Genomic DNA, 243,793 nt, shown 5'->3' on the forward strand with positions numbered 1-243,793 from the left:
ACATGAAATATGACTATTAACACATGCTGAAATAGTAATATTTTTGAGATAATGGGTCAATCAAAGTATTTATCATTAAGGGTCAATCGTGGTGGTGCAGAAGCATAAGCTGCCACTTGGAGTGCCCACATTCTCAGTCAGTGCCAGTTCAGACCCTGGAACCCGTGCTTCTGAACCAGCTTCCTTGCTAATGTGTCCTGGAAGGCAGCAAATGGTGGCGGCCCAAGAACTTGGGCCCCTGCCACCATGTGGGAGACTGGAATGTAGTTTCAGGCTCCTAGTTTGAACCCACCCTACTTGGGAATGAACCAGTAGACAAAAGCGTTCTCTCTCTCTCTCTCCCCGCCCTCCTTCCCTATCCATAGAATCTGTCATCATGCAGGCTCAGTTAAAACTGTTAGTCTTGGGCAGGCACTGTAGCACAGGATGCAGAGCTGCCACTTGGGACACCGGCATTTCACATCAGAGTTCCACGTCTGTTTCCAATTCAGCTTCTTGCTATTGCCCTGGGAGGCCACTCATAGTGGCCCAAGTATTTAGGTCCCTGACACACATGGAAAACCTGCATGGAGTCCAAGGCTACTGGCTTTATCCTGACCCAGGCCTGGCTGCTGTTGGCATTTGAGGAGTGAACCAGTAGATGGAAGGTATCTCCCTCCCATCCCCCAGAGTGAGCAACCTCACAATAATATTATCTAACAGCTATGGCTCAAGGGACACTGAATTCTGGGTTTTAACTTGGAAGGCCCATTTGAAATCTTCTGCCCCTCTCCAGTCTAAGAACAGTGAGGGAGAAAACTAGAACTAAAGGAAATGAGTGGAAAGGAAAGAGAGCAGGGTAGTATACTAGCTAACTCCACCCACCTCCAGGAAAGTCTTCAGGGCGATCTGCCCTTTGATGTTCTGAATTAGGACCAAAGGCAATGCTTATTTCGTGAATACCACAGATGAGGTGACCAAAGGCCTAGAGACATGCAAAAAGGCTACTGTTGACCCCAGGCTCCATCTGTGATGAGCAAACAGCAAGCAAGCAGCCCTATGCTAACAGGAAGACAGGAGCAAGGGCTCAGGATTCTGGAGCAGAGCAGGAACCAGCCAGGTCGGCTTCACAAAGGTACAGGAAGAACAGACAACTCAACTCAGCTTGATGGTCCTAAGGTATTTAGTCCCCTGAGACGCTCCACTTCCCCACCCACCCTCCAGGGAAACAGCCTTCACAGGCAAGAGACTTTCAGGAACAGCCAGTGTGCAAACTAAAGGGAAAAATCTTCCCAACATGGTCATTCAGATAGAACCTTCTGTGTTCATGGGAGGGAATCAAACCAAACATGAATTGAAAAAGCAGTTTTCATTAATGGTAGAGAATGAGTTATTTCCCTGCAGAAAGAGAAAACCCAATGTGGTAGTTCAGAATTAGACATTTTGTGTGAGTGTGCGTGACCTGTGAAATCCTCCCTTAAATCCCAGACTAGCCTCCATCGCTAAGTTTGTCTCACTGATGGTATGATTCTGAGAAGCTGGATTTGACGAAATCACAGATACATTTACTATCCACAAGGAGAACTGGTTCATCAAAGAAACCACACAGTGGATATATTTCCATCGCTTCAGTCTTTTAATCAATGAATACTTAATCATGATTTCTTTTATATTTGTACAAAAACATACATATTTTGTTTTCAATATTACACTGAATCTTCATAATAGCAGTTTGTATTGAAGAAACGTCACAGAAGTCTAGGAGTGTTGCCAACATTGGAAAGATGGGGAGCAGCACGCCATTTCAACAACTAGGGGATTCTCAAGGTTCCTGGATATACTTTTCTGAGAAATTATTCATCTTGTTTCCATTTTGATTATACTCATTTTTTTTATCAGATATACAAACAAAACTTCCTACTTGTGATCATTTGCAGTTAAAACTTGGTAGCCTTGCTTGATGTTTAATAATGGGGCCGATAGGAATATCCCAGGAGGCTATGGGAGTGTTTTTGAAATGATGGTGTGCATGGATTGAACTCAGATCTGAGAAATCTTGGAGAGCAAGATGGGGGCTTGAAAACACGGATGAGACATCCAGTCTCATGGATTGTGAGGGCAGGAAGTTTGCTTGGGGACCTGGAGTGAAGGAGTGAACATGGCTCTAAAAGAGACTTGAGCCAGGAGTGACAGAGAACACTTAGGGAAAAAAACGAAAAAAAGGGAGATGACTCCAAGGTTTACTGTGCTGCCATGTATCACATCTAAGTAGTCACATTCATGTCTCAGGACTTGTCCAGGACTTGTCCACTTCCCCAAGACATGCAATCAGTCAGCAGGCCTCTTCTGTACCCAAAGGCCACAAGCCCAGGGGACAGTAACTGCTCAGCAGAGCAAAAAACCTATGTGCAGGCCACCCTGCACTGCCCCTACTCCCAACCATCAGCAGCCTGTCCCCCAGCTGGCTCCCTCCTGGGTACCTCCCCCATCCTGTTTCCCACATGGACCTTGAAGACCTCAGTGTGGGACCCACACCTCACCTCTCTGACACAGGTTTTGGTCCTTAAATACACAGAAACACAATCTAGCCTTGGATTCTGCTGGGTTCTGATATTTCTATTTTTGAGACATTCTTCAGTTTTCCTTTACAAAGTCTACCCACTGGATCTAGTCCAATGGTGTGTTCATTCGGAGCCTCCTCATTTCCCGGAATGTCGCCTCAGCAGCCAGTGGACGCTGCTTTCTTCTGTGGTGCACAGGTGTGCACCATCCCTGGCTGGCTACTGGACCTCAGCGTGCGTCTCTGGAAGGTTCTCCTCGAGCTTCAGCCCCAGGTTGTCGATTCCAATGACGGTGACCGGGGGTACACTGCTCTCGGCTGGCTCTGCCGTTCGTGTCGGTGTGGAACAGTACAGGATAAAGCCCACCATGATGACGCTGAAGGACAGGATGTAGAGTCCTGAAAACTAGAAGAGAAGAGCCGGCGCTGGGTGTGTTTCCTCACGCGGCCATCTGCGCTGCTGCCTTTTGCCAGCTGTGCCTTGAGTACCACCTCACCACCCTTGGTGTCAAGCAGCCTGAGACACTAACGCCCTTTGAAATGCCTCCTGTGTACATGGGCTCTGTCAACCAGATCCTGGGAGAAATGAATCCTCTCCTTTGCTACGGATACTCCAGTTCTACCCCATCCTGCATTTAGTGGAGAAGATACAAGGTCTGCACAGACTCCATGAGGCAGCCCATTGCAGGCAGGAGGCACTGCTCACACTACTAATATGAAACAGAAGAAATTATTGGGCAGGTGTCCTTGTACAACATGTCAAGCTGCTACCAGCAGTGCCAGCATCCCATGTGAGCAATAGTTCAAGTCCAGGTTGCTCCACTTCCAATCCAGCTCCCTGCTAAGGCACCAAGTAAGAGCTGCAGAATATGGCCAAAGGTTTGGGCTCCAGTCACCTATGTGGAAGACGTATATAGAGTTCTGGCCTCCTGGCTTCTATGTGGCTCAGCTCCAGCCTGTGGGACCACTGGGGAGTGAACCATGGGATGAGAGATCTCTGTCACCTTTCAAATAGATACATACATCTGTTTTATTCTTTTTGTTGTAAGCCTCTCTTTTAACTAATTACTTCAAAAATCGCAGACCCAAAGTTACTTTAGATATTGTAAATTTTTAAATCGATGGTTTATTGGGTTTACTGTTCTGTATTTCAAAACTACATTTAAAAGGCTTGGCATTTTCTATTATGACCTGAATTTTATTTCACCACTGGAATTCAAGCCAAAGATCACAGACCTGACCGGCATTTTAATCTATACGGCTTGATATGACCTTTGACCAAAACCAGTAAAAACAGATCTGAGTAAACTGCTAGACAAGCAGGGACAAAGGAACATAAAACACAAGGACTGCAGAGGAAGTTATAGAGCACATGCTGTGATTCTGATACCAGCAGAGGTGTCCAAACATTGAGTCATAAAAGGGCTCTTTTATATCACAAGTAAAAGCAGCTGAAGAGCAAATATTTAGATAAAGGAAGTCCATAACAGGTAGTAACAAGTGTTACTATTATTTTACACGTTTTTATTTCTTTAATCTTAGCTCCCTTTGTGGACATTGTCCTATTGACGATGGAAAAGCAAACTACTAAAGCTAAATCAATATGTTTGGTTAAGGGAAAACAGCATGTGTGAGGGTGTTGTGTGTTAATGCGGCTGAATTCTCAGACCTTCTTTGAGCTGCTGGAACAGCAGTAGACAAATGGCATCATGCCCTAGGCGCAGTCATATGAAATGCAGCCACAGCACTGAGGTGTTCCTGGACAACTGTGCTCTCAAGAAAAAAAAAATGATCAGGTCCCCCAAGACCACGTCAGTGATTCCCTCTGCCAGTTCCTACTCTTTTGTGATGCTACCAATAAGTCTTCACATATTCTTACATTCTCAGCTCAGAAATAATCTTAACCAGCGAGTCTGCAAAATAACAGCTAGTTCTTATCACATGTAGCTTTGCAAGATGATAAGATCAATGCTGCATTTGCAGAAATTTCTGAGACCTGCACTGAACCCACTGAGTGTGAGTTCCTAGCAAATTCCCATGAACAGTGTGAAATCAAGGACAAAGTTGTCTGTCTGGATACAAAATTGTATCGGAGCAGAGAAATGTGATTGATATCCCCCACTGAAATGAAAAAGTATCAAGTAACAGCAAACATTGAAACTATTCACTCAAACAATAGCAAGCAAGTCAACAAGACTTCGCAGTAGAGAACAGATGGATTTCTACTGCATTGGCCCTCAAAGAGTTCTAAAATCTTTGAGAGGAAGCTGTAAGGTCAAAACTATTATCATAATAATACTAGTAGGTATTCACCCTGAAACTGTTCCGATCATGCATCTCTCATTTTCCATCAGCCACTCCAAACATTTTATCTATGTCCAGGGCAAAGACAATCCAAGCTAGACAGTCTCTTGAGGGCCAAAACACCTATGGTGGTGCTTGCACATCACCTGGTAACACACGCTGACATTCTCCTAGGCTGGTATCTTAGGTCATTCCATCAAAGATAAACCCAACTTCATTTCACTTTTCAGAAAAACCCCAGAATGACCATTCTTTTTCTGAACATACTTTCTAATGCAAAAGCAATTAAGAAAGGAGTGAGGCCCACCATTGAGATTCTTGCCAAGAGGATGAGAAGATTTTCTTTTTGGACAAAGAATCTTACAGATCCCCTTTACTTCTTTGGAACAAAGCAAGTATTCTTATTTTCTTACCTTATAGCCAAAGAGAAAGAGGCCAAAGAAAAGGCTGTAGAGATCAGCTGTCAAGATGCCCAGGTTGACGGAGGTAGCACTAGTGACTTTGATCACCACTGGCATGAAGCTGTACAGGCAAAACATACAGAGGGCAAATGCCACAAACAGCAGAGCTGTGAAAAAAGGAAGATATCTAACATAAGAGAAGAAATGGAGAGACAAATGGTAGAAAAGCTTGGTTGCCATCCAAAACTCCCTGGTTCATTAACATACTATGTGCATCAAAAAACTCCTACTAACAGTCAGCATTGTAAAGAAAATTACCAATGCTCAGGCCTGGTGTGATGGCGCAATTGCATAATCCTCCCCCTTGCATGCACAGGGATTGTGCCCTGCCTGCTCCACTTCCTATCCAGCTCCCTGCTCGTGGCCTGGGAAAGCAGTCAAGGATAATCTTAGTACTCGGGACCCTGCACCCACATGGAGACCCGGAGGAGTTCCTGGCTTCAGATTGATTCGGGCTTCAGATCAATTCAGTTCTGACCTTCGCGGCCATTTAGCAGTGAACCAGAGGTTGGAAGATCTTTCTCTCTGTCTCTCTATAATAATCTTTCTGATAAAAATGAACAAATCTTAAAAACAAGAACAAAAACCCCATGAAACTACTAACTCTCTGGTGAACAATAACAACAAGTTGTGATATAAGTGAAGGACCTCAAAGATCCAACCAAGTGCCAAATGACTGAGACAATAAAATCTTGCTTATCATGTGACTGCATCTCAAGGCGGAGTGATGCCTGAGACAAAAGTGCAGTCAAAGTAGAAGCAGCACCATGTGTCAAGGAAAATCATTCACAGTCTTTTGTTTGCTTTTATTTGCATTGTTTGTGTAACTGGATTCAGAAAAAGCATTTTTAGGGCACCCATGATGGTCATTAGATCAACTGTATTTTTTTTTATCTCATTAGATTCAATTGCTCCCAGATATTACAAGGTGACTCTCATCTCTAGGTCACTGAGAGTCACGTGATGCTCTTTCATCAGAGTGCCTGTATTGTAAAGGATTCCTTAATCTCATTTCATATGCAACACACTCATACACACATTTCTAGCAGTCTAAGCTATTTAACCGAATTAAATTACCCATACCCGGAACACAAGTTTCTATGACATTACATACTATTTAACTTCCTTCAAACGCATCATTAAACAAGGCTAACATCTTTCCTAACTGGCCTGCCAGTTTATTCTGCCTTATTTGTGCAGATACCTGGGAATATCAGATCACAGGAGAAATGGAAGTGGTTTGTGATCAGACACCATTAGATGATTCTGATTAGTGTTCACAATTATATTAAGCAGATAACAATCTTCCCAAGAGGTCTAAGGGCCTAAGATACAGATCTAACTGGAAGCTCACGTGAGAGTCAAACTTACTCTAGTTGAGAACTCCTAGTCAAGTAAAGCTATTCCTACAGGTAAAAATTAAACATTAATTTCATGGAGGTTCATCTACCAATTTTCAGAGGAAACGCAACATAAAGCACTACACCTAGTATGATTTCACAAGAACATGTAATACTGAGAGGAAGTAATTATTTCTTCACATGCATTTTGTCAATTAGGATAAAATATGAACCAGAACAAAATAAGACTAAAATCAACTAAGATAAATCAAAACTAAAAGAAAAGAACGTATCACTTATTTACATACCGATTTTCCAGTCCCAGCGAATGCTGGCAATATCCCTATATTCCACAATCAACCTAAGATGAGAACAAGAAGTTGTTGAGATACATGCTGATTTTTATCATTTTAGGAAAATGTCAGTTACCATACTTTGGCTAAAGTCATGAATTGTGTTTATTTTGGACACACAAAGGTTACACTGGAGTGCTTGGGTTAAAGTCCCACATGCTGCACTCTTGATTCCTGGCAATGTGCATCCTAAGAGATAACAGGGACAGCTCAAGCAGCAGGGTCCCTGCTGTCCATGTAGGAGACTCACAATGAATTCCAGATTCCTGGTTTCTGTTTGGCCCAGTCCTTCCTATAATAGGCATTTGGAGAATAAGGCCATGGATAAAAGACAGATGAATAGGTACACAGATCTTAAGAAGTTATATTAACTTTTAATTTTTTCTTCAAATACAAAAAAAGACTATCTTTAAGAAAAAGACAAAGAATAAAAACAAAAGTCCTTAAAGATATTTTCTTTCCAAGTGTTGTTCAACAATAGTCAGCTATCACAAGAGGCCACGATATCATGTTTTGCTTTTGAATACATTTAAAAGGAAGTTAATGTACTAATGTTTACTGGAAATGAGTTAAAACCATTAAGTCCACACTGTTCATGACATCGGTAATGCTGAGTATCACACGCCAGGCACTATTTTACCAAGACGCTGGTAGAAATTTACCAAGCTATTGATTTCAAAACATGAATTTTGGCTAAATCAGCAATGACTATTAGCAGTTCCAAAGTCATCATCTATGGTACATTTTCTTCTTTTAGTTTTAAGGAAAAAAAGTTGGAATCTTACAGCTGTATGCCGCTAATAATTGTTCCGAACAAGCCCACCATTCCTAAAAACTCCTGTCTGCTTAGCTTCTTCACGATGTACTCTTCACACACATTAGAAACGGCGTACAGGGAAGCCCCGACAAGGACAAGGATGTCACCAATTAGCACATCACTCCCTGCAGGAAGACAAGCCACAACAGGAAGACAACATCAATGGGTGAACCTCCAGGAGATGACCTGGCTCTCATTTAAATAAGATCAAACTTAATCCTGGTTTCTAGAAACTCAGAATGTCTTCCTCTGATTTTTCTTAATCTGGCTCCTCAGGACACTGACAGCTGGAAGGTATGGTACACAGTATTTACCTGCAGCCTCAGAAAGTGGCTCAATGACAATGATAAACTTCCGGGGTTTACTGAAGGGAGTTCATTGAGAACCATAGGGAAGGAAGCTTGGTGAGCAAGCTACTTCTGTCAAACTAAGGAGACATTGCACCACCTGTGGATGGGATAAATTCACTGATCTTAATGAACCATTATGCCATCAGTGCTCTGTGCATTTGACACAAAGTGCAGGGGCACCCACAGAGTAAATTCATCAGAAACACTCCAGTGAATATCAAGTCTCCTTTCCCTGCCCCAACACTTCTGTTTAAAGAAAATCACAAATATTTTGCAGTGTCAGCCACCAAACAATTTTTTTTTCTGATAAAAACAAGAAACAAAGTGTCTGCAATAGACTTTTCACTAACTCCAAGGTTATGAGCTCAAGAGATTGTTCCAACTATGTAACAAAACTTTTCTCATGAGACAAAACAGAACTGTTTAGCAGGATGGAAAAGATGAGGCCAGCACTGTGGGCTGGGGGGAAAATAACAATTGCTTCATGGATGTGGTTACTGAAAACCAGAAATAATGAAAACAACGTTTTAATCAACTGGAATCTGTTTTCTACTTTTTATTCTTTTCTTTGCAAAATAAAAATGAAACATGAACAAAACATTTCTGTGACTAAACCCCAATACAGTCTTACCTGAATTGTCTTCCCTCCCTGCTAGTATGTCTGCACCAACCATGGTTCCTACGCCCAAAAGACAGACAGCCACGGCAATGAAGTGAATCACTCTGTATCTTGCATACAGAACAAACCACGAGAGAGCCATCAACACGGGAATCCCAAAGCAATCCAAAAGCTGCACAGAAAGGGAAAGTTAGTTTAAAATCTCTTTCAGGGGCCTGTGTTCTGGCACAGAGAGCTAAGCCGCTCTGTGATGCCAGCATCCCGTATCAGAGTGTCTCTTGGAGTCCCAGCTAAAAAAGCAGAAGATGGTCCAAATACTTGGGCTCCTACCACCCATGGGTGTGACCTGGATGAAGTTCCAGGCTCCTGACATTAACCTAGGCCAGTGCTGGCTGCTATAGCTCTTTAGAGTGAACTAGTGAAGATCACTGTTACCTTGACTTTCAAATTTAAAAAGTCGTAAAAAAAACTTCTTCCACTAGCTAAAAAAAAAAAAAAAAGATAATTAAATAATATTAAGAACTAATAGTTGTTGAGCATTTATTACTGCCAGCTATATCCTGAGAGCTTCACCCAAATCAACTTTTTTCATCTGCACAACAATTCCAAGTTGACTCAAATTGCACAATTAAAAGAATTCCACCCAAGGTCCCATGCAATTTATCTCTACACTCCCAACTATTGATCTGTAAATCCAGGAAGTAAAGTTTCCTTCCTTCGTTTATCCAACAAATATGAATTAAGCCCCTTGCCATGTAGGAGACACAGAGAGGAGCTGGAAACAGAAGTGAACAAGACAGACTCAGGAGCAACTTAGCTAGACAGGCAAGGTATTTATAATCTGTATGCTCCAGATGTCTCATAATTGGGCCAAGGATGACAAAGTACAGGTAACGGTGACAGAACAGGCACCACCTCCCTGACCTGGTGTCCCAGCCCTGCCTTATGAAACAAAGGCACACACTCTTACTCCTCTTCCTTGCATGTCTTCAGCACCTGTTGACTGTGGGACAACCTGAAAGGTGGGGTGACTGACGTTGCCAAAATTATAGCCAACCCCAAATCACTGGCAAGATACCACGAGATTCCACTCATTCAATACTTAACTGCACAAATTCAAATTTCATATGGATTTAAACTACATTTGCATGAAGTTCCTGAAAATGCTGTTTATGCCCTGCTTGGCCTGTGTGTAACTTTGTCCCTGATTCTTTCATAAACTCTCCCCTAACCTCAGCACCCTGCCCGACCCTGTCCACAGTGCTTACTGATTATCTTTCAGTATCATCACTGGAGCCCAACATGCCATGAGTAAAATGGGCACCTTCTCTTGTTAGGTATTCCAGCTGCAGAACTCTCTAAGTGCTTTATTGTGCCTGCCCGAATAACAAACCACTAAGCGATGTAAATGATAATGGCCTGTCCCGGAAGACACAGGAAAATCCAGCCATAATGCTTTAACAAAGTCAAAACTACATCTTTTAAACAAACACACACGCACAAACTATTAAAAGCACTCCAAAAACTTTCACAGAATCCTTCCTATCCTCAAACTGTACTGCCATATCAAACATAAATGTCATCATTTATAATAATTTTTGGTCGACAGTGAGTGAATCTATAAGGAAACTGCCTATGTCACCATGAGAGCCCAAGGGCCTCAGTTCACTGTCACTCTCTGGGAGTCCACTTCATATGGAATGAAGAGATTAGATCTGATGGTTTGATAGGCCCATTCCTGCTAGAAAATTCTAAGATTTCTCAGGTGATCACTCTTACCTCCCATCATTTATCTACATGGGGGTTGGGATGCTAGGCACCTGCAATGTCAGTATTCCATATCGTTGTCTGAGTCCCTGCTGCTCCACTTCCAATCCAGCTCCCTACCAATACACCTAGGGAAGCAGTGGAAGATGGTCCAAAAGCTTAGGATCCCTGCATCCACATGGGAGACCCAAATAGAGTTCCAGTCTCCTGACTTTGGCCTGGTTCCACCCTGGCTGTTGTGGACATCTGGACATCTGGAGAGTGACCTGAGGGGAAGTATCTTTCTCTGTGTATCTCTGCGTTTCAAACTAATAAATAAATCAATTAAAAATAAAATTTTTTAAATGTATTGTCTTGGTAATAGATGCCTTTTTTGATGCTTTCAGTTCTAAAAGTTTCATTTCACTAAATCTCTTTAATATAAGGACCAGAGTTGTGGTATAAAACAATTAAGCTGCCACCTTGCAACACCAGCATCCTATCTGAGAGCCAGTTCGAGCGCCAGCCATTTCACTTTTGATCAGCTCCCCACTAATGCACATGGGAAAGCAGCAGATGATAGTTCAAGCAGTTGGGCCCCTGCCATCTACACGGGAAACCCAGATGGAATTCTGGGCTCCTAATCTCAGCCTGGCCTCGCTCCAGTCATTGTGACCATTCAGAGTGAATCATCAGATGGAAGCTTACTCTTCCATGTCTCTCCCAGTCACTCTGCCTTTCAAGTAAATCTTTAAAAGAACCACGTTCTAGAAAGAATAGAGGAGCTTAAAAGAGAAGAGGCAGGTAGGGCTGTGGCAGTTAAGAGCAAATGGACAAAGTAGACACCTCATTAAATGTGCCATAAATTGTCAAGATCCTTTTTTAGTACCTTGAAAGGAATCCTTAAGGAGAAGGTTCAAACACTGTTTAGTCCAAACTCCCACTCTGCTAGATCACGCATGCCAGAGATCTACTCAACTAGAAAATCAGCTTGAACAGCTCCAGAGACAGGCCTCTCTGCTGCTGGAGTGTTTTAGAGGTAGATGCCTTTTTTATAGCATGTTGCTTGCTAGGACCATATACGCCTGACTTCTGACAACTAAATACTGAGATATTTCTAAGACGTTAGAATGTAATAAGTTGTTTCCAACAGCTGAAGGGCTGAACTTCAGCTGCAAAACAATCCAACTGTATTTGGTATAGCTGCGTACAACTTAAACCAATTTACAATTTTTCATCAGATATCAAAATTAGTAAAAAACCAAACCATAATAAGGTAAGTAAATGTGTGTGGAATTATGATGTGGGGGCGGATATTGTGGAACACCTGCATCCCATACAAACTGCGGGTTTGGATCTTGGTTGCTCTGCACTTCCAGCTCCCCGCTCATGTGCCTGAGAGGCAGCGGATGGCAGACCAAGTCCTTGGTTCTCCGCCATCCATGTGGGAGACCCAGGAGAAGTTCCTGGCTCTTGATTTTGATCTGGTCCACCCTTGGCTGCAGCAGGCAGGCATTTGACATTTGTGAAGAGAACCAATGAACTGAGTCTCTCTCTCCTTGCCCCCATCTCCATCTCTCCTTCTCTCTGTCACACTGCCTTTAAAACAAAATAAATAAATTTTCTACAGGCTTGTAGGTCATTACTTAATGATAAAAAGTACACATATCCTATTGGCAATAAACTCTATGCTCTAGGAACCTCCTAGTTTTAATTTTTATAAAATTTTGGATTCTTCATGTACCTCTTATGTCTGTCTTAACAAATTCTTATCTCAGTGTTTAACTAATACAATATTAAGAGATTTGCTGAGGACATGTTTAGCATAATGTTACAAACAAGAAACAACTTAAATGCCTATTGTATATTTACCTTGGGAAAACTACTGAGATTTTAAAAACCTTTCTCTTTTCCAAGTGAAGTAAGCCTACCATCACTTTAGCTTTCCACAGTTCCTAAAATTTAGAGATCAACTGACAGTATCTCTGTTTTGTGTAGTGAGGAAGCCAGAAAGTTATAAATTTGCTGTACTGAGAAGTCTAAATCTGACCTTGGAGTCTACCGCGCTTTCACTCCTTCCACTAGAGTATTTTAGTGTTAGTGACATGAGTCAGCATCAGCTTGCTAACAGTCTGGCTCAGTTGCATGAGGCTGGAGAACACCACCACACCAGCATCTTCCACCTGCGACACCACGAAGCTTCTTCAATGAGTTTCCTGCCACCCTCCCCACATCACAGGGTTATCCTCCACACCAAAACGATTGTGATCTCTTTAAAGTGTTCACAGAACCACCGGTCAGCTGCACAAGGGCAGGGATTTTCATCTGCCTGGCACACATTTGGTGATGTACAAATATTAATGGAATCCTATCATTCCTCGCCATCCCAGCTCTCAGCCTGAAAGCCTCACAGCTATGGCCACCCCAACTCTGCTCCACATTATCTCCGACCTCAACTCCTACGACCTTCCATTCTCTCCCTCCATTCCAATTCCTCTGACTCCTTTTCATGCCTAAAAAGCTGTATACACTCATGACCGTTGTTCATGTTGTTCCCTCTACCTAGAAATCTTCCTTTACATAACTTCATGCCTCATCCCTCCTCTCTGTTCCAACACTCCTCATCTCCTTCTCTTATTCATCTCCACTATACAAGCCACCACATAATTTAATCATCACATCCTTTCTTTTCCCTGATCCACAACAATAATATTGCAAGCTCCTAATGGTATAGACTTTAAAATTTTAAAAAAGAAAGAAAGATTTGCTTATTTATTTGACAGAATTACAAGGAGAAGGGAAGGCACAGGGGCAGAGCCGTCCCCTCCACTGGTTCACTCCCTAGATAGCCACAACAGCTGGGCTGGAGCCAGACTGAAGCTTTCTCAAACCATCCCACATGGGTGGCAGGGGCCCAAACATTTGTGCAATCTTCCACTGCTTTTCCCAGGCTGTTGGCAGGGGTCTGCATTTGGAGTAAAGCAGCTAGGACACAAAGCCAGGCCCATAGGGATGCTAAGTGCCAGGCAGTAACTGTATCAGCTATGCCAAAACACCAGCCCCAGTTAGAGACGTGTAACTACTTTGTTCACAACTTTGTCTCCAGTAGATAGTTTAGTGCCTACCACTTAGTAGGTGGTCAATAAATATTTTTTTAAGTTAAAAAAAAGCACTATCTAGGCGCATTTTCCTTTTAATCCAGTAAAAATAAACTTAACAAAGAACAGTGGTGAGAGGTTTTAAAACAAGGTTTATTATTTTTATTTGAAAGTCAGATGTATATATAGAGAAGGAGACACACAGAGAGAGCTTTCCATCTGCTGGTTATCTCCCCACAGGGCTGCAATGGTCAGAGCTGCATGGTCCAAAGACAGGAGCCAAGCACTTTTTTCCTTTTCTCCCATATGAGTACAGGGTCCCAAGGCTTTGGGCCATCCTCAACTGCTTTCCCAGGCCATAAGCAGGGAGCTGGATCAGAAGTGAAGCACCTGGGAAACGATTCAGTACCCCCAAGGGATGCAGGCACTACAAGCCTGTATACCATCTCACCAGCCCATGATATCCTTGGGTACCACCTGTCTTCAAAATGTTTACTAAGTCTTTTCTAATTGGTTCTTTGTTGTGAAGAGCTACTTTGCTAGTAAATCTCCGATTTTTCAGTAGTTTCAAGGTACAAATAATTGTATATGCCACATTTGAGCATAAAGCAACTCTCATCAACATCACAATATCAACTGCCAACCAAACATTTCTATTTATTTTAGTAGGAACTATTATGATCTGCTATGGCATTAGCAGGGTGGAAAGTGATTAACTTGTACACACTTCACTAATTTCAATAAACATTACTCACTGAACATATGCTCTATTGGAAAACAAATATCATCCACCTGTACTTGGGTTTGCTACAAGTGAAACAGAATTTCAATACAGCCAGGCTAACAAACAGGAATTCATGTTCTTGAAGCTGTAAAATTCTAGCAGTCAGAGGACCACACCTTACCTGAACACTAGTTAGAGTGGTGTATTGGTACGCTCTGACCATCAGGTAATTTGCTTCCACATCCGCCAGTCCCAGGAGGATATACTTCCACCATTTTCTTTTCAAGATGTCTAAAAGATTATCAGCACCTAAGTGGAGAAAAAACTGAATTGGTCCTTGTTGCTTTTGACAACTTTTGATAATTTTCAAATTAGTGAGCCCAAGAAAGGATATATGGTGCATTTTGAAAGAGGTCACACCTAATTTCTGTTACTCATAACCCAAACTCTAGCAGTTCAGCAAATTCAATTGTTTTTTGAGACTCATTGCTGAAGTTTCAACATAGATCACGTGTTCCACAGAGCAGAAAAAAGTGATAGGTTTTCTATCCCTTTCCAATAGTAATGCAGTATTTATATAGGAGCTTGGTTGTCACCACTTCTGACAAGCCACAGACTATAACATAAACATAAACTGAAATGTTTTCCTATGTTTGTGTGTATTAACCAGTCAGTGGACCTCCAATCATAGGATTCTTCAAGGAACCTTTGCAAGTGGGCATTCTTTTGGAAGATGTACTCATCAGTGACAAGCTAGGGAAAAGGCTTAGTGGTACTGTTATAGAAATACCATTCCAACTGTTGTTTATTCAGATTAACCATAATCCCACTAAAGAATCTAGCATCACAGGAGATGTGAAGTTGGTACACATATGTGATAACATACTAAGAAATAAAAGCAGTGAGAATCACAATCAGTTTGTTTCCATTAAGACCAAAATTGCAGTAATAACCCAAAAATAGAAAATTAGCCTTCTCTATAAGACAGCAAAAAGCACTCTGACCGTCCCTCGGGAGGACCACAATATTACACCGGGAGCCACAGGGACATCAGAATGAGCAGTGTGCAAGACTGTTAATCAGGTACCATTTCCACTCACAACTCCTAAAGATCTGGCCAAATCTCCTGTTTCCCCCTAAAAACCGTCTCCCCACTCACATAGCCTCCACTTTGTATTTTTTAAAAAATGAGTTACTGGTCTCAAATCATAAAACTCATAACAAAACAACTGGTACATTCGGTTCCATTTTAAGTGGGGACTCTAAGAGTCAAAGATAATGAAAATGGGATTGCACCATCTCAGATGTCCACTCTCTTCACACCTCTGAATTCAATCTCATTTGCTTTATTTGGTAATGTCATGCCTCTCTCTTGTGGGAGGAACTTTTGGGGCTGCAACATGGGCAGTTTCTACTACAGAGGGGTTGAGTATTAGAGCAGGTTGCCTGTAAGATCCACAGCAAACTATTGAAGTGTTCTATATCTCAGGTTCCTCGTGTGTAAAGTGAGGATGATAATAATATTCTCCCGAGTTGTGAGGCCTTAATGAGTTAATACACAATGTGAGATGATTTAAGCAACCAAAATGATGGCGTGACACACACCAAAAAAAAGTCAATGATATCTCACTCTTTCCCATTTCCAGCTAGAAATAATTATCTAATAATGGTTCCAAAGTGGTTTAGGCAGCCAATGGTAAGGATGTTAATTCCTTACTGATACCTGTCAATTCCTTGTCTTGGTTTTTCCTAGAAATTCAGGCTTGTTCAACAGGCAAGCAATGTCCCATTTAGTATTCTCTACTTAAGTGAAAAATACATTCCGAAAAATTAGGTTTTTGATATTTCAAGCACTTTTCATACTGTGTCTTTTTTTTTTTAAGATTTATTTTTTATTTTCTTTATTGGAAAGGCAGATATACAGAGAGGAGAGACAGAGAGGAAGATCTTCCGTCCGATGATTCACTCCCCAAGTGAGCGCAACGGCCGATGCTATGCCGATCCGAAGCCAGGAGCCTCTTCCGGGTCTCCCACGCGGGTGCAGGGTCCCAAAGCTTTGGGCCGTCCTCGACTGCTTTCCCGGGCCACAGGCAGGGAGCTGGATGGGAAGCGGGGCTGCTGGGATTAGAACCGACGCCCATATGGGATCCCGGGAGTGCAAGGCGAGGACCTTAACCACTGCGCCACCGAGTCGGGCCCCATACTGTCTTAATTTTATCAACCACGGGGAGGAGGGGGTACATGAAACTCAACAGATTCACACCTTTTCAAAATTTTATAGCTTCTAACCTGTTACAGTCTGGTGTTACTTATTTTAATCAACAAGTTCAGATGGTTATGCATAAATCTACCGACATCACTTCCATGGTCTTCAAGGATGTTGTATTTTTCTAATAACTTGTAAATACAGCTGCAGTTTCTTATTCTTGGTTATACTTTGTGGGTGTTTCTGTGGGCAGGGGTGGAAGGGTTCTGGAAGTCAACATTCATGAAGGTAATTTTGTTGGAAAGGTAACTCCCACATTTGACATACCTGATCGAAATGCCAGGACCATGGTATAAACCACGAACAGCAAGCAATAGTTGATAAAGCTCTGAAGCATGGGGGTGTTCACTTTGTATTTTTCTGCCAAATACTGGCTGCTGATGGCTGTCCCACATATACACAAGGACAACATCTGGCCCAGAGCAATTGTTTTCAGAATATTCCTAGAAAACAAAGTTAGGCGTCAGAATCATGTACAGCTAGCTCACATCACACCATTGACATACTCACTGGCACACCCTGTAGAACTAGACACAAAGGGAGCCTCCGAGTCCAAGGAGTTCTGTATTTCATTTTATCACCTCCATGAGGACAAAAGTACCATGCTGGATTGTGAGGAGCTACATTCATTCTTGCTTATATTGATGGCCCGCCCCTGATTCCCACACAAACCCCACCATCACAATGACATTCCACTTAGGAAATCACTCTGTTCACTTAGCTGTTTCGAAATGTGTGCAATGTGTGTGTGCCATTTCATTAACTCTATGTTCACTCTAGTTTTATATCCTCTTCTAAAGCAGTCCATGTTTAGTGTCTTCTCTTTCTTGCAGTCTCCCAGGGACTTGATTTCTCCAGCTGCCCCTGCAGAGGCAGGGATGTTCAACATAGCCAACATATTACACCATGGAGGTTGGGAGAGGGTCCTGCACCAGGTATGTCTTCAGATGAGACTTAAGCTCCTGGCCACACCAGGACTACAGCACATGGCAGACCCTGGTTTTCAGGGCAGAGCCTCACCTGGCTCAGATGCCTGCTCCATAACAACTGTGAAATAAGTAGTACATGCTGTTTTAAGCCACTCTATTTATGGTCATCTGTCATATAGCAATGGAAAACTGATTCTCACTCAATACTTACTGAATGAACAAATCTAAAAGGATAACTAAATCACCATGCATGCTCAAACATGTAAAATTTCCTCAATATCTCAACAAAGCAGAACAGTCAGAGAGATAAAACAGACACAAGCTAAGAATAGAGACACATTTTAAGAGGGAAGAGGTCACCAATTCCATGGTGTCAGAAACTGCACGGAGAAAAGCAGTACTGTGATACAGACAAGTGTGGTTGGCCCCTTGGAGGTTGCTACATCTGTGGAGGCAAACTTCTTCCTATCAGAGACAACGACCAAAAACAGATCTTAAGGGCTGAGCAAGTAAGCAGTCGAATTCACCAAACAAGAGAACTCCTTTAAATTAACACAAGAAGGGTTGGCGTACTGGCCACCTGTAAGCACCAGCATCCCTATGGGCACCAGTTCATGTCCCGGCTGCTTCAGTTCCAACCCAGGTCTCTGCTAGTGGCTTGGGAAAGAAGAGGAGGATGGCCCAGTCCTTTGAAACCCTGTACCCACATAGGAGACCTGGAAGAAGTTCCTGACTTTAGATCAGCTCAGCTCCAACCATTGTGGAAATTTGGGGTAGTGTTTGGAAGATCTTTCCTCTCTGTCTCTCCTTCTCTCTATAAATTTGTCTTTTCAACAAAAATAAATAAATCTTTAAAAATAAATTAACACAAGAGAAGGGAAGGGAAGGGAGTCGGGATGGGGTGAGAGCTTGAAGAGCAGGCAGGGTGTTCATTGTTCTGTTAAAGCCTCAAGGACACTGAGACAGCAAGAGTGAAAGCTTGATGAATTACATGGAAGAAATTTAAGAGATGCTGAAGACAGTTCTTGCAAAGGTCAAGGACCAAAACTGAGAGCATGCAATTTTAAAATGTTCACTTTACACAACTACTTCCTGGAAGCCTGAAAACAAACAGAGATAGAAAATGTGAGTTTGTTATGAGACAAACCTCTGAGTTCATCTAATGCACTAGTCCTCCACAGCGGGCATACATTGGAATTAACAAGAATGGGGATTTTATCTCCTTGGTTCTTTTTCTTTTCTTGCTTTTCTTTTCCTCCCTTTTTCTTTTGCTCTTTAAGGTAATAAGAGAGAGGCAGACAGAGATCTTCCATCTGCTTGTTCACTCCCCAAATGCTGCAACAGTCAGTGCCAGCTCAGACAGAAGCCAAGGGCCAGAACTCAATGCCTGTCTAACACATAGATGGCAAGGGGCCTAAACACTTGAGCCGTCACCTGCTGCCTCCAAGTAGGATATGCATTAGTAGGAAACTGGTTCTGAAGTGGAGTAGCCAGGATTCAAACCACACACTCCATTATGGGATGTAGATGTTTTAAACAGTGACTTAACCCCTGTACCAAACGTCCATCCAAGGAGAGTCTTAAAAACACTAATTCCCAGGAACTAAGGCACAATTACTCAACAGTCTGCGGGGTCAGACACTGGTACCTTTCTGCTGCTGGGTCATTCTTCCAGGATGTCAGGTCCAGCCCACTGCTGCAGTCCAACCGCTTAGGTTAGAGACATCCAGGGGAGGTCCAGAGGGGGATGAGGTGCCAGTTACTCAAACCAGATTTGCAAGCTTCTAAAGAACTGCCAAAGTGAGTAATTCTTTTTCCCTCAAAGACCACCCAGGGTTTCTTCTAGCTTCAAAATGCTCTTTATCATTCTTTCCCCAGTTTTTTTTTGAAAATGTCTTTTTTTAGACTTGGTTTCATTAAATAAATATATACCTTGTATCCATAAATTGTAGAAAACACAGAATCTCTGAAAGTATACAATGTACTTTTTTGCTGGAATATTTAGCAACAATGTGATAACTAACCTCACATAAACACAGCACAAGGACAAGAAAACAAGGATGAAGTTTGCTGGGCAAGTCCATTCGCAGGACACTTAACCATGAGCTAGGCCATCAAGTCAGAATAATGAAAAGACCAACCCAGGGTTTTCACAAATGAATGGACACATACACTAGTCAGGGGAGTGCAGCAAGACAAATGCTAAATGGGCTAGTTTCAAAAACTCCTGTGGTGCTGTGGAACAACAGGTTAAGCCATGGCCTGTAGTGTTGGCAACCAAAGTACCAGTTTAAATCCCAATCTGGCTCCTTGCCAATGCACTGGGGGAAAGCAGCCTAAAATGGGCAAAATCTTTGTGCTTCTGGACCCATGTGGGAAATCCAGAAGAAGCTCTTAGCTCCTGGCTTCAGCCTGGCTTAGCCCTGGCCAATGTTGCTATTTAGGAAATGAACCAGCAGATGGAAGATTCTCTTTCTCTTTGTGTCTCTCCTCTCTAACATTACCTTTCAAATAAAGAAATAGTTTTTTTTAAGATTTCTTTTTTTTTTTTTATTGGAAAGACAGATATACAGAGAGAAACAGAGTTAGAGAGAAACATCTTCTTTACTCTCTGCTGCTTTACTCTCCAAGTAGCTGCGATGGTCGGAGCTAAGCCGATCCGAAGTCAAGAACCAGGAGCTTCCTTCAGTTCTCCTACGTGGGTGCAGGGTCCCCAGGGTCCGGGCCATCCTCCGCTGCTTTCTGAGGCTACAAGCAGGGAGCAGCCAGGACACGGACCAACATCCATATGGGATCCCACTGCATGCAAGGTGAGGATTTAGCCACTGAGCCTGATTGTGCCAGGCCCAAGAAATAAATCTTTTAAAAAGAAAAGAAAAAGAATGGCATGTCTTGCCAAATAAATAAATAACAATTCCAAGAGTTCACCAGAAAGGCAAGATAAGGAAAAGTATTCCAAGCAGAAGAAACACCATATATCAAGGTAGTAAGCCCTAACACAATGACACATTCAGGAATTTCAAAAAGGTCGATTCAATTGCAGTAACAAGAATTCAACTGCAGTAACAAGAAGGTCGATTCAATTGCAGTTAAGAGAGAAATAGCAGTAGATAAGGATGGAAAATCCACCAATACCAGATCAAAATGGCATCACGTGACATCCTCTATGTTGCTTGGTACCTTATCTTGCCAGTTGTGAGATCACTAGAATGTTCTAAGCAAAGACAAAATGATCAGCAAAGGAAGAACTGAGCATCCCTGGGTGCTATGGTTTAAGTATTAGTTTCCTTCCCACCTCCTGACCCCAGGCCAAATTCAGTTTAGTTCTCCAAGTCTTACGTTAATGATACTACGCAATCATGACATAAACAGTGGCAGCTAATGGAGACCCTTAGGTCACCGGGAGCATGACTTAGAGAGGGAATGCTCACGGTCTGGGCCTGAACTCTGCTTCCTGTCCTGCCGTATAACCCTCTGTCCAGGTGTTTCACCATCCAGGACGGACTGCTCACCAGAGGCGAAGCCAACACGGTGCCTTTTGGGCTTTGAACCTTGCCAGCTGTGCACTAGACACACCCCTCTCTTCCTTCACCAGTGCTGTGTCTTAGGTGCAATTCACTAGGTTCCCAAGTACATCAGAGCACACAGCACCAAAACCTTACCCTTTATTCCTAACACGGAAGCCCATTAAAGAAGCACAGTGACAGAGACACGGAAGTCCAGGATAACGCCAACTTTTCTGGATCACAACATGATTAGTCAGATTCCAAGAACAATGGTGGGTGTTTGGTGCAGCGGTCAGAATACCACTTGGGATGCCTGCATCCCCTATTAGAGGGCCCAGTTCATCTTAGCTCTCCCACTTTTTTTTAATATATTTTTATTTTGAATTTTGAATTATGTGGTACAATTTCATATAGGCTGGGACTACCCCCAAACTCCCACTCCCTGACAGATTTTCCCCATTTGACTACAGTGGTGTAGTCCTTCATAAGGAAAGCTCTTCCACATCTGATCCATGCTCCAGGAGGCATCAGCTGATGGCTCAAGTTCTTGAGTCCCTGTCACCCACCTGGGAGACCAAGAACAGCTTCCAGGCACAAGGCTTTGACTTGGCCCAAGCTGGACTGGGGCATCTGGGAGGATCAATGAGTAGACAATCTTTCTCACACTTCCTGTTGCTCTGCCTTTCAAATAAACATTTAAAAAGAAAAAGATAAGTTAATATATGTCCTGACAAACAGCCACATCAAAGGGCTGCAAGAAGAGAAACAGATGTGAAGGGGCCTGGCCAGAGAGGAGGGTGAGAGCTTAGAAGGGAGAACCTTCCGGAGGCAGATGAGATGGGGTTGCCAGGAGGAAACTGAGCTGCAGTTGCTTGCTTTCTCGTAACTGCTCTTCCTGCTCCACTAGCTCCCCAAATCCAATCTGCACAGCGTGCCTGGAGTCGATGCTCTGAATGTTAATCGGATGGGATGGCTCCCGCAGCTAAAAACCCTTTCAGTAGTTCTCTCTGTCCTTGGGTGAAAGCCAAACTTTAAAAACAGCCACTAAGGCAACCAACCATCGGATCCTGCTTCGTTCGTCAGCCCCATCATGGACCACTCTCTCACAGCTTATTTCATTTTTCATGTTTTCTTATAAAATATTTAAAATATAACAAAATAATATAGATTCCACAAGTATCCACATAGCTACCAGGCAGCTTAAGAAAGAAAATATTAGGTAGGAGCAGGTGCTGCGGCACCTTTTCATATATGCCGGAGTCCAGCTCCAGCTGAGTTCAGAACTCGAGAAGAGTGCGTGGATGAGGCGCAAAGAGAGAGAGAGACGGACAACTAGAATTTCATGATCATAATGGACAATGCAGGAAAGCTGTCCGCTTTATTTATACAAAATCAGTCAAACTCTGGCTCACACTTTTTATGTCATGGTCAAGTTGGGAATTTCTAAGAATAATTCTGCCATTAGTTTTACCTAGAAACAACAGAAGTTCCTGCTACAATTCTTATCCTACAACTCAATCTTCTAAGCTTCAATGCCAATTGCCATGTACAAGAGCCAAGGGGGATGTGGGGCAGACTGGACTGGTCTGCTACACATACTGGCAATCCAGGGTAGGGGGCGGGCCTACCCCCAACTAGGCTGCAGCTCCCACTGGTTTATGCGAGAGCCGAGTATGTGCTGGGCAGAATCAGGCTGGACTGCAACACCCATTGGTTCCAGTGGAAGTCGGGAGTGAAAACAGAACTGGCCCAGCAATTGCAACCACCAGGTGATCAGGGCCATGGACTGAGCCAGGCCCTGTACTTGCTAGCACATACAAGAATCTGGTCTGAGAACACCTCAGACAAAGTTTCTTTGGAGATCTTCCCAATCGAAATGCTGAACTCAGAACCCTAACCAAGAAAAGGTAGAAGACAGAAAAGGTCAAACAACAGAGACTCTATGATGGACTATGTCAATCAGTGGATTCTTCAAAGACCTCATAGTGCTTGGAGTGGCAAGATTGGCAGCAATTCACAACTGGTGAACTATCAAAACCACTTGAGCAAGAACCTCAGAGCATACCCTACATCCGGGACCTGGGGAGGGTGGGAAATTGGGTGCGCCTTTTCCCTTAATACCCCCCTTTAAACATGAAGGAAACAATATGGGAAAAATAATAGTCTTACCCACGTTCCTGTAGCCCTTGAACCTTTTTACCCTAATTAACTATGTAAAGATTGTCAAGATACAATAATAATAAAAAAAAAGAAATGGGGAAAAAGGGGGGGGGGGAATCTAAAAAATGAGGAAAGAATGAAAGCCTAAATAAGGGTCCCCTGATTAGCATAAGGTCAATGGGAACAGCCAAGACAGTAGGAATGCTAGAAGGCCCTTTTGCAAGATGCTATCACCGACCAAGCTCACACTGAGCAAAAGGCCAGCCCCACAGTAGCAAACAATGCCTGGATGGATTAGAATTCCCCAGCAGGGTGGTACGGTGTCCATGCAAAAGAAGGTGGAGCTGCATTCAGGTGGCTCCATGGGCTGGGGGTGGGGGGGTGGGGGTGGCTGCCAAACAGCAGGAAGTTCCCTGCAGCCCTGCCCGCAATGGAACAATACTCTTCACACCTTCCTGTCCCCTACATCCACCGCACGGACCCCAATACATATACCCACATCCAATAGCAGAGTGTGGATTTGAGTCCTACCTACTCCTACTCTGCGTCCTACTCAGCTCTCTGCTAATGTATCCTGCAAGGCAGCAGAAAACAGGACAATGGCTCAATTGCTAAATCCTCACCTTGCAAGCACACGCCGGGATCGACGCTTTGGATCGGCATAGCATTGGCCGTTGTGCTCACTTGGGGAGTGAATCATCGAACGGAAGATCTTCCTCTCTGTCTCTCCTCCTCTCTGTATATCTGATTTTGTAATATTTGTAATAAATAAATCTTAAAAAAAAAACAAACCCATGGAGTTTCTGGGTCTCCCATGTGAGTCCAGGGTCCCAAGGCTATGGGCCATCCTCAACTGCTTTTTCAGGCCAGAAGCAGGGAGCTGGATGGGAAGTGAAGCTGCTGGGATTAGAACCTTAGAACCGGCACCCATATGAGATCCTGGTGCGTTAAAGGCAAGGACTTTAGCTACTAGGCCACGCCGCCAGGCCTCCTGGGGATTTTGGATTGATTGGCTCAGCTCTAGCTGTTGTTGCCACTTGCAGAGTAAACCAGCAGATGCAAGATCTTTTTCTTTGTCTCTTTTGCTCTCTGTAAATCTGTCTTTCCAATAAAACTAAATAAATATTTTTTAAAATAACAGTTTGCTTGAAGATAATACATTAAATATTGAACATGATGGATCTACTCATTTTCCTTCTCATATATTTTTCTGTGTTTTCCAGATTCTGTATAAGAATTAAAATCAGAGATCTCTGTCTGTGAATCCATGGACAACAGAGGCTCCCTCCTCCCTTGTTTAATTGAAAGCTTCCCGTGGCTACCTCACAGGGAAATAGCTCTTGCTAGTTTTCACCAGCTGGTTGCATAACCTGCAATCCCATAACTGCTTTTGCCAAAGAAATCTGCTGAGAAAACTGGACAGAAACAGCTGCAGCCAATTTGGTAACTAGAGCCTATGTTGGATGGCATTTAGACTGACCTTCTGATGTTCAGGTTGGTTATGTTGCATGGCACACGTCCAATGACATTTCAACATTCATCTCTGGAAAAAGATGACCCACCTTTCCAATGAAAAAAAAAAAAAAAACTGGACCAAAGATGAGACACAAATGGTGTTCCAGGCTCCAGGTTTCAGCCTGGCCCAGCTCTGCCTGTTTCCCTGGGCACTGGGCAAGTGAACCAACAGCAAAAACCAAAAGACCTCTCTCTCCCTCTCTCTTTCAAGTAGATGGAAATCGTTATTTTTTAAAAACAAGATATTAGTAATATCAACATATTCCCCCCATGTTATTCCTGACCTAAGGCCTTCAGTGAGATAAGAGGATCAGGTATTTCCAGAACTTGGTATTTGCTGCTTTCATGTATTTTATAAGTCAATATTTATGTTTCCTTACGCAATAAGTACAATTGCTTTGTTTCGAAATTTTACAGAATTCTGCATACAAAATATGTACTTCTGCAACTTGCTATTGTGATCAACATTGACAAACTCACCCACATCCATACATTAGGACTAGTTCCTCCCTTTTCACTGCTGTATAGTATTCTACTTAATCCATTTTGCTGATGAGTATTTGTTTTTTTAATGTTTCCACAAGTATTCTTGCATATGTATCCAGACATGCATGGGAGAATACTTCAAAAAGTTCATGGGGCTAGATTAAAACAGAAGTTTATTTTGGTGCCCAAAATTCTAAAACCCATGCAGTTTTTTTCATAGTATGCATTCTCCATGAATTTTGTGAAGACTCCTCAAATCTAAGAGTTTCTCTATCCTTCAGAAAAGTGGTGCAATAGGGTCACTAGAGGCAGACTAAGACAAGTTTCTTTATAACCCAGGATGGCATGACGAAGGCCACAGAAGGCATCTGGAGAGAGACCGCCTGATTGCCTTTAATCCTGGCAAGAACAAACTCGGAGCTCCATGAAGACAGAACGACTTCTTATTGACGTCAAGGAGTTTAAAGACACTCGTTCGCTCTGGAGACTTACCTGAGTGCAAGTGTTGATCGTAGAACACAAACACCCTTAATTTAATTTGCTTTTGCTATGTTGTTCTCTAAAGGATTTTTATTAGTAGTATGTTAATGCCCAAAAAGAAAGGAGAAGAACCTCCACCCTTCACGAGAGAGGAATGACAGCAAGAACGAGCCAAATCAAGCCGTGTTACAAAGCCACGGAAGGGCATTTCGCCATGATGAGCAAAGCGGTAAGCACTTGCACAGCAGAGCATTCTTTTCTCTAGGCGTGCTCTACCCGCCAAAGGCTGACAAAACCAGACAGATCCAGGGCTTGCTTTTTCTTGTATTCACTTCCTACTGAAGGCAAGAAATGCTTTGCACGGATTCATAGTTTGGGGGTGACCTACCCTAGACAAAATAAATGTCTACTATTACTATTTGGTCCTGTGTAACACACTAGAAGTCTACAGGAAAATGGAGCCAAAGCCATCACATGTCATTGTTCTCAGTCACATACTTCCTCAGCAATCAGGCAGGGAGGGGCACCTGGCCAGGGAAATGGTTCCAATTCTCAGGTCTTTCATTTTTCTAATACTATCACAACACACATTCTTAACAGGACACCCCATCAACCCTGGTAAAAGAATGATTACACTCAAGTCACTGATGGACAAAATCAGACTCAGTAGTTTCCTGATTCACCCACACGCATACTGTTACCAAAGGCAGAAAAAGTCAACGATCTTAGCCATTAAAAGATTGGCTCAAAGGACTGAAATTCACTTAGGAAAAGAATTTAGAGAAATTCTTCTCTTCTCCCCAGAAGAAAGTCTCAGAATCAGAACTTGGGGTGCTCGTGTCATTTTTTAAGTTGAGGACAGACTGGGGGTACAGAAGAGGGAAGCATTTCACCTAAGACCACACAGGAATAGAGGCAATGCCCCAATTGTGTGGCCATGGAACACCTACTGTCCTCAGACAGCACCTGCTTTTGCAATAACAGGTAAGGTCATCCCAATGGTTGCTCTCTGTGTATCTTCTTCCATACTCTCCTTCCCTCACTTCACTCCTTCTACCTCTCCATGATGATTCTACAGCAGAACTTACGCCAGAAAACCCTTCAACACATTCTTGCATCTTACCTTGCTACCAGGAAATAAGGGAGCTGGCTAGCCTGATCTCTCTCCTGCCCAAAGTAACACTGCTTCCCAGTGTATCATGATGGAATTAGATGTGTCAAGCATAAGGCACATAAAATCTAATCAAGTGGCTGATGACCTAATCATATTCAGACCATTTTTCACATCCAGTAATGGATTTGAAAGCAATTAGAAATTTGAAAAAAGTGAGAATAAGAAGTGTGCAAGCTCTAAGCCTTGTTTACAAATTGACAGAAATTTCTCCTGTAAGCTCACATTTGCATTCTAAAATAGCAACATAAGCAAGCTGTCCTCCAACTATAAAGGATAGCGATCTTCTAAAGAAACAATAAGAGATTCACAAATTGAGTATGAAGATGTAAAGTTATAGGAATGTACTTCTCTTGGCTTCAAATCTTAATGACTTCATCTATAATGGAGCAGTGAGAGTGAGCGAGAGCAAGAGAGACAGATTAGAAGCTGCAGGGGACAGACACTGAACATAGGGGGAAAAAAGAAAAACAGACTTGCAGAGAAAGACAAGGTAGGAGTCAAAGCAATTTTGGTTATTTTCACTTCCCTTACAGGTATGTTTGCATGTTATCACATGATTCTGCTTCTGGTGAATGCTGAACTTGGAGGCTCTCTACACAGAAACCAAACCAGTTCCTGCCTAAGACAACCTTCCAGGGGCCATACACATCTGACCTTGGGACATATCCTGTCAGGATTTTTCCAGTGGAATTGACACTGAAGTGAACTTCAATGGCAGGATGTGGTGAAGCTCCAAGATGTCTTTCCCATGGCACCTTCATGCTGTGAAAACCAGGACACCACAAAGCACAGCAAACGAGAGTTCGGAGTCACTAGGGTTGGAGTGGGAAAACAGGGAGAGAACTGGAACAGGAAGGTCAGCCCCAACCACTTTATCATCTGAATAGACAAATATTCCACAATTCTAAAATGTAATTGGTCAAAGACAAGACTTTGAGTCACTTTACTTCTTCCTTCTTTTTTTTTAAAGATTTATTTTTTTATTTTTATTGGAAAGGAGGATATACAGAGAGGAGAGACAGAGAGGAAGATCTTCCGTCCGATGATTCACTCCCCAGGCGGCTGCAACGGCTGGAGCTGAGCCAATCCGAAGCCAGGAGCCTCTTGCGGGTCTCCCTCTGGAGTGCAGGGTCCCAAAGCTTTGGGCCGTCCTCAACTGCTTTCCCGGGCCACAGGCAGGGAGCTGGAAGGGAAGCGGGGCTGCCGGGATTAGAACCAGCGCCCATATGGGATCCCGGGCATGCAAGGCGAGGACCTTAACCACTACACGCCATCGCGCTGGGCCCTTCTTCCTTCTTTCTCTCAGAAAACCCAAAGCCAACATCCCTTCCACATCAAAACACACACATGGCTGGCACACATTACAAACAACTAAGCACACTGGCTCTCTTGGGGGAGGGAGGTTCAGCAGGTTTCTGGGACCACCCAATCCTGGAGGCCAGTTTTTTTTCGATCCGTAGAGGTACCTGTAGCCAGGCGGCCCAGGCACCAAAGGTGCAGGACGAAGTCCCTTGGGCAGCCCAGGGACACACCCTCATGGTTAGGGTGTCATGATTTAATGAGGGATGATGGGATCATACAGGTGACAGTGGGAGATGATGTTTGGTTTTTATGCCCATGTTAGTAATTACAGCTGAGGGACTTCCTTTGATAAGTCCAGGCATGTTCATGTATGTAGGGGATCCATACTAAGGTGGTTTGAAAAGAAGAGTAGAGAAGTTGGGCTGTTGGCAGAATCTGTGGGGACAATGTGACCTTACCCCTGTGAAACTGCAATCTCTGCTGGCTCCTCCAAGAACTGAGGATGGGGTCAGACCTTGCTGGGGAGCTACGGGCACCCCAGATGGGTTGGGGTTCCCACTGGTGAGAACAAGAGTAGGACTGAGTGCAGCAGGCATTACTGTACATGAATACAGACTGCACTGACATGGGTGTACACTGGGGTGGTAGAACGATGGATTGAGCTTAACTGCTGCCCCTACTGGTACTTATGAGAGCCATTTTGGGTGTAAAACTGGCCAGACTAGTTCTTGACTCCCACTGAACTACATAAAAGCTGTGTCTGGGTGCATACCAGGTAACACAGGACTACAGCAACCAACAACAGGAATCAGAATGGGTTTGGCCAGCTAAGCAAAGCCACTGTTCTCCACAGGAGGTGGACAAAATCAACCTGGGTCAACAACCCACTGGAATGTGCGAGACCTGCCACTGGGAGGACTTGATGGAGCAGCTTGGGAAACTCATTCATTGGGACACAGACGCTGCAGGAGAGTGCAAGAAGCAAGGCAAGGAGCAGCCTAGACCATGCCAGGTTACAGTACCCACTGGCATACATGTAGGTCAAGTCTGGGGACAGGTCTGTCTGGGCCAGCACATAACACCCACTGGCAGATATGAGAACCAGCATAGGGGGCAGGAGGAGCCAGATTGGGCCACAACACCAGCCAGTTCACATTAGGACTAGGACAGAAATCAGGCTAGGCTGGGATAGGCTGCAGCATCAACCAACAGGAGGAGGAACAAGGGGCAGACTAGACTGGGCCAGGCGGCACAATAAGACTGCAGAAGCTTAGGTAAGGTGAGTCATGCCAGCCTGGGCAAAGCGGGGGCTAGGTACATGACTCTCAAGGACAGGTAATCTGACAGGGGTAGCTTGGCTCAGGTTATGGGGTCCACCTAGGTGGTGGGGAATGGGTTCCTGAACCCAGGGACAGGGGAAAGGGTAGGGTGTGAGTAACTTGGCCCAGAATCTGGGGTCCACCTTTTAGGTGGATGTTGGTTCCATGAACCCTGGGGTGGGGAATCTAAAGGGGCTTGGGTTTCTTGGTCTGGCTCCCAGGGCCTGCATAATAGGTGAGCCCCAAGGGTGGAGGATCCGGCATTGCTTGGGACACCTGACCCAGCTTCTTGGACTCACCAGCAACAACATGCCCTACTAAATGTAAAAGGTGGAGCAGTGGACACAGGCCCTGTTGTAAAAGGAGAATAAGGCAGCACATTTGGTACAGTAACAGAAGATCAGAACTAACTGGACAACAACCCCAAACAAACAATGACAACAAAAAATTTCGGTGAATGGAGCCAATGGACAATTGGGAGGGCGACATCATCCTTGGATTGGTGAAATTGGCAGCATTTCACAACTATCCAAACCACTTGGACAGAATATGTACACATTGAGACTCTGGGTTGATATGAGGTGGCAGTTCCTCATCCTTGGGTACTGGGATGTATGGAAAGTCATGAGTGGTATTCCCCTTTGTTGCTCCCCTTACCCCAGTAACAAGAAGAAATTGCAAATTTGGAAGCAACGAATTCACCCAATTTTCCCTAAACCTTCTTCCCCCCCATGATCAACCATGCAATCATTATTTTAAAAAATAATAATTATTTTTAAAAAATACACACATGTCCATTTTCCTATGAAACTACCGTCTTCTATTCAACCAGTAAGCTCCTCAGTCACATAGTCAACAAAGGCTACTGGGTATTAATGTGTATCAGGCACAAGGAATTTAAACTCTCAAGGACACATTTTCCACCTCCCAAATTCTCATTCTCCCTGACCAGATCACTAGGCTTATGCTACGTGCCCTTGCAAAACACCACACCCCTTTATGACGGCATCCACAAGGCAGCTCATGACTCCTCTCACAAGACTCCAAGGGGACCGGGACATGAGATTTGCTGTGACTGGCACAGCACATGGCCCCAGGCGGTGCTGAAAGGATATTTGCCATTGGTAACATCCTAAGGCTGTCCTGTCCAGTTGGCAAGGCAGACCTGACAATACAGACCTACCACAAAATGGGAAAGTGTGAGAACAGAGCTGAACCTGCAGTCACTGTGAGGGTGGGAATACCCAGCACTTCTAGAGAGGGCTTGCAGAGCATGACATCATCAAGCAGACTTTTGAACAATTTCAGGTACAGAGGGAAAGCAATCATCTAAGTTTCTGTCTTCTTCAAACATTGGTTTTACATAACACACACAAGACCGAATAATGCGATCCATTCATTCCATTCCCTTCCTTAGTTCCTCCTCCTTTGCAACTTCATGTTAGAAAGGCAGTCCTCTACTAAACACAAACAACACATGGATGCCAGGGTAGGCATTCAGCACCTCAGACAGGACAACCATTTGGGATAACCGCATTCCACTTCAGAGTCCCCGGCCCTACTTCAGCTCCCAGCTTCCGGTTACATTGCACATACTGGGAAGCAGCAGGTCCCTGCTACCCACGGCCCTGCAACTTAAAAGACCTGGATTGAATTCTAAGCTCCTGGCTTCGGCATGGCCCAGCCCTGCAGTGACTGAAAACAGAAGGTCTCTGTGTCTTTTTATCACTCTGTATTTCAAGCAAAATAACAAATCACACACCCACACAAAATTTTTTCTTTAACTGACACCAAGACCCCACTGAACGAGCTTCTCAGTAGGTGGAGTCCAAACACCAGGTTCCCTAAATGAGTCTAAGACACAATCAGGATGACAAATCAATACACTAGCTTCTCCATTTTATATGAAGTGAGAAAAATGCTCCAGATGACTGGTAAAATGTATTGTTTGAATGCAAGCCACACATTTACCTCACTTTATGTCCAGTAAGTCTGTGTTGCTACATTTCATGTTGCCAACTAAAGACATCTGTGATACTAAAAAGATTTCTACAGAACACTGTAAATTTGGGAAGATTTAAAAATGCACATATCATGGATTTCTACCTGAAAATATCTGGTAGAGAATAATAACATCACACCCCCAAAATTGTATTACAAATCTACAAAGAAATATTAATTTAAGTCAAGTCTTCACACTGACACATAAATTACTCAGCTTCAGTTTCTGGGATATTTTAAAACATATTGTAAATGAGCTCAAAAACAAATTACTAGTAGATTTTTTTATACAGCATGTGGCAACCTAGATTATTCATTTTATTTCCACCTTTGCATTTATACAGTTCAAATATTTCCGCAATACCACTATTGAGTATATATCTGAAAGATCTGACATCAGAATTTGAAGAAGACATCATTACACCCCTGTTGAATGTGGCATAATTTCCAGTGGCTGACCTAAGTGTCCATCAGTGGGTGAATGGATAACGAAAACGTGGTATGGAAACAATGGAATGTTAGCCGGGCCTAGAGATTATAGTGTTAACTGAAAGAAGCCAGATGCAGAAACACAAATACTTCCACTGAAATGTGGAATTTAAACCAGCTAAATTCAAGGAATTCTGCAGACAGAAACTATGTGTTTTGAGAAGGAACTCTGCTAAGCTATTCTGCATGCCAGGCAGTAGCCAGCCAAAAGCCAAAGCCCTCAGAGGTAATGTGGTTCTTACCACATGTCAGAGGCCATTAGGGCAAGTCAGCAGCAGCCAGACAACACAGACAAACTACTGCCAGGCCTCCAAGATGGGAGCTCGAAGAGCGTAATACCATGTCCATAAGGTCCATGGTTGGCAAGGCCAGAGCCTCAGGGAACACACGTTTCTAAGACATTTTGTTATCATCACAAAGAAATAATCAATGTTTGAGAAGATGGAGAAATTAAATGTCCTGAGTTGACTGTTAGATAACAAATATATCAACTTATGCAGTACCTCATAAGCATATACAATTGCCACCTGTCAATTAAAAATAATACATTTCATGTATGATTTATGTATGTATTTATTGAGAGGCAGAGCTACCAAGAGAAAGAGAGATCTTGAGTCGCCTGGTTCACTTCCCAAATGTCCAGAACTCCCAAGGCTGGACAGGCCAAAGTTAAGAACTAGGAACTTTACCTGCATATCTGCCAAAACTCGGGGTCCCAAGCACTTGGGCCGTCTTTTGCTGCCTTTCCAGGCACATTAGTGGGAAGTTATAGCAGGAGCAAATAACTGGGACATCAATCACAAAGGATGCTGCCCCAGCTGTAGGAAGCTGCCTAGGTTGCATTGTACCTAGGCAAGTGTTAACACAGCTGGGACAAAAGCAGCGACTAGCTAGTGGGCATCCTGGTCCTAGTTAATGCCAAACTTGAATTAACAATACCAGTGTGCCAGCATAGTTGTCATCACTTTTCTCTTTGTTTTTTTAAAGTATGTAGAGGGCAAATGCTGGTATGCCAGCATACAAGGGTCTGGGGACCTGTGTGTGAACATGCGTGGGCCTTGGGTAGGCAGGCAGGGCTCCAGGCTGGTACAGCACACCGCCAGAGGACCAGGCATGGGGATCTGTGGGCATGGGGATCTGTGGGCATGGTGGGTTGTGAATTGCTCAGAAAAGCCAGTCTGGAGATGCATGGGAGGGAGGATTGCTGAGGGAGAATGTGATAGGTGAGGAGTGACTTCTGGGGGACTTCACCAACCAAGCTACAGTACTTGCAGGTAAACAAGGGGGCTGAGATCGGGTGGTCTAGAAGAGAGAAACCAGAGGACCTTTTGTAGCCAAAGCAATACACCCACCCATGTGGGAGATCTAAGCTGGGACTTTTGGTATCAACCACCGCTTACCAACACACACAAAAGCCATGGCTGAGGGACTGCCTGGCAGGGCTCTACCACAGAGCCCAGTAGTGAGTGTTGGGGCAGGGTGTGGACTATGGTAGGCTGGGCCATGACACTAACCAGCTCACAAGAGAACTAGGTTTGGGAGCAGATTCTGTGGGGGATTGTGAGCTCACCCTTGTGGGACTGACATACCAGCTGATTTACTTGAAGACTATGGGCAGTGATGGGCTGAGCTAGACAGACCATGGAACTCACCAACATTCATGGGTACTAGGTTGGGCTTATTCAGGCTGTGGCACCCGCAGGTACACCCAAGAATTGAGAGTGGAGCAGGTCAGCTGAGCTGCAACATCCACCAATACACACAATGCCTGACACTGGGGGCCAACTGTGCCAGGTAAGGGCTTATCATCCACTGGCATATGTGAGATCTGGGTCTGGAGGTGGACCTGGTGGGGGAACTTGGATAACTTCCCCGGTGGGCCATCATTCCCAATGGTGAGCAGCTGAGTCAGGGGTGGGTGTTGGTCAGGTTGGCCAGGGCTGCTTTGCTTGTCAGCAGGTATGTGATTTGGCTCAGTGAGTAATGGGGGCGGGTGGATAGGGTCAAGCCAAACTATTACACACCAGCATGTATGGGAGTCAGGATGGGTCAAAGGTCATGCCGGGCTAGGCTAGGCTATCATACCTACTGATTTGCATGAAAGCCAGGGATGGGAACAGGCTAGGTAGGGATAGTCTTCACCACCCCACCAGTGAGAATCGGGACTTGGGGAAAGCTGCAGCTTCTAATGGTAAAGGCCAAGAAGGGTGATGGGTTAAGCTGGGTGGGTCAAAGAAATCACTGCCATGTGAAAGTCTTTTGCTGGGAGCAGGCCTGATAGGACTAAGGGGACACCCTGGCTGAGCTACAGCTGCAAGGTGAGCATAAGAGCAGGCAAGCGGATAGCCAATGGGGCTGCACGTGGCTGCAGTATCACTCAGCATGCATGTGGAATGGGTCAGGTGTACTAGTACCTGCTGATGCTCACAAGAGCCAGGGTGAGTGTAGTATTGGCTGGGCTAGGTCTCAACACCCAGGGAACCATGTGAGAGCTGGGTCTGGGGATGGGTCAGGCAGGGTTGGGCTGCAGGACCCAACATTAAGAGCCAGAACTGGTGTGGACCAGTTGGGCAAGGCCGCTGTTGCTGCCAGGAGAGAATCTATTTGTATTCCCAGTGCGGTAACCTAGCAACTAAAGTCCTTACCTTGAATGTGCTGGGATCCCATATGGGTACCAGTTCTAATACCAGCAGCCCCACTTCCCATCCAGCTCCCTGTTCTGGCATGGGAAAGCAGTTGAGGATGGCCCAAAGCCTTGGGATCCTGCACCCAAGTAGGAAATCTGGAGGAAGTTCCTGGTTCCTGGCTTCAAATCAGCGCAGCTCCAGCTGCTGCAGCTGCTTGGGGAGTGATTCATTGAATGGAAGATCTTCCTCTCTGTCTCTCCTCCTCTCTGCATATCTGATTTTCCAATAAAAATAAATAAATCTTTAAAAAAAAAAAAACCTGCTTGTGTGTGCAAGATTTGCAACTGGGAGGTGACTTGGTAGAAAAGTTTGGGGAACCCCTAAGTCAAGACATAATCCCTGCAGGTGAGCACAAGAACCAAGGTTGGGATCAGCACAAACCAAGTCAGGTTATAGTACCCTCTGGCATACATGTGGATAAGATCTAGGGCTAGGCTAGACTGTGCCAGTTCGCTGCACACACTGGCAGATGTGAGAACCAGCATGGGTGTAGAACTGGCCGGGCTGGGCCACAACACCAGCCAGTTCATATTAGGGCCAAGACTGGGAGTATTCCAGGCTAGGATAGGCTGTAGGACCTGCCAGCATGAGATGGAACTGGGCCACAGCTCCTACCAGCACATATAAGACTCAAGTGGCAGGGCAAGTCCTTTAGGAGGGCAACGAAGACTTTCCTGCTGGCCCACTGCTCCTGCTGGTGAGCATGAGGACTGGGACTGAGGTGAGGCTAGGCAGGGCTACAGAGCCTATTGTGCTGCATGTGAACTGGTTTAGGGAGAAAGTCAGGCTGGGCTAAGTGACCATATTCATTAGTGCATGCATGATCCAAACAGCAGGCTGGTTGGGCTTTGCCACAAGCAACAGTTAGCAGGTACTACAGCTCGGGGCAAATCCTGTCAGGCTAGATGGTAAGATCTGGAGCTGGGAATGGGCCTAGTAGGAAAATGTGGGCACCTCTCTGATGGTCTGCAGCTCCCATGATAAGCATGAAAACCAGGGTTAGTAGCAGCCTGGCTGGACCCGCTGGCATGAGTGAAGGCTGGATAGTGGGGTCAGTTGGGCTGAACTAGGATTCAACACTCATTGATGTATATGAGAGCTGAATGTGATACAGGACAGACTTGATCACTCTGCTACACATATCATCATGCTAAGAAACTGGGGCTGGAGGTGGGACTGGTGGGGATAACTGGGGGTCACTCCGACAAGGCTGTAGTTTCCACTGGTGTCTGTGAGTGCTGAGTCTGTGCTGAGCAGGGTTAGGCCAAGTCACAGCATCCATTGGTTTAAGTATGAGATGGGGCTAGAGATACAACTGACCAGGTGACTGCAACCATCAATGTGTATAGGCTGATGTGGGTGACAGACTGAGCTGGACCCCACACTGGCTGGCACACACAAGTCAGGTCTGGAGTCTCCTCTGGTGAGGTTTCTTTGGGAAACTCCTCAACTGCATCTCTGGACTCAGAACTCCAACCACAGTGAAAATCACAGGATCTGTGGTCTGACTGTGGAGTACATGTGTCAGAACTGGGTCTCCTCAGTTGTTGAAGCCTTTGCAGTGGATGGCATGCCCAGATATTCATGGGGGACATGACAACCAGTTCCTTGAAGCCTGCAGAGGACATCTAATTCCCGGAGGACAGAACAAATTGGACAGATCTCCAGGCCAATCTTTGACAGCAATTATCTGGGCGAATGGAGACTCTAAGGGGGACTATGTCAGCCAGTGGACCTTGGAAGAAATTCCTCAACCTTGGAGCAACGAAATCACCAGCATCTCAGAACTATCAAAAAAAGACTTAAGCAGTACCCTTGGAGCATACTCCACATTGGGGACCCTAGGATGATATCAAGTGGCCATCCCCAACCCCACGTACTGATGCAGTTGGACTTCTAGGAGCAGTCCTCTCCCTTTCTCTCCCCACTTTCCTCAGATACAGGAAGAAAAAAAGGAGACTGGGGGCAGTTGCCTCACCTACTTTCTTCCATTCCTCCACCCTCCAGCCCTAACTGGTGGGCCACATGGGCATGCATCTATCAACTATGTAAACAGCCTCAAAAATAAAATGAATTATTATTTTAAAAAATATCATAGGGATGCTGACATGAGGATACAGTGTCGCCAGAGGCGGCTTAACTTGTGGTCCCACATTGCTACAGGCCTCCCCAAAATAAAAAATTCTCTAATCTAGCCATTAATGTATCCTCCACTTTCAATGAACATAAGTAATTAGCAGTTTTAAAGATCATGCATACTTTTATTTGAAAAGCAAAGCAACAAAGAGACAGAGTTCTTCCATCCACTGGTCCACTCTCCCATGCCCTCAATAGTTATGGCTAAACCACACTGAAGTCAAGAGGCTAGAAGGGAATCTGTTTTCTTTTTGCTGGATCACTTCTAACAATAGGTGTTCAGTAAGTGCTTATGAAATTAGTAAGTTCTACAGTTGTTAAGAAGCCATTAGGTTAGGATAAGCACTTATTGTAGATAAAAGACCCTTAGACATGAACTCGAGGAATGGCACGGAGGAAAAAAGGCAGAATGAGGCAGAATTGGGTATCTGGATTGAAACGAGAAACAAGGGAGAGAAGACACAGGGCAGGCAGCTGACAGCAGAGTCCCACTATGTGGCCTTTGTCAGGAGCATTCTTCTGAACATAATGGAAAGTATCCTAGAACCAGGCCTCACTCTACCCCTTATTACTGGCATCTAGTTGAATCAGTTAGCCTCAAAAACTCACAAAATAAAACAAAGGCTTTTTGTTTGTTGTTGTTTGTTTTTTAAATCAGGGCAATGTGGCCTTGGAGGTTGCAAAAATGAATCGAGTTAAACTGTGCAAAAATACCCAGCACACTCCCCACGAGAGGAACTCTCGTCACTCCCTAGCTAGAACTTTCAATACAGCCTTCGTCAACAATAAAACAATAAAAATATTTTTTAAAGAAACAGTATTGAGATCCTGGCACAGTAGCCTAGCGGCTAAAGTCCTCACCTTGCAAGCAGTGGGATCCCATATGGGCACTGGTTCTAATCCCAGCAGATCCGCTTCCTATCCAGCTCTCTGCTTGTGGCTGGGAAAGCAGTCAAGGCAGGCCCAAAGCCTTGGGACCCTGCACCCGGAAGAGGCTCTGGTGGTCCTGGCTTCACGTTAGCTGAGCTCCAGCCACTGCAGCTGCTTGGGGAGTGAATCATTGGACGGAAGATCTTCCTCTCTGTCTCTCCTCCTCTCTGTATATCTGACTTTCCAATGGAAGAAAAAAAATACAGTATCAGTGTGGGATGTGGTACTCTAATGTGGAGGCTGGACGCCTGCAGTCCACACTGGATGTTTGAGTCCCAGCCCCTCTTTCATTTCTTTCAGTCCTTCAGATAAGTCAAAACAAATTTTTTCAAAAAGAAAGTTTTTTAATGTATACTACAGTGAGTGGGCTTTTTTTTTAAAGTGTAAATTCACAAGCACTAGATATTGGAAGAGAAAATAGCATCAACACAACACCCATATGAAACTACTGAGCACTTTAAACAGGGTTAATGTGAGTGAAGAATTGATTTTTAAATGTCATTTAATTTAAATTAAAATAGCAATTTGTGGGTATTGCAGTGGCCACCAAATTGGACAGTGTAACTACAGACCAACATTGTGCAGACATTACCGCAATGGTGAGAATGTCTGAGAGCAAGTTACTGAGTGCTTAAAAGATGGCTAGTGTGAAAAGAACAAATACCATATATTCTCTCTCATATAAGGAAGCCAACATGGAAAGGGTAACTCCAACAGTCCAATCTATGCTGGTTTTTTGATGTTTTTACTTCAGTTTGGTTGCTTCCAAATAATCTCTATTCTCTAGTAGAATTCATCATGTGCTTATGAAGTATATGATGGCACCATTTTTCCCGAGAGACTTCTGTGTTTCCTTTTTGTCATGCATGTGTTGGCTATTCAGTGGTGTTACTTTTTTTCAGGGTGATATACTTTGTTGTCGATGTTGTTGGTGTTGTTGTTGATGTGGTTGTTATGAATTGATGTCAATCTGAAACAGTAATATTATTTCAACCCCAAACAACCTGTATCTCATGCAATAAGATATTGTGAAGTAATCAAGGAATCAATAATCGATCTGAGTAGACTGCTTCTGATCTACATCAAAGAATTGTAAAATTGTAAGGCTCTAAACAAGATGGAAGAATCCACCATGGGGGGGGAGCGGGTTTTGGGGAGGGGAGGGGGGAATCCCAGTGCCTGTAAAACTGTGTCTCATGATGCAATGTAATAAAATAATAATAATAATAATAATAATAATAAAAAGATGGCTAGTGTGAATGAGAATCTGAATTTTCATTTTATCTCATTTTCTTTGAAATAATCACATGTGGCTAGTGGCTATGGTATTGTAGAACACCACTGAAGCCCAATACTTCTCAATTTTTAATGTGCTATGAATCACCTAAAGGCTCTTATTAAATTGCAGCTTCTAATTCATAGGTTCAGAGAGAGCCCTGAGGTTCTGCAGGCAGAGCAAGCTTTCAAGTCATGCCTATGCTGCCGATCCACGGAGCACACTTTGAATAGCAACAGGCTAAAGCAATGTGTCTGATTCTAGGGTTTCCAAGTCCCTAGGAACACACAGAAGCAGCAGCAGCAATCCATAGGCTGTTCAGAATCTGTCTTTGATGCTTCATAGACCTTAACATTACTTCTGACTATCACTGGTAACCAAAAAAAAAATCAAACCTTAACAAGAGAGGATTAACTGAACACAGACACAGGAGTACTCTAGAGCTATTGAAAGCAAGGGTAAACATTTCTTTACAATTTAAAAATGAATATGGAGTGCTAACATTTATCCATAATCTGTTAAAATATTCAAATGAAAAGAAAAATAAAACCTCAAGTTACCAGTAGGGCAGGAGAGGGACCAAAGTAAAAAGTGTAAGTGAATTAATCTTGTTTTATAGATTTGTCTTTGGAGACAAGCAAGTATTCTACATCACTTGCAACAATGTTTATAAAGAGAGAAAGAAAACTATGATGTCTGTATTGTGGTGCGGTAGGTTAAGTGGCAACAGCATCCCCCAGCACAAGTCACAACTGCTCTGCTTCTGATACGGCTCCCTTCTAATGACCTGGGAAAGTAGTGACCGATGGCTCCAGAGCCTGGGTCCCGGCCACCCATGTAAGGAGACCCGGATGAAATTCTTGGCTCCTGGTTTTGGCCTGGCCTGGGACTCTCGGAGCCATTTGGAAATTGAACCAGTGGATGAAAGATCTGTCTCCATCTCTGGATAGTTAGCTGGCTGTCTCTCTCTATCTCTCCTTCCTCTGTCTCCCTCTCTTAAATAAATATATATTTAGGGAGAGAGCCAGGCTGGGATATTCAATTGCATCCACTACTACAGGCATGAGTCAAAATAAGGGCAGGCTGGTTGGGCCTTGTTGTAGCATCAGCTAGCAAGTGCTGGGACTGGAGGCAAGTTCTAGACTGCAGAAGCACCTGGAGAGTGCAATATCTGTGGAAGGGAGCACTATCTCCATGAGGGAGATAGTGGGCTCCACTCTGATGGGCTGCAACTCCCACTGGTGAGCATGAGAACCAGGACTGAGTGCGGGCCTGGCTGGACAGGTTGTGGCACCCTCTGGCATAAGTGTGGCCTGAGGGTGAAGTTGGTTGGGTTGAGTTAGGCTTCAATGCCCAATGATGTATCTGAGATTCCAATGGGATGTGGAGCAGACAGAACAGTCCACTGCACATGCTGGCAGGCACAAGAACCAGAGCTGGGGAACCAGTCCAGTGGTGGTTATTGGAGGTCAAATCTGAGCTGCAGTTCACTCTGTGGTATGTGGGGGCCGAGTTTGTGTTGGGCAGGGTTGGGCTAGGCCAAAGCACCCAATGGATTGTTGAGGATGGAGGGCAGAACAAACTGATTAACTACCCCAGTGAAGCCTGACAGCAAATAGCTGGGCTAATCAAGACTCGGAGGTGGGCTATGACAGCCAATCAACCTGGGAAGGATTTCCTCATCCATGGAGTGGCAATATCAGCAGCATCAGAATTATCAAAACCACATAAACAGAACCCTCAGAAAATGCTCCACAATGGGGACCCTTGGCTGACATCAGGTGGTATTTTCCCATTCCCCAGGTAATGTGGCAGTTGGAAGGCTGGGCGTGATTTCTCCTCTTACATAATATACCTCTCACCCCATATACAAGAAGAAGAAAAACAAAATATGTTTTACCCACTATCCCCTGGATCCTTGACTTTTCCCACCTTGATCAACTATAAAACACCTCAAAAATAAAATTCAAAAAAATTCTATTATAAAGTACTTTTGTAAAGAAAATAACTTAAAAGGGATCTTCTACAAATTTATGGAACAATGCATGGATTCCAGAACTTTTACACTAAAGTAAACTTATGTCTTAATTCTACCAAAAACTTTTTAAAGCTAATTATTTATGTATTTGTTTAAGAAACAGAGACAAACAGTTTCTCTCCACTGATTCACTCCTCAGACACTTGTAATGTCTGGGCTGGGACATGCCAAAGTCTGCAGCTAGAAATCCAATCCAAATCTTCCACATGGGTAACAGAAATCCAGGACCTGATTCCTTGCCTGCTGCCTCCCAGAGTATTAAGAATCAGAAGCCAAGAGCTTCTTCCAGGTCTCTCAGGTGGGTGCAGGTGCCTATGCACTTAGGTCATTTCCCACTGCTTTCACAGGTGCATTTGCGGGAAGCTGGATAGAACGTGGAGCAGCCAAGACTCAGCCAGCACCCATATAGAGTACCAACATTGCAAGCACTGATTTTACCAATGTGCCACAATGCCAGCCCCTATTTTCTCCCTTAAAACAACCAGGAAAGTGAAGGGCTCTGAGAGAAGGCTACTACACACCAGAACACTTAGCCTTGACATTTGGAATCCTTGTGCTTATTTGGATTTGCAGTTCACCTGGCCTCTAATCCTCTGGCAACTCTTCAAGGTTTCCAAACTGCTGACTTAAAGCTCCATGGATTCCCCATGGGTATCCACCATCATCACCATGTATTATTTATTTATTACACTAATGCTAATGGACTCCTTCAGAATACCTTGTGTTTTTATAGTGCCTCACAGTTTACAAAACTTTTCTTCAATTTTTGATGCATTTGCCAATGCTGTAGGATCATAGCTAAGGAAATTAAGTCTCAGAAGTGAAAAGGATTGCCTAACTCATGTTGTTCTAAGTAGAGGGTTGCCAGTAGCCACATGCCCTTGGATGTGACTCTAAAGCAACTTCACCACCCTGGCACAACTGGTTCAGTGTCTAAATCCTCACTTGCACGTGCCAGGATCCCATATAAGCACACCCCTTGCAGGAACTGGGGACTCAACTTTTTTTTTCTTCTACTTATCTCAACAAAAGTGAGGTGGCTTAATCGAAGTAACTGGGTGTCAGGTGCCACACTCAGTGCTTACACAGGGCTGCTCAAGGAATTCATGGGAAACATTACTGTGAAAACACTGCATGGATTTCAAAAACTTTCTGCAGCAAAGTAAGGTATTTTAATCCTATTTGCCACAAACTTCTGGAGTACCCGCATACATGCAGTCTCCTTTGAATCTCACCAAAGCTCTTGTGAGATAGGGTTTATTAGCACAATTAAACTGCTAAGAAATAGTATCAGCTGTTCAAAGACATAACTTGCCCAAGGCCACAGAATGAGGAAATCATGTATTCCACTCCATAAACTGCTCTCCCCCGTAATAACAATAATTAAATACATAATATTGAAAGTTATGAGATCACAATGGGAAATTAATTGATGCAAATTATTCTGCATCTCTAATAATGGGCACTGATTAACATTATCCATTTCATTCTGTATTCCACAACAATTGTAACAGAGGCTGTTCTGTAGAAATAGGGAGAGGTTTGTCTTCCTATTTCTTTTTTTTTTTTTTAAGATTTATTTATTTATCGGAAAGTCAGATATACAGAGAGGAGGAGAGACAGAGAAGATCTTCCGTCCAATGATTCACTCCCCAAGTGACCGCAACAGCCGGAGCTGATCCAAAGCCAGGAGCTCTTCCAGTTCTCCCATGCAGGTGCAGGGTCCCAAGGCTTTGGGCCCTCTTCGACTGCTTTCCCAGGCCACAAGCATGGAGCTGGATGGGAAACAGGGCTTCCGGGATTAGAACCAGCACCCATATGGGACCCCTGCACGTTCATGGCAAGGACTTTAGCCACTAGGCCATGGTGCCAGGCCCTGTGTTTCTATTTCTTTTAAAATACATTTATTTGTTAGTTGGAAAGGCAGAGTGATGCACAGAGATTTTCCATCCACTAGTTCACTCCCCAAAAACCTCCAACATCCAGGGCTGGGCCAGGTTGGAGCCAGGAACTCCACTCAGGTGTCTCATGTGAGTAGAGGGATCCCAAATACACGAGCATCCTCCGCTTCTTAGGTGCATGAGCAGGAAGCAGCTGCTGGGACTGGAATACACTATTCCATGTAGAACGCAGGTGTTGCCATAAGAGGCTTAACCTCCTGTACCACCACAATGACCCCTCTCTTCCTATTTCTGATTTGCTGAAATGAGCAGGCGCGAAGCACATTTTCCAATCACCTATTCTCTTTGGGTGTGTGTCAAGACACTTGTGTTACAGAGCCTCTGAGAGAAAGGAAGGAGTAAAATACAAAGCGTGGCACTAAACTGGGGGTGATGCGCCATGGATGCGGTCCTGCCTCCAGCACCCACCTCCCACCCCAGGCTCCAAAGGGGACTGAGAAGGCTGGTGAGGTTCAGGGGAAGGGCAGAATCAGGAAGCCCAGGACTCAGCATTGCTTAACGAGTACACTGCTGCTACAAGAGCCCAGGCTACATGAGTTTCTGTCCTGAAGCCAGATGCAGATCAAGGCCTTTCCCTAACCCAACCTGGCCCAAGAACTGAGGAGAGCAGACTCCACTCTCAGCAGGCAGTCAAGGTGCCACATCCCATTAATGTTTAATTCTTAACACTGACTGCTCATAGAGGCGGAACAAAAAGTTTTTAACTTTTTTTTTCTTAAACCATGGCCAACCCTAAATGTAGCTCCTTACAGATTGCCAAAACAAAAGTTGTTTTGAAGACTTGAGGTTTCTGTTTTGGCTGCTTTATCCTATTCAACAGAGTCCCCAGATGAAGATCATCAAGCATCCCGCAGTTAGAAGAATGAAGCCCACAGCAAGCCTGCAAACGCAACAGACAGGCAGAGAACCCTGGGGTTTGGCAGCAGACCCTTCCCTAACCGCATAAAGCAATAAATTCGCTCTCCACCTATGCCAATGGTGAGCCACATTTTTCTAACAGACATAAAACACTCGCCAAACACCAGCCTCCTGTTTTCAGAAAGAGCCTGGTCTAGAAGGCTCCCAGAGACCCAGCCACAGAGGGCAACACAGGCATAGAAGAGATTTCCTGTGAGTCATGCACCCTTCCCAGCCTTTCTACAACCACAGGCCTCAAACCAGAAAAACCGTGCTCCTCCTTCCCTGCCCTAGCCTTGGCTGCACCTCCTTAAACCCAGCCAACTCACAAACTTTGCAGCCGAACCCATTCATAGTGAAATATGCAGAAGGGAAAATAAACGTCCTCCCAAAATGGAGAAGCTGACTCAAGCCCTTCAGTTTTTCGACTCTCAGATGATAATCTTTAGAACCCATGAAAATGGGTTAAAATCTAGTTACCAAAAAAAAAAAAGTACAAACAATGGGTATGTCACCAAATATTAGTACTTCACAGAGGTGGGAATATATAGGCCAACACATACAGAGACCCAATTTCATTAGCGACCAGAAATGAGAAATTAAGAAAATTAAGAAATACTCGTACATTCATTTAGCTGTCAAAACGAGAATAGCAAGTGCTAGAAAGAAACACTATTTCAGAGGATTTCTTACTGACAGCCGGTAGCTTTATAAATTGGTACATCCATTTGGAAAACCAGCTTGGTATTATTTGATGAAGTAAACAGTCATGTACCCTGTGCTACAAACCAGCAATTCCTCTCCTTGATGTATATACACGTGGACATCTGTGTAGCACGCTCTTAACGTACGAGTAAGGAAACATACGGAAGAACATTCCCCAGGTACTATTCACAAGGGCAAAATCTCCAAAGTGTCAAATCCCCATCAACAGAATGAAAGAATAAAGCGTCGTACATACAAAGGAAAAAACATTATATAATAGAGTCAAAAGAGGTACTGTATCACATCATACAACATGGATCTATCTCAATCATGTGCCATAACGAGAAACCAAATCACAACAGATTATATATGCATGATATCATCTTTACAAAGTAAAAAAATTATCCAAAAAATGCTCTTTTAGAAACACACAGAGACGCAAAACTATATTTAAAAATGAGAGCAAGGGATTGCTGAAAGAAAAATCCAGATGATGACTATCTCTGGTTAGGGAGGAAGGAAGACAGCCACTAGGGACATGTAAATTCTAGGATAAGGGCTGCTGGTGGATTTATGGGAATTTACAACATTTAGAAACAAACTGAGCCACTCATTAACAATGAGAGTGTGTCATCAGTAAGGAATTATTATTCTGTGTAACTAGAGTTTAAAAAATGATGCCATGGTGGGCAACTGGTCTAGCAGTTGAGATATTAGTTAATTTGCCTGCTTCCTGCTAACACAAACCTCTGGGAGGCTGTGAAGAAAGTTCAAATGACTGACTTCCTGCCATCCACATAAAAAACCTACACCGTGCTCCTGGCTCCCAGCTGATTACCGCTATTTGAAAAGTAAACCAATGGGTGGGAGTACTCACTCACTCGCTCTCAGCTTCTCAAACTAATACATGTGTGTGTATTTATCTTTATATAGATGTGTAAGTCTTCTGAGAAAATGCAATATATTTATCCTATAATTTTATATACTTTCTTGTACTCGTGCATATACAACCAGGCCACCAGAAAGCCCGAGGGTAGGTGGTCCAAGTCCTGCCTTTTTGCATGCTGCCTGTCTCACAAGAAGCAGGTTAGAATGGTGGCCAGAGCATTGAACCTGGAGCCAGACTGTCTGGGGGGAAGCCCCGTTGCATTCCTTGTCACTGTGTGACTAATCTTGTTAGGGAAAATGACTTAACTTCTCTATGCTCTGCTTCTACATATGTCCCAGGGGCTGGCAAGAACAGTATTATAAACCTGCAGTTTTATTATCAGAAGAACCCGTGCGAATTACTGAACCCACACTACAACAGTATGGTTTGTTGCTCAAGGCACACAAAGCCTTACTTAAAAAACAAAGTGTTTTATCTTTCATTCGATAACACTGAAGAAAGCTTAGGGTATGTTCTTTTCTCCAAGTAAATCCCTAACTCTTCTGGAACAGGAATGTCTCTTTAAAGCTGTGAAAAGATCTACTGCATCTGGCACAGTACCAGGCTAAAGCTCTCATTATGACTTGGAATTGAGAAATCAAATCAATCTACTCCTTTAATAGTCTGGTTTTCTTAAAGTTTCTATTATCATTGCTATAACTGAATGTATCTATGAGATATGGTGTGATAATTTAATGCGTGCAGTCAATGGATGCTGATTAAATCAGATTGGTATGTCCACCTTCTTTTTAAGGATTTTTTTTTCACTTATTTGAAAGGCAGAGTGTGAAAGAGGGAGAGCAACAGACAGAAAGATCTTCCATCCATTGGTTCACTCCTTAAGTGGTCACAAGAGTCAGAGCTAGATCATGTCAAAGTCAAGAGCCAGGAATCCATCCAGATTTCCCCTGTGGATGACAGGGGCCAAGTACTTGGACCATCCTCTGCTGCTCTCCCAAACCCATTAGCAGGAAGCTGGATTGGAAGCAGAGCAACCAGGATTCTAACAGGTGCTCTAATATGGGTTGCCAGCCTCACAAGAGGTAGCTTAGCCCGATGTGCCACAATATCAGTTCCCTAAACACTTTAAAATTAATTAACGTAGTACATATTCATGGAATGCAGTGTGATATTTCAATAAATGTGAACATTCAGTACTGATGAAATCAGAGTATTAATGCTTCCCTCTTCTTATCGTTACTTCATATGCGGCACTTCAACTCCTTGCTTCTCTTTGTTCAAGAAACACACAATATATTACTATGAACTAAAGTCTACCACTGTACCACACAACTCCAGAATCTGGCACCTGTTATCCATCCCATTCCATCACTACTGCCCTCCACACTTCCCATCCTCTAATAATTCTTATTCTATATTCTGAATGATTCTTCCCCCTCAACACAACACACACACACACAAACACACACACACACAGTGACTAGAAAGAAATTTTGGGCTTAACTATAATTTTTCGCAGATTTTATCTCTAGCAATTAATCTAAACTGCCAAGTTTTTCTGACCTATTGCTGGTCTCACAACTTTAATTAACATACTTTATTGAAACCAACCAAAATAAGCATCCTAAATTCTAAGGAGTAAAATATTTTATAACTTATTAAAATGAAAGCCATTTAAATCTTTACTCAGGGTCTTTCTATGCTTTAATTGTAAGCAAATCTAAGAAACTGGGTTCTGTAGTTTCTACAATCTTGATAAATTAGAAAGCTTAATTTAGAAAGAACACAGGCTTCTAGTAATAAACTTGAAAACACAGGGGGGGAAAAAATCACATGTAACAACCTGGAAGAAAAACTGTCAGAAAAAAGAATAAGATAATTCAAGGCTCTGAGCATAATATTGCCAGGTAATGGAATAATTAAGCTCATGGTTATGACACTGAACCAAAAAGCAAAGTTGATATCTACTGTGTTGAAGGTACTTTGTATATTAAAAAGAAAGCAGTCATATTTATTTGTTTCAAAGAAATTTACATGACAGGGGTTTTTTGGCAAAATTTCTAAGATTAGTGACAAACAGACCCACTGAGTAATTGAATGGATTGGCCTACCCAAGAATTGTTAATTACAAACCAATTAAGCACTGAAGAATCACTTCCAAAAGTTATTAATAAATACATTTGCAGAACTGAATAATCTATGACATAAACAGTGCTTTTACATTGAATTTAAAAGTAAATTTTAATGCTCAAAAGGTGAATTTTAAGTTATCTGGAAAACTGATCTGTGTGAAATGTTAGTCCTCTCGGATGATCCTCAGTAAATAACAACATAGGAAGTATTTACAAGACTTAAACTTGTCAAAATGTACATACACAGTTCCCTAGGGAGGCAGTTTGCTTCATCCATGGAGTGGCCACCTCCAAAACAACTCAGAAATCTCTTCAGTAACAGCTCACTTTTACTTCAGTTCTGACCGTTGCATCTTATTTACCAAATCTGGTTGCAAATGTGTTTGTCCTCCTGCTAGAAATCACTTCAGCCCCTCACAACCCAGAACTGCTACCAGTCCAGTCCTGTGCCAAGCACAAAGCCATGGCAGCACTTCAGAGAGGAACAAGAGCTTCTGCCTATTCTGCAGCATCCTCACACACAATAGAGTCACTGACACGTCACGAGTTGGAAACAGGTGTCTCGGAGGTAGAGAAGAGGAGGCACCCTGCCAAGAGGAACTGGAAGAAATCAAGGAAAACCTCCTGACTTGCAGCTGTCTGCAGAAAAGTTCTTAAGCTGCCTGGAGAAATTAATGAAGCGGGTTCAGCTACCCAGCCAGCATCTTTCCTCCAAACACTGCTTCAAGCTCCTTGTGAATGCTGACCTGCTCCCTCCAGAGCAGCTGTTAGAAACAGCTAACTGAGGGGGCACTGAGCAAAGCGATCCACTGTGGTGCCGCTGCCCTTGGAGGGATTCAGGCTCTGGCCTGGCCATCAGCTTTTCTTCTGTACGGGAAGGGAAATATCTAACAATGTTCAGCACAATGTGGTGCAGAGACAAAGGCCTATATAGTTAAGCCCACCTAAGTGGCCTCTTTTAGACAAGGGGAAATCAAAATGAAAAGAGAAATCAGAGGCCCAGGTCAGGCCCTTTATTAGACAACAGCAAGGAAAACACTCACTGATCAACTACTACTATTGTATTATTTCTCTTGTAGCCCTTGGCCCATTCACTATGGCAAAACATTCTCCAGCCGTTTCTTACCTAGTCCTCCTAGAAAACCTTTATTTTGCTTCAAGATACCAACCACGCTCTTTCAATCTCCCTAGGCCTACTTCACCCCAGTAGACTTGGTCTCTGCCCTCACTGAACTTCACACTGGCCTCTACAGCACTCATCATATCTTCTTACCATAAATCAGCAATGAACTTCCTTTCACAACAGCAACAGCCAAAGATGTTAATCTAGAGCCTAGAGCACAGATGTTCAGTTTTTGATGAAAGAATGAACTACATTCAGCATGGTCTTACAAAAGGAATCTGATCAAATCTATGCTCTCCAAAAGCTTTTTATTTAATGGAAACAACATACAAATGTAAAGTAATAGTTAAAGGGCATTCCAGGAATGTGCATTTTTTAAGAATAGAAACAGAGTCTGTGTGTAAGAATGTAAACTGCCTGACAGTGTACAATTAAATAATAAGCATCCTCAGGAACTCTTGGAAATCCAAGGCTTTTGGCTACAGTATTCATCATTTGAGTCACTGGCAATAAAAAGCAAGAGGCAAAATTTCAAGCACAGCCCACGTGGGACTATGTTGGTTCTTTTTTATCACAAATGCCTGGTATACAGTAAGTGCCCCAAAAACTTTTTTGGGCACAAGTAATCTGATGTTCATAATCACACAGAAAACTGTACCCTTAGGGAGGCAGCTGTATCAGGAATTAGTCTCCAAGAATACTTACTTCTCATGATAAAAACAAAAGCAACTCTGGGCCCCAACTATATGTAGCAGCCAGTTGCCAAAGGGGTAGTCTTATCCTCTTTGACTAAAAGGATAGAAAAGGGCTGTGCAATTATAGACTATGCTGCACACGGCGATAGCATCAGATCCATGCACCAAACTGTCTTCTCCCACAAGGTGCCTGATCCATGGCTGGAGATTCAAGAGTGAAACCCAACCTTGGTAAATATGATTTAATAACAGTTTCCAATACTGAGTACAAGCGTAGTACATATCTGCCAGGCTGCACTTTCTGATTGTTGGATTGGACAAGCAAAAACTGCCATCAGAATCCATCGACTGCCTAAAGAATTGCCAAGGTTGGATAGAAAACCTTAAAGAATTGGAGACTTAGGCCAATCGGCAAGGAACACTCCAGCCCGAGCCCCACGGAACAAAGATGGACAAAAGGAAGAATCAGGAAGTAAGGTTGGGAATCAGGGGAAAAGCCCTGGAACCGCTGTCAACCGCAACTCACTAATGTGTGTGCTAAGAATTATGGGAGTGTAAAAAACTAAAAAAGACACTATTCCTTTTTTCTTTTTTTTGCGGGGGGGAGGGGAAAGGCAGATATACAAAGAGAAGGAGAAATAGAGAGGAAGATATTACGTCCGATGGTTCACTCCCCAAGTAACTTCAACGACTGGAGCTAAGCCATACCAAAGCCAGGAGCCAGGAGCCAGGAGCTTCTTTCGGGTCTCCGTCTCAGGTGCAGGGACCCAAAGCTTTGGGCCGTCCTTGACTGCTTTCCCAGGCCACAAGCAGGGAGCTGGATGGGAAGCAGGGCTGCTGGGATTAGAACCAGCTACCATATGGGATCCTGGCACATTCAAGAATTTTAGCCGCTACGTGTTATCATGATGAGCCAACACTATTCCTATTGTTATGGAACTCTGTTCAGCATTATAAGATGCCCACAAGTGCTTACACAAGTGCTACACAAGGAAGAAAGGTAAGCCCTCAGGTGGGTACAACCAGTATACTTAGGCCCAGAAGAAATCTTATAATTAGGAGGCTTCTATATACTCCTGATGGTGAAACATACAAGATTCAAAGGTGGGAGGTGTGGTCTAGGTGGTTAAACCAGATTAGGATGCCAGCATCCCATACATTCAGGTCCCAGCTCCTCCACATCCGATCCAGCTTCCTGCCCATACACCCTGAGATGGCTGATGCTGGCCCAAGCACTCGGGTTTCCACCAGCCATGTGGAGGACCCAAGTTAAGCTCAGGCTCCGGGCTTCTGCCTGAACCAGCCCTAGCAACCTAGTAGATGGAACAACTTTCTTTAAAATCTTAAAAACAACATACCAGGATTCTGAAAATGTGAAGACATTGGGAAAAAAATTATTGCTAATTTTTTTTTCATCTTGCTAAACTGACATACTGTCTTCTCCAGGCTCTGGTCACTGGCATCAGCCTAAGCAATTACTACCATGGTGTTATTATCACCCAGGATTGGTAAGCTGATGTTGGCAACGAACCAGTGCACAGCACCCACTTCTGTGTAGTCACCCACCAACCCTCACCACAACCTCACATCTCCACTTTACAAACAGGAAAACTGGAACTGAGTGACTTGCCCCAATCTCAGCCAGCTAGGGCATGAATCCCAAACCTGGGTCCTCAACCGGGACACTACCCTGCCTCCTACCCTAGCCTTCCAGCGAGCATGTAGAGCTAAATTTATCAAGACACACCCAACCAGCCAGAAGAAAGCAATTTTTGCGGGGGGGGGGGGGTGGAGGGTGGGGGAGGAGGGCATTTGTTTTAGTTTTCTTTTGTTTTACCCAAGTCAAAACAACACCACACTTATTTATATGACAAAAATGCCTACAGCCTTACGGACCCAACCTTTGAAAACAATACGGCTTTTCAGGACCTAGCTATCAATCTTCAAAGGGCAATTTATTTCGCTAACATGGAAACATCAAGTGTTTGTTTTATGAGACGCCTAGCAGCCAAGAGTGGTGGAAGGGCAGCTTAGGCTTGCCGGCACCTCACCTAAGATAACAAATTCTGGAATCGGGCAAATGGTGTTGCCCTCTTTGTTCCTCCATCTGCAAAGTGGGTATCACTACATGCCATCTGCGAGGGCAGCAAGGACCGGGCGATTTCGTATGCACAGTCCCCAGTCGAGAGGGAGCGCTCAATACATAAATGGTTTCCATGAGGTAGGTCCTAGGTCGTCTGCTTTTCCAGAAGGCACGAATTCCAGTAACCACTGAAACGCCTTCCCAGGTGAGGGGGCCAAGTCCTCAAGAGCATTTCTCCCACTTTCCTCCCAGCCCGGCGACTCCAGCCCGGGGAGGCACTGGAGACTCGGGGCTGCTGCCAGGCGGCAGCACACAGCCTCGTTCCGCACTTGGGCGAACTCGTGTGAGCAGAGGCTCACCCTGCCGCGTGTGAAACGCCGGGCAGCCGAAGGAAAACCGACGCAGTGTCAGGAAGAGACGTTCCACGGGGGACACCCCTCCGTCACCGCGTCCGTCTCGCCACCTCCCACTGCCTCCAGGAAGCCACAGGGACCGGCCTCACAGCTCCAACAGCGTGCATTTCCCACCCACTCCAAGTCCCACGGAACGCACGGCCGAGGGAAGGGCTCGGAGCGCTTCCCGAAGCCAGGTGAAGCGCAACATCCTCGGCGCGCTCGGGGAGCGCCCAAAGTCCACCGAGCCGCTCCCTCGGCCTCCCGGCACCGGCAGACACGTGCGAGCCGGGCCTGTCCGTCCCTGCCGGCCTCCTGCCGGCCCCTGCCGCGCCGCGGGGCGGCCCCGCACTCACCAGGTGAAGACTTTGCCTTTGATGTGGCTCAGCAGAATGCCGGCCGCTCCCCGCGCGTGGGCCTGCAGCGCGCCCGGGCCCGCCGGCCGCGCTACCTCCATGGGGACCCTGGCGCGGGCCCCGCGCTCCGAATCCCCCAAAGTGCCGGGGTCCGGAAGCCGGCAGGCGGCGCCTGTGCTGCCGGCGGGGACTCGGCTGGAGTCCCGCGCGCGCTCGCTCGCTCCTTCCCTCCGCGCCTCCTTTGAGCTCGCTCACGTCCCTCCGGTTCCTCAGCGGAGCTCCTTCTGCGACAAATGATTAACTGTCAGACGACACACTTGCAGGTTAGAACCTGGCACCTCCGGGACACGAGGAGGAGCCAAAGGGGTTTCGCCTTGGCATTCGAGCCTCCGTGTTGAGTGGCACCCCAATGTGCACTTCAGGTTTTTATGGCTCGTCGTTTGAATTCAGTAAATGAGGTTCTCGTGACTGTTCCCAGCGTGGTCTGACCCGGGAGGCAGCCAGTTAACAAGTGAACTTTGCCAACTGGAAAGCCCGCCCGTCCTACCACCAGCTCTCCCAGTCTCCCTCCCTCCCTCCGACGCGTTTCTACCAGACAGCTCACCCCAGCCAAGGAAGGACCTGTCACTTCCTCGCAAAACGGAGGTCACATCCTTAAATAATCCTGAAAAGTATCTCCGAGCCGTGGAGCGAGGGAAGTCTCCCTCCTTATCTGGGTTGCTGGGGTGGCCTTTTCGTACCCAGGGCGGTCTTAGCAGGGCCAGGGAGGAAGAAGCTGCAAAAGCCCGGGCGCTGAGCCAGCAGGCCCGGACCTGGACCACGCCTTCCAACGTTTCCGCGGACAGAGTAGGAGCCACGGGGGACCGAAAGCTGGTGGCAAAGTTCCTGCTTGTAGCTGACGTAAGGAAGTAGGTGAGTCTGTCAGATTCTCTGCTTCCGGGAAGGGGCAGGTCAAGACAAAAGAAAAGGGTGTGTGGACCGTGCACTTTTTGTTTGTCCTCTCCTCCCTCCCCTTGCTTGGAAGAAGGGACAAAATCATGGTTAGTTAAAGAAGACCACAGTTGCCTAAGAGGGAGCTGTCAAGCTTCTAAAAGTTTTGAAACACGAACATTCAGCAAGTTTAGCAGCTCCAAGAACCACAGTTTGGAGGAAAGGGTTTTTATAAAAATTAAGGAGAGATGGGGATGAAAAGATGTAAGCTAAGAACATGACCACCCACAGAGGACTGATTGAATGACACAGTACAACCACACCGCGGCAGGGAGAGGGGAACATTTAGGATACTGAAAGCACCTTTAATATGGTTTCATTTGTGTAATGCAAAAGCCCATTGCACACTGCATATTGACAAGGCTGAGTTGTACCTAAATCCTGTGCCTTAAAAATAACAGTGGTTGGGGCCCGGCGCGGTGGCGCAAGTGGTTAAAGGTCCTCGCCTTGCACGCCCGGGATCCCATATGGGCGCCGGTTCTAATCCCGGCAGCCCCGCTTCCCTTCCAGCTCCCTGCCTGTGGCCTGGGAAAGCAGTCGAGGACGGCCCAAGGGATGCTACCCTGGCATCCCTTCCCGGCTCCCTTTCAAGATATGGCTGTTTCACTTTCAGTTCAGCTCCCTGCTAATGGTGGGTGAAGCAGCTGAAGATGACCCAAGTGCTTGGACCTCTGCACCCATGTAAGAGACCAGGAGGAAGCTCCCAGCTCCTGGATTCTGCCTTTGTGAAATGAACCAGCAGGTGGAAGATCTCTCCCTCTCTCTCTCTAACTCTTTCAAATGAGTAAAATAAATCTTAAGAAGTCGTCTCCCACCATCTTCTGTTCTCAAACAGAACATTTTATAGGTAAGACCCAGGCGTCTGCCCTTGTACCAGGGGCTGACTTTGTGGCACAGAAGACTAAGGAACCACTTGCAGTGCTGGTGTACCATATCAGAGTCCCTGCTGAAATCCTCCACTTGCAGTCCAGCCCCCTGTAGATGATCTAGGGAGGTAGCAGGTGACCCAAGCATTTAGGAAACCTGGATGGAGCTCCTGGTCCCTGGCTTTGGCCTGACCCACACAGTCCTGGCTGTTGCTACCATTTGGGGAGTGACCATCAAATGAAAGATTTGTCTCTCTGACTTTCAAATAAATAAATCTTTAAAATAAATAAATTCTAAAATAGTGAATTATAGTCCCTTTATGCAAATATGTGCTTTTGCCTAAATACATAATATTAAAGATGGATTTGGTGTTGTGACAGAGTGGACACATTCTCCCTACTCCCCCCAAAAAACAACTCCTAATCCCTAGAGCCTAAGAAATTTGCTTTATGTAGCAAAAGATGTGACTAAATTATCATAAATTAGCCAATGGGCTATGATGTCATCACAAGTGTCCTTAAAGGAAACAGGCAGAGGAAGACTTAAAACAGAAAAGAAGATGGTGTGCTGATGGAAACAGAGGTTGGAGTAATACACTCAAGTGTATTTATGCTTTCCTATGTTTACATGTGTTAGAATGGTAGGGTGTGGAAGGATGCATACCAGGTGATTGATAGTGTCTAAATCGGAGTGGTTAGCAATGGGAGGGGTAGATAATAAAAGAGAGATTATCTTGTTTATTTGCATTTTGTTTCTTACTACAGCCATTTACTTCTTTCAATTAAGACATTTTTCAGGGGCTGGAATTGTGTCCTAATGGATTAGACTGCCACTTGCCTATGGGCACAGGTCAAGTCCCACTGCTGCAATTGGGAATCCAGCTCATTGCTAATGCATCAGAGAAGGTGTCAGAGGATGGTCCAAGTGACTGGGTCCTTGCTACCCACAGGGAATTCCAAGTTCTTGGCTTCTGCCTGGCCCAGCCCCAGTCATTGCAACCATTTGAGCAGTGAACCAGCAGATGGAAAATCTGTTTCTTTCTCTGTTTCTCCCTCTCTCTGTGTCACTCTGCCTTTTAATTAATTAATAATTAAGTACATAAAGCTTTTTAGATTACATTCCTTTTTAGATACATTACTTTTAATTTAAAACATAATTGCTTCAACATTTGGGGGCCATAACTTCCTACTTAATTTAATTCCCACATGTAAGTAGGAAAATTATGCATAACTGCATGTTTATATTATGTATAACTACAAACTTACAAGTTCCTTTCCAAAATGTTACACTAGTAGTAAAGTTTTAGCTTTGCTTCAAAATTAGATCATCTATCTTACCGAGGCATATTAACCTGTCTGAGTTATTTTGGTATCGAGATTAAAATACATTGAGTGGAAGTAAGGGCACCAATCCACAAATCTTTTTAAAAGATTTATTTTTATTTTTATTGGAAAGTCAGTATACAGAGAGGAGAGACAAAGAAAAAGATCTTCCATCCACTGATTCACTCCTCAAGAGAGCACAACGGCCAGAGCTGAGCCAATCCAAAGCAGGAGCCAGGAGCTTCATCCAGGTCTCCCACACAGGTGCAGGGTCCCAAGGCTTTGGGCCATCCTCAACTGCTTTTCCAGGCCACAAGCAGGGAATTCTAGTCAAAGGTCTCTCCTACAGTTTGTTACGTTTGTGAAAGTAAACAGGATCTGTAAACAGGCTAACATGAAGTTTATTCGAGACAGAATATGAGTGTCCTTAGTCCAAGAGACGCAAGCACAAGGACGTTCATTGTTTTGGAAGTGTTTCAAAATACTCAAATTGTAGTCAAAATGTATGCATTACACAAGGAGTATATATTTTTCAGATTAGTCCTAAAAACTTTTTAAAAAATGTTTTATTGTATTTTTTCTTTGAAAGGCAGAGTTAGGGATCTTGCTATCCCTTGGATAACCCCCCATATGGCCACAATGGCCAGAGCAGAGCCTATCCAAAGCCAGTAGCTGGGAGCTTCCTCCAGGTCTCACACATGGTTTCCCAGGCCATAAGCAGGGAGCTGGATGGGAAGTGGAACAGCTAGGACTCGAATCAGCATCCAAATGAAATGTCAGCACCACAGGCTGAAGCTTACCCAATTCCAACATGATGCCAGTCCCCTAAAAAAAAAAATCTTTAGGGAAGTTGGGGGGGGGGGTGAGGTAGTAGACTAAAAGCATCTCAAAGACAGAAAACTTGTCGCTAGAAGGGGGTTTCTGGTTGATTAAGGACGGCATCCCTCTGAATGGAAAGAGAATGTGTGGATAAAGAACACAGGATTGCTTGAGGTTACCCCAGGTGACTAAAACAAAGCAGATCCTGTGTCAGTGTGACACAGAGGAGATTGACAGCTGTCCTGTGTCTCCTGGGACAGGTCTCAGCATGTTTCTCTTAAACGCCTTGCAGGCATTTACCTGACATAAGGTTACTGAAGCTGGAGGTTAGGACTGGAACAGCTAGAGCCTGGCCAGGATCTCTGTCAGTCTCCATGGTTTGGGGAGCTCTTTGTGTGAACTTTTTATGAGTGGTGAGCCACTCTACTCATGTATGCAGCAACTGTTAACCCCTTCCCCAGGTGAGTGCCTGAAGAGAAACAGTAGCCAAAGCACATCCAACAAATATTGAAAATCTTTACTGAGTATATATAGAGGCTTTTATTTCTGGTGGATATTCCCGGCACGATACGGAGTAAGAACCATTTACAGAATACATATACATTGTATGAAGAATTATAAATAATCTAAAGATGAATTAAAGTCCATAGCAGGCTGTGTGTAAGTTATATGCAAAAATGATGTCATTTTACATAAGAGAACTTAAACACCTATGGGTTTCATTATCCACAGGTATGGAACCAATCCTCCACAGATATGAAGAGAAGGGACAACAACTCTAAAATATTTGCATTTTTGGTGAGTAATTTCAGGAATGATCTAAAGAAGTAAATTTTTTTTTAAAAGATTTTTTTTTTTTTTTGTTACAAAGTCAGATATACAGAGAGGAGGAGAGACAGAGAGGAAAATCTTCCATCCAATGATTCAATCCCCAAGTGACTGCAACAACTGGTGCTGTGCCAATCCGAAGCCAAGAGCCAGGAACTTCCTCCAGGTCTCCCACACGGGTGCAGGTTCCCAAGGCTTTGGGTCGTCCTCAACTGCTTTTCCAGGCCACAAGCAGGGAGCTGGATGGGAAGTGGAGCAGCCAGGATTAGAACTGGCACCTATATGGGATCCTGGCACATTCAAGGTGAGGACTTTAGCAACTAGGCCACCGCGCCAAGCCCTGAAGAAGTAAATTTGATATGGCCAGGCAGGTAGCTAGGGAAAGGTAAGAAGCTCAGATCTCATCACCTTCTGTGTTAATTCAACAGGACTAAGTACTCCAGGCACCCACATCCCATCATGCACAAAATGTCATGACACCTCCCTGGAGATAACCATGTACACTGCTGCTTCACACCAAACCCTTCTTCCCTTCAATGTTCAGTTGAGCCATGCCCTGAGCACTACCCCTTATCCCATACAAAGGGCAACATCAGCCTGGGTGGGGGCAATTCTCCCTCAGGAGGTTGATCACATTCATGTCTGAGTGTGTGCTCTCCCTTTGCCTTTCAATAAATCTTGTTTTTCTCTTCACCTCTATGTATACCTCCTAGTTCCTACATACAGGAAGACCAGGACCTGGATTAAGTCTAGGGCTAAGTCTCCCTGAGCCAAAGCGGGACTCCAGATCCAAATAATATAATTCTCCACAACAAATTCATATTAGATTGTGTACTGTCAGAATGGATACAATTTTGATTGATATCTCAACCAGTCTTATTTATATGAAGGTCAGTCTAGGGTGAAGATGTCGCTCTAATTGGAACAAAGCAGCAGTCATCCATTTTGGCCAAGTGATGAGAGTTGGCATTTTGTGAGTGGTACAATGACCTGCTTTTATGATAACAGAAGTTTGTGAGCTGACCTTGCTTTGTTTCATTTTATCGCGGTCTCAGTATTCTTGCTTGAGAATGACATTGTTTATATCTAATAACAGAATATAGTCGGTAATACCAGGCCAACTTCCAAATGTTAAAGATTGCTTTCTTTTTCTTTCTTAGTACAGATAGTCCCCACTTAATGAATTTTTTTTTTCACTTAAATGATGGTGGGAAAGCAATATACATCCAGGAAAAATATCAGTTTATTATTATTTGAAATGCAGAATGACAAAATAGTGAGTCGTTTTCCATCTGCTGATTTATTCTTCAAATGCCTGCCTTACCAGTGCTGGGGCAGGCTGAAGACAAGATCCAGAGCTCAACCTAGGTTTCCCACATGCACTAGCAGCTACTTGGGCCATCATGCACTGCCTTCTTTGGTACTTGATCAGGAAGCTGTATTACAAGTAGAGATGGAGCTCCATCCCATCAATGTGACATACAGTATCCCAAGGTGCTGCTTGACCTGATCTACCACAATGCCTGCCTCTTGCCTCCAAACTTTGAATTTTGATCTTCCCCAAGGTGGGATACTCTAGAGATACTGAGCTGTGACAGCAAGTTGCAGCACCTGTCAGCCACAATCGCAAGGGCAGACAATCAACACTACAGAGTACTTTGTTATCAAAGTGTGTTGGTATCAACTGAATGAGATATTCAACACTCTACCACAGAATGGACGGCTTTATGTTACCATTTTGTCCAGCAGTAGGCTAATATAAGCATTCTGAGCACGATTTAAGGTAAGGTGGGCTAAGCCATTACATCAGTAGAGAAGATATATTAACTAAGTTTCTGATTGATGATGTTTTCAACAAGCAGTGGGTGTATTGGGACATAATCCCACTGTCAGTTGAGGAGCATCGGTATCTGTGTTTATGAACAAGCCTCAAAAATCACATTAGCATCATTGCCACCGTGGTCTACAAATCCACCCAACTGAAGATGTATCCCAGTGACATACAGAAGAACATGTGATTGGAGCTGTTGTAGTCATCTGTGATATGCCCCAAATACTTTTCCAAATTGCTACTAAGCAATTTGCTATTTTTCAGTTGAGCAAATTAAAACTTGGGAAGATTAGCCAAGATCTTCAGAACAGTTAAGTATGTGAAGTTGACACAAATTACCAGGCTGACACTACAGTTTTACTGATAAACATGGAGCAAGCCTCTGTCCCAATGCCTTCCTCACTGCTCATAAGACTAGTTATAAATAAATGTACTTTTTACCTCTCATCAAATGCAACATAGTGAATGATAAGACCTATTATAGTCACATTCACATTATTATCCAGCCCCCCCAAAATGATAAAACTGATGAAACAGGCATGTGGCGTGATAGTTAAAAAGCTCATGTCTCCTGTTGGAATTCCTGGGTTCAGTTTCCTGCTTGGACCCCCAGTTCCAGCTTCATGCTAATGTAACATACCCTGATAGGCCGTAGATAACAGGTTCTGCACTTAAAGTTCATCTTAAAGACCTATTTAAAAAGCCTTCTTTAAAAAATTCTTTTCTGAAACATTCTATTCAATATATTTATTACCACTGCACTTGAGGCTCTCAATAGCAAACAGCTGTCTTATTCTAGCTGCCCTGGTTTTCTTTTTCAGAAGTGTTCTAGGAATCCTGGCCTGCCTGTCTTTTACTTGAAAGTCCAAAAGTGCACAAGGTACCAAACCAAGGCAAATGTCAGAATTATTTCTCATTAAGCAAAGTGAATCAATAATACCCTGTGCTTAGATGGCAACTTTGAAGAATTTACATTATTGCCATTATTGTACTCTAGGACTTTGCAAATCAATCAACCAAGTATTTTGAAAGAAAATTATGTATAGACCACAATGATCTATGATGCTCTGGATACAGAAGATACTTTCACTCTTGTAGTTTTCTTCTTTGCCTCCATAAACATATTTAGAATACCTACTATTTTTCAGGATAATGATAGGTGGCAGAAAAAAAAATGTAAGAATGAAACTTGGTTCTTGCTCTCAAAGTGTTTACAATGTAATACAGAAAAATATTTGAAGATGACCCTACATGATCATAATGTGTATTTGAGCTAGATTTGATAAAGGGGAACATAATTTAAGCAAATAAGAAAATAACCAAAAAAAAAAAAAAAAAAAATAGGGGGGCCCAGCAGCGTGGCCTAGCGGAAAAAATCCTCGCCTTGAGCGTGCCCGGGATCCCTTATGAGTGACGCTGGTTCTAATCCCGGCAGCTCCACTTCCCAGCCAGCTCCCTGCTTGTGGCCTGGGAAAGCAGTTGAGGACGGCCCAAAGCTTTGGGACCCTGCACCCATGTGGGATACCCGGAAGAAGTTCCTGGCTCCTGGCTTTGGATCGGCATAGCATCGACCGTTGCACTCACTTGGGGAGTGAATCATTGGACGTAAGATCTTCCTCTCTGTCTTTCCTCCTCTCTGTATACCTGCCTTTCCCATTAACAATAAATAAATCTTTAAAATTAAAAAAAAAAAATAGGGGACAAAAAAACCATCCAAGGAAGTATTTAATTTTATCTTGCCTTGCAGTGGTGCAGGTACCTGCCTTGTGCCAGCGTGGACACCTGCCTTGTGTCAGCACCTGGAGTGAGGGGTGATGCTCATGGGGGCCTGGGAGTACAGGCTTGCAGGGGGCGTGGGGAATGGCGCTGGCAGAAGTTTTCAGAGACCTCAGCAGGCTCCTGCTTAGGCAGACAGGCAGAGCGAGTCTCGGGATTTTGTTACGTGCTTGGTCACAGTTCGGGCAGGGACGGGGATATGGAGGGGGAGAGCCCTAGTTTAGCATGCTGGTGTGGTATGATGGTGAACCGGGCTTGGGGAACTGTTCTTGGATCTTGAGTGGGCAAAGGGTAGAGTCCCTAGCCAGCACAGTACCAGGAGCTTGGGTTCCTAGGACAATTTGAGCTGGATATGACTGCATTGTCCCTCAGCATGAGTGTGAACTGGTTCTGAGGTGTGCCAGCCTGGGCTAGACCCCAGCACCAACTGTTGCTCACAAAAGCCAGGGTAGGTGTAGGATAGACTGGGCTAGGTCTCGACACCTCTGAGCCGCACAAAAGCTGGGTCTGAGAATGGACCAGGCAAAGTTGGCTGTAGCATCCAATAGTAAGAACCGGAATGAGTGTAGGCTGATGGAGCAAAGCCACTGTTTCTGCCAGAAGAGGAGGTAGGGCGAGTCAGACTGGGCCAAGGACCTGCTGGTGGAGCAAGAGCTGCCACTGGGAGAAGATCTGATAGAGAAGCCTGGGGAACTCCTCCGTCAGGATGCAGCCACTGTAAGTGAGCGTAAGAACCAAAGCCTGGGATCAGCCCAGACCAATAACAAAATGATAGTTATCTCAGAAACCAATATATGATGCTATAAGCCATTGTGATGTAATAATTATCAATCCATGGCAATCATTATGATTTAATAAGCCTACCATTGTGATATCCCAGTTGTTTCTGGTTTTCACAATTATGATGACCCCATAATCGGTAATAACTCACAAAATTAGGTTGACTAAATCAAAGTTGACTTCACAATGATGACATCACAATGATGGTTTATGATATCACAATTCATTATGATAAAGCAGTGAATAATTTCTGACATCATCACAGCAGGTTTATGTTATAACAACAGTATAATCGATTCTAACGTGAAAGAACAGTAGGTCTATGGTATGATAATTGAATTTGACTTTGTAATTATTGGTTTATTATGTCACAAAAAGCCTTTGACAACATAGTTTAGTGTCTGATAATATAATAATTGTTTACAAAATCATGATGTTGTGGCTTCTCCCCTTATCCATCCCCTTTCCCCAGGTACAAGAAGGGAAAAAAAGAGATTGTGGAAATATGTTCTCACCCCCCTTCCTGTAGCACTTGACCCTTTGCTCTAATCAACAATGTAAAAATCATCCCCCCAAATTGTATTTTGTTAACTATAACTTAGAAAATAAAAAGAAGTTATTAAAAATTTTTTAATTTACCCATTCAAAAAATCACACTGTGATTTATGACAATTTAATACGTTATGGCACCAAATTCTAGTTTTGTGGTATCACAATGGTAATTTATGACATGACAGTTGATTTTTACATCACAATGGCTTTTGTGAAATTTCATTTGGAGGGTTATGGCCACATGTTGTTTATGACAGCACAGTGATTTTTATGACTTCATGATTGATTACACTATCAAAATGGCTGGCTTATGATATCATAATTGATTATAACATGTGAACAGTAGTTTGTGGCATTACAATTGTTTACAGCAACACAATGGTTTATAACATAATGGCATAGCATGGATTTGGGGTCATCATAATTTATTATGACATCACAATGGTTTAAAACTCATCATTGATTATGACAAAATAATGTTTGGTATATGACATCAAAATGATTTTTCTTTAACTTTCAGCTGTCAGTCCTGCACCAGGGATACGGAATCTCAGTGCTGGAAAAGGCTGCCATGCAGTCAACATATGCCTTCCTTGACACTGTGTCCACCAGCTTCCAAAGTGAGTAACACAAACGCCACATCATTTCACTTGTATTTTCTAACTTCTCCTGTGACTTCTTCTTTCAATGTTCAAGCATTAAAAGAATAGTTAATTTAATCTATGGAAGGGTATGTGATCATTTAATCTATGGAAGGGTATGTGGCTTCTGTTTACTACCCTCTTGGCACATGGCTGAGCTCTGTTAGTCACCACTTGGTCCACTGGGGGGAAGCTCCCTGAACTCTTCCCTTTGGAGTTTTATGAAATCTTCGTTGCATAAGCACGGTCAAAACACAGGCAACCGTTGTAGAAGTGTGATTGGAACAAAAGGATATTACCTAATGCTGAGAGACTAAACGGGCAAATCTAGCAAGGCTTGTTTAGTTTCCTTCTGGACTCTCAGGGTAGCATTCCTTCCTCTCCCATTAGGGGCATGTAGCCTTCTAAAAGGAAAGTTGTGGGGTCTACCATCAGGTAAGGTACTTTGGGACATTATGTTATGGCTAACTTCAAGACAGAAAGATAGGGGAAGGTAACATTTACTTTTAGTCTCTGTGCATTTCCTTCAAAAAAGAGAAAATCTAGGGCTAGGGATATGACTCAAGTGGCTAATCCGCTTCTTGGCATCCCATAAGGACATTGGTTCATGTCCTTGCTACTCCACTTCCCATCCAGCTCCCTGCTTATGGCCTGAGAAAGCAGCTAAGGATGACCCAATGCATTGAGACTCTTCTCCCATGTTTGAGACCAGGAAGAAGCTCCTAGTTTCAGATCGGCCCAGCTCTGATCCAAAGCCAAGAGCCAGGAGCCTCTTCCAGGTCTTTCAGCAGGTGCAGGGTCCCAAGCTTTTGAGCTGTCCTTGACTGCTTTCCCAGGCCACAAGCAGGGAGCCAGATGGGAAGTGGGGCTGCCAGGACACAAACCAGCGCCCACCTAGGATCATGGCGTGTACCAAGCAAGGATTTAAGTCACTAGGTTACTGCACTGGGCTGCTGAGGGCCTAGCCCAGCCTAGTCTGTCCAGAGTCCTGGCTTTTGCACTTACCAGTCAGAGATGCAGCCAACAGGAGAATCCCCAGAGACGCCTTGCCAGTCTTGTTCCCAGCCCCAGGTCTTTGGTACACTGGCACACACTTCGATCTAGCCTTGCATAGCCCACCCATAGTCTCAGCTCTCACTGGCAGGATTTGTAGCCCAGAACATCTTGACATGGCCCACAACCTTTCCTGGCTCTCATGCATGCCGGCAGGTCCTAAGGGCTGGCCTGGCCGGTGCTATATCCAGACCTGGCCCACACAAATGCTGATGAGTGCTATAACCTAGCCTGGTTTATCCTGCCCTGAGCCCCAGCTTTCTTGTCCCCAGAGGGAGCTGCCCTCTAGTAGGGGAGTTCCCCAGATTTTCCTGCTGGGCCTGCTCCCAGCCCTGGATTTCTTGTGTGACAGTGGGGACAGTGGCCCTGTTTGGTACAGCCTGTTCGCAGTCCCAGCACTAGCATTCACCGGCAGGTGCTGCAGTATGGCCACATCTGGCCTCCAACCAGCCCCAATTCCAGTGAGTATCAGATGAATTCTTGTCAGGTGAGTTCTAAGGTGCAGCCTGGCTCAGCCCATCACCACTCCTAGCTCTCTGCAGGTGCTACAGCCCCACAGAGGTGAGCCCACAATTCTGCTATAGAATCTGCCCCCAGATCCGGTTCTCTCATGTTCTGGTTGGTGCTGAGGCCCAGTTTAACGTGGCCCACTTCCTTCTCTGACACTCACTGGCAGGTACTGCAACCTAGCCCAATCAGGCGTGGCCCTCAGCTTTTACGAACACCAGCACTGTGAGATGCTATTTAGTCCAGCCCTGGACTGCCACATGGGTAGATGGCTTGGCCTGACTCAGACAGGCTTTCTGGGTTCCCCTCTCTAGACCACTCCATCTCAGTTCCTTTAGCTACCTCTGAGGGCAGTGGCCTGGAAAGATCCCAGAAATCATTCTTTTCCTGTAAAACATGCCCTCAGCCACTGTCACTCCAGTATGTCCCCATATGCCTTCCCTGGACAATCTGCAGCCCCCACCCCGACCTGGGGCTGGAGTGATGTGTTCTGGCTCAGATTTCCCTGCTTTCTTCACTTATCTTGAAAAGAAATAGAAAAGGCAACTATTCTGGTTCCTTGGTATAGTTAGCACAAATCTGACATTAACCAGGCCTAGAGCTGCCAACTATTGGCTGCCTTTCTCCGAGAAGTGTAACACTTGTCTAGGTTCAAGGCAGCCTAGGCAGTTGCCTACAGCTGGGGAAAATAAATAAATAAATCTTTACCCAAAAAAATATATATATTTTTTGTATTTTTCATTGCCTTTCTTAAGAGAAAAAGGAACAAGTAAAAGAAGGGCAGAAGGGCAGAGACAGTGATGTTGCTTTCTGAGGTCTACTGTTGAGATTTCAAACATCCACACTGTAGCCAAAGACTATCTTTGACCTTTATTGCTGCTTCAAGCACCAAGGACAAAAGGCTAGATGTTTTAACCTTGTTGCGTTAGTCATTGTGGAGGCAGCAGGGACTGTGAAAATTGTGAGCAAAGAACCATGAATGAAAACTAAAACACCAACATTCCATATCAATATAGCTTTTCCAGCTTCATTTTAGTTAGTATAGGACCTGGGATAGTTTTCTGCTATTGTTTCCTTTTCAGTATGTGTAAAAATGATGTTAATATTTAGATTTTCAAATAATGTAAAGCTGCATTTTGTATATTTTACTCTGAAAATCTGTCTTTTCATTTGGCAATTTAATCTATTTAAATAGAGTGGTCCCTGACATATGTTATTTTTATTGGATTTCTCTGTTTTCAACTTGCCTCACTAAAATAGTTGCTTATTTGTTTTGTTGTTGTTGTTTATTTTAAACGCTGAGCAATAGAGAGAGAAACAGATGGAGAGAGATCTTCCATCTGCTGGTTCACTTCCCAAATATTCACAACAGGGGCTTGTTGGGGCCAAAGCCAGGAGCTAGGAATTTTTTTAAAACATTTATTTATTTTTATTGGAAAGGCAGATATACAGAGAGAAAGATCTTCCATCCGCTTATCCACTTTCCAGGCAGCTCAATGGCCAGAGCTGAGTTGATACAAAGCTGGGAGTCAGTAGTTTCTTCTAGGTCTCCCACACGGATGCAGGGTCCCAAGGCTTTGGGCCGTCCTTAACTGCTTTCCCAGGGAACTGGGTGGGAAGTGGAACAGCCAGGATATGGAATCCTGGCGTGTGCAAGGCGAGGACTTTAGCCACTAAGCTACCATGCCCGGCCCAGAAGCCAGGAATTCCGTCAAGGTCTTCTTCATTGGTGGCAGGGACTCAGCATTCATCTATTGCTTCCCAGAATGCATCGGCAAGAAAGTAGATCAGAAACAGCAGTGCCAGGAAACAGGCACTCCAGTTTGGGAGATGGGAATGCCTGTCCCAAAATCTAAAATTAATTGAAATTTCAAGTAATGCAAGAACATTATACTATTTTAGTGCTAACAACTTCCCCAGTTGAAATGCCATTGTTGACCTGTAATTTGGTTCTAGCTTGTCTTTTGTCACCCCCAAAGTAGCTATTATGTTAGTTTCATAAAATCACTATTTATGTAGATGTACCTAAAGCCAAAGTCATGGATGTCTGACTTATGCAATCACATAAGGACCCATCCTCAGGAGATGCCATGCTTGGTGTCTTACTCTTACTGTGCTACACAATTTCAAAATTGTGTCAGGGACTAAATAAACATATAGAATGTATCACTGTGGCTTAACATGTTAAGCCACTGCTACAGTGCTGGTATCCCATATGGGCACAGGTCCGAGATCCAGCTGCTCCATTTCCATCCCAATTCCCTGCTAATAGCCTTGAAAAACAGCAGAGGATGGCCCAAACACTTGTGGGAAACCCAGAAAAAGTGCCTGGCTCCTGACTTTGACCTGTCCCATCCCTGGTTATTGTGGCCATTTGGGTAATGAAGAACAGATGGAAGACCTCTCTCTTGGTAACTCTGCCTTTCAAGTAAATGAAATAAATCTTTAAAAACAGTAAAACAAATACATCTTTAACAAATAATAAAACCCAAAATAAAAATTGTCTGGGATGAGATATTTTGTAAAGACAAGAGCTAAAGAGTCAACGTTCTCCCGGTCTAGTAGCTGGAGAGTTCATGATCAAAGTCCTGGCAGCTTCAGTTATGTGGTGAGAAAGCACTTGGAAGAATTCAGCTCTAGAATTCAGCAGATTTCAGATTATTCATTCATCATTTCTTTGTGGTGAGCCCTTCTGCCATAATGGGTTGTATTTTGTCACTCTCCCTTATGCTTCAAGAATTGCTCTTGTGGGGCCCAGCGCGGTGGCGCAAGTGGTTAAAGGTCCTCGCCTTGCACGCCCGGGATCCCATGTGGGCGCCGGTTCTAATCCCGGCAGCCCCGCTTCCCTTCCAGCTCCCTGCCTGTGGCCTGGGAAAGCAGTCGAGGACGGCCCAAGGCTTTGGGACCCTGCACCTGCGTGGGAGACCCGGAGGAGGCTCCTGGCTTCGGATCGGCATAGTATCGGCCCGTTGCGCTCACTTGGGGAGTGAATCATCGGACGGAAGATCTTCCTCTCTGTCTCTTCTCTCTGTGTATCCGCCTTTCCAATGAAAAAATAATAAAAATAAATCTTTAAAAAAAAAAAAAAAAAAAAAAAAGAATTGCTCTTGTGGGCCTCCCGCATTATTCAGAAGGCATATTATGCTGAACCTTCAGCATGCCCTGGATTTTAACCTCTGCAATTAAAGAAGTGGCTCCAAGAAGACATCGAAACAGAGGTTTACATTAGTGAAGATTTAATAGAAATCTGCAGGACACACACTGGCTTCAGCACTTTCTAAATTCACTTGCTTTGAATGGCTTTGCAGAATCATTACTCTCTTCCCAGCTCTGCAATGCACTGAAAATTATTTTGTAGGCCTTATATTTTAATTGTTTAGTTTGGAGAGTCACTAGAATGTCTAAATTATAGCAATGCCCGAAATGGAATTTTATGTTTACTTAAATTATATCCAAAAATTGTAGAGCCATTATGATTTTTAAAAAATAAATTCAGCAACAGACTAAGAGAAGATATTCATAATACAAGTGCCTGCCAAAGGACTTGTATCCATAACACAAAAAGAACACTTTCAAATCAAGAAGAGAAAACTAGACAACCCAAGGAGGGAAAAAAGCTGAGTAGGAGTGGGAGCAGAGTAATTTTTAAAACTTCTGGACAAAGGCACACTTCTGGTATCACAAGTGTTCTGTGAGTTGAAAAAGAAGTGTTGTAAATGAAGCACCATGGTTTCTGGGTGTAGATTTAGGTCCTTGATCCATTTAGAACTAATTTTCATATAATGTGACAGGTGCGGGTCTTGCTTCTTAATTCTGCAAGCTGCTATCCAGTTGTCCCAACAGTATTTGTTGAATAGACCAGGATTTTTCCCTGGATTGTTTTCAATTTTCCTGTCAAAGATTAGTTGACTATACATTGTGTGGGCTCCCTTCTGGTGTTTCTATTCTGTTCCATTGATCTCTGTTTCTGTACCAGTACCAGTACCATACTCCTCTGTAGTATGTCTTGAGGTCTGGGATTTGATTCCTCCAGCTTGATTTCTGTTTTTCAGCATAACTTTTAGCTATTTATGGTCCTTTGTGATACCAGATTAACTTTTGTATCATCTTTTCCATTTCTGAGAAGAATGTTGTTGGGATTTTGATTGAGATTGTGTTGAATCTGTATATTGCTTTTGGTAATATGGTCATTTTGATAATGTTGATCCTGCCAATCCAAGAACATGGTAAGAGTCTCCATTTTTCAAGGTCTTTTTCTATTTCCTTTTAAAATGTTTATAGTTTTCATCACAGAGGTCTTTCACATATTTAGTTAGCTTAATTCCTAGGTATTTAAGATTCCTCTCCTCTATTTTAAAGGGGACTGTATTTATAATTTCTTCCTTATCCATGGGATTATTTGTGTACACTAGTGCCATCAATTTGTGTTCATTAATTTTGTATCCTGCTACTTTGCCAAAGTCTCTTATGAGTTCCAATAGTCTCTTAAAAAAAAAAAAGATTTATTTATTGCTAATGGGAAAGGTGGGCATACAGAGAGGAAGATCTTCCGTCCAGTGGTTCATTCCCCAAGTGATCACAATGGCTGGAGCTGAGCCAGTCCAAAGCCAGAAGCCAGGAGCTCTTCCAGTTTTCCCACGCCGGTGAAAGGTCCCAAGGTTTTGGGCCATCCTTGACTACTTTCCCAGGCCAGAATCAGGGAGCTGGCTGGGAAGCAGGACCACTGGGATTAGAACTGGTGACCATATGGGATCCCGGTGCGTGAAAGGCAAGAACTTTAACCACTATGCTATTGCACCAGGTGCCCGATAGTCGCTTGACTGAGTCTTTTGGTTCTCTTATGTAGAGAATCCTGCCATCTGCGAATAGAGAAAATTTCAATTCCTCATTTCCAATTTGGATTACTTTAATTGTTTTTTCTTGCCTAATAGCTCTGGCAAGGACTTCCAATACTATATTGAAGAGTGGTGGTGACAGTGGACATCCCTGTCCAGTTCCAGATTTTAGTGGGAAGGCTTCCAATCATTTCAATTAAATATATAAAATATAAAAATAAATAAATCATATATATCAATAAATATATTTAGTTAAATTTATTCATAAAGTTAAGTAATTAAAACTAAAATTTAATTCGAATTTATTATTTATAAATAAATCTTATATATTGCAATAATAACAAATACATTTTTTAAAAAGAAATTGTGGTACATCTACTCTATGGTTTATTACTCAACTATTAAAAAGAATGAAAAAATAAGAAACTGTGGCACATCTACTGTATGGAATATTACTCAACTATTAAAAAGAATAAAATTTTATCATCTGCATCCAAATGGGCCCAACTGGAGACCATTATGCTAAGTGAAATGAGGCAATCCCAAAAGGACAGATATCCAATATAAGACAGCTCCCATCAAAAATACAAAACAAAACAAAAAATAAAGGTGAATAAATACACATGTGTAACCTCACAAAGGAAGGATGTAATGGATGCCAGAGTACCAGGAATCATACTAAATCAACAGAATGTATCTGTACTAAGGTTGACTCCCATTGAAACTTCTAAATATGCCTACATAAAAAAATTAGAATCTTTACTATTGCCATGCCAACAGTAGCATGACCCATGTAAAGAGCAAAAAGTTGGAATCATTTTTCTTCCATCCATAAAATGATTTCTCTCTCATGATGCTCTGTTAATATGGTTGAGGGGTTTGCTTATCTTATTAGGGAATGGCTCTTTCTTATTTTAATTTGTAGTTTGTTGGTTTCAAATCCAATTATTTCTGCTGTGAATTTTACCTTTTCGCATTTCCTATTCATTTGTGTCTTTTTCACTAAGTCCTCGTGATCCATTAACAGATCATTCATATGAGACATTTTGTCTCAGGGGTTTTTGCTGCCAGCAGCCCTGAGACCACTGAGGAGGTGACGCAAAGGTGGTTTTGGCCACATGACCCACCCAGGACAGTCTGATGGAGCATGTCCAACTTACGAACTAGGAAAAGAGAAGGCAGAAGGATGTCTCCCAACAGTCCCCCACACAACAATGGCACTGTAGTTGGCGAAAAGGCACGTCTATCCCTTTAGATTCTCCAATCATGTCAGAGGTCATATAGACTGACAGGTAAGCTGTGAGTCATGCCCACCAGGTAGCAGGCAGATATCCAGGGGCAATCTCCCACAATTTTGATTGTCTGTACGCACCTGATGTTGTAAATGTCTCTTTCAACACTCTTTTTGCTGCATCTCATGGGCATTGATAGATTTTTGTTTTTGTTGTCATTTCTTTAGCATCACATGGGTCATGCAGTACCATCATTTTCTACAAGGAGGTTTTTAATGTTCATTTTCATCACTTTAGCAACACATTGGTCACTCTGTAACATGTTTAACTTTGTGTTGATGTAAATTTTCTGTTTTTCTCCCTGTTGTGGATTATGTTTTGTGGCTGTGTATTTAAGGGGATGTATAATAATAGAAATGTGGTGGAGACTGACATGTTTAGATGTGGAGACACTGTGCAGTATGCCTCTCTGCATTCAGTCCACAGCTGGACCCCAGGAAAAATGTTGAATGTATCGCGACAGTAGGATGCTGAACTCTCTGACATTGTCCAATGCCCACAATCTCAGGAAACACTTCAATAGCAAAATGATGGAGCTATGACTGTTCATCAAGGACCACCATTATAATACTAGGGGGAAATCAACAGGGGATAGGGGATTTGGGGAAGCAAATGGGAAATTCCAGATCCTATGGAGCTATATCATAAAATAATAGTTTAAAATTTAAAAAGAAAGCTGAGTTTATGCCTCTCTTGTGATCCTACAGTCATGCCTAGGTGTACATCTAGGATAAAATTAGCACATATTTGCCTCAGCGCTATAAAACTACAAAAAGATACAAAGCATTTTTATTAATAATAATTCCAAATTATGAAACATTTAAGTGTCCATCAGCAGTAGAAAGAATAGTGGTATATTCTGACATTAGGATACAATAGTGCATGAAAAGAAAATATTGTTAGTGAAACAACACAGAACAGATGTCACAAAGATAATACTGAGTTTTGTTTGATTGATTGGTTGGCTTAAATATATGTTATTTTTATTAGAAAGGTAGATTTACAGAGAGCAGGAGAGACACAGAAAGAAAGATCTTCCATCTGCTGATTCATTCCGTAAATGGTCACAATGGCCAGAGCTGAGCTGATCCAAAAAGCCAGGGGCCAGGAGCTTCCTCACAAAAGTACAGAGTCCAAAGGCACAGAGCAGTCTTCTACTATGCTCCAAGGCCACAAGCAGGGAGCTGTATGGAAAGTGGAGCAACCTTGGACACAAATAGTCTCAGCACCCATGTGGAATCCCGGTGCTTGAAGAAGATTAGCCAGTTGCATCATTGCACCACACCCAATACTGGATTTTTAAAGGTAGAACATACTATATGCTTCCTTCCTTTCCTGTGATTTTCAATAATAGAAATCAGAATAGAGGCTACCTTTAGCATTATGAGTTGAATTTCGTTTTCCTAAAAGCTATAAACACAAATGTGACTGTTTGAAAAGAGGGTCTTTGTAAATGTAATCAAGTAGGGTGAGCCTTAATTCAGTGACTGTTGTCCTTGTAAGGAGAGGAGAGTCTCGACACAAAGACTTAGAGACAGAGAGGGAGAATGGCAGGTACTGATAGCGGCAAACACTGGAGTGATAGAGTTATCGCTCAGGAACTCGAAAGATTTCTGGCAACTTTCAGAAATGAGACATAGAACAGGTTCTCCTCATAAGCATCCAGCAAAAACCAAGACCTTGATTTTTACACTTTTGGCCTGCAAATATGTGAAACAATAAATGTGGTTTTTTTTTAAAGATTTAATTTATTTTTATTGGAAAGTCAGATATGCAAAGAGGAGGAGGGACAGAGAGAAACATTTTCCATCCGATAATTCACTCCCTAAGCGGACACAACGGCTGGAGCTGAGGCAATACGAAGTCAGGAGCTCAAAGCCTTTTCCAGGTCTCCCACGCAGATGCAGAGTCCCAAGGCTTTGGGCCGTCCTCAACTGCTTTACCAGGCCATAAGTAGGGAGCTGGAGGAAGCAGGGCTGCCAGGGTTAGAACTGGCACCCATGGGATTCCAGGTGCTCGCAAGGTGAGGACTTCAGTTGCAGGCTACTGCATTTGGCCCAAAACAATAAATGTTTTAAGCCACCTGGTATGTTATGATAATCTATTGAGTTAGCTTTAGAAATCACATATACTCTTAGGAGACATCAACTGGGAGAGAACGTGAAAGACCCTGCTGGGTGCTGAAAATGATGTGTGTCTTGATCTGGGTAGTGGGCACATTGTGTACGCATATGTAAAAATTTATTGATTCACCTTTTCAATATGTATTGTATTTGGAGTTATAACTCATCTTTTTTTTTTTTTTTTATTGTTGCTTACACTGTATTGTGTAGTACAGTTTTATAGGCGCTGGGGATTCCCCCTATAACTCATCTTTAAATAACAAAAAGGAAAATAAACAGAAAAACATAGCACATAAACTGATAAAGTTTAGGTCCCAGGGACACAAAAGATAACCTCTTTCAGTATTTCATTGTACTTTACTTTAGCACTTTTGCTATATATGGAGTACATTATACTATGTTTATACTCTTTTAAAGGTTTGTTTGAAAAATTCCAGACACACTAAGAAGTATGAGTGATCTAATTTTTCACTTTCCAGTGTTTACAAATTAGGAAAGCACAATGCAAGAAAACTGGGTGGAGATCAATGATAAGCTATCATCATGTTGCCAAATAATAAAACAAAAAAGAGGTGATATAGAAATTAGTAAGCCCCTCTTTCACAGTGGATTCCATCTGTCCGGGAACTGGAGTGTTTATATTTGTAAAACACAGTGTCTTTCTCCCTTAAATAATACCAAAGGCTGTAACTTTTGGGGGTTACTTATTAGCCTTAAGATTACATCTTAGTCCCAGTGATTGTTACAACAAATTTCTTAGAGTGAATCTCTCTGTAGCTAATATCCACCACAAGGGTTACTTACTGAATGCATGATTCTTTTTGGTTTTGCTCTCAAACGAAAAGACTTGGAATGCCATGCCGTAGGGCAGCTCCCTTCACATTAATTTACTCTGTGTTGAGCAACAACTAAAGTAACTTCTATTGGAAATATCAAGTGGAAAGAGTTAATCTGGGGAAATGCATAAGGAAACTAGTTTCGTGGAGTTATTCTGTGTAAGAATCTACATTGTAGATTATGACAATATGGTTCAAATGCTGAAGTGATTTTGAAAAAGTTCCAAGAGGTTAAAAAAAAAGAGAGAGAGAGAGAAAGAAGAGGTTTGGACATTTAGGTTGTAATGGAGCATCGTTTAAAAATGCTGCAGCTAAGAAGCAAGTAGGTAAGCATTTGAGAAATTTGGGCACACAGCACTGAGTGCATATAAGGATATTTTAAGCTCAGGATTGAACTAAAAGTCGTATTGAACCGTTGGCAGATTTGAAATCTATTGAAAGATTGCAGTGGCACCAAAAAAAAAAAAAAAGCCTAAGAAGACTAATACAGTGGCAGCCTGTGTCAATTGCATATGCACCATCACCCAATGTCATGTCATAATTATCCTCATAGGATATTCCCACCTGTCAGCAAAAATTAAAAGGCAGAGTTATATTGATGTAGTTGCTGAGATGCTGCCAACTTCTACAAAAACTCTTTAAGACATTTACTAATGTACTACAGTATTGTTATAAATAATTAAAGCCAAATAAATCCAGAATAGCTAAATAATTTAAAAACTTGTCAAAAAGAAATCAGCTAAAGAATATTCTGAGGTTTAATGAATTCGATTTTCATGTTTTGATTTACTTGTTTTCTCATTAAATCAGAAAAATTTTTAAAAATTAAGGTTTTTATTACTGTATGCCAAATTGCATCACTTTACCCTTTGCCCTGCAAAAACCCTTTGTTAGAAAACAAGCTTAAATATATCAACAAAAGCACTTATAAACTAGTCAGGAAAACTCAGATACATTCTCCACCAGTCCGAAGCTTGCCACATTCAAACAGCAGCCCTCTGTTCTCCCAGTACACATTTTCACAGAACATATGTCCCAATTTTTGTTTAAAGCATATAATTGTTGGGTATAAGGCATAGTAATATATGTTAATAAGTATATGCTTTTGTGTTCTTGACATCAAGAAGTTAGCAATTCGTTACAGAATTAAGGCAAATGCACTAAAAATGAGGCACTAAATGTTAAGCCTTATACTTTATACAGGGCCTCAGAACTAGACAAAAAAGCTCAGGGCCTAATCAGAGATCTCTTCTGGGGCTAGGGGAATATCCCTTTCTTGGAGCCTTAGAGTATGGATGTGGTCTGTATTGGTGATAAGAGAGAATTTTGAAGCCTGCTTAAAAAAATTGAGTATAACAGAAAATAAGCTAAATAGGCTGAAAGAAAAAAGGAGTTATGCGATAGGAAATAATGAAAAAAGATAGACTGGGACCAAATTGTGGAAGAACTTAAAACTATGTCAAGAAGCATTGATTTCATTCCATAAACAATCATTAAGAAGCTCTTTGTTGTTTTGAGTAGTGCAGTACTAAGAAGCTTGCTCATATAGAATGTATCAGAAAGCATGGACTCTGAAAGTAAGGGGAGCCACTAAAAGGTAATTATCACTGTTCCACAGTGGTAACGAACAACAGGGCCACTTGGGTAGTCAGGAGTACAGAGAAGGAACTTCCCCAGCTGGGGGCAACTGCTCCTGTTGCCTTGTACCTAAGGAGAAAAGCAGCCAATAGTTGGCGGGCATCCTGAGCCCGGTTAATGCCAACTTTGTGTTAACTATGGTAGTGTGCCAGCATAGTTGCCTGTTTTTTGTTTTTTGTTTTTTTTAAGATTTATTTGTTTTTATTGGAAAGGCAGGTTTACAGAGAGAAGAGGATACAGAAAAAAAGATTCTCCACGTGCTGGCTCACTCCCCAAGTGGCTGTAACGGCCAGAGCTGAGCTGATCCAAAACCAGGAGCCAGGAGCTTTTTCTGGGTTTTCCTGGCAGGATCCTAAGGCTTTGGGCCATTTTCCACTGCTTTCCCAGTCCAGAAACAGGGCACTGGGTGGAAAGTGGAGCAGTCAGGACACTAATTGGCACCCATGTGGGAAGCTGGAGCATGCAAGGCAAGGATTTAGCCACTAGACCATCATGCCAGGCCTACCCATTCTATTTTTTAATAAAATGTGAGGAAGGCCGGGAATACCAGGCCTGGATATGAATATTTTCTTGATTTTCAAATAAATGAATAAATATATTTTTAAAAAGTCACAGCCTCTCTTTATCCAGTCATCAAGAAATACCAATCCAGACTGGAGAGTTCTGCCCACTCAGGACTTGAAATTGTCAGGATTTACCTGTAGTCTGCCCACTCCCCAAAATCCCTTCACCTCTTTTCTTTTTCTTTTTCTTTTTTGTTTTTATTGCAAAGTCAGATATACAGAGGGGGGGGAAGAGACAGATAAAAAGATCTTCCGTCTGATGATTCGCTCTCCAAGCAGCCGCAACGGCTGCAGCTAAGCCAATCTAAGCCAGGAGCCCAGAGCCTCTTCCAAGGCAGGATCCCAAGGCTTTAGGCCATCCTCGAATGCTTTCCCGGGCCACAAGCAGGGAGCTGGATAGGAAGTGGAGCTGCTGGGATTAGACCTGGTGCCCATATGGGATCTTAGAAGTGCAAGGTGAGGACTTTAGCTGCTATACTATTGCGCCAGGCCCCACATCTTTTCTTCATTACTTTTCATTTGCCTAGAAAGGTAGAGAAACAGAGAGAGAACTTTCCATCTACAGATTGATTCATCAAATGCTGGCAACAGCCATGGTTAGGCCAAAATGAAGCCAAGAACCCAGAATTCAGTCAAATCAATCTGATCTCACATATGGATGGAATGAACCTCACAAAATGAGCCGTCACCTGGTGCCTCTCTTGGTGAATATTAGAACCCAAATGCCTTGTCACTGCCACCAAATGGGACACCTGGACCTGGCTCTGGCCTCCAGCTTTGAGCTGGCCCAGACTCAGCTATTGAGTGCATATAGGGAGTGAGCTAATAGGTGGAAGTAACTTGTCTCCACCTCCATTGCAAATCTGTTTGTCAGCTCTCTGCCCTTCAAGGAGATGAAAACAAGGAAACTTTTTTAAATATGAAAAAGTGTATGTTTATAAATACACCCTGAAGGAGGAGCCAACACTGACATACTCAAGTGCTGATTTACTCAAGTGAGTAAATCTTACCCTAACATAGTTTAAGTGTACATTACTATATAGTGCTATGCAGCCACTTGCACACCTTATTCAACTGGTTTATCTGTAACTTTATTCTACATTTCCACTCTGGCTGGATGAATTGAACTGTTTTAGTCACTTCATATAAGTCCAGTTACACAATACTTGTCTTCTTGACCAGCTAATCTTGGTGTTTTATACATATTATTGCATATTACACTATTTGAGCTAAGGACTTATTCCAAGGAACACATACAAATGTTCAACATAAAAGTGATTTTTAAGATCACTAATTATCCAGAAAATCAAATCAGAATTATAATAAGAAGTCATTTCACACATTTAAAAAAGACTACTATCAAAAAAAAAAGCAAATATTGGCAAGGATGTGGAGAAATTAAACAACTTGGCCACTATTAACAGCAATGCAAAATGATGCAGCCACTAAGGAAAACAGGATGGAGGTTCCTCCAAAAATTAAAAAATAGAGCTATCACATGATCCAACAATCCCATCTTTTATTATATATCCAGAAAAATTTAAATCAAGGTCTCAAAAATATATGGTAGCACTTCCATATTCACTGTAGCATTAGTCACAATAGTCACAAATATGGAACAGCATGAATGCCCCTCAATAGATGAATAAGGAAAATGTGGCACACAGCCTGAAAATTTTGAGAGTGATTGAGAGAATAATGGTGTTGGTGACGGAACAAGAAAAAGCAGTAAGAATCAGTTTGCATAGAATACAATTACAAGAATTTTGCATTTCAAGGAGCAGCTAAACTTTCAGGAGTTAGGTGTGAGCCTGTTAACATGGACAAAATATGCAATACAATAAAGATTCGGATTTTTTTTAACCTTGAATGAGTGCCTAAGACAATGAAGTGAAATGAAATTCCTTACGGATGAGAATGAATGTAGGAAAAAAAATCAGATCTGGAAATCACCCTTCTTTTCTTTTTTTTTTTTTTTAAGATTTATTTGTTTTTATTGGAAAGTCAAATTTTACAGACAGGAGAGATAAAAAGATCTTCCATCCAGTGGTTCACACCCCAAGTGGCCGCAGTGGCCAGGGCTGAGCTGATCTGAAGCCAGGAGCCAGGAGCTTCTTCCAGGTCTCCCAGTCCCAAGACTTTGGGCCATCCATCAGCAACTGTGTGAATTTCCTTTGGATGGGGGGCAGACCAGGCAAGGCCAAGCTAATGATAGTCCACTGGCAAGTGGATAGAGTGCAGGTCATGCCAGGCTAGGCTGTCATACCTGCTGGTTTGCACGAGCCAGGGATGAGAGCAGACTGAGCAGGGCCAGGATGCATCACCGCCAGCTGGGACTGGAGGCCAACTGGGCCAGACCAGGCTGCAGCACCCAAAGACAAAGGCCAAGTCAGGGGAGGGGCTATGCCAAACTGGATCAGAGCAATCACCAGCATGTGCGAGATCTGTGGCTAGGAGCAGGCCAGGTTGGAGAGCAAAGGGGACACCCTGGCTGGGTTGTGGGTCCCACTGGTGAGTGTGGGAGCTAGAGTGGGGGCTGTGGTCTAGTCTGGACATGGCGGTAGTCTCCTTCTGCATGGGTGTGGACTGAGTCTGGGGCGTGTGAGACTGGGTTAGACTCCAGCACCCATTGGAGCTAATGAGAACCTGTATGAGTGTAGGATGGACTGGGATAAGTCTCTGCCCCCGTTGAGCTATGTGTGAGCTGTGTCTGGGTATGGACCAGACTTGGCTGGGCTGTAGCACCCAATAGTAAGAAGCAGAATGGATGAGAGCTGGTCAGGAAAGGCCACTGTTCTGGCTAGGACAGGAGGTGGACTAATTAGGGCTGGCCCAGGGAGCCACCAATGGGTGCAAGATCTGGCATTGGAGATGAAGGAGCTTGGCAACTCCTCTGTCAGGAAACAGTCCCTGCAGGTGAGCAAAAGAACCAAGAATGGGAGTAGCCCAGACCAGGCCAGGATATGGTACCCAAGGGCTTACCTTTGGCTCAAATCTGAGGCAAGCCAGGCTGGAATAGTTCATATCACCCGCTGGAAAATCCAAGAGCCAGAATGTTGTGGGGGTCATGCCAGGTCGGGCCGCAATACCAGCCAATCCAGGGACTGGGGGCTGACTGGGCTAGCCTTTATTCCCCCACCAGCATGAGCTAGAACTGGGGACCAGCCTGGCTGAGCAAAGCTGTAGCACCCACTGGCAAATGCCAAAGTTAGGTGGGCCATACGAGACTGGGCCACAGCACCCAACCAGTGCATGAGACCAGGGAGAGAGGGGGCGAACCCAGTAGAGGGGCTGTAGGAAGCACCCCTGCTGGGCCACTATTCCTACTGGTGAGTATGAGAGTTGGGATTGGGGGCAGTCTAAACTGGGCAGGGCTACAACATCCATTGGCCTACATTCAAGCTGGATCGGGAACAAGCCAGGCTGAGCGGTCTGTACCTACTAGTGCATGCATAAGCCAGAGCAGGTGAGGGCTTTGCCACAGCATCATTTAGCAGATGCTGGCACAGAAGGAAAACTCTGTCGAGCTAAATTGCAGTACCACCTGGAGAGTGCAAGATCTGGGAGTGGGGGGAGTGGGCCCAGTAGGGGAACAGTGCGCACCTCCCTCTTGGGTTGCCACTCTGACTGGTAAACATGAGAACCCGGACTGGAACAGGCATGGCTAGACAGAGAATGGCACCCGCCAGCAGGTGTTTGGGCTGGATAGTGGGGCACTTGGGCTGAACTAGGCTTCAGTGCCCATTGACATGTATAAGAGCTGAATGGGATGTGGGACAGACTGAACCAGACTGCTGTACATACTGGCAAGTAGGGACACCGGGGCAGGAGGCCGGATTAGTGGGGATTATTGAGGATCATTCCGACTAGGCTTCAGTTCCCACTGGTTTGTGTGGGGGCTGAGTGTGCGGTGGGCAGGATCAGGCTGGGCTGCAAAACCCATTAGTTTGCATAGAAAACAGGGCTGGAGACAACTGATCCAACAATTGCAACTAACAGTGTGCCAGTAGGCCGATATGGGTAGTGAACTGTGCCAGACCCTGTATTGGCAAGCACACACAAGAATCAGGTCTGGGATCTCATCAGATGAAGTTTCTTTGGGAATCCCTCCAGCTGAACCACTGGACTCAGAACTCCAACCATGGAGGAAATTGCAGGTTCCATGATCTGACTGTGGAATGCATGTGTCAAAGCTGGGCCTCCTCAGTGGCTTAGACTGAGCAGTGGACAGCATATCCAGATGCACATGGAAGATATGGCAGTACGCTGGAGCCTGCACTCAGCACACCTGGTACCATGACAGAGGACAGAACAAATTGATCAGCTACTCCAGCAAAAAGTTGGCAGTGAATACCTGGGCAAACAGAGACACTAAGATGGACTATGTCAACCAGTGGAGTCTGGACAGATTTCATCGCAGTTAGAATGGCAAGATCGACAGCAATACAGAACTGTTGAACTATCAAAACCTCCTGAGCAGGACCCTTGGAGCATGCCCCACATGTGATGGTTGGAAGGCTGGGTGGGGCCTGCCCCATTAAATTTCTCCTCCCCTCACATATAGGAAGAAAAAAAGAGAATATCAGAACAATGGCCACACCCACTTTCCTCTAGTCCTTGAACCTTCGCACCCTAATCAAATATGTAAAAATTATCAAAAATTAAATTTATACAGTTAAGAAAATTAGCCAAGGTAAAGCAAGCATTGTGGAGCAGTGGTTAAACCATTACCTGTGATACCTGCATCCCATGTCAAAGTGCTTAGGTTGGGCCCGGCATGATAGCATAGTGGTTAAAGTACTCATCTTGCACGCACCGGGATCCCACATGGTCATCGGTTCTAATCCCGGCAACCCCACTTCCCATCCAGCTCCCTGCTTGTGGCCTTGGAAAGCAGTTGAGGATGGCCCAGATGCACCCACATGAGAGACTCGGAAGAGCTCCTGGTTCCTGGCTTCAGATTGGCTCAGCTCCAGCCATTGCGGTCACTTGGGGAGTGAACCATCGGACCGAAGATCTTCCTCTCTGTCTCTCCTCGTATATCTGCCTTTCCAGTAATAAATAAATCTATTTTTTAAAGTGCTTAGGTTGAAGTCCCAGCTTTGTTTCCAGTTCAGCTTCCTGTTGATGTGAACTGTAGAAGGCAGCAGGTAGTGGCTTAAGTTCTTAGGTTTGTGCCATCCATGTGGATGACTGGGACTGAATTCTTGACTCCTGGCTTCAGCCTGACCTAGCCCTTGCTTTCACAGGCTTTGGGAAGTTGGCCAGCAGATGAAAGATTCTCTTTCTCTCTCTCCTCACTCCTGCCCAGCCCTGTCTGTGACTTTACCTTCCAAATAAATAATGTAACTTTTCCAAATTTGCTTATTGAGGTGATACGAATGCTGATAAGGTATATGTACGCACATATTTGAGGTACTGAATACAAAATTTATGACATGCATGCATACGTGTAAGAACGAATCTTCTGTGATAGTCACGTGAGTTTATTAACTAATTGTAGTCTCTCAAAAACTGACCAAACAGCTCTGTAGTGCAGTTTCAGATTAAGAGGTAGTGTTGTGATCTAGCAAGTTAAGCTGCTCCTATAGCACTGGCATCCCATACGGTGTCGCTTTAAGTCCTGGCTGCTCCACTTCCCATGCAGTTCCTTGCCAGTCGCCTGGCAAAGCAACAGAGGATGGCCCAAGTGGTTGGACCCCTGTATCCATGTGAAGGCCCAGAAGAAGTTCCTGACTCCTGTCTTCAGACAGGCCCAGCCTCTGGATATTGTAGACAAATGGGGAGTGAACCAACAAATGAAAGATTATTCTTTTTTCTCTAGTTCTTTCAAATAAAAAATAAATATTAAAAGCAAATTAAAAATAATTTCTCACTTCAAATAACAAGTTTTTTTTTAATTTTAAAGATTTATTTAATTTTAAAACATTGTATATAGAAAGAGGGACAGAAAGAGGTGTTTCATCCACTGCTTTACTCCCCAAATGTCTGCAATGACCAGAACTAGGCCAAACCAAAACCAGGCACCAGGAACTTCTTCCCAGTCGCGCTTGGGTGCAAGAGCTTGAGGACTTGAGTCATCCTCTATTGGTTTCTTAGGCTGTAAGCAAGGAGCTGGATCAGAAGTGGAGCAGCACCAACTGGCACCCATATGGGGCGCTGATGCCCTAGGCAGAAGATTAGCCTGATACACTACGACATTGACTGCATACAAAGATTTACTTTTTTTTTTTAATAAAATAAATAGTAAGAGGTGTACACCACATAGAAACCTAAAGAAAGCCTATTGTGAATCACAGGGCTTGTCATCGAAGCAGATTCGATTCCCATTTGATGGGCAGCCAGTCAGTAAATCAAATGTACCCATATGGTGAGAAGTGGAGGCTGAGAGCACACTGAGTGCATTCCAGCAGCAGACAGGAAATAGCTACCAAAGAGAGAACCTGCTGCTCTGCTCCAGAATGCTGTGCTTATAGACCAAGAACAGACTCAGTTAGAAAGCTGCAACTTGCTTCCATCATCTCCTGACTACTACGGTAGAATTTTCTCTATTCTTCCATTTCCTCTGCCCCATTCCTTTCCTCCTTTCTCTATTAATGACATGTTCATTCAGTTCTTTATATTTCAGTAAGTTTTTTTGCTCTCCCTGTTTTAACAACAACAACAACAACATAATATTAAGATTTTTGCCTGCCTTGTTTGATTGGAGAATTTTAATGGTTTTCATTTCTCAGCACAAAACCAAGGGCAGTTTTATAACATTTTGTATTTAGCTGCTACATGTCAGACAATCTTTCCAAATTACTCAAAAAATATTATCCCGGTTTTCCCTTCAAGTCAAACATCTTGTTGTTTAAGTAAACTTAAAGAAAGACCAAGTTAATCGAATTAACATATTTGATTGTTTTAGAATGAGATCATCACACAAACATTGCCAACATGCTCAAAGATAGCCTATAATTTAGTTTCTAACTACTCACTCACATATTGCAGGTAATCCTCAAGTTCTGATGTTCATTATCTGAAAAAAAAAAAAAAGATTGATTGATTTATCTGACAGAGTTACAGAGAGGGTGTGACGCAATCCGGAAGTGAGTGACTGGCTAAGCGGTAGTGGCAGCTCTTCCCACAGGAACCCAGTAGACAGTTAGGGAGATTAAAAAAAAACGTGCTTTATCAAAAAGAGAGGAGGAATTTTGCTTACAGTGAGATGGTAAGAGAAGAGATCAGAAGAGAGGGACGAGATCTGATTTTGGATAACTTAATGCCACCCCAGGAACTGCAGCTCCAAGAAGCCTGAGAATGTGGCATTCTGTCAGTAACATGTGTGACATCTGGGGAGGGCAGAAGCAGTACTTGAGGGTGGGGTGCAATATTACTAGTAGAGGCGTAAAGGAAGAATAAACTAAAGAGAGTGAAAAAGGGACAGAGTTTAAGCACACTTAGGAAGTAGAATCATCTTTGTATGTCACAAGTAGATGAAATAAAGAAATGTGCTTGAGTTTCTGATTCCAATTCAGGCAACTGCGTAAAAGACAGTTTGTTCTTTTTAAGGCCTGTAGAGAGAGTGGTAGTTATAAAACAGAAAAATAATGTCTTTTTGTGTTTGGAATGCCTCTAAGACATCCAGATGGAAGTGTATAGCAAGGTGGTTAAAAGCATGCTGCATGAAAGTCATCTTTTAACATCCACTAATAAGAGATTAGTCCTTCCAAATATATGATTTTTAAATTAATTCACAAAGCATTCTGTTACATGTAAAGGAAGGCATAGATTCAATAGTTTACACTCATTATCATAATCATACATCTAGTCCACAACAAATCTTGGCAGGGAACATCAGTCTGGCATCCTCCTTTGACTGTCCACTAGACAGTACTGCCTCCATGTGTAAGCAAGTTGCAATAGCAGAAGAAAAAGTAATCACCTCCTTCATTGTTTTAGACATATCTACAAACACTCAGAGGCCTAAAGTAATCCAAGGGATCAGATTCTTAGTTTATGGAAACTTTGGGGGAGTTGTACCATAGTCTGGTACAACAAAAATATGTAAATGATGTGAAAATAATCACATCAGGGATGACTCGGGTAAGTGGGTTCCTGCTACCCATATGGGAGTCATGGATTGACTTCCAACTTCCCATCTTCAACCTGAGCTGTTGCAGGTGTGTGGGGCGTGAACCAACAGATAGGAGCTCCCTCTAGTTTTCTCAGTGACTGTCGTCATGGAATCCCTATGTTAATTTTCTGTTTAAAATAGTCGAAGTGGTTTCCATTGTCTGTAGCTGAAGGTGTTATGGAAAGCAGGCATTTAAGGATAAGAATCTGAGATTGCGTGACCTGGATTGGTTTGAAGGACTGGGGGATTTGCTATAATCAGAAGAAGGAAAACGTAGTTCACCACCCAGCAGCAAAGTTTACACTATCACACGTGTGCACTGGAATGAAATGTGTTTGTAGATATGGCTTTGTTAGGCTACGTAGCTGAAGCATACTGTTGCATGGCATTCATAAGGAATACAAAAACTGTGGGGTGATTTACTGTTTAACAAAACTGGAGATTAAAAAAAAAAGGGAATAGGAGAAGTTCAGATTACTTTGGCCCCCTACATTCCCTTTAAATTTCCTCCCTGTCTGAAATTAAAACTTAGACTAGTACTTGAAACTTTTGGGCCATTCTGAGGTACTAAAAAGTCTTTCTAATAATATCAGGTCATACAATATATACTCTAGTCAATAATAAAAATCTCTACTCTGTGATTCAAAGTTATGGCTTCCCCGTGACCCACCGCCAGCTCTGGCCTACTGAGCAAGATGTCCTGACTTAGGGCAGGGGAGAATGGCAGTTCTGCTCCCGCCTCACCTAGTGCTTCTGCCCTCCCTCCTCCCACTTGCTAATGCTGGGTTGTTGTTTTTGTTTTGTTTTGTTTTGTTTTACCACTCTGAGATCTGAATGCATTTGAAAGGGAAAGATGAGAGAAGCAGAAAACTTTGTGTCTCATTGGCTGACCTGTCAAGGTGATGTTGCATCAGTGTGTTTTGAACTCCAGGAAGGTTCATAACCAGCTCTATATTTCATGTATACTCCAATAGATTTTATGGCAGGCTTTGATAAATCTCGTATTGGCAGGGGCTTTCTCTCCCAAGTCTTTGCTGTCACAGGTGGTTTGTCACTTGTGCAGTCACAGGCATCCTGTGGCACAAGCCACTAGAAGTCCTCGGATGGAATATGAGACTATTCCATGCTGACTGTCTCACATATATGACTTCTTTCTAGTCCATGCAAAACAGTCTTTTTTCTTTCGCCCCAGTGAATAAGAACTCAAGTTAGTGCCTTGATTTTTTTGTAACTTCTCCTTTGCTCATCGGCAACTTCTCCTTTGGAACAGATGTTCAGCCAAGTTTCCACCGTTTAGATTTTTCAGAATTTGAAATTCAGATTTTTCAGATTTGTCAGAAGTTATGACATGTGGCTGTATGCCTGCAAACCACAGTAATATCATCTCGAGTCTTGCCCCTTCATTTTTACCTCTGTCTCCCAGAAGATACTGACCACTTATCTGCCTATTGATGTCACTGCTCAGCCATAAAGTTCAAGTGTTATCACAAACCTGGCTGATAGGTCAGACAAACCAGCAGGATGCCCAAGAGGCTAAGTCCCAAAATGAAAGAGGAAAGTTGTAACAAAATTCCCATTGATTTGTTAACTTTGCCTCTTCTGCCCTGTGCAGGAATATCCTTACTGTAGTGTGTGCTCAAGTCATCCATATGCCCTGTTCTGGAATGCAGCATACACACTGTACTAGTAAACTCCTTTCTCATAGGGAGACTCCTTCATTCCTCAGTCTCAGGATTGCTTCTTAGTTCAGGGACAGTATGGGCTCTTGTAACATTCAGGCAGTGATATGATGTGGTCGGAAACAGTGGAGCAGCCAGATGCACTACAGTCCTTGCACACTCTCCCTGAGGGCTTTGGAGGATGAGGAAGAGTCAGCTGAAAGGATAAACATGCAACACTTGTAAGAACTACCAGCCCATGGGCCCGGCACAGTGGCCTGTTGGCTAGAGTCCTCGCCTTGAACGCACCGGGATCCCATGTGGGCACTGTTTCTGGTCCCAGCAGCTCCACTTCCCATCCAGCTCCCTGCTTGTGGCCTGGGAAAGCAGTCGAGGACGGTGCAAGGCCTTGATTCCCTGCACCCACGTGGGAGACCTGGAGGAGGTTTCTGGCTCCTGGCTTCGGATTGACGCAGCACCAGCTGTTGTGGTCTTTTGGGAAGTGAACCACCGGACAGATGATCTTCCTCTCTGTCTCTCTCCTCCTCTCTGTATATCTGACTTTGCAATAAAAATAAATAAATCTCACTTAAAGAGTTCTAAAGAATATGGTTTGAAATAAAGAATTTTTTCTTGTCCATTTTTGGATCGTTAGGATGTTATAGAAATGTAGTTTTATAACTTAAATAGAAAAATGATGGACATGTGACTGTTTATGAATGACTAGACTACTGCAATAATACTGGGGAAATCAGTGAGAGGAGGGTATGTGGGAAGGAGACAGAGGAAACCCCAGAGCCGATGGAACCACAATGTTAAAAAAGTAATAATAATAAACAGGAAAAAAAAGAAGTAGTTTGATAGATTTAAATATAGAGAGGACAACAGTACTAATTCTTTTCTAGTAAATTAACTCTCCAACTTTTTTTTTTAAAGATTTATTTTTATTATTTTTTTATTGGAAAGGCGGATATACAGAGAGGAGAGACAGAGAGGAAGATCTTCCGTCCGATGATTCACTCCCCAAGTGAGTGCAACGGGTCGGTACTATGCCGATCCGAAGCCAGGAGCCTCTTCCGGGTCTCCCATGCGGGTGCAGGGTCCCAAAGCTTTGGGCCATCCTCGACTGCTTTCCCGGGCCACAGGCAGGGAGCTGGAAAGGAAGCGGGGCTGCCGGGATTAGAACCGGCGCCCATATGGGATCCCGGGCGTGCAAGGCGAGGACCTTTAACCACTTGCGCCACCGTGCTGGGCCCTAAACTTTTTAAAAGATTTCTTATTTATTTGTCTATTTGTTTGTTTATTTATTTATTTGGAAAGGCAGATTTACAGAGGGAAGGAGAGACAGAGAAATTTTCCATTTGCTGGTTCAGTCCCCTTCCTGGCCACAATAGCCAGAGCTGAACTGATCAGAAGCCAGGAGTCAGGAGCTTCTTTCAGGTCTCCCACACAGGTACAAGGTTCCAAGGTTTTGGGTCATCCTCTACTGCTTTTCCCAGGCCACAAATAGGGAGCTGGATGGGAAGCAGAGCAGCCAGCCAGGACACGAACATGAACCAGCGCCCATGATGCTAGCACTTGGAGGTAGCACTCTTTGGTAGACTTCTAGTCAGAAAGAAATGGAGTCTAAAAAGGCTTGGAATTGGAAAAGAGCCATTTTATTTTTCTGTCCTCTCTATAAGTAGTATAGATTTTGTTTTGTTTTGTTTTTGTTTTTTGTTTTTTTTTTTAAGATTTATTTTTATTATTTTTTCATTGGAAAGGCGGATATACAGAGAGGAGAGACAGAGAGGAAGATCTTCCGTCCAATGATTCACTCCCCAAGTGAGCGCAACGGGCCGATACTAAGCCGATCCGAAGCCAGGAGCCTCTTCCGGGTCTCCCACGCGGGTGCAGGGTCCCAAAGCTTTGGGCCATCCTCGACTGCTTTCCCAGGCCACAGGCAGGGAGCTGGAAGGGAAGCGGGGCTGCCGGGATTAGAACCGGCGCCCATATGGGATCCCGGGTGTGCAAGGCGAGGACCTTTAACCACTTGCGTCACCGCGCCGGGCCCAGTAGTATAGATTTTTGTGCATCTTTGTAATGCACATTTTTCTAAGTATTTCAGTTTTTGGACCAGAGAAAATTTATTTCTTTTTTCACAGTCCAAAAATTCCAACATGCTACTTTCTTTAGTGATCTTGAAATTCCTTGTGATGAATTATGCTCAAACCATTGAATCGTTTAATTTCCAGTGGTAGAAAAAGTGAGGTAAGAAAAAGCTAGAATGATCAATCATCAAGCTATTCACCCTCAGCAAAACTGTCAATTTGAGTGTTGAAAATTCCATGCCATTGATTTAATTTGCATCTCTTTGATAGTGAGATTGGGCATTTTTTCAATACTTGCTGGCCATTTAAATTTCTTCTTTTGTAAATACCTGTTCATAGGCAGAAATGGTCTTTTGATAAATGAAATGACAATTTCCAATGAAGCAAAGATAAATTCCATATTGTGGTCTCTCTTTCTTTTGAAATTTTCAGGCTAATGACATGATACTGCCCTTGATTACAGATCATAGCCATTAAACAGAATGAAACAAATGCCAGCCTTAATCTAAATATAAATGATTAATGTCTATGCTGTCACTGATATACCCCTATTTTCCTAGAAGAAATGCACCTATAAGGTCAACTGTTATAAAATTAAATTCCTCCCTTTAAAAGATGGATATCAAATTGGAATTTATGAATTATAAACTTATATAAAATTGCTTAGTGGGTTACCTACATTTATTTCACTTTGTATGCTTAAGATGGGCATTTAATTTTTCTTAAGATTTATTTTATTTTTACTGGAAAATCAGCTATACAAAGAGGAGGAGAGACAGAAAGGAAGATCTTCCATCTGATGATTAACCCCCCAAATGGCCACAACTGCCAGAGCTGAGTTTCTGGCCCAGTTGTATTTCTTTGTTTCATCTCTCTAAATTTGCCTTGCTAATAAAAATGAACAGATAGATACATAAATAAAAAATAAATAGAACTGATCAGAATGTGGTCAGCTGGAGTGACTTCTGACGCAATACAGGCAGACAGGCACGTTTAGCAGATTTCCACCAGCTGATATCAGAAGTGACATTTCAGAGAAATGACACAAAAAAATGCTGCTACCCATGCCATAGGTGGTTCTTTACCACTTGCATATGTGATTCTTACAAAAGTTTTTATATTCACATGCATGTCATGTTTGAATGAATGTGCAAGGTTGATTGGAGTGAACACATATTTAAATCACTCTTACATTTTAGTTATCATTTGGATCAATTCTTCCTCTTGTAGCAGACAAGATATCAATCTTGCCTCAGGCATGCAAATAAACTGTAACTTTATCTTCCTGAACTCAACCTATGTTTTGTTTTGAGCCTCCATTTTACCTGATGACACGATTTAGTTGCTTAAGATATCCCCCACAGTAAACTCTGTGAATCTAGAATTTTTTGCCCCTATCCATGTTGGCTTCGAGCTAGCTTGTGTCTGGCTGTTACAGGCATTTGGAAAGTGAATCAGTGGATAGAAAGTGTGTGTGTGTGTGTGTGTGTGTGTGTGTGTGTGTGTGCGCGCACGCGCATGTGAATGTACACTTCTTTCTGTTATTCTGCTTTTCAAATAAATAAGTCTAAATATGTATGTATATACATATCAAAGAAAGCAAAAATCTCCATGTTTGTAGAGATCACTATCTTGGAGATGGTAGACAACAAAGAAAATGAATAAGTGGAATATTTATTATGTTACATAATGGTAAGTAAGAAAAGGAGCAGAAAAAAGCAGGAGTGGAAGCTTTCAAGTTGTTTGAAGAAGATTCAGTGAGTAAGGGAACAAGCTAAGAAAGATGAAGTATAAGAGCTTTTGGAAAGTACAAGGCTCCGGGGCCGCACCTTGTTCAGTACATGTGAGGTCACCCTACTGTGGCTGTTGGAGAAGCATGAAGGTGTGGACAGAACAGAAAACCCGGTGCGTAATGAGACGTCCAAGACTATGACTCCTGCAGGGAGATGCGAAGCCATTAGATGTTCCTGAGCAAAGATTATCCGACTTATTGTTTCTAGGTTAATTCCAGATGTCAAGTTGAAAATAGCAGTGATAATAGCAGGGCAAAGCTTAATTAAAGACTGGAACAATAAAACAGACAGGAAATGATCACAGCTGGGATTTTATTAGGCAAAGGTAGAGATAGTGACAGATTATTAGAATATGAGTAGACTTTGAAGATTTATTTTATTTTTATTTAAAAGGCAGAGTTATAGAAAGGAGGAGAAACAGAGACAGAGAGAATCTTCCATCTGCTGGTTCATTCCACAACAGCTGAAGGTGAACTGATCCAAAGCCAGGAGCCAGGAGCCAAGAACGTCTTCCAGTTCTCCCTAATGGGTGCAGGAGCCCAAGGAATTGAGCCATGCTCTGCTGCTTTCCCAGGCCGTAAACAAGGAGCTGGATCAGAAGTGCAGCAGTCAGGACTCAAATCAGTGCCTAGAGAGAATGTCAGTGCCCTAAGTGGAAGCTTAAGATACTGTGCAATAGTGCTGGGCCAAATATGAATATATTTTGAATACTACATCTCCAAAACATGGAATATTTATGGAGGAATGAGAAAGAATAGAATTATTACCGAGTATTGGCCTGAGCAACTGAAAGAGTAATGTTTCCATGTACTAAGGCAATGACAGCTAAGAAGGAACAAGTTCTTTCTGATGTTTTCTGTCTTGTGAATTGAGGCACCCCACACTGAGCATATGAAGTACTTCTTAGTGTTTAATGTGGCAATCAGAATGAGCACTTGCAGAATTTCTGAGCTCTTTTGAGAATCTCAGAACCAGAAGACACATTAGAGATCAGCTGGCTTATTGGCTTTGGAAATTGTTCACTTTGATCCAAAATAAATGAATATTGCATCTTTACTCGGAAAACATTTGTACTTCTTTCTCTCCTTCTCTTTTAAAACACTTATTTCTTTTACTTCAGAAATAGAGGTGCAGAGGGTGGGGGAAGATCTTTCCTCTGCTGGATCATTCCCCATATGGTAGTGATGGCTGGAGTTGGGTTGGCCTGAAGCTGATCTGAAGTCAGGAGCTTCTTTCAAGTTTCCCATGCAGGTACAGGGCCCCAAGGCTTTGGTCCATCCTCACTGCTTTCCTAGGCCACAAACAGGGAGCTTGATGGTGAGTGAAGCAGCCAGGACACCCAATGTGGTCCCTGTGGTTGCAGAGAATTTAGCCACTAAACTATCACATCAGACCCACAAACATTGCATTTTTAATTAAAACATTAAATTATTTGTACTCAGCATGTAGTTTAAAATAAAATTATTGTATTTAACATTAAATTGCTTAATATTGGTTACTCAATACCATGTCAGTTAACTCCATAATGTTGTAAATTGTTTTTGATGTTACGTTGTGGCTTTTAATTGGTTGGGATGATATTCTCCCAGCTCTGCCTTCAGACCAGTGATGGTCTCCCCAAGAAACCGTTGAATTTATCTGGACAATAAGATGCTGGACTCTATTCTTGGTATATATATATGCAATGAAAGAATCTCGACTGGATTTGAGCTGTAATACTGCAGCAAGGTGGAGGAATCCACCATGGGGGGAGGGTTCCCGGAGGGGTTGGGGGAATCCCAGAGCCTATGAAACTGTGTCACAAAATGAAATGTAATTTTTAAAAATTAAATTGTCTAATGTGGAAATAAGTATGGAGAGTGCATAGAGAATTGCAAATAAACCTGCCATATGACCCAACAATCACCTACCTAAAATATACCCAAAAGAAGTGAAAACTGCATATGAGAAGGGAATCTGTAGTCTTATATTTACAGAAGCACAATCTACAAGAGCAAAGACATGAAAACAACCCAGGTGCCCATCTAAATAGGAGTGATTAAAGAAACTGCTACATCTACCCCCCATGGAATACTACTCAGCCATTAAAAAGAATGAAATTATACTATTTGCAACTAGAAGGTCCCAGCTAGAGACCATTATGCTCAGTGAAGTAAGCCAATCCCAAAAGGATGAATATTATATGTTCTCGCTGATATAAGGCAGCCTTCATTCAAATTGTAAGATCAATAACCTTTTCCATACTGTTTTTGCTGCATCTCATGTGTTTTGATGTTTTTTTTTTTTTTCAATTCCTCCAAATAGTTTTTCTCTCTTGTTGAATTCATTGCTGGCGTACGGATCACCCGGTGGCATCATTTTATCCAAGAGGCTTTTGTGTTTTCTTTTCCATTTCTTCACCCCTCTGTTGGTTATTCAGTGGCACTTTTTTCGACTCCATGGTGCTGTAAATTTTTTGTTTTAACTTTATACCTGTTGTTGACTTTGTTTTGTGGCTTCTCATTTAAGGGAATATATATTGATGGCATAATAGAGACTATCATATTCAGATGTGAAGATATAATGCAGTATGCATCTCTCCATCAAATCAAAGATGGAATCCCAATGAAACTTTTGGACATACCTAGACAATGGGATGCTGGACTGTCTGACATTGTCTGTTCCGGCAATGTCTGGACACACTTAAATAACAGAATGATGGAATCATGAGTGCTTATGAAGGACTGTGCTATTGTAATATGGGAAAATCAGTCTGGAGGTGGGAATTTGGGGAGGAGGTAGGGAAATCCCAGACCCTATGAAAGTGTACCATAAAATTCAAAAAATTAACAAAATTAACAACAACAACAACAAAAAGAGTGGACATGTGAATTAGGTAGGGAGTACCTGAAATCACTGGAGTAAATGAAGTTGCCAGAAAAAGGCCAAAGAGACCAAGCTTAAAAAAAAGAATGGAAGAGAAAGAAGACACAAAGGATGGATTTTTTTTAGGATATTCACATCACAGAAAGAGGAACCAGGTAATACGTTTGAAAACCAGAAGAGAATGCTTGTGTGGAAGCCAAGCAATCATAGTATTCAGGTTAAAGAAAAATTCAGCTGCCAGTTGCTTAAACAGGCAGTGATTACTTATCTCAAACAATAAGTCATTTAGCACTGGTACAACAGATCAACAAATTCATGTGGGAGTCAGAATCTTCCTCACTCTCCCGCCACCATCTTGAGAATCTAGGTCTTGATTTTTAGGTTGTTACAGCTTCCAGGGTAGAATAAAAAGGGAAGTAGAAAGACTTGGAGGGCAGTAGAGGTACCAGCTCCTTAGTGAGAGCAAAGGCTTTACAAGAAGCCCTTCTGTGTCTCACTGGTCACGTCTGTCATTACTTCACCATGCCTGAAACTGGGGGATGCAGAAAGTCAAGAAAGATAATGAGGATACAGTGGGGGTCATGTCAGGCAACTGATAACTCGGAAGCCCCAGTAACTATCAAAAACATTTATTTCAGGGTTCTATTGGCCATGGAATGTCTGTTATGGTTGTTGAAGGCTGGGGAAGACAGAATAATAGATGGATCTTTTCTAATATATTTGAAAAGGAGGACAGAGAAAGGAGAATACTAGACGGGTGTTTTGCTTGGTTTTTAAAATTGTGAATACTTAGCATGCATATTGGCTGAAGAGTAGAAACCCTTGGAGGGTGGAGATTTAAAGTACAGAAATATAAAATAAAGGTCAACTGTTGACAAAAAGCTCACCTACTTGAAAGTGACACCACTTCCTGCAAAATAAGAAAGGCAGGTTGCATGATGACAGCAAAAGTTTGGACATGACCAAGTGGAATTTTCGAAATGTGTACTTTTTGGTTTAAAAAACGTTAAAGGGCTTTAACTTTTTAAACTTTTTAAACTTCACTATTATTCAGTTTGAGGAAAAACATGAGAAAGCAGTGAAATCTCAACAGAACTCAAGTTCCACTTTGTTTAGACAGGTTACTACCAGACACAAGCGACGTAAAGACTTTTGTGGAATTTTTTTTTGGGGGGGGGGTCCCAGGTGAACTGGGCGAAGTAGGAGCTTTTTTGTTTTAAGATGATTCTATTTCTATTGCAGTCAGATATATACAGAGAGGAAGATCCTCCGTCTGATGATTCACTCCCCAAGTGACTGCAGCGGCCGGAACCTCCTCCTGGTCTGAGTGGGAGCGTTTATGAGCATCTCAATCTTGACTGGTCCTCACTCCTCCCCTTGGCTGGAGGGCAGAGGGAGTGAGGAGGCTGCGGCTCAGGTTCTCAGCGTCTACGTCAACGCGGGAGGCAGTGATGCAAGAAGCATGGCAAGTAGCAGTGGGCAGAATCCTTGCCAGAAGCATCCAGAATCAGTTCTGTCGATTTATTTCTACCGTACTCTCCACGCCTTCTCCTCAGAACACCTAGGAGATGGCGCTCAGCGAGGCTAGAGAGCACGAAGCTGCCAGCAGGGTTTTTTCTTTTCAGAAACCTGGGATGTAAGAAGCACATCAACGATGAGACAACAGCAGACACCCCAAGTTGCGGCTCCTCAGACTTCCAAATTCTTTGTTTCATTCTAACGTGTCCTTCCCAGACGCCAGGAAGAAAATGGCTCTCACTTTTCATTGGCTGCCCCTCCCCGAGTTGAGCCCTGGTGTCATCTTCATTGGTTGTTGCTGCTGTCACGTCCGTTCGCCACACCCACCTCCCCCATCGGCGCCCAGTGACCTTCCAGGGAAAAGTAATTTATAGCGCTCGGGGGGCGGGAGCTGGGGCGCCGCAGGTCCGCTGCCCCCGCCCCTGCGCCAGCCCCGCCCCCAGCCCGGAGCCCCGCCCCCGGCCGGCCGGCCCCGCCCCTGCCTCCCGAGAGGGCGGGGACCAGGCGGCGGCTGCAGCGTCCGGAATATGCTGGAAACGGGCGGGCGGCCGGCGGCGAGGTGCTGAAGGGACAGTTCCCGCCGCCCAACTTGGCGGGCGGAGGGCTGGGGCGGCCCGGGGGCCGGCGGGGCACGTGAGCCATGGAGACCATCTGGATCTACCAGTTCCGCCTCATCGTGATCGGGGACTCCACGGTGGGCAAGTCGTGCCTCCTGCACCGCTTCACCCAGGGCCGCTTCCCGGGACTACGCTCGCCCGCCTGCGACCCCACAGTCGGCGTGGACTTCTTCTCACGCCTGCTGGAGATCGAGCCGGGCAAGAGGATCAAGCTGCAGCTCTGGGACACAGCGGGACAGGAGAGGTTCAGGTAGGGCCGCGCGCGCTCGCGTGCAGGGACCCCCCGAGGGACCGCCAGGACGCCCCTTCCCCCAAGGTCCCGCCCCACCGGCCCCGGTTGGGAGAGTCTCAGGCCCTCCCCTCTCGAAAGTGCAAATACTCCATTCTCGCTTCCCCTTTGCCCCTCCTCTTCCAGGGACGACTTCCTCCTCCGCAATTTCTCACTTCTTTCTTGGGTGCCCATTTCCTGCGCCCTCTTTGCGCCTTTCCTTTCCCTCCTGCACCAGGGTCGCCTCTGCAGCTCTCTCCCCACCTCCTTGTTCCCCAACTCTTTCTGTCTCTACTGGTGTTTTGATCGCCTTCCGCTCCGCAGCTGCTTCCTCCCCAAACTCGTCTTCCCTCGCTGCGCCCACTCTGACCCCACCACCCCACTCCAAGCACCTCTCTTTCTGTGGTCACCAAGCAGTGCCCCTCTGTGCGACCCGGGAGAACAGCGAAATGGGGTTCCGAGATTCGTGTTTGATGCTTTAACGCCACATCAAACGGTGCCCCAGCCTGGGGTTCTGCATGAGCTCACTGGGCTTGGTTCACTTGGTTCACTCACTGGAGGTGGATGCGGTAATGGTTTGACACCACACAGCACTGAATGTGGTCATCAGAAATACTGGTCCGTGACCCGTGGGAATGGATCTTGTCGAGCAACTGGATGCAACACTAAGGCTACTGGCCCCGCTGCCAGGGTGTGTGTGTGTGTGTGTGTGTGTGTGTGTGTGAGGGCTGAGTTGTCTTTAGAAGTTTGCCATCATTGGTGCATTGATGGGAAGTAGAGATATTGAGATTTGCCAGGAACTTTTGTCTTACTCATGATTGGCACTTAACATTCTAGGTGATAACAGAATAGAAAATGCGTTTCTAGATAGAGAAGGAAGAATCATAATGATCCTAATTCTAAATTAAAAAGTAAACAAGATTACCTTGTATGCATTTCGTGGATATATGAGATGGAACCAGATTTAAAGCGTATATTTTCAGTTTCCTGGCTCCAACGACACTTTATTTTAGAAGAAGGCTGGGAAGCTGATATACTGCAGTGGTTTCTTTCTTAAAGATTGCGTTATCCGCTGGAACTCTTTAAGCAAACATTTTGCATTGGTCAGCAAGTACTCTTGTGAAATACACAAGACTTCCCACACATGGCTTTTCCTCGCCCCCAGCCAGCATGCACTCCATCTGGATGAGGTCAGCCTGCCTCTGTGAGAATGCTCCAACATTCAAAGTTTTGGATCCCATTCTGTTATGACACTGATTCAGAAAGATGATAATGGGACTGCTGAGCTTGCTTCTAGCTTAGTTTTCCTCTGTGAAGTGGAAAGATGGTAGGGTCAGCCTTCAGAGAAATATTGAAGATTATACTGATTTGATTTGCACTGAGAATATCTTTAAGAAATTCCTTTCCAAGAACCTGCCTGTAACTAAAATAGTTTTTCAGACTTCTGATTCCTGTAGAAAGAAGGAGTCCTTATGGTCTAAATCTAAGATTCCTTCCACTTTGACTACTCTAAGGTAGTCACTTACTATCTCAATCAGATATGAACTGGGAAGTGTTTTAGGATCAGAGAAACAGCATTTACCTATAGCTCTTGGTCACCTTCTAAAGTGAATAATACAATAAAAGTAAGTTCTTCATGTCTTAAGGTTCTTGCAGCTGTAAGAAACATAATAGAATCTTACTATGTCAAAATGTTTCTTTAAACATAACTCTGCAATATACTGACAGGAAAGTAAAGAATAAGTCGTTTGCTGGACTTTAAAGACCTTTCTGCTAAATAGACTATTGTTTTTTAATGCCTTTAATAAAAATGTGGAAGCAGGTGTTACAGCACAGCGAGGTAAGCTCCCACTTGGAGTCCCCTCCTCCCATGGCACAGGGCCAGTTCAAGTCCCACTGCTCCACCTCAGATGCAGCTCCCTGCTCAGGCACTCAGGAAGCACGGGTGATGGCTCAAGTACTTCAGTCTGTTTGCCATGTGGTGGCAAACCCAGATGGAGTTCTTGCCTCATGGCTTCAGCCTGGCACACTCCTATCTGCTTTAGCTATTTGGAGAGTGAATCAGCAGATGAATGATGTCTCTATTCATCACTTTGCCTTTCAAGTAAGTAAGTGTTTAAAGTATTTAAAAAGAAGAATGTAAATAGTGATTTATCTTACTGTATTAAAACCATACAGAACACTCCCATAACAATGCAAGGACATGGAGGGAATGTGTGTTGACTGATAGTGAGTCATATTTTATATTGTTTAGCTGTTTACCAAAGACATATTCATGAATATATGCATGTTTCAGTAGCTACCTCCAAATGCCTGCCTTTCCACCATTTAACAGAATGTTTTTCCATAAATATTTACTGTTAAATAATTTTATGTCTTGCTCCAAGAAAATATTTTTATCTTGAACAATAAGTATTCTTGCACTTTTTATTTCATAGAAAAGTCCTGTAGTTCCTGAATATATATTTCTGGGCTTATTGGTGATTAGTCATAAATGGACAAAATGGAACATAAGTTTGGACAATTCACAGGATAGCTTTAAAGCATGAGCAGATATGTTACAGAACAGTAAAATATACGAATTTGATTAGCCTTGATTTCCAATTTCAGATTAACATTCCAGTAGATGGTGACTAATCTCATAAAATAAAAGTGAGCAAAGTAAAAGTAGTTTTTTTTGTCTTGTCTTTGTCACTCCAGCTGAGTGACCCAAGTTGATGAAGTGGCTATACTCCAGGCCATCATTCAGGTGTCTCTAAGATGGTGTCATGTTCATGGTCAAGATTGTACTGCAGGCACATTGTATCAGTTCTAAAGGAGGGGAAGTAGAGGGCCTAAGCCAAGCAGTGTTGTTCTTAAACAGTGAGGCCAATATGGTCCAGATACCTTAGCTCTCAACTTGCTGGGGAGAACTGAGCTACAAGGTCACAGTTACAACTGGGCCTTCCTGTGCATGGAAGGTAGGGAGAGAAATTTGGCACTGTAGGTGTAATGGGGAAGCTTAACTGTCATCACATTTTATGATTTTTAATCATGGTGGAAGAAGTTCAGCAATAAAAGAAACAAGAATAAATAATGTTTGGTACAACATTAATAAGGATAAGTTATGTTGGAAGGACTAGAAGCTTAAACAAGATCAAATAGAAGATAAAGTTTAATATTTTCCTCTCAAAAGTATTTTAAGTGATATGAATGTAAAGTGAGATAAAGAAACAGCAATGTTAGCTGTAGGAATAGGAAACCTCTAGATTTCAAGCCAGATTTAGCCTTTTATTTCACAGACTGGTGTTTTAGTTGTTACCGTGGCAGCCACTGGTTATAAAGCCCAGAGAATAATGTCTTCCTCTTACAGTGCTTTCAGAGTGTGTTCTGCTAAAAACTGATGCCTTGTGATTCTTTTCAAAGATGGCTTTGTGATCCTAGAAGTTTGGAAATCCCTGGATTCCATGTGACACTCTCTTAAAAACATATGTCAAAGGTTCAAAGAAGTATTGTGGTAAAGAAACTGGTTTAACTTTGATTACGCTAGCATTTCCCAAGTATCTTTGAATTTTTTTTTTTTTTTTTTTACTTACTGGAGAGACAGGATGATCCAGCCTGCCAGAGAGAGCTCCCATCCACTAGCTTACTCCTACAGAAGCCGGGGCACTAAAACCACATCTCCCATCTAAGAACAGGAGCCTAACCACTTAGCACCTTCAGCACCTCCTCCCTGGATCTGCATCAGCAGAAAAGCTGAACTCAGGAGCACAACCAGGCACCAAACGCAGCTATTCCAACACAGACACGGCCAGGTCTTAACTACTTGGTCAAATGGCTGAGAAGCTATTTTTAAAATACGAAAATCCATTATACCTAGTATTATAAGAAGTATAATTTAGGAAAACCTCCCTTGGTAAATTGCTTTAGCAAAGCTAATAAACAATTGAGGTTTGCAGTGGAAAACTTGCAGTTAGTTGTCCACTCCGATGACTTAACAAAGGGTTGTAGGCAGTAAGTGCAATGTTAACAGCCCCTATTCCCCATCCCATCGTTATCTAGGGAGTGGCCCTTAATTCTGGTGTTAAATCTGAGTCTTCCCCAATTCTCTTCCCAATCTACCCCTTCACCTCTCTTCTGCTTGTGTATCTTTATCTCTGTGATGTCTCATTCTTCCTCAATGGATTTTTACTTTTCCTTTGTTCCTCTCCTCTGCCTGTCCCTACTCGTGTTTATAACTTACTCTCACTCTCTGCCTTTTCCTTTCCCTTCTTTTTATTTTAATCTGTCTCTTACTCCCTCATTTCCTTTTAGTTTAGTACCCCCAGCCTCTGGCTCCCTTCTGTTTTCTGCTCTGCCTCTTTGAAACATTCATATGAAGCTAATGTTTCAGAGTGGTTTTTGATTTATGTTCTCTGTTCTTAATTTTAAAAGCAAGCAACATTAACATTTGAAGGTTCACCTTAAGAGATTTCCTTAAGTTCCTAAACTAAATAGTTGTAGGGCTATTTTTTTTTCCCTTAAAAAAAGTCAGGGACATTCTTTATTGAATTACCCACCCTCTACACTATGGCATGAGGTCTCCAGTAGAAATAGGTTTTCTCTCCCAGGATTAGGGAGTCCGTATTGCATGGGTAACAGAGCAGAGGCTGTCCACAAGTGAGTGCCATAACCATTGCAGTCTGTTGTTTGGGCAATAGGGCCCCTCATTGGACTTATTCCAGACTCTTCCTGCCACAGAGGAAAGAATTCAAGATGGAGGCATAAAGGTGTGCAAGGGCGTAGGATTTACTTAAAGCAAAGGAAAACTGTAGACAAGCTAAAGATAGAGAAGGAATGGACAGAAAGCTGAAACAGTAGAAAGACCTCCTCCAGCAAGGTTCGGGTCATCTTTTTATACTGTGGGGAGAAGGTGATGTCTAGGGTGTGCTTAATTGGGTATTTGAAAGGGGCAGAGTTGGTTGCAGGGGTTGTATACCATGCATTTCTTTCTTTTTTTTTTTTTTGTTTTTGTTTGATGATGTTTACATAGTTGATCAGGGTGGGAAGGATCAAGGATTAGGGAAAAGTGGGTGTGATTATTGTTTCCAGATTTTCTACTTTCTTCTTCCTGTATCTGGGGGGAGGGGAGAGGCCATGTCCAGCCTCCCAACTGCCCCAGCACTCAGTGATGGGGAACGATCATAGGACCATTTCTGTACCCTTTTTTGAAAATATCAGCAATGTCATGGCATCAGGTACATGATGGGATTGGTAGTGTCCACAAGATAATTTTGTTATAATGGCATTGTAATAATCTAAAGATGTAAAGATCATCTCCAGGGACATACCCTGCAGCCATACTGGGTATTTCCAGCTAGCTCTGATTCTAAGTTTGTAATATTGTGGGAACTTGCCATTTCCACTACATGAAACAAAGGGAAGAGAGGCTTGCTGATACACATAAAGGGAAGTTTGGGTTTGCGTGTCATTAGATCAGCTGCCTGACTGGGGCTGTCACACCTCAGACCTTTTGTCTAACTCTTGCTACCTGCCCATGTAATCATGTTAGTTATCTGTCACTAGAAGTAGTAGAAAAAAGGTAGGCCATATTTGTAAGGGGTAATCAGATATTGTATATTGGTTAAAATAATTTATAGTGTCACATAAATCTAGAGGTGTTAGATAGTAAGAATAGACACATTCAAGTGTCTGAAAAGTAATCAGAGCTTGTGGATTTTCCCTCTATTCTGTTTCCATTCTACACTGTGGTCTTCCCAGACTCTCATTTCAATTCTCAAAAGAAGACATCTCAAAATTCTCTCTGGAAACTTGCCTTTCCAATAAAAATAAATATATATTAAAAAGAAAAAAAGAAATTCCATTGGCTACCTGTTTGGCCAGTGTGTCAGCTCCTGTATGGTCAGATTTTAAGATATATATGCATATAAAAACAATGTGTTGTAATACAAGTCTAGCGTATTGGAGTTACAGATCATGTGATACACATGTGTCTGTAGGAGTCCACTTCTTGGAAAAAGAAATTCATGACTGAAGGAAGTGAGCAGTCACCCCCAAACATGTCTATTTTACATTGTTTCAAGAGTAAAGTGGTGTGGATGTTTGAGCTGGCATCCTATCCAACAAGTGAAAAGAGAATGTGAAAATACGATCCATGGAGCCAAATGTATTTTTGTGCTCGAATGATTGTTCCCAGCATATACTCAAGACCCTCATGTCTTGAATAATTGCCTAATCGGTGTAATCAAGAGACTAGTAGTATGAAATATATGTGATTATTTTTCTTTTTTCTTCAGTAAACCGATTGACTTAGCATATGAAGCCACAATTTCAGTCAGTGTTTCCTTGCTATCTAAGAAGATTATACCCCTCCTCCAGCAAAGTAAGCTAAGTCTTGTATGCCACATGCATGAGGGTGAAATCGTGAAGTAAATAAAGTTCATTTTCATGCCTTCTCACCTTTCTTGTGTTTTTGGGTAGCAAGACCTTGACAATCCTTCCCTTTGTGCTAAATGTCATTGCTTAATGCTCTATTGTAGCTTCAGAGATCGAGAGTGATTAAAGATTTTACAGGGAGAAAAGCACAGATAGAAAAGGCTTTTCTGTCTGATAGTTCACTCCCCAAATGGCCACAATGGCTGGAGTTAGGCAGATCTGAAGCCACAAACCAGGAGCTTCATCTGGGTGTCCCACGTGGGTGCAGTGGCCCAAGGACTTGGACCATCCTATGCTGCTTCTCAGGCTGCAGGCAGGGAGCTGATGGGGAAGAGCAGTAGTTGACATGTAACCAGGCACCCACATGGAATGCTGGTGCTTGGGGGTGGAATATTAGCCAGTTGAGCCATGTGCCAGGCCCAAATTATTGCAGCATAGGCAGTACATTGTTAAGACCATATTCTGATATCAATAGCAAAGATACAAACAAACCATCAGAAATAAATAGCTCAGTGTCAAAAACATATTGAGGTAAGGGAACAGAAACTTCTCGCTTCCTTTGTTTTCACTTCTCTAATATGGTATTTGTGTCTGAAGTCACACGAGAAAGTCTGTCAAGGCAGTACCAGAGGTCGTCCTGCAGTGAACTCTGGTTAGCAGAATGTGAGCCTTCTGTGTTGCTCTGTTTCTTTTGTATCACAATCTTTTTCAGTTGTCTTCCTCAACCAGGAATGTTAAAGGTTTTTTTTTTTCTCCTGTTTTTTTTTTAGCCTATCAAAATGCATTTTCATTCCTTTTCATTAAGCTTAATGTGATGTGACCTCAAATAATAAGGCTGAGGTATGGTTTTAACGACAGCTTCCTATTTCATTAATACCAAAAAAAAAAAAAAAAAAGTCATGTATGAACCGTCACTGAAAAGAGTTTCAGAGAAAATGCTGCAAAGGGAGTTAGATAGTTAAGAATATTCTGGCTAAAGAGACAGCATGATGAAGCATGTATATCCCAAATTATAAGCATTGCCTGGAATTTTTTTGGAGTAGTATTTTTCAAAGTGATATTAATAGGTATAATTTGAGAAAGGGACTTCTCAACCAGATAATTTTGGAAGTGTCATATTGTAACAGGACTTCTCAGAGCTTAGAATATATTAATATGTACCATGAGCCATTTGGTAAATAAGGTGTTTCTCAACCCAGAGTCCTTTTAGATGGAACCAAGATCATGCAAAGCATACTTAAGAACTTTAAAGAAAAATATCAGAAATTTCTTAAGTTTTAGGAATGTATTTCAGGGCTTTTGATGCTTCAGGGTGATTTTATCAAGTTTTCTCTTTCCAGTACTTGATTAATTATAGTTAAATCAGAAAGGTTTTTTATGTTCCATTGATCAGTAAGATGACTATAGGGAACAATATTATACTGTATTACTTAATGACCAGAAAGATTTTGAATGTTTTCATTCTAATAGAGTGATAAATGTTTGAGGAGAAAGATTTACCCTGATTTAAGCATTACACATGTATACATGCATCAAAATATTATATGCTGCACCATAAATATGTACAATTTTTATGTATTGGTTAAAAACAAATACTTGACTAATGTGTTTTAGAGAAATATCTAGAAACTCCTTGAAAGTCCCTTGACCTTTCTCCCCTCAATTCAAAGAGTTATCTCCTTGCCTGGTTCCTTATTACTTGTCCCACATTTACACACTTTTTCACAGGTCATACAGAGCATGTGTTTTAAGCATAAACCTTCCTGTAGGAATCAGTGAGGAGGAAGGCATTTGGTGTGGCTGTTAGACACTATATGGGATGCCTGCATTTAGTATCAGGATGCTGGTTCCATTTCCAGCTTCCTGCTTCCAAGCTAGCGTACCATTAATGTACACCCTGGGAGACTGTGAATGATGGCTCAAGTACTTGACTCGCTACCACCACGTGATGATCCAGATTAAATCGCAGGCTCTTGGTTTCAGTGTGACCAGACCTGACTCTTGTGGCCATCTGGGGAGTTAATCAGTAGATGGAAAATCTCTGTCTCTCTGCTTTTTAAATAGAAGGAAAGTAGATAAAATAAATAAATATGACAAATACATAAATAAATAAAAGTCTCTTTTTTTTCAATAAGCAGTAACCAGGAAACCTGTAAGAAAATAAATAAAGGAATAAACAGATGAACACTCATAATTAGATTTCTTAGATAGAAGAGGGTTACAGAAGGCTATGAAATGAGAAAAGCAAAAGTTAGTGAAGCTGGGCCCAGCATGGTAGCCTAATGACTAAAGTCTTCACTTTGCACATATATTGGTGCCACTTCTAATCCCAGCGGCCCCACTTCCCATCTGGCTCTCTGCTTGTGGCCTGGGGAAGCAGTCGAGGACGGCCCAAAGCCTTGGGACCCTGCACCTGCATGGGAAACCCAGAAGAAGCTCCTGACTCTTGGCTTCGGATAGGCTCAGCTCCGACCATTGCAGCCACTTGGGGAATGAACCAGCAGACGGAAGATCTTCCTCTCTGTATATCTGACTTTCCAATTAAAATAAATAAATCCTTTTTTAAAAAGTTAGTGAAGCTAAGACAGATTCAATTAGATAGATGGATAGATGCTAAAAAAGAATCAAAGATGGAAAACAAGATGCAATCAGTTCTACAGCAGGGGATTTAGGGAAGAGAGGAAAAGTGAGGAGAAAAAAAAAAAGCAGCAGCAGTTAACACTGTGGCAACACTCTGACCATTTTGGTAGCCCCATAACCAGTGCCATAGACCTGAGCAGCAGGAGCCAAGACAGGATCTGAAACAAGTCTCCTTTTTCGGTGATGTAGTTGATGACCTGACAGGCCTTGTTCGGTTTGTCCTGCACCCCCTTTGTGACTTGCACAAGAGTCCAGTTTCCATAACATTGTGTTCAGTACACCAGACCCCTCTCCCTGTATGTTTCATGGCATGTTTGGCAATCTCCTTCTTGGCAGGTATTTCTGTCTGTCACTCCCTGTATTACAAGTTACTGTGTTCACATAGACCATTATTTTCCTGCCCTGTAGAAAGGACAAAGGGGAAAGTAAATTATTTCACCCAATAGAAGCAGTCCTGAAACCAGACGGCAAGCATTACAGGACATGAGTGATGCTCGGTCCTCCCGTCTATACAGCACTGAGTGATTGCATGGCTACAATGGGTGACAGCAGTGATCCCTGACATGGAAGTACACAAACTTGGGTATTAGACAAGGAGAGAACTGAATGCTGCAGTAAGCTATAAGCAAATGCCAGATATGATCCAGAAGTGCCATGGAATAGCTTTCAAGCCCTTAAAAACTGAACCACCTGATTTTTTTTTTTCTGGAAAAGCTGATATTAACCAGGACAATGATGTTTTTTTTTTTTTTTTTTGGTAGAAACAAATGCTTTTATTTAGCTTAACTGTGTATTGGGCACTAGAGATAGAAAAGAAAACAGACATTCAAGATCCATGTTGCCTCAGTGCTGGGCAGAATACAGGCAACACTGCTAAAATAGAGACTGCTGAAATATGGTAAGTTAGACAACAGAGCTTTACTTCTGTCTCCTATAACCACAGCACACATGAGCAGAATTGGGCCATCAGAGCCGAGCGACTCTGCTTCAACATCAGTTTCCAGGGTTCTCCAGGCATTGCCATTCTCAGCAGCAAGAAGGGACAAAAGGAAGCACAGAGTGAGCAACGCCTTCGAGCAGCTGAAGCCACAGGCTGTACACATTCCTTTTTAGATCCTATTGATCAAGCAATGCTAGGGCTGTATGTGTCTAACTGCAAGAGAAGCTGGAAAACGGTTTCTTCACAGGTTGCTACATTCCAGCTAAAACTCTCAGAATTCTACTACTGTGGAAGACAGAAAATCGAGACTGGGGACAGTTGGAGGTCTTTCTCACAGGCTCATAGCAATGAAAGAAAGCCATTATATAATGCAGTAAAGGCTGATAAATACTAAAGTAATACTAAAATTCCAGTGATAGAAAAGAGGGAAAAAGAGTCTCTGTCTAATGTGAAGGACAGAGTCAGATTTTCCAGAGATGGGGCTTGATGCCGGACATGATGTGTCAGTAGTAAGAGAAAGACAACAGGAAACAGTATCAGCAGAAAAAATATATATATCTTGTGAAGATTGCAGATTGAACACCAGTATCTGTTTTAGCTTTTTCCCCTGAAACCTTACTAAATGACAGATTTTTTTTTTTATCATAAACCCCTGAACAAGAAAAATAGATGGGGAGAAAACAGCAACACAATCAGTGTAGTAGCTCAACTGGCTAATCAACAGCATCCCATATGCCAGTTCATGTTCCGCTACTCCACTTCCCATTCAGCTCCCTGCTATGGCCTGGGAAAGCAGCAGAGGACAGCCCAAGACATTGGACCCCTGCATCCACGTGGGAGACCCAGAGGAGGCTCCCGGCTCCTGGCTTCAGATCAGCTCAACTTCGGCTGTTGCATCCATTGGGGAGTGAGGCAGTACATGGAAGATTTTTCTCTTTGTTTCTCCTTCTCTCTGTAAATCTGCCTTTTTAATAAAAAAACAAATCAATCTTAAAAAAAAAAATTTTGTAAGAGTAGCAAAACAGATGGGACTGCTAAAAGAATTAGATTCGAGACCAGCGCAATAGCCTGGTGGCTAAATCCTCACCTTGCATGTACCAGAACCCATATGTGCACCAGTTCATGTCCCAGCTGCTCCACTTCCCATACAGCACCTGCTTGTGGCCCGAGAAAGCAGTCAAGGAAGACCTAAAGCCTTGACTTTGTACCCACATGGGAGACCCAGAGGAAATTCCTGATTGCTGGTTTTAGATCGGCTCATCTCCAGCCATTGTAGCTATTTGGGGGAGTGAACCAGCAGGTGGAGGATCTTTCTGTCGGTATATCTGCCTTCCCAAATAAACAAATACATTTTTAAAGAATTAGCAGATTCAAGAAAACTTACTTTCAACTTAAAAACAAATTGCTTAATATATGCCCTTGAATCCCATAGAAATTCTTGGGAAGTCGTGGTACCAGCTATTTCTGGAAGTGAGATGCTGAAATAAAGATCATTGAGGTGAGCGTCTAGCTCCAAGCCACACTGAAACTACCGAGGAGTTCTTGCTAACTTCCAGAGAGAAAAAACAACTCAGATAAAAAGGGTACAGGAATCAGTTTGGTTTCAGAGTCCAGCCCTTCTCCCCCTATATCCTAACCCCTCAAAAGTGGAGCTATAATACAATGAGGAATGACTTTAAACTTCTGAGATGTTTATGTATCTGACCATGTTTTTCTTAAAGTTAATCTTCTGAAAAGCAAGAGAAGACATACATACAATATCCCATCCACTTGTTTACTCCCCAAATGCCACAAGAACCACGGCCAGGCCAGGCCAAAGCCAGGAGCTCCATGTGGGTCCCCTACATGGATGGCAGGGACCCGAGTACTTGAGCCATCAGCTGCAGCAGGAAGCTGGAATGTCACGTCAAGCCAGGATTTGAATCCAAGCACACCAGTGTGTGATATGGGCAGAGCAGGTGGAATCTTAGCCACGACACCAAGTGTAGTAACTGGCACATCATCACTGTAACTGGCACATCATCACTCAAATGTAAGAACAAAATAAATCAGGTTTGCAAGATTTCAAAATATCACTTCATGCATTTTTAGGAAATTTTTAAAGATGTGCTACATACTTCACACATACGCAGGAGTGAAGTAGGAGTGAAGGAGGTGAGGTCGGCGAGGAACAGGCATGCTTCTGGAAAACAGCAAAGGAAGGTCCTAGGAAGATAATGAAGGCCGATCCGAGGGTCACATCTTCGCTCAAGACATCGAAGAGAGTCACACTGGATTGTTAACAAAAGAGGAAAAGCCTGTCATCTATTCAGTTAACCTGAAAATAAAAGCTGAATAATGTCACAGATACAATGGAATGAGACTGGATACTTGAAAGGGCCATGCGAAAGCAGACATGAGTCGGAGACATGGAGCAGTGGTAACCCAGGATTATGAGGAATCACAGAATCCACCGTGTTACATGGCAAATGAAATAATCTTGAACCTCTGACTGTCATCTCAGTATTCTGCAAAACTGTAGCAGAAAGCATCAGCATAAGTACTAAAATCTTTTACGCATTTTCTTGTACCATACCAAGGAGAAAATAAGTGTCCTTTCATTATCACCTTGAAAACTCTTAGAGAAGCTCGAAACATTTCTCATTAACTTCAAAAACAAATCTATTTCAGTTTTCACACATAGCTTATTCTCCCTTTCAAAATCCACTACAAAGTACAACTTTAATTACCACCAATTTAAATACAGCAGTTCTTTAGAAAATGTAGATGATTTTACCAATTTAACATATGTACGGTATCCCATAGCTTTTGACTTTATAAACCCTTAATATAAATATCAAAAGCAAGTAAACTTTTTGTGTGTTTCTCATATTTTCCATGTGCCTCTACATCTGATCGTTACGAGTCACAGCCTGACAGGGTGAATTCAGTACTTATTCATTTGCAAATATTGGTAGGACTTACTCACGACCAGTTTTAAAAATAACATCCAAAATCCCTAGACAAAAATCCTTGTTCTCATGGATTTTTTTTTTTTTTTTAGATTTGTGTTTTTTATTTGAAAGGCAGAGTTACAGAAGGAGAGGGACAGGAAGAGAGAGAATGTCTTCCACCCACTAGTTCACTCCTCAAATGGCCACAATGGCAGGAGCCTGGAACTTAGTCTCCTGTGTGGGTGACAGGGCCCCAGGACTTCAGCCATCTTCTGCTGCTTTCTCAGGTGCATTTGCAGGAAGCAGAATCAGAAGTCAAGTGCATGTGGTATGTCGGTGTCACAGCAGTGGCTTAACCTGCACACTACACAAGTTTGTTTATCTCCAAATGTGGGAAGACCACATATAACCAAGTGGAAAAGATATATAGGAAAAGATATATACATATGTAGGATATATAAGATAAAGGATATATATTCATTGCTACAGAGGACCAAGTATAAGAACTGAATAGAGAAGGCTGGGGTGGGGGGGCAGCAGGTAAGAAAGCCTCAGTATGCTAAAGTGAAGTGTATGAAAGCGAAATAAAAGGTGCCCCCGTGGGAACTGATACACACACATTTAAAGGGAAAATACAGCCGTTGGGCTTTCTAGTATTTATGAATTTATAAGTAACCTCAACTGCCACAGCCTTGAGTTTTCATTGAAAGACCTTGGAGTTACACAGAGGGAAAGCGTTCTAGTTTTGATTTGTATAATGAAAGAATATTCCATGTTAAAAGCACCAAGTTTTCAGATTCTTTGGCAAGGACCGGAACTAATCTCATTGGTAATAGTGAAAGGAGTGAGTTGGCTTGGATCACAGACTCTTGAAAGCAATCCTGAGGGCTAACATTACAAGGCAAGTTTAGCAAATAAATAAATAAAATCTCAACACAACAACCATTGCCAGCAGGGCGGTAGGAGTGTAATGCTGGAGGGAAAAGAGGCACTCACGGGCGAGAGCATGTACAGGCTGCTGGCTCCCAGCAGGCTTTGGCATCAGAGAACGTCTGTTCTCCAACGCCTGGTTGACAAGTGGCAAAATCATGGGCGTTTCTAGAGCTGAGCATCCACTTCATTTTACCTAAATCAGTGAGGATTCAGCATTTCATGACTTTCTTAAAAAAAGATGTATTTATTGTACTGCAAAGTCAGATGTACAGAGAAGAAGACAGACAGAGAATATCCTCTGTCACCTGATTCACTCCCCCAAGTGACCACACTGGCCGGAGCTCAGCCGATCTGAAGTCAGGAGTCAGGAGCCTCCTCTGGGTGTCTCATGCGGGTGACCCAAGACTTTGGGCCGTCCTTGGCTTCTTTCCCAGACCACAAGCAGGGAGCTGGATGGGAAGCGGGACTGCCTAGAAAAGAACCAGTGTCCACATGGGATCCTGGCACGTGCGAGGCAAAGACTTTAGTGTCTAGGCTATCACACTCGGTCCTGCATTTTTTTAAAACTATATTTATTTTTATTGGAAAGTCATATACAGAAAGGAGAAGAGACAGAGAGGAAGATCTTCCGTCCGATGATTCACTCCCCAAGTGGCCACAATGGCCGGAGCTATGCTGATCAGAAACCATGAACCTGGAGCTTCTTCGAGGTCTCCCACGTGAGTGCAGGATTCCAAGGCTATGGGCCGTCCTCCACTGCTTTCCCAGGCCACAAGCAGGGAGCTGGGTGAGAAGTGGGGCTGCGAGGATTAGAACCAGCACCCATATGGCATGTGCAAAGCAAGGACTTTAGCCACTAGGCTACTTTGCTGGGCCTCACATTGTTTTTTTTTTAAGGGCCTGTGCACATTGCACAAAATTCATAATAATTACCTGGGACATCTATCATCTACCCACTTTTACATAAAAGCTTATATACAAGTAACTACTGTAAATAACTGAGCATTCTAAAGCCTGTGAAATTTTGTCCTTCAAATGATAACAACATCTTGTTTTCAATGCCTTCCAGGAAGATAGATAATCATATCATTTGATATATTCACATTTTACTAGTAATACTGTCATACATTTTTTAAAAGTCCAAAATTCCCATGGCACACCATTTGTAATAGAATGCTCTTAAACATGGGCCCGGCGGTGTGGCCTAATGGCTAAAGTCCTCGCCTTGAACACGCCGGGATCCCATATGGGCGCTGGTTCTAATCCCAGCAGCTCCACTTCCCATCCAGCTCCCTGCTTGTGGCCTGGGAAAGCAGTCGAGGACGGCCCAAAGCTTTGGGACCCTGCACCCGCGTGGGAGAACTAGAAGAAGTTCCTGGATCCTGGCTTCGGATCAGCATAGCATCGACTGTTGCGCTCACTTGGGGAGTGAATCACCGGACGGAAGATCTTCCTCTCTCTCTCTCCTCCCTCTGTATATCTGACTTTTCAATAAATAAATAAATCTTTAAAAAAAATAAAAGAATACTCTTAAACATATGCTAAGTAATTCTTTATAAAGGTAAGCAGAGCCCAATAGCCCAGTGGCTAAATCCTCACATTGCATTGTGCCAGTATCCCAAATGGTCTCCAGTTCATGTACTGGCTGCTTTACTTCCCACTCAATTCCCTGCCTGTGGCCTGGGAAAGCAGTAGAGGATGGCCTAAAGTGTTGGGACTCTGCACCCATGTGGGAGACCTGGAAGAAGTTCCTGGCTTCTAGCTTCAGATTGGCTCAGCCCTGGCCATTGTGGCCACTTGGGGAGTAAACCAGCGGATGGAAGATCTTTTTCTGTATCTCTCCTCTCTGCATGTCTGCCTTTCCAATAAAAATAGTAAGTAAATCTTAAAATAAATGTAAGCAAACTCCATTCCTGTCAAATAATCACTTGTTTTGTAAAAAGAGAAAAGAGAAAATTAACAGTTAACATTTTAAACAGACAATTCAACCACTTTTCCTATTATTCTAAAGCAAACTTGTTTAAGAATGAACCATGTGCATGAAGCATGTGGGGGGAGCTGGGTAGAAGAGTGGGTGGTGGAATAGTATTCAGTCATTAATAAGGAAAGAAATCATGTCAGATGAATCTTAAGAACTGTATAGAAGTGAGATAAGCTCATCAGAGAAGGACAAAAACCACATAATTCTACTTGTTTGAAGCAGCAGCATTTGAAATAGTCAGTGTGGTACTAGCAAAAGACGAAAGGTGGTTTTCAGGGCCAGGGCAGAGGAGAACAAGGAGTTACTGCTCATGGTTATGGGTTTTTAGAGTTCCTCATGTAAAACGAGGAGTTTCTGGAGATCTGCTGCACAACATTGTTCTTACAGTAAACATTACCATACTATGTACCTAAAGATCAAAGACTATATATCCTGCCATGTATTTTTGTACCCATTTTTTTTTTTTCTGAGAGGCAGAGACTAAGAACAACAGAGTAAACTTTGCATCCGCTGGTTCACAACTCAAATGCCACAGCAGCCCAGTGCAGGCTAGCCGAAGCCCGGAGCCAAGAAGGCCTTCCACATTTTCCCATGTAGAATGATGCAAATCCCTGTCAACAGCTCATTTTGGCTCACACTTTCCTCCTCATCACTGAACCCTAATAAGCGTATTCCCAGTGACTGAGACATGGATTATTCTTACATTGCTAAAGCAAATGTATACACAACTACCCATCCAGCTCTCACTTGTTTATTTGAGGATCGTTATTGCACAAGTATTTGTCATTTTGGGGAAATAAAATGTGTTGAAAATTGTAAAATACCTGTGCCATTTTTCATAAAATCTATACTGACTCAGTCAAGTCCTTGGCTGCCAGCAACAAAAATGAGGACCTTCATCAAAAAACGAAAGTTCTGGGGCTGCCATGGTGACATAGCAGGTAAAGGCACCATAGAGAGCCCTGGCATAGGCTTACTTCTCTCCACCCCATTCACCTTGTGTGATTTCTAACTAGGATAAACTGACTGGTAACTGTAGGCTTGGACCTTCTGCTCAATTTATTATTAAAATCTCCACCAAGGGGATTTTTGGTAAGCATCCATATCCAAGTATCTGTACACTCAAAACTCATCAACATTCCTGCTCCTCAAACTCCCTTACATCAGTCCTCCAAGCACGCCAAACTCAAAACTCAAAGGTATCCACCAACTATTGTTTCTTTCTTCTTAGGAGGAGGGACATTCGATATCCAGAGACGTTTCATCAACCTGTCTGGTTAAGGGGCTCCTTTTCCCAAGAAGTTTCACAAAGATTTCTAGCTATGGTATTTTCATGGGCTACACCTTTAGGATACGTGTGTTTCTGAAACTGTATCTGAAGTAATCCAGCATTGCTACTTTTTTAATTCTTTATTTTACTTTTAATATTATTTATATAGTTGAGAGGAATGCATGCCCATGTGGGCCTCTGATTAGGGTGGGAGGGTCAGGATATGAAGGAAGGTGGGTGTGACAAATGTTTCAGTTCCTTTTTTTTTGCTCCTGTCTGCTAGGGTGGAATGGGAAGGCACTGATACTTTAATAGAAACTCAGTGACCTTGATGTGAGAACAAAAGACTGCATTACTACTACTAGATCTAATTTGAGGCAGCTTTTTTTTTTTTTAAGATTTCATGTATTTTTAGTTGAAATCAAGATTTAGAGAAGAGAGAAGGCAAGACAGAGAAAAAGATCGTCCATCCTCCAATTTCTCTTCAAATGGCCCCCACAGCCGGAATTAAGCCTGTGTGAAGCCAGGAACCTGAAGCCTCTTCCAGGTTTCCCACGTGAGTGCAGGGAACCAAGGACTAGGACCCTCCTCCTTCAGCTTTCCCAGACACACTACCAGGGAGTTGGATGGGAAATGGAGCAGCTAAGACTCCAACCAGCACTTTGTAAGAGATGCCTACACTGCAGAGGCTTAACCTCCCATGCCATGCCATTGGCCCTACTTTTTTTCCCCCACTGCTAATACCTCTTTCCCTCAGAATTCTATATTCTCTGCCATTTTTGCCCTTTTCCTCCAATGGCTGTGTACCTGGCTCTGACCAAATGAGCCACTCATTCATTCTCTAAGATGCATTGGATGCCCATTATATGTCATCACTTACAATGAATATTAAGCAGTGGGCCATTTGTGCATAGCTCAGGCATACTTGTCACAACTAGCAAGCCTGAAGCCTAGATAGGAAAGGGATGCTATACAAGAGTACTGACCTTGAACTTTGAACTAAACCTTGATCCTGCTCACCTGAGAAACAGACTTGCCAAAACAGAGCCACTGTTTTTGCCCTTCCATGGGGTGAAATGTTCTTCCAGTTTGCTTTTGTGAGGAGAGAAAAGCTGAGTGGAAATTTTCTTTATTACCACATTAGAACCCTACATTTGAAGAAAGGTAGAGATGCATTTCTTTTGATACTAGCAGTTTTCCTTGGCAGTGTTCTCTGCCACTTGGGATTGGTTATAATTAATTCATAGTGACACCATTCTACTTGGCTGAGCGATTTTCCCCCAAAAACCTTCAGCTATGTTCTGGACTGATCCAGAAATAGAGGTTTTCCCAGATGAATATGACAGAGGGCTTGGAAATTGGATTATTTCCAAGAGAGTAATTACCATGCTGTCTTTTAGAAATTAAGATATGGAGGAAGATAGTGATACATAGGTATCAATAAATAGAATGTGATCAGATTGGTCAATGGCTTATAAACTTGAAAAACTAAAGGATTGTAACATTAAAAATATGCTGAAAAGCTGTGGAATTTTGATGAAAATGCAGACTGCCAATTTGTAGTTTTGTCAACAGTGAATGTTTCTGATGGTGAAAAGAAAGTTAACAGGACAGGAAGAATGAGTGGAGAGGGAAGTTCATCGGACATCAGGAATTTGAGAAACCCAGAGGTATCATTGGACAGTTCATCCAAGTGAAATTTGAGCAGAGTAAGAGTTCAGATTGAAAGAAAAACAAAGGAAAAATGCTCAAATCTATTGTATGGATGGTGACCAGGCAGTTGGCTGGTAATAGCAGATGATAGAGCCAGCTGGCCTAATCTGAGGGGAACCGGGGACTTTTTTTTTTTTTTTTTATGGTAGAGGTTGGGAAAAAATAATTATCTGGATGGATCACTGGGGAGGTGGAAGGCACTTGTGCCGCCCCTCCAGAAGGAGCGACAGGAGCGTGCTGCAGGGGAGGCCGTGTTCTCGGGGAGCAGCTGGTCACAATGAAAACAGTGACGAAACCCTATGAGTCGGGGAGGCTGCACCTTTGGAAATGGAGTAAGATTTGCTGGTAGTTTAGCCTCCAGAGTGTCAGAGCTGGCAGATTTCGTTCCAAATCAAAACCACATCTTCCACTGGGGAGGGATAAGAGGCTGCACAAGAGCTATGGTCCACCTCTGTGTTCTCCATAATTCACCTGCCTTACCACATCTGGTTTACTCTGCAAATGGCTGCGACAGACAAGTCTGGGCCAAGCTGAATCAGAGGTGTTTCTGAGGGGTGCTGTTTCCCTATTATCATTCTTGTTAGAGGATAATCTTAGAGCTCTTGATTCCTCTGTAACACACATGAGACTGGATTGGAGCTCTTTTATTTATTCTGTCTCCCTTCTATTCTTTCTTTTCTTTTCATCCCAGCCTCTTACTTTCTCCCCCTATCTTTAAGCAATCCATTCATTGAGACTTCCAAAGCTCAAAAGGAAATAGAATGAAAATAGCATACAACAGAATATAGTTATAAAAAATTGTTACTCCACAGACGAAAGCAAACTTATGAAACTTATCTTCAGTTAAATTTTTTAAAAGGAGTTGTTTTTCACTATCAACTCAAATTTCTTTCTTTAAAAGATTTATTTATTTAATATTTTTTAAGAAGAGACAGAGAGAAAGATCTTCCAACCATTGGTTCCATCTGAATTGGCCAGAGCTGAGCCAATCCAAAGCCAGGATCCAGGAGCTTCTTCTGGGTCTCTCATGTGATACAGGGTTCCAGGTATCATGCGCAAATCTGGGCCACGCTGAGTTCGAGAGGTAGAAACTCCATACTGGTCGCCTGCTTGGGTACCAGATTCGGCAGTCATCTGCTGCCTTTTAAGTGCCTTAGCAAGAAGCTAGATTACAAGTAGACTAGCTGGGACTCAAACCAGCCCTCCAATATGGAATACTGGCATCTTAAGCATCAGTTTATCTAGGTGTACCCCAACACCAGCCCCAACTATCAAGCCCTCTCTAGGGTCTTTTAGAACCTATCTTCAGATCCTTTTAATACCTTCAAGAGCTTCTAGAAAGGTGAATGCCCCAATGTAAGGGAAGCAAGTCCAGAGAAAGATAGATGCTCCCTCACGACCTCTGTTAAGAACTGCATTTCAAGTTTTAGTTTGCCATCTGAAGGCCTGCCTCTATGTTCAAATGATGGATATCAGGGATGGCAATTGTTTTAGGGAAAACCCTATCCCAGGCAACTACTCCTAGATCTGAAGCCCAGTATTTCAGAATTCTAAACCTACCATTCAAAGGTGCTTAGCCATGATGGACTTGGGAAAATTCACAATGGACATGCATTATTATTCTAGAGAGGAGAACAGAGGGGAGGGGAGGAAGTTTAGGGAGGGGAATGGAAGAGCCCACCACCAACTAAATTGCATCAAAAACAATAAAAATTATTTTTTAAAAAAAAGTGCTTAGCCACTACTGCTGGCATCTCAGAGCTCTGGTTTGAGCCTCAGCTACAATCCAGCTTCTTGCTAATGCGTCTTGCAAAGCAGCAAAGGGTAGTCCAAACATTTGGAACCCTACCGCCCATGTGGGAGACCTGGATGGAGTCCTGAGCTCCTGCCTTCAACCTGACCCAGCCCCAGGTGTTGCACCCATTTTGAGAGTGAACCAACAGATGGAAGATCTCTTTCTTTCTCTCTCTGCCTCATACTCTCTCTCTTTCTGTGTGTGTCTGTGTCATTCTGTCTTTCATATAAACAAGTAAATCTTTTTTGAATTGTTCAAAATAAACCTACCATTCAGACCCACAGATACAAACTGGAGATCCAGTTATTTATGTAGAAAATGATAGATATCTTATTGGACTTTCATATTTCTTTATAATAATAAGCATTGTTTTACAGAGTATATTGCAAGTGCTTTGTTGTAATTTTATTCTATTAAGGATTTGCCAACTATATTCCAAAGGTGTTGTGACAATTAAACATAAGGTGCTGGTTAAAAGGGCAGACATTTAGGCCTGGCGCAATAGTATAGCGGTTAAAGTCCTCGCCTTGAACGCTCTGGGATCCCATTTCGGTGCCAGTTCTAATCCCAGCAGTCCTGCTTCCCATCCAGCTCCCTGCCTGTGGCCTGGGAATGCAGTCGAGGATGGCCCAAAGCCTTGGGACCCTGCATCCATGTGGGAGATCTGGAAGAAGCTCCTGGCTTCTGGCTTCGGATTGACTCAGCTCTAGCCGTTGTGGCCACTTGAGGAATCAGTGAACAAAAGATCTTCCTCTCCTCCTCTCTGTATATCTGACTTTCCAATAAAAATAAACCTTAAAAAAAAAAAAAAAAGAGGGCAGACAGTTAAAATGTGAAGTAGCCCACATTCTCATACTGGAGTCCTCAACTCCAGCTCCTGTCTACTAAGGCAGAGCTGGGGAGGTAGCTATGTTGGTTCATGTAATTGGATTCCTGCCATGCATGTGGGAAACCCAAATTGAGTTCCTAACTCCAGGTTTCAACCTCAACCCAGCCCCAGCTGCTGTGGGCATATGCGGAATGAACCAGCAGATGATGCTTTCTTTCTCTCTCTCTGTCTCTCTCTCTCTGTTTTTCTCAAATAAATACATTTAATAAATGAAGATTAAAATTTTGTGTATAGTAATGCAATCCTTAGGGGAAAAACATTTTAGAATCTTTTCAGTATGCTAGGAATTTTAAGGAAAAGCAGGAAAGCAGGAAAACAGAATGAAGGGGAAGTTAAAATAATGTCTTCATACTCTGACAATGAGGTTATTTATAGTATTAGATGCCCGGACTCAGCCCTGAGGACAACGAAGGTAGGTGGAAGTTGAAGAAAATGGCTTGCAGGCAACCCACCGGCCCTTCACAGAGACCTTCGTGCCCAACACAAGTAGTCAAATGAGTTTACTGAAGAGTCATTGGTGACTTAGAAGTTGAGATGCGTGAAGTTTTTGGCTCACACAACATTTAGCACTTTCCCTCTGTTAAGACAATTGACCTAGTATAATAAATATCTAATGGCATCTATTATCTGCCAGGCACGATGATTGCTAGATATTTAGATGAAGCATATTTGACCCTAAAGCAGCTTTGAATGGAATGGGAGACATACCAGCAAATCCAGTCAACACATTACAAAGATTGATGTGATCTCAGTGGCAATTCCATGAAATTACTAAAAGAAAAAGAGTGTTACTAGAGATATCAACAGCAGGAAAACATTCTCAGAAAGTATGCTTTTGACCTGACTATTGAAGGAGAAAAGGGAGTTTGATGGAGAGAAAATGGGTAGAAGACATTGTTTGCCAAATGACATATGCAACAGTGAGAAACAAGACAGTATGTCCCTTGGTACTTGGCTTTATGACTCAGCCAAGAAACAGGTGACAGAGTGAAGTAGCTGGAAGCTAACGACACATAAAGGAATGATAGTAACAGTGGAAAACCTTTAACCACCAGGCTGGAAAAGGTAAGGAAAAGAAAATGGTATTATCAGACTGTGTGACAATGGAACCTATTGAGAGGGACTATCCAACAGGAACCTTGAGTACAAGCAAGGAGAGACAACCACTTGCTGCCAAGCAGAAACAGATAATGGGAGACATTCTCTGACTTCTCTTTCTTCTGGTCTCTAGCTAGCACCTCCCATGGACAGAATCCATTACAAACCAGAGGACAAGGGAATTTGGGAATGCTTTTTGAAAAGGCTGCCTACCTGAGACCTATAGAAGAGCAGAGATTAGATCTGGAGGGGTGAATAGAGAATTGTTAGCTCACCTTAGATTCCTATCCCATGTCAAAACCATCTTCTGTTTCCTGAGTTATTTCAATTCAGAGTGGCACCTCTAACAAACACCCTAACAAGTTTGTTCAGGCAGCTGTAACACACTCTGGACATATGTGTTCTGTGTGCCAACATACATAGGTTGTGGTGAGGGCCTTTTCTGTATCGCAGAGAGTCTTCCCCTTAGGGTAAAGTGAGGAGAGAACTGGAGGATCTTCTGGGTCCCTTTGATAAGGGAACTGGTGAGGGCTCCACTCTCATGACCTGAACTGTATCCCCTGACCCCACCTCCTAATATCTTCACAGTAGGAATTAGGATTTCAGCAAACAGTCTGAAACACATTTAGACGCTAGTACTGCCCTTGCTGCTGAATTAAATGACGGAAAAGAATTCTTCGGATGTGTTTTGCTGTGCAGCCTCTGCCCTTCACCCAGTCTTTCTGTATGCCTATTTTTAACCACCATGACGTAATAATTATTTGATCAGATATTTCAAAAAACAGCAAGTCATCATAAGACAGTGCAAGATGACATGCCATGCAAGTGCTTATTTGATTATCTAAAAATAACAACTGCTTTAATATTCTATCCATGTATGAAACTGGCTTGCGCATTTGTCTCAGAATATTTTTGTTCACTTAATACACTTCATAGCTGATATATAACTTCTAGAAAAATCACATTAAGGTATGTTCAAGTGTCATTAGGGTGCTATAGTATCTAAAGTAAGGGAAAATAAATAGCTGTCCTACAAGCATTTCTCTCTTTATTTTTCAGATCAATAACTCGATCTTACTACCGCAACTCAGTTGGTGGATTTTTAGTGTTTGACATTACTAACCGTCGATCTTTTGAACACGTGAAAGATTGGCTGGAAGAAGCAAAAATGTATGTGCAGCCATTTCGGATTGTGTTCCTGCTAGTGGGACATAAATGTGATCTAGCTTCACAACGTCAGGTTACAAGGGAAGAAGCTGAAAAACTGTCAGCAGACTGTGGTATGAAGTACATAGAAACCTCAGCCAAAGATGCTACGAACGTTGAAGAATCCTTCACCATCCTGACAAGAGACATCTATGAGCTTATCAAAAAGGGAGACATTTGTATTCAGGATGGCTGGGAAGGGGTTAAAAGTGGTTTTGTTCCGAATACTGTGCATTCTTCTGAGGAAGCAGTGAAACCCAAGAAGGAGTGTTTCTGCTGACTTCTAAATGCCAAAGACCAACAGGAGCAGGGGGGATTTCATTCCAGAATAAATACCGACACGCAGTGGAGCTAGGCAATGAACGTGTGACAAAAAAGTTATCAGCCTACACTAACACAGTTTTCCAAGGTGTTGATTCACAGCCCTATGCTTACTTGTCACACTATCAGGATACTGGATTTTTTGGCAAATGATCAGGTCTAGCGGACATTTTTTTTTTTAAAGATTTATTTTTATTATTTTTTCATTGGAAAGGCGGATATACAGAGAGGAGAGACAGAGAGGAAGATCTTCCGTCCGATGATTCACTCCCCAAGTGAGCGCAACGGGCCGATACTATGCCGATCCGAAGCCAGGAGCCTCTTCCGGGTCTCCCACGCGGGTGCAGGTTCCCAAAGCTTTGGGCCATCCTCGACTGCTTTCCCAGGCCACAGGCAGGGAGCTGGAAGGGAAGCGGGGCTGCCGGGATTAGAACCGGCGCCCATATGGGATCCCGGGCGTGCAAGGCGAGGACCTTTAACCACTTGCGCCACCACTCCGGGCCCCGGACATTTTTTTTTTTTCCCTCAACTTGGAGTACCTACAGAATTACCTCCATTGTCACTTTGTTAGTGTGTAACTGACCTTGGTGTTCAGATATGTCAACATTTCACATTTTCCTCGACAATTCAAAATGGATCATTTTGTATATGTATAATCCGATCGAGAAGACTTAATCAAGAATTATATTCTTGATAAATGTAATTTACATTTATCAAGAATTATAAATAAATTACATTTATCAAGAATTACATTTTCCTAGTATTGAATAATAAAAAGCATTTAAAAGCATACTGTCCAGTTGCAAAGTAAACCATTCAGAAGAATCAGCTAGGACCCAAATAGCTAATTCTATGTTTTAAGTACCAGATTTTTTACCATTTTCCATCCAAAATATTTATCCTCTCTTAATTTTGCTTGACCATGAGAAAAACAAGTTTTATACTCATTTTTGTTTCCTAATTCATTGTACCTGCAGCTTTATGCTTTATAAGATATCTAAGGATCCAAGCAAACTATTTTAAGCAAATATTTGTAAAAATAAAAACAAAGGACCACGCATCAGCAGATGTTTTGATGTCATAATATTCTGCCTGTAACTAGAAGAGAAAACCAAAAGTTATTTATATTAGAAAATGTGCAATTTACTTTACACTAGCTCCAAAATCATTAATATAGGCTCGTGTAGATGTTTGTAGTAATAGTATTTTTGTCCAAGTGAGTTTCCAAATTTCCCGTTTCTGATACAAGAAAAGTATGGAGACTCTTATGGACAAAGGAAAATTGGTTAGATGTTTGATACATTTGACATTGAAATTGACTTTTACTTCTCATCATTAGAATGATCAGTTAAGGGAATAAAAAACCTCTTGAGCTTACCAATTTGTAATTTATTGATTAAACTTGTATGAAAGAGGGAAGTTTATTGATTAAAATTCTCTGGAAGGGACATTTTGATCACAATATCAAGTATTTCATTGTACATTTTTTCAACTGTGCTTCCTAAACCTGTTCATAATCACAGTGGGGGTCCCAGACCACTGCATGTTGGAATCATGAAATTTTTACTATTAAACAAATTATAGTTGCATCATTTGTTTGAAAATAACACTGGTATGGTAGAATGTTTAACAAGAGATCAGAATGCCTGATGCCAAACTTCACCATGACTAAGCCAGTAAACTACAGATTTTTCTCATCTGCAAAATGAAGCTAATAATTCCATTTATTGTATTTCATGGACTTACTTTGAGAATCAACTGAATCATATTAAAAGCCTTTGTAACTGAAGAAAGCGTTATTCAAATGTGAGGTTGATATTAACTGGTCACATACCATTATCTTTACAATGAATGAGAATTCTTTCTCCTGTTCTTTCCTTTCAGTCCTGTGCAGAGAGAACAAAAAAAGGCAGGAGTTTTTTGCGGACCTGGGGGACATTCTTGATTGATGCTTATTCTCTGCCCACCTCTAGAGTAAAAATGATGACAGGGAAGTCCCCGGAGAACCCATCACATCAAAAGTTAGGTTTGAATGTGTTTTTTTAAAGTGCATTTTTGAAGTAAATATTCAATTGTATTTTCTAATACTTGTACATTTTCTAGGTTCATGTAAGTATTTTTAATAGTGTTTCTAGAAATAAGATTATAAATTATAATTGCTATAAAAGTTTTGAATATTTATAATGACATTTTATTGATAACATTACATTGATTTCACGTGAAGTACTTCAAGCTGTAACTGACCAGATGAGGAAATACATGTCCCCCAAAATGTGAACCAGTTTAGACTACAGCTTAAAGTCTGACATGATTTTTTTCCATCAATCCGAAATGGCATAAAGTCTAATACTTAATATTCACCAGTTCAAAGTGCAGTCATGTGTGCCTATGTGTGAAGTTAAATAACTAAAACATGATTTTACTTTCATTGGGCACCCTTTGTAATACTTATGCTGTGAGTCTAATATTGAGGCTAGAGGATGTAATGTGTAGCAAGATTTATAATAAAGTATAGGAACTAGAAGAAAACGGTGGGAAGCCACAGCCCCCAGAAGGCTGACACTTGCTTGAACAGAAGCTGGCCTTGAACTCTGGTCTCCTGACACCTTAATCACCATGTGCTGTTGGGTGTGCACACATGTGAGGGAGTCGGGGACAGAATGTGACGTGAAGGAAAGCGTGATCAGTTGAATCCACCACGTGCTAAAGTTGGGCTAACTCATTTTCCTATTATAGAGAAGCTATCTGTGATAAAACAATTGTAACAAACGGTGACTGCAGAGTCCTGGATTCTTAAAGATTGCCAAATGTCTGTATAATCTTCACCAGAGACCTTTATTCATTTCTATATGCAAAATAGCTGACCTATTTTCTTATGCATCATTATAGAGGATATGGCTGATACTGCCAAAATAGTATAAAGACAGTTGCTCCAAGAAAACATATCAACTAAATTTCTTAAAAATCAGCTACAGATGATTTTATATTAAAATTATTTCATTAAAATGTACTTAAAATTTAAACCTTATTTAAATTTGAAAAACTAAAACTGATGAAGGATGTATCTAATTACTAAATATTTTGGGTAAATGTGATTTTTCTAGAAAGAAATTAAAAATTGTCCCAGTCGTATGGTAAATTTTTCCCCTACAGAAATTGTTCATCTTAAATTGCGTTAACCATTTTAGTGCATAAAGTGATGTGATGGTTCATTTAAGCTTAAGCCAAAATGTTAAGTAATAAGAATGTTTCTAAATGAGGCCTTTATGTGCGGAACAGTTGCAAGCAAGATTACTTGAGCGAGGAACTTGAGGATTTGCTTGTAGGTTTCCAAAAGCTTTAAGTGTGCCATAATTTTTGTGTGTGTGGAAATCCTATTTTTTGTTTTATTATTAAGAGAACTTGGACAGAACAAAGTCTTTTCTTCCAACTTGACATTAAAAATCGGAATCTACAAGTTATAAAATCATTTTCAGAGTAGTTTGTTAGATTTTATACTGTCCTTGAATTAATTAAGAACAAAGCCTCCATTAACTTTGAAGAGTGCACTGTATTGGATGATCTTGGGCTGGTACTTGTATAGCAAGAAGAACCAGCAAAATGCAAGACTCATGTATAACTAACTCACTTGTTTCCCATTAACAATCTGGAAAGATTTAGCTTGAAAATGTCAAGGAAACATTTAGTCTTTCGGGGAACAAAAAATGAAAACTACAAAGACTTTAAAGTTAGAAACTTTGTCTTCAAAAGTGATAAAATACATTCCTAGCCAGAAAAGCTAACTCTTGGAAACTCCCTAAGGGATGGCCGTCTCTGCTTCAGAATCTTTCTAAATTTCAGTGTTTTCAGCAGTCTCGACTTCCCTGCTTATCACCCGACCTGGAAGTAACTCGCAGACCCTACTCCTGAGCCTGAACCAACTGCTGCATGACTTGGCATTTCTCTAATGTTATTAACTGATGCAAATAGACACGTAAGTGACGAGCTGTGACAATCTGCGTCAATTGTTACACAATGTAGTTCATATAGCGCACATACTCATGGTAAGAAATACATGAAAATGACATTTTTTAAAGGTACAAAGACTATTGGTGTTGTTATCTCTCTGGGTAAATGTTTTGTCATTTTTTGAATAGTGCCTAAACCATTTGTATGTGTGACATTCAGTAACAAAACATTGATGGTTGTTGTGTTGATCATATTAAACATGGGTTCCACATCCTTGCTTTTAATTTATTCAATCCATGAAATAATAAACATGCTTTGTTTTCATCAGGTCTTGGCATATTTTGTCAAATTGATCGTCGGTGGAAGTAAGAGACCATATAAACATGTATGTTATTAACATTATTCAGTTTTACATAAAACAGAAAGAATAAGAATAAGCAGTGCGATTGTCACTGCATTGGAATGCTATCCAACCTTAGCAACCATCTTAAGTGATGTTTTTAAAACAGAAGCAACTATTTAACCTTAATATTTGTGTGTGTCGTTGTGCGCGTGTGCTCACAAATGAAGTGCAAGCAAGAGTCAATTGGAGATTATTGCGGTAGCATGTGGAGCAGAACTCCATAATTAAACATTGCACTGTGAGAATATTAATGGTAAAAGAGAGAAAAATCTGTAAATAGCCTGACATCAGCTCAGAGTTTTTACTTCCAAGCAAGGTTATAGGAAAGTCTGTAAATAAACTGTCAGTTCAGGTCAGATATTGCCTTCCAAATGAATTATAACAGATAAGGTCTATAAATAACTTATTATCAGTTCAGGTCAGATTTTTCCTTCCAAATGAGTTACACAAGCAAATCTTGGATTTTGAGAACTTTTTTGCATTTCAAAAATGCCATAAAAAGACCATGTCCTTGCTCTATGCACTGTAGACATTTCAAAATTTGTGCCTGGTCTCCACCCAGTTCTCTTCTCATGTTTTCAGCTTTACTCATATATAACATTTTTGGTTAATACAGAAAATGTTCATACTTCTGTATGCATAGCCAGTTACATATGTAAAACAATTGCAATGGTGTTTGGCACATGGCATTTGACAAATGTCGCTTTTTCTTTCATTTTTTATTTTTACTATTGTAACTGCAAAATTGTCAAGAGGCCAGGTTTAACTCCCATTGTAAGCCAGAAGCTACTTTTTTTTTTTAAAGAGTTATTCATTTTTATGGCAAAAGCAGATTTACAGAGAGCAGAAACAAACATCTTCGATATACTGGCGCACTCCCCCAAATGGCCACAGTGGCCCAACTGAGCTGCTCCAAAGCCAGGAGCCAAGAGACTCTTCCAGGTCTTGCATGTGGGTGCAGGGTCCCCTGAGGACCTGGGCTATCCTTTGTTGTTTTCCCAGGACACAGGCAGGGAGCCGTGCGGAATGTGGAACAGCCAGGACAGGAACCAGCACCCATGCAGGATGCTGATGCTTGGAAGCTAATTCTCTGCCTTGCACAGCTGGCATCCCACATGGGCACTGGTTCCTGTCCTAGCTGCCTCACTACCCATCCAGCTCCCTGCTTATCACCTGGGAAAGCAGTGGAAAACGATCCAAGTGCTTGGGTCCCTGCATCCATAAGGAAACCTGGAAGAAGTTCCTGGCTTCTGGGTTTGAATCAGCTTAGCTGTGTCCATTGCTGCCATTTTAGGCGTGAACCAGCAAATAAAAGCTCTTTCTGTCTCTCCTCTATGTAAATCTGCCTTTCAAATAAAACAAAATTTTTAAAGATATATTTATCTATTTTTATTGAAAAGATGGATATACACAGAGGAGGAGAGATAGAGAGAAAGACTTTCCATCCGATGGTTCACTCCCCAAGTGGCCTCAGTGGCTGAAGTTGAACCAATGCGAAGCAGGAGCCAGGAGCTTGTCCAGGTCTTCCACATAGGTGCAGGAACCCAAGGCTTTGGGCCAACCTCGACTGCTTTCCCAGGCCACAAGCAGGGTGCTGAATGGGAAGCAGGGCTGCTGGGATAGAACTGGTGCCCATATGGGATCCCAGCACATGCTAGGCGAGGACTTTAACCACTATGCTATCGCATCAGGCCCCAATAAATAAATCTTTTTAAAACTATTTGAGGGCCCGGAGTGGTGGCGCAGTGGTTAAAGGTCCTCGCCTTGCACGCCCAGGATCCCATATGGGCGCTGGTTCTATCCCGGCAGCCCCGCTTCCCTTCCAGCTCCCTGCCTGTGGCCCGGGAAAGCAGTTGAGGACAGCCCAAAGCTTTGGGACCCTGCACAAGCGTGGGAGACCCGGAAGAGGCTCCTGGCTTCGGATCGGCATAGCATCGGCCCGTTGCGCTCACTTGGGGAGTGAATCATCGGATGGAAGATCTTCCTCTCTGTCTCTCTTCTCTGTATATCCGCCTTTCCAATAAAAAAATAATAAAAATAAATCTTTAAAAAAAAAACTATTTGAAAGGCAGAGAGACCAGACAGTGTATTAATAGTCTTTTTAAAAAGTTAGATTTACCTTCTAAGAAAGAGGTCATTTCTTATTCCTAATTATAGGTATACAGGAGAAAGGGGCAGACAATGTTGAAGCCCAAATCAATTATCCTGGACAGAAGAGAATTTGGAAATTCATGTAGTAGGGCTAATTGACACAGAACAAAGTGACAGACACGATAGGTGAAGAAGGAAGGAGTGGGAACATCCTTAGGTCATGTCATCAGATACATAGCATGGCCAAAGTTGGCTGTTGAAACGTCACAGGAGGTGTGCCAAGTAACCTAAGCAACCAGAAGGTCAACCTGAGTGCCATCCAACACAGGCTCCCATTACCAAATTGGCTGCAGCCGGTTCTGTCCGTTTTCACCAGGGACCCTGGAAAGACAACTCAGCAGATTTCTTTGGCAAAAGCAGTTATGGGATTGCAGGTTATGCAACCAGCTGGTGAAAACTAGCAAGGACTATTTCCCTGTGAGGTAGCCACGGGAAGCTTTCTATTGAACAAGGGAGGAGGGAGCCTCTGTTGTCCATGGATTCACAGTCAGAGATCTCTGATTTTAATTCATGCTTGTATGGAATCTGGAAAACAGAAAAACATACGAGAAGGAAATGAGTAGATCCATCATTTTTAATATTTAATACATCACCGTTTTTTTTTTTGAAGATTTTTTATTGGAAAAGCAGATAGATTTACAGAGAGCAGGAGAGAGAAAAATCTTGCATCTGCTGGTTTACTCACTACCTAAATGGCTGCAATATCGGAGCTGAGCTGATCCAAATCCAGGAGCCAGGAGCTTCTTCCCCATTTCCCATGCAGGTGCAGGGTCCCAAGGCTTTGTCCATCCTCTACTGCTTTCCCAGGACATAAGCAGGGAGCTGAATGAGAAGTAGAGCAGTCGAGACATGAAGCACTGCCCATATGGGATCCTGGCACTTGCAAGGTGAAGATGTAGATATTGAGCCATCACACCTGGTGCCAGATGAAGATCTTCATACCTGATGACCTCAACGCACCATCCCTAAGCTTGTGATTATGTTACCTTTCATGGAAAAGACGGACCTTGCTGAGTCCTCCCCTGTGATTGAGTCAAAGAGTGAGAGATGCAAATTATCTTGGATTATCTTGCCTGGTCCAATGTAATCACAAGGCAAAGAGAAGACAGGTGAGGCAGAGAAGCCATGACAATGGCAGGAGGGGAGAGAAGCCGTTGTTGGAGTAAGAGCATGGAGCCAGAGATGCAGGTGGCCACCAGAAGCTGGTGAAGATTTGATTCTCCCGTAGAGTAGAAGGAAGAGAACCTACTGACATCCTAATTTTAGACCCTAAGATCCATTTATCAATCTCTCCTTCAGCAAAAAGTTTTAAGATCTTTAATGGTATCCTGATCTTGTGGGTAATTCCCAACCTGGTTTTAACTGCTCCTCTGTTAGTATCCTTCTGGTAACAAGGTGGATTTTCCAGGAAGCTGACCCATCTCGTTGCTAAGTGGCCAGATATGGCTTTCCAGAAGGGGATGGTCTTGGAGGAACTGGCTTATTGGCCCTAAGTGAAGTGTCAGGAGCCAGGAGCGTTTTCTGAGTCTCCCACGTGGGTTCAGAGTCCCAAGGCCTTGGACCGTCCTCGACTGCTTTCCCAGGCCATAGTCAGGGAGCTGGATGGGAAGAGGGACTATAGGGATTAGAAATGGCACCCATATGGGATTCCAACACATGCAAGGTGAGGACGCCAACCACTAGGCTATTGTGCCAGGTTTGAGGGAAGTAACAACTGAATATCCCTGTCAACAGCACTCCCAGGAGCAGGGGGAGCAAGCCTTTCATGGGAGGAGATTACAGAGCGGGGTATATCAGAGTCCACCTGAGAGAAAGAGATGTAAGGGAGGGCTCAACTGGCTAATCTCTACCTGTACGTGCTGGCATCCCACATGGGCACTGGTTCATGTCCTGGTTTCTCCACTTCCCATCCAGTATCCTGCTCATGGCCTGAGGGAGCAGTGGAGGATGGTCTAAATGCTTGGGACACAGCCCCCTTGTAGGAGACTTAGAAGAAGCTCCCAGCTTCTGGCTTCGGATCCACTCAGCTCTGGCAGTTTTGGCCATTTGGGGAGTGAACTAGTGGAGGGAGTATCTTTCTCTCGATCTTTCCTTCTTTCTATAAATGTGCCTTTCCAATTAAAAACAAAGAGGGAGAGAGTTGTAAGGGATATACTGATCACCTACATTGTGCTGATCATAGGTTAACATACTTGGCATATTTTCTAACACAGTTCTTATCTTTTAGATAAGTTCTTATCTTTTAAATGTATCCATTAAAATGTTTGTGGATAAAATGATATGCTAGATTAGGAACTTGTATCATGATGCAGCAGATGAAGACTCCATGTGTGACATCATCATCCCATAGAGAAATGATGGTTCAAGTCCTGGCTGCTCCAAATCCCACACAATGTACCTAGGAAAGCAACAGAAGTTGATCTAAATATTTGGGTACCTGCCACATACACAGGTAAGACCAAAATGGAATGGCTGGCTCCTGGCATTTGCCTGGCTCAGACTTATCTGGTCAGACCTCCAGGTCATTTAGGGAGTGAACCCATGGATAGAAAACCTCTCTGTCTCATCCTGATTCTCTCCCTGTCCCTTTGCCCTTCAAGCATATAGATTATTTCAAAAGCAAAAGTACACCTTTCAAGTGGGCTGGAGTTTATGTAAGAATAATCAAGAGTTGTTGGTAGGTGCATAAGATAAAAAGCTCTTTAAAGATGCCCACTCACACATTGCCTTCCATAACAAGAAAGGATTTCAAATATGATTAAAGATCTTGAGATGGGGGAGGGTACCCTGGCTTGTCCAGGTGAACCCATTATAATCACAATCATTCTTAAATGGGTGAGCCTAGTGGCTAAAGTCCTCGCCTTGCACGTGCCAGAATCCCATATGGGCACCAGTTCTAATCCCGGCAGCCCCGCTTCCCATCCAGCTCCCTGTCTTTGCCCTGGGAAAGCAGTGGAGGACGGCCCAAGGCCATGGGACTCTGCACCTGCATCAGAGACTCCAAAGAGGCTCCTGGATCCTTTCTTCGGGTCAATTCTGCTCTGGCCATTTCAGCCACTTGGGGAGTAAACCAGCAGACGTAAGATCATTCTCTCTGTATCTGCTTCTCTCTGTACATTTGCCTTTCCAATAAAAATAAATACATCTTAAAAAAAAAGATATTAAAAAAGAAAGAAGGAGACAAGTGAGGTAAAGTATTAAATAAAAAAAAAAAAGTAGAAGACCATAACATGATGGGAGCAGGAGAGAGCGCTGCTGGCTTTGAGGACAGAGGAAGGAGCCAACAGGCAAGGAATGCACGAAGCCTGTATAGACTGGAAAAGACCAGGCAGACTCTCTCCTGAACCGTACCTGGATTTGAGATTTCTGGCCTCTTGAAGAAAATTTGAAATAAATTTTGATTGCTTTAAGCCACTGCACTTAGGATGATTTGTTATAACAGTAACAAGAAACTAACATAGTTTACTTTAATACAGAATACAGGTATGTGAGGTTCCACTGAATTTTTTTTTTCTACTTTCGTGAATTTTTCTACCATTAAAAGTGTAAAGGACCTGGCACAATAGCCTACCAGCTAAATGTTTGCCTTGCATGTGCCAGGATCCCATAGGGGCACCAATTTGTGCCCTGGATGCTCCACTTCCCATCCAGCTTCCTGCTTGTGGCCTGGGAAAGCAACAGAAGATAGCTCAAAGCCTTGGGACCCTGCATCAAAGTGAAAGAGCCAGATGAAGCTCCTGGTTGCTGGCTTCAGATCAGCTCAGCTCCAGCCATTTCAGCCATTTAGGGAGTGAATCAGCAGATACAAGATCTTTTTCTCTGTATTTCCTTCTATCTGTAAATCTGACATTCCAATAAAAATAAAATAAATCCCTTTTAAACAAAGTGTGAAAACAGAAAAGAAAACGAATATTGAAGAAAGTGAATACAATTCGGCTTGACTGATGTTGGGACAATTTCCCCCGCCCCCTTATCAACCATCTCCTGGTTCCCTCCACACTTGCTACAACTGCTAGGTTGAAGCCTTAATCCAGCAACTTAACCCAGGTCTCCCATGTGGATGACAGAACCCCGCCTCCTGAGCCATTACCACTGCCTCAGCAAGAAGCTCAAGTCAGGAGCCAGACATCTAACCTGGGCAACTCAATCTGAAATCCAGGCATCCTAACCAGCATCTTAACCACTAGGGTTAAACACCTGCACATGTGTGTGTGCGCACATGCGTGCATTTATATACATGCATGCATTTGGCTTAAGAGAGCCAATAGCCTTTATTGTTACAGCAACACTGATATGTATGTCCTCTCTCAACCACTTGGTACTGGACACTGTCGAACATGTTTGGGACAGGAAGGACAGGAAGAGGGACTGGTTAGTCACCTGGGACCACGGACTTAAGAGGGCCAGGGTGCCTGACTCCACCCAGACAAGAGCTGAGAACACTCTGGGGCTTAAGCTCACAATGTCACAATGCTTTTTCCTTTCTTATTATTTTTTTAAGTTTGCTTTTTGCTGTTCTTCCACATTTTATATCTCCAATTCAATTTTTCAATTGGTAATTGGATTGTCAAGATTTAAAAAAATAATAATAAGGTATGTGTGGAACAAAAATAATGGCCTTCCAAAATGCCCACTCCTTGAAGTAAAACACTCATAAAATACGAGAATTCTATCAAAGGCTCAGGATCATTTGGGAGAAATCATATCAAGGCAAATGTCCCAAGACATTCCTGTGGGTCTGAGCTGGCCCTGTAGACATCCGGGGCCCAGAGTGCTTCAAGGGCACGAGTTAACGGGAGGGCTCTGGTCCGCCAACTGCCATGCCGTGTTAGGAGCAGGCAGGTTTTGTTCAAAGAGAGAGGAGAAAAATAGCCACTTGACCTTTCTATCAAACACAGTCTCCAATTTAGCTTTACTATCACCACATACATATTTTAAGTCTTGTGTGTCCCCTTAGCTGTTCTCAACTGGCTCATAATTAGCATTTCTAATTATAGCCCCTGGAATCCAATACCTTGTGGAGAGCTGAGAGCTCAGGGGAGCTGAGGGGCACAAGCTGGCTAGATCCTGAGTGCTCTGAGGCGTCCCATGGAAACTAACAGCATAAAGTACGCGAAAGATGAGGCAGTGTTAAAAATGTAGGTATTCCTGTTGGTTTGATCTCGTTATTTAGACTTCTTAAGCCTTGAGAGGTTTTAATGATATAAGTAATAAGTAGGCTACTGAACAAAAATAAAGCAAGACAAAGCCTTCTCAATGTAACTACTATACATGGGACCAACACTGTAGCTTAGCACAGAAAGCCACTGCCTATGGCACTGGCGCCCCATATGGACACCGGTTTGAGTCCTGGCTGCTCCACTTCCAATCCAGCTCCCTGCTAATGGACCTGAGAAAGCAGCGGAAGATGGCCCAAGTGCTTGAGTTCCTGCACCCATGTGGGAGATCTGAAAGGAGCTCCTGGCATCGAACCAGCCCAGCTGTAGCCGTTGCAACTGCTGGGGGAATAAACCAGCAGATGGAAGATTCTCTCTCTTTCTGGAAACTTTGCCTTTCAAGTAAATAAATAAATCTTAAAAAAAAATTGCTTTGAGACAGAAAACAAAAACCACTCTGATGGTTTGCTTCATGTTTAAATCAATTAAGAAACTGAGTTTCTGGGGAAGTGTGCAGTACAGCAGTGACGTGATCACTCGAGAGAGTTGCATCCCGTGGCAGAGTGCCTGGTTCCAGTCCTGGCTATTCCACTTCAGCTTCCTGCTGGTGTGAGAAGCAGCAGATGCCAGCCAAGCCCAGCCCAGGCTTTTGCTGGTATTTGAAGAGCAAGTGAGAGAGAAAGATCTCTCTCTTTCTCTCCCAAACCAAATGAAAATAAGCAAACTTAAAAAAAAAAGTTGTTTCATGAAAGAAATAACTCTTTAAATTATATTAGTAAACATTATTTTTGTACAGTCCATCCTTGTAAATTATCTGAACTGTAAAATTTTAAAAATTAATTGGAAGGGTGGGTCATGTGATGGCTCAGTGATTGACTCTTTGCCTTGCATGATCTGGGATTTAATATGACTGCCAGTTCGTGTCCTAGCTTCTCCACTTCCCATCCAACTGCAAGCTTGTGGCCTGGGAAAGCAGTAGAGGATGGCCCAAAGCCTTGGGACCCTATACCCACGTAGGAAACCCAAGGAGGTTCCAGACTGCTGGTTCTGGCTCCTAGCTCCAAATTGGTTCAGCTCCAGCCATTGCGGCGACTTCAGGAGTAAATCAGCAGATGGAGGATCTTTCTCTCCATCTTCCCTTCTCTCTGTAAATCTGCCTTTCCAATAATAAAAAATAACTCTTCAAAATAAATAAATACATAAATTAGAGGGGACTGGTACAATGGTTCAATTGGCTAATCTTCCACCTCCAAGCACCGGATCCCATATAGGTACCAGTTCGTGTGTCAGATGCTTCACTTCCCATCCAGCTCCCTGATTATGGTCTGAGAAAGAAGTGGAGGTTGGTCCAAAGCCTTGGACTCTGCACCTGCGTGGGAGACCTGGAGGAGGCTCCTGCCTCCTGGCTTTGAGTCAACTCAGCTCAAGCCACTGCGGCCATTTGGGGAGTGAAACAGTGGATGGAGGATCTTTCTCTCTGTCTCTCCTTTTCTCTGTAGATCTGACTTTCCAATATAAATAAATAAATATTTAAAAGAAAGAAAGAAAGAAAATACAGGGATGCAGAAATTACAAACTTGGTTCTGATTTCATGCATAGAGGCCATCAGGTATGAAGAGCCTCATCTGGGACCAGGTATGATGGCTCAATAGCTAAGTTCTCATCTTGCAAGTGCCGGGATCCCATATGGGCACTGCTTCAGGTCTCGGCTGCTCTACCTCCCTTTCAGCTCCCTGCTTATGTTCTTGGAAAGCAGTAGAGGGTGACCCAAAGCTTTGGGACCCTGCACCTGCATGGGATATCCGGAGGATCCTGCTGGTTTTGGATTTGGATCAGCTGAACTCTGGCCATTGTGGTCACTTGGAAAATGAACCAGCAGGTGGAAGATCTTTCTGTAAATCTGATCTGCCTTTCCAATAAAAACAAATACATCTTATTAAAAATAAATCAGAAAAGGCTTTTAAATGCTACTTGCTTGAATAAGAAGTATTATCACAGACTTTAAAAGGAATGCTCTATGTTGACATAGTCTCCAAATGATAGCAGGAATACAAACTGCTATTGCTGGCTGAGAGCAGAGTTTTATTGCTTCTATTTAATACAAATCAGACCAAATAAAGTGAATATTTGCACATGAAGTATTTGTGTATGGAATAGATCATGAAACAGGTATTAAAAGTGTCCGGGTGTGTCTGTGCGTTTCTTTGAGGCGCTGAAACCTGTATTAAACCTCAGAATGAACGAAATCTCCACAGCAGCGGTTGCTGTTGGAGTTATGCCCAGTACTACTACTGGGAGGCATTGATGAGATTTGATTATTCCCGATCCCAGCGGCTGCAAACTCAGCAACCGCCACTAGAGGGTGTCAGAACCGGAGCTTATAGCACCTTCTCTGGCCGCGAAGTTTTTGGCTGCTGGAGAGTCAGTGTAATATGGGCACTAGAACAAAAAGGATCCCGAGGGTAAGCAGCCAGTTTCCAGAAAATATGAGAAGCCAGGAAGCGTCTCCGTGTAATCACACCTCCCTTCGTGAAGAGAGCTGGGTTCGTGGGAAGAGTGGGAGGCTTCTGTCGCAGACCAGGGAACAGAGGAGCTAGAGCCCAGAGCTGTGCTGAGGCAGCCTTAGGGAAGGGAAAAGTTTAGTCCAGAGATGATCCCACAAGTCAAAACTACACATTCCAGCGCTGGACATCTTTGTCTCTGTTTCCTTGAATGTTGTTCTCAGAAACTTTGCACAGTTCACATTCATTCACAAATCGGAAGGGTCTGGATCCAGTTCTCGTCTGTCAGTCCACAGTCATTGATATGGCAGAAGATAGCGCCCAGACAATTCCGCAGGTGCTACGTTGGTCAAGCCAATAAAACAGCTGTTCCAAAGCCCATGTTCCTGGAGGGAGCGTGGTGCAGCGGGTTATTCCAGTACCTGGACCTCAGCATCCTGTATCCGAACACTGGTTTAAGTCCTAGCTGGTCCACCTCGGATCCAGCTCCCTGCTAGTGCAGCTAGGAAAGCAACAGAGGGTGGCCCAGATCCTTGGCTGCTACCACCCACAGATCCAGATAGAATTCCTGGCTCCTGGCTCAGCCTAGCCCAGTTCTGGCTGTTGCAGCCAGTTGGGGAACGAATCAGAAGATGGAAGATATTTCTCTGCTCCTCCCTCTCTGCCAGTCTTCCTTCCAAACAACTAAAATAGAGCTTCCAAAAATGTGTTCCTAAGGTACAATTTTTCAAAAGTTGGCGAGAAGGTTGATGCAATATATTTCTGAAGATCTACCTATTTTTATTGGAAAGTCAAATTTACAGAGAGGAGGAGATACGGAGAGAAAGATCTTGCATCTGTTGCTTCACTCCCTATATGGCTGGAATGGCTTGGAATGGCTGGAGCTGAGCTGATCTGAAGCCAGAAGCCAGGAGCTTCTTCCGGATCTCCCAAGTTGGTGCAGGGACCCAAGGCCTTGGCCCATCTTCTGTTGCTTTCCCAGGCCATAAACAGGAAGTTGGATGAGAAGTGGAACAGCTGGGTCTCAAACCAGTGCCTATATGACAGATTCCCGTATTGCAGGTAGTGGCTTTACCCACTACACAACAGTACTGGCCTCCAGAACAGGTGATTATTATCCACCAGCTCCAAATCAGGCATCCAACTTTGCTTCCCCAAAAATTTCAATACTGTAGGTAAGCCCATGCTTTCCCCGGGTTCCCTCCCTCTTGTGCAGAGTCTAGAGAATTCCCAAAACTCTCATTGATTGATTGGAGTTAACTGTGCCTTTTTCCATCTTCTTTACTTTCAGCAAAGGTTTTACAGTTATTTTTATTGGAAAGGCAGCTTTACAGAGAAAAGGAGAGAGACAGAAACATCTTCCATGACCAGAGAGCCAATTCAAAGCCAAGAGCCAGGAGCCTCCTCTGGGATCTCCTACACAGGTGCAGGGTTCCAAAGTTTTGGACCATCCTCAGCTGCTTTCCCAGGCCATAAGCTGGGAGCTGGAAGGGAAGTGGAGTGCCCAAGACAGGAACCAGCATCCACATGAGGTCCTGGCACTTGCAGGGAGAAGGCTTAGCTAGTTGAGCCATTGCACTGGGCCTCTGGGGTATCAATTCATGAAAGTCCTTGTCAGCCATGTGCTGACCTCTGCTCCCCAGCCACCATTATATGCCCACATTCCTCAATGAATGTGGGTCCTGACTCCCATTTTTATTGTCTCTGTCATAACTCTTTGTAATCTCAATATCCATGTAGAAGATGATTAACTCCTTGAGGAGTTAGTACAATTGCTACTGAAAGCAGAGTCTGAAACAGGCCTGAGGATATATGTAAGTGGGTTACAGGGGATGTGACCCAGGAGGCAGAAAGGAGAGGGCAGGGAGAATATGTTAGAGAATCAGGGAAAGACTCCATGAAGGTGTGCCGTCCTGCTCATTCCTAGGAACAGAGACACATCAAGTTCACTGAAGCAGCATCCCGAGGGTCTCCCAAAATTGCCCAGCAAAGGCCCTCACCTCTCGGCACTTATCCACCAGCTTCAGCGCCTCCAGGCTGGAGGTCGTTTTCTAAAGCATCATCCGTGTCATAATTTGCTGCACTTGCACTTGTAACTGCCCTATAGAAATCCTGCCATTACAGAGATGACCCTGAGGTCAAAACAAGAAGGAGGGTCCTCTTGCCTGGTGACAGCTGTCGGAGGGAGTCTGAGCTGGCATGGGATGTGCCTCAGAGCTCCAGCTGAAATCAGATGTGCCTCTTAGGGGGTGTCCCCAGGACACCGAAAGCAGGTGGTATGTCTGGCTTCTCAGCTCCTGGACTGACTCTTTTCTTGTAAGCCTGTGCTCTGCCCGACTTCACATACTCTTCCGATGATAGCTTAGCCCTTGCCATTACCAATAACTGCTGCCAGTAACATCCTAGGATCAAGTTCACCTTCCAGCTGCTACCTCCCATCACTCCAGCCTGATCTTGCTGACGTCCGCATCTTCACCAAGAGGTGTGGTACTCACCCATCTTTTCCCTAGTCTTCCCTCATTCACCTTAAAGCCAGTGGTTCATCATCAGGCTCGTTCTCTGGCATACAAAGCTCAACTCCCCACATCATTCTTCTCCCTCAGCAAAACTGCAGCTCTGGGCGCAGGCTAGTCCACACCAGTTCAGTGCTGCAGAGGGAATGACTGTGGCTTCAGAATCCAACAGGTCCTGCCACTTAGAAACTGAGAGGACTGGAACACGGGACTTAAGGTCGCCAAGTCGTTTCTGTAGCTGTGCTTCGGGGTCTCAACTAACATTTGGGACTAGTCCTCAGCTGGCACTCATGAGCTGCCTGTGAATCATAATACATTTCCTTAGTCCCCTCACGTTCCTGCCACTGTGGGTAAAAGTTTCCTAGCCTCTTCTTTTCTTCTTTTTAAATCCCACAACATCCTTGTTACAAGCTAATGACCTGGTTTTCAACCTCAGCTACAGCAGCAATCAGAGGAACATTCATTTCCAGCAGCCCATTTATCCCTACATGGCCATCCAACGACGATGTGGGGCTGTCCATGGTCCTAGCAAAGGTGACCCCATCCTCCTGTGCACTAGGTGTTCTTCTCTTTCCTTATCAAGAATATGGTTGGGTCTGCTGTGGTAGCCTAGTGGCTAAAGTTTTCTTCACCTTGCATGCGCTGGGATCCCATATGGGCATTGGTTCTAATCCCAGTGGCCCCGCTTCCCATCCAGTTCCCTGCTTGTAGCCTGGGAAAGCAGTCAAGGATAGCCCAAGGCCTTAGGACCCTGCACCTGCGTGGGAGACGGGGAGGAAGCTCCTGGTTCCTGGCTTTGGATCGGCTCAGCTCTGACCATTGCAGCCGCTTGGGAGTGAATCAACAGATGGAAGATCTTCCTCTCTTTCTCCTCTCTATATATTTGACTTTCCATTAAAAGTAAAATACATCTTTAAAAAAAGGACGTGGTTGCAGAGTAGGCATTGGGGTGCAGTGAGCAAGCTGCTACTTGGCACATTTAATCCCATAGCTGGACCTGGCTCTGCTTCTGACCCAGCTGTCTTGCTAAGGCACCTGGGAGGCAGCAGATGATAGTTCAAGTGCTTGAGTCCCTTCCGCCTGCATGGGACACCCAGATGGAGTTCCTGACTCCCCACTTGACTGTCATTGACATTTGAGAAGTGAAGCAGTAGCTGGAAAATATTCTCTTTCCGCCAATTTGCCTTTGAAGCCATTTTTATCCAAATGGCTGAGTGACAGCTAGAGAGAGGGAGATGGGAGACACAGAGATCTTCCGCTTGCTGGCTCATTCCTCAAATGGCCACGGCAGTCATGTGTAGGTTATGCTAAAGCCAGGAAGCAGAAACTGCGTCCAAGACTCCCACGTGGATGGCAGGGACCCTTGCAGTCCTTGTACACGGTAGGATGCAGGATGAGAAACAGAGCAGCCAGGACTCAGGAAGCAGTACCTTAAGTCTCTGTGCCAGGGGGCCACTTTTTTGCTTTTAAGATGTGTTCATTTATTTGAAAGAATTACAGAGAGAAAGGAACAGAAGGAGATTTTCCATCTGCTGGTTTACTCCCCAAATGGGGAGTTGAAGCCAGAGTCCAGGAGCTTCTTCTGGGTCTTCCACATGGTGTGGGGGGCCTAAGCACCAAAGCCATCCTTTGCTGATTTCCTGGGCACATTAGCAGGGAGCTGGATCAGAAGAGGAGCAGTCAGGACTCAAACCAGCACCCATATGCACATGTATGAGATGCTTGTATTACAGGCAGCGACCTTACCCACTATGTCATAACACCATTCCACTTAAAAAAAAAAAAAGCTTATTCTAAAAGTTTATTTAGTTTGTTTGGAAAGGCAGATTTATAGAGACAAGGAGAGACAGAGAGAAATATTTTTGATCTTTTGGTTCACTCCCCAAATGATTGCATCAGGCCTTACCTTAGCCAGACTGAAACTAGCAGTCGGGAGCTTCCTGTGGGTCTCCCACATGCATGCAGGATCCAGGGCTTTGGTTGTCTTCTGCTGCTTTCCCAAGCCATAAACAGAGAGCTGGATGGGAAGTGGAGCAGTCAGGACACAAAGCAGAGTCCATACGGGATGGCAGCACCGCAAGACGGAGGATTAGCAATAAGCTATTGTGCTAACCCTCCTCCCACCCTTTTTTTCTTTTTAAAGATTTAGCTATTTTTTACTGGAAAGGCAGGTTTACAGAGAGAAGGGGATACAGAGGTAAAGATCTTTCATCTGCTGGTTACTTTCCAAGTGGCTGCAACAGCTGGAGCTAAGAAGATCCAAAGCAGGCACCAAGAACTTCTGGGTCTCCCATGTGGGTGCAGAATCCCAAGATGTTGGGCCATCCTCCTCTGCTTTCCCAGGCTGTTAGCATAGAGCTCAATTGGAAGTGGAGCAGCTCAGACTTGAACCAGTTCCCTTAGGGGATGCTAGAACTGCAAAAAGAGGATTAGTATGCTACACCACCACACTTGTCTGCCCTCCACTTTTTAAAATTTTTATTTTTAATTTTGAATTTTATGATACAATTGCATTGAGTCTGGGATCCCTCCCCAAATTCCCACTCTCCTACTGATTTTCCCTTTTGCTGGGGTCTGTGCAGTGGGTGTGGATGACACGAAGGTGTGACGGGCACAGCTCCCCTGTGGGCAAGGCCCGGGGGAGCTTCCAGCTGTTAGGCAAGGCCCGGCGGAAGTCTCTCCGACCACCTTGACGCTGTTTCACCCCCTGGCTGCATGGACACTCTAGCACCTCATTAAGAATTCTGTAATCTATTGAGGCATTGTCGTTTGCCCCTGCGAGACAGTTTTTGCCACTGATGTGAGCTTGAAAGTTAAAGTTATTGATAATGTCTTGGTGAGTGGGCCTTTAACTGCGCACAGGAGTACAATTAAACCCATGCCATTTCTGGACACCTTATTGTGTGCCTACCCATTGCCCTGAAATCGGGCCCAGACATATAGCATGCCTTCTGGGAAATGGCTTAATAAGAATTTTACAAACTAATGGAAGTGATGGGAGTGAGAGCTGAAACTGCTATAGTAATAAATATAGTCATTGTTATCTCAAAGGCTAGCCTGTCTTTGCAATTTTTTGGAGCATAGAAAATGTAATTGTTTTAGCTGCTTTTATAATTTTTAGCTAGAGGAATTAAGGATGCTTTTCTTAAAGAAAAATGCTTTTGATTATTGTTTCATTGTTTATGGGTTTGTAGAATCTATAGTTGTAGGGGAATTTAACATTTGAAATTTCTGTTTTAGATTTTACATTTTTCCTTTGTAACCATTTTTCCCATTAAATGATGGGTAAATTGTATAAGTAGAAATGTGGTGGGAAAGTACTACTGATTAGCAGGTAATCACACGTGCCTTGGCCTTGGAGTCCTGGCTGCTGCTCCATGGCTACCATTGAAAAATAAATAATGGCTTGCTTTGAAGAATATGAATACAGTATTTTGCAGAATTATCTTTAGGAGCACCTGCTTAGCCTTGAAGTGCAGACGGAGTGACCAAATGTCTGTACATGCCCCCTAGTGTTGAAGTAAAAATAGAATAGTTGCTTGTACAGAAGCTTGAGAGGGGTTTTGAGTAGATAAAAAGGACAGCTTTTTCTTGAACTGTTGTGAGAACTCACCAAGTGTCTGTGTCTGTGTCTTTCTTTATCGCCGACTCCATGCACCCTTCCCGAGCTCCGAACTCAGCTGGAGCTGGACTCCGGTACCCCACATTGTCACAACAGTACGTTTCTTCATAAGGAGTTACAATTCCATCAGTCTGCTATACAAATATGCCCTGGCATTGCTGGTACAAATAATGTCAGACATTCCATCAACCCATTGTCTAGATATGTCCAAGAATTTCATCGGGAGTCCATCTTTTGTTTGGAAGTAGGGATGCATGCTGCATTGTGTCTTCACATCTGGGTATGGTAGTCTCCATTACTCCATTGTATACATTCCAATTTGCATGATGGTTTCCTTATATTAGAACATACGGTATTTGTCTTTTCGGGATTGACTTATTTCACTGAGCATAATGGTCTCTAGTTGGGATCATCTAGTTGCAAATGGTATGATTTCATTCTTTTTAATGGCTGAGTAATATTCCATGGGGGGTAGATGTACCACAGTTTCTTTAACCACCACTCTTTGGATGGCATCTAGATTGTTTCCATTCTTTGAAACTGTAGATTGTGTTGCTGCAAATATATGATTACAGACCCCTGTCACATATGCAGTTTTCATTTTCTTTGAACATATTTCTAAGAGCAAGATAGCTGGATTATATGGCAGGTTTATTTGCAATTCTCTAAGCCCACTCCATACTGATTTCCACAGTGCTTGTACTAGCTTACACTCCCACCAGCAGTGAAGGAGGGTGCCTTTCTCCCCACATCCACGCCAGCAAGTGCTGTTAGTAGAGTTCTGGATGTAGGCCAGTCTCACTGGAGTTAGGTGGAACCTCAACGTGTTTGTCATTTGTATCTCCCTGACAGCTGGGAAACCTGAGCATCTTTTTGTATGTCCATTAGCCATTTGAATCTGTTCTTTCGGAAAATATCTGTTCATTTCCTACCTATAAAAAAAATTGCCTGAGCTATTTGGGGAAAAGCCATATGTGGAGCCTGACCTCTGATTTCTGGAATCAGAATCCTCAGAGGAAGGGACCTGGAAATCTGCTTCTTAAATAAGCACCCTGGGTCATTCTGATTGATTCCTAAGCCACACTTGAGGAACCTTTTCACACATTCACAGAAGACCACTGAGAAGAAAGCAGGGCCTGGCTGGCACCATGTGGCTTGTGAAGCTGTCATCTCATATTAGAGCACTGGTTCGAGTCCTGGCTGCTCCACATGTGACTAGCTTCCCCTAATGCACCTTGGAAAGCAGCAGAAGATGGCCGATGGACCTGGGTCCCTGATGTTCATGGGGACACCTGCATGGATTTTTCAGACTTCTGGCTTTGACCTAGTCCAGACCTGGATGTTGCAGCCAGTTAGGGAGTGAGAGAACAGTTGGAAAATCCCTGCCTCGGGTCCAGTGCGGTAGCCTAGTGGCTAAAGTCCTCCCCTTGCACGTGCTGGGTTCCCATATAGGCACTGGTTCTAATCCCAGTGACCCCACTCCCCATCTAGTTCCCTGCCTGTGGTCTGGGAAAGCAATCAAGGATGGCTCAAAGCCTTGGGACCTTGCACCCACGTGGAAGACCTGGTTAGAAGCTCCTGGCTTTAGATCAGCTCAGCTCCAGCCATTTCAGCCATTTGGGGTGTGAATCATTGGAAGGAAGATCTTCCTCTCTGTCTTTCCTCAACGCAGTATATCTGACTTTCCAATTAAAATTTTAAAATAAATCTTAAAAAAGAAAATCCCTCTCTGGCATTTCCTCTCTTTCCATGTCACTGTCACTCTAGCTTTTAAATAAAGAAGTTTTTGTTTGTTTGTTTGTTTTTTACAGAAGAAAGCAAATCATTAATAGTTGTATCTTAGGAAGTGGTACAGAAGATATTTCAATAAACTTTCATTTTTAAAGGATTTATTTCTTTATTTAAAAGGCAGTGTTGCATACAGAAAGAGGGAGAGACAGGCAGAGAGATCTTCTATCTGCTCGTTCACTCCTCAAATGGCCCATATTCCATTCACATTCCATTCCACAGTACTGATTACACAACTTTCATTTTATGAGGTATTACAATTTATCATGATTATCAGACTTTCCTTAATAAGCAGGTGATTTGGGGGTGAGGGGGTGTAGGAGATAAATCCTTCGTCTACAGTGCCAGCATCCATATAGGCTCAGGTTTGAGTTCCGGCTGTTCTAGCTACTTGCTGATGCACCTGGCAGACAGCAGGGAAGGGTCCAAGTGCTTCGGACCTCTGCGCCCGCGAGGGAGACCTGGAAGAAGCTCCTGTTCCTGGTTTGGCATCGGCTCAGCTCCGGCTGCTGCAGCCATCTAGGGAGTAGGCCCACAGCTGTAACTCTGCCTTTCAGATAAAGTAAATGGAGCTTTAAAAACAAAAATGTATGTTATTTTAGAGGAGCTTTTAAGTAAACAAACAACAAACAAACAAAATCATTCCATTTCCCACCATCCAGTCAAGCATTAGTAGTGTTTTCAATGCTTTTTTCCCATTCAGAATAGAAAAGATTATACAGCTTCTCCTTCTTTCCTTTTCTTTCTTCCTTTCTTCTTTCCTCCCTCTGTCCCTTCCTTTCTTAGATTAGCATCACAGCACATAAGTGACATTTTGCAATATACATGTGCACATATATACCCTTACCATTTTGGCCTGTCACATAACAGGGTATTGCAGTGAAGTCAACAGGCTGGAACATGGAGGGAAAGGGCAAGCCGCCCAAGAGCAGCCTGACAGGATGGTTGGGACCTGAGGACTGCATGGGTAGGAACCACTCAACTGGGTTGAGGCCTGTTTTGAGCAAAGCTCAGCTATGTAGGAGGAGGTCATTTTATTACTTGAGTGTGTGTATGGGTGGGGAGGGGGAGTAGGCCGTGATTGTGTAACACGCGTAAGTTGGGCTGCTGCAACATCACCCCCACCTGATGGCAACCTTAGGGTGGGTCTCTTTGGAATGCCACAGCTGCTGTGGCTTTCACTTCCTCCGCTCCCTTCCTCCAGGAAGCCATCTCGTTGTAGACTTACTTTCTGGGGCCATGGGCGAGGTCGTCATCCGGATGGAGCAATCCGTGCGGCGTCATCCACCACATAAGGCTAGGGGATGGTCTCACAGGGTAGCCAGAAAAGGCAGCTACCTCTGAGGTGCCCTCTTCCAGGAAAGAGGGCACCTCACACCGCCTTGGGCTGGTAAAGATTAGAGCCCAGCTAGGGTGAGGCTTAGGGCTGAGTTTAACCTTGGCTCTTTCTGGTGCTAGGGAACTGTGTGGTCTTTTGAGGTGGACTTCCTTTTTCCCTCCGGGGCTGGTACTCAGGGTGTCTCAGGACTCCCAGTCGCTATCTTCCTGCACCTCCGGAGTCTGCTTCCCTCCTACCTCTCCCAGTCCTGTAAACCCTTGGGGTGTGACTTAGTTTTTCACCAAATAGTGTTTGTTGGTTAAACTTTTACATGTACTTTGTGTGTCTACAAATTTTTTTTTTTTTTTTTTTTTTTTTTTTTGCCTTTTACAAATCAAAAAACTTTAACTTTATAGCTCCTGTGTTTGAAACAACATCCAAACCCTATTCCAGCAGTAATAATTGCAAACATCCCGGAAGGCACCAGGGCCTTCCAGGAAGTGTTAAGGTTTCTCCGAGAAGGCAGAAAGTTAAGCTGTTGATCGGGACACCCAGCATCCCATTCAGAGCACCCAGGGCAAGTCCCAGCTATACCAGGTTTCCCACCCAGCTCTCTCTGCAAATGCTTCTGGGAGGCAGCAGATGATGGCTCCTTCCACCCACAGGAGAGACCCAGTTGGAGTTTCTGATTCCTGTCTTTGACCTGGCCTGGCTCCTCCCAGCCCTGTGTAATAAGCGCATTTGCAGAGTAAACCAGCAGACGGAAGACTAGGAATGAGGGCAGTGAGTGAAGAAGGGTTGGAAGGTGGAGAAGGAAGCAAGGAGGAAGGTGTGCAGCTGTGATAGCCCAAGTAGTGGGGCTCCTGCCTTGCAAATGGGAGAGCTGGTTGAGTTCCTGTTTCTTCATTCGGTCCCCGCCCAGGCTCAGTTGGTGCAGGTGTCTGGGGAGTATTGACAATGCTTTCTTTTTCACTTTCTCTCCTGTTGCCTCCCAAATAAACTTTAAGTGTGAAAAAAAAGTATCAGCTGATCTTTTTCAGAAAAAAAGATATTAAAGGGATCATTTGTAAAGAAAAATATGTACACAGTGCTTACATGGACATAGGATGCATAAGAAGCGGAGAATTTTGGCTGTGTCAGAGAAGGGTGCCTAAGCGTCCAGGGAACTGTCGTGGAAGGAGGGAAGGTCTATACATTTATTGTTTTTAAAATTCTCCTTAATATTTAATTATGAAAAATTTCAAAAATATAGACCGGCTGAAAGGATTTTACAGAGAACACTAGTATATCCACCACCTGCACGCTATCATGAACAGTTTAAAAGGTCATCTGTGCTTTATTTAACCACAGCGTTCTTATCTATTTCTACATGTTACCAATACATGAATGAATGGTTTGCAAACACGCACAGCATGCTACCAGCTATGCCGTAGCTTCTACATATAAATTCTCTTGACCAGGATAAAAGATAAAAAGGTGCGGGCTTGTGGGGTTTAGGATCTTGCAGGATATTGTGCCTTTAGGAAATCCAAGATGAACGTTCATTCCCTCAACTATCTTTTTGAAGAATGGTCCAAGCATCAAGGCACTCCTGGAAAGAAAAAAAAAGATGAATAGCGAACACGTTTGTGCATTTATTCCGTGGACAAGCATGTATGCACGGGGCGCCTGCTCGGGGGCCAGTTCTTGCAGAAGACAGCTGTTCCAGCATTTCGGGATCACGTGCCTCCTAAGAGCGAGTCCCGCGAGTGGGGGGACGTGAAGGCCGAGGGGAAACCTCGGGTCCCGCCGGCAGAGGGCGCGCCCCCGCCCGCCGCGTCACGTGACGGGGCCGCGGAACCCGAGCCGCCGGGCCTGGGCTCAATTCGTTGCCGGTGGCCGCTGCGGGGACGACCGCAAGGGCTCGTCGGCCGGGAGTTGTGGGGGGCTGCGGGGGGCACTCGCGGAGCCGATGCTTCTTGCTCTTCCCGGTCAGGTCGGCTCCCGTTACCGTCTCTCCCCATTCGCCGGCCCCGTCTCCCCTTTGCATGAGCTGTTTGGCGTGGGGCAGCTCCGGTGACCATGTAGGGGAAGCGCCCGGTGCCTGGGACGAGGTCCGCGCCATCTGCACGCCGCCCCGGCTCCCGCCTCACCCCCACGACCCCGGAGCGGGCCGCACGCAGGGCCCGCGGGCTCCGGAGGGAACTCCGGCCTCCGGTTGTGGCCTGGCCCGGAGCGCCGCCAATTCTCGCGTCGTCTCGCGAGAATCTAAGTTGAAGGAACATGGCGACGTCTAATCTGTTAAAGGTAAGAAGACCCTCACTCCAGCCTGGCTTTTCCTCCGTGACGACCCGCGTCAGCCCTTCCGGGCAGGGTCGGGGCAGGATCCGAGGCGAAGCGTGCGCGACTGTTGACCCGGCGTTGTCGGCCGGGAGGGAGAGCTGCGGCCGAGGCCCGGAGCGCGCGGGTCCCCGGCCTCGTCCCTCCCGCCGGCCGAGGGCGGCCGGCCGGCGAGCGATGCTTTCCAGGGACCGGCTGCGGCCGGGAGCCGGAGAGACAGGGAGCGGGGCGGTCGTGGTGTGTGCCCTGTCCCATCGGCCCGGTCCTACTTTCGGGGTCTGTTTCTTGTGCAGAACAGGAAAAAAAAAAAAATCCGAGGGAAGACTACCTAACAGGTTTCAATGACTTCGCCCTCCAGCACCCCAGTACCCGTTCCCATTCCGTCTGCACGGGAACCCCCCATTCAGCAGTGCCTCCACTGCATCCTCTGTCCCTTTTTGCATGCTACACCTTGCCTCCCAGGCGCCCCCGTTCTGGAGTTCCTGCACCCGCCTTCCCCCCTTCTTTCCCCTTAGGAAACTACTTCCCACCCCATCTCCACTCCCCTAGTTACAGGGCACGGCCAGATGCCAGCTGATGAAGTGGTGCCATCAGTGGAGGGCATAGGAAACTTACCCTTGGAAAGGAGACATGTAAAGTTTGAGAGAGCAAGGGGCATCTAGGCCCAGGGCGGCCGTGTCTCCATCATTATCATCATCCTCATTTTGAAAGAGTGGTTGTGTTTATACTGCGATTTTTTTTTTTGCCTTGTAAGTACCGGTTGAATTGGAGGGTAGTGATTATTAACTCAAGAAGTAAATACGAAGGGAGAGCTAACCCATCATGCCTTCTGGCAGTGTGCATGGATAACAGAAAGTAATCATAAAATGTACAACAGCCTCATTATTCTGTCTTCTCTAACGTGAACTCCTGACAGTCTTAAAAATAAAGGCCAGATTTTACCAAGGGTCAGTATGGGGGGCGTGGGGAGGGCTTACAACTAGACTCTGAATTTCAGCCACTTACATATTGTCATTTACATACTGAGCACTTTTTTTAATGTTTTAATTTTCTTGTTAACATTGTTTACATAATTGATAGCAATTCATGCCCCTGTGGGCTTCTGATTAAACTGGGTAGGATTAGGTATGGAGGAAGGTGGGTGGGACAAATGCTTCCATTTTTTTTTCCCGTGGGGGGGGGACGACTACCCCTGGCTGTCAGACCACATCCGCACCAGGTCATTTGATGACACCTTAAAGAACCGATGTGGGGAAGAGTGTTGAGAGTGTCACTTGGGTGGGTTTGATAGTTTTGAGAAGTTGTTGGTTTCATTGCTCCAGGGTTGAGAAAATCTTTCCAAGTTCTGTTTGTTGACAAAGTCCACCTTAATGTATCCAGAGGCCCAGGGACACGCTGCAGAGCTTAGCCAGGAGAATTGTCCAACCTGTCCCGCTTTCCGTCTTCTGACGGGGCAGTTGTGAGGTCTCCTGCTGACCTAAATGAGCTGCCCGTCATGTCCCTTGTGTGCATCTGGGCGTGCTGTCGGCTGCACAACCATCAGCAACCAAGGAGGCCCAGTTCTGATACTGTGATATTTCCCTGTGCCCGAGGTCTGAATCCAGTGTTCTACTTGGGGAGTCCCACAAGAAACGTCACCTTGGGTGACCTCAGACTTGGCTCTGTGTGCCAGCCAGTGTAGGTTGGGTTTGGTCTGTTACCTGTACCTGCCAGAGCAGATGCCAGTGGATGCGGCTGCCTGTTAGCATTCTGCCCCAGCTCCATGCTTCCTGCGAACTGACTGGTGCTGCTGCAGTTGGACAAGTTTCTTCACCTCCCTGCCAAAATTTCCTCATCTGTAAAAAGGGGGTTAGCAGCACAACCTGATTGATAGGAGCTTTCTCTTTGTTTCTTCAAGGAAAATAATTCAAGTGAGTTGAAAACCACTCTAGTTTCTTATTAGTATGGCAAAGTTTTTTGTTGTTCTTGTTTTTGTTTTTACTTTTATTTGGAAGGCAGATTTACAGAGAGAAGGAGAGACAGAAAAATCTTCGATCTTCTGGCTGACCCCCCAAACAGCCACAACAGCTGGAGCTAAGCCTATCCAAAGGAAGTAACTCCAGTGCAGGCAAAGACAGATGCTGAAGATACGTTTGACAATGTCAGTAGAAACTTTTTTGAAATGTTGGCTATGTGAAAAGGCAGTTTAGAGTTTCCAAGTGAATATTATACATGATTGTAAATGTAGATAACAAATAGAGTGGGCACTGAATGTTGACATTTGAGTGTCTCAATGAGCTTCTTTTTCAAATTGGACAGAAAAGCTCCAGCTCCCCTCACTGGGAGATGGGGGAGCAGGGGTGCAGATTACCTTACATTTGTGCATTGACGAGTAGTTGTAAGGCTGGAATTTGTGTTCAGGGAGAAATGTAGTGAGATCCTCTGGTCAGATGTAAGTGTGAGGTTAGGGTTTGGATGCTTGCTTTGGAGTCCTAGGTCTACACTTTATTCTGGCTTCCTGTTAATGAACTTGTACTCCTGTGGGGCAATGGTTGGGTACTTGTCACTCACTTGGGATACCTGAATTGAGCTTCTGCTATGTATCTTTGTCCTGACCCAGCCTACACTGTGGTGGCCATTTGAGGAGTGAACTGGCAGCAGCAAGATCTCTGTTGGTTTCTTTCTGTATCTCTTTCAACATAATGAAAAGACACCCCCAACACACATGTACTATCATGTCTACATGCATATCTACATATTTACATACATGGATATACATGTATATGTACATAAATGTGACTGATTAATTTTTTTCTCCTTTTTAAGAGAGTGAGCTGTTGCAAGATTTCAGAAGCCTTTGGGGCATACATTTATATAGTACATTTTGACATGTTCCACTGTCAACCAGTTAGAAGATTTGTATTTTCAGGAACTTTTTACAAAGTTCTTTCCTTTTCCAAAGTTGTTTCTTTTCTTTACAAAGAAACAACAAAGTGGCTATAGAACATTTGTGGGATCTTCTGTTTTAGATTACTGCATTTTTAAAAAGTTTGTTTATTTGGGCCAGCATGATGGCCTAGTGGCTAAAGTCCTCGCTTTGAACGAGGATCCCTTATGGGCGCTGGTTCTAATCCCGGCAGCCCCATCCAGCTCCCTGCCTGTGGCCTGAGAAAGCATTCAAGGATGGCCCAAAGCTTTGGGACCCTGCACCCATGTGGGAGACCTGGATGAAGCTCCAGGTTCCTGGCTTCAGGATTGGTGCAGCTCTGGCCATAGCAGTCACTTGGGGAGTGAATCATCAGACAGAATATCTTCCTCTGTCTTTGCTCTTCTCTGTAAATCTGCCTTTGCAAAATAAATAAATAAATAAATAAATAAATCTTAAAAAAAAACCCACTTTGTTTGAAAGGCAGAGTTACAGAGAGAAACAGGGAGGATCTTGTATCCACTGGGTAGCTCTTGAAATTTGTGCAAAAGCTAGGGATGGGCCAGGCTAAAGCCAGGAATCTATAGTCTCCCACATGGGTTTGGGAGCCCAAATACTTGGGCTGTCTTCCATGGCCTTTCTTGGGAAAGGTATGGATGGGAAGTGAAACTTCTAGGATTAAACCACTGATGCCTGTGTGTGATGTTGGAGCTGCAGGTGATAGCTTAACTTACTGCTCCACACTGCCAACCGTTAGATTACTACTAACACTTAATTGTGATCGTTCCTTTTGTCGTGCTGTTGTCATCCAGGTCCTCATTGCTCATTTTCTTCCTTTTCACTTTATTTTTCTATTCCAAACAACAGTTATTTAAGCTTCCCCCATTCCTGCCTTTGCATCTCGCTTCTAGCAAATTATTTTATCCTGCTATTGACATGCCCTCACCTTTCATGTTCAGTACCACAGATTTTTCCCAATTCTCCCTATAACTGCATTTGTAGGCCCCCCTTTGTTTTTTCATGTTACTGTATTTATTAAGGGGAGATGGAGAGACAAAGCTCTTACGCTGGAGAAGACCAAGTCAAAACTGGGATCCTGAGATTCATTCTGGGTCTTCCATGTGGGTGGATGGGACCCAGCTATCCCAGGCATCCCCTTCTGCCTCCAGGGTGAGCAACAGCAGGAAGCCAGAATCAGGAGTACAGTTAGCGGTTAAACTCAAGCACTCTGATGTGAGATGTGGTGTCTTATGGGCTATGCCAAAAGACTGCTTCCTGGGCCAGCTTTTGTTGTAGTTTTTGTTTGAAAGGCACAGTGACAAAGGAGAGAGATCTTCTACCCCCTGATTTACAACCCAGATGCCTGTAACAGCTGTGCCTTGGCCAGGCCCACACTAGTACAGGGGCCCAGGTATTTGAGATATCATCCACTGCCTCCCAGAGTGTAGATTAGCAGGAAGCTGGACTGGAAATGGAGTGGTAAGGAGCTGAAATGGTGTGGTAAGGCACTGCCCTGTGGGATGGGACAGCTCAAGTGGCAACTGCCACCAGACATCGACTGCCAGTGCCAAGTCTTAATTTGTCTCCTTTCACCTGTTCTTATTCAGCCCTCATTTTCTCCTCAGGACTTGGTGGCTTCTTCCCTTTCCCTTCTCACTTGTAAGCCGATAAGAAAATTTCTAATTTGTTTATCTCCTCACAGGCATTTAACCTGTGTACTGTTTGTGACTCCTATACTTCTCTGTCTTCATTCGCTGTTAGAGTTTCTGAAAAAGCGACTCCCTGCTCCCTTTATATTGTGTCACTCTGAATGTGGTGAGACGGGCCTGGCGTGGTGGCCTAGCGGTGAGGCTTGTTCCTTCAATCCCTAGCCCATCCTTTCTGTGTATATTGTTCAGCTTAGGAGTGCTGGCTATCTCCTGATTGCCAGATGTGATTCTGCTCTGATAGTATTTATCCTCTCTTCTGATGCTGTTTGCTTACTTCTTCCACTTCTCTTTTGGTTTTATGATATGCTCTCCTTGGTCTGCTTTCTCTGAAACCACTTGTATTTTTCATCGACCTTCCTTCCTCCCTCCCACCTCTGCCCCAGTGTAAGTATTTCCAGGATTTAATCTTGACCTCTTCTATCTTTGTACTCTTATTTTTCTGGGACAGTATTAGCTCCCATGATTTCACTATTTTTATCTTAGTTCTGATCTGATCTCCAGATGAAAGAACTGTTCTGACCACGTTCCTCTCCTGCTCAGATACCTTTGATGCTTCGAATTCTTTGAGGTCTTTCCAGCTTTATTTCTTTCCCTAATAGCTACTGTGTAATCTCCCCCTCTCCCTCCCAATGCTCTTTAGGGATTCACCATATACTGAGGAGACTAGCTGGCACTAATGATTTACTCTCAGGCAAAAATGTGAGATGTGTGATCAGCTGCCCTGTGGTCCCTCACAGATTGAAAAACTAGTTTCTGGTAGGATGGGCACAGAACATTCCATTGAGAAAGCATTGGCGTTGCATTTTGAAGGATGGGTTGACTTGTTCTATGTGTTGATTAGGCAGAGGTTGGGTAGGAGTGGAGGTTGTGTCCGATTGGATACTGTGTAAGCAGGACTGCATGCTCTGCTGCATTATCTGGATGGTGATCCCTGGCTGATGGAGTAGAACCCAGAAGCCCGGGAAGTGAGAAATGGGAATATAAGGTTGTGGGAGCTGTTGATGCTTGCCAAGAGGGCTTGAAATGAAGTTCCATAGAGAAATCTGTTCATTGAATGAGAACTTAGCATTTTGTAATGCTCACTTAATAATGTTGAACTAGGCAGCCAAACTCCTGTCTTTTAATAATTTACATTTTTGTGAGGAAGAGATGATACAAACATAAAAGCAGGGATGGACGCTTGCGGCAGCAGTTAGGTCCCTGCTTTGGACTCCCATATCTTGCATCAGCGTCCCTGGGTTCAAGTTCTGGCTTTGCTTTCAGCACAGCTTCCTGTTAATGTGCACCCTGGGAGGCAGCAGGTGATGCTGCCACCTCTGTGGGAGATCAGGATGGCGTTCCAGTCCCTGGCTTTGGCCTGGCGCAGCCCTGGCTGTGGCAGGCATTTAGGAAGTGAGCCAGAGAGTAGAAGATCTCCATTTTGTCTCTCTGAATTTAAGTCAGGTTGTGATAAATACCGTGAAGAAAAACAATCAGGGTAAAAGATAGTGATCAGTATTAGTTTTTGTTTTATGGTTCCCTTATTGTTAGTGTGTTTTTCATTGGGTAGATAGAAATTTCTTTTTTGAAGTAGGCATCAATAAGGACCAAGTCACAGGCTTCCTTCCCATTTCCACCCCCACCTGTTGCCAACATGCATTCCTCTGAATTTGTTTCTCCTTGGTATGGCTCTGGCAAGAGAGGGAAGGAAGGGTGGCAATGGGAATAATACATTGAAAGAGTGACTGTAAGACAGTGATAAATACAAATGAGAGAATCATGTTCCATGAAAATAACCAATTACTTTAATCTGGAAGTTATGTTAGTTAAAGACATAAAAAGCTCTCTATCTCTCTGTACTCTTTAAGCTACTAAGAGGATGTGAGAATAGACGAAGGGAAGCTTAGACTGCTGGGGGTTATTAAGAGGACAGTAAGCATGTAGAGTAGATTGGGAAGGATGAGAATAAAAAGAGACAACGGCTGTTTTTATTGGATTCTGTCCTTGGGTCCTGTGAACCCAGCTGTGTACTAAAAGCGACTTGACTGTGGCTGTGGTATAGTGGGTCGAGAAAATAGGTGCCTGATGCATTCCTAAACAAAGCAGAGGAGAGCTCAGGCGAAAACACTGGTCAAATTCATGGGAGTACATACGAGTATTTTCAAGGGCAATTGATCTGTGTAACTGGAGTTTGTTCATTCCATAAATATCTGAGCATCTACTCTGTGCTGGTTACTATTTTAAGTGTCAGTGATGTAGTAGTGCATGTGAAATACAAAGGTCTTTAGTTATTGGCACTTATAGTATGGGTAAATATTAACACTAAAAAAACCCCACATTGCATAATTTTTGTTAGTAATGAAAGCTATGATGAAAACAGTAACATTGAGAGTTTTCAGAAGGTGGAGACACTATTTTATTTGCCAAAAAATAACTTGTTTTTATTTTCCAAGTACTGTTTTCAACCATGTTTCATTGAATCTTTCTTCTTCACCAAGTGATGATGTTTCAAACCAATCCCACAGCCCTCTGGTTTTTAAAAGAGTCCAATTTAGTCTCAGTTCATTCTCACAGCCAATCAAAGCATGTCTTCTACCAGTTCTAGACTTTGGCTCTGAGTATGCAGAGAAGATGGGAAAAAGAACGTTTTTCTTGTTATTTAATTTCTAAAGATTTATTTTTATTTGAAAGGCAGAATTACAGTGAGAAGGAGAGACAGAAATCTTCTGTCTGCCAGTTCACTCTGCAAATGGTAATAGTGGCTGGAGCTGAGCCAATTAGGAACCAGGAACTTCTTCCAGTTCTACGTTGATCCAGGGGCCTGAGGAGTTGCGCCATCTTCAGCTGCTTTCCCAGGCCATAACCAGGGAACTGAGAGCAGCCAGGACTTGAATTGGTGTACATGTGATATGCTGGCATTGCAGGCAAAGGCTTAGCCCACTGCATCCTAACTCTGCCCCACCCCCACATTAAAAATATTTATTTATTTTTAAAGATTTATTTATTTATTGGAAAGTCAGATATACAGAGAGGAGGAGAGACAGAGAGGAAGATGTTCTGTCTGATGATTCACTCCCCAAGTGAGCGCAACGGCCAATGCTATGCCGATCCGAAGCCAGGATCCAGGAACTTTGTCCAGGTTTCCCACGTGGGTGCAGGGTCCCAAAGCTTTGGGCTGTCCTCGACTGCTTTCCCAGGCCACAAGCAGGGAGCTGGATGGGAAGTAGAGCTGCCAGGATTAGAACTGGCACCCATGTGGGATCCCGGTGAGTTCAAGGTGAGGGCTTTAGCTGCTAGGCCACACCGCCAGGCCCAAGATGTATTTATTTTTAAAAGGCTGAGTGAGAGAGAGAATGATATCGTCCATCTAGTGGTTCACTCTAGATAGCTGTAATGGCTATGGCTGGACTGGTCTGAAGCCAGTAGTTAGTTCTGGATTTCCACAGGGGCCTCAGGACTTGGACTATTTTCTGCTGTTTTCCCAGGTAATAAGCAGCAAGTTGGATCAGAAACGAAACAGCCAGAACTCAAATCAGTGATCATATAGGATGTCAGCATCACAGGAGAGGTTTACCCAGCCACTCTATGACGCTGGCCCCCAAGAAGGATGTTTTTCTTAGGTTGATTTGGGAAGGTGTCTGAGGTGGCATTGAACTGAGGACTGAAAGAATGTATCCTAAGGGTGGGGGTGGGAAACACCAATGTATTCTAAGGTATTAAGGTTTGGATGATAGTTTGGGTGTTCCCCAAAAGTCTGTGTTTGGGGGCTTGGTCATGAAAGTTTTATATTAGTGGTTAACAGGTTAACATTAATTGTTAACAGATTAAGGCCCAAGGCATGATCTGATTTTTCTGGGAGGCCTGGTCAGTGGAGAGATCTTGGAGTTCAATGGCTTGCCCTTGGAAAGTGGTTCCCGAGAGAGTTTGTTGTTGAAGCTGAGCTCAGCCTACGTTTCACTGTTTCCTCAGTGATGCCTGAATGAATGGAACTGCCTGATCTTGGACAGTGAACTCCCGAAACTATAAACTGCAATAAATATCTTCCTTCCTAGAAGATATATATTTTAAAGTTTTATTTATTTATTTTAAGATTTACACATTTTTATTGGAAAGGCAGATTTTTACAGAGAGAAGGAGAGACAGAAAGATCTTCCGTCCATTGGTTCACTCCCCAAGTGGATGCAATGGCTGAAGCTGAGCTGACATGAAGCCAGGAGCCAGGAGCCAGGAATTTCTTCTGGGTCTCCCACGTGGGTGCAGGGTGCCAAGGCTTTAGGCCATTTTCTACTGCTTTTCCAGGCCACACACAGGGAGTTGGATGGGAAATGGAGCAGCCGGGATATGAGCCAGTGCCAGTATGGGATACTGGTGCTTGCAGGAGGAAGAGTAGTTCAGCCATTGTGTCAGTTCCTGCTGATTGCCACATATTTCAGTTAAAGTATTAAATACGTAAGGCAGAGGTCTTGATATTGCAATCAGTTTGGCTTATTTTAGGAACACTTTTAAAAGGTTAATGACTTGAGGCGTGGTAGCCTAGCAGCTAAACTCCTTGCCTTGAACAAGTCGGGATCCCATATGGACACCAGTTCTAATCCTAGCAGCCTCGCTTCCCTTCCAGCTGCTCCCTGGGAGACCCTGATGGAGTTTCTGGAACTCTGTTCAGCCTGGCCCAGCTCTGGTTGTTGTGGACATTTGGGAAATCTCTCCATCTGCCTCTTTTTTCTCTCACCGTCTCTGTGTATCTGTGTCTGCTTCGTGATGAAAAAAAAAGTACAAGAAAAGTTAAGATGAAAGAATAAGCTGAAGGCAAGAAATAATACATTCAAAGACAGCACTTTGTTTTTATCATCTGTGCACTTTCTTCACCATAACCCTTTTTTTTAGTAGAGATGTGTTTATTTAATTTTTGAAAAGGGAAAGGAAAAAGAGGGAAGAGGAGAGCAAAGGATATCTTCCATCTGCTAGTTCATTCCCTACCTAACTTCAACAGCTACAGTCTCTCAGATCAACATATTGAAACATTATACAAGTCAGTGAGTCTATTTTATTCTATTTTAAAAGATTTATTTATTTACTTGAAAGGCAGACTTACACGGAGAGGTCTTCAGTCCATTAGCTCACACCCCCTAATGGCTACAACAACATGACTGAACCAGGCCACAGCCAGGTGCCAGGAGCTTCTTCCTGGTCTTCCAGGTGGGTGCAGGGACCCAACCTCTTGGAGCATCTTGTGCTGCTTTCCCGGGCTATTTGCAGGGAGCTGGATTGAAAGTGGAGCAGCTGGGACACAAACCAGGACTCATATGGGATCTGGGCATGTGCAAGGCGAGGACTTTAGCCACTAGGTTACTGTGCCAGACCCTTTTACAATTTTTAATTTTATTTTTACATAGTTGAGAGGGATTACATAGTTCAGTGAGATTCATGACCATGTGGGCCTCAGACCAGGATGGGGAGGGTGGAAGCATGGAGGAATGTGGGCGGGACAAATGTTTCAGTTTTTTTTTTCTCTCCTGTGTTTGCAGATTGAGGAAGGAGAGGGGACCCAACCTCCCTGTCATACTCCACCAGGGATGGGGGATGTTCATTTGATGATGCCTTAGCTTCTCTGTGGGGAAGAATGTTCAAGGGTGTTACTTGATTGGTTTTGATAGTTTTGGACATTGGCTTTGTTGCACTATGATAGTTTTGGATGTTGGCTTTGTTGCACTAGGGTGAGAACTCTTTCAAGGTCTCAGCCTACCAAGTCCACCTTAGTGTATACACAGACCCAAACACTTATAGCAAAAGTTGGCCAGGAGAGTTGTCCACTCTGTTCTGATTTCCTTCCTCTGACGAGGCATTCTGTGTCCTCTCCTGACCTAAGTGGGTTGGCTGTCATGTCCCCCATGTGCGTCTGGGCTTGCTGTCTACTGCACAGGCATCAGTAACTGAGGAGTTACATGCTTTCCAAACTCAGACCACATACATTTTGGTTTTCCCTGTGGCTGGAGTTTTAGTCCAGCTATCTAGCTGGGGAGTACTTTAAGAAACCTTAACTGGAGTGACCGCCAATCCTGACTGTTGTGTGCACCAGCCAGTGCAGTGTCTGGTTTGGTCTGTCACCTGTACCAGCCAATACACATACTGGTGAATGCAGCTGCTTGGCCAGTTCCACCCCCAGGCTCATCTCTTATGAAAACCAACAGGTGCTGCAGCTAACCCTAGTGCAGGCTGCCATAGGCCTGGTCCTCCTGTGGGGTGAGGGGCCCAGTGGAGGCAATCTCACATTTCCCCCATCAGGCCTTCCCCCACCCCATGTGTCAGATTAGGCTGTGGTCTATCCTGACCTGTCCTACATCCCTTCTGACTCTTGTGCATACCCATGGGTGCTGCAGCTCAACTCAACCCAGCCCAACCCCAGGCCTGGCCCATATGTTTGCTGATAGGTACTGCCAACATGGTCTGCCCCCAGCTCTTGCCCTTGTGCTTACCAGTAGGAGCTGCGTAGTAGGGGAGTACCCACAATTCCCTTACTAGGCCTGCTCCCAACCTTGGGTCTTGTGTTTATCGGTATTGTGCTCCAGCTGACGTGACTCACACCCAGTCCTGGCACTTGCCAGTGGGTGTTACAGCTTAACCGTTGTACCCATTGTGGCTCTGATATGTAGCAGAGGGCACGGCAACCTGGACTAATCTGGCCCACATCAAGACCCAGCCCACGTGCTGGTTGATGGATGTTGCAGCCCTGCCCAGTCCAGTAAACCCTGTGTCCCAGCTCTCACACTCACCAGTGGAAGCGGCTGCCCAGCAGAGGTTGTCCTTGAGGTTCCTCTGCCAGGTCCTCTCCCTGCCCTGCGTCTTGTGTGTGCCAGCAGGTACTGGGGCCCAGTCTGAGATAGCCTGCCTCCAGTCCTCAGTCTCATCATTTGCTGGCAGGTGTGCACCTTGGCTCAGCTTGGGCGGTTCCCAATCTTAGCTCTTGCCAGCAGGTGCAGCAGTCTAACCCAGCCTGGCACACTGCCAACTCTCATGCGTGTGGCCCAACCTCCCCTCGTCTGCACCCCATCCTGGCTCTTGCTTGTGCCAGCATGTGCTGTGGACTGGCTCAGCCCAACCTGGTACAGTCCGCTCCCTGACCTGACCCACATGTGTGTTGACAGATGCTGCAGTTCAGTCTGGCCTGACGTACTGCCAGCCCGGCTCTCATACTCACCAGTGGGCTCTGTAGCCTACCAGGGGAATTCCCAAGTTCCCCCACTGTCTTGCTCCCAGTCCTGTGTCTCATGTGTGCTGGTGGGTGTTGTGGCCCAGCCTGACATGGTCTGTCCCCAGTTCTGGCTCTTACCAGTGGCTGCTACAACCTAACCCAACAGGCCTACACCCATTCTGGCTCTCATGAACACCAGCAGCTCTGACTAGCACAGTCTAGCCCACCTCCAGATAAAGCCCACACACATGCCAATGAGTGCTGCAACATTGTCCAGGCTAATCCACCCCCAGATCTTGGCTGTGCTGATGGGTGCTTTGACTTAGCCCGACTTGGCCTGTCCTCAGTCTTAGCTTTTGCTGACAAGTGTTGCAGCCTTGCCCAGTCTGATGCAGCCCATAACTTGTCCTAGTTCTCAAGTGTGCCAGTGGGTGTTGTGGCCTTTCCCAGCCTGGCCTGCCCCCAGACCTGGTTTGCGCATGTGCTGGTAGGTGTTGCAGCCCAGCCTTGCCTGGGGTGGCACTTGTCCTGGCTCTTGTGCTTACCAGTGGAAGCTGCAGTGTACCAGGGGAGTTCCCCAAGTGTGTCTAGAAGGCCTGCTCCCAGTCCTAGGTCTCAGTGTTTGCTGGTGGGTGCTGTGGCCCTGCTTGGCATGGTCTGCCCTCAGTCCCAGCATGTGCTGACAGGTGCTACCCTACCTCTTTCAACATGTTTCATGTTATTTTGCAAAGAAAACTTGAACGTTTGACTAATGTGTATTTTTAGGATTTAGTATTATTTATAGTTTAAATTATTTTGAAAAGTAAAAGTGGGAAGAGGAACTATCATCATTTGAGAGTTTAGGACCTTCATGTATTGAATTATTTTTAATATACTATCTCTCATTCCTGCATACGATTTTCGTAAATTGTGTTGTTGTGGAAGTAGAATAGCAGTAGATATAATGAAAGTTCTGATGTTAAAATGATAGCCAACATTTACAGTATTTATGCCAGCAATTAAAAAATTTTTTTATTATATTTTTTACAATCTTTACATAGTTAATTGAGGTAAAAAGGTTCAAAGGCTATAGGAAAGTGGGTAAGACTAGTATTTTTCCATATTGTTTCCTTCATGTTTAAAGGGGAGTATTAAGGGAGAAGGCCCGCCCAATTTCCCACCCTCCCCAGATCCCGGATGTAGGGCATGCTCTGAGGTTCTTGCTCAGGTGGTTTTGATATTGCAACGGTTATCAATTGCTGTCAATCTTGCCACTCCAAGCACTATGAGATCTTTGAAGAATCCACTGATTGACATAGTCCATCATAGAGTCTCTGTTTGCCCAGTATTTTGCTGCCAACATATAGCTGAGATGGTTGATTGACCTGTTTTGTCTTCTCTTTTTTCTTGGTTAGGGTTCTGAGTTCAGCATTTCGATTGGGGAAATCTCCAAAGAAACTTTGTCTGAGGTGTTCTCGGACCAGATTCTTGTATGTACTAGCAGGTACAGGGCCTGGCTCAGTCCATGGCCCTGATCAGCTGGTGGTTGTGATCACTGGGTTGGTTCTGTTTTCACTCCCGACTTCCACTGGAACCAATGGGTGTTGCAGTCCAGCACATTCTCAGCCCTCGCATAAACCAGTGGGAGCTGCAGCCTAGTTGGAGTGACCCACAATAACCCCCACTAGGCCCGCCCCTACCCTGGTTTGCCAGTATGTGCAGCAGTAGTCCAGTCTGTCCCACACCCCATTCCACCCCAGCCACTGTCCTGGTTTTGGTGCCCTCCCGTGAAAGTGGTAACCCAAGAGGGATGAGCCCACTATTTCCCTCTTAGGCCTCTCCCACTCCCGGATTATGCACTCATCAGGTAGTTCTGTGGTTTGACTTGACAGAACTAGCCCCCAGTGCCAGCTTCTGCCAGCTGATGTTGTGGCTAAGCCCAAACAACCCTTACCCACTCTAATTTTGTTTGCACCAGTAGGAGTAATCAGTTCAGCCTTATGCCAGCAATTTTTAAAGTGCTTTATGTATATTATTAAATTCAACGTCTTTTCAGATGCTTTATTAAGTCTAATTTACATAGATGTAACCAAAGCGTGGAGGATTTAAATAACTACTCAAAGTCAGCTGTTAACAGGTTAAGTCATTAGTATTACTGTATTCTTACAAAGTCTGCTTCTTAACATGTTACATGTACACATTCCCTTCTGTTCCAACTCCTTAGTTTAGATTTTCAACATTTATTACTCGTATGGACTGTTGGAATAGTTCCCTGATAAACTCTAGGTTTTTCATTCAGTGAATTTCTAGATGATCCCTCCCAAAGTTAAATGTACTCATGTGAATAATTAGTGGTCATTGGCTACCCTCTCCTCTCATTTCAAGAACTGTTCAGTGTTGAGAATCTGCTATATACCTGTATATATACAGAAATGTGTGAGTGTACTATTGGATAGATTTTTAAAAAATGAATCATTTACTTATTTGAAAGAATTACAGAGAAAGAAGGTGAAACACAGAGACATCTTCTATCCACTGATTTTGTTCCCCAGATAGTCACAGTGGCCAGGTTAGGCCAAACCTAAGCCAGGAGCAGGAGCTCCATGCTGGTCTACCAGTTGGGTATTGGGGCCCAGGTGTCTTCTGCTTTCCAGATGCATCAGGAGGAAGCTGGCTTGGAAGTGGAGCAGCTAGGACTCTAACTGCTGGTCATGTGGGATACCAGCATTGCAAATGGCAGCTTAACTCTCTATACCATGACTTAAAGTAAAAATATCTGTGTAATCATTCCAATTTAGAAATATAACATTAACAATGTCTTTAAAGCCCCCTTTCTTGACTAGAATATCACCTAATCAAGGTAGTCACTACTATGTTTTTTATGTGGTAGTTTTTATCGTTATATAGTACTCCATTATTATGAATATTCCACAATTTTTGCATTGTATTACTGAAGAAATTTTGGGCCGTTTCTAGTTTTTTTTTTTTAATCACTGAAAATAAAGACACTTAAAAAAATAGACACTGAACTCTTTAGTTAGTTTTTTTTTTAAAGATTTATTTATTTATTGAAAAGTCAGATGTACAGAGAGGAGGAGAGACAGAGAGGAAGATCTTCCGTCCGGTGATTCATTCCCCAAGGGAGCACAACGGCCGGTACTGCGCCAATCCAAAGCCAGGATCCAGGAACTTCTTCCGGGTATCCCACATGGATACAGGGTCCCAAAGCTTTGGGCCAACCTCGACTGCTTTCCCAGGCCACAAGCAAGGAGCTGGATAGGAAGTGGAGCTGCTGGGATTAGAACTGGCGCCCATATGGGATCCCAGCATGTTCAAGGTGAGGACTTTAGCCACTAGACCACGCTGCCGGGCCCTAGATATGTTTTGATTAGACAGATATATGTGTGCATTTCGGGTTCAAGTACTCATAGGGTTGAATTGCTGCATCATATAAGAAGCATATGTTTATCTTCTTTTGCTTAAAATTTATTTATTTTTATTTGACAGGGATAATTACAGAGGAAGACAGAGAGATCTTCCATCCTTGATTCATTCCCTAAATGGCCATTATTATGGCTGGGGCTGGAACCAGGAGACTGGAGCTTCTTCCCAGGCTCTTAAATTGGTGCAGGGGCACAAGGATTTGGGCCATTTTCCTCTGCTTTCCCAGGGAGCTGGATCAAAAGTGGAGCAGCCAGAACTTGAAATGGTGCCTATGTGGCATGCTGGCATCACAGGCTTAATGCACTATGTTACCTTGCCAACCCTCCATGTTTGTGTCATAGATACTTGCTAAAGCTTTCTCTGACGGTAGTACCAGTTTATATCTTGGTAGCATGAGAGTTCAGTGCATTGTCTCTTATGCTTGGTATTGCTATTCTTTCCCATGTTATCCTTTTGGATGCTACATTGTGATACTCCATTGTGGTTTTAATATATTTTCCCCAATAATAGTTAATGATGGGGGGTACTTTTCATATGATAATTAACCACTTACATGCCATCTTTGTGAAGTGTCTCTTTAAGTCTCACCATTTTCAAATTGAGTATGTCTTGCTTAGTCATTTTGTTTTGAAGATTTTTTTTAATCTGAAAGGCATATTTTCAAATAGAAGGAGAGACACAGAGAAATACCTTCACTGGCTCACTCCTCAAATGGCCCAGTGACCAGAGCTGAGCTGATCCGAAGTCAGGAGCCAGGAGCTTCTTCCAGGTCTCCCATGCAGGTGCTGGGTCCCAAGGCTTTTGGACATTTTGTGCTGTTTCCCAGGCCTCAAGCAGGAAACTGGATGGGAAGTGGAGCAGCCAGGACACGAACCAGCACTCATGGGATCCCAGTGCTTGCAAGACTAGGGTTGGCTAATTGAGCCATCACGCCATACCCTTTAGTCTTTAATTCTTCTTTTTCTTTTTTTTAAAATTGCATTTCATTTTATGACATTGTTTCATAGGCTCTAAGGTTCCCCCAACCCCTCCCTGTACCCTCCTCTCATGGTAGATTACTCCACCTTATTGCAGTATTACAGTTCAAATCCAGTCTTGTTTTTTTTCATTGCAAGCATGTACCATGCATAGATTGCAGCATCTTATTTTCCAGATCAATTCAGCAGTTTCTTGGGAAGACCAACTCTGGTCTAAAAGCAGAGCTGGCAGAATATCATTCTGGCCATAATATAACATCGACAACAGTTTACAGCATTATGGAATTAATTAACATGGTATTGAGTTACTGATATGTTAGAAAATGCAAGTTCTTAACTACATCCTGTGCCTTTAGTCTTTTTAATTTTCTGGGTAAAGTCTTTCTTGAATATAGGTGTTACAAGTATCTTTTCCCACTGTATGGGACATCTCTCATTGATGTCATTATTATTTTTTCTTTTTTAATAAAATTTTTTTTTGACATTCTTTACATAGTTAATTAGGGTAAGAAGGTTCAAGGGCTACAGGAAAGTGGATAATACTAGTATGTTTTCCATATTGTTACCTTCATGTTTAAAAGGGGGGTATTAAGGGAGAAGGCCCACCCAATTTTCCACCCTCCCCAGGTCCTGGATGTAGGGCATGCTCTGAGGTTCTTGCTCAGGTGGTTTTGATATTGCAACAGTTATGAATTGCTGTCAATCTTGCCACTCCAAGCACTATGAGGGCTTTGAAAAATCCACTGATTGACATAGTCCATCATAGCTGAGATGGTTGGTTAACCTGTTCTGTCTTCTCTCTTTTCTTCATTAGGGTTCTGAGTCCAGCATTTAGATTAGGAAGATCTCCAAAGAAACTTCTTGTATGTGCTAACAAGTACAGGGCCTGGCACCGTCTATCGCTCCAATCAGCTGGTGGTTGCAATTGCTGGGTTGGTTCTGTTTTCACTCCTGACTTCCACTGGAACCAATGGGTGTTGCAGTCCAGCCTGGTTCTTCCCAGCACATACTTGGCCCTCACATAAACCAGTGGGAGCTGCAGCCTAGTTGGAGCGACCCACAATAACCCCCACCAGACCCACCCCCTACCCTGGTTTGCCAGTAAGTGTAGCAGTAATCCAGTCTGTCCCACACCCCATTCCACCCCAGCTGCTATCTTAGTTTTATGTCCTCCTGTGGAAGTGGTAACCCAAGAGGGATGAGCCCACTATTTCCCTCCTAGGCCTCTCCCACTCCCGGATTCCAGCTGATGCTGCATCTAGGCCCAAACAACCCTCGCCCACTTTAATTTTGTTTGCACCAGAAGGAATAATCCGTCCAGCCCGGCTTTTCCCTGATCTAGTCCACATGAGGCGCACAGGTGTGGTAGCTCTGCCTAGTCTGGTCTGCCCCCATCCCAGCCTATGCTCTCCTGCAGAAGTAGCTGTCCTGCAAAGGAACCCTCCCTTATTCCCCTGCTGGCTCTGCCCACTTCCTTTCTTGTTCTCAGGCTGGTTGGGCGCTGCGGTCCCTTCCGGTACAGGCAACCTCACCTCGGCATTCCATAATGTGCACTAGTCTTTGTTGCGACCGACCCTGGGTCAACCCACACTGGTGCCTGGATTTGCCAGTGGATGATGTGGACAGATTCAGCCTGGTCTTGCTCCCATGTCTGCCAATTGTATGCCAGTGGGTAGCTTTCCATGGCCTTTTCTGGGCTGTTTCCTATCATGTTTCTTGCGTTTACCTGCCGGGTCTGTGTCCTGCCAGAGGAGTTGCCCAGGCTCCTCCACCAGAACCTCTCCCAATGCCAGGTTTCACGCTTACCAGTGGGTCCATGAGCCAACCCTACTCAGTCCACCTCCTGTCATAGCAGGAACTGTGGCTTTTCCTGACTGGCCTTCCACCCAATCTGGTTCTTGCTGTTGGATGTTCCAGCCCAGCCATGGTTTGTCCATACCCACGTATGGCTCACACATGGCTCAGTAGGGGTTTGAGACCTTGCCTAGTCCATCGCACATCTGCCCTGGTCCTCCAGAACACCAGGGGGAGTCGGGGTACAGTCCGGTTCGGTGCATCCAATCCCAGTCCACACTTGTGCCAAGGGAGACTACAACTGTTTCCAGATCAGAATGCAGCCCCCCTTCCAGGCCATGCGCCTCTTGGTGGGAACCTCAGCCCAGCTAGGGTTGTCCCCTTTGCTCCCCAACCGGGTCTGTTCCCAGCCATAGATCACTTGCCTGCCAATGGATAATGTCATTATTTTTTGAGAGTGGGTGCCTGTCCACTTACTCATTGCCCAGATGCCTACAGTGGCCTCATGTGAGGGCCAAAGCCAGGAGCCAGGATCCGGGAACTCAGATCAGATTTGTCAGGTCTGCTGGAATTGGGAGCTGAAGTCTGGAGCTGAAGGTTGGGTACTCACATGCAATATAGGCTTCGTAACTGCTAGGCCAAGTTCTACCCAAGTATCTTCGAATGAATTGAAGTTTTTAATTGTAATATATTCCACATCAAATATTTTCCTCTTTATGGTTAGTACTTAATTATAAGATCACACAGTCTAGACTCTACTAGCATTAATATTTTTTAAATTTCTAAACAATTAAAAAAATTATTTAATGATGCCAGCATCTGAGGTGGACCTCCCACCAGACCCACCACCCAGCATAACACAATTACATAAAGGATCAACCTCAGTCCTGCCACAACTAATCCATTAGCTATGTCCCTAAGACTTTGAGTAAAAGCATCTGCATGTGTTTGAGGAGCAAAATCCTGTTTAAACTGTAACACTCAGTTCCTCTGGTGTTTTTGTTTGAATCATACAACTCCACCACTAAAGCATTGATTTCGCCACTTTATACTATAATGTCTATCTGGAGGTTTGTAGTTTTCATGAAATCAGAAACCATTCTTTTCTTCCTTCAAATAGTCCTCCCATTCCCACCACAAGATTCGAGCTTTATGTAGGTTAAGTCACTTGACATTCCACAGATCACTGAAAATTCATGTAAAAAAAATCTATTATCTCTGTTCTTGCTTCCCTCAGCCTTTCTGATCATATGGAGGTCTGTTACCCTTATCATTTCTGGGTCATTTTTAAATGTATTTTTTTTTCTGCTGCTTTGCATGCTTTATTATTTTTGATTGGATGTCTAACATTGTGAGTTTTAAGATTTCTTTTAAATATTTTTTGGGTTTGGCTGTAATGCAGTTAGGTAATTTGGGAGTGGAAGCTTGCTTTTGTTAGAGTGGGTCCAGGATAATATTTAGGCTAGGGCTGCTTTGGCTCTGCTGCTGACTCAGTCTGTTTCTAAGGAGTAGAGCCAGAGCCCGGCACTTGAAGGCTTGTTTCCTCTCCAGCTGCTGGAAACACCAGCTCTGTCTAGCCAGGTGTGTGTTTGGGTGGTCGTCCTGGCTATTCCTTCCTAGTGGTTCTTTCTCCAGTCTGTTTTATCACACGCGTGTTCACGTCAACACTCAGCCAGTGCTTTGAGCTCCCTCTGGACTTTGAAGCACCTTCTCTGGGCCACAAGTTCTAGGCACAATGGACTCTCCAACCTCTTAGACTTATGGAAACCATGGGGTCTGGGTTCCCTCTGCTTGTGCTGAGGCTCAGGGACACTCCTTAAGCAGTATTTGGGTATTTGTAGAGTTCAGCTTATTTTTAATCCCCTCAGGTAGCACTGTCCTGTACTGGTTTTTGGTTTTCTAGTTACAACAGGAAAGGAAATCTGATTCCTGCTGTTCCATCAAGTTAGAAGCAAAGATGTCTGCCTCCAGTTATCATAATGTCCTTTTTCTTTACTTTCCCAGCATAAATTCTTTTCTCAGATATAATTTCCTTCAGTATACTTTTGATTCCCTTGTGCCTTTCTTGTTTCATGTGGGTAAAATCATAACCCTCGGTAAGTCCATTTCTTCTCTTTTCAGTGCCAGCCCTTTATGGCTGTCAGTGGTGAAGAAGACACAGCCATGCAGTTTACACTTTAAGTAGATGACATTACAAACTACAAGTGAGCCCAGTGATACTGTACTTTCACATCATTCTTCCACTTTCCTAGTACCTACTGTAATTTTTTTTAGGAACTGTTAGTATGGCATTAACGGGTTGAGTGGCCATGCTGCAATGCCAGCCTCTCATGGGTGCCAGGTGAGTCCTGGATACTCCACTTCTGCCCAGCTCCCTACTGATGTTCCTGGGGAAGCAGCAGAAAGTGGCCCAGGTCCGTGCTTGGAAGAGCTCTTGGGTCCTGGTTTCGGCCTACCCCAACCCTGGCTGTTGCAGCCATTTGAGAAGTGAAACAACAGGTGGAAGTGCCTTCTCTTCTCTCTCCCTATCTCTGTAATTCTGCCTTTCAAGTGAATAAAATGAATCTTTTTTAGGAAAATATTTTATTTTTGAAGATTTATTTATTTTTATTAGAAAGGTAGATTTACAGAGAATAGGAGGGAAAGGTCTTCCATCCACTGGTTCACTCCCCAAATGACTGCAACGGCCAGAATTGAGCCAATCCGAAGCCAGGAGCCAGAAGCTTCTTCCAGGTCTCCAACATAGGTGCAGGGTCCCAAGACTTTGGGCTATCCTCCAATTCTTTCCCAGGTGACAAACAGGAACTGTATAGGAAGTGCAGCATCTGGGACATGAACTGGATCCTATTTGGGGTCCTGACATTTGCAAGATGAGCATTTAGCCATTGAGCCATCATGCTGGGACTTAAATAAAATAAGTCTTTAAAAAATCTGTTTCAACAATTCTGACATCTTCTCTGACATTATTCTTATTTCTCTATCACTGAGAAATCAACATGATAAAAAAGGAAAATTCCCAGAACCCTTGTACTTTTTTTTTATATATAATAAATTCATTTTCTTTTTGATGATATTTACATTGTTGAGAGGGATGCATGCCCATGTTGACCTCTGATCAGGGTTTGGAAGGTTGAGGAATGGAGAAAAGTGGATGAAACAACTGCCTTTAATCTCATATTTTTTTTCTTGTATCTGATGTAAGTGGGAAAAGGGCTATAGCCCAGTCGCATCAGTACCTGAGGATGGGGGACAGCCACCCAATGATATCCTAGGGTCTGTGATGTGGAGCATGCTCTGAGAGTACAGCTCAAATGGTTTCATTAGTTTGATTTGTTTTGCTCTCCATGATACTAACCATCCTCTGAAGGCCTTAGTCAATTGGTTGTCATGTCCTCCATGAGCATCTGGGCATGCCATCCACTGCATAAGCCTCAGCAACCATGAGGACCCAGTTTTGACACATACACTCCATGGTCAGACAACAGATTCTTGATCTTCACTGTGATTGGAGTTCTGAGTCTAGTGATCTAGTTGAAGGCGGGGGGTGGGGAAGGGGATCCCAAAAGACTTGACTCCTATGTGTGCCAGCTAGGGCAAAGTCCAGCTCAGTCTGTTATCCACATCAGCCTGCACACACACTGGTGGTTGCACTCATCTGGTCAGTTCTGTCCCAGCCCTTAACGTGTGCTAGTGGAAGTTGTGGCCCAGACTGGCAAGGCTCGCCTCACCTTGGCATTCACCAGCGGGTGCTTCACCCTGTTTGGCCCAGCCTGCCTACCAGTTCCTGCTCATGTTGGCAGGTGCTGCTGCTAGCCCAGCCCAGCCCAGCCCAGCCCAGTCCCCCAATCTTAGCCCCAATGTGAACTTTCAAAATTCAGGTACCACTTGAACAGAGTCAGTAGAAACCCCCAGGCCTAGCTGTTGCATCTCAGCAGGTGCAGAGACCTAGCCCAGTCTGTCCTACAGTCTCTCTGCCTCTTGGGAGCACCAGCAGGTGCTAGAGCCTAGCTCAGTCTGGCACACCCCAGACCCAATCCACACCCATAGCAAGGAATACTGTAGCCATGACCGGCCCATGAATTTTTTTTTTTTAAGATTTATTTATTTTTCTTACAAAGTCGGATATACAGAGAGAAGGAGAGACAGAGAGGAAGGGTACAGGGTCAACGGCCTTCCCAAGCCACAAACAGGGAGCTGGATGGGAAGTGGAGCTGCTGGGATTAGAACCAGTGCCCATATGGGATCCCGGCACGCTCAAGGCAAGGACTTCAGCCACTAGGCCACGCCGCTGGGCTCTGGGTCATGACTTTTGTTCAAGTGTGTGTGGGCCCTGTGTAGCAGACAAGGCCCCAGGCTAGCACAACATACTGCTACAACATATGCTCTTGCAGGCATGATGGGCTGAGCTAGGCATGACCACAGAACTCACCAACACTCATGGATACTAGGGTTGGAAACAGCTGGATTGGTCCAGGCTGTAGCACCCGTAAGTGCATCCAAAAATTGGGTGTGGAGCTGCTCTTGCCTCATCATCCAACAACACACATAAAAGCAGAAACTGCAGACTGCGAGGTAAGGGCTTAACACCTGTTTGCTTGTGTGAGCTCTGGGTCTGGTAGTCGGCCTGGTAGTGGGCCTGATGGCAGAGCTTGGGAAACTCCCCATCACCACCCCCAGCCCTCAAGCAAACCAGCTGTTATGGCAGCCCTACAGGGATGAGGCCACAAACCCCACAGAATTTGCTCCCAGACCCAATTCTCTCGAGCTGATTAGTATCATGGCTCAGCCTAACATGGTCCACATGCTGTCCCAACAGTCACTGGCGGGTACTGTGGTCAAGCCTTGCCAGGCAGGTCCCCCAGCCATGGCTTTTGTGTGCACTTGTAGGTGGTGATCAGTATCAACAATCCCAGCTCAGTTCTCCCATGTGGCCGGTGTATTGGTTTGACCCCAAAAGATCGTCCAGTTTCAGCTCCCTCATTTACTTGTAAGTGCAGTAGCCTGGTTGGTGGAAGTCCCCTGGAAGTCATTCCTCACCTGTCATGTTCTCCCTCAGCAGTCCTGCCTCTCGCACATCTCCAGACCTGCTTCCCTGACCAATCCACAGCCCCCCCCCCCATGCCCACGAGAGTGCAGGTCCTCCAAGCCCAGTCCTCTGGCGGTGTGCTGTGGCAGCCTGGGGCCTTGCCTTCCTATGCACTGCACTCATGTGCAGTTTCCCAGACCCTGTCTGCTAGCATGCCAGCATCTGTCCCCCAAATATATATTTTTTAAAGGCAGTTATGCTGGCATACTGGTATAGTTAACACAGATTGGCATTAACCAGGCCCAGGACGCCTGGCAGCTACTAGCTGTACAATGCAACCTAGGCCATTGCCTACAGCTGGAGTAGCTCTGTACTTTCTTTTCCAGCATCTGCATCTACTTCTTTGTCTTTTCCTTTTACCATTTGTTTCCCTTATCCTCCACCTATACCCAGAGTAATCAAAATTCTGTAGCATTTCATTCTCTTCTCTGTGCACTGCCACTATTTCATTGGGTTCTGAAGTATTTCTTCAAGCATATAGAAACTACTTTCTATAGAAAAAAATTATCAACATGGTTTGTACTTTTCTCTAGTCATTCCTCTGCCCTCACCGCCATCATGTATCTTCCCTTAGTTTCATTCCAGTTCTGGCATTTGTACTTACTTCTCTACAAAAAACTATTATTGAATGGCAAGTATTTGGCTCAGTGGTTAAGATGCTGCTTGGATTGCTAGCGTCCTGTGTGGGAGTACCTGGATTCAAGCCCTGGCTCTGCTTGTAATTCCAGCTTTCTGTTAATGTACCTATTTTCCTTCCTTCCTTCCTTGGTCCACTTTGTTCGCTTGATTTCCAGAATGTCATACTGATTTTTTTTTGGTAATTCTCTATTTTTACTCCTTTGCTATTTTTCACCCTTCTCTCCACCTCTTTTTGTTTTAAGACTTATTTATTTTTATTGGAAAGTCAGACATACAGATAGAAGGAGAGACAGGAGGATCTTCTGTACACTGGTTCACTCTCCAAGCGGCTGCAAGAGCCAGAGCTTAGCTGATCCCAAGCCAGGAGCCAGGGCCTTATTCCAGGTCTCCCACATAAGTACATAGTCCCAAGACTAGGCCGTTCTCCACTGGATTCCCGGGCCATAAGCAGGGAGGTGGATGGGAAGTGGAGCAGCTGGGACAAGAACCGGCACCCATATGGGATCCTGGTATGTGCAAAGCAAGGCTTTAGCCATTGAATCATGATGTTAGGCCCTTCTCTCCAACTCTTAATGCTGGTTACCCAAAAACTCAGATCCAGGTCCTCTTTATTCAGCTTTATTTGCACAGCTATCTCATCCACCTGTGGTTTTTAACATTCATCTGGATTTTAATAACTTCCAAATTTTTTTTCTTGATGAAATCTTTTAAATTCTGGATTTGTGTATTAAACTGCCTATTCAATATCTTATATGACTGTCTAATGCCTATGACAATTGTAATATCTAAAACCAAAATCTTAAGCTTTCATTCTTTAGCTTGTTTTGCCTTTCCATTCTAGATAATGGACAGAAGCTTTGAAGTCATGCTTTATTCTTTTTCTCATATCCCAGAGGCTTACTGTGATGGAATCATAATAGTACCACCTTTAAAAGTACATAATACAACTATTTCTCACTTTATCTCTTACCTTGCCTTCAGTTCTAAACACAGCTTTAATAGTTGCTTAATATTATGTTCTCAACATAGAGTAGTGGGGAGAATAGTAGTTTGTTAATCAGATCGTAGAAATTCCTTCCCACAGTTTTGTAATGGCTCTCGGTGTTACTTGCAATAGAAGTTAGGAATGGGTGTTGTGGTACAATGAGCTAGGCCTCCTTGGATGCCTGCATCCCATAATGGATCGGACTTCAAACCAGCTTCGTGCTAATGTGTACCCTGGGAAGGTACTAGATGATGTGACAGGTGCTTAGATCCCTCTCATTCACATGGGAGACCTGTATGGGATTTCTGCCCTCTCTGGTCTGGTCTAAGTTCAGCTTTTGTGGGCATTTCTGAAGAAAATTGGTAGGTGGAAGAATGCACTTGCTTTTATTCTCATTGTCTCTTGCTCCCTGCCTTTCAAATAAGTAAGTAAACTTAAAATAAAAAAGTGAAAGCTGGGCCCGGCCCTGTGGCCTAGTGGCTAAAGTCCTTGCCTTGAGCTTGCCGGGATCCCATATGGGCGCCAGTTCTAATCCTGGCAGCCCCGCTTCCCATCCAGCTCCCTGCTTGTGGCTTGGGAAAGCAGTGGAAGACAGCCAAAAGGCTTGGGTCCCTGCACCTGCATGGAAGAACTGGAAGACGATCTGGGCTCCTGGCTTCAGATCAAGGCTCACCGGCCTTTGTGGTCACTTGAATTGGATGGAAAATATTTCTTTCTGTCTCTGTTCCTCTTTGTATATATCTGACTTTGCAATAAAAGTAAATAAATCCTTTTTAAAAAAGTGAACGCTTTTATGGTGGTCTTCAAGGCTGTATAAGATCCAGTCTAGGAGGGTTCGCAAGTTACTTCCTAGACCTTATCTGTTCTTTGCTAGTTTCCTATTTTGCTCTACTTGAGAACATGTAGTGTGTTCTTTTTTGGTAAATTTATTTATTTGTTTGTTTTTATTAGAAAGTCAGATATACAGAGAGAAATGTTAGTTCACTCCCCAAGTGGCCGCAACACCTGGAGTTGAGCCATTCTGAAGCCAGGAGCCTCTTCTGGGTGGGAGCACGTTGGTGCAGAGTCTCAAGGCTTTGGGCCGTCCTTGACTGCTTTCTCAGGTCACAAGTAGGGAGCTGGATGGCAAGCAGGGCCACTGGGATTAGAACCAGTGCCCATATGGGATCTCAGCACATGCAAGGTGAGGACTTTAGCCGCTAGGCTACCACGCCTGGCTTATGAGGTGTGTTCTTCTCTATGATCTTTGTATTTGTCTGTCTCCTCTGCATAGGATACTATTCCTCAGTGTTATCCATTGTTGGCTCTCCATTTGCTTCTCTGTGTCCCATTTGTATATTTGGGAAGAGTGCCTGTGATGGAATTACTTGTGTTCTAAGAAGTGAAGGGTAGAGGGGCCGAGGACTTGGGAAATGTGTAGGTCCTCTCGGATGAAAATGTACTTGTTCTAATAGTGAAAGAATTAGGGAACAATGTTCTGTGTAGTAGGTTTAGCCAATTCCTACAATCCTAACATCTGTATTGGAGTGCCAATTTGAGTCCTAAAGGTTTCACTTCTATCTATTTAATATTTATTTTTGGAAATGCAGATTTATAGGGAGAGAAAGATCTTCCTTCTGCTGGTTCACTCCTTATGTGGCCACAATGGTTGGAACTGATCTAATCTGATCCAAAGCCATGGATCTTCCATGCAGGTGCAGGGCCCTAAGTCTTGAGCCATCCTCTGCTGCTTTCTCAGGATATCATCAGGGAGCTGGATCAGAAGTAGAATATTCAGGACACAATGCTGTACCCATATGGGATGCTGACATTGCATTGCCAAGTTGAGCCATTCCATGCCAGCCCAAATGCTCCACTTTTAATACAGCTTTATGTTAATACAATTGGGAAAACAGGAGAAGGGGCCCCAGTTGGGACCACTGCCACCTGTAGAGCAGACATGAATGAAGTTCTGGGCTCCTGAGTTTGACCTGGCCTAGCCATTGTTGTTGTGGCCATTTAGGAAGTGAACTAGTATATGGAAGAGGTCTTTTTTCACCTCTGTCAATCTTTGTCACTCTTTCAAACAAATTTTTAAGAAAAAAGAAAGGGCCCAGCGCAATGAATCAGTGGCTCAATCCTTGCCTTGCACGAGTTTATGTCCTAGCTGTTCCACCTCCCATCCAGTTCCCTGCTTGTGGGCTGGGAAAGCAGTAGGGATGGCCCAAAGCCTTGGGACCCTGCACCCTTATGGGAAACCCAGAATAATCTCCTGGCTCCTGTCTTTGGATCAGCTCAGCTGTGGCCATTGCAACCACTTAGAGAATGAACCAGCAGATCTGTCTTTCTGTGTCTAAATCTTCCTTTTCAAGAAAAACTAAAATAAATAAATAAATAAATAAAATTAAGAAAACAGAGAGAGAGAGAAAGGAAGGGGCACAGCGCAGTAGCTTAGCAGCAAAAGTCCTTACCTTGCTTGCAGCAGGATCCTATATGAGCGCTGGTTTGTGTCCCAATGTCCCTGCTTTCCATCCAGCTCCCAGCTTGTGGCTGAGGAAAACGGTCAAGGACAACCCAAAGCTTGATCCTGCACCCTTGTGGGAGACCCAGAGAAAACTCCTGGCTCCTGGCTTTGGATAGGCACAGCTCTGGGTGTTGCGGCCATTTGGGGAGTGAATCATCCTCCCTGTCTCTTCTCTCTCTCTGAATATCTGACTTCCCAATAAAAATAAATAAATCTTAAAAAAAAAAAGAAAAAGAATTGATGTAGAAGGGATTGTATAAATAAGTTAGCAGAGAGATGAAAAAGCCTTCAACTAATCAGTGAAAACATTCGTAAATAAGGATTTATACGTTTATTAAGTAATAAGGCATTCTTTTGTAGATAAGTTTGTAGTCCCTCTGTATAGCTATGATTTACTGATATAGTCTTCAATGTAATGAAAGAATGTCAAACAACTTTTTGACCATTTTGGGACCTATTGTTGAAATTTAGTAAAATACATTATTGTTAAATTTTTCCTTTGGTTGAGTATTCAGGGAAAGTATGTTGTCTGCAATTAATTTTATCTGTTTTATAAACAGAGCATAAGCATAGTTCCTGTAGTTTTGCCATGTCTATTAGGAGATTGAGGAGCCTTACTGGTTCTTAATTTATCTCAGCTACCTGGCTATTTTATCCTCTACCTGCTTTTGATTTTTAGTTATGGTGTTTATATTCTCTTTTAAAATTCATTAGAATTAGTGTTCTTTTGAGAGGGTGTAATGATTTTCAACATAAAAGAAGGTCTTAAAACTTACATGATCATTTCCTTCTTTATTTGTATACCCTTATGGAAGAGTACATGAAGAAATGAGGGTGACAGGAAAAAGATAAACAGACAAAAGTAATATGAAGGCAGGAATATGGTTAACACATAAAGTGCATGTCATGGAATCACAAATTGGCTGAATTTCTTGTTACACAACAGTGAGAGGTGAGCGTAGTTACACATATCATTTACTCAAGTACATAGATCAAAAACTAGTTGTTCAAGGGAAAAACTCAGTTAATTCATGTTCTAAGCTTGACATAAATCTCTCTCACACTATTAATACTGAGTGAATGAAGCAGGTATCTGAGGCAAAATAACTTTTTTAGAATGAACTATTGATGTTAGAAGTTACCATTTGTTTTCACGAGCATATTGTTTGTCAGTGTTTTTAACCTCTTTGGGTTATCGATTTTCAAATATTTTTGTAGTTACTGTCATGGATTTGGTATTGATAAACATGGTGATTCTAAACTCCAACAAGTCTGAGATAGTTAACAAACCTTTCTTGTGATTTTGGTGTAGTTTGTTGTCAGAGCATTTGTTGAGAAACTATTCAGGAGGATTGCAGATTCAGTGGAATCAGTACATTTCACAGTCTGTAATGCAGTGAGCAGTATCCTCATATTTGTGTAGTAAAATAGTCATGCGTTTCATAAAGTGCTTGATCATAGTCTAAGAAAATTTATTACTTTTGTAGAAACACAGTTGCCAAAAGAAGTCATGTGTCTATATCAACTTGAGAAGGAACAGTGGTAATGATGAGTGTATTTGGACTTCTTGCTTTGTCCTTTTTCTAATTAATAAATTACTTTTTCCTTTAATGTCCCGTTCTTGAATAAACTATGTAAGAATATAAAGTATGATTTTCTAAATTTATTTTTTATTGGGAAGACAGATTTACAGAGAGAAGGATAGACAGAGAGGGGAAGATCTTCCATCCATTGGATCACTCTCTAAATGGCCAAAATGGCTAGAACTAAGCTTATCTGATGCCGGGAGTCAGGAACCTCCTTTTGGTCTCCCACATGGGTGCTGGGTCCCAAGGACCTGGGCCATTTTCCTCTGCTTTCCAGCAGGGAGCTGGATTGGAAGTGGAGTGTCCAGGACGTGGACTGACACCCCCATGGTATACTGGCACTTGAAGGTAGAGGATCAACCTATTGAGCCATGATATTGGGCCACAAAGTACCATTGTTTTTGATCTTCTATTTATTTGATTTGCTAGAATCTTGTTAGATTTCATATATGTCTGATACATTGGCTTAGGTTCCATTTCTTGTCCTGGCTCAACAGTTTAGTATAAGGGTTTTACAGATTTCCATTTTACTTTTGAGCTTCTGTATCCAGGGATTCTGCATCTGTTGTTTCAACCAATTGTAGATTTAAAAGCTTTGAAAATGAAATGAATCTGTACTGTGTACACCCTTTTCTTGTCATTATTTTCGAAACAATACACTATTTGCAAAGCACTAAACATTGTGTAAGATATTATAAATAATGTGGGGAAAATTTTGAAAGCATATAAATTATATGTAAATGTTACAATGTGTTATACTCATGTAAGGGATGTGAGCATCTGTGAATTCTGATATGTGAGGTATTCTGGAACAGTTCTCACCATGAATACTGTGTGATGACTATACTTCTTATGAGGAATTCAGGACAACTACAGAATTAATATGTCTGACACTGACTAAAAGTGTGAAGTTCCCAAAGCACCTTCAGATTTGGTTGTTGATTGGAAAGTTCTGTAGAATTTACTGAAAGCTGCTATTCTTAAGTTTATAATTTGCTACAGGAAAAGATTGAGATTTAAGTAAGCCAAAAAAGAGACAGAGTTTCAGACCCAGAGCTTCTGTTATACCTCCACACGTGGTCAGGAAGCATATCTGCTGGCACCAGTATGTGAGTGTAGTACGCATGAGTACTGCCACATCAAAAGTCTCATCTAACTTTCAAGTTTCTGAAGATGTTTTGTGAATCAATGTGATTCAACTTACATGGAAGGTTTTATCGTTTGAATTGGTTGACACCTGTAACCCAAATCAAATCCCCCACATCAGGCCCCATATGGCCAAGTTCCCTCTCTTAGTCACTCAATTTTCTGTCTGGATGGCCCAAGGCTCTCCAAGACACTGTTAGAGCCTTCAGATACCCAGGGTTCCCTACTGGAAGCCAAGAGGAAAGACTGAAGCTTCTCTTTGGACAAAGCCAAATTGTTATTCCAAACCTATACAATTAATTTTTCTCTATGCGGCTGTCTGTGTGTGATTCCTTGACATCATATTAAGCCTATAGGAATTCTATTCCTGAAAATTGGTTTTTTTTTTTTAAAGATTTATTTATTTATTGGAAAGTCAGATATACAGAGAGGAGGAGAGACAGAGAGGAAGATGTTCCGTCCAGTGATTCACTCCCCAAGTGAGCGCAACAGCCAATGCTATGCTGATTTGAAGCCAGGATCCAGGAACTTCTTCCGGCATCCCACACAGGTGCAGGGTCCCAAGGCTTTGGGCCGTCCTCGACTGCTTTCCCAGGCCACAAGCAGGGAGCTGGATGGGAAGTGGAGCTGCCGGGATTAGAACTGGCGCCCATATGGGATCCCGGGCGCGTGCAAGGCGAGGACTTTAGTCCACTAGGCCACGCCCAAAAATTGGTTCTTTTAAATTTGAACTCTATGTTTCTCTAGGTATATCTTAAAATTATAGGACACTTAGATTTTAACTGCACTGAAATTGAACCATCCTTTTTGTTGTTGTTGTTTTAAGAATAAAGGCTCTCTTCAATTTGAAGACAAGTGGGATTTCATGCGCCCGATTGTTCTGAAGCTTTTACGCCAGGAATCTGTTACGAAGCAGCAGTGGTTTGATCTGTTTTCGTAAGTAACCCATTAATTCTCTTAGTTAACATAAATGTAATATATGATTCTAGTATTGCCTGTTTACCTGAATAAAATTATTGCTGGTTCTTTCGGGGTTACCTGAGCAAAGTAAGGAAAGGAAAAAGGCACATGGGTAAAGTCTCAGGGGAGGCAAACATACACCTGCTTTCTTCCAGCAGCCAGATTTTCTTTTCTTTTTTAAATTAATTCCCCTGCCCCGTCCCTAAACACCCCCCTACACACACACCGAATTCCCCTATATCGTTACTATAACATAGCTTTTCATACACAGTCATATGTCCATCATTGCAGGCATGGACAATGGTAGAGAGTCCAGCATCCTATTGTCAAGTTACAGCTAATAGTTTCATTAGTAGTCCATCTTTCATCTGGAAGCAGAGGTGCACAGTGTGCTGCATCCTCACATCTGGACATGATAGTCTCCATTACACAGTCACCTCACATCCCTCTTAAATGAAAAGCCACAATACAAAATCAACAGGAAGAAAAATAGAAATTTACAACACCATGAATTTCTCAAGAGGTTTTGATTGTTCCAGTCCTGAATTGCTGGTGAACCCACTACTCCAATCATGATGAAATTTCTCCTGAATCCACTGGCTGCTAGTCCACCTTAGTGTCTCCGTCTGCCTAGATCTTTATTGCCAATGATTGGCTGTGATAGTTGATCAATTTGTTCTGTTCTCCATCCTCTGCCATGGTACCAGGTGTCCTCTGGAGCGGAGTTCCGCTTCGCATTTCCGACCCACTCAAATTTTCAACATTTGTGTTGTGTTGTCTCCTAGGGAAGCTTGTTAGAGACTCAATGGTCAGGTTTTAGTTTTTGTTTGTTTTAAGATTTACTTATTTGGAAGACAGTTTAACAGAGTTTGAGAGGTCTTCTATTTGTTGGTTCACTTTTCAGATGTCTGCCATAGTCTGGACTGGGCCAGAAGGAAGCCAGCAGTGAGAAACTCTATCCCTGACTCCCAGTTAGGCCATCATTGTCTGCCATTCTGGGAGCTTTACTGGAAACCAGACTAGTAGTAGAGCAGCTGGGTCTCAGACTGCCACTCCGTTGTGGAGTGACTGCTGCCCAAGGCCTTTATGGGAGCTTTTCAACATAGGCCATCTCTGTATCACCCACTAAAATTCCAAACTTTGAGAAGAAGTACAGATATTTAGTATAAGCCATATTGTTTGATTAGTTTAGGTACACTGAACTGCTCCTGTCATTTCAGGACAGCTTTGTGTTAGAGTGGAAAAATGTTGCTCATTCAAGTTCTCAAATGCCAGCCAAGGGCTAACCTTGCAAGCAGGTTTTTCCAAGAAATGTAGTCTTGGCTCTGCTGTGTTGACTCTTGGCTTTTGGCCAAAATGTCTTTCCAGATTCTGTTGTCAGTAGATCCCCATGCTGCAGTGTAACTTTTAGTATTGACTTTGGTTATACTTTTTAGCGGGCCCTGATTTTGCCTGTCAAAGCTGATTCCATTAACTTTAAGAGTTACCCTAGTCAGCCAAGTGCCTTTGTCCTTAACTTTCTGTATGAACCTTTGAAGAACTTTGAGAACCTTCCAGGGTTAGCATAAACAACAAATCTGAGAGCACATGTGCGGTACCCTTGGAAACAAAGTTGAAAGGTGTGAGGGTACCCTAACCAAGACAGACATTAGGTAGCGAAAGCTAAGCTAACGAGGTTCCCTGTGTCTTCTCTTTGGGGGTCTTTCATCCTAGGGCTCTCTAACCAGTTAGTTCAGCTTAGACTTTGGTTCTGGATGAACTAGGACTGCTGGGTTTCACTTTTGCTTAGCCTCACACTGGCTCACTTGCTTCTTGGTGTGAATGGCACCTGGAGGTGTTCTGCACAGGTGTGTAGCTGGATGTGGTTCAAGTGTGATTGTAAGCTTGATAGTTAGTTTGAATTCAAAGCCCTCTATTACAGCCCTCTATTCAGATCCTTTCATAAAACTGCAAAGATTTAATCCTGGGGCTCCACCTTAGTAGCCTCATGAAGTCACTTTTTTAAAAAGCTTTTTTTTTTTTTTAAGAAAGGCAAACTTCAGAGACAGAGAAATACCTTCTATCCTCTGGTTTACTCTCAAATGGCAAGAACTGAGCCGACCTGAAGCTAGGAGCCAGGAGCTTCTTCTAGGTCTCCCATGTTGCTGCAGGATCCCAAGGCCTTGAGTCATCCTCCATTGCTTTCCCAGGTCCCAAGCAGGGAGCTGGGTGGGAAGTGGAACAGTGGGGACTCGAGCCAGCGCCATATGAATTCTTGGCACTTGGAGTTGGAGGATTAGCCAGTTGAGCCATTGCACTAAGCCCATTGAATCACTTTTTAAAGGCCCTGTTTTTAGACACCCTGGTAGAATTTAGCTTCTACCTCCGCCCCCTGCCTTTTTAAAAAAAATTGATAAATCCTTTATCCACTTTTAGGAGGGGCCTATAGACATGTGGTTATTTTAGTTTGTATAATATGAAACCTGAAAATTAAAGGGCTACAATTTGTTATTCAATTTCATTTTTAAAAGATTTCAAATTTATTTGAAAAGTAAAGTGACAAAAAGGGGAAGTGGAACAGGAAGGACACAAACTTGCTGTCGTATGTCGGGTCTCAGAGCGTGTAAGGCAAGGATTTAGCCACTAGGCCATCGCACTGGGCCCAGCTTCTACCCTTCTAATACTATTATGTGACTTCATATATTAATCTCTTATATAAACTGGGAAGAAGGAGGTAAGAGGGACCAAACCATATTAAAACCGTAGTGCTGAGGCACAAATATAATGTATCGATACTGAAGTACATTAGCTATTTGTTTCCCCTTTCTCATAATGAGTATCTTTGTTTCTCATTTGGAGTAATGCTGACACTCATTTGGAGTAATAACTGATATTGTCCTGGATATGGTGTTTGTCATCTCTTGCTTTCCCCTTTATAAACATCCATAGTAGAATGCTCTGTGTGTGCTTCTCATACCTTGCTATTGAAACATAGATAAATGCTTCTGAGGAAACAGTTCCCGCCTCAGTTGAAAATTGCTGCTCTATCTATATCCCTGTTGTGAGATTTAACTCTCGCCTATGCTAATCTCCCATCTACTGTCTCATTCTGCAAATGCTTGTGATAACCAAGGCTGGACCAAGCCAAAGCTAGGAACCAGACACTCCATCCTGGTCTTCCCTGTGGGAAACAGTCTTTAAGCACTTGAGCTATCATCTGCTAACCCAGGATGCACTAGCAGGAGATTGGGGTCATAAGCAGCAGAACTGAGTCTTGAAACTACACTCTAATATGGGAAATGGGCTTCCCAAGAAAAACCAAGTGGGTGTGGTACAATGGCCAAGTGCCTCAATCTTGGCCTTACATGTGCCAAGATCCCATATGGGCTTTAGTTTGTGTCCTGGCTGCTCCACTTCGCATCTAGCTCCCTGCCTGTGGCCTGGGAAAGCAGGAGAGGATAGCCCAAAACCTTGGGACTCTGCACCTGCAAGGGTGACAGAAAAGAGGCTTCTGCCTCCTGGCTTTGGATCAGCTCAGCTCTAGCCGTTGCAGCCGCTTGGGGAGTGAACCAGCAGATGGATGATCTTTCTCTCTGTATATCTTCTCTGTAAATCTGCCTTTCCAATAAAAATAAATAAATCTTTAGGGGAAAAAATAAAGTAATATGTGGACAGGCAAAACTTTTGGTTATAATGATGCTATTAGGAACTGGATTGTAAAACAAATTACTTCATTTTTGATATATAATTCTGAAGACTTATTATTATTAAACATTTTTTGTGTCAGTGCTCCATTAAAGAGCTACTGAATCTGTGGGGAACATGTTTTGATTCTATCCTTTTGTTGTAAGCTTCTCTGCTGCATGACTTTTTCATTAAAAAGTCAGCTTTCAGGGAGAAAGTTTCAAATCGTTGCTGATGTGCTCCCTGGGAGTTAGCAGGTGACGGCTCAAGTGGCTGTGTCACAGCTGCCGGTGTAGGAGCTGTGGGTTGCATTCTTTGCTCCCAGATTTGGGCCTGGCTCAGCCGCAAATGAGCTTTGTCTGACTGACCGTTGTGGGCCTTCAGGAAGTGTCCATTCCTTCTCCCCTCCCCATCTGTCTCTCATACATAATTTTAAAAAATCAACTTCTGAACATGTATTGTTGTGAAATATTTAAGTTTTAGTAAATGTGTCTGTTTTCTGAAAAAAAAAATGCATTGATTTGTTTGAAAGAGTTAAAGAAAGAGGAGAGGAACAAAAAATGATCTTCCAATTCTCTGGCTCACTTCCTAGATTGTCGCAGTGGTTCTACCTGGCAAAAATTTCTTCTGCATGTTTCATGTGGGTGACAGGGGCCACACATTTATGTCGTCATCTTTTCCCAAGGCTTTAACAGGGAGCTGGATTGGAACTGAAGCAGCTGGGAAATAAACAGGAATGCATATGGGAAGCTGGTGTTACAGTTAGTGGCTTACCTGCTGTGCTGTGACATTGTTTCCAATAGTCAGATTTTTAGAAATGATTTTATTATTAAATGTTTTTTTAATGAAATTTTTATCTTATATTATAAAATTAATTTTTATTTTAAACTATTCCAACTTTTTTCCTTTTTCTCCTGCATCTACAGGGGGTGAGAAGGGTGGGTGCTGTTCCTTGCTGCCAAGCTAACCAGCACCCAGGGACGGAGGAATGGTGATTTGATGTGATCTTAGAGACCCTGATGTGGGGAAGAATATTCCAAGGATGTTATTGAGCAGATTTGATAGTTCTAAGACATTGGTTTCATTGCTCCAAGGTTGAGAAAAATCTTTCCAAGGTCTGTTGATTAACAGAGTCCACCTTGGTGTGTCTACACACCCAACACTTGCTGCAAAATTTGGCCAGAAAAATTGTCCAACTTTTTCTGCTTTCCATCTTCTGACAAAGCAGTCAATGTCCCCTGCTGGCCTGGATGAGCTGGCCGTCATGTCTTGCGTTTGCATCTGCTCATGCTGTCCACTGCACAGGCATCACCATCTGAGAAGATAACATGCATTCCAAGCTCGGGCCACATATATTGTGATTTTCTCTGTGGCTCAGGTATGAGTCCAGCAGTTTAGTTGGGAAGTCCCCAAGAAACATTGGAATGACCCTGGGGTGACCCCAGTTCTGATTCTTGTGTGCTGGCTAGGGAGGGGTCTGGTTCAGTCCATCACCCATATCAGCCTATGCACATATCAGTGATTGCAGTTACCTGATCAGTTCCCATACAAAATGAAGGGTGCTATGGCTTAGCCTAACCTAGCTCACCACAAATCCAGTCTTTTTTTTAAGATTTATTTTTTTTATTGGAAAGGCAGATGTACAGAGAAGAGAGACAGAGAGGAAGATCTTCCGTCCAATGTTTCACTCCCCAAGTGACCACCAACGGTCGGTGCTGTGCCGATCCGAAGCCAGGAGCCTCCTCCGTGTCTCCCACATGGGTGCAGGATCCCAAAGTTTTGGGCCATCCTCTACTGCTTTCTCAGGCCACAGGCAGGGAGCTGGATGACAAACCTAGTCTTTACACACACCAGTGGGAACTGCAGCCTAGTCAGGCTGACTGCCAATAACTCCACCGGGCCCCTAGCCCTAGTTCCCATGCATGTGCAGCAGTCTAGTCTGGCCCATTGTGCATCCTATGAGGCTTGATTCAGCCCGACCCACCTCCAGACCCAGCACTTATCTATGCTGACAGGTGCTGTTGCCTTATCCAGCCTGGTTTGTCCCTAGTTCTGGCTCTTATGCTCACCACTGATTGCTGCAGCCTAGCAGAGAAGTACTCACAGTTCCCCTGCTAGGCCCACTTGCAACCCTGGATCTTACACTTGCTAAGGAGTTCTGCAGTCCAGCCTGACATGACTTGTACCCAGTTCCCCCTGGAACTTGCCAGTGGATGCATTGTTAAAGCCTAAAAGGCCTGAATTGATTCTGGTTCTTCAGTGTGCCAGCAGATGTAGTGACATAAACCAGCCTGGCCCTCTTCCCAACCCAGCTTTCATGTGGGCCAGGAGATATTGCAGCCTTGCCCAGCCTGGTCTGCCCTCAATTCCAGTTCTCACACTCACAGTGGGAGCAGTGGTCTAGCAGGAGAATCCCTGAAGTTTCCCTACCAGGCTTGTCCACAACTCCAGGTCTTGTGCGTGCTGGTGGGTGCTGCAGCCCAGTATGGCATAGCCTGTCTTACCTCGGCACTTGCCGGCAGTTACTGCAGCCTGAGTGCCTGGCCTGCCCCTAGTCCTAGCTTATGCTGATGAGCACTGCAGCCTAACCCAGTCTGACCAGTTTCCAGACTTGGCTCTCATGTGAACTGGCTGGTGTTGTGGCCCAACCCCATCTGGCCTGCACCCACTCTAGCTCTTGTGAGTCCCAGCGAATGCTGGGGCCTAACCCAGTCCAGCCTGCCCCCAGACACAGCCCACATGCATGCTGAGAGAGGCTGTAGCCATGTTCAACCCAATCCGCTTTTAGCCCCAACTCTTACGCTCATCAGTGGGAAGGAACCACGGCATAGCAGAGGAGTACCCTTAGTTCCCTGGGTGCTGTGGTCCAGCCCTGCCGAGCCTGCCTCCATCCTTGGCTGTCATGTGAACCAGAAGGTGCAGTAGCCTAGCCCTGCACTACCCTCATCCTGCCCTGGCTCCCACTTGTGCCAGTGGGTGCTAAGGCTTAGTGTGGTGCAGCCTGCCCACACACATGCCAAGTGGTACAACCCTGCCTGACCTGGCCCGCCTGGCTTTTGGACTCTCCAGCAGGAGCTGCAGTATAATAGGGGAGTTCCCCAAGTTCCCCCGCCAGGCCTGCTCCCAGACCAGCCTAGCATGCTCCCAACCCCAATTCACGAGTGTTGATGAGTTCTGTTGTCATGCCTACCTCAACCTGTCTTCTTTCCTTGCCCGCCAGCTTTTACACAAACCCGTGAATATTGCAGACCCATGGGAATGAACCTACATATTTCCCACAGAATTTGCCCCCAGACCTGGTTCTCCCATGTGCCATTTGATGTCATGGCCCAGACTTATGTGAACCATCCCCTGCCCTGACCCTCACTGGTGGGTACTGTGGCCTTTCCCTGTGAGGCAGACCCCAGCCCTAGCGTTTGTGTGTGCCAGCAGGTAGTGGATGATGCTATTAGCTGCTTTTCTCCCAGTAATGCAACAGTTGCCTAGGTACATGGCAGTGTAGATAATTATATACAGTCCAGGGGGGTGGGGAGTGTTAGATTTTTAAGTTAAATTTTTGTATGCCAGTTTCTGAGAGACTCTACTATATTTTCTTAATGAAGAATTTTTAAAAATTTTATTTGAAAGAGAAAGAAGGAAAGAGAGGAATATAAATCTCCCATCTGCTGATTCCACTTCCCCAAAGCTGCAATGGGCAGGGCTGAGCCAGACTGAAGCCATGAGCCAGGAGCTTCTGGGTCTCTCATGTGAGTACAGGGACCCAAAGACTGGGACGTTCTTTGCTTTTACCCCAGGCACATAAGCAGGGAACCAGATCGGAAGTAGAGCAGTCTGGACTTGCATCAGGGTCTCTGTGGGGGTCTGGCATCTGAGGCAGCAATTTCACTCACCACGACACAATGCCAACCCAGAGCTTTTGCTTTTTGTTTAAATAAAAGAGACACAGTGGTGGTTGATATGAAGTAGGTAATGAATATTTGGAGGAACTTGGAATTTGGGCTGTAATTGGACTTGAGTAACTAATTTTTTAAAGTAATTTATTTCTGTTGTGTTAAAGAATAGAGATTTAAGCTTGCTTTTGTAAAAGTAGATATTAATGGCATTTAAATTGGGGATTGACATTGGAAGATGGAAATGTGCTTTTAGAGTTGAATTTCATACAGTAAATAGCAGAAAATGGAAGAAAAAAGCAATTTCAAAAGCATTATAGAAACAAATGTGTATGTGAAACACTTAAAAACAGCACTTGATTCTTGTGATGGATTCAGACACTGTTAGTTTGATCTAGTATGACCTGTGGAAACTGTGTTAACAGAGAATTTAAAGTTAGTTCTGTGTGTTCTTGTTCTCTGACTGGTCTTCATTTCCCTGCTTTGTTTCTGCAGAGACGTTCATGCAGTCTGTCTCTGGGATGATAAAGGCCCAGCAAAAATCCATCAGGCTTTAAAAGAAGACATTCTTGAGTTTATTAAGCAAGCTCAGGCGGTAAGTTTTGCATCTTTATTTTACATTTGTTTAAAACCTACTCAAACAACATCAAGCTTTGTCATTTTTGAGAGTAGGACTTCCTAATGTAACTTTATCTATTTTACTTGAAGATTTATCTTATTTGTTTTTTTTTGTTTGTTACTTATTTTATTTGTTATTTTTATTTGTTATAGTTACAGAAGTGCAATCTTCCATCTGTTGGTTCACTCCTCAAATGGCCACAGCTGCTAGGCCTGTACCTTGGGAAATCCAGGAGCCAGGAGCTTCTTGCAGGCTCCCGTGTGGTACAGGCTTCAGCATTGAGATGTCTTCTGCCTTCCTGGGAGTATTAACAGGGAGCTGGATCAGAAGTAGAGCTGTGGGACTCGACATGGCACCCATATGGGATGTTGACCTTCATCTACTGTGTTACAACGCTGGCCCCTAAAATAACTTTAAATATCACACTGGCATTTGACACATTTATTAGTGACTTTTTAAATAAGATAATCATCATTTATGTTTTCATCCTACAGCATTGCTTTTGTTAAGAGAGCACATTTCTTTCCTCAGAAAATGTTGTAGGGGGCCAAGGCCATGTCATATCATGTTAAACCTCTGCCTGCTAGGCCGGCATCCCATGTGGGCATCTGTTTGAGTCACTTTTGACTAGCTCCCTGCTAATACATCTAGAATGTAGTGAAAGATGGCCCAAAGCCTGGGCCTCTACAGTGACATAGGAAACCCAAAAGAAGCTCCAGGTTCCTGGGTTTGGACCGACCCAGCTCTATGCCAGTGTGGCCATTTGGGGAGTAAACCAGCAGATAAAAGATTCCTTCCATTTCTATAAATCTGCCTTACAAATAAAAATAAAAGTAACTTTTAAAAATGCCATATAAATTTTAGAAGTCCTTAACATCAGGATTTTTTACTATATACCCATCTACATGCATCTGCCCCTTTCTCTCAGAACTCTTTCAAGTTAACAGTCATTTTCTTCAATCCTAGATACTTATCTGATAGTAAAATTCTTGAACTGTCTTTTGTATTGCTGCAATTGAATCATTCAGTGTTATGTTAATGTTTAATGTTAATGTTAATGTTTAATATTTCTGAATAAAATATTAGTTTTCATTAGTTTTTGGGATTTTTTGTTTAAAGTTTATTTATTAATTTGAAATGCAGAGTTGGAGAAATGGAGAGACAGAGATGGAGTTCTTATATTTGCTGTCTCACTGCCCAAATGGCTTCAGTGGTGGGAATAGGCCGGGCCATAGCCAGGAGATTGGACCTCTGTTTAGGTCAGCTACGTGCGTGGCACTGGCTCAAACACTTGGAACTGTTTTCCACCGTGTTCCCAGGTACATTGGGTTAGAAGCACAGCAAGTAGGGCTGGAAGCATTGTTCATCTGGGATGCTGGTATTGCAGGTGGAGGCTCAACCCACTGCATCACAGTGGCCCCCATGGGATTGGTTTCATTAGTTTTATTAATAACCTCATCTTTAAAAAAAAATTACTGCAAAAGCAGTGTTTTATTTTGAATCAACTATGGCATCTCTAAAGGATGAATCCTTAAACTACTTTTAGAAGGGGCCTATAGGCATGATTATTTTTATTTGTATAATGTGAAACGTGAAAATTAGACAGCTAGACTTTCTTATTCAATTTCATGTTTAAAAGATTTAAAAAATTTAGTTGAAAGGTAAAGTGACAAAGAGGGAGCCTGTCGCAGTGACTCAGTGGCTCAATCCTTGCTTTGGATGCACCAGGATCCCATATGGCTGCCAGTTCATGTCCTCACTGTGCCACTTTCCATCCAGCTCCCTAATAGTGCCCTGGGAAAGCAGTGGAGGATGGTCCAAAGCCTTGGGACCCTGCTTGTGTGGGAGAGCTTAAAAAAGCCCCTGGTTCCTGGCTTCAGATTGGCTGATCTTTGGCCGATGCGGCCACTTGGGGCATACACCTGCGAGCAGAAGATCTTTCTCTCTCTCCTTCTTTCTGTAAATCTGCCTTTCCAATAAAAATAAATAAAGCCTTAGAAAGACACTACCCCCGCCCCCCAAAAGTGACACAGAGACTGGAGGTGGAAGGAGAGACAGAAAAAGAAAGAGCTATTCTATCCACTAGTTCACTCCCCAAATGGCCTTAATGACTGGGCCAGGGCCACTCTAAAGCCAGAAGCCTGAAATTCCATCTGAATCCTCCCTGTAGATTATATAAGTCCAAGTTCTTACCATCCTCCACGGCTTTAACTGGTACATCACAACTGGGACAGCTAATACTCAAACTGTTCTCCAAAATGACATGCAGATGCTACAGACAGTAAATCTCCTTTACCCAAATTCTGGCCCTCAAGTTGAAATTTTTTAAGTTCATATCTTTTACAAAGTTAATAAAATAGTAATTTTACAATCTTGGTAAATACTTAACCTTTTAAAATATTTTTATTTATTTATTTATTTATTTGTTTATTTGTTTGAAAGGCAGTTACAGAGAAAGAAAAGGAGAGACAGAGAGATCTTCTGTCTGCTAATTTACTGCCCAAATGACTACAAAAGCTGGGGCTTGTCCAGATAGGTGTATCCCACATGGATGCCAGGGATTCAAGGACTTTGGACACCATCCACTGCTTCCTCAGGCACATTAACAGGGAACTGGACTGTAAGTGCAGCAGCTGGGACTCAAACCAGTGTCTCATAGGCTGCTGGCACTGCAGCAGAGGCTTAACGTCTTGGCTGCAGTGCTGCCCCCTTTTGTTGAATATTAACAGCTACTTAGCAGTTGAAATTCAAGCATTTCTTGGGTAAATAACTAATGATGATATTGAAATTATGTGTGAATTCTGCTACTAGATACCATTCTGGTAGAATAAGATTGATATCCTTAGTTAAAAAATTAAGTCTCTTGTTGACAATATCTTGATAAAATTTTTGATAATGGCATAGGCATTTATTTAATTAGGGCCAGGGAGACACAAACACAGAAAGAGGCATCTTGTATTTGTCATTCGCTTTACTAATGGCTTCATAGCTGGGGTGGGTCAGGCAAAGCAAGGAGCTTCATCTGGTTCTCCCACATGAGTGATGAGGACCCAAGAACAAGGGCTGTCTTCTGCTGTTATTTCCAGAATATTAGCAGGGAGCTGGACCAGCCATGAAGCAGCCTGGATTTCATCCAGCACCACATGATTTGCCAGTCACATGGCCCTATCCACAACACAAGCCCTGGTAGTTATCTCCTAATAAAATAAATTTTATCTTTGGGTTTGTGCTTTGGCTCAACTGGCTAATCCTCTGCCTCCAAGGCTTGGGATTCCATATGTGTGCTGGTTTGTGTTTCACTGCTTCACATCCCATCCAGCTCCCTGCTTGTGACCTGGAAAAACAGTGGAGGATGGCCCAAAGCCTTGGGACCTTGCACCCACATGGGAGCCACAGAAGAAGTTACTGGTTTCGGATTGGCTCAGCTCTGGCTATTGGGACCATTTGGGGAGTGAACCAGAAGGTAGAAGATCTTTCTGTCTCTCCTTCTCTCTGCAGATCTGCCTTTCCAATAAAAATAAGTAAATCTTTTTTTTTTTTTTTATGTTTTTCTTTTTTTTTTTTTGTTTTTAATTTTTATAAAATTTTATTTTGACATTCTTTACATAGTTAATTAGGGTAAGAAGGTTCAAGGGCTACAGGAAAGTGGATAATACTAGTATGTTTTCCATATTGTTACCTTCATGTTTAAAGGGGGTTATTTAAGGGAGAAGGCCCACCCATTTTCCCACCCTCCCCAGATCCCGGATGTAGGGCATGCGCTGAGGTTCTTGCTCAAGTGGTTTTGATATTGCAACAGTTATGAATCGTTGTCAATCTTGCCACTCCAAGCACTATGAGGGCTTTGAAAAATCCACTGATTGACATAGTCCATCATAGCTGAGATGGTTGGTTGACCCGTTCTGTCTTCTCTCTTTTCTTTGTTAGGGTTTTGAGTCCAGCATTTAGATTAGGAAGATCTCCAAAGAAACTTCTTGTATGTGCTAACAAGTACAGGGCCTGGCACCGTCCATCGCTCCAATCAGCTGGTGGTTGCAATTGCTGGGTTGGTTCTGTTTTCACTCCCGACTTCCACTGGAACCAATGGGTGTTGCAGTCCAGCCTAGTTCTGCCCAGCACATACTTGGCCCTCACATAAACCAGCGGGAGCTGCAGCCTAGGTTGGAGCGACCCACAATAACCCCCACCAGGCCCACCCCCTACCCTGGTTTGCCAGTAAGTGTAGCAGTAATCCAGTCTGTCCCACACCCCATTCCACCCCAGCCGCTATCTTAGTTATCTTAGTTTTATGTCCTCCTGTGGAAGTGGTAACCCAAGAGGGATGAGCCCACTATTTCCCTCCCAGGCCTCTCCCACTCCCAGATTCCAGTTGATGCTGCATCTAGGCCCAAACAACCCTCGCCCACTTTAATTTTGTTTGCACAAGTAGGAATAATCCACCCAGCCCGGCTTTTCCCTGATCTGGTCCGCACGAAGCCCACAGGTGTGGTAGCTCTGCCTAGTCTGGTCTGCCCCCATCCCAGCCCATGCTCTCCTGCGGAAGTAGCTGTCCTGCAAAGGAACCCTCCCTTATTCCCCTGCCGGCTCTGCCCACTTCCTTTCTTGTTCTCAGGCTGGTAGGGCGCTGCGGTCCCTTCCGGTACAGGCCACCTCACCTCAGCATTCCATAATGTGCACTAGTCTTTGTTGCAACCCTAGGTCGACCCACACTGGTGCCTGGATTTGCCAGTGGATGATGTGGACAGATTCAGCCTGGTCTTGCCCCCACGTCAGCCAATTGTATGCCAGTGGGTAGCTTTCCATGGCCTTTTCTGGGCTGTTTCCTATCATGTTTCTTGCGTTTACCTGCCGGGTCTGTGTCCTGCCAGAGGAGTTGCCCAGGCTCCTCCATCAGAACCTCTCCCAATGCCAGGTTTCACGCTTACCAGTGGGTCCATGAGCCAACCTTACTCAGTCCACCTCCTGTAATAACAGGAACTGTGGCTTTTCCTGACTGGCCTTCCACCCAATCTGGTTCTTGCTGTTGGATGTTCCAGCCCAGCCATGGTTTGTCTATACCCACATATGGCTCACACATGGCTCAGTAGGGGTTTGAGACCCTGCCTAGTCCATCCCACATCTGCCCTGGTCCTCCAGAACACCAGGGGGAGTTGGGGTCCGGCCCGGTTCGGTGCATCCAATCCCAGTCCACACTTGTGCCAAGGGAGACTACAACTGTTTCCAGATCAGAACGCAGCTCCCCTTCCAGGCCATGTGCCTCTTGGTGGGAACCTCAGCCCAGCTAGGGTTGTCCCCTTTGCTCCCCAACTGGGTCTGTTCCCATCCATAGATCACTTGCCTGCCAATGGATGCTCTGACTCAGCTTGGCACAGCTCCTCACCTGTCCCGACCTCTGCCTTAGACACTGTGGCTTTGCGTCCCTGGCTCCAACAGACCAGCAGGTACAAGAACCTAGCTCGGCAAGACCTCTGCTCCCTCCTGGTTTCTAGTTTTACTTGTGGGCTAAGGTTTGTTCAGTCGTGCCTAATCTACTCTGTTCCATTACCAGTTGACACATTGGCCAACTGTTGGAGCTACTTTTGCAGGACAGGCCCCAAGCCCTAGCTTCTGCATGACTGCTATTTGGTGCTCAGAATTATTAGTGACTGAAAGTTTTGCTAAGGAAGAGTTACTGCCTGTTTCAGGTCCAAGAAACACAATGGGTTCAACCTGGAGCGAATTAAGCAGCAACTCAAAGAACCAAATCCCCAGAGCTCCCCAGCCGGGCGGCCAGCAGGCAGAGCCTGGCACCAAATGGCGCACTGGCCGCCCGGGGACAGCTCAGCACATGGCGGCTGTGCCCATGGCGGCTGTCCGGGATCCAGGCATGAGACGCCCCGTCCTGAGACCCACCAGCTGCCAGGCCAAAATAAGTAAATCTTAAATAAATAAGTCCTATCTTCAAGTGTTATTTAGAAATTAATATGTTTGGGCCCGGCGCGGTGGCGCAAGTGGTTAAGTCCTCGCCTAGCACGCCCGGGATCCCATATGGGCGCCGGTTCTAATCCTGGCAGCCCCGCTTCCCTTCCAGCTCCCTGCTTGTGGCCTGGGAAAAGCAGTCGAGGATGGCCCAAAGCCTTGGGACCTTGCACCCACGTGGGAGCCACAGAAGAGGTTCCTGGCTTCGGATCGGCTCAGCTATCGACCCGTTGCGGCTCACTTGGGGAGTGAACCATCGGTAGAAGATCTTTCTGTCTCTCCTTCTCTCTGCAGATCTGCCTTTCCAATAAAAATAAGTAAATCTTAAATAAATAAGTCCTATCTTCAAGTGTTATTTAGAAATTAATATGTTTCAGTGTCAAAATTTAAACAATATGGTTTTACTACAGCTTATTCAGAAATGCAGTACGTACTTGCATTAAAAATTAATATACCATTTTGTGACTTGGTAAAGATAAAAATAAGTTTATTTTGAACTGATACATGATGCCATCCTTAAGTTTCTAGAAATAAGTTCATAAGAGTCATCTTTAATACTTATGTTTAACAGATGTTAAGAAATAACTCCACACTAGCAGTTGTAGCTTTTTGCACTGTGATATGACCCATTAAAGGCTAGAAAGTAAGGACTGTCACTGTAGTGTAGCACATTAAGCCTCCACTTGTGGTCCTGGGTGCCAGTTCAAGTCCCAGATGCTTGACTTTGATCCAGCTCCCTGCTGATGTGCTTGAAAAAGCAATGGAAGTTGACCCAAATCCTTGGATTCTTGCATTCATCTGGGTGACTTGAAAGAAACTCTTGGCTCCTAGCTTCAGACCAGCCTGCTTCTAGCCATTCCATTGTAGATGGAATATTTTTCTGTCAAGTTCTCTCTCTACAATCCTAGCTTTTCAAACAAATAAAAAGTAAGTCTTTTTTAAAAAATCTGGAATATATTTCAGAGCAGATATAATAGGAAAGATGTGTAATTTTTAAATACTTAGAAAGGTTATTTTGCTAGATGACATTTGGTTGAACTTACCTTGGAAAAAGAACAAAATCTCCCAAATGGTAAAGATAATGTATATTAATACGTTTATTTTAGGGGCAGACGTTGCGGCATAATGTGTTAAGCCAACACTACATCTCATATCCCACTTTCTGGAACTGAATCCTGTTTCCATTTCCAGTCTAGCTTTCTATTAGTATGTACCCTGGGAGGCAGCAGAGGTTAGCTAAAGCTCTTGGATCCCTGCCCCAGCCCCTGTGGGAGTGAACTGCAAACACAGTCAGCTTCTCTCTCTCTCTCTCTCTCTCTCTCTGTTCCTTTCTCCCTTCTCCTCTTGCTCTATTCTTCAAGTAAGTAAAACATAAACTTTAAAATTGAAAGTGAAAATGGAAGCAAAAATAAACATAATGCTTGGGCAGTTGTTAGATTTACTATAACTTTTGTTTGTAATTTTGTGGGTAAACAGTTTGGTCTAGACTCATCTGATTTTACCTAAGATTTTTTTGTCTTTTGTGCAAGGTTTATTTTGAGTATTTGAAAGGCAGAGTGACAAAGAAAGGGTGAGTCAGAGATATTTATTCCATGTGCTGGTTCACTTCCCCAAACGGCCTTAATAGACAGAGCTGTGCCAGGCTGAGACCAGGAAGCAAGCCCTTAATCTGTGTGTCCAATATGGGCAACAAGGGCCCAGGACTTGGGCCATCCTCCATTGTTTTCCCTGGTGCATCACCAGGGAGCATGTTTGGAAATGGAGCACTCTGGACTTGAACCATTGCTCAAATGGGATTCCACAGTTGCAAGCCATAGCTTAACATGCTGCACCACAGCACCATCCCTTGTCTGACATTATGAATACAGCAGCAGTGAGCTGTTCATTCTGCAGGGACAGGGTGGTCCAAGAAAGTTTTAATCTCCTATCTGATGTTTGGTTGGTTTTCTCTGAGTGGTTTGTCCTTCTCAAGGGACCCTGCCTTTGAAGGGGAAGCAGAATGTACAAGATATCTTCAGATCTAGATTTGAAATCTCATGGTATTACATGTGCAGCATGCTGTTGGGCAAGACAGGGACCAACCCAAACTTCAACAGTGTGGAAATATTCTATCATCTTTTTTAAAAGTTGAAATTTATTTTGTGGACCTATAGACTTTACTCCTTCAAAGTGTGTGATTTCAATGGGCTTTAGTATATGTATATTCATAGAGATGTGCAGCCACCACCAGCTTATTCCAGAATATTTTAAAAACCCTAAAAATAAGAGTAGATTATCATAACCCCCTCCTTCCCAGCCCCAAGCAGTCACTAAACCACTAGTTTGTCTTTATAAAATCTATTATGATACCTCCTCTAAATGGAATCATGTAGCATGTTCTTTAGCTGCTACTGTCTTTCATTTGGGATGTTTTCAAAGTTCATCTCTATTTTAACAGTATTTTTTATGGCTAATATTGTATTGTGTGTCTAAATCAGATTGTTCATTTATCAGTTCACTGACATAAGTTATTTCTCCTTTTTGTCTTTTAAATAATGTTGCTGCAAACATTCATGTGCGTTTTGGTGAACAAATATATCTCAGTTTCTCTTGGGTGTTGTACAGTTTGTATGATAAAACATTTTTTTAAAATTATGGCATGAATATATTTTGCTCTTACTCATCGGGTTTGTTTGTTTTTTTTTTTTTCAGCGAGTACTGAGCCATCAAGATGATACAGCTTTATTAAAAGCATATATTGTGGAATGGCGAAAATTTTTTACGCAATGTGACATTTTACCGAAACCTTTTTGCCAACTAGAGATTACTTTAATGGGTAAACAGGGCAGCAATAAAAAATCAAATGTTGAAGACAGTATTGTTAGAAAGGTAAGTCATTTTTTCCCATTTTTTCTGTATTGTTCTTCCAGAAAGAGGATAATTATAAGGCATTTAAGAGTAATTTAGATTTTAAATGGATGTTTCTGCTTCACATGCACATTTTTTTTAATCCCTATTGGATTTGTTCCATAGTAGTTTTCTTTCATCCATCTTTAGCTTCAGTTCTGTTTCATCCTTTTTTTTTTTTTTTGGCAGTCTTAAACTCTAGATCTATGTCTTCAAATATTACCTCTTTTGCTTCTCCTTTTCACTTTTTCCTCCAGTTTTATCACTAGTGTATCATTTTTCTACTTTTTATTTGTACTTTTGTCTTCCTGTAAATTGCTTTTCTTCCTTTTTCAAACATCTTTCATTAGTATGCCTTTATAATATCTCTGTGTTTAACATTGCCTAAATTGCTGTCATATTTATAAGTTTCTTTTTACTTGACTCTAGTCTTTATAAACCAGGTGTGCACTTTGCTTATTCTCATATTTTACATAAATTATTGCTTTGTGGCAAGTAACCAATTATGATTTTATGGAATGTACTCAGTTCCTGTCCTCTTCTCCCCTCCTCTCTCCTCTCTCCTCCTCTTTCTCCCATTTGTCTAGTTTTGCTTTTGTTTGTACGTTGGAAACCTTACCCCGGAATAGACAGTTCTCAAAAGAACAAATACATGAAAAATATTCAGTGTGATTAATCATCATGGAAATGCAAATCAAAACCACAAGGAGATATCACTTCGCCTCGGGTATAGTGGCTGTTATCCAAGATAGAGAGTGACACATGCTGGCAAGGATGTAGAAAAAGGGGAACTTCGACACTGTTAGGGGGAATGTAAACTAATACAGGCACTGTGAAAGAAAAGATGAAGGTTTCTTTGAAAACTAGAAGTAGACTGCCATATGATGTGGCATTTCCTCTACTGGGTGTATACTGAAAAAATACGAACTCTGTATCGAAGAGATACCTGCTCCCCAGCTGCTCATAGTAGCCGAACGATGGAGTCAACCAAGCTGTCCTGCGTCAGATAAGTAGAAAAACAGAATGTGACGTATATGTATACACACAGGCACATGTTTACACACACAGTGGAATATTATTCGGCAAAATGATGGGAATTTGAGGACATCATGTTTAGTGAAATAAACCAAACACAGAAATAGAAATGTTGCATAATTTTAGCTACCATATGTAGTAGCTAAAGTTAAAAAAGAATTCAAAGCAAACAAGAGACATCTCCTTCTTTATCAGTTTTACTGCAAATATAGTATTTTGTTAAACTTTAAATCTTTGTCAAACTGAAAGAATTATTTTAAGGCTTTATTTTTTCATTTAAAAAAGGGGGGTTCACAGAGAAGGGAGAGACAGAGAAGTTCTTCAGGTCTCCCATCTGGGTGCAAGGGCCCAAGGATTTGGGCTGTCCTCCACTGCACATCAGCAGAGAGCTGGATCAAAAGTGGAGCAGTCAGAACTCAAAACTGGTGCTCATATGGGCCAGCACCTCAACTGGAAGCTTAATCTACTATGCCACAGCACCAGCCACCATGTTTATACTACAGTAATTTAAGTTATTTTGTGATTATTTTGAAACTTATATCAGTAAAGTTGAACATCTTGTCTTTTGATTATTGCTTATAGATCTTGTGTATTTTCTTGCTGAACTATATCCTTTATACTTACATCTTTTATTTATTTTTTTAATTTTGAAATTTATTTTGCTTTTGTTTGAGAGGCAGATTAACAAACAGGAGGAAAGAAGTGAGCGATATCCTTCATCTGCTAGTTTACTTCCCAAATGGCTACAACAGCCAGAGCTGGGCTAATCCAAAACAAGGAGCCTGGAGCTTCCTCTGGGTCTCTCATGTGTGTGCAGGGGCCCAAGGACTTAGACCATCCTTCACTGCTTTCCCAGGCACTTTAACAGGGACCTCGATGGGAAGTGGCACAGATGGGACTCAAACAAGGATCCACATGTGATACCGGCACCACAAGTGGAGACTTAAGCTGCTGTGGCAAGGTGTTGGGCCCTATTTGTTTTTTGGTTTTTTTTTTTAAGATTTATTTTATTTTTTTGTTACAAAGGCAGATGTACAGAGAGGAGGAGAAACAGAGAGGAAGATCTTCCGTCCGATGATTTGCTCCCCAAGTGAGCACAATGGCCGATACTATGCCGATCCGAAGTCGGGAACCAGGAACCTCCTCCAGGTCTCCCACATGGGTGCAGGGTCCAAAGGCTCTGGGCCATCCTCGACTGCTTTCCCAGGCCACAAGCAGGGAGCTAGATGGGAAGTGGAGCTGCCGGGATTAGAACCGGCACCCATATGGGATCCTGGGCATGCAAGGCGAGGACCTTAACCACTGTGCCATCGCGCCGGGCCCTAAATATACTTTTAAATGTCCAAAAAAAGTTTTTAAGGAAAATGATACAATCGTTTGTGAAAAAAATTTTGCCTAACCCACTAACACAATGGTTTTTAGAGTTTAGCGTTTCAAATTCCTATTTATGTCTATCATCCATTATGAATTAGTGGTTTCATTGTATGAATTACAGGTTGAAATTCACTTTTAAAATAGGATTACTAAATTATTGTAACAGTCAAGAAACAAATAGCATTGATTCTAGGGCCACAGTTCAAGTCACAGTCTGGACACACACAGCTCCCTGAGTGTAGGAAAGTTCGCTTTGCTCTCTGTCTCTGGAGATGGTAATAGTAGTAGCTATACCAGGTGTAAGTATTAAATGAGTCCTATGTTGAAAATAAGTAAAGCAATTCCAGATATATGGTAGATGTTATAAAACTTTAATTATTGCCACTGTTAATTAAATATCTTCTAAACTGACAGTTACTTGGAGCAATATTATGTGCTTACCCATAATGTTGTTATATATAATTTCCATCATTTTAGTGGAACATCTGTAAAGTAGATCCACATGTGTTATTTTATTTTTACTGCAGGCCTGGTATCACAGACTTTTGGTTGATTTTTTTGTGTGTTTTTATTCACACTTATCACTGTAACTGTGGTTCAGTTTCTTGCAACTACAGGAAAAGTAGCCTTTCTCATATATGCTATATAAATTTTGTAACAATCACTTAAACTTTGTGGTATTGTTTTGACTGTTTACACATAGGAAAGCAGATGTGTAATAATAGCTGGGAGTGGAACTCAATCAAGTCAGATTCTGATGCACTTACTATTATGCTAAATGTACTGTCTTCCTGAAGTGTTCAAGTGGGCATAGATGTAATGTGATTTTGCTTTTTAGGGTTTGTACTGAAAAAAGTTTTAAATATGTGTGGTACATGGTCAGTTAATGCTTGAGAGTGGTGCCTTATTTTGTTTTTTTTTTCTAGCTCATGCTTGATACATGGAATGAATCAATTTTTTCAAATATAAAAAACAGACTCCAAGATAGTGCAATGAAGTTGGTTCATGCAGAAAGATTAGGAGAAGCTTTTGATTCTCAGCTGGTCATTGGAGTAAGAGAATCCTATGGTATGTGCTGAACTTTTTATTTTATTTTTTTTATTTTTTATCTTTTTGTGAAAACCAAGACATTTGTAAAATAGTAGTATCAGAGTGATATTTATTAGTATATAAGATGATGTCATTTTTTTTTTTTTTTTAGAAAATACTGGTACTAATTCTGCTTTGAAGAATCATTGGAGAATTCTCTTGTGGTTCATGTTTTCTCCATCTCATTATTTTTTTTTTACTAGGAAATCTTTTTAGTAATCTAAATTAGAAACATAAGTTTGAAACTATTGCTCAGAAGAAGTAACTAAGTTTGCGTTTTATTTTCAGAAATAAGTCAGCTTTCATGTGTTTCTTCTGACAATGCTAATCTTATCTGTGCATTCAGTCTGATTTTCCTTATGACGTGGGATACTTTCCTGACCCCACTTCACTTTCTAACTCATCCTTGTTTGTTTCCTCTCGGAGGCCTTTCCTTATCAGAGCTCTTGGTTAGATTCTCTCACTTTGTGTTTCACGGCACCTGTGACTCCCTAATGTGAGGAATCTTTGGAAAGCTCTTAGAAAGTATGTGTTCTTAATAATCACATGGATTTCTAAAAAAATTTTTTGCCAATGAGCATTTAATTCAATTTTCCTAGAACTTTCTTAAGAAATCTCATGTAGTTTTTTTTTTGTTTAAAGATTTATTTATTTTTATTGGAAAGTCAGATATACAGAGAGGAGGAGAGACAGAGAGGAAGATGTTCCTTCCAATGATTCACTCCCCAAGTGACCACAACAGCGGTCGGAGATGAGCCAATCTGAAGCCAGGAGCCAGGATCTCTTCTAGATCTCCTGTGCGGATGCAGGATCCCAAGGCCTTGGGCCGTCCTTAACTGCTTTCCCAGGCCACAGGCAGGGAGCTGGTTGGGAAGTGGGGCCAGCAGGTTAGAACCAGTGCCCATATGGGATCCCAGCACATGCAAGGCGAGAACTTCAGCCACTAGGCCACCGTGCTGGGCTCTACTTTGTTTGTCTAAAAAAAATTTTTTTTAATTGTAAAGTGATATTTATAGGGAGAAGAACATACTGTGAAAAAAATCTTCAGTCCAGTGGTTCACTCCCCGAGTAGCTGCAACAGTCAGAGCTGAGCTGATCTGAAGCCAGGAGCCAGGAGCTTTTTCTGGGTCTCTTACCGGGTGCAGGGTCCCAAGCTTTGGGCCATCCTTGATTGCTTTTCCCAGGCCACAAGCAGGAGCTGGAAAAGAAGTAAAGCAGCCAGGGTATGAACCAGTACCCAAATGGTATCCTGGCTCATACAGGGCAAGGACTTCAGCCACTTGGCTTACTGTGCCAGGCCCTCATGTAATTTTGTTTAATGGTGTTTTTGTTGACACTGCATATCACTCTGTTACTTAAATTCTCAATAAATAATTGTTGAATTAATGAGTCTTGAGTTATTTTTTATTGGCTTGTTTTTCAATGCTTTATTTCTTTAGTTATTGAGCCTTTTTTTCCCCTTTAGAAGAAGCTCTAGAATGTGTTTATTTTTATTTCAGCTGCTACCAAAGTAGAACTCTTTTAAGTTCTACATCAAGACGTTGAAAAGTCTTACAGTGATCTTACTGCCATCATTTCATCTGATTACTGCTCACAAGATTTATTTTTTTGAGTTCTGTTTTTACTGATTTTTTTCTGGTTAGCACTTTTGTGATATGCCATGTTATGTTCAGACAGGCTGCTTAATTTCAGATTTGAGTCTCTCTGCAGTCGCTGCTAATTTATCATTCTACCTTATCCTCTAGTAACCTCACAATCCACTTCGATCAACGAGTTGTTAGTGCTTTTCTTCTTCTGAATATTTACCTTCTTTACTAATCTCTACCTTTACAAGTACTAGTTTATAAGATTCAGTTAGATCTTTTTTGTAAATGATTTTCTTAAATCATCTAGTTAGCAGTCAATCTCTTTACTATTAAAAATAGTCTATTTTCTGCAGTGTACTTGGTAATTTGAACTTTTCTTGAGCATTGTCTCTTTGCACATAATGATTCCATATTTGTTACTTCTTTTACTCAAAACACTCACATATATCATATTCAGATAACATTTTGTTTCCTATTTTTCAGTTAACCTTTGTTCTAATCCTGAAGATAAGCTTCAAATTTATAGGGACAATTTTGAGAAGGCATATTTGGATTCAACGGAGAGATTTTATAGAACACAGGCACCCTCGTATTTACAGCAAAATGGTGTACAGAATTATATGAAATATGTAAGTTTGAACGTAGTGTATGTGATAATTTGAGTTGTTCTTTTTGCTTTAAATTGATTGGTGTTTCGCTTCTGGACAGGCAGATGCTAAATTAAAAGAAGAAGAAAAACGAGCACTACGTTATTTAGAAACAAGACGAGAATGTAATTCTGTTGAAGCAGTAAGTAGTTTTGCAATTGTATGTTTTATGGGATTATTTGAGGCATGGTAGCCTAGGGGAATGGCAGCTACATGTATGGTACAAATGACATAAGCCTCTGACCACCGCTTGCTATTGATCACAGTACTCTTGCCCAGTAAGCCAAAGCAGAGCTCCAAAGGCAACTTATTTGGAACACATTGTTATTCAGAGTGAATGTGCAAGATACACATTTATTTGCCATCTCTCCTCTAGATTTTCTGTATTTAATGTACAGTGCTTAGGTTTTGGGGTTTTGTTATTACTTCAATTTTTTTGGATTTATTTCATTTGAAGGGCAGAGTTACTAAGAAGGGAGAGATGGAAATCTTCCATCTGCAGGTTTGTTCCCCAAATAGCTGCAGTGGCCGGGTTGGGCAGGTCTGAAGCCCAGAGCTTCTTCTAGTTCTCCCACATCAGTGTTGGCACCCTCTTCTGTTGCTTTCCCTGAGTATTAACAGGGAGCTGGATCCTATGAAACAGCTGGAATTCCAACTGGTATATGTTGCAATAATGGCCCTGTGAGTGGAAACTTAATGCGCTACACAACAGCACCATCCCAAGTATCTCCTTTTTTTATTTTTAAGATTGATTTATTTTTATTGGCAAGCCAGATATACAGTCAGAAGGAGAGACAAAGAATGCTCTTTTGTCCACTGATTTCACTCCCCAGGTGGCCGAAATGGTTGGAGCTGAGCCGACCAGAAGCCAGGAGATTCTTCTGGGTCTCCCACATGGGTGCAGGGACCCAAGATTTTTGGGCCATCCGCTGCTGCTTTCCCAAGCCACAGGCAGGGAGCTGGATGGGAAGTGGAAATCAGGACAAGAACTGTCACCCATGTGGGATCCTGGCAACACTTGCAAGAGGAGGATTAGCCAGTTTTGCCTCCATGTCATTCCCTCCCCTCAGTTTTAATAATTAAGAGATAGATTTAGATTTACATTCAAAGGAGTACCATTCTAGTTTGCTTAAAACTAAATATTTTTCAACTATGGATGGAATTTTTGAGAAGTTTTTGGTTTTACCTTGAACTGGTATTCCATTTTAACTGACGTTCATGTTTATTGTATTCTTTGCTAAAAAATCAACATTGAGTTGAATTTTTTGGCAGGAGTTTTTGTTTGTTCATGAAATACCATATTTTTTAAAAGTTAACATAATTTTGATATTGACAGATGTCTAAGCTTCATTTATGAAAGCTCTTTATAGAAATTTCCAGTGAGCTTAGACTTTATTTATCAGGCAGAGAAAAATATGAATTTATTTTATTTTATTTTTATTCAAAAGTTAGATATGCAGATAGGAGGAGAGACAAAGAGGTAGATCTGTCCAATGATTCGCTCCCCAAGCAACTAAAATAGCTGGAGCTAAACCGATGCAAAGCTTGGAGCCCGGAGCCTCTTCCGGGTCTCCCATTGGGCGCAGGGTCCCTAGGTTTTGGGCCGTCCTCGACTGCTTTCCCAGGCCACAAGCAGGGAGCTGGATGGGGAGCAGGGCCGCCAGGATTAGAACTGGTGCTCCCATGTGAGATCCTGCCACATGCAAGGTGAGGACTTTAGCTGCTAGTCCACCGCGCCGGGCCTGAAAATCTGTTTTTGAAGCAGGTGTTCAGTGGTCAGAGCTGTCCCTGAGGCTGAGTAATGTGGGAACAGAGCAGAATAGGAAAGAGATGAGAATAAATAGAAGATTTTTACTATAACTTAAGCAATAAGAAGCTGTAGTAGCGTTACAGCAATGAGAATGGCAAAGGCAGAGACAGACTTCTCAGAGGTGGAGCAGCCTGTTGTATGGATAGGACTGGATATCAGAGTTTGAGCCAGCATTGTTCCCCATGTCTCATCTCTGCTACACAGAGATTACCTATGAAAATGCATATTAAACAGAAAAAGAGATTAGTTTGGAAGATTTTAGGTTTTTTTTTAGTAGATCCGTGTGCTTGCAGTGCTTGGATGGGGATCTTACAATTTAGTAAGGTGGGAGTGTTTTTAGTTCTACTCCAGTTTAGAGAGTGTAGTTTCATCATATCTACAATAAATTTGTGGAAATTCAACAGTAATGGATAAACTAAGAAAATAGAACAAGAACGAGAATGAGGAAGGTGGAGGTAAACAGGTATAGCCATTTGCTTTGGACAGTTCAGTTTCCCTTTCTACTTTGAAACACATGCACACACATGTATGCTCACATACTGGAAAAATTCTTAAAATAAAGTTTCTGAATGTGTTTTTCCATGGTTTGCAGAGTGAGCCTCTCCCTAGACTGAACTATTCTGGAGTTGAAAGACTAGTTTTGATTCCTTTAAAAAATATATGTATATATATATCTTTAGAAATTGTGCTTTATGAAGGATATAAAAACCTGCTTTTGTGGCTTATTTCTGTTTCCTGCTGATTTTTAAGAATTTTTTTTAATTAAAGTATCAAAATACTTCAAAATTCATGGGCACCGGAATAAAGACCTTTTTTTGATGCAAAAAAGATTGAGATCCATGCATAACAAGCCATCTTTGAAACATTCATACAAGTTACATTATGAAAGAAGTGTGGATTTTACATTTTACACACTTAAATTTCTGTTAGTTTCATTTTCCTTAACAAATATCTTAAATATATTATTACATAATCATGAAGTGACTACAATGAGCAATTGGCTTTTTAGAGATCATATTCTCTCCAACTGAGCATCTTTTCCTTCAGAGTTTATCAACATAGACTAATATTGTGTACCTCAATAACTGTAGGAGGCCAGCATTGTGGCATCTGTCCACGTGCCATACGGGAGGGTTTGGGTTTGAGGGCCACCTCCGAGGGAACAGGTGATGACTTAGATACAAGGGTCTCTCCCACTATGAGGAAGACTCATGTGGAGTCCCAGGCTCCCTCCTTCAACCTGACTCAGCCCTGGCAGTTGGCAGGGTTTGGTACAAACCAGCAGATGTAAAATCCATCACTTTCTCCCCCTTTCTTGCTGTCTCTCTTGCTTGGCCTTTGAAGTATGCAATAAAACGTTTTTTAAAGTTCATGGAAAATTTTGGCTAAAAAGTAAATTTAAATTTTTGCACAGAAAAATTTGAAATCCATGCATAGTTCTTTCAAGTTACACATTTTCAGTCAATGCTTTGAAGACCTGTTGTGTGCCTGCTTTTTGCATCCAAATAAAGTCTTTTAATCTTGTATCTATAATGTTCTTGAAGCATCCTCATATCAGTAACCATACATAGTTGGTGTGACAATTTCTGGAGCAAAGGAGACATTAAAAATGTAAAGCTTACTGAAGAGTACTGTATTTTATACCTTAGGTGAGGTATACAGTTTAACATGGTATTTATTAAATATTTGTTCATTTCCTATTTTTGTTTCCAAGGAGAAATAATGTGTTACAATGAGGTATAATGTGAGGGGAAGTAAAAATTTGTTTAATTATTTGAAGCAAGAATTCAGAGGAGAGAGGGAAAGGAAGAGAGGTCTTTTGTTTTCTGGTTCACTCCCCAGATGACTGTAATACGCAGGCCTGGCCTCCGCCAAAGCCAGGAGCCAGGAGTTTCTTCCGTTTTTGAGAATATTAGCAGGGAGCTGGATTGGAAGTGGAGCTGCCAGGACACAAACCAGTGCCCATACAGGATGCTAGTTATGCAGGTGGTGGCTTTACTTACTACTCTACAGTGCCTGCCCCTCAGATTCCAATCCGATGTGAAGAAAATATGAAACGTATGTGTTGTTTGAGTAGCTAGTAACAAATTATCCTTTCAATGCTAAAACGACCAGGACAGACTTACTGCCTTAGAATCTGTTTTTGAGGAATTAGTATACATCAGAACATGCTGTGCCAGTCTGTACTCATGTATCAAGCTATCTTACTAATGGAGGATAATTATAAAATATGGAGATTCTACTAACTGTTGTCATCTGAAGCTAAATAATAATGCACACTAAAACTTAAGATTAAAGTGTATAAATTTCTGACATGAATGTTTTCCTCTGAAAATCAATGGGTTGTGGTTTGTGTTTACTTACTTTGTGTTTACCTGGTGTGAATCAATCTTCTGAATCTGATTAGCTCTTTGTGCACCATTGCAAATAAACTTCTGGATTTATATTCTGTGTAATATTATATACCTTTCCTAGGTGGTATCCAGTTATGTGATATACCACAATCCAGGTGTACATTTCAAACAATTTTTATGTAGGACTAACCTATTTATTGAGTTATTTGTTTGTAAGACATTTTATTCTCACAGGTATTGCAAACATGTTATTGCATTCTCTGCAGTGATCACGCTTGTTTCTTTCTAATATCATTACTTTTTTGTATTTGCCGTTGAACTAATTCATTAGCAGATAATCCTAGAGAAACACTAAATAATACTCTTCCCATCCTTTATAAGAATGCCTTTAAATGTTTACCACTAAGCATCATGTTGGTTTTGGGTATAATGTGTACATTTTATTATGTTAAGAAAGAACTTGGGGCTGGCATGAGAGCATACAAGTAAAGCTGCCTGAAATGCCTGCTTCCCATATGGGTGCTGGTTCATGTCCCAGCTACTCCACTTTCAATCCAACTCCCTACTAATAACCTGGGAAAAGCAACTGAATATGGGTCAAGTGCCTGAGTGCTTGAATCCCTGCTACCCACATGGGAGACCCAGATGCTGCTCTTGGGTTCTGCCTGGCTCAGCCCTACTTAGCCATGTGGTCACTGGGGTATGAATCAGTGGATGGAGATTCCCCCTCTTTCTCTCCCTCTCTTTTAAGTAAAAATAGCTCTGTTTAAAAAAAATGATAATTACTTCTCTATTCATTAATAATGTTGTAAGAAATGTTTACATGTCAATTCTAGAGCCATTTCCTTATTTCATGGAGAAACATTAGAGAAATTTTTACTAAGGTCATGAACAAGATAAGCGCGTATTCCTGCACATACTGTATCTATACTGTTTAACATTGTGTTAAAGATTAACTGAGCATGTTGTAGTGCGCAGTCTATGATGCTGTCATCCCCTGACCACTGGTTTAAGTCCTGATGCCCCACTTTGGATCCATAATCTGATGCTCTTGGGAGGCAGCAGAGATGGCCCAAATGTGTGAACCTCTGTCGCTCATGTAGAAGATAAGGATGGAGCTACTGGCATTAGCTTGGCCTGTTTTAGCCATTTGGGGAGTGAACTGATAGGAAGAAGCTCTCTTTCTCTGTGGCAATCTACATTTAAACAAATAAATATTAAAAGGAAAAAAAAAAGAATACAAATAAGACAGGTTTAATCAATGAGGGACATAAGTTTCAACCCCAAACATCTAGTCATTCACTTTTACCAGAAAAAACAACGCCAGCTGTCCTGAGGGAAACCTCGGAGGAAACCAGCTCACTGGATGGCTCGATTAGTCTTTCACACCTATACCCAGGTCAGATGACCAGTTTGTACACCACGACTGCTGTGGACCTCCATCAGAGTTTCCTCTGGCTTCGCCCCACCCACACATAATTCACCAACATTTGTGGCATGAGAGACATAACTAAAAAGTACACTTACTTGGTACACATGTTATGATTGTATATCTGGTAAAAGTGGTAATGTTCGAAAATGAATAATTCCATGAGCTACAGTTATATACAAAAACAAGTAGCCTTATATTTAAAGGAGGTAATGTCAAAGGAAATTTGTTTGTGTTAGCTGGAAAGAAAATTCAATTCTTGGGAAAAATTAGCATGATATGGGTGAAACTTCTAAACAGAAAAACTTCCTAAATATTATCAAAGACACAAGCATAGCCTTGGAAAAATGGCAAGGTATCTCATTACTATTATTATTTAAGGTTTGTTTTATTTGTTTGAGTGGCAGAGTTGCAGAGAAGCAGAGGTGAACATTGGTTCATTCCCACAATTGGCTGCAATGACCAAGGCTGGGCCAGCCCAAAGCCAGGAGCCTAGAGCATCTTTCAGGTCTTCCGCGTGGGTGCCTGGATGCAGGGACTTGGGCCATCTTCTGCTGCTTTCCCAGGTTCATGTATTGTTAGGATTCTGGTTTGAAGAAAATTTGATACTAAAGAAAAATAGAAACTGCTTTAATTGTATATGCAAACTGACAAAAACAACATAGCTGAGAAAGTAATTGTTTATAAGTTATAACTTACATTAATACAGGTACTTATGAAACTTCAGTATTTTAGTTTGGTAATGATGGTATCCAAAAATCTCATGAGAAGCACATTCGTTATCACTCTGTATAGAAGGTTGTGTGTTGAACCAGTTTAGAAATGAGCCAACGGCCACTAATCACAGTTTTAGAACCTTAAGAAGGGCTAAGAGAAACTTTGAGAATAGCCTTCTGCATGTAAAATGTATCTTGATTTGGTAAATAGCCTAAGACTGATACAGTAGACACACTGAGGAACCTTAAAGTGATTTTTAGTTCAGTACTTGTTTCATGTATTTTTTTTTTAAGATTTATTTATTTTTATTGGAAAGTCAGATCAGATTTACAGAGAAGAGACAGAAAGAGCTTCCAGCCATAGGTTCACTTCCAAAAGGCTGCAATGGCCAGGGCTGAGCTGATCTGGAACCAGGAGTCAGGAGCTTCTTCCAGTTATCCAATGTAGGTACAAGGGTCCCAAAGTCTTGGGCCATCCTCTACTGCTTTCACAGACCACAAGCAAGGAGCTTGGATGGGAAGTGGAGCAGCTGAGATACAAACTGCTGCATATATTGAATCCTAGTGCTTGCAAGGTGAGGATTTAGCCATGAAGCATTGCACTGGGCCCCATTACTTGCTTTATCATGGAGGTAAAGTAAATGATTCTCCAAACAGGTGTAAAACAAATAAAAATTAGAACTGATATTGTTTTTTTTACTGAAAGTCAGTAAAGTAGAGTTAATGACGCTGATTCAATATCACTGCAAGCAAACTTGCATCATTTAGGTTACGTATCTCATTTTCCATTTTTAGAGATCAGTGGATTCATTCATTCAACAAATAACTTACTGAGTGGCTGCTGTGTTTTTGTGGTAGGCATTGTCTTTGAAGGGTTATGGTCTTTCTAGAGTGGAGGTTGAACATCAAGCATATTGATAGTTAAAGTATTTCACCTTGCAGACCTCTGGGGAGAGATTGCTTTGGATTTAGAAGTTGTGCTCATCTCAGGCAAACAAAAGCAGGAGTTGATGGCACATGACAAAAAGTTTTTTTCTTCACGGAAGCTAGCAAAAGGAGACAGAAAGGGGAATACAAGGTGAGAGAGATGGTTTATCACTATCCTTTCAATTTCACATGTGTTTTTCAAATAACAAATATGTTTAGGATCTGCTGTGTATTATATAGTACTTTGGTAAGTGATGGGGAAAAACTATAAAAGAGGAATAGCATGATCTCTGTCCTTGAAGACGTGAGGACATGACTCTTATTAGGACAAAACTTATTTGAAATAAGGAGAGAATCCTATCTAGCAATCTTCCTTTCTTCTTTTTGCTTAGATAAGATAGTTTTCTGAAGAAGTTTCCAATATGCAGGAGAGATGTATACCATTATTATTTTTTCAAACCCTTGTAATGGAAGTTTCAAATATTTGCGTAAGTAGAGAAAATAATATAATGAATCCCAGACTCTGTACTCCGCCTCCAAGTTCAACAATTATCTTCATTCTGTCATGCCTGTTCTTTTCTTCCTTTTTCTTCCATTACTTCCTTCTCTTCCTCCTTTTTGCCATAACATTTTAAAAGAAATTTATGACATTGTATATTTTACTGTAAACACTTTATATTATAGCATAACATAGCATAATATACCTCACCTGTATATATAGCTATTATATACCTAATATATTTAATATATACCTAATGTATTTATATAATATACCTATCATATAATATGCCATCCTGTAATGATGGCCACTGTCATTGTTTATGGTTTGTTTCTTATGTAGTGCTTCCTGGGATATCCTTAAATATCCACATATCTTTATATCATGCTTATGCATATGTATTGTCTCTAAGATTTAGCATTCTCTTAGAATGGACTATTAAAATTTGTTTAAGCAAAGAACATGAACCTTTTACAAATTGTATCTAATACCTGCATGACTTTCAGCAATGTTGTAGTAACTATTGTACCACTAGTATGCTTATTTACCCATATCTTTGCGTATCTAGTATTTATTGATTTTTGTTAATTTCCCAGTAACAGATTTTAAAAGTTTTAAAATGTACATTTAAAAGCCTTTGGGTTAGGGCCCAAATTGTGGTATAGTTGGTAAAGCTGTTCGATGCTGGCATGAGTCCTGGCTGTTCTGGTTCCAGTCCAGCTCCCCACTAATGCGTCTGGGGGGAGGATAGCCCTAGTCCTTGGGCCTGAGTACTCACGTGGGAGACCCAGAAAGCCTCGTGGCTCCTGGCTTTGACTGGCTCCAGTCTTGGCTGTTGTGGCTATTTGAGGAGTAGGTCAATGGACGGAAGATTGTCCCCCTCTCCATCTCTGTAGCCTTGCCTTTCAAATAAATAAAATATATGTTTTTAAAAATTGATTAGGACAAACATTTGACACAACAGTTAATATACTACTTGGAATGCCCATGTTCTGAATTGGAGTCTGAGCTTTTCTTCTTCTAATCCAATCTCCTGCTTACGTGCAGTCTGGCAGCCTGCAGGTGATAGTTCACATGGTTGAGTCCGTAATCACCTATGTGGGAGACCTACAAGAGGTTCTGTGTTCATCCTGGGCTATCTCTTTCTGCTGCATGTTTTTGGGGAATGAATCATAGAACAGAAGATCTTTGTCATGGTCTTTCTACCTTTCAAATAGAAAATGAAGGATAAACAAGTTGTGAGAGAGGCTGGACATGTTTATTCTTATTGGCCCTTTGTATTTCTTCTTTTGTGAATTTAGGATAATCTTTTATAAAGAATGCTTTTATCATTTTATGACTTTATTTAAATAGTGGAGTATCATCATTTCCTGTCCCCAGTTTTCAAGGCCTTTAATATTTGACCATAACCTACTTTTCAAATTTAGTACTGGTTAGCAAGGGTCACTCCATCTCAGTAAGGAAGACTTTCCTCATTGATAGAACTAATATAATTTTTTTTTATTTCCTTGAATTCATCTTAGTAATGTCTTACTTTTCTTATACCTATAAAGATTATTTAAAATATTCTTATTTGCCTATCTGGTAGTGAAGTAACCCAGGTTTCTGTGGCCTTCCTCTATGTCCTTTTATTCTCATGCTCTTTGTTGTTTATCAAGCTCTGTGGCCAAGGCCGTGACTACATAGCTGTTGATAAACCATAATGTCTTTCCTTGTGAAGTTTACACTATTATGACAATGCATTTATTATCATTTCTTATTGGGATTGAGCTTCTTATTATATGAGCACGTATACATACATGTTTTGTATCCACATAAAGCTTGCACATATTTTTAGGTATGTAGTTACATGTCCCCAACTGGATTTATAAAATCAGTCAGTATATGAACTTCTCTATTCTTTCAAACACTTGAACACATTGTAAATATATATATATAGAAATGTCACAAAATAATTCTAAATATGTGTTATTTCCATATATCAAGGAAAAATGCAAATCAGTATACAGCTTTTCTTAAAAAATCCATTAACCTAGTTCTGAATATATAGCTATTAATATACACATGATCTGTTGTTATAGTGAGAACATTTGGATGCTGTGGAGTCTCCTACCTGGACTCATAGCAAGTCAAGGCCCAAGAACCAACTATAATATTTACAGATTATTTAGCCTCTTAGCCTGTGAGTGCTATAAAATTGAATATCTGCATTGAAAATTTGTTGTTTGAATTAAATAAGATAATATATGTAAAGTTTTTAGCATAATGCCTAATACTGAGTGTTTTAGTAAAATGTTATAATAACCTGTTATTAATTTAAAATATTTATTTATTTATTTATTTATGTAAAAGAGTTTCAGAGAGGGAAAGACAAAAAGATATCTTCCATCTACTGGTCCCAGGACTAACTAGAACTGGGCCAGGCCAAAACCTGGAGCCAGGAGCTGCTTTTAGTTTTCTCACTGGGTAACAGGGCCCCAAACACCAGGGCCATCTTCCACTGCTTTTCCAGGCCATTAACAGGGACCTGGCTCAGAACAAGAAGGGCGCGACTGGCGCCCGTGTGGCACGTCAGCACTGCAGGCAGCAGTTTTTACCTACTATGCCACAATGCTGGCCCCTTTTAACCTCTTATATTAGACGCTATTTCAGCCTCCTTTTATTTATCTAATGCCTTTCATTTAAATGGTTAGCAAATTCTCAGTTTTTTTTTTTTTATTATCTTTTCATTTTACTCCATTACATACTCTTTATAACCCACAGTAAGAAACATATTTTTTATTTTATCGCTTTTTTTACTTGGATATATCTGAAACTAATTTCTTTTTTTTTTTCTGAAAGCAATTTCATGAAATAACATTCATGGTCAGAATGTGTCATGTGTACTGATACTTTCTGTCCTGTTATGTGTCATTAATAAAATAAATTAATTACAGCCATTAAAACTCATTTCACAACAGTTTGAAATGTACTTGTCTAGATTTTTATAATCTGCAAAGTTTGTATTACCATCAAACAGCATAAAGTTTAAGTGAATGTTTCAGTGAAATAGAAAACAGATCAAGTCACTGGCAGTTGGAATATACTCAGATTACACTTACTCTTTGTTCTTCATTGGTTGCACATATTTAAATTGACCTATTGTCAATTTTTTGTTAAGATTTATTTATTTATTTTGAAAGGTAGAGTGACAGAAAGAGATCTTCCATCTTCTTCACTCTCCAGATGGCTGCAGCAACCGGGATTAGTGAGGCGGAATCCAGGAGCCTGGAGCTCCATCTACCCTTTTTTCATGGAAGACAAGGGCCCAAGTATTTGTGCCATCCTCTGCTGCCCTCACAGACACATTAGCAGGTAGCTGGAGTGGAAGTAGAACAGTCAGGACTGAAGTGGCATTCATTTAGAATGTTGATGTCTCAGATGGTTTCTCGTTATATTACAAAAAAATCTTTTGCCTTTTACTAAAAACAACAAAGTAGGTTGGTTCATTTGTGCAAAACCTTTATAGAATGGAAGTATTCTGCAATTGGGGCTAGAGCTTTTTAGTTTATTTATTTAAAGATTTATTTTTATTGCAAAGTCAGGCATACAGAGAGGAGGAGAGACAGAGAGGAAGATCTTCCATCTGCTGATTCACTCCCCAAGTGAGCGCAATAGCCAGTACTGCACCGATCCGAAGCCGGGAACCCGGAACCTCTTCCAAGTCTCCTATGCGGGTGCAGGGTCTCAAGGCTTTGGGCCGTCCTCGACTGCTTTCCCAGCCACAAGCAGGGAGCTGGATGGGAAGCAGAGTCGCCAGGATCAGAACCAGCTCCCACATGGGATACTGACGCGCTCAAGGCGAGGACTTTAGCTGCTAGGCCACGGCGCCAGGCCCATTGAATAAAACATTTTTTAGGGAATATGAAATATTTTAAGAAGTAAGAAGGCTAGTATAACAAATTTCCATTAGATAAATTTAGTTTTAGTAATGAATAGTATTGTGTTGGTTCCATGAAGGCACATATAATTGTTTCCCTTCATGTAATTTCCTCCTTTCATTGTAAGTAGATGGTATCTTTTTCAGAAGAGTTGTATCAGTGTTAATGCTCCTTGCTTTAGTACTCAAAACCTACAAACCCAGTGAGAAGAATGAGTAATTTTTCTCCATGTGAGAACAGGCATGGTATGTGGAAATTATCTGCTCTATTTAGGGGATTTTAATGATGTTCTCATAGAATAGTAGACCCTTGCCTATCTTACATGAACCCTTTCACACATACCCCTTTTTTTTTTGATACTTAATTTTTTTTATTATTAGAAAGGCAGATTTACAGAGAAGAGAGAGAGAAAAAAAAATCTTCCATGTGCTGGTTCACTCCCCAAGTGACTGCAATGGCCAGAACCATTCTGAAGCCAAGAGCCAGGAACTTCTTGGTCTCCCCTACAGGTGCAGGGTCCCAAGGCTTTGAGGCATCCTCTGTTGCTTTCCCAGACCACAGGCAGGGAGCTGGATGGGAAGTAGAGCAGCTGGGACATGAACTGGCACCCATATGGGATCTTGGCAGATGCAAGGGTAGGGTTTAGCCAATTGGCTACCGCACCAAGCCCACGTGAGCCATTGCGCACCCTCTTTTATGGTCATCACATGAATGAAAGTGTACTTTGGAAAGTTTGTGCAAGACAGGTATTATGAGAAAACTGCATGGATTTCCAAGCTTTTTTATAGCAGTTTAAACGTAATTTCATTTTCATGAATCTTTAAAAGTATTCTCATATTTTAGAGTGAATCTAGGGAAGAATATCGCTAAGAATATATTCTCTCTCAGCTGTATTTGATACACAGTTACAGAGAGAAGGAAGTGCAGCTCTTCCATCCACTGGTTCACTCTCCAAACAGCCATGTGGACCATATGTAGCTAGGTGGTTTCAAAGCCGGGAGCCAAAAACTTCTGGGTCTTTATATGGGACAGGAGCCCAAGTACTTAGGTCTTCTTCTGTTTTCCCAGGCCTTTAGCAGGGAACTGGATCAGAAGTGGAGTAGCTGGTTTTTGAACTGGGGCTCCTATGGGAGGCTGGCAGTATAACTGAAGACTTAATGTGATATACTGTGGCACTGGGCTCATTCTGTTTCAGACATCCTTGGTTTCAGACTTCCTTATGTATAGGACAAACTCTCAAACTAGAGATTACTTTTATAATCTAGTTCCATTGTAACTTTCTAGTCTTCTCTGATCTGTGTCTTCCTACCACTTTTACCTTTTTCATTCTTCTAGAAAGAAATTAGACAGTGATCACTTCCAGAGAAGAAGTTATATCCCATTCTTCTTTGCCTCTTTAACATTCTTTGATACCCACACATAGTCAGCATCCAGTAATTGTTTGTTGAATGAATACATTCACACGTATAGAGTCTATTTACAATGTCGATTCTCTCCAGATTGAACGGATTAATCCAAGTTTTGTTTTTCATTTTGGTTTTGTATATATAGATTTGTTTTTTTACTTCCCTCCTTGAGGATGTTTGTTATAATTTCTGAAGAGAAGCTAAGTTCCGTAGCTTTTTCCTTATGTGCAGATATTTATAGACTTTGGTGGCTAGTGTAGAGTGTATCTTCAGTAATCCTGCAGTAAAGGTAAGTAAAAACTACTTCCGGTAGCCTTAATTTTTTTCTGTTGAGCAATATGGTTTCATTTTGTACATTGGAATAGATTTATGCTGTAAACCCTATGACCTTTTATGGTATAGACCTTATGCTACAAACCTCTTGACTACTTTTTGGTACATTTCAGCTCATGGAATGCTGTGTAAATGCCCTGGTGACATCATTTAAAGAGACTATCTTAGCAGAGTGCCAAGGCATGATCAAACGAAATGAAACTGAAAGTAGGTAAAAGCATACAATGTTATCCGTATTTTTTATCTCTGAAGAAAATCACTTAATAAATTGCTGTTGAATTGTCCCTTTATGTCTAGATATATTTATAAATTGTGTAAATTGTGTTTGAAGAAGGTGATGGAATAATACCAAAGCACTTAGGTTTCAAGCTTAAATTTTTTCTTCCTTAGATGTTTATACTTGTATGTATATCTGAGTATGTGTGATGAATTTCTGTTTTGTCAGGTAAAAATAACATTTTGTGTTTAGAGGGGCTAACTTTAATTTGTAAGAACTAGGTTTTTGATTTGTGTGTGGGATGTTGTACCAAATATTTTTAAGAAGTGATACAATTCTCTGTGTTATTTCCATCCAACTCCCCCAAAAGTGCTTTATAATTTGAAATTTTTTCTCAGTGAGAAAGTCTTGACATAAAGCCTCACATCTGATAAAATCAGTATTGGCTATTTTTTTTCTGTCCTCATGCCATCTTTATTTTTCTAGTCTGTGATTACATTGACAGATCAGTCTAAGATTTCTAAAGTATTTTTTGTTTTGCCACCTAAAATTCTCTTAATAAAGTTATGTTTTGAAAGATAATACATGGCAAAAGAAAAAAATCTCTTATGTCCTTTTATCTCTGAGATAACCACTTTTAACATCTGAATGTATTATTGTGATTTAATTGTGTCTAACTACAAAGTTCCATTTAATCTCTAGTTGAATTTACAGTGCATATTTTGATTTGCTAAATGTACTCACTTTTGTAAAAGGAAAAATTATGGTGAAAAGGAAGCTATTTATTTCCATGAATGAAATATTTAAATTCTCTATGCCAATTTAAGATGATTTACATCTGATCTGTTTTGGACTCCCTTTGAAAATATTTGTTTTCAAATAGGTAGGGTTTTTGTGAAGGTCAGTTAAATGGTGTAACATGAAAAAGTGCTCAGTAAATTGAAAATTGCTTAATTAATACATTTTTATCATTTAAATTCTCGATTGTTTATAGTCGTCATTTGTGATTTTTTTTTAACCTTTAATGATGCAGCTATCTACCTAGTATTACAAGTACCTTATGAAATGTACTAATGTTCTGTGTAAACTGATAGACTTCAAATAAAAAATACTTCATCACATATGAGGTGAAATGACTTCCTTTTTAGGGGTGTTCGTTTTATAGTATCTGATCATTTTCAGTTAGATCTAATTTTGTTTTAAGTTTGAATACACAGAGAAGGCAGAGCAGGGCTTTGCTCACCATAGCAGTTCCTTAACCAACGGTACACACAGAATGCTGGTAACACTATTCGATTCTCTAAACTCTTACTACCACAGGTATTTTATGATAGTGAATGAAATGATTATATGGATGTATTCTGTCTTTTCAGAGTTACATTTAATGTTTTCGTTGATGGACAAAGTTCCTAATGGAATAGAGCCAATGTTGAAAGACTTGGAGGAACATATCATTAGTGCTGGCCTGGCAGATATGGTAGCAGCTGCTGAAACTATCACTACTGTAAGTTCTCTTCAATGGCAATAGTAAATATATATCAAGGTTATTTAAAGTGTGTACCTGGGTATTTACATTACTAACTGGAAGAGCAAGTGATGTTCAAGCATCTTTTCTTTCAAGAAAAAATTCTTTTATAAGTTATATATTTTTGCTTTTTGATGTGATTGTTTTCCTTTTAGAAACTCAAATATAAAACATTTTGTTTCTAGGACTCTGAAAAATATGTTGAGCAGTTACTTACTCTATTTAATAGATTTAGTAAACTCGTCAAAGAAGCTTTTCAAGATGATCCACGATTTCTTACTGCAAGAGATAAGGTATATACTTCTAAATATTAACACTTTGTGTTTGAAGTGTTGCTATCATAATTTACTTTTAGTACATGATATACACTATTTTGCTATTAAATCTGAAACAACTTAGAAGCTCTAATTTTTTCAACAGTGGAGAACAGCTGTATATATTACATTTGATTTATTAGACTTGCGTTTTTGTAAGCAATGAGTGTTCTGTAAACTAGAATTTATCTAGAAGTTGTTTTCTTTATTTTTCCAAGAATTTTTGTTTGTCTTTGAATATTAGGATTATTGAATTCCTATTCATCATTCCTTTAAATCCCAGCTTGAAGTGTACTTCCCTGGAATTTGATGGATTCCCCACCCACCTATGTATGCACTGCATACAGACTTTTCATATCAGAACCAGGATGTAACAATGATAAAGAAACGCTGTTTGTCCATAAAGTTGTGTCTTTTTAAATGTCATAAAGCTGTCACAAGAAATTACTGTTAGGGGCCCATGTTGTAGTGCAGCAAGTTAAGTTGCTGTCGGTGAATCAGAGTGCTGGTTTGAATCCCAGCTGTCCCACTTCAGCCCATCTGCCTCCTAATGCACTTGGGAAGGCAGTGGCAGATGCCCTCAGCACCTGCAGACCCTGAGGGAGTCCCTGGCTCCTGATTCCATCTGGCCCAGCCCAGCTCTTGTAGCCCTTATAGCCAATTGGGAAGAGAGCCAGAGAATGGAAACTGTCCTTCTCTCTGTCTCTCCCTGCTTTCTGTCAGTCTGCCTCACAAATGATTTCATCTTTTTAGGAAAAATTTACTGTTTTTGTTTCTTCAACTACCCTTAATTACTTCCCAAGTGAGTGGTTGTTTTGTTTTGTTTTAATGACACTGAAAAGACAACTTTATCCATTAGTTTTTTTTTTCCCCTCTTGGTTTTGGTCCATTTTAAAGTAAGTAAATAGGAAAGCGGTCAAGGGAATGTGGAGGTGGTGGGATCATTTGAGGTCTTAAACAGAGTACTCTGCAGGAGCCTCACTGAGGTGACGTTTCAGTCAGAATTGCTAATGGTGTCTAAGTCAGAGTGTTCCCCCAGAAGGAAGCAATGGCTGTAAAGTCTCTCTGACTGGAATACACTTAGCAAGTGTTCCAAGAATAGGAGAAGAGACCACTGTGGCCAGAGTGGATGAGTGAGAGGGGGAGAGAGTAGGGAATAAATAGGACACAGAAGGCCACATCATGTAAGACTGTGAGCTGTGATGTAAGGAATTTGTTTTGTTTTTGTTTTTGTTTTTTTGTTTTGTTTTGTTTTTAAAGATTTATTTTTTTATTTTATTTTTATCAGAAAGTCAGATATACAAACAGGAGGAGAGACAGAGAGGAAGATCTTCCATCCGATGATGCACTCCCCAAGTGACAGCAATGGCCAGAGCTGTGCCAATCCGAAGCCAGGAGACCGGAGCCTCTTCTGGGTCTCCCATGTGGGTGCAGGGTCCTAAGTCTTTGGGCCGTCCTCGACTGCTTTCCCAAGACACAGGCAGTGAGCTGGCAGGAAAGTGGGGCCACTGGGATTAGAACTGGTGCCCATATGGGATTCCAATGCGACTTTAGCTGCTAGGCTACCACACTGGGCCCCTGAATATATAACTAGTTTTGAAAATGAGAGGAACGTGTGTAGGAAGGCAAGGTGGTGTAAAGAGAAAGGATGGTAGCAAACAGAGTGAGGTGTTGACTATGGTTAGCTGCTGTAGCTTATTCCTAACAGTATTAAAAACACTGCTTAAAAGTATCCCTCTTATGAGGTAATGATTCCTTCACATCCCTAGCCTGCCAGAAGTATAGGCAGCTTGTATGTGCAGTCTTAGAAAGCGCATTGTTAGGTACAGATATTGATATGAATAGTGAGAGAAGCCGGAGGGGATGAGAGAGGTTTGACAGTGTCTGTTGTACTAACTGTATGGCTTAGAATTAAAAGATAAAAGTGACAGCAGCCACTAAATGTGGAAGGTTTGGCTGACCACTTTCCTAACCAACCCAGTGAGAGCTCCTATCCTCTTTCTGACATTTCTTTCCCTATCCCTAATAACAGCTGTTTTTGTTTTCTTTGTATGTTTGAATATTTTTTAAGTTTGTCAGTCAGGGCAATAATGTAATATTTTCCTTTCTATGTCATACCTACTTCAGTTAGCATAGTGCCCTGTGGGTTTATCCATTCTGTAGCAAGTGGCAAGATCACCGTTTTTATTCTAGCGCACATACAGAGCACAGTTTCTTTATCTGTCCATCCTCCTACAGATGGGTGCTAATGATGTTTCTATACCCTAGCTACTGGGAATAATGCTGCAGTGAAGCAGGAGTACAGAAAACCTCGTACGGTGGTCATTTTGGTTTGGGGATAGTACATGCTTAGTAGGAGGGATTCCTGGGATTCTGATAATATGTGAATAGAGTTCCACATTTGCTAATGAATCAGGTACAGAAAATTATTGTTAAAAATGCCAGTAAGGGGCTGGCATCATGACAGACATTAAGCTGGTGCTTGAGACCTAGATGCTGGCACTCTATATTGGAATATGAGTCCTGGTTGCTCTCCCTGGGATCCAGCTCCCTGCTAATAGGAAAGCAGTGGGAGATGGCCAAACTGCTTGGACCGTTCCACCCACATTGTAGCTATTTGGTTAGTGAACCAATACATGGAGATCAATCTCTCTCTCTCTCTCCTCTGTTTTTTATTTCTCCCTTTAGTTGTCCCTTTCAAATTAATCAATAAATCTTTTTTTTTTTAAGACATTGAGATTTGTTTCTAATCAATTAGAAGAGTATGTTTGATGCAGTGAGAAAGGTTGTAGGGAAAGGTTTTTAGATGAAGTAGGATCAGAACTAGAGCTTTGAATAAATTGACTTAAATATGTGTTAAACATCCGTATAGTGGTATAGAGTCTGAGAGGAAATGGGCCTGGAAAAATCAGTGTGTCAGCTTGTACTCACCTGTATCTGTGGTTAAGGTGAGGTGCTATCCTGCATGAGGAGAGAGGAAAAATACATGTCCAACAGAACCTGGATGCTAGAAAACAAACGGGAAGTTCCCACAGGAGAGGCTGGTGTTTTACAGGTGCTGCTGCTGGTAAGGATTCAGCATGGACTTCAGCATGCTGAGGTTGTGAGTGGCTTCGGTAAAAAGAAGTTTGGCGAGTAGTGGTGTGAAAACCTTATGAGGGTGGTTCCGGTAGAATGCAGGCAGAAACCTGGAGACAGTGTGTGTTGTATTCACTTTTCTGAAACTTAGCTCAAGTGAGGGACAGAATTGCAGTATTAGCTAAAGGGGGCAAAACCAGAAGATAACTTTGGAGATGTAAAAGAAACAGATGATGTTTTTGTTATAAAACTACAAAAACAATAGAGAAGGGAAAATGGATATGTATATTTTGGAGATGCCATGATTTATCTCTGTAATTGTATTTTGAATACTAAAAATAAGTATTTCAAATTGTTTTGCAGGCATATAAAGCAGTTGTTAATGATGCTACTATTTTTAAACTTGAATTACCTTTGAAGCAGAAAGGGTAAGCTTTTTATAACCATATTTTAAAATACTTAAAATTTTCAAAATGTTTTATGTGCTAGGTGTGCAGGGTTCCCTGTTACTCTTTTAGTCTTGTTTTAGCTCTAATTGTTGTTATGAATTTTACTGTCTTTGGCTATTAAGATTTTTTTAATGTAGTTTTGTGTTAAATTACTTTTATGATAAAGAAAATTGTTTCAAGTGTAAAAGCTATAGAAGATGTCTCAGTTCATCAGTGTTATAAGAAAGGGAAATTGGGCCCGGTGCTATGGCCTAGTGGCTAAATCCTTGCCTTGAATGCACCAGGATCCCATATGGATGCCAGTTCCTTTCCCAGCTGCTCCACTTCACATCCAAATCCCTGCCTGTGGCTTGGGAAAGCAGTTGAGGATGGCCCAAAGCCTTAGGATCCTGGAGCCGCAAGTGAGACCCAGAAGAGGCTCCTGGCTTCGGATTAGCTCAGCTCTGGCCATTGCAGCCACTTGTGAAGTAAACCAACAGATGGAGGATCTTTTTCTCTGTCTTGCCTTCTCTCTGTAAATCTACCTTTCCAAGAAAAATAAGTCTTTAAAAAAAAAAGGGGAAGTCAATTTTAATGTAAATTTTTTTTTTTTTTTTAAGATTTATTTTTATTATTTTCTCATTGGAAAGGCGGATATACAGAGAGGAGAGACAGAGAGGAAGATCTTCCATCCGATGATTTACTCCCCAAGTGAGCGCAACGGGCCGATACTATGCCGATCCGAAGCCAGGAGCCTCTTCCGGGTCTCCCACGCAGGTGCAGGGTCCCAAAGCCTTGGGCCGTCCTCGACTGCTTTCCCAGGCCACAGGCAGGGAGCTGGAAGGGAAGCGGGGCTGCCGGGATTAGAACCGGCGCCCATATGGGATCCCGGGCGTGCTAGGCGAGGACCTTAACCACTTGCGCCACCGCGCCGGGCCCTTAATGTAAATTTTAAGTTATCATTTGAAAAATTGTTTATAGGAAGAATTTGCTTGTGCTAATCACAATATATAGAAAATTTAAATATTAAGATGGTAATTATTGAAAGTTACAATAATACAAGTAGCAATAAAAGCTAATAAAAGAAATTGGAATTACTGTTGCAAAGAAATTTTTATTGTTAACAATATTTGAAAATTTATTGTTAACAATATTTGAAAAAAATACCATTTTCCGATAAGGAAAAAGTGGTTTGGATTTCTTTCTCTACTGCTGAGCTGTATAACCTGCTTGAGTGATCGAAGACACCTGCAGCGTGGCTGACTTAGTCTAGAAGGCTGTAATAGTACTCTGGTGTAAATTTCGAAATGTATGAAACACGTTATTCTACTGTCTTAACAATCTCATCTCATGAATACTTAGAAATATCCCTTCTTCTCAAGCATTTTGTATGAATATTTTCAGTTATAACAATGTTGCTGTAATTATTTTTTTAAACATGTATCCCTCTGGATAGTTGGCCTTCTTCATCCATCCATAAGGTGCATTTCCTAGATTCAACCAACCACAATTGAAAATATTGGGATATTTTTTTGTCCCGAATGTGTGAAGATTTGTTTTCATGTCATTATTCCCCAAACACTGCAACAAGTGTGTAAACGGCAGTAAGTGTGTGGGAAGATGCACATAGGGTACATGCTGCCATTTTGCATTTGGCCTTGCACATCCTCAGTTTGTATCTGGGTAGAGGGGGAGTGCTAGAACTAGTCCTTTTCATAAACCAAGGGAAAAGTGTTATTCATCAGTCAAGTTTTAAAATTCATTTCTAGAAGTTGTAGACATTCATAACCTTTATTCCTTGAGTACTTCAGCATGCAGACGTTGATTGGTTTTCATGGTTATGTTTTGAGGAGAATTTTTATGTAGTCATATACATAAGTGTTCAGTGAAAATAGACTACGTTTTTTTTAATCTTTTAAAAAATTTATTATTATTAGCAGTATTATTTTATTGATTATATTGCATTATGTGACACTGTTTTCATAGGCTCTGGGATTCCCCCAACCCCTCCCATACCCTCACCCCATGGTGAAGTCCTCCGCCTTGGTGCAGTATTACAGTTCAAATTCAGTCAAGATTCTTTCATTGCAGGCATAGAGTCCAGCATCTTAGTGTCCATATAAATTCAATGGTTTCTTGAGGAGACCATCTCTGGTCTGAAGGCAGAGCTGGCAGAATATCATGCTGATCAATTAAAAGCCCTAACATAACATCAACATCAATTTGCAACATTATGGAATTAATTGACATGATATAGAGTAACCAATATGTTAAAAAATACAAGTTCTTAACTACATCCTGTGACTAACTCATTGACATTTCAATTTTAGTTTCTACAGAGAACCGGCTGCTATACACCTTAAAATGCCTATAGGGTCTATTCAGCTGTCTTGTGTCTTTTTCACTTTAGAAGTTTATAGTGTTGAAGCATAATTGTGCTGAACTTGGAGGATTTTGGGATAGTCTAAGCTGGCTTATAACTCTAACAAGGCATCTGTCAACAGTTGGAGTACAAAAAAGTTTTAGGAGGGGTGTACAGAGAAATCTTCAATACCTTAGTGAGGAGTAACTAATCTTTGTGTCCTACCTAGTAAGGTGTGTGTGAATCCACGCAGACTGTTTCCTGTCTGGTTCTAAGCTTTCCTTGTTGTTCTCTGTCTATCTATTCTAATGTGTGTGTGTGTGTGTGTGTGTGTGTGTGTGTTTTGCGGTGGGGGGCTCCGGAGCGACCTTGATGGTCATTGTAAGAGAGGGTGGGGATCCAAAGTTGGAGCTAAGTAAGGACCAGAGAAAGCTCTTCTCCCTAGTCTCGAAGGAAACTTACTGTTCTTCTGTTTGTGTGGACTGCTCAGGTCTCCTGGCTGTTGTTTTGATGACCTTGGATCCTGTGAGGAAGGATTTGGGCTTCTTCCATCCCATGTGGTAGATCCAAACGGGGGTGGGTGACCTCAGAGTTCTTAGCCTCCAAAGGCACTCCAATTCCCCGTGGTCTCCTTGGTAGTTGGGATGTAGTCCTTGTTGCCCATACTGATAGTCCTTGGTGAGGATCCAGGAGTCTCCAGGGTCGGGATATAAGCCTCCTCCTGTCCACCTACTCTACTCTGGGGTCCCCCACCCTAATTTGTGCATATGACCTCCTGTTAAGAAGTTGTCAGGATTGCTCTTGATTCCCCCGTATGTCTTTGTAATTTTACTATTGTCTAATGCTGATTCGAGTCTGTCGGAAAATAGACTAAGTTTTGACAGATGCCATAATGTTTAACATTTCCATCACTATAGAATTGTGTCGTGCCCATTTCTTTCATCAGACAGCCCTTGATCTAATCATTTCATCGCAGATTAGTTTTGTCCTGGGTTTTTATGTAAATAGAATCACATAAGTTCGATGCAAACTCCATTTTTATGATTCATTTACTTTTATTTATAGCTTCTCGGCTTTTTGGCTAAGATCAAGTGAAGATTCATTTACTTTTATTTGAAAGACATATAAAAGAGAAAAAGAAGAGAGGTATCTTCTACCACTCTCCAAAGGCTGCAATGGCCAGAGCTGAACCGATCCGAACCAAGAGTCTCGTCCAGGTCTCCCACATGGATGCAGGATCCCAAGGCTTTGGCCCATCCTCCTCTGTTTTCCGAGGCCATAAGCAGGGAGCTGGATAGGAAGCAGAGCAGCCTGAGACATGAACCAGTGCCCATGTAGCATGCTGGCACTAACAGAATTAGTATGTTGAGCCACAGCATGAGCCCCTCATTGCAAACTTATTTATTTATTTATTTATTTATTTGAAAAGTGGAGTTGTGATGGAGAGAGAAAGAGGGAAAGAGATCTCTCTTTTACCAGTTTACTGTCCAAATGGCTGCAACAGCAAACACAGCTAGACCAAAGCCAGAAGTCAGAAGCTTCATCCAGTGCTTTGATGTAGGTTCAGGGTCCCAAATCCTCAGGCATTGTGCTGCTATTGTAGGCAAGCTAGTAAGAGACAGATCAGAAATGGAGGAGCCAGGATTCAAACCAGGGCTCATATGAGATGCCAGCATTGCAGATAGTGGTTTACTCCACTATACCACAGCACCAGCCCCACTACCTAGTTGTCTATGTAAAATTTTTTTCATTCAATTCTTGTATCTGGTGTTTTGTTTTGTTTTGCTTTGCTTAGGTTTGCTTTACTTTGTAAGATTTACTTTACTCATTTAAAAGGTAAAGTTAGAGAGAAAGGTGGAGATGTTCCATCCACTGATTCACTAACCGAATGACTGCAATGGCTGGAGCTGGGCAGGATCAAACCAAGAAGTCAGGGCTTTCTTCTGGGTTCTCATGTGGGCATGGGCCAAACTGACATGATTGATTTCCCTGGTCCCTTAACTTTAAGGATCCATATTTGGAAATGTTCACTCTTGGGAGCAGCTTCATGGAATGTGGAGAACATCAGCTTGGCATGCAGGGCTTACAAATCCAGGAGATTCCTGAAGCTATAGCTCTCCTCCCTGGGACTAGACCCCAAAAATCTACTTAATTGCACTTACATGTCCCTTGCAGCTGAGAACCAACAACAAGGTAACCATGAATACCAACTATGAAGGTATGATTTTTCGGGCCTGGCACATTAGTGTAGTGGTTAACCTCCTCACCTTGCACACCCGGGATCCCATATGGGCGCCGGTTTTAATCCTCGGCAGCCCCGCTTCCCATTCTGCTCGTTGCTTGTGGCCTGGGAAAGCAGTCGATGGCCCAAAGCTTTGGGACCCTGCACCTGTGTGGGAGACCTGGAAGAAGCTCCTGGCTCCTGCTTCAGATTGGCTCAGCTCCAGCCATTGTGACCACTTGAGGTGTGAATCATCAGATGGAAGATTTTCCTCTCTATTTCACCGGCTCTCTGTATATCTGACTTTGCAATAAAAAAAGTCTTTTTTTTTAAAAAAAAAAAGTATGATGTTCAGTAGTCATGCTCAGGGAGCCATGTGGAAAGAAGGGAAGTCTCTCAATAGCAGGTGAAAGGGAAGCAAGCATGCAAAGTAATGCTTGGTCCTAAGGCCAAAGAAGTGACCAGTGTGTGCTGCATGGCTGAGAACCCAATAGCTAATGGAACTACTAAATTAGACCAAATAGTAAAATAGATGACTCAGTGTAAGCCCCAAAGGGTCAAAGAAGGCCAAACAGTGACTCATCTTAATACCAGAGAATATTACAAAAAAGGAGATTAATCAAAATAAGACTACTCACTATGATCAGGATGCCACTCTACAATGGAGGAGTAAATAATCGGGCCAAATGTGAGAAAAACAATCCCAAGAGAACCCCAAAGCATGTGGTCTGTGCAAAACACAATGAAAAGACTGGATTATCATTAGGACAGTTCAAGGGCAGAGGAACTGCACCAGAAGACTGGCAAATACTTTTCTCATAATGCCAAAGGCAACTGAAAACCTCAAACACTTCTTGGTTTTAGGAAACACGTTTATAGGATGGGTGGAAAATTCCCCAAATAAAACAAAATCCTATAAAGAGCTGAAGGCCTTCCTTAAGGAAATAATCCTCAGGTTTGGACTCTTCTATTCACAAGTCACAAGTAAGGAGCCTTCATTGCCAAGGAATCACAAAGTATCAGGACCTTCAGGAATCTGATGAGATGTCATGCCTCCTACACATCTCGATCAAGTGGAAAAATGCAGAAAATGAATGATGCCTTTACTTCTAGATTTTCTTAGGAACCAGCATTCTCCATGGTGGCTTAAAGTGTTACTTCCAGTGTCAGCCTCTCATATCAGAGAGCCTATGCAAGTCCCTAATGCACTATTCCAGTGCAGCTTCCTGCTAATGCACCTGAGAAGGCACATGAAGATCCAAATACTTGGGTTCCTGCCACCCATGTGGGAGACTAGGATGGAGTTCATGGCTCCTGGTTTTGGCCTGGCCCAGACCCTAACTGCTGAGGCCATTTGAGGAGTGAACCAGTGTTATTAAAGATCCCTCTACCCCTACACACACATACACACGTACCACGTCACTCCTCTCTCTCATGTCTTTTGAATAAATGGTAATACATTTTTTTCTTCATGCTTTAATATGAGCAGAAAACAGAACATGAACAAAGAAACAGTAATATGATCCATTTCTTGTTTTACATGGATAGCACTATATCCAAAAAAATAAATTCCCAGAAGTTAAGGTTGCTGATTTTCTTTGATTTTTTTGCTCCTAAAATCATGATTTCCTTTCTTAGGCCAAAAATAAAGTACAAACACTGTGGAGTGAAATGAGTTTCAGTTGCTGATCAAAACAGGGGAATGCAGGCAAATGTTATGGTTGTTAGAGGTAGAAGACATGATTTTCTAAGAACAAACTCCATTTAGTAGACTAACTTATCTGGAGGACTAGAGTAGGTTATAGTATGCAAGTGCTTCCATTGAAAACAATTAGAAAAATTAGGGAACAGGCGGCTGGCACCATGATGTAGTGGGTTAAGCTTCCATCTATGGTGTCAGTATCCCATATGAAAACTGGTTTGACTCATAGTTGCTCTACTTCTAATCTAACTCCCAGTTAATGTGCCTGAGAAAGTAGCAAAAAATGGCCCAAGTTCTTGGGCCCCTGTCTCCATGTGGCAGACCTGGAAGAAGTTTCAGGCTCCTGGCTTCATACTGGCCCAGTTCTGGTCTCTGCAGACATTTTGGGGCTTTGAACCAGCAGTTGGAAGATATCTCTCTCTCTCTCTCCATCTCTCTCTCTCTCTCCGCCCCCTCTCCTCTCCTCTGTCTCTGTAAGCCTGCCTTTCTAAAACTACATAGATGAGAAAATTAAAAAAAAATGTTAGGAAACAGTAATTTTAATGTTATCAAAGAGCTGGCAAAATAATTGAAAGAGAAATGAGAGAAGATCGGGATCGGCCAGTGGCAGTACGCTTTTGGAGGTCCCACAGTAGTAGAGTAGCAAAAAGTCCCTGGGCTCTCGACTGGAAGCCCAGGAGGAACATTCTGTAGACTGAGTGGTACACCCGACATCACCTGATTCTTGTGAAACCTGCAACTCAGTTTAACCCAGCTCATTTCCTAATTGGGTTACAACTGTCAGACTCCCAAAAGGTGGATTATGGCCCCCTCATGTCAGATAATATCATCTTGTGCCTTGGTGCTTCTCTTATACACAGAGCCTGTGAAGTCTGTGAAGACAGAGCAACTAATTATCACCTAATAGAAAAATCATTTTAGAAGCAAATTCTCCAATGAACCTGTTTTGGAGTTGGCCAGTAGGGATTTTAATTAACATCAGTGGGTTGGGCACGGCAGCGTGGCCTAGCGGCTAAAGTCCTCGCCTTGTACGCCTGGGATCCCATATGGGCGCTGGTTTTAATCCCGGAAGCTCCAGTTCCCATCCAGCTCCCTGCTTGTGGCCTGGGAAAGCAGTTGAGGACGGCCCAAAGCTTTGGGACCCTGCATCCGTGTGGGAGACCCAGAAGAAGAAGTTCCTGGTTTCCAGCTTCGGATCTGCACATCACCGGCCATTGCGCTCACTTGGATGGAAGATCTTCCCCTATGTATCTCCTCCTCTCTGTATATCTGACTTTGTAATAAAAAATAATAAGTAATAATAATAACAAAAGATTAGTGGGTTAACCCCACTTGGGATACTTCTTCATCCTCACTAGGCTAGTTAAAATTTACGAAGTGGGATCCTGTATTGTGGTGCAGTGGATTAAGCTGCTCAATGCTGGCATCCCCTATGGATTCCAGTTCATGTCATGCTTTGTTTTCAATCTAGCTTCCTGTTTATGTGCCTGGGAAAGCAGCAGAAGGTGGTCCAGGTGTTTGGGCTGCTGCCCGCCATGCAGAAGTCCTGCACAGAATTCCAGCCTCCCTGCTTTGGTATGACTCAGCCTGATTCTTGCAGCCATTTGCAGAGTGAACCAACAGATGAAACATCTCTCTGTGTTTTCCCCTTTGTCTGTTACCCATGCCTTTCAAATAATTTTTTTTTAATGTTAAGGTAGATATTAAAAAAAAAAGTGTTAGTAAGGATGTAGAAAAATTGTTGGTACTGCAGCTACTTTGTATCCAGTCAGTAAGGCCCATTAGTTCTAACTCTATTTATTGTTATACACACACACACACACACACACACAAATTTAAAATATACATCTATTCAAAAATTGGTATATAAGCATTTATATTTGAGAAGAATTATTGTTAACGGCCCCCAACTGGAAGCAGCTCAAATGACTATGATTAGATAAAGAAAAAGTAGTATATCCATACAAGGAAATATTATTCAGCCACAAAAACCTTCTAATTTTTTTTAAAGATCCATTTATTTTTATTGGAAAGTCACATATACAGAGAGGAGGAGAGACAGAGAGGAAGATCTTCTGTATGATGATTCACTCTCCAAGTGACTGCAACGGCAGGTCCTGTGCAGGGAGCTGGATGGGAAGTGGGGCTGCCAGGATTAGAACCAGCGCCCATATGAGATCCTGGCGAGTTCAAGGTGAGGACTTCAGCTGCTAGGCTATCGCGCTGGGCCCAAAACCTTCTAATTTTAACAAAGGATAAAAAATTGTTTTTTCTGATGTATGTGCAATGTAAAAATACTCTGAAAAACACATGAAGTTAAATAAGATAGAAACAAGAGACAGATTTTATATGAATACACTTGTGTGAGGTCAAGTCCATTAAGACAAAAATAGAATAAAAGCTACCAGGCAGGGTGAGCATGGTGATGGGCTGAGCCAGTGCTCGGTAATTCCTGCATCTGACTTTGGAGTCCTAGTGTGAGTCCTGGCTGTTCTGCTTGCAGTCCTGCGTCCTGGTAATGCACCTGGGAAGCAGCGAATGATGGTGTGTCTGGGCTTCCTGCCACCCACCTTGGAGACCAGCTTAATGTTCAGGGCTTCTGCTGATAGGACAGGTAGATTTATAGAGTAAAGGAGAGATCTTCCATTCACAGATTCTCTCTCCTACAAAGTGGCGGCAATGACCAGAGCTGAGCCCATCCAAAGCCAGGAGCTTGTAGCCTCTTTGGGGTCTCCCACACGTGTGCGGGGACCCAAAGACTTGAGCCATCCTCTGCTGTTTTCTCGGGACATATGCAGGCTGCTGGATAGGAAGTGGAGCAACCAGGATGTGATCTGGCACTCCCACTGGGGTGCTAGAAGTTGGCGGATTAGCCTGTTGAGCCACAGTTGTGGGGCAGAAAGGATATTTTTACAAGAAGGTAACTAGGAGTTCTAGGGGTAAGGAAAATGAGATATTCTATAGTTGCACAGATACAAAGCTTCTCTGAGAATATGAAGACATTCTGGAAATAAAATGCTGTGAATGAAATTAATACAAATGCGCTTTTCACACTTAAAACACGTCAAAATAATCTCTTTTTACCAAAATGAAAGATATATTTTGCAAAAGAGATCTGCCTGTATACATTTTTGACATGGACGAGTTTTTTTTTCTTTTTTTAAGATTTATTTATTTTTATTACAAAGTCAGATAAACAGAGATAGATCTTCTGTCTGATGATTCACTTCCCAAGGGAGCACAATGGCCGGTGCTGTGCTGATCCGAAGCTGGGAACCAGGAACCTCTTCCAGATTGCCCGCACGGGTGCACGGTCCCAAAGCGTTGGTCTGTCCTCCACTGCTTTCCCAGGCCACAAGCAGGGAGCTGGATGGGAAGTGGAGCTGCTGGGATTAAAACCAGCGCCCATATGGGATCCCGGGCTGCAAGGCGAGGACTTTAGCTGCTAGGCCACACTGCTGGGCCCCCGACATGGACGACTTTCAAAACATTATGCTAAGTAAAAGGCACAAGTTACATAAATTATATATTATGTAATAAACATTTACATTAGATCCAGAACCAACAGATTAACAAAAGACACTAGTTTTTGCTCAGGGTTGTGAGGGGAAAATAGCTGGAGAATGGGATTTGATTGATATTGGATTTGAGGTTTATTTCAGGAGTAATGAAAATGTTATAAATTTGATGATGTTGTTGATTACAGACTTTTAATGAATTGGTCCAAGTGTTTGACCTGGTGGTTAGGACGTTGGCTGGGGAACCCGTGTCCTGAGTTGGAATGCTGGGGCCCAAGTTTTGGCTCGGCATCTACTCTAGTAGGCAGCAAATGAGGAGCATCTGGTCCCCAGCAGGCGTGTAGAAGGAGCTAGGTTGTGTTCCAGTCTCTTGGCTTCAGTCAGATCCAGTCCAGGCTTTCGGGGGTTTCATAGAGTGAGCCAGCAGATGAAAGATTTCTGTCTCTGTCTTTGTGCACTCTGTGATCTCCCTCTGCCTTTCAAATAAGATGGAAATTAAATTTTTTATTTATTTAGGATTTATTTTTATTGGAAAGTCAGATATACAGAGAGGAGAGAGAGAGGAAGATCTTCCATCAGTTCACTCCCCACGTGGCCACAATGGCTGGAGCTGAGCTGACCCGAAGCCAGGAGCCAGGAGCTTCTTCTGGCTCTTCCACGTGGTTGCAGGATCCCAAGGCCTTGGGCCGTCCCCGACTGCTTTGCCAGGCCTCAGAGAGGAAGCTGGATGGGGAGTGGGGCCACTGGGATTGGAACCAGTGCCTATATGGGAACCTGGCACGTGCAAGGGGAGGACTTTAGCCATTAGGCCAGCATACTAGGACCAAGTATAGTTTTGTTTTATTTTTATTTCCAGCAAGATGATTCAGGAAATGCTGAGTTTAATGACATCAAAAGAAAACTTGTTCCAGTCCCACCTACCTACTCATAAGATTTCTCAAGGCAGAGACGGAACTGATGCTAATTCTGGGATTCATAATTGAGAGTGAAAAATAAGATTTTTATGCAACACATTGGAAAAGCAGTTGATGAAACTTCATATATATGCATTTTTCAAATATATATTTATTTATATTTGGAAGACTGAGTTACAGAGAATGTAAGGCAGAAACAGAGTCTGTCATCTGCTAGCTCACTCCCCAAATGGCCGCAACAGCTGGGGCTGGTTCAGTCTGAAGCTAGGAGCTTGGGGCCGTCCTCTTGCTTTCCCTGAGAATTAACAGGGAGCTGGATCAGAAGTGAAGCAACAGGGATCCCAACTAGCCCCAAAATGGGGGGTGCCATGCTGCAGGCAAACCTTAATGTGCTACACCACCGTACTGGCTCCATGTACATGTTTTATATATGAATATTATACATGTGTTACTAATTTGGATAGCTCCGGTTTTTGGAAAATAATACTTGATTTTTAAAGTCACGTGAAAATTCTAAATGTTGCATTTAATTTTATTTACATATGTTATCTAGAGAAGTAGAATAGGAAATAAAGTAGAATGGAAAAATTTTCAAGCATGAAAATACACTATACTGATTTAAATAAGTCTGGTCAGGGAAGTGATATAGATATTCAAGTTGTTAGTTAAGAATTTGTTCCAAGTGGGTAATTAATGCAAATGTTAAATTGGTACTTTAAAAAAAAGGGTTTTATTTTCATTTGAGAGACAGAGTTACAGAGGAAAGGAGAGAGATCTTCCATCTGTTGGTTCACTCCCCAAGTGGCCCTCATGGCTGAGGTTGAGGCGATCCAAAGCTTGGAGACAGGAGCTTCTTCCAGGTCTCCCACACATGTGCAGGGGCTTGAAGACTTGAGCCATTCTCTGTCACTTTCCCAGGCCATAAACAGGGAGCTGGATATGAAGTGAAGCAGCTAGGACACAAACCAGAACCCATATGGGATGCCTTTGCCACTGGTGGAGGCTTAGCCTACTGTGCCATGGTGCCGGCTCTGAAACGGGACATATTTAAAGAGTAAGGTAAGAATTGTAACCCTCAGAACTTCATCTGGGTCCTGTTCCTTGGGTAGCAGGGACCCAAGCAATGGAGCTGTCATATGCTGCCTGCTAGTGTGCGTTAGCAGGAAGCTGGGTTGAAAGTAGAGCAGCTAGAATTGGACCCAGAGTGTCTTAGGATGTGGGGTTCCAAGGGGGTAACTTACCCTGCTGTACCACAGTAGTCTGTCCCTACTTGGAAAAGCATAGTGTGATCATACAAAATATCTAGCAACATGAAGTTTTCCTAAAACTTGTTGCACATGATAGAGTAAAGTTCTTAAAAAGGCTTGGTTCTTTCCTGAAGTGTCTACCCGGTCTATCTGATATACTCTCTTTATTAAACCTGGCAAGCATGTTTCTTGGGAAAAAAATCGAGAAAAAGTTAAGACCATTGACAAAGCTGGCACTATGTTGAGGCATGGAAATACTTCTTGTACAAAATTTGAGAACTTTCTTACTTTCAGTGTACTGTAAGTACAGGAATGGCACTTTGGAAAGGAGTATTTGTTTAAGTTGTGAGCCCTAAGATATCTGGCTTGATCTCGCTGGTCCTAGCCCTAATCACCAGATTATGCAACATTAGAAACTAGTTTGTGGGACCAGCATTGTGACACAGTAAGCAAAGCAACCAGTTGTAACTCTGACATCCCCTCTTGGCGTGCCAATGTGAGTCCTGGCTGCTCCACTTTCATTCAGTTCACAACTAAAGTCCCTGGGAAAACAGTGGAGTCTGGCACAAGTTTCTGGCCTGGACCATCCCTAGTCTCTGTGGCTGTTTGGGGAATGTACCAACAAATGGAAAGAACTCTCTTCCCCCTCCCCCATTTCCTCTCCTCTTCCTCCATTTTACTTCACCTGCCTCCTCTCTGGCTCTCTTCCTCTGCCTTTTAAATAAATAGACACATCTTTTAAAATTAGTTTGTGAAACATTGGCTTTAAAAAAAAACACTTGCAAATACCAGTCGTTCTTCATCAATTGTTTCTGATTTATTTTTTTAGGGTGGGATTAAAAACTCAGCCAGAATCAAAATGCCCTGAGCTGCTTGCCAATTACTGTGACATGTTGCTAAGAAAAACACCGTTAAGCAAAAAACTAACCTCGGAAGAGATTGAAGCAAAGCTTAAAGAAGTGGTATATAGATTTTTTTTTATGCATCTTAAAATTTGAAATTACCTTATTTTTGAATTTGTGTTTTATTTATGAGACTTTTTGTGATAGACTCTAAACAGTTATATAGATATAGAAAGATAACCACTGTTGTTAGAAAATTCTGTGTAATGTGACCTCTATGGGAAAATTGCTGTTTCTACCTAAAATTTTGTATTCTGTAGCTGCCTGAAAGAGAAATATCACTTAATTCTTCTCTCTTTCTGATTCTGCTTAGGCAATTAGATTTTGGCTCCTATTAAAGAACTGAAAGCCTAGGTTGGGAAAGATGATATATATGGAATAATTCAAATATTGGTGGCTCTTTATTCTTTTCGATAGACAAGCTAGGGATGAGTGAAAATAAGAATTACTTGCTTGTATTTTTGTGTACTAGTTATTGATGAAATGTTATAATCTAAGGAATATGAAGAGGAGATAAATAACAGACAAAACACCAGAAAGATGAATGTCAGGGAAAAATAAAGTTTGTGGGAAAGAAAAATTGGAATAGCTGCTGATTTTCATGGGAAGAATTGTGACATTTGTTATATAATATTTTAAAAATTAGTTATTATAGTGACTAAAAGGTTATTTGGCTAAAGTCTAAAATTTGGTTCCTTTTTCAAATAGTGAAGTAAATGTTATTATTTATGTTTCAGAGATGGGATAGTATAATAGCCATTCTGCTTGTGTGTTCAAAAACATTTGAATTTTGGCAACTTCAAAAAAAGGATCTAAGTGACAGAGATCCTAAAACGTATAGAAAAATTGAAAGTAACTTTGTTTTCCATACAGCTCTTGGTACTTAAATATGTACAAAACAAAGACGTTTTTATGAGGTATCACAAAGCTCATTTGACACGACGTCTTATATTAGACATCTCTGCTGATAGTGAAATTGAAGAAAATATGGTCGAATGGCTAAGAGTAAGTAGCTTTTTAAAGAAACCATTTGCTTTTCTAACATAGCGTGTGATTCATTATTGTGCTTCAGTCATATATTTTGGTGATAATGGTAGCAGCAAAGAAATAAACATTTTATAGTAATCCAACGTAAGTTATATAAAATAAAATGATATCTAATAAAGAAAATTTTCTTAATGACTTTCAGTAAAGCACTCTTGTTCTTGTTTCGTTTGTTTTGTTCTGATTTCTAACTCTACTCTCATTTTAAATTACTTTAGAGGTTATAAGACAAATCATTTGCTTCATGAGCTTCTTTCAATACTAATATAGAACTATGGAGGTGCTTGTACAAATATATATAGGCACATCTGCATAGCAAAGGAATCTTTATGATGGCATATTTGGGGTAATTAATGCTAACTGTAACAAAATTCTCATATAAAAATATTTGAGTCTGCTTCTTATTGTTCATTTTCATGTACCTTAAGTTTTATTAAAATGAATGTCCTAACTCAATTTCTCTCCTGCCTTCTTTTTCTCTGTCTCTCTGTCTCTACAAGCATACGCGCGCGCACACACACACACACACACACACACACACACACTTTTTTTTTTTATTAATAGCCTTGCCTTGCATGGCAGCGTGAGATGGTAGAGATTGCTGTGCTAAATGAATGAAATTGCCCAGCAAGGAAACTGATTGTTTTATAACATTTAAAAATTCTTTTCAAAGCATTCAAAACTCTTTACCGTTAGAAATATATGAGAAAAAGAAATAGTAGAAATAATATGTATTTAGTATAGTATAACTTAAAAACATAAAAACTTTCAGAATTTCAGTGATTAATTTCTTTGTAAAACCTGCATCTAGTGGTCAGCACTTTTGACTTAGTAAGTTAAGCCTCCGCTAGTGGCCCTGGGATCCTATATGGGCTCTGGTTTGAGTCCTGGCTGCTCCACTTCTGGTCCAACTCCTTGCGGATGTGCCTGGGAAAACAATGAAAAGTGACCCTTGGGTCCCTATACCCATGTGGATAAAAGACCTGGGAAAATCTCTAGGCTCCTTTTTTTTTTTTTTAAGATTTATTTTATTTTCATTACAAAGTCAGATATACAGAGAGCAGGAGAGACAGAGATAGATCTTCTGTCTGATGATTCACTCCCCAAGGGAGCACAACGGCTGGTGCTGTGCTGATCCGAAGCCGGGAACCAGGAACCTCTTCCAGATTTCCCGCACGGGTGCAGGGTCCCAAGGCTTTGGGCCGTCCTTGACTGCTTTCCCAGGCCACAAGCAGGGAGCTGGATGGGAAGCGGAGCTGCTGGGATTAGAACCGGCGCCCATATGGGATCCCAGCGCATTCAAAGTGAGGACTTTAGCTGCTAGGCCACACTGCCGGGCCCTCTAGACTCCTATCTTTGAACTGACCCAGTTCTGGATGTTGCGGCAGTTTGGGGAATGAACCAATGGATGGAAAATCTTCCTCTCTCCTCTCTTTGTAGCTTTGCCTTTCAAATAAGCAAATGAACAAGTCTTTAAAAAAAATCATCTGGCGCTAACATTGTGGCACAGTAGATTAATCCATTGATTGCAACACTGGCATCCCTGACTCCTGACTTCCATTAACCCAGTCCAGGTCGTTGAAGCCAGAATGTACAAGATTGAGTTCTCTCTCTCCCTCTCTCTCTCAGTAGGCCCATTCTTGATTCCATTTGAGAAATGAAAATTTTTGTCCCTGCCAATATTTGTATATCAGTGATAATGGCTGCATTGCTTATAATCAAATTGTGAAAGCAAACTAAAATATTAGGGAATCAGTGAATGAATAAAAGATGGCTTATGCCTCCAATGGAATGCTACTGAGCAATAAAAATAAGTACTATTGTATGCTAATGTATGACTGAATTTAGAACAATTGTTACGCTTAAATGCAACAAGCCAATCACCAAAGACCATCACTGACCATATGTGAATCCACTCATAGACCAAGTTCAGAGCAGGTCAATAGCCAGAGACAGAAAGTAGACTTGTGGTTTCCAGGAGCTAGAGCAGCGAGGGGAAGTGTAGAATGAGTTTAAGTAACCATGGGATTTCCTTAGAAGTGATGAAAATTTTCTACAGTTAGATAGTACTGATGGCTAATAACTCTTGGAATATATTAAAATCCACTACATTGTATTTTATAAAAGGGTGAATTTACAGTTAATAATACAGCTCAGTAAAGCTGTTCATAAGATTAAGAGAGGTTTCAACAGCATTTGCCTTCTTGGCAAGTAACTTGAATGAGGGTCTAGGGCCTGGCACGATTGCTGAATTGGCTTAATCCCCACTTTGCAAGCACCAGGTTCCCATATTAGTGTTGGTTTGTGTCCTGGCTGCTCCGGTTCCCATTCAGCTCCCTGCTTGTGGCCTGGGAAAGCAGTAGAGGATGGCCCAAAGCCATGTAACCCTGCCAATTGTGTTGTAGACCCAGAAGAAACTCCTGGCTGCTCACTTTGGATTGACTCAGCTCCCGCCATTGTGTCCATTTGGGGCGTGAACCAGATCTTTCTCTCTGTCTCTCCTTTTATCCATAAATCTTATCTGACTTTAAAAATTTTTTTAAAAAAGAGTCCTTTTTAAAAAGAGAGTAAAGGCCTACATGTTTCAGAACTATCAAAACCACTCAAGTAACACTTTCGAAGCGTCCTTACCCACATCGGGATCTTTAAGACATCATCGCTGACACCTCTCATCCGCAGGTCCTGAAGTAGTTTGACTGCAAGAAGCAGTCACCTTCCCTTCCCCCGCAGACCAGGAAAATTAAAAGTGACTGGAGGAAAAAACAAAAAAGTAAGAGTGAGACGTTAAAGCACAATGGGTTAGGCTACCACCCATAACACTAGGGATCACATGTGAATGCCAACTCAAGTCATGGTTGCTCCACTTCTGATCTAGCTCCCTGTTAAATCTGCCTGGGAAAGAATTGGCCCAAGTGCTTGGGCTCCTGCTACCCACATGGGAACCCAAGATGGAGTTCCTGGCTCCTGGCTTTGGCCTGGCCCAGCCGTAACTGTTGAGGCCATTTGAGGAGTGAACCAAGGGATGTAACATCTCTCTCTGTCCCTCTCTCTGTAACCCAGTATTTGAAATAAATAAGAAATAAATTTTGTTATCAATAACAAAATAAACATTAAAAAGTAAAGAAAGAGCATCTTTTCTATGTCTTAAATGCGTCTTGTATGCCTTCCTCCCAGTTTTCAGTCTCACAGTATACTTAGAGTTCTTTACTCTTAAGTTTTGGCAGCATCATTTCCTCTAGGGCATCTTATAATTTTTGACACTTGGTGCTTTTTTCACTTACGTTAGTGATTTATCTTCTTGAAATTCTTATGCTTACATATTCCTAGAATCCTCTGTGTTGCAGTATCAATACTATGATCACAGTTTGCTTCTGTAGCGTCACACATTGTTCTATTTTCAGCATTGTCACTGGTTTGGGTGTACTCTTACCAGCTTTGTTGATGACCTTTTTGATTTATCCATTTTTGTCAATGTCATGTAGATTTATCACTGGAAGACATAGTTGTAACAGAACTGCACCTTGCTGTCTGGTGAATTGAATAAGCACTTGATTAGTAGATTTTCAAGGAAGTATTATGATTGGTCGTTAATTATGTAGTCCTTTTTGTTACTTTTGTCCAATTTGTGGATTGAGAAGCTAGAAATAAAATTTGAGATTTATATACTTACATTTATTATATAGTGGCAACTAAAACTTAAAAGTGTGTTGTTGAAGAACTTGTGTTATTTAATGTATTACGATAATTGAAATTCATGCTGGAATTGTTCAAACAAGACAGTACACCATCAAAGGATCAAGTTTAATAGGTATTAAATGGCTAGATTAAAAATAAACTTTAATTAGAATTAAGTATTCCAATAAATAAAAGAGAAATGAAAGCATATTAAAGTGTCTAAGACTTAGTTTTATATTAAAACTTTGCCTAACGAACCACTTTTCCTAGCAATGTATGAACATTTGTATTTATTTGTTGTTCTGCTTACGGTTTTTGTAGGAAGTTGGTATGCCTGCAGATTATGTAAACAAACTTGCTAGAATGTTTCAGGACATAAAAGTATCTGAAGATTTGAATCAAGCTTTTAAAGAAATGCACAAAAATAATAAACTGGCTTTACCAGGTATTATTTTACAGTTATATATTGTGTAGATTATTAAATTAAAGTAAAGTAAATAATTATTTTAAATTAATTAAAAATAAATTTTAGCAATAATAATTTCAAAGATGTTACATAGTTCATGTTCATTGGAGACCACCGTCAAAGCAGAATGGTAGACTTACAGTTCTTATTTTGAAACAAAAGGGCCCTCTTAATGAAAGCTTTAAAGTTTTGTTATTCACCAAAACTTACTATGTTTTATTTATGCTTAAATTTAGCCATTATCAAGATTTTTTGTTTTTAATATTTATTTTCTGGTATTTTTGCCTTCAGCTGATTCAGTTAATATTAAAATTTTGAATGCTGGTGCCTGGTCAAGAAGCTCTGAGAAGGTCTTTGTCTCACTTCCTACTGAACTGGAGGATTTGATACCTGAAGTAGAAGAGTTCTACAAAAAAAATCATAGTGGTAGAAAATTACATTGGCATCATCTCATGTCAAATGGAATTGTAAGTAGTTGGTGTACTCTTTCAGCTATTATAGCTGAACCTTACATACAAATTACTTGAGCAAAATAGATTTTTGCCTCTCTGAAATAAGAAAAGTTTGGCCAGGAATGGTGGGTTTGTTCTGTGAAGTTGTTTGGGACATGAGTTACTGGTTAGCCTGTAGGATCAAATATACTCACTGTATCTATCTTCCAGAAGTTGTCTCCATCCTTTCTCTTCTGTATCACATTAAACAGAATTAAGTCACATGGCCCATTTTGCTACAGAGAAGGTTATAAGAGCGGGTGTTAGAAGACAACTGTATTTTTCATGAATAATTTCATGGAACAGATATTAATGTTTATAAAGAAATTCTAACTTTTTAAAAAATATTTTATTTATTCTAGATAACATTTAAGAATGAAGTAGGTCAATATGATTTGGAGGTGACCACGTTTCAGTTGGCTGTATTATTTGCATGGAACCAAAGACCTAGAGAGAAAATCAGCTTTGAAAATCTCAAACTTGCAACTGAACTCCCTGATGCTGAGCTTAGACGGACTTTATGGGTTAGTTTCTTTGTTTTTATCTTTAACATCATATCTTCTTCAAAGCAGCAAAAATGTGGTTATTTTAAAATTAATTTATAGCACTCAGTAAATGATTTTTACAAGAAAACTAATCCGATATTTATGGAGTGCTCACTTCTGGCAGCACATATGCTAAAACAGGTATTTATGGAAAAAGGTGTTTGAAAATAGGCAAGTTACCAGACAGAGAAAGAACTTCGCCCTCCTCCCCCCACTGCACAGAGAAAGGAGAAGAGAATGATTGACTTGATATTCGAATGTTACTGTGGAAAAAGAGAATTTAATCCTTAAAGTATGTAGCAAGATTTTGTGATGATGAAAAACCTAATAGTTAAAAAACTTTAGTTTGTTGAAGTATAAAATGTAGTTATTGGTCAGTTTCTCATAACTGTATTTTATGTCTGTTCTATAGATATCAGCTTTCACAAGTTACCAGATACATAGCAAATGACTGGGTTTTTTTTTAAAGACAACATTTATTGCTTCCTCACAGTCAATTCTTTATCCACCTTTTCTCGTTCCAAAGTGTCATTTACATTTTTGTGTTTGTGGAGGTGCCAAATAAAAGTTTAAATTCTTTTTGTTTATGATCCCATTCTCAAGAGGAAAAAAAACCCTCTCCCATTTATGTTGATTTAGTAAGAAAACTGATGTCAGTATTGCGTACTGTTTATAAATGCTAATTGTTCCCTCTTGATTCTTTATAGTCTTTGGTAGCTTTCCCAAAGCTCAAACGGCAAGTTTTATTGTACGAGCCTCAAGTCAACTCACCCAAAGACTTCACAGAAGGCACCCTCTTCTCAGTGAACCAGGAGTTCAGTTTAATGTAAGGCTCTGTGTTGGTCAACCCAGAATAAAAATTGTTTAAACTTTGTGCTTTTGTTTTTAGCAAAATAATTATTTTCTTAAATGATATTTGGAAGATAAGTGTATAGTGTCTTTACTCTAACTTAATTTATTTAATTAGCTATTAAAAATATGTGGGGGCAAACATTTGGCATAGTTGTTGAAAATATGCGTAGGACACCTATACCCCGTAGCAGAATGTGTGGTTTCAGTCTCAGTTCCTCTGCTTCCTCTCTGGTTTCCTACCCACTTAGAAGGGCAATAGATGGTAAACTCAGGTACTTGGCTTCCTGCCACCCAGGTGGAAGACCCAGATTGAGTTCCAGTCTATCCGTTAAGATGCCTGCATTCATATCTGTCTTATATCTTGGCACAGCTTGTTAATACCTACTTGCAGTGTCAGCATCCCATATCAGAGTACCAGTTCAAGTCATGGCTGTTCCACTTCCCACTCAGCTCTCTGCTAATGCAGCTGAGTGGAAAGTGGAAGATGGTACAGGTACCTGGGCTCCTTCCACCTTTGTGGGAGACTAGGATGGAGTTTTTGGATCCTGGCTTTGACCTGGATTAGTCCCAGTTATTGTAGCCATTTGCAGAGTGCACTAGCAGATAGATCTCTGTCTCTGCCTTTGTATGCAACTCTGCCTTTCAAATAAACAAACACATAAACTTTTGGGGGGGTGGCTAAATTCCTCTGCATTTTTTTTCAGGACTTACTTATTTTTATTGGAAAGTCAGATCTACAGAGAGAGAGAGAAAGAAAGATTTTGTCTTCACTGGTTCACTCCCCAAGTGCCCACAATGGCCAGAGCTGAGCTGATCCAAAGCAAGGGGCCAGGAGCTTCTTCTGGGTCTCCCACATGAGTGCAGGGTCCCAAGGCTTTGAGCTGTCCTCCACTGCTTTCCCAGGCCAAAGGAAGGGAGCTGGATGGGAAGTGGGACAGCCAGGATACTAACTGGACCCAACACAACATTTTTTTAAAAGATGCCTGCGTGCCCTCTCACAATAACTGAATTTGATGCCTGTCTTTGACTCCTGTCTCCAGCTTCCTCTTATGTACGTACTTTTTTTTTTTAAGATTTATTTTTATTATTTTTTTATTGGAAAGGCGGATATACAGAGAGGAAGATTTTCCATCCGATGATTCACTCCCCAAGTGAGTGCGACGGCCGATGCTATGCCGATCCGAAGCCAGGAGACTCTTCCGGGTCTCCCACGCGAGTGCAGGGTCCCAAAGCTTTGGGCCGTCCTCGACTGCTTTCCCGGGCCACAGGCAGGGAGCTGGAAGGGAAGCGGGGCTGCTGGGATGGAACCGGCGCCCATATGGGATCCCGGGAGTGCAAGGCGAGGACCTTAACCACTGCGCCACTGCGCCGGGCCCCGTACTTATTTGTTTTAAAAAGACGTATTGATTTATTCAATGGCTGGACCTGAAGTGATCCAAAGACAGGAACCAGGAACTTTTTCCTGATCTTCCTCATGGGTGCAGAGTCACAACGCTTTGGGCTGTCCTCGACTGTTTTCCCAGGTCACAAGCAGGGAACTGGATGGGAAGCAGAGCAGCTGGGACATGAACTGGCACTTATATGGAATCCCAGTGCATGCAAGACGGTGGTTTAAACACTGAGTCTCTGTGCCAGTCCCTCCAGCTTTCTTATGATGCACACGCTGTGGTGATAGCTTGTATAACTGGGTTGCAGCTGCTCATCTTGCAGGCCTGGATTAAAACCCTGGGTTTAGTTTCAACCCATTTTGTAGCTTTGTGAGTGTTTGGGCAGTGAGCCACCCAATAGGGTAAAGCTCTGTTTTCTGTTTGTGTATCTTGACTTGGATGTATATTCATGATCTGGAGGTGTTTATTTCTTTACCATATTTTTATAGATACAGTTTTGATGCTTGACATCATACTATTTTGCTTTTCTTTAAGCACCTTTCTATACTCTTTAAAAATTAATTTATCTGTTTGAAAGGCAAAGTTAGAGAAAAAGAGACTATCTGCTTATTCACTTACCAAATGGTTGCAGTGGCCAGGCCAAAGCTGGGAGCCAGGAGCTTCTTGCAGGTCTCCCAAGTGTTATATGGGTCCAAGAACTTCAGACATCTTCCACTGCTTTTCCAGGAATGTCTATTAACAGGAGATGGATGGGAAGTAGAGCAGCTTGCACTCCAACCAACTCCCATGCGGGAGGCTGACACCACAAGCACATCACATGCTGCAGTAAGCCACTGTGCGACACTGGGGCCCCCCTTTCACGGTTACAAAGAGCTGTACCTGAGCAACAAGTTTTTTTAACATCCATTTAGAAGTTTATGCTGAACTGCAATCTATATATCTTGAATTATCTGATTATTTTCATAACATATGTCAAAGTTTCTTTATTATTACAGGGACTGTAGTCACTTATTTTCATTTTTGATTTGTTTAAGATTGTTTATTTATATGAAAGCAAAGGAAGCAGAATGGCATGACAAGCAGACAGATATGACAGAGGCTTTCCTAGACACATCAGCACAGAGCTGGATTGGATGTGGAGAGCTGGGACTTAAAACAGGGCCCCAGATGGATGCTAGAACTGCAGGCAGAGAATTAGCCCACTTCTTCACAGCACAGACTCTGTCACTTATTTTATTTACACATACAATATGTTTTCTGAAGAAAATCAGTTTATTTTGAACAAAGCTGAATATTGGGTATGTTTTACTTTTTCTTGAAACAGTTCTGAATCTTCTTAGATTATGTCTCTCTCCTCTGGACAGTGATTATTATAATATATTTAATCCCTGTACTGTAAAATTTTTCTTTTACAGAAAAAATGCAAAAGTTCAGAAAAGGGGTAAAATCAACTTGATTGGACGCTTGCAGCTCACTACAGAAAGGATGAGAGAAGAAGAGAATGAAGGAATAGTTCAACTAAGGATATTAAGAACCCAGGTTTGTAATATTAAGAAAAATGTCCAGATTCTGAGAAAGCTTGCATTTGTTTTTAAGATCTTCAAACCTTTTTTGAATTTAAAAGCCTAGATATTTTCAGACGTTTTTAAAGAAAGAGTGCAAATACTCAGTTTTCTAGAATCAAAACATTGTACTGATGGAATTCTCTTCACTGAAGAAAGAATTTGTATGGCCCCCAGAATCTGTTTAATTGGTACAAACTTAATTCTGAGTTATGTCTTGTTTTAACCTAACCCCTCCTGAATCAGTATATGTTTGCAACAAATTACATATTTAGGATTGAAGTATTTAAAATTATGTTTCATTTTAAAACTTGAAATTCTTGTGTAATGCAAATTTAAGAAATTTGTTTAAATCCATAAAAATGAAAATTTTCTATTTTCATTTCTTTTAAAAGCATTTTGAAGCTAGTATATCTTCTAATGATGATAAACAGTATCTATTACAAACTCATCTGTGATTAACTTCAGAAAAAGTTGTTCCAGTTTTACTATTTTTATTTAATATTATTCAGACTTTCTGACCAATGCAAAAGTAGGAAATACTAGGAGATTAAAATTTTAAATTACTAATAGGTCATATAATTAAAGGAATGGGGTGCCTGGCGAAGTGGGGTGAGCCCCTGCTTGGATCCCCCATCCCATGGGGGGTGTCTGTTCCAGTCCCGGTTCTTCTCCCCGTTCCAGCCTCTGGCTGCTGCACACCCCAGGAAGCAGCAGGTGGTGCCCTCAGTGGTTGGATGTCTGCTGCTCCAGTGCTGCTGCTGAAAGCATGTCACATCAGTCATTTCCCCAGATCTTGTTTCCGGCCAGTTTCCCTGCTACACTAGCTGATTCTTTTCACCTTTACTTTGTTCTGCCTGATCTAGGTTGTTACACAGATGGATTCAGACAGTATGTCTTTTTGTGTCTAGTTCCCTTTGTTCATTATTGGGGTCTCTATGCTTCCATGGTTTAAATGGCTTAAAGAGCTTATTTTTTGCCATATCAATACCAAGTTCACTATTTATAATTTCTTATTTTTTAACAAAATTAATAATGGTAATTGAGTAACTTTCAAAGTAAGAACTAGATAGTGATGGTGGAACCTGCACTGCCAAATATTAAAATTGAAGAAGATTAGTTGAGAGTTTACCAGAATTTGAACATAGATAACATTTGGTTGTGAAGGCAATCATTTCTACAACCCATAGACAGGAAATAGATTACTCAGTAAGAGAGTCAGAAGATCTTACTGTTTTGTGGGACAATCAGGTTACAGTGCTACTTAGCAGCTTTACCAGGATAATTCCCAGATGGATTAAAGAGGCCAAAAGGGTAAAAGGGTGGCTGGCAGAGTTGTATGCATTGTTAGGAGAAAATGGAGTAATTTTGTTTTGTCATTAAATGAGCTGAAACTGTGCACAATCCAGTAATCTAAAGATGTCTCTGCCGATAATACACAGACTTTCTTATTTCTTGCTGATTCTATCCCATCCCCATTGTTCACTGTTTTAGAAGAAAGCATTTGAATATATTGTGGGAATTTGCTTAACCTTGTAGTGATAGCGAAGAGACTGTCACTCCTGTACAGCTGTGCGACTGTGCTGGTCCTTCCCCTTGGCAGCTGTGGCACATTTAATGGTCAGCTTTTGGAAGGGTTTTTTTTTTCTACTAGTAGATATTGCTGACCTGTGCAGCACATGAACACAGGATTCACTCTTTTTCCAACTGGTAAGGGCCGCACGACCTCTTTCCTGCCTTAATGAGTTACTGAACCCTCTGAAACTCTGACCCTCAACTGTGAAACCTTGGCCTGCACAGCTCACTGTTCTTATCCTCTGCTGCTGAAGGACCACCCTGCTCTGCTAGCAAAGACCCAGAGTAGGGTGCTTGCTTAGCTCTAAACTCTGGGCATCTTTCTGATTCAGGAGTGCAGTAACTTGCAGCATGTCAAGTGGGGATCAGGGCAGGAGTTTTCTCTTATCTCCTCTGACACAACCATGATCCTCACCTCTACCACAGTATCCTTCAGGTGCCTGGCGTGGCAGACATTACCACATCTTCTTACTGTCTGGACTTCTGACATAATTCCCTGTTTCTGATTTTTGACCAGGAGCCTTGTATCCCGATACAGAAAGAGAGGAATTTGCTTGACCCTATAGTGTCAGTAAAGGCATTGAATCTACACATTGAGAAGGGGCAGTTTTTCAGAAATAGTGTTTGGGTTCCAAGCCTATTGATTTGCATCAAAATTCCATTTTAAATATGCTAAAAAGCAAATACTCTTTCTTTTCCTCTTTTTATTTTTTTATAACCAGTTCTAATATCCATCAGTGCAGTAGGTCTTTTTTTTTTCACTTAAGAGAAATTACTAGAAAATGTGAAAGGGAAAAATTTATTTAACAATTTTCAAATAACCTTTTTTGAAAGCTTAGTAGTAGTTACAGAAATCATCAAGGAAAACATTGATAAAATTGACTTAAATGAAAAATGTTTCTTTAGAAAAAATATATATATTTGAATTAATACACACTGAAGATGGTATTCATAGCAAATAATGATGTATTACACATTTCAGCTGTCCCTTACTGCTATATTGAAGAATAACTTTGGAATATGAGGAAAAAGTGTGTGTTGTGTAGGATTATATGTCAATTGATGATAAGTATAATACCTAGCTATATACTTACTGTATTCACAGGTAAGATAAATTTTGTAATGTGCATGGTACAGAAGAAAGGAATGCAGGATATTAAAATATTAGGTGTGCTTTTATTTCTGCTGAGAGATTATGGGTAATTTCTTTTCAAAGTTTCCATATGAGCAGATTTGTGGCAAGTGAAAAAAAATTTTTCGTTTATTAACTAAAACCCTGCTTACTGTCAGTATTAATACCCCACTGATTATTTTTCCTTTGGGTAAATATTGGATAAAGGAAGAAAAACAGATGTCAGTTTTTGTTTTATTTAACATAATTTAATATGTTAATACTCTTTCATTTTTATGTTTTCTTTTAGGAAGCTATCATACAAATAATGAAGATGAGAAAGAAAATTAGTAATGCCCAGCTGCAGACTGAATTAGTTGAAATTTTGAAAAACATGTTCTTGCCTCAAAAGAAAATGATAAAAGAGCAAATAGAATGGCTAATAGAGCACAAATATATCCGAAGAGATGAGTCTGATATCAACACCTTCATATACATGGCATAATTTTGAAAATCATGGACAATGTTAAGAACTCAGACTTTGAAGTGCTTGGGCAGAAAGTTGTCAACAGTTTGTGCTGGAGATAGGTTTACTTGGACTTTGATTACATATTAAAATCTCTGCCTTACCTTAAAAAACAACTCTATTTTGCCAATCACTTTAGTTAGCATGATGGCACCCCCTTCATGTTGCACACACTTTAACAGCATGCTGTTTTGTGGGGATACTTGCATTCATGAAGAGCCCATTATGAACTTTAAAAGGTAAATTCGATTTATACCCACCAGGAGAAATTCCGTTGGAAAGGGTGAGGACGGGCTTCTTGTTGCTTTTTTTCTCTTTTTTCCTCTCTTTTAAAAAAAAAAAATGTACTTGCACAAGGAAGGATCTTCAGATATTCATGCACTGAAAAATGCTGTTATCTTTTGTTTTAAAAAATTCCATTAAAACTAGAAATAGCACTCTTGGTTTGTTTTGCTGAAGAGAGTGAGCTGATCGACACGGTGTTGGGAGAGGGCAGATGTAGATGAGAAGCTAAATATTTAATAGTATTGAATTGTCGTTCAAACACTGCTTCAATATAATAACTGGATTGTAATAGTGACCTAAAATAGGTATTAATTATTTCCAGCTTAAAACATTAGTTTTCTTTCAGCAAGAGATTGCTGTTTTAGTTGTTTGTTGGTAATTTGTTTTGTTTTAATCTTACATGGCTGAAGAGCTGGTTTTGAAAAAAAAGTCCAGTGTCTATTAATTGTTGCTTCCACTGTCTAAAAAACTTTATGGAAATAGGTCAGTCGTTACAATTGTGGAGTCAAAAT

At 42.5% G+C, this 243,793-nt stretch overlaps 3 protein-coding genes and 1 long non-coding RNA gene across 4 annotated transcripts; 2 read left to right on the forward strand and 2 right to left on the reverse strand.

The window, feature by feature from the left end:
• Positions 1–1,592: 1,592 nt before the first annotated feature.
• SLC35F2 (solute carrier family 35 member F2) lies at positions 1,593–53,140 on the reverse strand. The gene is made up of 9 exons (XM_040976885.1): positions 52,883–53,140; positions 52,279–52,562; positions 16,885–17,060; positions 14,533–14,660; positions 8,796–8,955; positions 7,783–7,939; positions 6,953–7,005; positions 5,257–5,411; positions 1,593–2,945 (listed from the first exon to the last, which is right to left on the reverse strand). Exons 2-9 carry the CDS (start codon positions 52,377–52,379, stop codon positions 2,760–2,762), a joined length of 1,116 nt encoding a protein of 371 aa, XP_040832819.1. The 5' UTR covers positions 52,380–52,562; positions 52,883–53,140; the 3' UTR covers positions 1,593–2,759.
• Positions 47,811–49,237, reverse strand: LOC121154084. The gene is made up of 2 exons (XR_005883459.1): positions 48,167–49,237; positions 47,811–48,127 (listed from the first exon to the last, which is right to left on the reverse strand). It is a non-coding gene; the product is annotated as an uncharacterized LOC121154084 (long non-coding RNA).
• Positions 53,141–94,128: 40,988 nt separating the features above from the next.
• Positions 94,129–118,758, forward strand: RAB39A (RAB39A, member RAS oncogene family). Its single transcript, XM_040976886.1, has 2 exons — positions 94,129–94,441; positions 118,125–118,758. The coding sequence occupies exons 1-2, from the start codon at positions 94,215–94,217 to the stop codon at positions 118,549–118,551; spliced, it is 654 nt and encodes a 217-aa protein (XP_040832820.1). The 5' UTR covers positions 94,129–94,214; the 3' UTR covers positions 118,552–118,758.
• Positions 118,759–143,856: 25,098 nt separating this feature from the next.
• Positions 143,857–243,424, forward strand: CUL5 (cullin 5). The gene is made up of 19 exons (XM_040976887.1): positions 143,857–144,278; positions 175,059–175,168; positions 183,241–183,340; positions 192,014–192,190; positions 195,544–195,685; positions 197,776–197,921; positions 198,001–198,081; positions 211,447–211,540; positions 212,924–213,054; positions 213,261–213,368; positions 216,831–216,895; positions 229,689–229,821; positions 230,635–230,766; positions 234,802–234,925; positions 235,238–235,413; positions 235,800–235,961; positions 236,690–236,808; positions 239,638–239,761; positions 242,781–243,424. The coding sequence occupies exons 1-19, from the start codon at positions 144,255–144,257 to the stop codon at positions 242,973–242,975; spliced, it is 2,343 nt and encodes a 780-aa protein (XP_040832821.1). The 5' UTR covers positions 143,857–144,254; the 3' UTR covers positions 242,976–243,424.
• The last annotated feature ends 369 nt before the right edge of the window (positions 243,425–243,793 follow it).

This window comes from Ochotona curzoniae, unplaced genomic scaffold, assembly GCF_017591425.1.
Source record: "Ochotona curzoniae isolate NIBS_2020 unplaced genomic scaffold, NIBS_Ocur_1.0 contig_2723, whole genome shotgun sequence".
NCBI classification, from domain to species: domain Eukaryota; kingdom Metazoa; phylum Chordata; class Mammalia; order Lagomorpha; family Ochotonidae; genus Ochotona; species Ochotona curzoniae.

Coding starts and splice junctions, on each gene's coding strand:
- RAB39A (XM_040976886.1), top strand. CDS start 94,215: ATGGAGACCATCTGGATCTACCAGTTCCGCCTCATCGTGATCGGGGAC. Junction 94,442..118,124: donor GCGGGACAGGAGAGGTTCAG/GTAGGGCCGCGC, acceptor TTTATTTTTCAG/ATCAATAACTCGATCTTACT.
- SLC35F2 (XM_040976885.1), bottom strand. CDS start 52,379: ATGGAGGTAGCGCGGCCGGCGGGCCCGGGCGCGCTGCAGGCCCACGCG. Junction 8,956..14,532: donor CCACTCTAACTAGTGTTCAG/GTAAGGTGTGGT, acceptor CTTTCTGTGCAG/CTTTTGGATTGCTTTGGGAT. Junction 7,006..7,782: donor ATTATTAGCGGCATACAGCT/GTAAGATTCCAA, acceptor TTCTCATCTTAG/GTTGATTGTGGAATATAGGG.
- CUL5 (XM_040976887.1), top strand. CDS start 144,255: ATGGCGACGTCTAATCTGTTAAAG. Junction 192,191..195,543: donor AAGACAGTATTGTTAGAAAG/GTAAGTCATTTT, acceptor TTTTTTTTCTAG/CTCATGCTTGATACATGGAA. Junction 236,809..239,637: donor AACCAGGAGTTCAGTTTAAT/GTAAGGCTCTGT, acceptor TTTCTTTTACAG/AAAAAATGCAAAAGTTCAGA.